Raw genomic sequence first — 288,358 nt, 5'->3', positions numbered from 1 at the left:
TAATTGCACTCTTGGGCATTTTTCCAAGGAAAATGACATTTGTTTTCCCTAAAAACCCACACACAAATATTCAAAGCAGATTTATTCATAATAACTGCAAACTGGAAATAATAGAGGTATCCTCAAAGGGGTGAATGGTTAAACAAATCATGGTTCATTCATACCATAGAATACTACTCAGCTATAAAAAGAATAGATTATTTATACCTGGATGAATCACCTGAGTATTATGCTGAGTGGAAAAAGAACCAATCCCAAAATGTTATATGTTGTATGGCTCCATTTATACAGCTTTCTTCACATAATAAAATCACAGCAAAGGAGACCAGATTAGCAGTTGCCAGGGGTTAAAGATTAGAGAGGGGAAGAGGAGGGAGGTGGCTGTAGTTTGAAAGTGTAAATCTGTGCTGATAGAATTGTTCAGGACCTTGATTGTAATGATAGATACTCAAACCTACTTGTGTGATGAACTTGCTTGGAACTAAACACACATGCATACGAGAAAACACATGCATATACACAAGAGTACATGTAAAATTAGGGAAATATGAACGAGTTTGGTGCATTGTATCAATGTTGTTATTCTGGTTGTGATCTTGTACTATAGTTTTTAAGATGTTATTGTTGAGTAAAACTGAATAGAAGGTATATAGGATGTCTGAATTATTTATTTTTTATTGACATAATATTTGTACATTCTTAGGAGTACACTAGGATAATTCAATGCATGTACATAATATATAACGATAAAATTTAGGTAAAACACTTCTATTTCCTCAAATATTAATCATTTATATGTGTTAGAAATTTTGATACTCTACTAATTATTTTGAAATATATTATGGACATTGTAAACAATTGTTACCTCTTGTGCCACAGAAGACCAGAACTAATTTCTCCTCTGCAACTGTGTTTTGTGCCACAGAAGACCAGAACTAATTTCTCCTCTGCAACTGTGTTTTGTTTCCTTTTATCTAACTTCTTTCCATTCCCCTTCCCCCTTTCCCTTTCCAGTCCCTCTTCTGTTCCATTCTTCTACTACATTGACTTTCTAATTTCTACAAATGACTGAGAACATGATATTTGCCTTTCTGTGTCTAGCTTATGTTGGTGAACATAATATCTTCCAGACCCATCCATGTTGCTGCAAATGACAGAATTTCACTCTTTTATGGCTGAATAATATTTCATTATCTATGTGTATTATAGATACCTATCTATATGTATTATAGTTTTTTATCAATTCATCTATTGATGGACCCATTGGCTGATTCTATATCTTGGCCATTATCAATGTTGCTGAAATAAAGAATGCAGGTATTTCTTTGAGATAATTATTTAATTTCTTTTGCATATATACCTACTAGTGGAATTACTAGATATTTGGTAGTTCTATTTTTAGCTTTAACTGAACACTCCATACTGTTTTCCATATGGTTATAGTAATTTATATTCCCATCAACAATGTAAGAGCTGCCCTTTCTGTCCCATCATTGGGGAGCATTTTTTTATAATAGCACTTTAACTGGGACAATATCTCATTTTGGTTTTGATTTGCTTTTCCCTCATGACTACTGGTGTTGAGCATTTTTCATATATTTGTTAGCCATTTGTATGTCTCTTTTTGAGAAATATCTGTTCAGTTCTTTAGACCATTTTTAATCAGATTATTTGGGTTTTAGAGTCACGTTTCTTGAGTTCCTTCTAAATTCTGAATATTAATCTCTTCTCATATTAATAGTTAGTAAATATTTCTCCCATTTTATAGTATGTCTCTTAATTCTGTTGACAATGATATAATCTCATTTGTCTATTTTTTCTTTTATTGTCTGTGATTTTGGATAGCTATCTAAAAACATCTTTTCCTACACCAATGTCTCGAAATGTATCCCATGTGCTTTCTTGTAGTAATTTCATAATTTTACATCTTCATTTAGGCCTTTGATCCATTTTGAGTGGATTTTTGTGTGAGAGTAGGGATCTAGTTTCATTCTTCTACATCTGTGTATCCAATTTTCCCCACATCTTTTATTGAAGACTGTCCTTTCTCTAATGTATGTTCTTGGTGACTTTGTAAAAAATGAGTTGCTGAGTGAATGTGAATTAATTTCTGGATTTCTATTCTTTTCCACCTGTCTGTGTGTCAGTTTTAACACCAGTACCATGCTGTTTGGCTGCTATAGTTTTACAGAATGTTTTGAAATTATAGTTACATGGGAATCTAACTATCTCAATATAAAAAGTTAAAAAACACCCTGATTCAGATCCACATACTGGTTCCATTTCTACAATCTTTCAGTAGATTATATCTTTTCTTGTTCATACTCAAGTTTATGGTGATTTTTGTTTTCTTTTCTTGAATAAGGGGTAAGGTCTCAAGGTAAAAAAAGTGCATTCACCCTAATGGTAATTTCTCAGTGTCACTAGATATGAAAATTATAGTGATCCCCATCTACTTTACCATTTTATTTGCAAAATGCTACTGTCCCTCTTAACTATGCATGCTTCAGGAGGTCAAGAAAACAGCATGTGTTGCCATCATTGCAAATAGGCAAATGAAATAACTTCATTCTCTGTTAGACTGTAACTTGTCTCCAATGTATTATGATTCTAGAACCAAAAAATGATATAAAAATTAAGCTCATCAAAGACTGTAATAAAAATTAGAGTGTCATTTAAGGAACCTGATGTTTTCAAAGTAAGTCTTTCATTCCAAGTTTTATTTATTCAACATTTCTAATTAATATGTTTCTAGTTAGAACTCCATAGACATTATCCATGTAAATGTTGAGCCTAATATGTGTGATCTTTTCATTTGTCAGTTAAAATGTCTTTATTTCTTCTGTTCAGGATGAGTAGTGATTTTTCCATCCTTCTTGCAGGGATGCTAGTAGCTTTGCTTCTAAGTCAGTCACTACCATACCTCTAGTACTAATGAGAATTCAGAGAACGGTGGATCAAAGATACAAAACCTGCTTTATGAAATGAAAGATACTGCTATTTCTGAAACGATGGAAGGCAGAAAGCCATAGGAGAGGATAAGGTTAGGTCTTTCAAGTCTTTTCTGTTTGATTTATTTGACACATAGAAGATAATTATAGCCTATGTGTCAAGACAAGAGAAAACCAAAGTGTCAGTGTGATTTCAGAGAAACATCCAGAAAATTACATAGACAATGATATTGTGTGCTTGTAAAAGGTAAAAGAATTCTTTCTTAAGTTAGTGAGCAATGTGATAATTAAAGAAGTTATCTAGTAAAAATTTTGAGGATAAAATTGGATTAGTACTTAAAAATCCACTTATTTGACCAAAAGTGAGGTCTGGGTTCAACAATGATTTTGAAACCTTAATGAGTATTTCTTACTGCCCAGAGTGTTGAAAAATAGGTTGATGACAGGGGTCTTTGTCCTGATAATGTTTTAATGGAAGTATCTGTTTTTATTGTATAAGAAAACGTTTGCTCTTGGCCCCTGTTAAATATATCTGCTCAAGTTAAGGACATGTACTTTTATTCATCACATACTAATAATTTTATTATGAATTTGTGTTTAATTTTAGCACATGAATCAATTGAGATAATCAAATGGATTTTTCTTCCTTATGTAAAGACATTTTCTGGTGTTTAATTATCCTTATATTTCTTTCTTCTTTTTTTTTTCTGGTAGTACAGCTGTTTGAACTCAGGACCTTGCACTTGCTAGGCAAACATTCTGCCACTTCAGCAATCCCCTTAGCTTCCCTTTCTTTCCTTTAGTTTGCTTTTCAGATAGGGTCTTATGCTTTTGTCTGGATGGCCTCAGACCACAATCTTCCTAACCTCTGATGGGATTTCAAATATACACCACCACACCCAACTTGCACTTAAAATTTTTTAATTTTATTTTTGAATCAGCATACATTAATAAAATCAAGGGATTTCATTGTGATAATTCCGTATGTGCATACAACGTACTTTGAACAAGTTCACCCCCTCCATTATATTTCTACTTCTCCCTTTCTCCTCTCCCCCTTTTCAGTGTTTGGTAAGTTTCATTATGTTTTCTTCACATGTATAGATGAAGCACACTTAGGTCCTCTTCACCCCTTCAGTACCCTTCCTTTCCTCCTCTCCCTCCTGCTAATAAGCCCCCAGAGAGTCTCCTATTCACATTCATGTATCTGCCTCAGCAGCAGCATCTTTTTAGGTCTAAGTTCCACAAATGAGCAAGAACACATAATATTTGTCTTTTTAAGCTTGGCTTATCTCACTCAGTATCATGATCTCCAGTTCCATCCATTTTCCTGCAAATGACAAGATTTCATTTTTCTTTATGACAGCCTGTCTGCCCCACATTCTTTATCACCTTGTGATCTCAGTAAGTAGGAATCTTACCAATGAGACACTTCTTTAGATTAAGATTTTGGAGGCCCTAGATAAAGTACAAATATGCTCTAAGGATAGGTGTCACATCCTCCATTTTATCTTATCACAATTTTGCTTAGCCTTAACAGATTCCTGGATACTTCCAGTAAGATGCATATTCATGGGGTTCAAATATAAATGGGCCCAAGTATTCTCCCTTGGGAAATATGTCAGTGCTTATTATTTTATTGCAGACATTGTAGTCTAGATTTTATTCCATGTCAGATAATCTGTGCTTAATTTCTGCCTCAAATTTGCCTTCTTTTTGATTATGCATAATAATATATTAGGTTTTGTGTTTAATCTTGATTGTGACTTTGGTTAACACATAATCCATCAACAAGAAAATCCAGGATCCCTATACCAAGTGTAGACTTGAGGATACATGGATGTCCAGTAACCACGAATGAGCTGGTGAAAAATTAATTAGCAAGTCATAACAGGCCATCAGCCTGCAAGGAATCAAAAGCTTGGAAACTTGGTTTTTTATTACTTTTGAAATTTGTATTGACTAAGATACATCTTCATGATTTCTTGGCACCCATCTATTATAAACTGAGAGAATGCTTAGGACTCCATAATAATAAAACTAATGAAACTGGTAAGTTAGTTTTCCTTAATTCTGAAGTGGAGTCTGGGGAGAGCGCTACATAAGGTATTTATCAAAGTTAGTAGTCTCAAATTCAACTCACCATGTGTAGCGCTCTCCATGCATTGTCTACCATAATGAGCATAATAAATATTGATCCCTTTACCTCATAGGGATTTTTTTTGTGGTGTAATGAGCTGCTCATGTAAATGTAAATCTCCTTAGAGAAAGATACTGCTAAGATACAGCACTTCAAAATACATGGAAAAAGAAATCAATGAAGGCCTTATCAAATAAGATCTGTGCATAGTCACATACTCCACCTCTTACTATCCTGAGGAAAATCATATTTTTTGTTTATATGAAGGAAGTGTTAAAAACTTAATTTCCTTTCCCCCATTAGCCCCAAGAAGATAGCTGCAGGAAAATCTGAGTGGAAATGCCCAAAGTAACTAAAGCCAGGGACTAATTTCATCTCCGCTGTGCACGTTATATCTCCTCCAGGATGGAGGACATGGACAAATGAAAGGATTGCATTGATTCCATTCAAACCCCAAAATAGCTCTGGTAGATTGCTGAACCATGACACCCAGCTTCAGTTGTAAGTTCCTGGAGGAAAATATGGCTGCCTGGTAGCTTATTTGATATCAGAGTTAAATTGATTCCATTAGTCATGTGAGTTATATTTTGATGTTCCTTTTGAAATGTTTCAGAAAGTCTCCAGGACTGTTTCTATTTCATAAAATTAAAAGCTCACATACCTATTATATTGGCTTTGATGTGTATTTCAGGAAAAAAACAGAATGCTTGCATTCAGGTGGGGTTGGCAAATAAATGTAATTCTAGCTTCTGCCTTACAAATTAAATCATCACCTTGTAACATAGCCTATGACAATATTTTACTAATTTTAAGGTCATACAAATCCCATGAGGGTCATGCTAAAATGCAGAGAATCACCCAGCAGGACTGGGTAGTATCTGAGACTCTGAATTTCTTAATGTCTCTCAAAGTGATGTCCACAGACTACAGTATGAGGAGGAAGGCTGTATTATCACACGGAAATGCTAACTATTCTTTGAATATCGCAGAATATTAGAGAAGGAAGAAAAAATAAAGGAAAAGAGAAAGTAACAAGGCAACAAAGGAAATATGACAAGAAAATATGGAAGGTCTGGATTTTCAAACAATATCTAATTGTTTCAGAAAGCAAATAGCAAATAATTTACTATCACTGGGAAAAACTCTCCAAATTGGAATTGGCTGTTGTTACAGAGATGAATGACTAATCATTTAAACTGTGTACAATAAGAAAATAGAACCAGTGGAGATAAGCAGCAAATGTTCAGAACATATTCCATTTCATTTTCCAGAGGGTAGATTTTTCACTGTTTCAGGTAACAAGAAAAAACTTCTGAAATGTGACATAAATGGACTTCAAGAAGCATTTGTGATAAGCCAAAAAGTCTTTTACTTCAAGGTTATTGGTAGGATCAGACGCCCATCTGAACATCAACTCAAATATTAATTACAAAAACCAGGACTACAAAGTAGGCAAAGTGTGTGCAGGGAGAGTGCTAGTGGAGGTGGGGGTGGTGAACTAAGGAGATTAAGGTGTTAATATTGGTGTAGCGTGATAAACATGGATCTAGTTTCAGTTTTTTGCAGACTGCTAACCAGTTTTCCCAGCAGTTTTTGTTGATATAAAGTAAATGCAAATTAAAACCACACTAAGATTCCACCTCACCCCTGTTAGAATAGCCATCATTAGCAACACCACTAACAGCAGGTATTGGCAAGGATGTGGGGAAAAAGGAACCCTCATACACTGTTGGTGGGAATGTAAACTAATACAACCACTCTGGAAAAAAATTTGGAGGCTTCTTAAAAATCTAAACACAGATCTGCCATATGATCCAGCAATACCACTCTTGGGGATATACCCGAAAGAATGTGACACAGGTTACTCCAGAGGCACCTGCACACCCATGTTTATTGCAGCACTATTCACAATAGCCAAATTATGGAAACAGCCAACATGCCCCACTACTGACAAATGGATCAAGAAAATGTGGTATCTATACACAATGGAATTTTATGCAGTCATGAAGAAGAATGAAATCTTATCATTCGCTGGTAAATGGATGGAACTGGAGAACATCATCCTAAGCAAGGTTAGCCAGGCCCAGAACACCAAAAATTGTATGTTCTCCCTCATATGCGGACTTTAGATCAAGGGCAAACACAACAAGAGGATTGGACTTTGATCACATGATAAAGCGAGAGCACACAAGGGAGGTATGAGGATAGGTAAGACACCCAAAAGAAAAAAAAAACAAGATAGCATTTGATGTCCTCAATGCAAAGGAACTAATGCAGATACTTTAAAGCGACAGAGGCCAATAGGAGAAGGGAACCAGGAACTAGAGAAAAGGTTAGTTCGAGAAGAATTAATTTAGAAGGTAACACACATGCACAGGAAGGCAATGCAAGTAAACTCCCTGTATAGCTATCCTTATCTCAACTAGCAAAAACCCTTGGTCCTTCCTATTATTGTTTATACTTTCTCTTCAACAAAATTAGACATAAGGGCAAAATAGTTTCCGCCTGGTAGCGAGGGAGTGGGGGAGGAGAGGGAGAGGGCAGAGAGAAAGGGAGGGGATGGGGGAAGCGGGGAGAAATGACCCAAACATTGTATGCACATATGAATAAAAAAAATTTTTAAAAAGGAGATTAAGATGACAGTATATGGTAGATAGACTCCATATACCTATATGAAACAGAACTAGAAAACCTCTTGCAATTGCTTTAAGTGGGGTGGGGAGGGGGCTAAGAGAGAGGGACAATGGAGGCAATATAAATAATGTACAATATAAGTCTAATTGGAATTGTCAGTACAAATCCCCCCATAATGAATATATCCTAATAATTTATTTTTAAAAAGACAAATTAGTGGGAATGGATTAACAATGGGTGAGGCAGAATTTCCCTTCTTAAGTAGGTCAGCTGATAAACTACTCGACTCTGTTCACAATCATCCAAATGTTCTAAGGTATGAGGGTATATCAGTCTTAGGTTTACTTGAAACTTAGAAGGAGGTTTCAGAAGGAATCTTTCCTGCTCTGTTTCCTTCACATGAGGAAAGGACTCTTGGATGGACATAGAAGGAAAGCTTGGTACCTATTCGTTCTTGAGTAAAGGTGAGATGATGAATATTTACCTATAATAAAAATGAACACCTGGCAAAGAATCAGGATTTCTGAATTCTAGTGCCAACACAGCTATTAACTACTTGTTCAGTTTGGGGCAACAGCTCTATGAATACAATTGTTTCTTTTGAAGATGTAGGTCAAGTAAGCATTTTCTAAAGTTTGATAGGATTTTAGTTTTATGTGAAAAACTATTGTCCTTGGTCAAGTAGATAGGCAGACATGGGGTTAAATAAACTTACATAGCTTTCACTACTGGCTTATTTAGGTGGAATCTCTAAATGTAGAGAGCAGTATTTCCCAAACTTATTTGATGTGTAACACTTGTTTTTTTACAAGGACCGTCTCACAAGATTAATGTTCCACGTAATTTGAGGAAAATGGATGTTTTTTAAGGTTACTCCCACTTTTAGCATAATTTCATCCTACAACCAAAGTTAAATAAGAAACATACAGAAATCTACATACATAAACTTTAAAGAGATGAACACTGATATTATTTTTAATTTATTGCTGCCTCAACTTTATAGAAATCTGTTTTAAAAAATAGCCCCTTGACCTAATCAATGTTCTTTTATTGTTGAATTTGATTTGAAGGACAAAGAACAGAAAAAGCCAGGCATGGTAAACAGGCTTGTAATCATAGCACTTGGGAGGTTCAAGCAGGTAGGTCATGAGTTTCAGGTCAGCTAGAGATACACAGCAAGTTCTAGAAGAGCCTGGGCTTTCTAGTTTAAGTTCTCGTCTTTAAAAAAAGAGAACACAAAAATTTATATGTAAGAGACTAACAACCATTAGTAATTTGAGAGAAATTCTTCCAGAAATCAAAGTACTTCCTAAATTAATTTTATTGTTTTCCTTTTTAAGTCAAGATTTCTATCTCCCATTTAGTACATCTCATGTTGCAGTTTATATATGAAAATGCTACTCTTGCATTTTGGCACATTTTACAAAGGAATCTTCACATACAAAATTTTTCCAATTAAAAAATGGAACATTAAAAGTTAAAATATCCTCAAAATTAGATTGGAATAAATTATGAGGTTAAAAACTAGCTTTATCAATATGGTCAGATATATTATTCTTTTGAAAATATTCCAAAGCTGAATTCTTGCTATAATTGAATATTCCCTGATAGCATATCCAATTTATTCATATGTTTATACCTTATCTTGTTCAAAACATGATTTATGATGACTGTCTAAATGTCTTTAAATTGATTTCAAAAATTAAAACTTGTTGGCTTTAAGATATTGAAAACCAACAGCATCTTAATATTTCTGAGGGTAGGAGATGATAACCTTCATTTTACAGACTCATCAGAATAGCAGAATTAATAATACCTGAATAGTAGTTTTCACGTTGGATGCTTTTATTGAAAATTCTAGGAGGTTTTGTTTATAACCTGTCTAAAAAAATGAGGGATATACAAAATGACCTTTAGAGTTGCCTTCAAAATTGTTATGGATCTGTCCACTAGAAAAAGCAAGTTATTCAAGAAAGAAAGAATGTTGGTTTTTCCCCCTTAAAATGGGTTGCATTTTTTCACCTTTCAAATTATATTGTCATTATATTCTGAGAAGCCTATCTTACAAAGTCATATTACTAATATTTAAAGGACAAATCATAGGTTTTTGACTTGAGAGGCGTTTTATTGACCTTCTATGATTAAGGGATGAAAAGAGATTGTGCAATCCCAGTCTTCCTTTGCCAGATGCTGGAATTTTGGCTGTAAATACCAAATTATATTTCCCTTTTGTACACTTCAAAAAATAACAGTGAACCTAAGAATTAGAAGTAGTTCAGATGGTTTGCCATCAGCTGAGACCCCCAGATGGTTTAAGGACAAATAATCAGGCTCTTATCCTAAGAACTTTTAAATTTAATAATTGATGCCGAGTATGTGTTACCACCATCGTTCACCACTTAATTACTTTTCTTTTTGATCAAACACATTAATGAAAGGAGATCCAATAAATCATGTGCAAAACAGTAAAGCACTTAATTAACATGTGTTGCCCTGATTGATGGTGACAGAAAGCCATAGCAGTGCTGGGTAGGCTCACAAGGGCACCTTCAACTGATGTGATATCTTGAACAAATAAAAGCTGAAAACATAACAGTGGAACTCCATTCTCATTTAAGAACTAGCCATGGCAACTAAAGATCATAATGTGATTACAGTTCTTTCTTCACTTTGACTCAGATGATCTGAGCTTCCAGTTTGGAGGACAGAAAAAATATATGAGAAACAAACCAACAAATGTCTAGGAAGAATATTACTGCTAATTAGTATATGTGTTGATTACTTACTATGTTCCAGGTACTCTGGTATGTGTTTTGAAAGATCATCATTATTTAAGTTTTCAACAATGCACATAACTAGTCGTCATTACTATTTTCATCTTATAGAAGAAAAACCTGATACAAATAGATAGTCCAAGTTGCACAGATAATAATTGAGGGTAGGCCAATTAATTTTATCCCATAGCTTAATTTGATTGGTTGGAAGATGTTTTCTTATGCATTACCAACTAGTTTGAAATTCTGTGGGAGAAGAATGAACTATTGTAGCAGTCCCCAGAATGAGATCACCTGAGAACCAACAAGGGTTTGAGATAACTGGGATTTATACATACACAAAGAGTAGATTTCACTGTTTAATTAAAACACATCAGCATCTTAATTTTATTTTTTCTTTGAGGATGGTAGATCAAGAATGCAGGTAGCAGTTCTTCTTTTCCTTCTTTATCCTGTGTTCCAGTTTTTTCTCATGCGGTTTATTTCTTCTGAAATGAGAAACAAAATGGACAACAACACATAACTCCTTCTTCGATCTATCCTTCTTGAGAAGGAGAAAATTCTATATCACTTAAACTGATGTTTCCCCAGAATGGATAACCAAACCAACTTCACTGTTAGAATAGGTTGTCTGTGTTCCTAAATTAGTTCTGGCCTCTACAATCAAGTTGGCTTATGACAGAATATAGCCTCTCCTCGGCTAAGGATCATCCCTGGCTGGCCAGTCTATAACTGAAGGACATTCACGAATTTTTTCATCACCCCCACCCTCCAGATCCTTTCCAAAAGCATTGAGATGGAGAGATGGAGAAACCTATGTAGCATATCTTATATGGCGGAGTTACTAGGTGTGTTTGTTCAAAGGAAACAAGCTGACATTGTTGTGAATTCACAGAGATGCAGATGATAAAAGGGACTGATTTAGTCTCTGCACCAACACATCTCAAACTTGAGGATCTTCAAGTCCTCATCCGCAGGTGCATTGTATGGGTGTTAGGGGTTGTTGTTAGGAAAACTAATATTCTAAATACTTCAATCTAGAAAATACAAGAAGATAGAAAGCACATTCCGGCAGCTTGTCATGAACCAGGGGAATCTCAGTGGATCTTCATGACCCAGAGAAAATCTTTTGGACCATGGAGAGAAGTAGAGAGCATCAGGTATGTCTTAGAGTAAGAAAAAAATTCTAAAAGGTGAAAGGACCACATAAGAAATAAAAATTGGATAGGAGACCAATGGGGAGAGTTGCACTTTCTAGCCTGACCCTTCTCTTGCTAAAAGGTTCCAAAGTAACAATTAGAGTTGTACCATGGGAACAGGTATCTAATTTCTTACAAAGTCAGAAGAAAGAAAAGAGTAACATTACATATTCATAAAAATACATGTGTGTAAATGACGGTCAGGATCTGGTTTAAGTATAAAACCAAATCGTCCTCTAATGAACTGAGATGCTTACAAATTAAGGCTTCATAGTGGTTCTTAGCTTTATAGAGAAGATGGTGAGGAAAGATATCTTTAGGAAGCTGATGAAAACTACCGCACTCTGTCCACAGATAAAATTATACACATTCATGCACTTAATTCTTGTGATTTTGCATCCAGTGATGTCTTATCCATGGAGCCAGTTACGGAACAACCAGCATTGCTGTGTTCTCCAGGTTTCTGCCCTTCCCCACTAAGTGTGTAACATGCTTCTCTTGTGCTGTGGGCATTTGTGTGTCTTGTCATCGTCTATGCTTCCAGCTCATCTTTCATTCAACAGTTGTTGGCTCACATTTAGGACAATAAAGCAATCAGTTCAGGCTTCATTTCTAAACATAGACTATACAGGGATATAATTTTACTTCATCTGTGATCAGTGTGCATGATCTTCTATAAAAATTGTCTGGCAGCTGAGGGCATGGCTCAAGTGGTAGAGTGCCTGCCTCATGAGCACAAGGTCCTGAGTTCAAACCCCAGCACCGCTAAAAAAAAAATGAAAATTGTCTGAAGCAGTCCTTAGGCCCAAAGGTCCTGTGTGTGTGAGCTCATGGGCTAAATGTCTCATTAGCCTTTGCTAAATACCTAGACATCTCAAAATGTAGTGATTTAAAACAATTATTAGGTCTCATCATGATTTTTGTACATTGGCAATCAAGGTTGAGCTCAGCTGGGTGATTCTTCTGGGGCTCATTAGGCTCAGAGGATCTCAGCTGGCTTGCTCTTACATCTACAATCAGTTGGTAGATGAGTGGAGCAGGCTGGTTTAGGATGGTCTCAGCTGGAAGACTGGGGCTGTCCTATTACAGACTCCCATCATGCATCTGGTTAATCTAGGCTTGTTTGCATGGTGACAGGTTTACTGAGAACAGTAAGAGGGCAAATCACAATGTATAAGTCTTTTTCTAATCTCTGTTTATATCATGTTTGCTGAGGTCCAAATAAAGTCTAATGAATATCTATAATTAGTGTGGGAGAACAGTACCAAAAATATGTATGTGAGAGAGTACTTTGTGACTCTTGTTGTAATCTATCAAACAAAGCCATGGCATGAGCCTGAAGCTACATTAGTGTAAAGCAAAGAGTACCTCTTTCTAGGTGGTCCACACATTTGGAATGTCTTCCTAATTCATTTGCCCAGAGTGGCTACTTCTTTCAATTACTCAAAAAGATACTGCACATGCTAACAGAGACTCTGATTGCCCCAAATACAGGTTTTCTCTTGCTAACTAGATTGTAAATTGCAAATAAAACCCATGGGATAATTTAACTTTTGTATTTTTTGCAAAATTTTGAAATCAGGAAGGCCCAACAATAGAGTGCTGCTTATTTTTGTTAATAAGCCTTGAGGGAAAGATTCATATCCAATTAAACTTTGTAAACTCCACAGCCTTTACCTTTGCATGTGATTTGGGCTGAAAAATATAGTCTGACTTGTTAAATTGTTGTCATTAATATTAGTTATGATCACTACCGTAGAAACACATGGATCTGTAGACCTGGATAAGAATCACCTGGAATGCTTACTAGAAATGCAGATTCTTGGGTCTTGTTGCAGGTCTAGCATACTAATACCTCTGCTTGAACATTTATATTTTGCACATTCAGGAAATTCTTACATCAAGAATCTTAAGAATCACTGCCCACAAGAAGTGGCCTTTGCAAGTTTTTTAAATCTCTAAGGTAATACATAATTTTTTATATCCCAAACACACACACACAAAGACAGGTGACTGAAAAAATTTCTTTCAGAGAAAATACTCTAAGTATATGTGTTAGTCAACTTTTAATCACCATGCCAAAATATCTGAGAAAATCTACTTACAAGGAGGAAATGTTTATTTTAATTCACAGTTTTCATAGATTTCAATCCATGGTTGCTTATTCTTACTGCTTTTGGGCCTGTGGTAAGGAAACACATCATGGTTGGAAGCATATGGTAGAATAAAGATGCTTATCACATGGTGGCTGAGGAGAAGGAGAGAGAGGGAGAGATGGAGGGTTAGAAAGGGAGGAAGAGAGGGGAAGGAGGAGCACAGTTCGAATATCCCCTTCAAAGGCAGCTCCCAATGACCTAATCTCCTCCAACTAGGCCCCACCTCCTAAAGGTTCCAACTCCTACCAATAGCACCACAGGCTGGCAGCCAAGCCTTTAATAAATGGGCTTTGGGAAATATTTAAGATTCAAATCATAACAGTATAATAGATATTTTCTAATTTAAGTTTTCTAAATGCTCACAGTGACTCATATGTGTTTTATGATCCAATAAAGTGTTATGACCTGGCTTTTACAAAACATATCTCTAAGAAATATGCTCATAATACATTTACTTAATTTTGTTTGTTTCTTCTCTCATCTATACATGGTGACTATATAATGCCTGTTCACTAATACTTAATAAGTATACCTTATTATCTATTTCCTGGTACTAGTGGTTCTGAGAATCAGCACTTGTTAAAACAGGATTTTCTTAGCCTCCAGCCCTAGTCTCTGATTCAGTAAGACTGAGGTGTGGCCACAACTTTGCATTTCTAAGTTCCCAGACTGATACTGCTGCTCCAGGGACCATACTTTGAATACTACTGCCCCATATATTTCAGTTTCTTTTATTTGGCCCACAAATTCAAAGAAATCCCTAAGTTTCCTGACTGACTTTTTATTACTGATTTCTAACCACATTTGCTCCATTTCATGATTTTTTTTATTACTGTTTTCTAACTACATTTATTTCAGCTGGGCTTCCACTCGCTCAGACTTTGCTTGCATTGTGCAATGAACATATTGGATTCAGCTGGTGTTTCCCTAAAGACTGCCAAGTGCACTATAACCATTGTCTTACTGGCATGTTTCCTGACTATGATGCTAACGCTGTTCTTTTGGAGCCTCCATTTTTCTCAGAATGCAATAAGGTGGCTGGAGTCCCAGTCTAGCAGTTCTGTTTGTTCTGTAAAATTAGATTATTGTTGTCTCAGATAACAGATCAGATGCTCAAGGATGTCATTCTGATACTATTAATCATTTCTTCCTTCAAAGGGCTGCTAGGTCTCAGCCTCAACCTACTGGCTAGGGCGAAAAGAAATGTGTTCGTGATTGTGTCTTGGGCTACGGAAATTCACTACAACAAGCAGACTGAATTTCTAGGAAATTGTATACATATGGTGGGAATTGGACAATAATACTGCAAGTTATTATATTGCTTTCTTTTCTCCCAATGCATAAATATGACTTTTATTCTAGTTATTCTGTCCAGTTTGTCTTGGCTGCGAAGAAAGAGGAAAAGGAACACAGAGGTAAGTCTAGACCTCCCCCAAAATTCCATACTACCCATGATAAGATTTGACCAGATTTAATTGTTTAATGAAAGGGATAGGGAACTCCCCAAAACCCTGCATTATGGCCCTGCTGTAATGGAAAGGACCAATCATCCTCTCCTGGTCATGATAAGCTGATTAACCCCTTCAATGCTTTCAAGGGAAATATAATTTGTGAATCTGATGTCAACAAGTATATTCTCTCTCACATTGTGGCCAAGAGATTTCTTGGAGACAGAATGGTGCTATGGGGTCATGAAAGTTGATCTTAAGATCTATTAAAATTTTCTAGGTCAAATGGAATTATATAACCTGTAGAATATAGGTTATATATATATATATATAATATCCTATGGTCTGTTTATTTGCAGAGTGGAGTGGGATCCCTGAGTTCTCATCCAGGCCATCAAGCAGAAGCTAACTTCTTCTTCTTCTTTTTTTTTTTTTGTTTTTGGTGGGGTTTGGAGTTTGAACTCAGAGCTTCACATTTGCAAAGCAAGCACTCTTCCACTTGAGCCACAACTCCAGTCCATTTCAGTCTGGTTATTTTGAAGATGGTGTCTCATGAAGTATTTGTGGGGGCAGGTACTCCTGATCTCAGCCTCTCTAGTAGCTAGGATTATAGGTATAAGCCACATGCACTTAGCTGCAGGTTAACTTCTTTACTGAGAAAAATTTGGACCTTGTGCTCAGGTCCATCTGAGGCCACTTCCATTCAAAGGTAGGAAACTTTTTATGTGAGAATACCAATAAAGTTATTTAATTTTCAAAAGCAAATGTTTATTTCACTTTCCACATAGTTAACTGAAAGCAAAAGCATAAATGTTAATCCATCAATACAAAATATATACCTGTCTGATACTTATTCAAGAGCTTACTTTTGAAATGATATGCACCTTTGTCAAAATCATGGTTGACAAGGGTTATACTTGCAACAGACAATATAAGTGATCCACTAATAATTTCAAGGTCTCTTACTTCTAGCCTTATGTCAAGTATTGGATCCCCTGAAAGCAATGCATTCAAATAACATTATCTTGGCTGCAGTAGAACCCTTCTTTGGCACATCATTCCTCTCCCACTTAAATGATAAGAGGCATCCTCCTGGCAACCATTTTCTGGGATTTGGCCTTAGCTTCTCATGCATAGTTGATTGGTCCAGAAGTGAGTTGATGAAATAGCAAGCCTTCCCTGAAAGTTTGGAATTGGGATTGGGATTCTAGTTTCTATTGGGACTGCTAATGTCAAAGAAGGCAATATAAATCCATCAGTGGTGGTGTGATCCTATTTTTCACCATGTAGATTGGAGAGCAGAGAAGCCAAGAAGGAAAGAGAAATAGACATTTAGAGGAATGCAGTGATGAAAGGTGGAGAAAATACAGATGTTGTCTTAAACCTTCATTCTAATCCATTCCCAAGATCATTGAGGTCCATGTTACTGTGTCTTAATAATAAAGAGTAACTTTTTCCTTATATTAGTTTGGATCCACTTGAATTTATTTCTATTAAATACATTTAAAGGAGCCCTAAGTAGAATGAATGACTTTTCTGCACTATCTAATGCTATATTTCAGTTTATAGCAGAATAGGTATGCACTCTGAATAGAGGCATGGTAGAAATAGCCCCATTTGTATTGCTAGTTGGGTGAGAAATCTTATGCAAACTTCTGTCTTTTATTTTGTTTTGATGTTTTGATTTATCATACATCAGTAATGTGAAGGGATTTCATTGATTCCATAAATGTGTACAGTGTACCTTGAAAAAAGTTCATCCCCTCCATTATTTTCCCATTCCCCATCTTTCTATTCCCCCCTCTTTCAAACAGTGTTTGGTGGGTTTCATTACACTGTCTTCATATGCATATCTGTAACATACTTCCGTCCTCTTCACCCCTTGGTATCCTTTCCTTCCCCCTGCCCCTTCCCGCTAATCCCTTATAGACATATCTTATTTGTGTGAATGTGTTTTGTGTGCATATAATGTTATTTTGACCAGCAAAATTATTACATTCTGGTAGTCACCTGACAAATGTTTGAGCACCTACTATATACCAAGCATTATGATAAGCCCTGTTGTTAAGATGGCAGTTTCAATCTTAGGTTGTGTCAGTTTTACAATCTACAGTGTTTCCCCAGTTATCTTGCCTGCCCAGAAATTTCTAGTGAAATTTATTTGTTACCTATCACAACTATTTAATTTAATAATATTTTATTCCTGTTCTTCTCACAGCCTCACTTTCTTTATATTACCTGACCCACAATTTAAATTGCTTTTAAGTGGTCTGTGTGCAAATGTCTGTGCATTTTTATTTTTAAGTTTGCTCCAGTATTTTTACAAAAAGGTGGGACACAGATTATTTGGAATTAGCACTAATGGAATTTGATTCCATTTGGACTGGTGCTTGGAATAGAGAGGAAGTCAAATACTAAAGTCAAAATGATATAGCCATGTTTTCTATCATATGGATGAGATGAGAGAGAGAGAGTGAGAGAGAGAAAAGAGAGAATGAGTCAACATCAGAGTGCAAGACGATAGAAGTAGCTATGCAGGAAACGGAAAGTCAAGTGAAGACTATAACAACTTGGTTTTAAACATTCCCATTCATTTATCCTCCAGAGGTTAGTGGTTGCTTAGAAGTAAATGTGCTGAGTGCTTTTACACCATCACTGAGGGATCATCATTTAAAACTTTACATAACTGACTCAGTTTAATATTGCAGACCTTAGACGAGTTTTGTTTTTATTTTCAGGCTAGTTTTCAATGGTTCTTCTGGCTTTATATCTGATCTATGTTACTGGCTTCCACTTTTCACCTACTGGCCTAATTAGTGCCCGGTGGCCTCTCCCAGCCTTCACTAAGCCCTTGGCATTTACTGCGCATCTTGAAGCCAAGGATAAGTCAGTAGGAGGCCTGCACCTGATGGTTTATCTTACTGAGGCCAATGGCAAGTCATGAGAAGGGAATGAGTACTTGATATTGGCAGCTAACATTGCATGCAAACTGGCAATTTAGAGTGAAAATCCAGCTGCCTGGTCCTTGAGCTCTTTCATATTTTAATAATGGATGTTTACCGGCAAGGGAAGTGAGGCCTGTGCAGCAAAAAAAGAATGAAAGATAGAAAATCACCCAATCTTTATTATTAAAATTAGAGCTTTATTACTTCTCTTCGCTAGATGTTTTAATAAGCCAATTATATGTTGATGTGGAGAGATTTCCCTTCACTGTATGACTACAAATGAATTTCATGAGATCCACAAAAATATCCTTATCAGTTCAGAGCCTGAAGTGTGATTGCGGTGTATGGGCATATAAACAACACACGTATGTGTACACGCATACACATGCACGCAAGCAAAGCGGTGAGCTCTTCTTCTGATTCAATGAAATTTAGTCATATTTATAAGTCTATGTTTTAGCCCACTCTCACATCTAAGACTGAACTGTAAATACTGCTTTGGAGACTTGAAAGTAAAAAAATCAATTAAACATTTCTATTTTATAGACCTGAATACAATTAAAATGATTATATATATACAAACAATAGCAAGTAGGACTAACCATTCGGTTTAATTACACATCCCAGATTTTTTTAAATGTGCTTTAAATCCCAATTGGTAGGCTGAAAACAGAGAGCAAATAACCTAAGATAGTGAATGAAATTAATTCCAAAACCTGAAGAAGCCTTCCTTTACGTCTCACTATTAATTACACAAATATGTATGCTCAGAGAACACAATTGTAAATTAAATTAGGTAAGAATTCCCAAGGGATTATTTATCGAAATGCTTTGTGCCTGGTTATAGTAGACTATGGATTGGAAGTAGATGTATATATAATATCAATAATGAAGTAAATGAGATATTCCATTTGTAGACAACAGCATAACATTATTTCTTTAATCTCTGGGAAGTTCTAATCTGTTTATAGGAATGTTCAGAATCATGCTCTGAAAATTCAAATTCTTAATTGATGCAGGGAATGGAGAGAAGGAAAGCTGTCACCTAAGCAAACATTTTCTCAATTGTTTGTTCAAGACAACCTTAGTTATAGGGAAATTGATACAATTTTTCTTTAAAATGTTCTTATAAGGTCTTAAGAGAGATGGCAAAAATGAAGTAGTGAAAATTAGCAATGGACCTCAGAAGCTCTAACTGGCATATGAATGTTTCCAATTATAAATATTATATTTGTAAGTATAAAATACAGAACATCTTGGCTAGCACAAGGTCCTAAGATTGAGCATGCCAACAGAGGGTTTTTGTTACCAATGTCGTTGTCATCATATATCCATCATATTCTTTATGTGCCAGGCATAAGTTAAGCATTTCCATTCTCCTTAGATATTTACTTCTCACACAAATCTTGTGAGGTAGATATTATTGTTTTTCCCTTTTATCGGGGAACAAATGGAATCTTACAGTAGCTAAATATATACCATTAAAACCCAAATAATGCTATCTATCCAGTTATTTGTTATTGTAGTATCACAATTCTAAGTATTCTTGATTTGCTACTCTTCTTAAAATAACACATTTAAAGTCTGAATAAACATTTACAAGTCTGAAAGGCAACCCTCTTCCAATGTGCAGCATGAAAGAGATATCTAAAAGTGGCTTAAAGATCCATTACCTCACTAATCAAGAAGATTGGTCAAAGGCTTTTCAAATTTGTGGTACACAAGTACAAGAGAAAAAAGCTCTCTTGTCACGTTACAACAAACTAGCAGAGCTGATTTTCCTACCTGAACATCAGAATGACAGAAAAAGAATGCAGAGACTGAGATGCAGATTTTGGAATAGGACAGCCTGGCTGAACTGTTTTCTACATGTTGGCTTAGTCAGGTCACTTAACATGACCTATCTGCAAAATAGTGATTAAAACAGTATCTTATTTATTGGACTTATAGTAAACATTAAATGACATGCTACATATAACACACTTACTATTGTATGACAGATGTTAACTGTGATTATCTGAGTATAGTTTTCATCACTTACAACTAAATTGTCCCCCAGAAGTTAACAGTAGGTCTGTCTCCAAAATCATTGGCCTCTGATTCTTTCTCCCTATGGTAATAAACTCCTTAACGACAGAAGCCTGAAAAATTGCCTTTTATGCATTACAACTCAATGTTTTACTATATGAAAAATCTGTGGCTGATAACACAGACCTTTTATTTTGCAACTTTATCTATCTTGCACTGGTTTTACATATTCCAAAAGCTGAAGTCATGATGATATAAAAAATAACTGCTGTACTCAACTAATGATGCAAATAGTAAAGGATCTTCAAATCACATTAAGGCATCTCTTGCATGCTTTGCATTGCCTTGAGGAAGGGTTTCATTTCAGCCTAGCCAATGTTTACTGCTGGTTAGTGACTTGCATCTTTCTTTGTAATCTTAAAAAGAACACCAAGTCAAGAACACTAAACGTTGCTAACCTTATATTAGCAATTATTTCATCTGAATGGGCAGTAGAAGTGGAGCATAATTTTAGAAGTCTTTAGAGATATGAGTGATGGTAGGTACGGAAGATGTGAGAGTGACAGAGGGATGCGATGTTTGGAAAATATTTGATTAGACATCCATTACGAATGCGGAAATGGAGAAAGCACAGTGTTTGCAGCAACAGAGATTAATTTGGTGTTGATAATGTTAACCTGAAAATCAAATGTTTGGTACTGGTTTTGCAGGATGAGATGTATAGAGAGATACTATGTCATGTTGGTGATGGGGTCTGTCATCTCTGAAAGGCACATAGTCAATAAGGTTACATCAACCCATTTATTTTAAAAGCCAATGCAACAAAAAAAAATTTGGAAAGCATTTCACTGGTCAACAGCAGCAGAGAATAATGTTCATTTTGATAAATACCTAAGTTTTCTTCCAAGAAGTTCAAATGTTCTATTTATACCCAAATAATACAGAAATCTCAGTGCTCTCTATTATAAGCATTTACCCTTAGGCTCACATTGAAGTAGCATTTGTTCTTAAAAACATTGTCTTTTTGAAAACCACACTGTTACAGCTTCTTTGTTTACTCTGATCCAAGATGTGCATTCCAATTAATGCATACCCATTTCCTATCAAGCGAGCTTGTAATGATGTTTACAACAGCACTTTTTCAAATGCCTTCTTCCATTTCCAATTCATTGTCAGGCAAGCATAACACAGAATCATCACTTGAACATGAGGTTACCTCTAGTTTTAAAGAACTGTAGAATGTTAAAATCTGAGCTAGATTTTTCTTTATATCCCTGCCTCAAAAGGGAAAGAAAGTTTTAAAGAACTGTAGAATATTAAAATCTGAGCTAGATTTTTCTTTATATCCCTGCCTCAAAAGGGAAAGAAAGGGGCTATTTATTATTAAGTGTATGTAAACACCATGTTCTAAACCTGTACTAGGCACTATGTGTGTCTTTTACATGTATTACATATAAATACATATATACAATATGTGTGTACTTTATTCACACTATCTAAACTATCCTTATAATTTCTCAGCCAAAAATCTTAATGTGCCATTCTTTTGTTTAACATAGCTATCTAATATGTACAATATGATGTTATATTTAGTGGAATGGTTACTATAGTCAAATAAATCAACATTATCTATCATCGCAACTAGTTGTCCTTTTTTAATGGTGAGAACATCTAAAATCTACCGTTTGGGAAAATTTTCCAGTAAGTAAGTACATTATCTCCCATGCTGTACATTGAATACCTAGTTTTACTCAACTTACAAAGTGCAATTTTGTGTTCTTTGACCTGTATCTCCCCATTTTAACTCCTGACCCCATCCCCAACCTGGTAAACACTGTTCTACTCCCTATTTCTATGCATTTGAGTTTTATAAAAAAAGATTCCACATTAAGTAATATCATACAGTATTTTTCTTCTACATCGAACTTATTTCTCTTGGCATAATGTCCTCCAGATTCATCTTAATGTGTCATTCTCAAAACTTCTCTCATTTTCTTTAACTTAAGAGAATCTTTTTGGCTTTGTTATTATCCTATATTAATTGTACAAAGTGATTTCATGATAACATTTCCATACATGCATATAATGTACTTTGGTCAAATTCACCCCTCTATCACTCTTTCTTATCTTCCCTCACCCTTTTAAAAACAATTTTAATAAGTTTAATTATTCTACTTTCATACCTGAGTATAAAGTGCTTTGATCATATTCACCCTGTCTCTATCCTCTCTGTTTGCCTTCTTCTCCCACTGTTCTCAAAAGAAGTACAAATGGCAAATGCAAATCAAAATGACCTTGAGATTCTATCTCACTCCATTCAGAATGGTAATTATCAAGAAAACAAGCAACAACGAATGCTGTTGAGGATGCAGGAAAAAGGATCCCTTGTACACTGCTGAGAAGAAAAATATTTTTTTTGAGCCAGTGTATTACAAAGTTTCCCAGGCTGGCTTCAAACTCATGATGTAGACCAGGGTGATCTTGTGATCCTCTTGATTCAGCCTCCCATGTGCTGGGATTAAAGCTGTGTGCCACCATGCCCAGCTACAAGCTTAACTTTTTTGTAGTGCTAGAGATTGAACTCGGGGCCTTACTCATGCTAGGCAAGGGCCCTATCACTGAGATACATCCTCAACCCCAAGATCCTCTTCTTTTGATGCATCTCTTCTCTTATGCCTCACAATGGACTCATGACCAAGTATGATCAGTGTTATCCTCATCACATACCTGGAATCTGACCACATGTTACCACCTCTACTGCCATCACTCTGGTACCATCTGCCATCTTCTCTCATCTGGATTGTTTTATTAGCCTCATTAACTGGTCTCCCTGCTTCCAGTCTTGCCCCACAAAGGTCTATTCACAGCAAAGCTCCAGAATGATACCTTAAAGACCTAAGTTAGGTCACAGTTTTCCTTTGCTGAAAACCTTCCAGGGTTTCCATCTCATTCTTTGATCTCTTCCCCCTGTGCCTGTCTGACTTCATCTCCTGCTCTTTTCCTGGCATTGTTGGAGAGGATTGAAGTATTCTGTTTTGAGTATTATGGAAAGGGAGGCAGATACTAGTTAGTCTTTTGTATGTGCCTCTTTTTTTCAACATTATATTAATTAAGATATTGTGGTATTTTCTCAGTATTAGACCAACAAATAGAACAAAACAGAGGGGCTATAATTGTGCCCACATACATGAAAGAAAAGATATATTAAACTATGGAAACAGACTAAAGACATATGAAAAGAAAGGGGCTAAATTGTGCCCACATAAACAAGAGTTAGCATGAGAAATCAGTGAGTAAATAACCCATATATCTATTCAATAACTAATACTCGATTAATTAATACTGGATTAATAGTTATTCCTTTGCAAAGAAATGAACTTGCATCTGTATATCATACATAAAAACAATTATAGATGGATAAAGGACAAAAAGAAAACTAAAACTGAAGAAGAAAATACAGTAGAGTAGTTCTACAACCTTTGGGTAAGGAGGGTTTCTTTAAAAAGATGGCAAATGCACAAGAAAAGGAAATTCGTGCTAAATTTAAGTACATTAAAATTAAGAATTCCTGTTCAATAACTTGACCATAAAAAGTAAAAGACAAGCCATGAATAGAATAAAGATATTTGCAGTACATATAAATGGGAAAGGATTAATATCTAGAATGCATAGTCTTCTTTTGTCTGCAGTTACACTTTCTACAGTTTCAGTACACTAACCATACTCTGAAAATATTAAATGGAAAATTCTAGAACTAAGTAATTCATAACTTTTAAATTGAGCACCATTCTGAGTAGAATGATGATATTTCACACCATCCCACTCTGTTCCATCTAGATCATGAATCCCCCCATTGTCCACCATATCCACACTCTATATGCTACCCACCTATTAGTCACATGTAGCTGTTTCAGTTATCAGATCAAATGTCATGTTATTGTTTGTATTCACATAACCCTTATCTAATAGCCTGAAGCTATATCACAAAGTCTATGTTATCACCTCACTTTATCATGTAGATATTATGCCATCTCACATCATCATAAGAAGAAGGATGAGTACAATACCAAGTAGACAGAAATGTTAATGTTTGACAAGAATGATTATTGACAGAATATGGAGAAACAAACATTTCTTAAACTTTTGGTGGGTATGTTAACTAGTATAATAACTTTGGAAAAAAATTTAGCATTACTTTGTAAAATAAAAAATATGTGTAGTCACCAAAGAATACATACTTTATAGTTCTATTTATCAAGTGTTCAAAATATGTAGAGTGAAATAAAATTTTGTTTAGGAATGTATATAAATTTTGATAAATTATACAATGAAAGAAAGAAATGCTAAATATATAATTCTGGAGGGTTGGGGTACAAAAGGATCAGGCAGGAGCACCTGGAGCACTTCAGAGGTTTGGGTAATAGTCTCTTAAGATGGATTGTGGGGTACATGGATTGTTTTACTATTTCTTGAATTCCATATATTATATAATCTTTTATACCTATGATATGTTTAATAGCAATATAGTATCCATGAATTGAACAGTTTTTCTAGAACTGTGCTGTCCAATATTACCATGTACCAAAAGGTACATGAGCTATTTAAATTTAAATTATTTAAAATTATATAAAAATAGCAATTCATTTCCTCAGTCACAATTGTCATATTTGTAATGTTCAACAACATTACGTGGTTTATGGCTACAATATCAGACAGTGCAAATTATTAGGCAACACCATTTTAGGACATTCTTAGCTCCTTAAAGTTAGATACTGTTACTTACCCACTTTTTATAAAAGCTAGTGATTCACTGGCTTTCTGTAAAAAGCATCTCTATAATTCTGTCAATAACAGCAGTAGGAGATGAAGCAAAGATTTACTTCCTGTGGATTTTGTTGATCCCCTTGGTTAAAGGAAATGCCATTAACAAATTTGTCAGACTTCATATTTCAGCTCATTTAACTCAACAAGTGCCAGCATGAACCTGATTATTCTTCAGCTTCAGGAAGTCAGACTATTTCCATGCATATATGTTCAGCTTATAGCAACAAGGTCATGAGGAGAATATCATTTGCTAAAAATATTCACTGTATGATGATTTATAAAGTTATATGTCCTCTAAGGTAAGATGCATAATTTGGGCAGTGGTCCTCTAAAATAAGGTACATAGGTACTTTAAGGAAAAAGATCTCTATTGTCTTCTCAGATACTTTCTAGATCCTCCCACAAAACAGCATTCTAACCTGAGTAATGCAGATTCTAGTATTCTAGTGAGTGTCTATCTGACCCTGTGTGCTAGATGGTCAAATACATTAATATCTTTTCATGATTTTCTTGCCTCCATGAAGGAGAATCCAACTTTAAGCTCTGGTTTTGTTCCCTTCTTTTCTATCACATTGACACTTGAAGTTTCTATACCCTGGCCCCAAATTCCTAATATAGTTGACACATGGGTAGTGAAAATTTGAGCGTGAGGTTTGGGTTTGGGGACAGGATGAGCCCTTCTTTTCCCCATTATGTCTAAGTCAAGGCTTCCTGTCCATTTGTATAGAAGGCTTGCATTGGAAGTTCAGATACAGACTCACTGAAGGAAATAATGCCTTTTTCATTACAGATGTTTATAAAAATAACAAAAATGCTCACAAAATAATTTCCCTTTTACCAACCAAAGTAATTATAATTCCAGTGTCAACAAACAGGTCTCACTTTCCTACATTTCACTAATAAGTGCATATTTGTTTTACCCCATTTATTTGTTTATTTTTATTGATCCACTTGTTTTTTTGATATCATCCATTGTCTAAGTCACTGCCATCAAGCTTGTGCATTGTAGACACTCAGAAAGTCTAAGTGCTGTGCAAAATGGACTTTTAATCTCTCTGCTCCCTAAGTATTGGCTGCATACTGAATAAAAATATATTTTCCTGTATATGGACTGCTATTTTCACGTCTGCAGGTGTTGTGACTAAACAAATGCAAGGTTGTGTAAAGTTGTTTTTGAATCTATAGTCACGTTTTAACCCCAGCTTAAATATTTTCTAAATAAGCCAATACTAGAAACATAGATAAAATCATATGATGATTTGGGATTTTTCTGTTGGCATAAAGGGGTACTCAAGCTCATAGTGTTTAGAAAACCTTGATCTAAGTCATGCAGAGTTGGGTCCTATCCCACTACAAAGTAATGTTTCCAAATGGACTTTACAAATCCTTGAGCAACAGGAGCCACTGCTCATCAGGGATGCTCCAATACCACTGGAGCAGAACTTGGGACATCTACCTGGATTGTTAACAAATGAAAGTGAACAAACCCCTTTCAAAACCATGGGAAAAAACCCTTTGCTTATGTAAAGTGGTGGGTTTCTCCCTCTTTCTGAAAAACACCACGATTTTTTTCTAAACCCAAGGAAATAATAGGGCCTAGAGGGAGCATCAGAAATCAGTGGATCCCAGGCATGTAGCCTGGTCTTTCACCCAAGCAGTCTCTTGTTCTGATTTTGACTTTCTTTTTAAAAATTACTTTTATTGGCTTATATTAGTTGTACAAAGGGGTTTCATTGTTATACTTTCACACATGTGTATAATATACCGCAATCAAATTCACCCCCATTATCCCTCCATCTTAATCCCCTCCTCATATAAAAAACAATTTCAACAGGTTTTATGGTTCTATTTTCATATATGAGTATAAAGTACTTTGACCATATTCAACCCCTTTTCGCCTTCTCCTTTTGCCCCTCCCATTGGTTCCCACTCCTCTGAACAGTCTTCCTGTTTTATACTCATGTCATTCATCTTTTAGGTCTAGATTCTGCATATGAGAGGGAATGTTCCATAATTTATCTTTCTGAGTCTGGCTTATTGTGCTTAACATGATGATCTTTCTTGAGTTGCTCAATTGGCAGTGCACAGCTAACCAAACCATCAGTATCCTGTCCTTTCAGACAACCCTCTGCCTCATCTCATGCCACTTATCTGCCTGAGATTCAAGCTGCAGGAAGATGGGTAGCCAGCTACCCTTCCTCCAGGGACTGCATGTGTCAAAAATCTCTGCAGTTCTGGTTAATAGCCAACATTATCCATTCTTCTTCAGTAAACTTCAATTGAAGTCACTGGGGTGGCAGAAGGGAAGGCTAAAACTGGTGATGCACCCAGGCTCCAGTATCAAGATAAAAAGATGTAATGACTAATTCATATTTAATAAGTTTTTTCATAGTGAAATTAATTGGAAAAATAGTTGAAAGTATAGTCTGATGCATATCATTTGCTTAAAGTTTGAATAGAAAGGGCAGACAATTCTCCGCAAAATAAATTCCTTCTGTATCATAAGCTCCTTTAGCTCATTTCAAGTCCACAGTTTTCACCCTAGATTTCAGTTCACCAGCTTGCACAATTCATATTGTGGTAATAATACAGTGGGGGGTGAGGGGGAACAAAAAAAATCAACGACACAAAGAAACAATGAAAATCCTATGACCTTGATGCTAAACCAGTAGTAGCAGCTTCCTTTGTAAGAAATATACCTTGGAAGGAAAATATAGGAGGAGAGAACAAAATTTTAACGCCTCTATGGGTTTTGGTAGACACCATATTTAGCTAGCTTATCATACTTCCAAATGGGTATAATGATGGCCAGCTTCAGCACACAGCACACACTTCACACATAATAAGTAACCAATAAATATTTATTAACAGCAGCTGACCAATTCAAGATCAGCTTAGGAGACTGATTCTTTTTTTTTTTTTTTTGCCATTCTCCCTCTATCTGATTTCAGGCCTCAGAATTCCTCTAATGAGGCTCAGTACTGAGATTACAATCAGTATTACTGTAAAATATGCTCACTTGGCCCTGGTATTATGGTCAGAAAGTAATAAAGGGAAACATCACAAACAGCTTCTTTTTGCTCATGAACTTTGAATATTGTTTTGAAACCATTAATTGTAGGAAAATAAGAAGCTTTCTTCATTTCAAATTATTTTATTGTATACATTTCCTCTAAACTAGTTCAAAACTAGGGTTATGTTTTCTTACCTACACTTTGTAATATTATTTTACTGCCTATGATTGCAAAAGGAAGAGCATATACTCTCTTGAAAGCCAGCATTCACTGCTATTACCAAAGCCATCTTAGTTCTTCCTTTTGCAGGCTTCCTACAGTTTCCTTTAGGCTTCCCTGTGGTTTTACTTTTAATAAAAAGCAACACTAGATCAACACTCAGTAAAAATTTGAAAATATTGGAAGAGGCATCTCATTTCCTCTTCTCAACTACGTAATTCAGTTTTATGATAAGTACAAATTACTAATCATTGGTTCTTACATTCCAGAATGCACAAGAATCACTTGGAAATCTTGGTAAGATACAAGAATCCTATACTCAGTTCCAGAGGTAAGACTGCAAAGGGACTGCCTGGGCATCAAGATTTCTAGCAAACTCCCAGGTGATGATGGTGCTCCAGATATCCAAGCCACACTTTGAGTGGTACTGTTCTGAAGACCTGGATGAGTTAATGGAGCCATTCAAAATGCCTGCCAGTCTCCCGGAAGATTGTGTGTGGGTTCAAAAACTCCTGCTCAGTAAGTGAGCATGAATGTCAAGATGTTACAAATTAAGATCTGGCATACCAGAAATATATTTTGAGATCAGCTCCAGTTTGACGACTAAGTTTCATAGCTCATCATTACCCTTGCCTACCAATTCTGTTGTTAAGGTAATGCATGTGCACTTCAAAGACATAGATATACTTTAAGGAAAGCCTGTTGCCTTATTTTCAGAACTATTGGCTCAAAACAAACTTGAGGTAATTTTAGTAAACTGTGGAAAAGGGAGAAAACTCTCAAGTGGGTCTAGTTACTTTCTATGACAACAGCTTAAAATACCATAACGCAAGGAGAATAAGTGAATATGTCCCTTGGGAGGCAAAATGGAAAGTCAGAAATTTTCAATTAACTCACACAAGTTCTTAGTACTTTTGCCTACTCGAATTTTGTAGGAGCTTATCCTACATAGCAACAGACTCTCAACAAAACAAGAGACATGATTCAAAGCAGATGAGGTATCCTTGAGTGTCATTGAGATGCATTCATATCATCTGGTGTCCTCATCCTGTTAATTTATTTTCTCTGCTACCTATGAGACCAACAGAAAGCACATTCTCTGAAGGATATTCTAAAATTCAACTCAAATGTATTGAGAACTTCTGGATCTGGCTGAGATGAGGATAAACACACTTCACCCTGTCTTCCCACTAATTACAATTAAAAACACTGGACAGCATACATGAAGTAGTTATTTGAGGACAGTAAATAACACATGAAAGTATATTCATCATCATTATTCATTAGGGAAATGTAAATTATAACCACAATAAGATATTACTACATGATTATCAGAATGGCTTATAAAAAAACCCTGACAATAACAAATGCTGGTAAGAATGCAGAAAAACTTGAAATTTCATGCATTAGTGATGAGAATTCAAAAGTGCAGTAATTCTGGAAAACAATTTTGCAGTTTTTTATAAAGTTAAACAAACACCAAGTGAACCAACATTCCTAAGTCATTGTCTTTTGTGTTGCAAGCCATTCTTTCTTCTTAATAAAATTCCTGGAGCTAGGTAATTTATTAAAAAACAGAAGTGTATTTCTCACATGTGTATAGACTGAGAAGGCCAAGATTGAAGTTCTGGAAGGTTCGATGTCTGGTGAAGTTCTGGTCTATGCGTTCAAGATGGTACTTAGTTGCTGCATCCTCTGGAGTGGGTTAACACTTCTCTTTACACGGTGGAAGGAACAGAAAGTGCAAAATGACCTAGCTAGTTCCCTTGAGCCCTTTTATAAGGTCACTAGTCCCAATCATAAGAGTGCCACTCTCATGATTGAAAAAAAAAACCCTAAATTGTCCACCTGTTAATACTATTACATTGGATCATAGGCTTCAACGTATGCCTGCTGGGGTGACACATACATTCAAACAATAATACCTAGAGAAATGAAAACTATATTAAAAAACCTGTACATTAATATTTATAACACCCTTAAAAGTGGAAAAGGCCCCAAGTATGTTTTAACAGGTGAATGAATCAAATTTTATATATCTGTAGAATGGAATTCAATTCAGTAATGAAAAGAAACCAAGGATCTATAAATAACAAGAATGAGTCTCAAATACTTGTGACAAATGAAAGAGATCAGTCTAAAGAAGGGTACACTTACAGAACTTTACACAAAAATAAAAGTGAATTTTACTCTATGTAAGTCCAAAAATAAATTAAATAAAAATAGTGTCTACTAAGGCTGATCATATATATGCATATTCTGTACCCACTCATTCTACTCCTTGCTCATACCAACACAAATGCAAATATTTATTCATTAAAAGACATGCATGAAATGTCCATAGTGATACTATTCACAATAGTCCACATCTTTATATAAACTACCCAAATGTGTGTAAATAACATAAATAAAATGTGGCATAGTCATAGAGTGCAATATATATGGGAAATAATGAACTGCAACTACATGCAGTAATGTGAGGGTTTTCCCAAGACTAGGGTTCTTACTGCTAAAACCGTGGAAGTTCTGGGTCAACCCACAATAGAACTGGAGGACACACTTAAAAAATAAAAGAGCAAATCTCTGAAGTCCCCATGTCACTGGAGTTATTGAATGTTGGGAATCACCTGCCCCACAGAAGCACCCAAATAGGCCTTGTAGAGAAATGAGGTGGAAATTCCAGCAGCTACTGTATTTGAAAAAAGCTAATTCAGGTCAGGACAGTGTTTGGAAATTCTCTGATGTGAGGGCGAGGTCCACTGCAGCACCTGGCCTTTAATCAACCCTCTGTATGATGCTTGCTTTCATCTGCCACGTTAAGTACAGGGACTTGGTTGCCTGTATTACTTCAGAGGGCTGCAATTTCAGCACCAACATCAGGACAAGTGATTAAATAAATGTCTTTCAGAGTCCTTGCTGGTGATCAGATTCAGCCAAGGCAATCACTTGGCTCCGTACAATGAGTTTCCTTATTCCCAGAGAGAAGGCACAAATGGCCCAGTAGCCCTTGAGAGTTTGCAGCGTAAAGTGGTTTCTCTTTCTAGAATTGTGGCTTTTGATGTTTTTCTCCCGTATTAGGTAACACCATTTAAAAATACATTCAACATAAGACAATTGAGATGTATCTGTCTAAGAAAGGATCAGGGCACACTTTCTTTAAAAAATAAAAGGCTTCTTTTCTTATTTAATAATCATGCTTTCTTGAAATTGTGATTAATGAATGATCTCAACATGGGGTAGAAGAGCAAAATGGCTGGCTTCTCTAAACATCACCGAAAAATTATAATGCAAGCCAGTGGGCACAGGGCTTTGCTTTTTAACTCAGTTTAAAAATCTCTTCCAATGGAATACATATACTTTGTTAGAGGATATAGGGTCCTAGTCTAGAAAATCTTCCATGGTTAGTGTGAGAGAAAGGGAGCAGAGAGGGCTTTAAGATTACTGTGTGTGTGAAAAATAAGACAGTCTATTTTGTGAAAGTGTGCTACTTGAGCTTGGAGTTTACAGGATAGTTTCGTTTCAGATCATCCAAGACAACTTTAAGGCAGAAACTTATAAGCTGGTGTTTATAGCTGAGAATTTGCTGTTTTGGGATGGGGAGAGGGCCAAATGAAATTATTTAAGCATTCTGTTGATCAAACTATCCACCAAGGTACTGGTCTCGGTTGTATATTGAATTCTTTACAGAATTGACAGGCTTCTCTAAGAAAGAGTAAACAAATTGGTGCTGACTGAATCCCTACATATATGGATTGATTTCAGACATCATAAATTAGTTTGTTTTTTAATACCATAATATATCTCCCTCAATTTCAATGCATTACCACAAGTTTTGTCTTTGAGATAATTATGTAAACACAGTTTTCTCAGTTATAAGTCAAGCAGAGAGACTGATGCTACTGTATTTGTCTTCCTTTTATTTTATTTGGCAGTACTGGGATTTGAACTCAAGACCTCATGCTTGCTAGGTAAGCACTCTACCACTTGACCCACACTCCCAGCCCTGTGTTTGTCTTTAAATCTTAGAAATGAGTGGCTTAGCTCATCCTGCTTTCCAATGCTTTCTTCATGCTGTAGCTCCAGTTCATTATAAATCCTTCATATTTCCCAGTGCTTTTATTCTGAAAGGTTTACACTATTTTCTGGATTCTTTATTAATCCTCACAATATGTGCCAGAGTTACCCACCATCAAATGTCAGGCCCATTTTACAGATGGAGGATTTGAGAAGCTTAACAAAAGGCATGTCAGTCACATCCTCAAAGGATGTTCCCCCACTGTTTCTCGCCTTATTAAGGAATGTGGCTTCTCTTGGTTCCACTCTGGTGTTGGTCCTCAGCTGGTTACTAGGCAACTTGAGCTATCACAACCTGACTGGTTCAAAATATCAGTGCATCAAAGTCCTATAAAAATGAGGCAAAAATCTTTTCACTGTACACAAGTTAAATTTAGTCTAGTACCATGTTATTGCAGCTGGGATCAGCCAGGAAAGAAATAAAAACAAAACCAAAAAAACTTTGAAGAACTACCAAACACTGTGCATCTGATAGATTGGGTTAATTATAAACTGATAATTATTCCAGGAGTCTTAGAACACAGAAGAGGAAAAGAAAGTACAGTCTTCTTGCTCTACAGAGCTTAGACCCCAAGGCACTCAAATAAATACTTGTACCACATGAAAAAATAATGTAAAGGGTGTGATGAAGGGTCAAGACAGAGGACAGAAATCATATGATAGATAGGACATCTTGATCTTAGTTTTGTGAGCTTTCATGGTTATTTCAAAATTGGAAAGCAAAAAGGTGAAGGTTAAGGAAACAAATTGCCCAAGCTAATTATTTCTAAAACATAGAAAGGAATTCCTCATAAGGATAAGAAGAGGAAAATAGCTCTGCGCAGTATTTTATAATTCTTAGTGTGTGGATCCATATGGGCTTATTATGTGATGTGGGTTTTGTTCTTGATGACAGAGAAGGGTACAAGATGTAGTCCTGGACTTTACAGACAATATCTGAGCCCCAAGCACAATTCTTAGTGACACAGCGAGGGAGTGGCAGAGTGCCTCCACCTTTCCATCTAGACACGTGACCTGTTCTCAGGAGAATTTTCAATCCACTCTGCTTAACAAGGCACATTTGAACCAGACCGCAAATGTTCTTAGTTTTAAAAAGTTTTTGAACAGTTACCAAAAACTGAGTGGGACAACTGATATCTGAGAGCTACCTATCCACTATCAACCCAGAAAACAGAAAATCTCTGTCAAAAGAAGCACCACACCCAAATCCTCTGGTTCCATATAGCTCTACTCAGGAAGGTGCTTTAATCCATCAATATCTTCCCAGAACAGCATGGATAATAAGAGGAACTATGCATCATCTGGAAAGGACTTGTAGTTACAATTACAATTGTAATGTGTTGTGAACATTGGCCAATAGCTTAGACTCAAGGAAGAGACCCTTAACTTTCATTTCTTTAGAGTTACAGCTAGTATGAGAATACCTAAAATGATTTGGAAATGATCCTATGGTTCCATAAAAAACTAACCTAAGTTCAATTAAATGTAAATTATGGGATTAGATGTAAAATAAATAAATAAGGTGCCAGTTACCAAGAAAAATATTTAAAAATCCACCTGATTTATTAGTACAAGCAATCGAGATGAAAATGGAAAACACATGCATACACTCCATTAAGACAAAAAGTACAAAATCAACACGAAAAAATTCAACAAGAAAAGTACATTTATTTAGACAGCTATAAAATTTATTGAGGCAGGTAAAATAAAACCTATAGACATACCATGCTCCCTGATATAAAGTCTTAATATAATAAAAAATGCTACTATTTTCCAAGTAAAGATATACATTTAATGCAGTCTCGATCAGAAATATAACAGGATTTAAATTGACAAAATGATTTTTAAATGTATATAAAAACAAAGTATTCAAAATAATTTGCCAAGAATGCTTTTGCAAAGGTAGAAATGTTTATCTGTCATGTTCTTAAAATTAAAGATTACTGTATTCTAGAAGCTTCCTCTCAGATCTGCTTCTGGGGTACTCAACATGACACAATTATGATCAACCTGTCACTCAGCTATATTTTGATGGGGATGTCAGGATTCAATTTCAACACTGTGGATTTTTTTTATTAAGCTAAAGACACATGAAAAGGAAGTGAGTTTAAGTTACATGTTATGGCCAGTTGGGTCTCAGGTGGGCTATGGATCCAGAAAGCATCCTCATGATCCCTTTCCTATTGTCTTATGTCTTTGGCCTTTGTGTTTTAAACATTTGCCTTTATGACCTGGTTCTCCTTCATGACTGGACTGTGTGGCTTGTTTTTCATCCAGCACAACCATTCTATGCTTTGCTTATAATTCTGTGATTTGGCACCACTCCTGGTGCTTTGTTCTGGTTTGGTCACTTTTATGCTCCAGTTGGCTTTGACCCAAGATCCAGCACTTTTTCTCACTTGCTCTATCCTTGCAGGCAGTTCCAGAATTCCAAATTTAGTCATAGCCTCATTCATAATTGTACTGCTCCCTCCCTAGAGAAAACTGTCTCTAGTGGATTATAAGTAGAAAGAAGCTAGACTGAGAGATTTGAAGGCTGGTTCCATGCCTGATATCAGCCAGGTATCTTAATTATAGTAGCACAAATTTGCTCAGGAGGCCATGGTAAATAATCATGGTCTAGGTGTCTTAAACAATAGAAATGTTTTTCCTCACAGTTTTAAAGGGTAGGAGTGTGAGATGAAGCTGTCACCAGAGCTGGTTTCTTTTGAGGGCCTGTCTTCTTGGCTTGTAGATTGCCCTCTTCTGTGTCTTTACATGGTCTTCCCTTTATGTGTGTGTCCATGTCCTAATTCCTTTTCTTATTTGAACATTGGTCCTATCGGACTAAGGCTCACTCCAATGGTGCTCATTTTACTTTAATTACTTCTTTAAAAACCCTATGTCCAAAATGCAGTCACATTCTGATTTACTAGGTGATAAGATTTCAATATATGAATTTGGGGGGCACACAGCTCAGCCCATAACAGTAGTTCAGCTGCATATGTCAAGAATACATTTCTACCTTCTAGCTGAGGAACTTTGAGCAAGTTCCTTTATTTCTTTAGACCTCAGTTCCCTTCTCTGTAAAATAAAGAAAACTGTCTCACAGAACTATTGTAAAGAAATAAAAATAGACATATAAAAAGCAACTAACTGCTTTTTAAATAAAAATACATATAAAATATTTCTAAACATAGAAACATGCACGGTTGCTTATTTACTAACAAGTATTTATTGAACGCTTATTGCATATAGTCAATTCTCATTATTTCTGGTGATTAAGTACAAAATCATCATGAACACTGAGTTAAAGAGTGTAGAATCATTGTCCCTAAGGGAAATACAGCCTCTCATCACAACATTTATCAACTTAACCTTGTTTTATGTGTGTATTTAAAGATATCTTATTTAATATCTATTGTTGATTTATTGTGAACCCATGGTCAACAACAGGATCACTTATGCCTATAGGAAGTTTATTTAATGTGTGCATTTTCCTTTTTACCTACTCTTTAATGGGTTTCATTATGACATTTTCATGCGTGCATCTGAGGTACTTAAATCATTTCCATCCTCCTCACCCTCCCCTTTTCACTTCCCTCTTCCCACTGGTTCCCTCCCAAATAGTCCTCCTTTTACATTTATGTCTTTTTTTTTAGATCTAGATACTGCATATGAGAGAAAACACATGACCTTTGTCTTTCTGAACCTGGATTACTTTACTTAACATGATGATCTCCAGTTCCATTCATTTTCTTGCAAATGACATAATTTCATTTTTTTCTTTATGGCCTCGTGTAGGTGTGTGTGTGTGTGTGTGTGTGTGTGTGTGTGTGTGTATCCCTTTTTCTTTCTTCTTTTTTTTTTTTGGCAGTACTGGGGGTTGAGCTCAGGGCTTTGAGCACACTAGGTGAGTGTTCTACCACTTGAGCCATTACCTCAACTCTCTTTTGATTTAGTTATTTTTCAGATAGGATCTTAAGACTTGTTGCCGGTATCCAGATTCAGACAGCAATCCTACCTACAACTCTCATATGACTGGGATTGTAGATGTGAGCTACCACAACCAAATTATTCTTTGAGATAGGGTCTCACTAATTTTTTTGCCTGGGCTGGCCTTGGATTCAATCCTTTTATTTCTGCCTCTCAAGTTCCTGGGATTACCACCACACTCAGCCTATATTCCACATTTTCTTTATCCATTCACCTGTTGATAGGCACCTAGGCTGATTCCATAGCTTGGCCATTGTGAATAATGTTGTGATAAACATGAGTGTGCAGGTATCTCTAGTGTATGCTGACTTACATTCCTCTAAGTATATACCCAGGAGTGATATAGCTGGGTCATCTGGTAGTTCTATTTTTAGATTTTTTAGGAACTTCCATACTGATAGGCATAATGGCTGGACTAATTTATATTGCCACCAATAGTATATAAAAGTTCCTTTTCCACACACATCCTAACCAGCATTTGTTGTTGTTTATTTTCTTGATTATAGCCATTCTGACTGGGGTGAGACAGAATCTGAATGTACTTTTGATTTAACGTGTGTATTTTCTCCATAAAGCACCTCACAGCCTTCTTGTACTCGGGGACATTAGACAGCACTTTAGCACTACACTAAGGGATCATTTTATTTTATTTTGGTGCTGAGTACTGAACCCAGGACCTAATGCATGCTAGGCAGGTATTCTACCACTGAGCGATGCCCCCAGCCATGGGAACCATCTTACACAGTGAATTCGCCAACAAAGAGCACAAAAATGCAAAAAAAAAGTGTCATCAAATAGCCTTGCGAAAAGGCACTTATTTATAGACTAAGAACTGAAACAAGAAGGCAGAGTGTCACCTAGCTCACCCTCAGCTGAGGCTGTGCATGTACATGGGGAAACTACCAGGAAAGTGCTATATTGATTTTGAGGATACAAATAAATTTCAACAAGTAAGTGAATTTGCAAATATGGAATTCTCAAATAATGAAGACTGACTATATATTCAAGTACTATATTAGGTTCTAGAGGACACTACAGAACAAGGCAATTTCTTCAGTGATACTGTCTAAATGGATCAGAGTGGTGGGTGGGAAAAGAAAGACTTAATGAATGACCTATGGACTTAAAGAGTTGGCAGGAATGTTCTGATGCCTTGAATCCTCTGGGGAGGAAGAAGATTCCAAGCATCTGTCTCCTGAAGGAGTCCTACTGTCACTCCACTTCCTGAATGATTTATTTCTCTTTCCAGAGGGTACCACAATCAGGGCAGGTCCTAGTGAAGGCCAAACTGAATTATATAGTATGTCAGCATGCCCTTGTATGTCCTCTGTCTTCTGGGAAATGCTTGCACTTGTCTGAGAAGGAACTTGCCTTGACTCAAATGGTCTTTGGGTACACTTCCCCTATTCACTGTGGCTTTGGCTTACCTTTCTGTGTACTCTTTGATGCCAACAGCCAGTATTCTGCCAGGTAACAGCATGTACAATGTTCTGGACTCATAAGACCTTAATCTACTTCCCCCTCTGATACTGAGCTTTAAAACTGGATTCTGAATTTTAACTGTGCATGAGAACCACTTGATTGACTTTTAAAAATCATCACTGTTGACCTCCAACCCTTCTTTTCTCTGGTTATCTTTGAGATAGGATCTCTCTTTTTGCCTGGGCTGGCCTGGAGCCTTCATCCTCCCCGTCTCAGCCTCCCAAGCTGGTGTGAGCCACCAGTGCCAGGCTGAGAAGCCTCTTTTTAAATCTGTTGTGTGTAATCTGGTTTTTCTCTCTGGAAGCTGTTGTGGTCCTCTCTTTGCTCCTGAAATCTCACTATGATGTGGCCTGGGAGTCCAACTGCAGGTGCTGCCCTGGTATCAGTTTCACCATGGAAGTTTGAGTCCTCACTACTTTTGGATCCCACGCAACTTTCTTAACTTTATTTTAAGCCTCAGTTTCATCATCTTCAAAATGGAGCTAATAATAATAGCAGCTACCTCACAGGGCCGTTGTCAGAATTAAATGAATTAACATCCCTAAAATGCTTGCCACAGTGCCTGCCAGTTAGTGCTATTTAAACATTAGCTTTCATTAACATTTCAAATACAGAAAATTATTTCCTAGAATTCTTTATGGTATCCTTCTGTTTTCTGTCTTCTCTTTTTTTCCTGGAACCCCTTGTATTTATGGTGGTTTTCTGGGCTAATGTTGTTGTTAAATTTTTTTTCTTTCTCCTTTTGAATTTCTCTCTGTGTGCATATCTTTCTTGTTCTACTCTGTGGAGGTTTCCCACAGCTTTATCTTTTAAATTTTCTATTATGTTCTTAATGTCTTATATCATATTTTGTATTCCAAATTTAGTGTGTTCTGTTGTTTTTCTCTGACTGCTCTTTTTTTTGGGGGGGGGAAGGATTTATTTAATAAGATACAAAAAACACAAACCTTACAAGAAAGCTTAATAAATTTGGCTATATGAAAAAAAATCACTGTCAGACTCCATTCCTAAGCATGACATTGGACATTGACTGTGGGCATGATCCAAGCATTCTCTATTTTCTAAAGAAACCAATTGATTTAATGCATATCCAGAATGGAGGACCATCATTTTGGTTTCTATGCCTTTTAATTTCCCCATGCACAGAAAAAGATGTTGGTGCTTGATAAGTCCCAAGAGAATAAGCTATAAGTTAAAATACTAAATTAAGTTTCAAAACTACCAGGACCCTTTGCCCTACAGTCTTTCTTCCACTGATGTAGCTACTAGGAAATATGCTAATTAACAGATTTTTTCCCTAAGAGTATGTTTACAACACCATTGATATCTAGCTCCCTATCCACACGTTTAGAAGGAAATAAAGTGATATTTTTCTCTCCAAAGAGACAAAAACAAAAGAGGCCAAAAATGTAACTCAGTGTTTACTGAATAGGAACAAAAGCACCATGATCTTTCACATGATAGCTGAACTTGAACATTGTGTGGCATGAATTTCAACACCATTCTGTGTCTCTAATCATATCCCTTGAGCACTTAGGTCTGTGGCTGGAGAAAACAAAAGAGAGATGTAGATTTGAGCTTGCATGATTTCTTTTTTGTTTTTGTTTTTGAAAAAGAACACGTCTGGAACTCTAAAAAATAGTTCAGATCAAAATCTATGAAGTAAGCTTAGAATAGATTTGAGTGGGCAGATGAACAGAGCAAAGGCCACTACACTCTCCCCAGAGGCCAAAAACTGAGTAAAGTAACTGGTAGAGCTTTTGTCAAATGAGATGTTAAAATACCATACATAGGTCACCCAAGAAATTCCTCATTAAATAATATGCAGTAGGTCTTCCTAAAATGAAATGAAATTGTGAAAATAATTTAGATACACTGATCCAAAGAGATTCTTTCTATTTGATAAATAAAGTTAAAAACTATCTTCTTGTTAATCTGATACGTTGGGATACTCAGTTCATGGATTGTATAAGGCAAAAATATATAACTAACTTCTAGTGGCCAAGACATGATGTTTTCCAAAACTTTTGGCAATAAAGAAAAAAGATGATAGAAATAGCTTTGATAAAAGTCTGAATTAGGATCTAGGAGATTCTGGAATGAGCTAGAAGTTGGGCAGGACTGATTAGGAAGGTAGCCAGCAGTTATCGCAACTCACATGGGCAGCATGTGACACCCAGTGACATCTTCAAAGACTACACCTGATCAGATCCCAGAGGGAAATAAATCAAGACTGGATAGAGAGTGCTGTCCATGACAGAGAGAAGTAAGCATTTAACATGTATGTACACAAGTATGAATCAGAAACGGTGGGGTCAGGAAGTAGAAAGTTGAAGGACTCTGTGAATCATAAATCTAAAACGACACAGAAATTTACCCAGAATTTCATTAACAGAAATAGGATTTCATTAAAGAAAGATCTGGGAATCGGGGGCTTCCTGATAGGATAACCAACCCTCCTCGTTTGTCTGGGACCTTTTCAGTTTTAGTACTCAATGTCCTATATCCGTGGGCTACCTCTCAGTCCTGGAAAAACAAGGATCATTGATTACTCTATTACTGTATAATCCTGAACCAAAACCTGACATCTTCTCAGTAAGAGCAGCCCTGTTCTTTAAAAGAATATAAAAAGACACAGTTAATTTAGGGAGAATGTCAGAGATGATAAAGGGAGTTAAGAACACATACCTATAGCTTATACATCTGTCCATGTGCTCTTCTGAATGTCCTTTCCCTCTTGGAACTTCAGTTTCCCTATTTGCAAAATGATTATTTGTGATTAGAGCAATGCATTTCCTCTTTTAAAAGAAGCAGAACTCTTTCTTCAGATGAAGTCTTAACCGGAAAGGAATACATAAGCCAGATATAGAAGTGCTGGATTGAAGCCAGGTTCCCTTTGCCTTGCATCCCTTCTTCCACAATGCACATTTTCAGTTTCTCTTAGATCACTTTCTGGCCTGCTATGCCCATCTTGTCAGTCTTAGGGATGGTCCAATTCCAATTCTGTTAGCTTCCCTGTGAAGAAGATTTTCTTATAAAGACAATTCAAGTTCTTGAATTTGGTGACCCTGGACAGTATACTATTTGGCTTCTGTAAGGAAGAAGGCCTGCCAAGTGTGCCTCAAATCTTGACAAAAAATGTATCCCTCCCTTTGCCAAGTACAATAAATCTTTATGGAAGATATTGGTAACTCTATTACCTTACACAGATCAGGATCACTAAGGTATATAGAGCACCAGACAATACATTGGAAAGTGGTGGAAGAATCAGGCAACAGTTATTAACATGTTTGGTTGCCTTAAGAAGCAAGGACACTGAGCAAAAGCAAAATCCTTCACTGGGGAGTGGTTTAATGGTCCAGCATCCCATCCAGTTCCAAAAATTCCTATCGTCAACTTCCTAGTATCTAACCCATGCCTGATCAGGTTCTTGCTTCTAGCATTATTTGTGAAATTAGATGCTCTCACATTTTGACCAATGTGATTCTTCTGTCAATAATCCTGAACTTTAAGCCATTCAATCTTGCTACTAGCTGAGCCTTTAATATGATGGTAGAAGGATTTGAGTCAGGATAAAATGCTATGCCACCAATTTTGTCACTCAACAAATTACTGAAACTGTTTAAACTTCACCTTTTCATTTGTAAAGCAGAAAAGAATTGCATCACAGGATTGTTGTGAAGATTAAATTATGATGTTTATAAGAGACAGGCTACTCAAAACGTGGTGCATGGACCCCTGCACTGGTCTTTGATGAAAAAGGTACAGGAATTGAAAGTTAGCACTTAGAAACTTTTAGATTAGCATTTTTATTTCAAGTAAAAAAGCTAGTCCCCAGGATACTTTGAGGAGCACTGGTAAAGATGGAACCTCAGTTGAGGAAATGTCTCATGTAAAGCTTCAATACTCCCTCTTTTACTTGATAATTGCCTGTATGGTACTGTCAATCCTGAAAAGTCTATCACGCCATTACATTTGTAAAGGACCTTTTTCTTTTTCTGCTCATCTGTTGGTGTCTGTTAAGGAAACACAAATTAACGTTAACATTTGTTCAAAACATAACTCAGAAAATCTGTTTCAAAAGCACACAGGATGCATTCCAAAGCCAACTGGCATTTCTGATTTGTGTTACTCATGCCATTTCTCAAAGCTGTCAGGGGATAATTAAAAGTCAGAGGGGAAAATTTAATTCTTTTCTATTAAGGTATAGTGACTGTAGTAGAAAGAAACCATTAACAATTTTAGAGAAGGAAGAGAGGAGTGCTTGATTAAATCTAAAGAAAACAATCAATTCTAAGCGTTTGCTGTGGTCACTTTATCCATTAGCTGCAGGACAACAGTGGCATTTGGAGCAGACTTTTCAAGGCATTGGCACTGGGCCATTCCTGAAGCACATAGTCATTATGGAGATATTTAATTAGTGCATTTTGTATGATTGCCTGTGGACAGAGGGCAGGCAATGTGCCATCTAGTCTTTTTAGGGCCAGTTGATGACTGGAGAGAAGGTAAGCCTACAAAGTCATGGTAAATCCTATGAGGTTAGGAACTTCCCTTTACATCCATTTTTAACACTTTCTATGCCTAGAATCGGGCCTGGAACATAGAAGAAACTTAGCAAAATATTTGTTGAATGAATAAATAGATTTCAAAATCACCAAATCTAGAATATCTCTAGAAACCTGATTCTATCCCTAGTTCAGTCTATCTAGGCTATCTGGTCCTAGTAAATGTCAGAGCCAGTATTTAAACACCAAACTTTCCAACTCCAGAGTTGTTTATGCTCACTTTACTGTAGCCTATTGCAAAGATGATACCAGAAACAAATATAATGACCTTCACAATTGGAATGACCCCAAAATGTCTGATCTGGGCTACCAGTTTCCCAGATCTCACTGGAGCTGTTAACAATCACTTCTCTCACTCCTCTCTGAAGAGGGGTATAGAATGGTGCCTCTTACTATTCTTACTAGAAAAATAAAATTGGATGCTTTTACTATGGGCAAAAATCACCCCCCTCTCTCTATTGTCATTTATCAAATGTGTTCTGGCCTTGTCTTAAGAAACTCAAGTTGGCCCTTGGGGGTTCAAAAGGAGGCTTGAAGTGGAGTCTGGCTCTAAAACTCCATTCAAGCCTTATCTTTATCATATTGGTTCCAACATCCTTATGTACTATATCACCCTTAAGCATTCTTCAAGTGAATATTTTTTAATACAGTAATAGAACTAACAACAGTATTTAGTTTAAGTAAACATGATCATACTTTCCATGTAAATTGACCTCCTTTCTTTGATCAGCCAAAGAAAAAAAATAGAAGAGCACTATATCATGCCCTGAAGGGTATAAGATTCAGACTTTGTTATGTTGAAGATGTAAAAGATTTTCGGAGTCATAAATTCAAAATCCTTTGCTTTGTCATCAATAATCTAATTCAATAGTTCTACAAAGGAGAGCTTGGGACTTAAAACAGTTGTAAGAATTAGGTGTGGGAGAAAAATAGAGATGAAAACATGGGTTACAATTAAAAGAGGAGAAGCAAATCAATTGAAAAAATCAATTAAAATTTCAAATTCAGTGTTTAACTAGTGCCTCTTGGCTTGGCAATTATTAGAAATGTGAAAAACAGATTTCAGGGTCATCTTTAGGTGAAATATGTCTTATACTTAAATAATTAACTATATGTGCATTTAAAATACAGTGTAAACTCATATTATTCAGAGCAGACAAAACCTGCTAAAAGTGATGTAGAAGAGAGAAAGTAATGTTAGTTCACAACAACTTGCAAAACAGGAAAGTGAAGAATAGCAAAATAAAATAAAATGAAGGTCAGAGAAATGAGTTTGAGTATCTTCCCATGGACAATAGTGGACTTATATGGGAAAGGGTCCTGGCTGGAAGTTGAGGGTTCACTTAAATGGAATAATTGTAGAGGGTTTACTAAAAGGACAAATTACAAAGATTTGTGATCAGAATTAAAGGAAAACCAATTAGAGATGGTAAAACACCCAAGTGCCCACAACAGCAAGAAGCTGTTACCACTATAGTTCTGAAAGCATGAGTTTATAGTTTCTAAAAGCTAGAAAGAGGTATATCTGTAGCAGAGAGTCACAAACTGTGGCTTTCAACAGAAGAACAAAGTCACCATCAATTTTCTGCTCAACTTGGAGAGAGTTAGTGGAATAAGTAACCCAGTCTCTTTTTCCATTCCAACTCTCATGCTGGTGCCTCTTATTGACTGAACTCAACTGGAAGCCAGATGTCAGTGAAACCTAATGTATCCAAGTCATTTGGCATGGCTATCAAGCATACTTAAAATTATTAAAGTTAGTAACTTAAAATTTTCATTAGGTGAATTCATATAATAATTGCTCAGAGACTCATATAATAGTTGCCCATCTGAAAAATAAGATTGTCTTTTCTTCATCCATATATATGTCACATATATGATTTATCAGCATCAGAAATACATCTTTTTTGGCATATTTTAGAAAATGAAGCTTATATCTTAAAGGAAAAAAATTCATTGTCCTTTAATATCCTCATATAAAGTGAAATAATTCTAGCATCTTAATCTCTGAGAACCTGTTCTTCTCTCTATTGGGTGACGTCTTTTTAAAGTAGTGGACGGCATTGGAGTTGGATCAATACCAGGCAAGCTCAGAGTGAGGGAGAGAGATAAAGACTCTTCGAGTCTTCATTTGAAAATGTTAATCTTGTTCAACCTTTTTTAAAAAAAGCATTTAAAATTCTCAGGATGCCCCTTAAGCCTTTTATTCCCTCTACTTTTTCTCTCTTGTCACTTTCACCTTCCTTTGTTTTTCTTTCTGCTCTATTCCAATATAGTTGGAATAAGTTATTGTATAGCTTTAATCAAATTGATCTGGGCAGAATTCCTGGCACCCCCCAATAAGGTTTTTTTTGCCTTAAAATCTAGTTTTGTTTGAAATTAGTAGGTACTGCTAATGTTTATTTATATTTGACAATTTGTATGGCAATTTCTTTGTTCATCACTTTTTCTTACATCTTACGCTTTACTTCATTCTCAGTTTTGTTTGTCTGGAAATACATGTATTTCACTCTTATTTTGTTTTGTAAAAGACATTCATAGGTACATAATCCTACAGAAACTACAGACCCTTGGTATATTGAACAAGTCATTTTACTATCTTCCTGTCCTATTATTGCTGATAATTGTTTTTGCATAGTATCTTTTGAAACTTGACGTGTGACTGATTTCAAGGTCCCTTCTTATTCTTTGTATATTTAGTTTCACTTTCAGTATAGTCTATTTAGTTGTGGCAAGCTTTCATTTCTGTGTGACTTTTATTAGACTCTCCAAATCTGATTATTTGAATTTTTCATCAATTCTGAAAAATTTTAGCCATTACCTCTTCAAAAACACCTCTCCTGAAATTTATTATTTCTTTTAAACTCCTACTTGTGTGTGAGATATTCTGTTTCTGTCCTCCACCTATCGTCCTTCTTTCCTTTTCTTTCTTTCTTTCTTTCTTTCTTTCTCTCTCTCTCTCTTTCTCTCTGTCTCTGTCTCTCTCTTTCTCTCTTTCTTTGGTACTGGAATTTGAGCTCAGGCCTTATGCTTCTTAGGCGGGTCTCTACTACTAGAGTCACACCCCAAGCCCTCTATCTCCATGTTTCTAAACCTCTCTTTCATGTTTTAAAATTCTTTTTTTGCACATTATTTTCTGGGTAAAACATTTCATCTATGTTCCAGTTCAATATTCAAGTTCAATAGTTATCTCATTATATCTAATATGATATTAAAATAGTTCATTAACTTCTAAAAGTTAATTATTATAATTTCAATTTCTAGATTTTCTAGTTAGTTATATTTTGAATCAATTATTTGCTTTTGTAATTGCTAAACATGTTTAATACATTTATTATAGGTCTGATAATTCTAATATCTGAAACATATTAGTATATTATTCAGTTATTCGTTGCTTCTCCTGGATCTTACTCATGGAGCCCTTATTATTGTTATGTGTTCTGTGATCTGCATTTGCAACTTTTATCCACTATAAGTTTAAGTGAAGGAACACCTTGAGGTGTGGGATGAAATTTGTTTCTCCCCAAGTGGATTATCATTTCTTCTACCACAGATACTTGCAATCACTAACTTAGAAAAACTTTTAAGTATTGATTTGAGGTTTTTGGATTAGAGCCTTAATATTAATTAGGATCATAAACCTTTGTGGTATTTTTCTTGGTTAAAAATTCTCTGATACTTTTAAGTTCCATTTAGAGTCAAGTTTTACATAAGCATGTTTCCTTATGTCTCTCCTTTTGTAGCATACTTCATGGCTCATCCCCCAAATAGGCATCAACCTTTCCTGGGCTCTTGGCTTTCCCTCTCATTCTCCTACTTCCCCAAGATACTAGTAAAACTGAAGTTACAGGTCTCTGAATCAAAAGATACTCCAAGGTACTCTGCCTTCAGCATTTGCATTTCACTTTGAATTCATACTTTCTTGTTTTAGATCTTTGAGAATTTTCTTTAGTTCACAGCCATTTCCTCTTTCCTCTTTAAAACATATTCCATCTGTAAATTTTAGGTGTTTGTGGCAAGAGGTTTTACAGTCTATCTAATCTTCTTTATTACTTGAACTATAAGATAATACCACACTCATCAAATATTAATACTGATGAAACTTTAACATGTACTGTAGCTAATTTTCAAAGACAACTGTCTAATGAACTTACCTGCTATTCATATTCTAAAGAATTTCCCTCCTATATTGAAACTGAGACTAAGCTGGCCACATGAAACTCATAAAATGCAGAAAAATTGGTAACTGTGTAACTCACAAATCTAAGTCATAAGAAGCTTTGTGGCAACATCTTTCTTGCTTTTTTGAAATATTCAGTGCTGGAATATATCTTCTCAGAACTGAGCCACCATGGTGTAAGAAGTTCAGCCTCCAGAGAAAGAACATGCATAGGTCTTGTGGTTAACTGTACCAGCTGAGCCCCCAACCAGTGTCCAACAGTCAGTATCAAATGCCAATCACATAAGCAAGCCATCTTGGAAGTCTAGCCCATTTGAAACTTCAGATTACTTAAGTCTCAGTTTACACATAACAGTTTGAAAGATACTAAACAAGAATATCTGAATAAACCCACTCGACCTACCAGACCATGGGAGATAATGATATATATAAAATGTTCATATATAAAATCTCAAAAAAAACCCAGATGGCACAAAAGTAAAAGAGGGACTATTAGAGAAGAGAAAAGGGATTAAGGAGGGAGGGGAGGGCAAAGAATAGTAATGGGGGAACACGTTAAAATATGTTACATGTATTATGAAATTGTCACCATGAAACCCATTACTCTGTAGTTAAACATTTAAAACTAAATTGTTGTTGTCTCAACTGGTCCATTTTAAGATAGTTTATTAGATAGCTGTGCATTACCAGAAGAGCAGTTAAGCCTTTTTAGATTAATAACCATTATATCTCTTTTAAGCAACTTTGCAAATCTATGTTGTTATATTTTATGTTTATATTATACAACATTTTAAGAGGAAGACTTAATTTTGCATTTATATATGATCTATACTCCTCAAAGTTATATAGATAATTAAAAGAGATAATATTTACTCTAGGTATTAATTTTTAAATATGAATGACATTTTAAGAACATTAAAAGAAAATATAGGAACACATAAGAATAGTATCAAATATTTCTGTTACATGAAACTAACATTAGAGCACCAGGCTTTTGATGTACTTCTATTATAAGATTAAAACAGTAGTAGTCATAAGAGAAAAGATTAATTAAATTTACTAATAACATTTTATTTGTAAAAATTTATGTTGTTAAAATAAAATTCAAATAGTATGAGCAATATAAAGTCTCAACCTGCAAAAATATATTTATAAAACATATAACTGGCAAATGATTGCTAAAAATTAGTTTTTACATGTAAGTAAAGAAATTGGAACAATCTAATTAAATAGTTTTGGAAAGAAATAAATAGGTACTTCAAGAATAAAACACAAATGATCAGTAAGTATATTGAAATAGTATTCAACCTCATGAGTAATTGGACAAACACAAAATAAAACCACCAGACTGACAAAAATTGAGAAGTCTGAAAATGCCAAGTGTTGGTAAAGGTAAAAAGTAATTAGAGAGCTGAAGGTATGGCTTATGTGGTAGAGTACTTGCCTAACAAGCACTTGAGTTCAAAATCCAAATACTGATAAAAAAAAGTAATTAGAACTTTTTTATGGCAAGAGTGTAAATTGTTATGATAACAATGGTAAGAGTATAAATTATAACATTTTAGATAACAACTTGACATACCTAATGAAATTGAAGCCATATGTACCTTGATTCTCTCTCTAAATATGCACCTTAGATAAACTTTGCACATGTACAACAGAAGAAACATATGAGAATATTATACAGCATTATTTATTATAGCAACAAAACCTCAACTGGAAATAACCCTAAATTCTATCAAGAGTTGAACATATAAATAAATTGTGCAATGTTCATAAAATGGAGCAATGTAGCATGAAAATAAACAAATTCTTGCTATGTATAATAACATTACATTGTCCAAAGCAAGCCACAAGTGAATGCAATCTCATTCAATTTATGTACAGTTTAAAACATGAGAAACTACACAATATTCTTGTGCTAAAACAATAAAGCAAAGAAAGATGATGATAAGAAAATATTTAGGATAGTAGTTAGCATACAAGATGGTATAATTAATTAGAATTCAGGTTTTAGTGATTTTCTATGTTGTATGCTATCTGTGGTTACATAGAAATTTGTTTAATTATTCCTATATATAAGTTAAATGTATCACATACACATTTTATAAGTATGTAATGTTTCATAATATACAATTTTCAAAACACAGTGAATATGCCAATTAGCAATAGAGTATGACATGAAGTGGAGCACAAAAAAGAAAAGTCAGAGATAAACCAAATCCCAATCTAAAGAGATGACATAAATATTCAGTTTCTGGAATGGGAATTATGAAGTTGTCAGTGACTCCATTAATTTATTTGATATAGGTTCCATTCAACTTTTACTCATTTTGGCTATAAGATCAAATTACCAGGCTTCTGCCCACCAGCCCACCAGGTTGCTGCACCACAGGCCCACTAGCCCACTGGTCACCAGCTCCAAACATGCTTAGGAGACCTTCAGCAGACCAAACAGAATACTTTCCTGCTGAAGCCATATTTGGTAAAAAAAAAAAAAAAAAAAGAAAGAAAAAGAAGAAGAACACATAAAACTCCAAAACCCTGAAACCCAGTGCATAAAAAGCTTCTCCATGCCATGTTACACTGAGAAAACAGGAAGGCCCCAGCACCACCAGATGCTGGCTCCAAACCTGCCTAGGAGATACAGAAAAACAGGACTGGATACTAAAGGAGTAACACCAGAACTACTAAGACTGAAATTCTACTGTTCCTGAAAAGGGACTTTTTTTTTTCTTTTCTTTAAGGGTTTGTTTGTCTTGTTCACTGTTTGATTGTCCACCATCTCACCCTGTTGATTTCTTTGGTTTTCCTTTTTCTTCTTTCTTTTTCTTTTTTTCTTGGTTTTGTAAGTTTTACTATTGTAAGTTAACTAATACTAAATTACACATACACCAGGGACAAAAACAGTTGCAAGTGGAAGAAGAAAAAGGGATGGAAACATTCACCCCCCAAAAATAAATTAGTACAGGATTCAGAGGGAAATGAAGAAAATGTATACCCAGATCCAGATGCCAACAAAACAAAGATAAACTATACCAAACAACCCAACAAACGAAGTCCACAAGAACACTCTGAAAGAAGAAATCCTGCAAGTAATCACTGAGAATTTCATGGAGAAGTTACTAGACATGGTCAACCAAAACGTAGAGGAGGCACTCAAGAAATTCCAAGACAACAAAAATAAAGAATATGAGAAAAAACAAAAACAAATAAATGAACTCATAGGAGCCTTAAATAAACAACAAACTGAAACTGAGAACACCATAAATAGAGAGATAAAGGAATTAAGGATAAAAATTGAAAATATTAAAGAGGAAGTAACCCATGATATGGAAAACCTCAGAGAAAAGAATGAAACAGAAATACAAAACAAAATGGAAGGCCACTCCAGACTAGAACAAACAAAAGACAGAACTTCAGAACTTGAAGATGAAATAGAAATTAAAAGAAAAACTGAAGAACTATTAGTCAGACAACTCAAAACCTGTGAAAGAAATATGCAAGAACTCAACCACTCCATCAAAAAACCAAACCTGAGAATCATGGGCATTGAAGAAGGAGAAGAGGTGAAAGCAAAAGGAATTCCTAATATAGTCAACAAAATAATAACAGAAAATTTCCCAAATCTAGAGAAAACTATGCCCATTCAGGTACAGGAAGACTCCAGGACACCAAACAGACTTGACCAAAATAGAACTAACCCTTGACATATTATCATTAAAACAAAAAGCAAAGAAAATAGACAAAGAATATTGAAGCCTGTAAGAGAGAAAAAACAAATAACATACAAAGGTAAACCCATCAAAATCACAACAAATTTCTCAAAAGAAACCTTAAAAGCAAGAAGAACATGGAGTGAGGTGTTCCAAGAACTGAATGAAAATGACTTCAATCATAGGATACTCTACCCAGCAAAACTATCATTCAAAATAGATGGAGCAATGAAAGTCTTCCATGATAAGCAGAAACTAAAACAATATATGACCACAAGCCACCACTACAAAAGATTCTTCAAGGAATTCTACACACAGAAAGTGAAAGCAAACAAAACCATGAAAGGGCAGGCAGTACCAAAACACAGGAGAAGAAAACGCAAGAAAGTAGAGAGTAACATTGATCCAGCTACACACAATCAAACCCTTAAACAACTAAGACAACTAAATGACAGGAATCACCACATAACTATCAATACTAACACTGAATGTTAAAAGACTTAATTCCCCCCATCAAAAGACACCATTTGGCAAACTGGATTAAAAAGGAAGATCCAACAATCTGTTATTTACAGGAGACCCATCTCATTGGCAGAAACAAGCACTGGCTGAGGGTGAAAGGCTGGAAGAAGATTTACCAAGCCAATGACCCCCAAAACAGGCAGGGGTAGCAATACTTATCTCAGACAAAGTAGACTTCAAAGTTACATTGATCAAATGAGTTAAAGAAGGACACTCTATACTAATAAAAGGGGAAATAGACCAAAAGGAGATAACAATTATCAACCTATATGCACCCAATGTTAATGCACCCAATTTCATCAATCATACTCTGAAGGACCTAAAAACATATATAGACTCCAGCACAGTGGTAGTGGGAGACCTTAATACCCCCCTATCACCAATAGATAGGTCATCCAAACAAAAAATCAATAAAGAAATCCTTGAACTAAATCACACCATAGATCAAATGGACCTAGCTGATGTCTACAGAACATTTCATCCAACTTCTACACAATATACATTCTTCTCAGCAGCTCATGGAACCATCTCCAAAACTGATCATATCTTAGGGCACAAAGCAAGCCTCAGCAAATATAAGAAAATAGAAATAATCCCATGCATTCTATCTGATCACAATGCAATAAAACTAGAAAACAACAACAAAAACAACAGTAAAAAAAGGGAAACAGTTGGAAGCTGAACAACACATTGCTCAATGATCAATGGGTCATTGATGAAATAAAAGAGGAAATTAAAAGTTCCTGGAAGTTAATGAAAATGAAAACACGACCTACCAGAACGTATGGGACACAGCAAAGGCAGTCCTAAGAGGAAAGTTTATAGCCATGAGTGCATATATTAGAAGGTCAGAAAGATCTCAAATTAATGACCTAATGCTACATCTCAAACTCCTAGAAAAACAAGAACAAGCAAGTCCCAAAACAAGCAGAAGGAGAAAAATAATTTAAAAAATGGCTGAAATCAATGAAGTAGAAACAAACAAACAAAAAAAACATACAAAGAATCAATGAAACAAAAAGCTGGTTCTTTGAAAAAATAAATAAGGATGACAGGCCCCTGGCAAACCTGACTAAAATGAGCAGAGAAAAAATACCCAAATCAGTAAAATCAGAAATGCAAAAGGGAGATAACAACAAACACCACGGAAATCCAGGAAATCATCAGAGACTACTTTGAGAACCTATATTCTAATAAATTTGAAAATCTTGAAGAAATGGACAGATTTCTAGAAACTTATGACCATCCAAAACTGAACTAAGAGGATATTAATCACCTGAATAGATCTATAACACAATGAAATTGAATGAAATTCAATTTCAAGTGAATGAAATTGAAGCAACAATAAAGAGTCTCCCCAAAAGGAAAAGTCCAGGACCTTTAAAGAAGAACTAATGCCATCTCTCCTTAAACTGTTCCATGAAATAGAAAGGGAAGGAACACTCTGCTTAACTCATTTTATTAAGCCAATATTACTCTTATTCCAAAACTAGACAAGGACACATCCAAAAAAGAGAACTAAAGGCCAATCACCTTAATGAACATTAATGTAAAAATCCTCAATAAAATAATGGCAAACCGAATTCAACAACACATCAAAAAGATCATTCACCACGACCAAGTAGGCTTCATCCCAGGAATGCAGGGGTGGTTCAACATACGAAAATCAAAAAAAAAGGAATAAACCACATTAACAGAAGCAAAGACAAAAAACACTTGATCATCTCAATAGATGCAGAAAAAGCCTTTGATAAATCCAACACCACTTCATGATAAAATCTCTAAGAAAACTAGGAATAGAAGGAAAGTACCTCAACATTATAAAAGCTATATATGACAAACCTACAGCCAGCATTATACTTATGGAGAAAAACTGAAAACATTTCCTCTAAAATCAGGAACAAGACAAGGATGCCCACTATCCTCACTCCTATTCAACATAGTACTGGAATTCCTAGCCAGAGCAATTAGGCAAGAAGGAATAAAAGGAATACAAATAGGTAAAGAAACTGTCAAAATATCCCTATTTGCAGATGACATGATCCTATACCTTAAAGACCCAAAAAACCCTATCCCCAAACTCCTAGACACCAAACAGCTACACCAAGGTGGCAGGATACAAAATCAACTTACAAAAATCATTGGCTTTTCTATATATCAACAACAAGCAAACTGAGAAAGAATATATGGAAACAATTCCATTTACAATAGCCTCAAAAAAATCAAATATCTAGGAGTAAACTTAACAAAGGATGTGAATAATCTCTACAAGAAAAACTACAAACTCCTGAAGAAAGAGATCAAGGAAGACTACAGAAGATGGAAAGATCTCTTGTGCTCATGGATTGGTAGAATCAACATAGTAAAAATGGCTCTACTACCAAAAGCAATCTACATGTTTAATGCAGTTCCCATCAAAATCCCAATGACATTCATCACAGAGGTTGAAAAAATCTACCCTAAAGTTCATTTGGAAACACAAGAGACTGTGAATAGCCAAGGCAATATTCAGCAAAAAGACAAATGCTGGAGGTATCACAATACTCAACTTCAAACTATATTAAAAAGCAATAGCAATGAAAACAGCATGGTATTGGCACAAAAACAGACATGAAGACCAGTGGAAGAGAATAAAGGACCCGGATATGAATCCACACAACTATACCCACCTTATTTTTGACAAAGGTACCAAAAATATATGATGGAGAAAAGACAGCCTCTTCAACAAATGTTGCTGGGAAAAGTGGTTATCTGTCTGCAAGAAACTGAAACTAGATCCATGTTTATCACCCTGCACTAGTATCAACTCAAAATGGATCAAGGACCTTAAAACCAGACCTGAAACTCTGAAGTTAGTACAGCAAGGAGCAGGAAACACTCTGGAACTAATACATATAGGCAAAGACTTCCTCAATAGAACCCCAGCAGCTCAGCAACTAAGAGAAAGAATGGACAAATGGGACTGCATAAAATTAAAAATCTTCTGCACAACAAAAGAAATGATCTCTAAACTGAAGAGACCACCCACAGAGTGAGAGAAACTATTTGCCAGCTATACATCAGACAAAAGACTGATAAGCTCTTCCTAAATCAATAAACCAATAAAGAAATGGGCAATTGACCTAAACAGAACTTTCTCAAAAGAAGAAATTCAAATGGCCAAAAAAACACATGAAAAAAAATGCTCACCATCTCTAGCAATAAAGGAAATGCAAATTAAAACCACACTAAGATTCCACCTCACCCCTGTTAGAATAGCCATCATTAGCAACACCACTAACAACAGGTGTTGGCGAGGATTCGGGGAAAAAGGAACCCTCTTACACTGTTGGTGGGAATGTAAACTAGTACAACCACTCTGGAAAAAAATTTGGAGGCTACTTAAAAAGCTAAACATTGATCTACCATTTGAACCAGCAATACCACTCTTAGGGATATACGCAAAAGACTGTGACACAGATTACTCCAGAGCCAATTGCGCACCCATGTTTATTGCAGCACTATTCACAATAGCCAAATTATGGAAACAGCCAACATGCCCCACTACTGATGAATGGATCAAGAAAATGTGGTATCTATACACAATGGAATTTTATGCAGCCATGAAGAAGAACAAAATGTTATCATTTGCTGGTAAATGGATGGAATTGGAGAACATCATTCTGAGTGAGGTTAGCCTGGCCCAAAAGACCAAAAATTGTATGTTCTCCCTCACATGTGGACATTAGATCAAGGGCAAACACAACAATGGGATTGGACTTTGAACACATGATAAAAGCGAGAGCACACAAGGGAGGGATGAGGATAGGTAAGACACCTAAAAAATTAGCTAGCATTTGTTGCCCTCAACACAGAGAAACCAAAGCAGATACCTTAAAAGCAACTGAGGCCAATACGAGAAGGGGACCAGGAACTAGAGAAAAGGTGAGATCAAAAAGAATTAACATAGAAGGTAACACACATGTACAGGAAATTTATGTGAGTCAACTCCCTGTATAGCTATCCTTATCTCAACTAGCGAAAACCCTTGTTCCTTCCTATTATTGCTTACACTCTCTCTTCAACAAAATTAGAGATGAGGGCAAAATAGTTTCTGCCAGGTATTGAGGGGGTTGGGGGTAGAGGAAGGGAGCAGGGTGGGTAGTAAGGGAGGGGGTTGGGGAAGGGGGGAGAAATGACCCAAGCATTGCATGCACATATGAATTAAAAATAAATAAATAAATAAATAAATCTTTACCTGTGTAAAAAAATATCAGAAACACCACCAACAACAGGTGTTGGCGAGGATTTGGGGAAAAAGGAACCCTCTTATATCATTGGTGGGAATGCAAGCTAGTGCAAGCACTCTGGAAAAAAATTTGGAGGCTTCTTAAAAATCTAAACATAGATCTGCCATATTATCCAGCAATCCCACTCCTGGGGATATACCCAAAGGAATGTGACACAGGTTACTCCAAGGCACCTGCACATCCATGTTTATTGCAGCACTATTCACAATAGCCAAGTTATGTGAACAACCAAGATGCCCCACTACTGATGAATGGATCAAGAAAATGTGGTATCTATACACAATGGAATTTTACTCAGCCATGAAGAAGAATGAAATCTTATCATCTGCAAGTAAATGGATGGAACTGGAGAACATCATTCTGAGCGAGGTTAGCCAGGCTCAGAAGACCAAAAATCGTATGTTCTCCCTCATATGCAGACTTTAGTTCTAGGGCAAACGCAGTAATGTGATTGGACTTGGATCACATGACAAGGGGAGAACACATATGGGAGGTATAGGAATAGGGAGAAAACCCAAACATGAAGGCGTTTGATGTCCCCACTCCAGAGGAACTAATACAGAAACTTTAAAGCGATAGAGGTTAACATGAGAAGGGGATCAGGAACCAGGAACCAGTGTAAAGATCAGTTAGAGATGAATCAACTTGGGTTGTAACACATTTGTACATGGAAGCAATGCTAGGAATCTCTCTGCATAGCTATCCTTAACTCAACTAGCGAAAACACTTTGTCTTCCTTATTATGCTTATGTCTTCTCTTCAACAAAATTAGAGATAAGGGCAGAACAGGTTCTGCCTGGATGCGAGGGGGGTGTGGGGAAGAGGGTGGGGGCTGGGGCCAGGGGTGAGAAATAACCCAAACAATGTATGCACATGTGAATAAAGGAATAAAAAAAACCATCAGATTACATTATTTTTTAAATTATTAGTTGTATAAATTGAGGGATTTCATTGTGATATTTTCATTTATGCAAGTGATGTATTTTGATCATATTCACCTTCATTACTCTTTCTTAGCTCCTTTCCCACAACTACCATTTTAAAAACTTGCTTGCAGAATTTTTAAATGGGTATCATCAGATTCCATTATTCTAGTGTCATATTTATCTTGAAACCTTCCAATGTATACCCAGGAAGAGTATATACTGCTCCCGCCTAGATGAGGTGCTTGGCAGTCTAGTAGCTATATTTCTATTCTAGTTTATACATCAGGATCTTGGGTATTATAGTCTTAGCATTTTATAGCTTTGATTAGTAACATATTTGAGGAATGAACAAGATGAATTTTGTCAATCTGTTAAGCTAAAACCCAGAATTTAGACTGTGAGGAATACATAGAAGAATGCACATTTTGGAACTTCTTGGGTATTAATAAGCTAATCTCCCCAGATGATACCCTGACCTAGAGTCCTGATTTTATAATATTTATTTGCCTTCTCTTTGAATAAAGATCATAAGTCCTTGAAGGACAGAATTAATATATTACATTCCTTCCTTTTCAAAGAAATGTACAGTACTTTGCTTGGAGTAAATGCTTGATATTTGTTGACTTGGTAATCAATAGGACTGTTGGTTATAAATGCATTAACCTGTTATAATTTATATTGTGATTCACAATAATAAATTGTCATCATTGACTATAATGAATGTAACTCCACTTCAGCAACCAATGGCTAACTTGCTTGCCAATATAAAACTATTGCTATTATTCAAGTTCAAATAATTCACTCTTTCCAAAATCAGCTTCTTTTCGGTATTCTTTGCACCCAAGATAATTCAAAAGAGGCATGGGATGGAGGTAGACATTAATGAAGTCAGTAAGAAAAGTTTTACATTTTAGAACTCCCCAAAAGATAATTTCAGCAGGATATTATGATAATTCAGGTGATGTCAAGGCAGTTTTCATGTCAGTGGCAGGACCAAACCTAGGAGATTCTAAGACAAGTGATAATGCAATAATCTTATTATTAGTCACCATTTTCAACTTTAGAACTATAGTAGAGGAATCTTTCTAACACAGTCAAATATCATTGTATTTAATTTATCTTCCAAATTATTGGTGACCTTTTTATTATTTATGAAAAGAAATGCAACACTTCTCACACTAGCCATCAGAGAAGCAATCATGTGCCATGAATCATTGCTGGAATTAAAAATTATTTCAAGTGTTGGACACATTTATAGTCAGTGAGCATTGAATACTAATAAGAATTCCAGTCTTAAAATGATTTCCAGTTTATTTAATCCAGAAATGCTCTGGACAGACATTTCAGTTGCCTGAAAGAGCTGTGATTTCACATTTAGGCTTCCTAACCTTGAAACTTACGTTTCAACATGCTGGGTATCACTATGCAGTCCACAAAATAAAAGGGAGAGAAACAAGCCATGTTTCTGCAAGAGAGATTGAATGCAAAGTGGCATCAAATCTTTAGGCATTCTTGCTCTGTGAACAAGGATGGCCATTAATTCCTTAATACTAATGCTTGCAGCAGCCTACACAAATCTACATGCAGGAACTATGTTTCCTTTTTAACTTTCTTTTTAAAATTCCTGTCTTCTCAGAATTAATCCAACAGAGTAGACTCTATAGTGTGCCTTTCATTTCCAATATAACCAATTGTAAGGAAATAAAGGACATATGGGCCAGTTAGTGACCATGAAAGTCAGGAGCCATTGTGAACTTTGCAGTAGTAGCTCAGAGGTCTTAGTTTGACAGACAGACTCTTTACCTTAACCCTAAGATATTTGTGATGGTGAATTTTAGGTATCAATTTGACTGGTGAGAAATATCCAGAGAACTGTTAAAACATTATTTCTGTGAGAGTATTTCTAGAAGAGATTGGTGAGTGAGACAGTGGGCTGGTGCAAAAATTTTCCCTTGATGAGTGTGGGCATCATTCAATTAGCTGGGGATTTTCCTGCCTCTGGACAATAGAACTCTAGACTCTCTGGGCTTGGACTCCAGAACTTGCAATAGTGGCTCCCTTGGTTCTCAGGCCTTTTGTCTGGAACTGAGAGTTAACAATTGACTCCCCTAGTTCTGCAGCTTTCAGACTTGGACTGAGTCATACCATAGGTCACCTTTTAGACACCTGCCACTTAATATGGGTCTTCCCAGCCTCTATCATCATGTGAATCCACCCCTTTAAAAATTCACTTCTCATCTACCTATCTATGTATGCACAATATTAGGTATGGTTAAGGAATGGTAATCACAAATGCTGATCTCATGAGCTACATAGTTTTAATAAACATCACAATAACCACATATCTTCATGCCAGAACGTTTTCTCACCTGGAAATTCACTCTAACCTAAGGGACACATAATGAGAAGAGAGTCTCTTTGAGACTGGTGAGTGTATCCCATAATTCAAGAGGTGCATTTTATTAAGTAGAAATTGACTTTATTATTCTCTGTGAAGGAGCATCCCTGGGCAATTAAAATTTTGATAAAACAACTTCTTGCCCTCTCTAATTTGCTTTACATATTCATGTGCCAATTGTAAATTATTAGGTCCTTTCTTAATCTTTCTTAAACTCTAATTAATTTTGTTAAATGCTCATATTTGAGGAGGACTATATTTATATACTAAGATTCATAGGAGTTCACTAGGAGTCTTGGTACAAGATATTTATATATTAGGCATTTTCATATTTTTTCCTTCAAGAAATTTTCTTTGAGACTTTTCATATTGGTTTTGCATTCATCGTATTTGTGCATATGTGTGTCTGTGTGTGTGTGTGTGAGAGAGAGAGAGAGAGAGAAATAGAGAGAGAGACAGAGAGGAGAGAAAAAGAGTATATGTGTTTGTGTCTTAATATAATGGTGACCAAACTAGCATCAAAAAATAACATTTTTTAAGGTTTTTAAATTTTTTAAAATTATTCATTTATTCACATGTGCATACATTGTTTGGGTCATTTTCCCCCCTGTCCCCCTCTCCCCTCAGTTCCAGGCAGGTCCTGTTCTGCCTTTATCACTAATTTTGTTGAAGAAAAGACACAAGCATAATAAGATAGATAAAGTGTTTTTGTTACTTGAGTTGAGGATAGCTATACAGAAATATTCCTAGCATTGCTTTTGTCTACACATGTGTTATGATCCATGTTAATTCATCTTTAACTGATCTTCACACTGGTTACTGATCCCTTTCTAAAAAAAAAACATTTACTGCAATGGAACCGAAGTTATTAAAAAGACTTGTGGATATATAGAAGGCTTCGAGTGACTTGAAAAATAACATCACTTATTCACACAACGAGAAATAATTCTGTTCAATTTAGACCTGTACACCAATGTTCATCACAGCACTATTCAAAATAGCCAGGCTATGGAAACAACCCAAATGCCTTACAACTGATGAATGGGTCAAGAAAATATGGTATATATACACAACGGAGTTTTACTCAGCCATAAGGAAAAATGGCAACATGTGGTTTGAAGATAAATGGATGGAATTAGAGGAAATCATGTTAAGTGAAGTAAGCCAGACTCAGAAAGACAAAGGTCGCATGTTTTCTCTCATTTGTGGAAGATAGATCCTAAAGATAAATATATACACAAAAGCAAGCATGAAATACACAAACTCAGATGTAGAACATGTTTGTAACAGTGGAACTACTCTATGGAACTTGGGGAAAGAGGAAAGAAGAAGAAATGATAGAGCATCAGTAATATTGAATAACATAATATGTGAAGGTAGAGGATATAAGGATGTATACTGAGAGCTGTTGAAAAAATGGGGGGTGGGAGGTAAAGGGATAAGGGAAAGTAATAGCAGGGGTTGAACGGACCAAAGTAAAGTATACCCATAGTGGGGGTATACTTTGAGAAACTCTTTTGAACATTGACTTAAATATTTGTAATGAAAGACAAGACTGCAAAATAGGTACAGTGTGTGGGGGGAGGAGGTAGTTATGAGAGGGAGGAGGGTGAATGAAGGATATTAAGGTAAGGGTATATAGTTGATGGACTTCATATACTTATTTGAAGCAGAAGAAAGAAATCTCTTGACCATTGCTTTAAGTGGGGCAAGGAGGGGGTTGAGGGGGAGAGATAGTGGGGGTGATCTAACCAACGTACAATATAAGCCTATTTGGAATTGTCATAATGAATCCCCCCTGTATAACAAATATAACCTAATGGTAAATTTTAAAAATTCTATTCAGTTTGGCAGTAAATGTAGAAAGTATGATTTTGTCACTTAATCTTGTAGACTAGGAAAAATTTATAAACTTACATGGACTTTAGATTCCTCTTTGGAAAAAATATAGATGCCAATTATTGTTCTGTCACATAGTGTGGGTATTTTGAAAACTGCAAAGTATTATGTGGCTATTAGAGACTTTTGAGGCTTATTTATCAATAATGATACTGATACTCATAAGAAATATTTTTATTTGTTCATAACTATTTAAAAATTTTAAATGTAGCATTATACAGACTGAATATTGTGTTGATCCTTATAACATCATAGGGCGGGTCAAAATTTTCTCATTTTTTTCATAAGAAGAGTACAATATGAGGGTGACATATGCCTCAACCAGTTGTAATTTAGTGAGTTAGAAGCATAGGAGAATTAGACTTTAGGATTTTCATTGCATTGCATTGCAAATAAAACCTTTTCAAAGATCCTGAGACTTACTGCCCTTGAAAGTGGAATTGTCCAAGAAACAAAGTCAAAACATAAATTTTAACAGTCAGTAGATGCCAGGAACTGAGTTTAAGGGCCTAAAAAACTTCTATGATTTCCTGTGACTTTTAAGGGTATTCTACACAGAAATATTTTATGTAACAATACTATCTCCATTTTACATATTATGAGAATGAGGCTCAGAGAGAGTCAGTGACTTGTCCACGGTCACAAAACCAGTGAATATTAGAGGTAGAACTTGAATTAAGTACATTGGATTCACACTCTCCTATTTTGATTTTATTTTCACGTCATAGACTGCTGAGTCACTGAACTTGGCTTCCTTTCAAATAATCAGTCTTAAATTGATAATTCTCTAATAAGCAATTTTTTGACAGGACTATTTGCAAACTATACATAATTACTTATTTTTAAAACAGCATTTCTTGGTGTGTATTTAAAACTGTATCCTAGTTAAAATCAATGCTAATGTGATTATGGTCATTATCACTGACTATATAGGGATACAACAGTGGACTAAATCTGCTATCCCTGTTCATTGCAGAGCTGGTTATCTAAGTGTGTTAGTTTTATGTTGCTGTAACAGAATACCTGACAGCATCAACTTAAAGGAGGAAAGGTTTATTTTGGCTCATTGTTTCAGAGGTTTTAGTTCATAGTTGCTTGGCCCCATCACTACAGACTTGCATAGTGGAAGAATATCATTGTGGGGCACATGGTAGAGCAAAGCTTCTCACTTCATGGAAGCCAGGAAGCAAAAAGAGAAAGGGAGAAAGAGGCTGGGGACAAGATATATCCTTCAAGGACACATCCCCAGTGACCTACTTCCTATTGTTTCTACTACCTTCCAATAGTCCACTCAATGATGAAACCATCAATGGATTATCCATTGATCCAATCACTTCCCCAAAGCATCACCTCTGAACATTGCTGCACCGGGAACCAAGTAAATAATCACACACATGCATATATGAAATAGAAATGAGTTTCAATCAGAGTTGCAAAGTATTGACAGATCCTGTAACAGGGAGTGTTAGAGAGTCATGAAGGTCAGGAAAGTTATTGTTGAGGAAATAATACTCAAGAAGAGATTTGAAAAATAAGCTGATGCTGACTACACAAAGATAGGAGGCATGAGGACTCCATGGGATTAAGCAATATAGCAAGTATAAGGGACTAAAAAGACCAATATAATTAGAAAGAAAAAACAGCAATATGAAGAGGGAATGAGATGACTGGACAATGTAGATATGAGCCAGACCACACAGAACTTTTTGGTCATGTTAAGCAATTTCCTTCCTCTAATTTCCAGCTTCTAACAGGGGCTGTGATGTGATTGACTCTGCTTTTGATCAATCATTCTGGGTGCAGTGTACAGAATGAGGTGGAAGAGGGCCAGCTATTAGTCCAGGTAGACCAGTGAGGTGACTGTTGTAGCAGTACAAGTAAGTGACAAGGGTATCTCATCTGAGATCATGGAGGTTGAGATGGAGAAAATTGGACATTCTTGAGAAATATTTGGAAAATAAAATCAATAGGGCTTAGTGAAAAACTAAATATAAGAAGTGACTGAAAGGGCATCACAGAGATTGTGCCTCAGCTGTTGGTTTGTGGCAATAAAATAGGTACAGTAGAATAGGATTGGGATTTGGAAGAATTATCAAAAGTTTGGTTTTGTCATGAGAAGTATGAGGAGATTCTGAGATATCCAACAGGAATTGTTTGGGAAGTAGTTGAATGAATAGGTCTAGATAAAAATATACATTTGTGTGTCGTCTGCATAAAAAACAATGGAAGTTATATAATCATAATGTTATTAAGAGAGTGCAGTGTGAGAAGAATAAAGGGTCTAGAATATAGCCTTTAGGAAATCTAACTTCTAAAGGTCAGCTATAGGAGGATATATCTGGCAAGGAGATAGGAGGCAAACTGGGAGTTCACTGTGTCACAAGAAGAAAGTACTTCAAGGAAAGAAGAGGCCAATGACATTAGGTACCATGGAAATGTCAAGTAACTTGAAAATAGAAAAATATCCTTTGGCTTCAGTTGCAAGGAATTCATTGGCAGACTTAATGAGAGCTGTTTCTGTGGATTGACAGGGCTGGAATCCAAACTGAAGAGCTAAGAAGTAAAAAATGAAGAGACTAGACTGGATCCTTTCTAAAGTACCTTCCAAATCTAAAATAATATAATGCTATGATTTCATGCTAATGGCCAGAATCTTTCTTTGTTATCAGTTACCCTATTTGCCCTGTTACTGGTTAATAACATATCTCTGTTGTTGAAAGAAATGATTGGAAAAGACTATATTACTTTAAGCATCATTACAAACTTAAATTTGGGATAAATCATTTTCTTCTACTTTTATACCTATATTTTCTTTTGGAAAGAATCTTAAGAAATAAAACCCTTTTATTACTTTTCCATATAACATCAGCTGAAGAAATGTATTTTCAGGAATTGATTTTATTTGGGGGTCAGAATGACAGGGTCTAGAGTTTCTAGATGGATGAATTTGAAAGGGAGTAGATTTGTAGCTGCCATCAGGGATGTCTCACACTACCCCATACTGTTTTTCTTTAAAAGTAAATCACTTTTTCTAGGCTTAGTTAAGAAAACACATCTAAAGAATTGATTTTGTATGAAAGCAGAATGCTTGGATACTGATGTCTTTCACCTAAAAACAGGTTCCAGTATTCTATTGTCTTGGTGTCATAGAAATCTAGTGAACAGGCATAGTGTGGTCTGTAGACCAGCAGCATCAACTTTGCCTTAGAACTTCTAAGAAATGCAGAATCTCAGGCCTTATCTCTGACCTACTATATCAGAATTTGCATTTCAATAGGGTCTTCAGGTGATTTATACTAACATTAAAAGGTGAAAGATCTTGCAATTTTTTTCTCAGAATCTACTTTTTAAAACATAGAATTCTTTGGTATTCTGCTATGATATTTAATCTCATCCATGGACAAATTAGTTTATAGACTAAAAATTAATGATACAATTTTGTCTTAAAATTAAGTCTTGCAATAGAGTCCCAAGGCAACTACCAAGGTATATTTCACAAACCCAGCTCATGATAGGACATGTATTTTTCATCCTCCCTTTTCAAATACTAGTAATTACTTGTGTTTAATTATTTACCCTTCCTCTTTTGATTTGATTTGATTTTACTTTGTGTTATTTTATTTTATTAGTGGTATTGGGGTTTGAACCAAAGGTCTTGCACTTGCTAGGCAGGTACTCAGTCACTTGAACCACTCCCTTAGCCCACCCCTCTTTTTATTAATCATATTATTTATAAATTTAATTTGAGCTAGCAGTGTTACCTGTAGTGCTTTTGTGCCGGACTTGTAAACTTTCACTATTTTTCAGTTCTTTTAGCCATAGGAGAAGTTATTATGCTTTATTACTGACTTCCTGGCTATTATCACCTGGGATGGGCAGACGAAACTAAACCTCCAAGTCTCACTTTTTCTTGCTCCATTTCTAATATGGAGCCCTGTTCTAACCTTTAACCAGGGCAGAAAAAGATTGCTACTGCCCTCTGCTGGTTCACTGTCTTTTTTTTTTTTTTTCTTCTCTATGTATCTGTGACTTGAGGAGCCAAGGATTTTGAGCCACTGAAGAAAGCTCAGTAGAAGGAACTTTCCCTACTAAAGCGGTAGAGAGATTCTTTGGCTAAAATGAAACGAAAACACTCAAGAGTCGAGGAAGGCATAAAGGAATTCTAAATTAAGTTATTGATCCTCATAAACCTTTCTCTGTACACGGACTTCTCTGTGCCAAGGACATATCCTGTCCACGTCAGCACGGGACTTCTCTTTTGCCTCGGGATTCCACAAAAAGTGGACTATCCACACCCTTAGTTTAACGTCAGTACTCTGATTTTTTTGCTGTCTCCTCCGTTTTCTTTCCCCATGCCTAAACCTTATTCCCTTCTCTTTTCTGCTTCAAACTCCCGTCCCGCCTACCACCAGCAGACTAGCATTTCCTGGACCTCAGACCCCAGACTCTCTCACTCTGTCTCCCGTGCCTCTGCTCTCCCCTTTTCGTCAAAGCACCCCTTCAACACCCCCTCGCCAAAAGGCCCGTTACTCTTTGCCTTTGAACAGCAGGCACAACCCCTTTTGAATGCCTCTCCCCGACCCCCGCCCCAAGCTACTGAAAAAGGAAACATGCGCACTTCAGAGCTAGGAGCTGTCCGAGTGCTGAAATTTATAGGCTGGGTAAGATCACGTCTCCGTCTCTTTCTGAAGCCCTCATTCCAGCACAGGATCTCAGCAATTTTTCCCTCTCCTTCAGTCCCCCCCTCTCCAACACTCCAACGCGCAGAGTCCTTTCTTCTCCCTCATTTACAACTTCTTTAAAAAAGAGAACATTTTCTAGAGAAAAGGGCTTTTCTAAACAGAAAGAATATAAAACAAAAGCCACAGCAACCCGAGTTTCAGCATGGCATTGTCACCAGCCCCCTTTGCATGGTGATGCGATTAAGATAGCAGCATTTTTATTATTCAGGAAAAGCAGCTGGGGGATTCATCAGTTCTGAGGCTTTGTCTTTTCTAGGCTAACTGATGGTCCTGAGCCTCGGTTTGACCTGACCATGATGCCCAGGACTGGCACTTTTTGTTTTTTCTCAGCAAACTGTACAACCTCAAATCTCTTTTTGATTTTCAAGGAAACTAGATTGCTGCCAGATTTTGAATCTGGACAATAAATAGATACTTTGTCCTAGCTTCTTTCTGGAATCATTTCGGGATATTTTCCACAAGCATCACAGAAACAGGAATGAACCGGCAGCTAGTGAACATTTTGACAGCCTTGTTTGCATTTTTCTTAGAGACAAACCACTTCAGGTAGGTGAAACGACTTTGCATGCTGATATTTTCCACATGAAAACTGTTTGAAAGAGAAAGTGTCATACAATTATCTATTTTTTGTGCCCTGGATCATACTATTTTAATTTTATACAGGAGAGTTCAATTTCTTTTGTTCATTATAAAGCTTAATTATGATGGAAGGGTGGTGAATTTTCACAAAAGCAAGTTTTATGTTGCATAGCTACACTCTGTGCATTTCAACACATTGCCAAGCCAATATATATTAAGGTAGTCTGATGAGTTCCATGCTCTTTACATTTCTATATAAGGTTTATATTTTGCTTTCAAATTCTTCTGGAAGTAATTTAAAGGAATTATTGGGTACAGTGTTTTTCATATGATGTAAATGATTGGGTTAGTAACCCAGGAGCATGCTTATTTTATAAAATATAAAGCACTGATTCATAGCAAACTTGGGACTTCTATTATATTTCGTCAACTAGAAGCACACTATGAGGACTATGGTTCATGAATTATCATGAAACATCAAAAATCTCTTTTTATCACTCAGTTCCACTGTTTAACCTATTTGGAAATTGATTGCCTACCAAAATTTAATTTAAATGACATATTTGTATTTATGCCTGTATGAGAAATGGAGTGTGTATAATTAAAATAAGTGAGAAGTCATTATCTGCATGTTTGCATTTCATATAATTTATTAATTTTCTAATCAATTGATACCTCAAAATGTCAATTTTATTACCAGTAAATGAAATAGCCATCTAATAGCAGGCAGAGAGTCTAAGACAAGATAAAGACACAATATGCCTTTACAGCAAAGTATAGGACTCTTCATTTAATTTTCATGAAATTTTATGGTATTTTTTCACAGAACCAAGAAAAATGGAACACATAGAAATATTACTATGAATACTGGGAAACCCACTATATTCCTTTCAGGTTCACACTTCCTACTATGATTAAGAAAGATTGTAGGCTCAGTTTTATTAGAATCATCACCATCATCATCTTCATCATCATCCTCATCACTTCCACCACCATCATAACAAATAACACTTGATTAATCACATGAATCTGCATATGGAAATGTGAGTATTTCTGTATGGTTACATCAATTTTAACACCTACCAAATGTTTATGTCATCTTTGCACTTATATGTATATCTCTTCTTTGAAAAACTGGCAAGAATGTGACATTATCTGAGTGATAGAATTAAAAAGACTATTTGCCAAGCTATTGAAAACAAAGCTCATGAAACATATACTTTAATGACATTCAGTCAGGCACTGTGTATATGAAAGAGTTCATTTTGCTACAAGCCAAATATACTCTTTATATAAGCTCTTTATTACTTTTAACATGGGTATGAAAATCTGAGAAATCAACTTTTTGTGCTTTTGGTGACACAATGACACTAATATGTTATTGGAGAGTTAACAATTTAAATATTCATAAATAACAACTGATAAAATAATAAAATTAACAGACATGCTCATTATTGTCCTATTTTAAAATGATGTCAAAACTCCAATTGAAGGTTCTCTTTTAGACATATTAGGAAACACTAACAGTTGCTACTGGAATAGAACCTAGCATGTCAGAAAATATGCATATGACAATTAACTACACTACCTACTTTGTTCAACTCATCGTATTATATATTTCTTTTAACAGGTTAGAAGACTTATACTTAGGACTGTAATTCTGCAACATTTTTTAAAAGAATAGGGATATGATTTTGTGCCATCACATAAAAATTTTAAAAAATTATCATCTTCACCTCTCTGATCATTCTGGAAATACATAGCTTTAAACATATCTATAAAATCTACAACCCAAATCTATGTACATTATCTCATCTCAAACATCTTATGGTTAAAGCTTGAAAACTTAAGAAACATGACTCAGGATTTATATTTGTCTTCTTCTAAAGTTAACTTTAGACCTAGACCTGTACAAATTCAGAAGTCGATCAGAGTTTATATTTTTTATTTTACTGCATACTAACACATCAAATATCTTTACCAAAATGTGATTCAAATGTTTTGTAAGTATTAGTACTCAGGGATTGAGAATGAAATTATTGCTAAAAGAGTTAATGATCTGTTTAGAGCGGCTTTCTGCAAAGACCATGACTCCAGGTCTGGAAAACAACCTTCGCAGACCCTGTCTCCTTCAGATTTCTTGGACAAATTAATGGGAAGGACATCAGGATATGATGCAAGAATCAGGCCAAATTTTAAAGGTAGGTTCTACTTAAAATTTATGTTCAACCTTTGAGGAATCTTCTAGGTGTCTGAATAGTTTACTTTGAAAAATATTTTCAGTCTGTTTATTATAAAACAGAATTGACATGTATGGTATTTATTTTATTTTGACATTGCTTTGAATCAGTCACTGATTTAAATATCTTAAATTTTACTTGTTGCTGGCCACGTTTAAGAACTTTCCTTGTTTGTGCTCTGTTTCACAAATAACCCTACTGGCAAAGATTATTGCCACAATCCCCATTTTATCTTCAATGAGACTGTAGCTGAAAGTGAATGCAAGAGCAAATGACTTGACTTGCATGACCATCCACCAGAATGCATGCTAAATTCAATGGTTGCACCAAAATATTTGGTTTGCACTTTAAATATCTACACCAGAGTGAAGTTTAAGTTTTATAAAAAGCATGCCTTATTATACACTTCTGGGCCTCTTTAGTTTTTAGATTTTGTGAAAAGAAGCTTTATTTTAATATATCAGAAAACTTTAATTCACACTTGTTTAAATATTGTAATTGTTTATTTGAAATTAGCAAAGACTAAAGAAGTATAAGTACACATGACAAAGACGGTAGAGATTTTCTTTCTTCAATTAGAAACAAATGGAAGAGATTTTGTTTATGTTTGTTTAACATTATGAAAATGTACTGAATAGTTTGTAGAAGTTACTGTACTATCTATTTGGTTTATTTTTATTGTGAATCAGAAACAACCATAATAAGAAAAAACAAATATCAATGAAATTGAATTATTTTAATGCTTTCATTTAAATACATATTTTAAACAGCAATTGTCTTTTATAATTTAATTTAAGATAGTTATTGTAAAGCGTTTATAATATTTTATAAAAATAAGCTTATAATATTCTAGATGTAATGTAGCAATTCATTTGGTTTTCCTTATTCACAATTTAATTGCATTGCATTGCTTTCCTTGAGTTTTTATTATTGGCAAATATAAGCATGAAAATGAAATTATACATTCATTTCTTTTTTAAGTGATACACCTCTGAATATACCCAGCTATAGGCACATTTCATAAAGAAATGTGTCCAAATTTTGACAATACAAGTGGTTTTGATTTAAAAATATTTCCAAAAGAAACAACTAAGTTCAGAGCTCAATTTTCCTGAAAAAATGTTCTATAAAAGTTCATCCTATTTCCTATAATTTTGTGATCACTGCTTTGGAAGTCAATATTTGAAATAAAATACTATTGAGAACAAGCCAAGATTAGCTTTCAATGGGAATGCTCATTCACTCATTTAGAGTCTGCACTATATGCAAAATGCTAACTATCGGGTACTTTGGAAAGTTGAAAGATGAAGCAGGCGTGTGTGTGTGTGTGTGTGTGTGTGTGTGTGTGTGTATCCATCAAAAATTTCAGTGAGGAGAGAAGATGTTACATGAAGATGAATAATTATAGGATTAGATAGAAATAGTTAAGTACCATCAGGAAGTATAGAGAAAATACTTCAGGATTCCACAAAATGGAGAGATAATTTCCTCTTATGAATCATAGAGAAGGTCCAGAGATGGAAATTGTTGAAATTTATGAGCATCTCTGCTTGATAGCAGTTATTACTCAATGATGTCAAGAAATAACTTTCTAAGAGTGCTAAAAACTGGAAAGGGTAATAAAACAAATATCCATATTGCTATTGCTACTTTAAGGTACATGGAATAAACCATCATTTCCACAGGGATTTTTCTGATTCTTCTGGGAATATCAGCCTTTGCAAATAACATTTATCATGGTTCAAAAGGATAAGTGAATAAAGAGAAGGTCAGGTTTAGCAAAGCATGGCTATATTTATGTGATCTCATCACTATGCAATGGCCTAATTACAGGGTATTTTAATTACTTATAAATGAGAAATGGGGTAGATATCATTGAAGATTCTATAATTTATGAATTTCACTGAGTTTTGTCTCCCTCTTCCTTTAACTCTACTTTTCAATGAACACTGCTATATCTTCATAAAGTTTATTCACATAGACCATTTATATCAGATCAATTATTTGATATTTCCCAAAGTTCTTCTTATTCTGGGGAACTTGGCTTTTCCCAGTGTAAATTAGTCTCCATAATTTTAAATTAAAATAATTTTCCCTCCTTGGTGTTCTCATGGAACTTTATATGTCTAAGATGGTCCTTTTACACCACCCTACACTCTGTTTGATAGGGCAGGGGAGTGCCTTATCATATATATATATATATATATATATATATATATACATATTAGAATGGTGTATTCTATAATAGTAGAATATAATAGAATTTTAATACATATATTACAATGTACTATATATAGTGTAATGATACATCACATATATACATATATAGAATGAGGAAATAAGGGCCAAGTAATAGCACTTATCATATTTATTTACAATATATCAATAAGAAATTTTAACAATAGGTAGAAGCAAAATAGTTTGGAAATGCAACTGCATCTAGAATAGTGATAGTCTCACTGTAAATGTCCAAAAGCAAATAAGCTCTGATAACAGTAGACATAATGACAATGATACTGAAACAAGAATAACAGTGATTAATAAAAAGAGTAAGGCAAAATCTGACCACAAGAACAAAGGCAAAAGCCAACTATGGGCTGTTGATGTAAAGAGAATTGCTATTCTAGAAGCCTTATTAAATATTAGCATATTTTTCTGTTTTCCATGCTGCTGTGCATTGGCAAGAGAAAAATAAATATATATGCATAATTTTTCTTATTGTAAAGAATTTTTCCTGTGTACTTTCAAGTCAGTAAAATATTGCATGTCTATTCCATATCCCTGATGGAGTCTGAAAGATGTCAAAATGGGCATACATACAAGAAGAAAAATAGATGTAAGCTAGAAAAGGAAACCAGAAATGATTCAGACTTAGGATCTGTAATTGAGAGACATTCTTAGAAACTATAAGAAAAAATAGCTTTTCTGATGTGCTGAAACAGTGTATAAACAAAGTCATGAGTCATAGTTGCCAATTGAATTCTATGTATAAGATCCATAGAGACCTGGATCAGATCTTGTCAAAGCATAAATTTTCAAAATCTTCAGTTCGGATAACAACATAAGCTATGTTCATTCACAATTCCCTGGTCCTAAAGCCATGACAAATGTTAATTGTATAAAAGAGGAGTCTCTTTCCCCACTTGATAATTTGGCTAATTTCAGTTGATTTATCATGGTGTTTATTCTATCATCTATCAGATTTTCCTTTGTCAGTATTATTATATCATGAAAATGTCACTTTGAACATTTTAATGAAATGCTGAAACCTGGATAAAATGCATTGGTTCTGTTTCTCTCTTTTTGGAACAAAGCCTTCATCTATTTTAATGAAATTTTCCTTGAAACTAAAATTAACTTAAAGCTACATCCCGAATTTTATCCCAACATGAATAAATGTTTCACCATAGAATTTTTGCAGGATGAGATCTGAAGTAGATAATACCAGATAATTATTCACTCCACTTCTTTGTGCATGCCATGCAAAGTAATTTTTCATGTCTAGAGATCTAAGTTTGAAAGTGTGATATGTGACATCAAAATCTGCATTTGCATGCAATATGGTTTCCAATAAGTTAGAAGCTCAAGAGTTGTTTCAAATATAAATAGGACTGATTGGTCCACTTCTATAAAATCAGAGGTTTCAAAACTTGAGTTTCATCCCCTGGAAATTCTTTCTCTATTTCAGCAGAGTTTAAGTTCAAATGTGAGTATCAACTCCTGTAAAGGGTGCTTGCACACAAATGTCCAGTAGGACATTTGAAAATGATACTTTGTTCAGTTGGTAATAATGTAACCCAAGCATGACTATTTCTTTGATCACTCTGGTACAAATGGACATCAGACATTACTATGGATCCCAAGAAAGAGGGGCAGAATGCTTACAAGTATCAGCAACATTAAACTTCAATGCAGAAAGTAGCATAGGCCCTTAGGTGCCTGAAAGGGTAAAGCCTTGGTCATGCTGAGATTTTGGTTTTATTAGGAACTGCAGAAAACAATTGGCTCAATTATAAATCACCTTGGTGGAGATTATGGAATTATATGGCTCATACAATGCATAATTACTTTGGTCACAGAGGAATTCCTATTCTTCCTTATTACTGGGTCTCCCTTAATCAACAGGGTTAAGGTAAATTGTTTCTTAACTGCTGAGATAGGAAAAACCCTAAAGGAACAATGCCAATGTTTAAACATACTAGAGCCATTGTTAGGAAACATAAAGAAAGATGGGTTTTCAGATGTCTATAAATAACAAGCATTAGCCAGAGTTGTCAATTATAAAAACATTTAAAGGATATGAATATAGCATATGATTTTTGAGACATTACCTTTTAGTTATGATCACAGCATCCATTTCAACTGGCCTAGTACTAACTTAGATTGCATGATAGTTGAAATTTCCATTGGGAGAAAACTGTTTTTGGTTGACTACATAGGTTATAGTGATTGGTGGGGACTGTTCATTGACAAAACTAGAGGATAAACGAAGGAAGAATAAAAAAGAGGGAAGTAAAATTACATGGCTAAAAGGAAGAATGTATTTATTTTAAGCTACATTTTCATAAGGTTACCTTGCAAAGCACTTTTAGTTTGCTTATATATTCACCTTCCAAAGTACAAATAGTATGGAGGAATATGTATACATGGTATGCCTATATATATACACATACTATGTTTGTATATGAATTAGAGTATCTGAAAGATATACAGGAGAGTGGAAAACATTGGTTGCATCTGAGAAATAGTAATGGGTGCCATGGGGACAGGGATAGAAAGGAAAATTACATATCTTTTGATTTTTGATTATTAGATATATTCCCAATTCAAAAGGAGAATTAATTGTTAAGTACTTCTAGAGAGGTAGAGTTCCAGGAAAATCCTTTCCTGGGTAGCATGGTTTATGGTTGCAGATTAAAGTCAGTGTCACTTTAAGTGCAGTAACATGCATGTGGCCTGATTTTAAAATACCACAAAGTCTTGCTTGAAATCCCCTGCCCAATATACTCCTAAACAAGCTTGTTACTATCACGGCTCAAACAATAATACTGCTGCTTCTGTCCTAGCATTAACATTTTATTACATATTAAAACTACATGATGGAACTGACGGAATGCTTAATTAGTCACTTTCTTCAAAACTTGAATGGGAGTATTTGGTTCTAATTTGGACTTAGGGGAGAATATGCGGACTGGAGGTATTTTAGGACAAGACAACTGAGATCGAAATGGGGGAAATATTATTGAAAGGAAAATTGGAGTAACAAAGGGAAATTTATATATAAAAGTTTTGTGCAAAAATGATGTTGATGAAGATTTTTAAACATCTGAAATCCACTGTGTCACATTTTATTTTAGCTTTTATGTGCTATATGAACACCAATCAACACATTTATATATGCTAGGCCCTTTTCATGTTTCTGCAAGATACGTATCAGTGTCAGGGATTTGCAGTGGCATCAAGAAGAAAGCATCCACAACATTCTAATAAATTCTGACAAATCTTGTTCCAAAAGCTTTTTCAGTATGTCTTCCCTTGCAAGGTAACAGAGGAGAACAGCAAAAAGAGCCATGGACTTGGATCCAGAAAGCCTACATTATTATGTCCTGGTTCAGCAACTTCTGAGAAAAGGTGTCTTCACGCCTATTACTTATGCCTCAATTTTTTTTCTGCCATTCTCAGCCTCATTTGGGTTGTTCTGAGGATCAAATGAGAACATGCATTTGAATGATTTATTTTCAGCTATTAAGATTATTACAAATAGTTTGAATTATTACCCCTCTCCCATTTTTCTTTTATGGCCAACATTTGTGATGTTTTGACAAAGCTTATCCATCATGGCAATTTGCTCCTCATAGTTTGATTTTTTTAAACAAAAAGAAAACAATCAGAAAAATCCTAGCATCTTAGATTCCTACCAGACTGACCAGAATGTATATGCAATGTGTCTCAGCTGGTTTTCCTTTTATTAGTTCTATGGGAAATTCTTCAATCTGAAAGTGTTATTGCATATTCCTAAACAAGAATCAGAGAGAGCCATTTACATGAAGGAATTGTCATTCTACTTTCAAACCCCATCCTGGATTTTAAAACTAAACTAAGTAAAAAATATAGAATGAATTTTAGTTGGTCCTTGAAAGAAAGATGCTAAATTTAACCAAAAATAATATGACTTTCATTGCTGATGTATTTTCTTGTCCAGTTACTATAATTGACAGGTTCATTTCACAAAAGTATTGAATTGATCTCCTATTTTAGAATAAGTATTTTAAAGAGGGCATTTGATCTTTACAACATGGCAGGTTAAGAGCATGGGAAATGGAAGCTCATAATTTAGTCTCAAGAATGTATTGCATTACTACTTGGTTGCTTCTGGGTAATCCCGTATATCTTTTATTATCATTACTAGAAGATCCTAACATTTTATCTTGAGTTCTATAAAGCTTGCCATTCTTTCTTATCCTGAAGGACAATTCAGTACATTTTGCTGATAATTTGACACTTCATTAAAATAGATAATGCATCAATATCAATGTATCTTGGTATTTAACAACTGGACAGTATAATGTGTCCAGTTGGAGTGGTTGGGTTGAGAGTGCAACATATGGTCATTAGTTTGTTCTTGATTCTGTTAGATATTTTTCTTGGTGTGTTGGATCAGACAATTGTTGGAATAGGATTATAAAAATGGAAAAAATCTGAGTAAACCTCACAGTAAAATATTCTGAGTTCCCCTTGGCATTAACACCTAAGAGGCTGCCCTGACAGTAGCATGCAGCATTTGTTCATTGACTTCTTTCATGACAGAACTACTCTGGACACTTGTGACTGATTATAGATATCTTCAACCATGTGAAAGACACTAAAGGACAGATGTGAGAAAGGCATAACTCTCTTAGTGGTGTTCTAAAGAGTGCAGCGCATTTAAGGACAATGTCACTAGGCAACCCTCTTGGAGTCTAGTCTGGCTAGCCAACCAGGGTAGTCATGAGGCATACAAGAGGGAATCTGGGTCTTTTCTGACTTGGGCCCTGACTTGTTTACCCACCATTCTATTATGAACATAAGTATATCAAATGGTGGCGTTGTTTAATGAATGCACTCATCCAAGAGAACAAAACAAATCTTAGATTGGGTACAAATATGGAAAGTTCAGACACAAGTATCATGTATGAGACTGAAGAAGTCTTATTTTATATTTCATCCTTTTTATGGAAGTGGGACATGCTTTCTTAATGGGAAAAAAGCCAAATTTTCCTATGCACTGTCAAAGCATGAATAAATTTGTGACAAGAGAACATATATATAAGCACAAAAATCCATATAAAGGTATTGTATCTTTATATTTGAGTCTAAACACACAGTTCATTCCTTTAGTAAATAGTGAGTAGTTACCATGCTCCAGGTACCATGTTAGGTGATAAGTATACAGTGCTAAAATATAAATGTTTCAAAAAATTTTAGCATTCAGTGCTATTTTCACTACTACTATCTCACTTCAGTAAAGATTGGAAAAATAATTATAAAACTAAATGCTGTGCCATCCAGGATCTTTGCTTGATTGAGATGGCACACTTCAACTAGTTGTGAGAAGTTTTAGGAAAACCAACTCCTAAAGGGAGAGTGTAGTATTCTGGGACTATCATCAATAAATCTGAAGATGCAAAGGAGGGAGTCATTTTTCAGAATCTACTGATGGCAGCTATATTGAGAAGGCACACAGTGGGAAATGGGGTGCAATATAGTCAATCTGTGCTCTTAGTGAAGAGATAGCCAGGGAATAAATACCCTGACCTCACACTTCTGCTTTCTCCTATTCCTTTCATTGGCCAAATTCACCTAGCAGTCAGAGGACAAGAGAGCCCATTGATGCAAACCATGCTGCAGGATACAAATAATAGACAAGACAAGACAATATCTCTTGGGGTATGGGGAATAGAAGATAACCAGCACAAATGACAGCTTAAGCACAAAGTTAACTCTCAACCTTCAGTTGTCAAGTAAACATCACCAACCCTAATGAAACTTTAGTAAGCCTTCCCTTACCAGTCTGGGGAAAGAAGAAGGCGAAGAAAGGATACCATTGGATATATTATCCCAATAGGTAAATGCTACCCCCGAAAGCAGAGAAGAAAGAAGAATGAGATGTAACATGACAGTTTTGTCTCCTAAACAGACAAGTGAGAGACGCAATCAATAAACGGGTATATATGTCCATGTGAGAGAGCAAAATTGAAAACCAGAGAGAGAGAGAGAGAGAAAGTGAGAGACAGCTACATTTCTGTGGATTATATGAAATCATATAGTTTCCTTTCTTTTTGATTAAGTATGCTTATTTGCTAATATTAGTGTGATCATCTCTGCAGTAATTCCATGCTATGAGCTTACATTTGAGCACATCACATAATTCCAAGTCTCTTTAGGGCAGCATTACTGAGGTATATTCTGTTCTACATAGGTCTGGTGGAACTTTAGAAGAAGAAAAGTGGGGTGAGAGGCTAGAAGAGCATGAAGACCAAGAGTAGAGTAGCGTATGTTTCCAGGGAATGGTGATGTTGGAAACAGTTACTTGTTCCCCACTCTTTAGGTGGTTCAATCATGGCATGTGAATTACAGCTATTTATTGCGACATTTCTGCTTCTTTAGGAAAGCTTCAGAACCACATTACCACACATTTTTCTTTCATTTTTAAAACCCAAGTTTACACAGAAGATAATATAATCTATCTTATTCTGATTTGTTTATGTTTAAGTACTTTAAGATATCTATTCCTAAGAAGCACGTCATGTCCAATAAAGAGCTCAAGATTTCTTTCATCAGGTATTCTCTTAGAGAAAAGCAGTTTGTCTCTCCCTCCTCAAATGTATTCAGAAAACAAGGGACATGCTTATTTAGCTTTTAACCTGAAAGTTTCTGAAAGGTGGGTGATGCATACATTTGGCAAGTTACATTTCAACAATTCAAGTTAGATGACATGATTTAGTATCATTTATAAGTATAATGTGCAATATTCATAATGGATTTCTTGTATTATACTTTTCCCTTTGAATTAGCTTTGATTTTACTACATGAGCTTTGTATATGATATACCAAATCAAAGGATTTAGGATTTAATATGAAAATTAATTAGTGAACAACCAGATGTATCCTCAAATCATGTTTTTCAGAGCTGCTTCAGAGCTAAGAGGGTTTTATTATCAACCCAAACAAATGACAAATGTTTGAGAAGATAGATATGGCTACCATGATTAGAATATCATACAACATATCCATGTATTGAAACATTACACAGTACCCAATAAATATGTACAAGTTTATATGTCAATTTAAAAATTTAAAGTCACATCTTGGGTTCTACTCCTTTTCAGCTCTGCCTCTTCAGAATATCTAGAAGGTGGGATCATGGAATATTCATTTGAACAAACAGGGCTAGAATGAGAATTTCCCCCCATTTCTGAGGGATATGTCTTCCCTGTAGTATTTTTCCTAATGCATGTTGTGTGCATATTGTCTTACCAAATAAAGGGGAAAATCACGCAAGAAAAAAAATCTAAACTAAAACTCATGAGGCCTGTTTTGTTTTTTATGGAACTGGGGTTTGGACTCTGGACTTTGTGCTTGCAAAGCAGGTACTCTACCACTTGAGCCACACCTCCAGTTCAATGAGGTCTGGATTTAGCTGAAATTTTGATAGCTATGACCTGGACCATGCCACTTTTCTGGGATTTACTATTGCCATCTCCAAATAAAGATCTTGGATCAAAATGTCTCTCTAGTTTCCTTCCAACTTTGGTAGTCTCTTATTCTGATAGCCTAAATTATTATCTTTAGGTATGTACTTTTGTAAATTATTGACTCACCCACAGATAAGCTGGGAAGCATCCAATCAATCTGCCTAGAGAATTGGTCTTTCCTCTGAGAAATTTTTAATTCTGTCTAGAATTTTGGGCAGATATCCATAGCTTATTTTAACTTCAAGATTGATACAATGGTCATTCTTCCTTAGGAGAACCCTAGAAACTTATGAGGGGATTGCTAAAGAAGTCAGCCATCTATAATTTTTGCCTTGGTTTTGGTTTAGTGGTTGCAAATTCATGTATAAAGACTGCAACTGGGAAAGTAGCTACCATGTATGTAAGATCCACATCTGGCCAAAGATATATCTCAAAACACTAGTCCTATGAAATGTTTTTGGATATAGTTTTTAAATATAAAATAAGTATGGAAAATCTTGCAAAGCATCCTCTGATAGAGACCCAGTATTTACTGTTAAATTAAAAAGCTTTTAGAAAACCCAGAGTGAAAATAAAATAAATGCGTTAAATACCTTTTTTACACAGAGATCTTCCCCACATTCATTTGATCATAGTTCCTTTATAATGAGTAACATCTGGGTGTGTGTTTTATGGAGTAATTTGGAATAAAATGGAAAATTTAGTATGGTATAGTCCAGAAATCTAAAAAAAAAATGCCATGAAAATAATGATGATTGGAAAGCTAAATATACATAAAATGTAATGATCTGCTAGAAAGATAATATCCATAAGAGTGAGAAGAGTGAGAAGACCCCTGCATTTAGTAAATAAGTTTTTCATTTTAATACACAGTCAACATTAGCATTCTAATGTTGCAAGAGAATTACGCTACCAGTTAGAATAATATTGCTGTCTATTTATCCTCTGATTCATTTACATAAATAAATAAACAAACAGTGGTGTTTTGAAAAAACAGACATTGAAGAGAAAAGACTTAGTCAATACAGCAAAATACTGTGATCTAAAAATCACCTCCTGTTTTGGTCTTATGATTTGCAAAACCTGAGTGACAACCACACATTAAATAAGTGGTCTTTATTTTTATTTTATTTTTGCTTTTTTATTATTCATTTATTCACATGCACATACATTGTTTGGGTCACTTCATCCCTCTGCCCCCCTCGCTTCTAGGCAGAACCTGTTCTGCCCTTATCTCTAATTTTGTTGAAGAGAAGACATAAGCTTAATAAGAAAGACAAAGCATTTTTGCTAGTTGAGTAAAGGATAGCTATACAGAGAGATTCCTAGCATTGCTTCCATGTACAAATGTGTTACAACCCAAGTTGATTTATCTCTAACTGATCTTTACACTGGTTCCTGATCCCCTTCTCATGTTAACCTCTGTTGCTTTAAGGTTTCTGTATTAGTTCCTCTGCACTGGGGACATCAAACACTTTCATGCTTTGAGTTTTCTACCTATCCCCATACCTCTCGTATGTGCTCTCCTCTTGTCACGTGACCCAGGTCCAACCACATTGCTGTATTTGCCCTTGATCTAAAGTCCGCATATGAGGGAGAACATATAATTTTTGGTCTTTTGAGCCTGGCTAATCTCGCTCAGAATGATGTTCTCCAGTTCCATCCATTTACTTGCGAATAATAAGATTTAATTCTTCTTCATGGCTGAGTAAAATTCCATTGTGTATAAATATCACATTTTCTTGATCCGCTCATCAGTAGTGGGGCATCTTGGTTGTTTCCATAACTTGGCTATTGTGAATAGTGCTGCAATAAACATGGATGTGCAGGTGCCTTGGAGTAACCTGTGTTGCATTCCTTTGGGTATATCCCCAGGAGTGGGATTGCTGGATCATATGGCAGATCTATGTTTAGATTTTTAAGAAGCCTCCAAATTTTTTTCCAGAGTGGTTACACTAGGTTGCATTGCCACCAGCAGTGTACAAGGGTTCATTTTTCCACATCCTCACCAACAACCGTTGTTGGTGTTTTTGATGATGGCTGTTCTAACAGGGGTGAGGGGGGAATCTTAGTGTGGTTTTGATTTGCATTTATTTGATGGCTAGAGATGGTGAATATTTTTTCATGTGTTTTTTGGCCATTTGAATTTCTTCTTTCGAAAAAGTTCTGTTTAGTCTAGTTGCCCATTTCTTTATTGGTTCATTGATTTTGGGAGAGTTTAGTTTCATAAGCTCCCTATATATTCTTGTTGTCAGTCCTTTGTCTGATGTATAGCTGGCAAATATTTTCTCCCACTCTGTGGGTGGTTACCTCAGTTTAGAGACCATTTCTTTTGTTGTGCAGAAGCTTTTTAATTTTATGAAGTCCCATTTGTCCATTCTTTTTCTTAGTTGCTGAGCTGCTGGGGTTCTATTGAGGAAGTCCTTGCCTATACCTATTGCTTCCAGAGTATTCCCTGCTCTTTCCTGTACTAACTTCAGTTTCGGGTCTAATATTAAGGTCCTTGATCCATTTTGAAGTGATACTAGTACAGGGTGATAAACATGGATCTAGTTTCAGTTTCTTGCAGACAGATAACCACTTTTCTCAGCAACATTTGTTGAAGAGGCTGTCTTTTCTCCATTGTATATTTTTGGCACCTCTGTCAAAAATAAGGTGAGTATAGTTGTGTGGATTCATATCTGGGTCCTCTATTCTCTTCCACTGGTCTTCATGTCTGTTTTTGTGCCAGTACTATGCTGTTTTTATTGCTATTGCTTTGTAATATAGTTTGAAGTCAGGTATTGTGATACCTCCAGCATTGGTCTTTTTGCTGAGTATTGCCTTGGCTATTTGTGTTCTCTTGTGTTTCCAAGTGAACTTTAGAGTAGAGTTTTCTATCTCTGTGGTGAAAGTCATTGGGATTTTGATGGGAATTGCATTAAACATGTAGATTGCTTTTGGTAGTAGAGCCATTTTTACTATGTTGATTCTACCAATCCATGACCACGGGAGATCTTTCCATATTCTGTAGTTAAATAAGTGGTCCTGAACCTTGAACTAGAGACATTTCTTCAGCAGGACATGATGAAGTATTGGTATGACAAATTTATTTTTGGGTTGTCATTTTCTTTTTTAGGCAGTTTTCAATCACAGATAAATCTTGTAGCTGTGCAAATTCCACAACTGTTTGCTAATATTTTTCCTATAATTTCCTTGTAATAAAAATTTTTTTAATTTGAATCTATGCTAAAAAAGTAGTTTGAAAGTGAAATTATGCAATATTTATCTTAACTCATGTAGCTTAAAGATTAACTTCCATACTTATTGGTATTAAAATATATTCTACATTAGTTTATTTAAAACTGATCGTTCTTCATCTATATTTAAATATAAATTCCAAAAAAGCACATTAAAGTTGTTTTCAGTGGAGATAGATGCAGAAGAAGGAATATCTATGAGCTATCACTAAATGTCTTCTTCAACATATACTAAGTATGTATGTATGTATATATACAGAAATGTATTCTTTTTTATTTTTCTTATTTTATTGTTTTTACATTTACTTGCATGTGTATACATTGTTTGGGCCACTCCCCCTCCCCCACCCCACTTCAGGGCAAAACCTGTTCCTCTTGTTCTTTGATTTTGTTGAAGAGAAAACATAAGAGAGAATAATAAAGACATAGCATTTTTGCTAGTTTGAGATAAAGATAGCTATATAGAGAGATTCCTAGCATTGCTTCCATGCACATGTGTATTACAACCCAAATTGATTCATCTCTACCAGACCTCTTCACTACTTCCTGGTCACCTTCCCATAGTGACCTCTGCCAGTTTAAGATTACTATATTTTTTCCTTTACAGTGAACACATCAACCACATTCAAATTTTAGGTTTCCTTCCCTTTCCCTATTCCTCCTGTGCACATTCTCCCCTTAGTGTGTGACCCTTGTCCAATAATATTACTGCATTTGTTTTAGGTCTATAATCCACATATGAGGGAGAACATGCAATTTTTGACCTTCTGAGCCTGGCTAACTTAGCTTAGGATGATGTTCTCCAGTTCCATCCATTTACCTGTGAATGACAAAATTTCATTCTTCTTTGTGGTTGAATAAATACCACATTCATTGTGTATAAATACCACATTTTCTTTTTTTTCCTACTAGATTTGTTTTATTTTTGAGTTTTAATTTTTTTCTTTTATTTATCTGTGCATACAATGTTTGGGTCATCTCTTCCCCCTTCCCTCCGCCCCCTCCCTTACCCTTACCCTCTCCCTCTCCCCCCTACCCCCTCGCTACCAGGCAGAAACTATTTTGCCCTTATCTCTAAATTTGTTGAAGAGAGAGTATAAGCAATAATAGGAAGGACCAAGGGTTTTTGCTAGTTGAGATAAGGATAGCTATACAGGGAGTTGACTCGCATTGATTTCCTGTGCATGTGTGTTACCTTCTAAGTTAATTCTTCTTGATCTAACCTTTTCTCTAGTTCCCGGTTCCCTTCTCCTATTGGCCTCTGTCACTTTAAAGTATCTGCATTAGCTTCTCTGTGTTGAAGGCAACAAATGCTATCTAGTCTTTCGGGTGCCTTACCTATCCTCATACCTCCCAAGTGTGCTCTCGCTTTATCATGTGATCAAAGTCCAATCTCCTTGTTGGGTTTGCCCTTGATCTAATGTCCGCATATGAGGGAGAACATACAATTTTTGGTCTTTTGGGCCAGGCTAACCCACTCAGAATTATGTTCTTCAGTTCCAACCATTTACCTGGAATGATAACATTTCATTCTTCTTCATGGCTGTATAAAATTCCATTGTATATAAATACCACATTTTCTTAATCCATTCATCAGTAGTGGGGCATCTTGGCTGTTTCCATAACTTGGCTGCTGTGAATAGTGCTGCAATAAACATGGGTGTGCAGGTGCCTCTGGAGTAACCTGTGTCACAGTCTTTTGGGTTTATCCCCAAGCGTGGTATTGCTGGATCATATGGCAGATCTATGTTTAGATTTTTAAGAAGCCTCCAAATTTTTTTTCCAGAGTGGTTGTACTAGTTTGCATTCCCACCAACAGTGTAAGAGAGTTCCTTTTTCCCCAGATCCTCACCAACACCTGTTGTTAGTGGTGTTGCTAATCATGGGCATTCTAACAGGGGTGAAGTGGAATCTTAGTGTGGTTTTAATTTGCATTTCCTTTATTGCTAAAGATGGTGAGCATTTTTTCATGTGTTTTTTGGCCATTTGAATTTCTTCTTTTGAGAAAGTTCTGTTTAGTTCACTTGGCCATTTCTTTATTGATTCATTAATTTTGGGAGAATTTAGTTTTTTAAGTTCCCTCTATATTCTGGTTATCAACCCTTTGTCTGATGTGTAGCTGGCAAATATTTTCTCCACTCTGTGGGTGTTCTCTTCAGTTTAGAGACCATTTCTTTTGTTGAGCAGAAGCTTTTTAGTTTTATGAAGTCCCATTTATCTATGTTATCTCTTAGTTGCTGAGCTGCTGGGGTTCCATTGAGAAAGTCTTTGACTATACCTATTAGTTCCAAAGTATTTCCTACTCTTTCCTGTACCAACTTTAGAGTTTGGGGTCTGATATTAAGATCCTTGATCCATTTTGAGTTAATATTAATACCACATTTTCTTAATCCGTTCATCGGTAGTGGGACATCTTGGCTATTTCCATAACTTGGCTATGGTGAATAATGCTGCAATAAACATGGGTGTGCAGATGCCTTTGTAATAACTTGAGTCACATTCCTTTGGGTATATCCCTAGGAGTGGTACTGCTGGATTATATGGCAGAGTTATGTTTAATTATTTAAGAAGCCTCCATATTGTTTTCAAAAGTGGTTGTACTAGTTTACATTTCCACCAGCAGTGGATGAGGGCTCCTTTTTTTTCCCACATCCTCACCAACATTTGTTGTTGGTGGTGTTGTTGATGCTAGCTATTCTAACAGGAGTGAGGTGGAATCTTAGTGTGGTTTTGATTTGCATTGCCTTTATGGCTAGGGACGATGAACATGTTTTCAGGTGTTTTTTTGCCATTTGGACTTCTTCCTTTGAAAAAGTACTGCTTAGTTCTTACTTCTTTATTGGTTCATTAATTTTGGGGGGAGTTTAGTTTTTTGAGCTCCCTGTATATTCTGGTTATCAGTCCTTTGTCTGATATATAGCCAGCAAATATTTTCTCCCACTCTGTGGGTGGTCTCTTCGGTTTAAGAGACCATTTCTTTTGTTGTGCAGAAGCTTTTTAATTTCATGTAGTCCCATTTGTTCATCCTTTCTCTTAGTTACTGGGTTGCTTGAGTTATACTGAGGAAGTCCTTGCCTATACCTATTGCTTCCAAAGTATCCCCTGCTCTCTCCTGTACTAACTGCAAGGTTTTGGGTCTAATATTAAAGTCTTTAATCTACTTTGAGTTGATACTAGCACAGGATGATAGGCATGGATCTAGTTTCAGTTTTTCTGCAAGCAGATAACCACTTTTCCCAGCAACATTTGTTGAAGAGGCTGTATAAACATGTATTCTTTTTTTTAAACATTTTTTGTGTGGTACTGGAGATCAAACTCAGGGCCTTGTGCATGCTAGACAAACACTTAACCACCAAGTTACATCCCCAGGCCTAGACATGTATTCTTATATGTAATATATACTTTTTTCTTTCTTACTAGTCCCTCTCACATGCATTCCCTGAAAGTGTTTGTCACTATTTTTCACCATGGGCTCTTAGGAAGATGTAGAAAATGAAATAGGGGGTAATAGTGAAGCTAAATCAGATTTAATCAATGGCTCCTCATCCACATCATTTATTTCATACAGTAGATGACACTTTGGTTTTCAGAGTCCTTACATATTTTGTATCACACAAGTCCTTTATTTAAAACATTTCTTCAAGGTGGCCACAGTGATGACATTGCATCACTAGTATTCCCACCATACAATCCACAGGTAATGGAATACTGATTAAGTTTTTCTGGTGTTTGAAGATTGACAGACCTTGAAGATACCAGACCTTGAAGAGGAATTGAATGAAGACTAACTTTACACACTATTTGCTACTCATATTCATGTTTTGTTTTGTATAGTCTAGGTGTCTTACTCAGAAAGGGTTATTTCTCCATTTTTAAGGGGCAAGTGGTGGCATTAGATATTGGAGGTCAGAGAGGTGGTTTTGACAAATCTTTAGTTATATATGTTATGCAATATGAACAAGAGGATAACATTTTGTTCAGATTTCTGAGATTTTCTATCCAAATTTAAGTATATAATGCCTTCCCAAAATATAATGTTAGAAATCATTCCTGTTTTTGATGAATTGTTTATTAGTATACATTAATTGTACAATATGGTTATACCATGGTGTTTCACACATGCATACATTGTACATTGTGATATCAGATTAACCCCCTTTATTGCTCACACCTGTCAGAATGAAAATATCACACATACCCACTGCCATGCCTTGTGATTAGGAAGCCCTGACACCAAAGTTTTCACTTTTTTAGAGGATTATAATAGTTAAATGCCACCCCACTTGTTCTCTCTGAAATTTAAGGCCATAGTTTATTAGTAACAAAATTGTTATACTATTCTGCATTTTTACCCTCTGGAGTAATCTAATTCCATTTCTTGGAATTAGTGAATGCTCTGTGATCAGTGGCATACTTGACTTGATCCTTACCAAACTAATCTTGTATTATCAGACATATTTTCTGTGGCTCTCCAAAAATAGGAAGAATTGCTCACAGTCTGGGATATGTGTTCCTCTTGTTCCTACATTTCTAAGATTCATGTTTGCTTATCATGCACATATGCCTCATTTATACACACACTTTATTCAAATATTCTGAGCAAATATTCCCACTAAAAACCCAGCAGGTGGCTTTCTGTTCGTACTTCTCTTGCATGCCAACCAAGTTTATAACATGCAGGGCTTTCAACAAAGTGTATGAATTTGACACTCAGTGCAAATATGCTGAAGCTTATTAAATAAAAATTTCCTCAGCAAGAGAATACATTTATCTTAAGGAGAAAATTCTACATTTCTATTTGTCAAATAGACTGCCAGTAAGACAATTACACACACACATTTTATTTCCTGCCTACTTTTAAAACCGGGTTTGCAACGGGCTTCTGGGTGAAGAATATTCCATAGCACCTCCTCCTTATTGAGTTTAAGAGGTGCCAATGTATAGCTAAAAGCACTGTTTGGGGGAAGGAGTCTTTGTGGAGTTCAGTGGAAGTGGATCAAAATGAGGAACCTTCCATGATTGAATTACTCCTTCACTGTGGAGCCTCTCTCATTTCCCCTCAGGTTAAAAAAATGCAATAATTATATAAGAACTTGGAGCCATGTGTTAACAATATGTGCCATAATAAACAGTGCATACATAAAGTCTCAAGTGTGAAGGTACCCCTTCAATTTCCTACTTTTCATATAAATGCCAGAATAAATTATCTGCTTCAGTGATAAAGCAAAGTACTTGAGGTTATTAACTAAAAGTGTCCATCAGTGACATCAAGCAATATGCCTCATAAATTGCAGAATGACACCTTTGGTAAAATCTATTGACTTCTGAGGGGTGATGTGGCAGGTGCAAACAAGGCAAAGAAATATAGAGTGGATGATAACTAGATCCTAAAGGAAAGCTAAGATCAGAAATAAACTCCTGTATTTTTAAAAGAAAATCCATACTGCAACTGTTCCAGGGTACCTGGTTGGCTATATCTTTATCTAGATGCACAGAAAAAGGAAGCAGAGCTGTCACCCAAAGGAGTACAGAACTCAAAATCCTAGTATCTTTAACGTTTAGGCCTCTCAGGACTCTGAAAACACTTCTGAGATTTCTCTTCACTTTCGATAAGCTCCATACAACTTGCACATGGTTTGAGAAGATCTTCAGGGTTTGATTCTTGTCTACATCTGTCTGTGGTTGGGTTTCAAAAAAGCAGACCCTGTGTGTAAGCAATTTATTAAAGATAATCAACTGAGGCATAAAAAGTGCTTTCAATCACTGTGTATGAGTTATTTATTAAGGATAAACAAGTAAGAGGGTGAAAAAAATCAAATAAGGAAGAGGCAAAGCCAAGTGAGGGTGTAATCTCAGACAAAGTCCAACTGAGGGTATGTTCTGCTGGATCCCTCAGGGAACTCTAGAGTATAGCTGCACCTGGAGTTATCCTGACTAGAAACAAAGCAGGATTTTCATATTCTCCTCTGTGTCAGTTGCTGGTTAAGTACTGCTCTCAGGGAGTACATAGGTTGTAAGAGGAGTATCCCAAATACTTCCATCTCTTTCATTGTGGACCAAGTGATCTGTAGTAGTCCCAGTCCTTTGTGAAAGACTACAAGTGCTGGCTACTGGAAAGAAAAACAAACTCAGGTGAAAGGCAAAGCATGGTAAATGGGATTCAGAGAATTTGGTTAGAGCATTAATATTGTTCATTTCAACATCATCATTCCACATCTCTGTATTCCAGCCTCAGTGCCCCATTCTTCAAACATTTCACTTCTGGTGCTTTGCACTTCCTTTGCACTTCACCATCCCTGCCTTTCCACCAGTCTACTTTCTACTCATCTTTCAGATCTCAGCTTTGATATAATTTTCTCTAGAAATCCCCTTCTTTCCTTGAGTGTGTACTCAAGTCTAGTCTGAGCATGTGATTGCTTATTTCACTGTCTCTAGCCTAAACTAGTTTAAAGAGACTGGGATTGGGTTTATCTCATTCTCTATGTTACTCCAATACCTGACAGTAGGTAGAAAGCCAACAAATATTTATCAAATAAATAAATTGATGATGCCAATCTTTAATCCCAGAACCTGTACTAATGCAAACTGAGATACTAGCAATGAAACTAAAATGTTAAGTTATTATCTGCCAATATTTGTTTCATTTACAATGCATGAAGTCCTTTGCTATGTGTTACCACATTTTCCTACATAGAAAACAGCCAGAATTTTGTTTTCCATTCTTGTTATGTAGGGGGATGAAAAAGTTGTTTTGCTGCCAAACAGGACTTAAATAAACACTACCTTTCCAGATGTAGAAAGCCTACTGTGCAGAGGAATGTAGGTCATTAAAGAATGATAACAGGGGCACTCATTCTTGACCTGTAATACTTTATTGAAGGTATTTTTAACATAGCCATTCACCTTTCTATTACAGGTTGAATCTAATTTATCCTTGAAGCCTATATTTTTGTATACTTCCTGCTTATGTAGAACTTAATAAATTGAGTAGATTCATTCATGCATAAACATATATTAAACATTTATTATGCATATGGCACAGTGCTAGATGCCAAGGAGAGAAGGACTAAAAGGAGAATTGTTAACTACCCAGCATTCTAATCTGAAACCTTACTATCCAACTTGCTTCTTCTTTACCACTGTTTCAGGGCTAACATCCCATTTATAAAAAGCTTTATTTTCCATGTGAACAAGGAAAATTCTATTTTCCTGTTTACCATAGGTAAATAGAATTCACTTACCTAAGGCAACTCTCCTACTCAGTGTCTTCAGTGTTTACTAAATAAAACCAAAGGCACCGAAACAATACTTATTGTTAGTATATGATATACCTGAATTGTGAAGAATTTCTGACTGTGACAGTGATATCAGGTTCACTTCATGGTTATTGCTCTTACCTCCTTCCAACCAGAGAGCCCATGGTTGGGTAGTAGAGTGCAAGAGAGACAGAGGACAATTGATTGAGCAGAATTCTTAAAGGGACAGGAAGAATTGATCTCAAAATGTAGATGGAGAGATTACCTCTTGCATTGGAGGAGAAATACCATAGCTTTAGTCTGCTAATAAGTTTGCAAGTGGAGGGGAAGGTAGTCTGTGTAAGTTTACATCCAATGGTCTCTATTTTCTCTGTTGTCTGCCAAACAGATGAACATGATATGAAATATGTGGATGGGTTTCTAGCAAATCAATTAGTGGATAATTTGGACATTGAGTCCCTTTATATCTTTTCATCTTTTGTCTGAGAATTCTGCATAATACATCTTGGCTTGATCTTACATATAAAATAAACAGAATGCCTTCCTATTCAATATGCCAAGTGAGAAGTAATTTTTTAGTTAAAAAAACTGTTTTCATTGTATATTTAAATTTTAAATGCTTTCTTAAAGTCTTGGAGTTCTGTCCAGATTGCACAGAGGGGACAGGGATCAAAACATCCAGAGCTTAGTGCTATTCATTAACTTCATGGTGACTATGCCCAGGAGCAGCCTATGCCGGTAATTGATTTGCTAGAAACCCATCCACATATTTCATATCATTTTCACTGTAGGCTCCCAGAAATAGTCAATAATAAATTGTTAGTTTATATTAATTGAATTCTGGGTGTCAAGCATTCTTCTAAGATCTTTGTATATTAGCTCACTTAATTCTACCTCTCAATAACCTTATAGAAAAGTACATCTTTTATTTTTCTTTATTTTACAAATAAAGAAACAGAATTGAAGGCTTATGTGGTTGTTTATGGACATACTGCTGGTTAGGATACAGAACTGGCTTTTGATCTCAGAAAGTCTTCCTCATTACCACTAGTGATATAGTAAAACTCTTAAAGATTTGTCTTGATGTATACCAAGCTCACGAATTAGTCTTGTAACCTTTTCTTAATTGCACAGCCATGCCAAGGGCTTGTGAGTTTGGAGGCTGGTAAGGGCCTTTGGAGTGTTTTGCCACAGGATCTGTTTATTATTCAACTTTACAGCCTCAGATTTGAGCACATTATTAATCCTCCATAAATATTTGATAAATAATTAAATAAACAAGCAAGGCTGATTTCTTTCCAACCACCCAAAAGCTTTCTGCTTAGGACATATTGGAACTGGCTTTTAGGTCAGGAGATAGGGTGGTGGTGGAGGGGGGGAAGTTAGTGGCTGAGGAAAGAGACTGCCTTCATGGGTTACACATTCTGTGATTTTTTTTTGTGTGTCTGACTAATGGCACTTGTACAACTTCTTTTAGTACACATTTGTGATGTATTTAAACATATTCCAGGAAATTCTAACTGTGATATACCAAAAGTATGCCCTTCTAGCTGACATTTTATCTAGTCTTATAGTATACTTCCCAGTAGAATTTATTGTCTGGGACCTGGGCATATTTTCATTTAACAATCTCAAGCATTTGGATATAGTGATATATGAAGTTTATAATTTCATTGTCTTTATTATTACTTTATGACATATCAAAGAGCCCCACCTTGCTCAGGGAACAGGGAAAGGGAAGTTCTGAGGGCTGCTTACTGGAGTACTATTCTTTCAGAACTAAGAAGAACACTCTCTGAAAATTACGTGTTTTTTTCTTAAGCAGAGGAATTACTTGATACATGTGCACATAGTTAAGTAAACCTTGTATAAAGGTATATATCCATCACAACATATTTGGGAAAGACAACTTATTTTTTCAATTTTTAAAATTAGCACATAATAGTTCTATGGGGGATACATTGTGATATTTACATATGTGCTTACAAAATATCTTAGATTTACCCTCTCCATCATTCTCCCCTCTTCTTCCTCCCCCCTTCTTAGAACAATTTCAACAAGTTTCATTCTTCTATTTTCATATATGAATACAAAATATATTCACCCTTTCCTTGTGCCCATCTACCCCCATTGGTACCCACCCCTGGAAAAGACCTATTTTACCCTCCTGTCCTTCACATTTTAGAAAGGGTATATTGATAGTCCAAGGGGGCTTCATCTTAGCATTTCAGACCTGTATATATTGTGCTTTAATCAAATTAACCCCCATTACTTACTCTTTCTCTATCGCCATGCTCTCCCAATACTCAACAGCTTACAGTGCAAAACATTCATAGATAGATGGGTTTTTTTCAATATTTTTCATTCACAACAGACAATTTATGAAGTGCCTAACTTACAGGAACTTTGAGAACTTTCAGAAAATCAGCAACAGACAACTCTTATCCCATTTTCCTTAGAAAATGAGATACAGACATAAAGCAAGACTGAGCAACACAAACCAACCACTGTCTATATAATCATGCAATTATGAATAGATTTATTTCATGGAATCTAGAAGTTCAGAGTAAGGGGAGTTAATAATGACTGAAGTATAAGGAAGAGGTGCAAAATGAGCAAGGATTTGGAGTATGGGTGGCATTTACAAAGACAACCAATGTGTGCTTCATGTGCCAAACAACATGTTAAGTGTGTTAATGCATGTTCTCATTTGTATCCTAAAAAATTTATAAGCACAAAATTAGTAATTCCCACTTTCCAGATCCAGAGACTAGTATTCCAAATCATTGTACATGGCACAGCTATGAGAGGCAGAGCAGCTGATCAAATTCATATAGTCAGGTGCTGGAGCCCCTACACTCAACCCTGTACTGTTCTTTGTGGTGGCCTAGGCAAGCTAGCAGTGTCTGTGTTTGTAAATGCATGGCACATATGACTGGAGATAAATGTTTGAAGAGGTATGCATCAGCCTAGGCTAATCTCCAAAGAGGACTCTCCTAGTAAGATTCTTGCCCTTGGACTTGGCAGACTTTCTACCTAAATTACCTGAGGATTTGGGAATTAGGCCATTTCTCATCAAATGACTTTCTTTTCTTTCATATTGGGTCTGGTACAACATACGAAATTAGAGCCTTTTTTAAACCTTGACAAATGTGATCTCCAGTGTGAAAAAAATCATGGATACAAACTCCATTCTTTTTTTGGCAAAACATCCAAACCCTCATGTTTTCACATTATAAAGCCCTTGGGGTTAAAGATGATACCGTTGCGCATTATCTTGCACTCACAACAAGTGATGATGTGCAGTGGGAGAATGGCCTCCTACTTCAAGTGTGACTTCAGCAATGGTGAAAGAGAGGAGGTCACATGTCTTCTTCACTCTTGAAGTGAAAACTCTATTCAGCTCAGTACCAAAGATCCTGGCACACTGAGATGGAGGTAGAAATATATGAAACCAAAATACAGACATAGAATAATTTTTTCACAATATAAAAAATCTCTGACAAGGTAAAATAGGAGTCCTTCATATTTTTAAGATTTTATTTATGATTCATTAGTAGTAAAAGAGGGGTTTCATTTAAAAATTCCATTTGTGCATACAGAGTATCTTGAGCAAGTTTACCTTCTCTATTATAGTACCTCCTCTTGTTTTTTTTTTTTTTTTTTTGCAATACTGGGGCTTGAACTCCAGGCTTTTCACTTGCTAGGCAGGTGGTTTATCATTTGAGCCACTCCACTAGCCCTTTTTTGTGTTGGGTATTTTCAAGATAGTGTCTCACAAACTATTTGCAGGACTGGCTTTGAACCATGAACCTCTTGACCTCCACATTTTGAGTAGGTAGGATTGCAGGTGAGAGCCAGTGGCACCTTGCAGTTCACCCTTTATTTATTTTTCAGTGATTTTATGATATTCTTATCTTACTTTTTATTATTGTTGTACTGGGGGTACAATGTGACACAAAATTTCTTATGATATATCATAGTTGAATTCATTCCCGCCATCATTCTCCTTTATCTTTCCTCCCTCCATTCCTGGAATACTGTCAACAGGTCTCATTTTTCCATTTTAATACATGTGGTCACAGTTTTTGCACCATATTCACCCTTCTGCACCCTCTCTCCACATCCTTCCCCCTCCCACTGGCAACAACCCCCCCCCAGACAGGACCTGTTCTGCCCTCCTGTTTTCCATTTTTGAAAAAAATGAAATTTTTGTTGTCTCTAAGAAACACATCTCACTGGCAGAGACAAACATAGGCTTAGGGTGAAAAGATGGAAAAAAGATTTTTTGAGCAAATGGACTCCAAAAGCAGGCAGAAGTAGCAACACTCATATCTGATAAAAAATAGACTTTAAAATTAGTCAGAAGAGACAAAGAAGGTCACTACACATTAATAAAGGGAACAACCCATTGAGAGGATATAACAGTTGTTAACATACATGCACCAAATGTAGGCACACCCAATTTCATTAAACATATACTTCTAGACTTACAAGCACTAATAGACCCTCAACACAATAATAGTGAGAGACTTAAATACTCCATTCTCACCAATAGATAGATCATCCAAACCAAACAACAACAACAACAAAGAACCTTCAGAATTAATTGACACTATAGGTAAGATGGACTTAATAGACATGTGCAGAATATTTCATCTATTTACTACATAATACACTTTCTTCTCAGCATCCCATGACACTTTCTCCAAAATAGATCATATTTTAGTACATAAAGCAAGTCTTAACAAATATAAGTGTCCTTCAAATTTGACAGAGAGTATGCAATAAAGAACTGATTATATTTTGGTTATATATACATATATATTCTCTATAAAATAGTCATATTTTCCTCTTCCTCCATATGTAAAGACATGCATTCATTCCCAGCAAGGAATATTCTACTTCTTTCCATTTTCCCTTCTACAATTCATTACTTCCTCTACTATGTTCCCTTAAAACATTATCTTATTATCACATCACATTGTAGTTATGTAGTTATTCTAACTCATTTCTTTCTTCCATGACAGATTATAAGTTTGTATGCAGGAATGGAGTATATTTTGATATTTCCAGGACCTTACAAGTCACCAGTGTTAGTATTTCACCCACATCTTTAATCGTTTACTACAATAGCGCACAACCTGACTTCCAAAGGGCAGCAGTTGCATTCTTTGCTTGAAGGCTTTCTCTGACCCAAGTCATTTTGCCCACCCTTGTGGCAGATCATAAATGAAGATGAATCAATGCTTTCTGAGTGTACTCTCATTCAGTAACTAATGGGAATTGATGTAAAATACCCAAACTTCTTCTCCCTTGTTGGGTAGAATAGTGCAAGAGTGTGCCTAAACTGGCTTCCAGAGTTGCTCATGGGCTAAAGCTTCATTTGCCATCAGAGGACAATTTACATATTAACTCAACTTTACTTGCCTGCTTTCCTTCCCCACCCTATTCCACCTCTTTACTTCCCACCCAATGCATTATTCACATTCCTAATAAACTACTTTTATCTGAATCTTTGACTTAAGGGGAACTTAAACTAAATAACCATTCCACAAACAGAACAGCCTTTTAATTACACTGAATTACAAAGATAAATGGTGCAATGTGAGATAAGACATGGGAATACTACACTACGTAGGTGCTAGGAACCTAGTCTAATGTAAGCCCTTGTAAACACAACAGACACCATGATTCCAGGGTTTCCCTTTGCGGCAGGAAAGTAGCCATCCTAATTGTTAGTAGAGAAGAGAACATATCAGGAACTCTGGCTTCTATTTTTAGATCTCTTGCTGACACAGAAAACCTGTTTCCTAACTGTACAGTGGTGGCCTTTTACCCTCAGAGAAATGCGCAGAATATCTACTAAGGAGAAAAGTCTCCATTTGCGGAAGCCACAGAGGAACGGAATAGAGAAATGAGAGTTTGGGGTGCTATTCATTGGTAGACATGATGCTTTAGGGTATCTGCTGACAGCTAAATAGAAAGTGCTGAATTGCTCGGCCATGCAATGGTCTTAAACAGAATTTAGGTTTCTAAGCTTCTGAAGCCTAGTTCTGAACCTAAGACTTCCAAAGGGTAATAATCTCTCTTTAACAAACTTTGAAAGATAGTTTTCTAAAATAAGGTAAAATCATGACTCTCATATGTATATAAAGTTAATACATGTTAAAGATTTTATTCATCTCATCAATGAAGGAACCCAGCAGATGGCATAGCCAGTTCAAAAGAAACTCTAAAGAACAGGCACAGAACAAGAATATTGAAATGAATATGAAAATAGAAGCAAAATGAGCCTCTTCCTTCTCACAGTGGAAGAATCTTCTACAGGACAGGATTTTCATGTCGACAAACAATAAATATGTTGCATTAGTATCAGTTATATAATTTACACAGTTGTAAAATAGAACAGTATCAGAGTCAAATAACACTGAATGGTGTGTTACATAAACATTGCATAGCTTTCTACTGAAGAATAATTTTTCCCAGCACTCTCAACTGTTAGATTTAATGATGTAGTACTTCTCCAATAAGGAAGAAGCAAACTTTTTTCTAGAGTTTACACTTTTAAAAATCCAGGTCTTTCCCTTACTCTGAGTAGGGATGGGAATAATAAGATACAGGTCAGCGATACATGGAGATGGAGAAAAGTACAACAAATAAAGGGTAAATCTTAAGGTTTTGGAAGAAAACCCTTCCAGAGTATAAGATGAGGGAACTGGAGCCCAGAGTAATTAAACAGCCTATACAGAGGACAATAGACGAGAAGTTTTTTGATCCCCAACTCAAACAAGGTAACTGAGTAGTGGTTTCAAAGGAGCACATTACCATGGTTCTCATTAGTGACTGTCATGTTTTTATCATAATGTCCTCATTCTATTGAGTTCTCTGGAGGGATAATAAACAGAATTCTCTTCTATCTTGCAGGTGTAGATAACACAATTTAAATGAATTACTTTGGGAGATGCTGGGGATTGCACTCAGGGTCTCACACACATGTAAAGCAAGCACTCTACTACTGCACAATACACCCAGCCTCATAAATTACCTTTAGAGTGAGTTATCCTTTGAATCTGAAGCATGGAAGTCAATTCATGGGGTTAAAATGTCTTTCATTGAAAGATGTTTTGAATCAGATTTCTTGGGATGCCACTGATATTTCTTTACACAAATTGATCAGTATCATGCAACTATGTGTTCAGTACTATACTGAGTGCCAAGATGAGCATAACAGTGAATTAGACACAAACCATGACCAAGAGCATACTAGAAAAGATTAGACAAATACAAAAACTTGACTATAATACAACATAGTAAGGACTATGGGGCTATGGAAGTGCCAAGAAAAATGATATTCAGATGGAGAGTATCATGAAGAATTCATTGAGCAAGTATAATTTGATTTTGAAGAATGAGGAGAGTTGAGCATGGAACCAAATATGTATATGTGTGTTTCCTATCTATTAATTCTATTATTATAGTCCCAAGCACAGCATAGCTTCTTCTTAAAATTATAAATGTGAAAAATCTATTTTAAATTTGTTAGAACTTAACAAGTTGATGAACTTGCTATTCATTTTGCAAAATAGTAAAGGATTCAATTAACAAGAAAAAGTCATCTTAAATTCTATTTTTGTTACTTCCTAAAATGAAAGAAAATGTCATTTGGGTTCATGAGAAATTCTTAGGTCTTTTATTTCAAAACTAATTTCAAATGGCATTTAAAATTGGCTTCTTCTAAGAATAAATGGATCTTTATTTATTACCTACAGCAATCCTAAGATAGAAAGAACCACATGTTTTCCAGCAGATGACATTTTATTATTGTATAAATAGGAATATATATATATATATAACATTTATAAATTATTCTCAACCTGAAGGTTCCCTTTAGCCTATAAGATCTTTAAAATAAGAAATAAACCTTGTTACAATAAGCAAAGTGCCTTGATTCTCCCCAAACATAAACACCAACTTTAAGGTCATTATGATCTTGCAATGCACAAAACAGCATCAGTTTACTAGTATTAGAAAGAGGCTTAGTAAAAATGCCTTCTCTGTGATGCTTGGTTGGGCACACACTTTTTGTTTTATTTGAAATTTCTTGTAGAATAACTCAAGGGCTTTTCAGCAAATTGTTTCTGACTTGTCATTAATGCTTGATTTTCTTATATTTAGCTACACAATTCACCATCTAATTATAACTGGTAATTAGTAGAATACCAAATATAATGGCACATAAAGGGACTCAATATTTATTGATGTTATGAGTGACTGAAGATTGGTAACATGAACATACACAGAATTGAACAAATGTCTGCAAATTTGATTTCTGATTGAACAAACCCAACAAAAAAGTGAGTTCCATAAACTTCCATGTTTTCACCCAAAGTGTGTTTAAATATTCTTTAAAACCTGCATCTTTGTTGAAATATAAGAGACTTTCTCACGAGAAAGTCATATGACTGAGAAATATTTTAATATGACAGCATTTGTATAGCAAGTCAAAAGAATAATCTGTAGTTCGTTTCATTATTACATAAAATGTGATCCTTGTTGCATAAACTTTTCACTCGTCCTGCAGTTTTTACTTTCTTTTTATAATTTAGTGGTTCTCAAATGGTAATGGATTTATTTGTCAATGCCTAGACAAATTTTTGTTTGTCCCAACAGGGACTATGGCCGATGGGGTGCCACTGGAACCAGTGGGTAGGGACCATTGATGCTACTAAACATCATGCAACACATGGGAAAACTCTTCACAAAAAAGAATTATATGCCTCACATACAAATTGTCCAAAGGTTGAGAAACCCTATTTTAAACAAAGAAGCTAGCAGCAATCATCTCAGACCCACAAGGATTATATGAGTTCTCCAGACATTAAGAATGTTTATGCATAATTCCTAGAAGTAAGACAGTTGTAAAAAGTGGTTGAGTCCTGCCAAAAAGTTTGTACAACTGAAAAAAGCAGAATTTATAGAGAAAAGACAGAGAAACATGGGCGAGACTGGGCAATATTTCAGTAAATATTAACATAAGATGTTAGATTTAAATTATAGACTCAAAATTTCAATTTACTATAAAATTAGATTGGTGGTATGCTTCTTCCTACATAGGCATATTTTGACAATCCAAGGAACTTGTAACACACAATCCAAGGAATTTGCAACAATGACAGTAATCTGATTACTAGTATCATAAATAATAGCAATTATAAATTATTGAGAAAACATTATGTGCCTGCTATATATTAGCACTAATATACCATGCAGAGGAGAAGTTAATAATTGGTAGTCATTAGTGGGAAGGATCACAAAAACTGCCATTTTGTTCTTGATATTTAAGCTACCTTAGGTGTTAGTTGCATTATCTGGCATTTTCCTCATTTTGTGAACATAGCTGGTCCAAAAAACAGGGCTTTCTGGACTTCTAATCAGGCTATTAGAGTCAGTAAATATCTAGCTTTTTTGAAACTTCTAAATAATTTGTCATTTGTGCAGACCAGGATATCAACAAACAGCATACTACTGTATTAAACCATTCTGAACATGCATTGGGCAAAAGAATCAATGGTAGATAGCTCATTTGTGGTGAATTTTAAAGAAGATTAAAATAATACAAGGGGTTATATTGTGTGACTCTTTTTAATTATGATCATGACATTTAAAAAGTTACACTTTTTTCAGATTAAATGCGTCAAATCTCCTCCTCAAAGTGAGTGCCACCATTAAAAGCCTTCCCCCCTTTCAATCCTCCCATTTTCCAAGGCTCTCTTTTGCCATGAGCATCAGTACACCATACAATACAGAACACCATCATAAGAAACAGTGCTTACTTGTGTTCAGATATCAAGGATCTGACCCTTAACTCTACATATCCTTATTTCATCCGTACACTTTATTTTCCCTTTATCACTTGAGCTAATGGCAAGGATCATTCTGTCAGACAAAATCTTCTTATTCTAAAGGAAATTTAATTTCTGTATAAGTCAAGTACATACATTTAATATGAAAGCATATTAAATTATTTATGAGAAATAAAATGCAAAATGAAAATGCCATTCTCATCTATTTGTGACAAAAGAAAAAAAATAACATTTTCATCTTGGAACCCAAAGATTATTCTGTTGTCTCCAGTAGTCTTTCATCTAAAAATGATGTTGGAAAATACCTGGGACAAAACTAACTGTCTTTATATTGTATCATTATTTTATATGATTGTCTATTCTTTCCTGATGCTTATTTTTAACAGATTTCATCATAAAGCTTTTAAAAAGGATACTTCTTATTAACTGAGCTTTGCTCAATACATATATAATATAGTACATCTAAATATATACGTATATAGTAATAAGATTGTTTTAATATAGTCATTATGAATAATAGTTGAATATTTAAAGAACAATGACATTATACACTGATAAAAGAGTCAATTCATCAAGAAGACATAACAATTCTAAACATATGCAACTACATATTTTAGCATTTTTTACACAAATATTCTTAATCGTGGCATTCACCACCACAAAACTAATCTTATTTGACATTTCCTTTGAAGCCACACTAATCTCAACTTTAATTATTATGACCTGATGAGGAAACCAAACAGAATGATTAAATGCAGGTCATTACTTACTATTCTGCATACTGATTAGCTCACTACCTCCACTGTTATATCCAAAACTCCAAAGTCTCATAAAACTTTTTAATAAACTACAGAGTTCCAAAATATGACATCAATATGCCATTTTCAATAATGAATGCAGCATATCTAGAGATTGGTAAGGAAATACAGGATATGAACAACAATTTAAGCCAACTAGACCTAACAGATATATACAGACATTGCACAAACCACAGAAGACTACAGATTCTTCTCAAGTACACATGAAACATTCTCCAGGAGAGCCTATGCACTGGGCCACAAAACAAATCTCAATAAATTTTAAAAGACTGGAATCACAAAAGTATCTTTTCCAACCATAGGCCATAAAGCTAGGAATCAATAATAGACAGAAACCTGGAAAATTCACAAACATTTGGAAATAAACAGACTTTTAAATAACCTGTGAATAAAAAAATAAATCACAAGGGAAATTAGAGATAAAAAAAACAAAGACACAACCTATTAAAACTTATGGGATGTAAGGAAGGCTATGCTCAGAGGGAAATTTATAATGCAAATGCCTATATTAACAAAATCAATAACCTACCTTTATACCTCAAAGAACTAGGAAAAGAAGAAAAACAGTAAACCTGGAGCTTTCAGAGGAAGTAAATCATAAATATTCAAGTGGAGAAGAATAAAGAATAGAAAAAGAATTGGAGAATAATAAAACAAAAGTTGGTCCATTCAAAGATCAACAAAATTGACATTTTAGCTAGACTGAAATAGAAAAAAGGGAGGAGATCCAAATATTAATATTAGAATTAAAATGGGATTATTATTGACTTTACAGAAAGAAAATGAATTATAAATGATATGTACAAACTAGATAACCTAGATGAAGTATAAAAATACCTAGAAACACAATAATTGCCTAACAAACTGAAGATGGAACAGAAAATCTCAATCTCCACATAACAAGTAAAGAGATTGAAGCAGTAATCAAAAATTTCCCAACAAAAAGAATTTAGGACCAGATGGCTTTTCCCTTGAGTTCTACCCAACACTTAAACAATTAATATCAATGCTTCTTAATCTCTTCTAAGAAATAAACAATGAACCAAGACTTTCTAACTCATTTAATGAGGCCAGAATTAGCCTGATACTGAAACAAGACAAAAGCACAACAAAAGAAAATCATGGACCAATAGCCCTTATGAAGAGAGATGAAAAATTCCTCAGTAAAATATTAGCAAGCCATATCCAACAGAATATCATGACCAATTGAGATTTATTCCAGGAATGCAAAGGTGAAAAAAATTCCATGATCATCTTGGTTGATGAAGAAAAGGCATTTGTAAAATCTGACATAATTTCTTAATTAAAAAAAAATCCAGAAAACTAGTAAAAGAATGGAACTTCTTCAGCATGATAAAGGGCATTTATGAAAAACCACAGCTAGGCACCTGATTCAACTATAAGCCATTCACAACAGGCATACTTCTGGGGGAAAGACTGAAAGTTTTCTTCTCTAAGATCAGAAAAAAGACAAGGTTGCCTACTTTTATTACTGCTATTGTATTGGAAGATTTATCCAGAGTAATTAGATAAGAAAAGACAATATAAGGCATCTATTCATAAATGACAAGGTCGGATGTATAGAAAACCCCAAAGAATCCAAATGAAAGCTCCCAGGACTAATAAGTGAATTCAGCAAAGTTGCAGCATATAACATTCTCACTCAAAACTCTGTGTTTCTATGCAGTTGCAATGAAAAATCTGAAAAGGAAATTAAGAAAAAAAATCCATTAAATTACATCAAAAGGTAAAAGATTTGTATACTGTAAACTACAAACCATTGTTGAAATACATTAATGGAATATCATCCCATGTTTATGGGTAGAAAAACTTTAAATTGTTATGGTGTTAATTTTACGCAAAGTTATCGCCAGATTCAATTCAACTCATTTCAAGTGAATTATGGCCATATGACTCTATCTTGTAAAAATAAGTGGAAAAATAAAGACTGAGAGTAAGAGAAAGCAAAAGAGGAAGAGTGGGAGGAAAGGTACGGAAGGACAATGATAGGAAAAACTAGATATCTACATAAATTCTTTTCCCCAGTCAGAGTCTCATCCACCTTATTCCAGAATATCATTACTTTGTTAATAAATCAATTAGATGAGGTTAACTTTATAGGACACATTCATTCATTGGTGATCACAACTAAGAACATATTCTTTTCTATAACTGAGCAGACTATTGGGCTAAAATACAGATGTTGTGTTGGCACATATCAGGATAATTCTTAAATGTGAAAAAAACTCACAATTCTCTCATTCAACCCAAAGAACTTGCAGGCTGAGTCTGATATTTAAGTAGCTTCTATCATTTTAATAATTCTATTGGCCTCAGGAATTGTACCTCTGTAACAAGGAAAAGTGTTCTTAAAGTTTCTTCTTCTTACAAACTCTGAGACTCTGGGAAAATTAACCCATTTTGTGCCTCAGTTTTTTTCATCTACATATTGAGAAATGAAATAAGATGTTCACTGGCAAACAGCAGGCTTTTAATATGTGTCAGTTCTTAGTATATATATATGTGCTAATCCCTTATTTTTAAAATTGCTTACTTTTTTCTTTCCAAAGAAACGAACCTTGAAACAAAATGCCCAAAATTGAAGAGGACAGATGTAAAAGAATCAAGAAATGTAAAATACTTTGACTAGCAGGTCAGAAGGGAACAAGGACATTTTATAATGAAGGTAGTGCAGAAAAGTGGTTGAAAGTTTTTGTTTTTGAAATCAGAATGGTATGACACTGAGGGCTAGATGCATGGCTCAAGCAGGAGAGCACCCACCTAGCAAGCATGGCAAGCCCTAAATTCCAAACCCCAGTACTGCCAAAAAAAAGGAAGAATAAGACATTGTACCTCAAATTTTCTAATTACTGCAATATGACTTTAAGCAAGTTACTTAGCCTCTCTGACTCCCCACCCCCGGTTTCCTCACCAGTAAATATTTACTATAATAATTAAACAATTCTTCTTTGTGAGGATTAAACTAGATATTTAATGTGCTTAGCAGAGTGTGTCAATATATGATAGCTTGAAAATATTTTGAGTTCCTGCAGTGTATCCACACTGACATTTACAAGAAAGGATAAAAACAAATAGTTTATACCATGACCCAGCCTTCTAAATGCTTCCAAGCAGGTTGGGTAGGCCAAACAAGCAGATACACAATACACAATACAAGATAACTAAGGTTTAAATTTTCAAGTTCATCCTGTTAAAATGTGATGATATTCCAAAGTAAATTGAAAGAATGCTAAAATGACATTTATCTTTTACTTGTTTTTATACCTTTACCATTCATTTTCTATTTATCTTGTATACAAGAATTCTTGGCAATTTTTCATCCTGAATTGGATGATTGTAAAGGAACTACTTCTTTGTAGAGAGAGAGGAAAAGCAAACATATAAAATTTCTCATGACTTGCTGCTACCTTATGTAATTTATTTCTTACTAGCAGAAAATATATCTGTTATAGAATAGAATTACATCATCAAGAGAGAGAAAGACTTGATTTTGTTTTGTTTTGAGTAACCCAAAGACAAAACAAAAATCAAGCAGAGTAAGAAGTGACTGTGGAGAACTCACCTGGGCAGATTCTAAACTAGAAGACTTTAAGTATTTCAAAACTATCAACTAAAAGTTGTTCGGTAATTTGGTGGTGCCTATGAATCCATGTCTGCAACATTTTAAAAAATATTTTTAAATTAGAATGAGAAAAATTAGCTCTGTTTCAAAAAATCTCACCTTACATCTCTTTTACCAAAAGATCTTGCCTGGGGACTTATATATCTATTTTGCCCAAGTTTTCTTTGCTCATTTCAAGAATCCAAAGGTATAGAGTTTAAAGATATGGTGCTCAAGTGTAGACAGAACTTGTGTTTTTACTAGCAGTCTTTGAGAGGAAGCTTCAAGCCAAATTCCTCTTCATTCAGATCCTACTTTATGGTTGGGTACAGAGCCAACTAAGGGATTGCCTACACTGGGTTGCTCAGACTTTGTCGAGTAAAGAGAAACAAATTTTCATAGGTAAAAGCAGCAAGTAATTAGATGATTCAAGGTAGTATTTTCTTATCTCAGAAAGAATTTAGGGGAAAACTTCATGAAGTGAGTAAACCTATTCCCCAGAAAAACATGAAGCAGAGAACCATTAGATAGTGATTTACCTGTTGATGAAAGGCAAGAGGAAAAGAAAGCTAGGATCAGCTAGTCCCTGGGTCTCTGGAAGGAAAAGTGACTCTCACTCTGTTCAAAGCACATCTCAAATGTGATAATCCATCAAATCCTAGTCCCACTAAAATGTGATAATCTTTGCTTTCTTTCACACTTACTCAGGCAACATAATAGACATTAAATGACATTTCTGTTTGTATTTATGTCTTAAAATAAGTTAATTTTCTTTGTTTTTGTATTTCTGTATATCATTTTCATTAGCAATCAGAATATATAAAGAAGTGGGGTATACTCAGAGGTGTCAAAGTAAATGAAAGTAACCCACTGACTTAAAATGTATCACACAAAAGGAGGTGGACAATTCTGACCCATCTATAATCCAAATTGCAGCTCTATTTTGACCTCAGGGCCCAGGTTATTTCATTACCATGGAGTATCCCCTATTGATGTCTAAAACATGGACTAAGGTCAAAGAAAGTCACTCACACAAAGGGTTATATTAAGTTATACTAATAAACTCTGAAATGGTCTTAGCTTATATTTTCCAATTCAAAACTCTTCAGGGTAAGTTACCATTGTTTTTCTGTCATCATCCATAGTACTACTGGGAATGTTATCATTATGCACCTCTGGGCAAATTTTTTTGCAATTTCACCATCATGTTCATTTTATTTACATCTCTAACCATTTGCACAGATGTTGATGGAGCTGTATTATTGCTTCAATGTCGATTGCAATATTCTTATTGCATTCTGCAGGTCCTCCAGTAAACGTTACTTGCAATATTTTTATCAACAGTTTTGGATCAGTCACAGAAACCACCATGGTAAGTGCTACAGTGCCACTGGCAAGAGAAAAACATGACTCAATTATGCCATGAACACAACCTGTCAAATTTTCTATTGTTCAACTTGCAGGGCCTCCTGTAAATGTTACGTGCAACATATTTATCAACAGCTTTGGGTCAATAGCAGAAACTACAATGGTGAGTGGGACTGAGCATTGAAGCCATCGTGTAAAGGAATGGGATATGGAATCAAAGATCACTGTTGCATATTTGTGCAACATTTACTGAGTGCCAATTTCAGAGAACTTCATTCTCCTCTAAAAAACAGTAAAACAGTAATTCATATGCCTTCATTTTGCAAAGTCATTTGTCAAGTGATCATTACATGAGAAAAATTGAAGATATTTGACTTTTGGTTAGCTTTTGATAGAATTTTTAGCAAGAAGTTGACAATTTAAATATGTGCATCTCTAACATCTCATACGTGTAAATTTCAAAGTTAAAGAGATGATTGTTTTGGCCATTCTTTTACAGATAATGGAAGTTTTAACATAGTCACACCTCCCTATGATGCACATTTAAGATCTAAGCCAATGGGCTGAATTTTAAGAATATACATATATATATATATATTCACACATGCACACATATTTTTGTTGAAAATAGAAAGTTGATTAAAAAAATAGAAAGCTGTACCTAATTCATAGCAATTATATCATATGCACAGCTTTAAAACCATAAACATGAAACTGATTAAAAGCTCATTGTATGTTATGTGCAAGCATGTTTTATGCATTTGAAAAAGATTCCAGATATTATAAATCTACCAAGACTCCTTGTAATTATCATAATCTTATTGCCTATGACATAGACTACTAGATCATTAGCTTTACCTCACACAATACTAGACTATAGCATGGTGATTGCAGTCTTGAAATATTTTCTTGACATCCTTATGATTTATTTTAAATCCTTACTCAATTGATTGGTTTGACTTCACATGGCTATGTAAATTATATAGCCATATTGTTGGATGAGCCCAAAACAAAAGATAGTTAAGCTTGACCAAGTATTGTGGTCACTGATGTCCTACAAATACTCAAAAACTGAAAAAAATGAGAGTGCCATTGAGAAATTAAAAATATGGTTCACCTTTTTTAAATGAATTTTTCTCTTTTAAGCTACTAGGATCATGTTTAATAAATAATTGTACTTTGTGATGCCCTTATTGCTAGGAAGAATTAATTTATCATTTCCTACTTTTTCACTGGCAAAATTAAACATAATATATATCCACTACCCATTTTAATATTGCCCTGAAACAGCATTGGCTAGAAACAAGACTTCTGGGACTTTGGCAGGATATAGTGCACTAAAATTTTTACCTAAATCAGACAGTTATAGTAGGGTTATAAATGACTCATAAGGAAAACTAAGCATGGAAAGAATAATCCAACTCTGGGCTTGGCATCCAGTTTCTGTCTCTTCCCACTCTTGATTTTGTTCTTATTAGAGGGGAAACGTTTCCAGTAGCCCAAATCACTGTCACCAGCTTTACACGATGGCCTTCAATGACAATATTTGCACGACCTAATGCTGATTGCATTAATTAGATTCCTGAATTGCTTTGATTAAATCTCCTCAATGCATCTTACTCTCAATCAAAAATGTAAATGTGCACCTTTTCAGTGTTTATGAATGCAAGAATAAGCTAAACATTTAAGGACATGAAAATGGAAGCTACAGATATCCCATTTTCTTCTGTCTTTAAGAGTTACAGAAGGAGGTAAACAGGCATTGAGGCATTTCCTGACCACTTAATAAGTGGACTTTGTCCTATTTCTTACCAAAACATTTGGAATCTGTTGCTCAAGGGTCACATCAACACCCTGTCTATTCCACTGTGTGAGATAGATTGAAATGCATGTTCAGAAGAGTGATGTATATTGTGCTTCTTTTATTTTATTTCTTAGCTTTTGATATAATGACAAGCTTCTTTTGGTTTTGAAAAAAATATATTTTATTTTCTTTACTTATGACTTTAGTGTAGAACTACAATCTTTTTCTAAAATCTATCATGCTTATATCAAAGAAGAACCTCTCATGCCACCTAGGGTAGATATTGGAAAATACTTAAGACTGAGAGCCAGATAGTCCTGTCACAACTACTCAATTCTGCCCTTTTGGCATGAAAATAGACATAAATAATAGTAAGTAAGTAAATGTGGATGTGCTCCAATAAAACTTTATTTGAAAAAATAGGCCATGGTCAGATTTGCCAACTCCAGATTTAAGGTATCAGTATGTAAATGAATAGTATTCAGGTGCTCATAAGGATGTGACAATTGTTCCATTAAGGAAGGGTTTTGGCTTTCAAGATAGCTCAGGCCCTCCCTAGGAATCCACCTAAAGCACCCTGTCTTAATCAGTCTGCAAAGCAAAGTAACATGAATTGGGTACCTTATAAACAACAGTAATTTACTTCTCACTATTTGGAAGGCTGGAAGTTCAAGATCAGGGTGCCAGTATGGTCAGGCTTTAGTGAGGGAATTATAAAGGTTACACACCCCTGACTTTTTGTTCTTCTTTACATGATGGAAAGAAACTTCTCTTGAGCTCCTTTTTATAAAGTCAGTAATCCCATTCATGAAGGATCTAGCCTCATGATAGAACATGATAGAACCCCCAAAATCCCTCATTTCCAAATACCATCACATTGGAGGTTAGGATTTCAACAATGAAGTTTGGGTGGGCACAAACCCTTAGTCTATTGCATACTCACAAAGTGTCATTGTAGTTCAACCTTCCTTTACCAAACCTCTACGATTCTACCATCCACAAATTCACTGTTACTTTCACAAAAATGTACTCAGAATATTTGGTCAAATAAATAGAACCAGATTCTTCCTCCAACCACTTTTATTCAGAGTCAGAAACTTGAACTTTTATACACAGTGATGAAGCTATTGAAGACATTGATTAGTACTGTTTTCTGGGAATGATAGTTATGCTTTCTCTACATTTTCTGGAATGAATTTTTCTGAGACTACTTCTGATTTTTGTGTTTCTAATCATGTCTCTTTTTCCTCTTCTTTTACACCTCATTCTTACCCCACAGCCCAGATAGTATATTGAAGGATTTAGTTTTGATTGTTTGTTTCTAAAGAAGAGGCAGTGATCATCTGTCTGAAGAACTCAATATGACTTCTTTTTGATACTATAAAATCTGTCCCTCTTATAGTTAATGAAATCCCACTAATTTATTCAAAACCATACATTTTTGTTCATTAAGACACACAAGGATCTGTTGGCAGTCATTCATAGTTGACTCTGTATTAAGAGTATTCAGTGAAACAAATTTTGTATGGTCCCAAAGACTTAGAAGTCTAGTAAGGGATATGTAATGATACAGATTATATTCTGGGTTTGAAATGTCAGTTTATCATTTCCTTTTCTTTCTTTCCCCATTTAGTTGTTAATGGCAAGTGAATTTACAGGATAGGGAGTATATCTGCAATCCCTTAATTGCTTCTTTTCTTATATAATGGCATGGTTTGAGAATATTAGTAGTCAGTAAAGGTCCAGGGTGCTTGCATACCAGCTTTATGCATCTCTCTCAAGGCTGGGCCATCAGAAAATGACTACTTAGAGAAATGTGGGTGGATAGTGTGTGATTTGGACTTATGGATGCTGAAACACTACCCATACCACAACAGTAGATGCTGACCCTCTGTCTTGTTTAACAGATGGGAGAGAGAGCTAAAAGTGTATAAATATGTCTACCCAGAGAACATATCCAGATTATAATTTTGGCTCTCCCAAACTCTGCCACTAAAGGTAAATTCCCATTCTCTGCTGGTTACTGCTGCAGGTTGAAATGTTACTTTACATCTGATCTGAAATCATGTTCCTGAGGAACTCAGATAAGAATGTAGACAGCCCCTTACAAGAGTGCCTGTTGTGTTATAACATGAAAGGTTTCCTTTTATTCTATAACTACACAAGCAAGTCATAAGAAGATGCCAACTGACCAGGAATAGTATATGACTATATTTCTTATTTCTGACTTCTTAAGGAAGAATGAAGAAACTACTATGAACCTAATATTTGGGAGGGAGCTATGCTCATCACTATACTACCAATACTGCACCAAACTTAATAGTTGGTTAAACTAATACATAGGTGACTTTGGTCTCTAAGTTAGTAATACAATATTAAAGGGTGACTTCCTCATAAAACAATTGCCTCTCCACCCATAATTTTAAACTCAGCTTCTTGCTAGCACATCTCAAGATTATGCAAACTTTATTTCAGTGTAGGCAGAAGTAAAACCAAAGTGCTGGGGGACAATGTGTAGAATTAAGCAAGCATATCCTCCCTTTTCTTTGACATCTTTATAGCATAATTAGATTAAGCAATGCATACATATAAAAATAATAAGAGGGAAATAGTAACATAGGAGTAATTATAACATAGAGTGGCAATATCTATGTACAAATGCTAAACTAAATGTAACAGTGCCAAAACAATTCAACTTAAAGAAATAATCTTTATGGAGTGAACATGGCATTAGAAAGTATCAGAAAAGGAAAAAAACTATTTGACATGAAAAATAATATCAAATATAGGCACTCACATTACCTGTGTTAAGAATATAATAAGGACTATGTGACTTATATGTAGCTTTTGAAAAAATTATATATATACATATATGAGTGTTCAAATGTTTCCATTATCTAATACAGTACCAAGATAGTTGATCATATGAGAGCAAATTTTAGTACAAGGAAAAATGTCATTTATTTGAAGTAGAATCTCTCCCTGGAGAAAGAAGGCACTGTAGAAGAAACTTCAGTGGGCATTTAAACGTGTTTCTCAGTATTTACTTCTCCCTTAATATTTCATTAAATCTAGAAACAAAAGTAGAGACAAAGACTATGGAACAATGTAACTATTCTCCTGTGGTTTGGTAATGTCATGAGAGAATGAATTTACCTGTAAAAGAACAGAAATGATGCATAGATAAATCACACATGCTAAATAGTTACCTTACATTGACGATGACAGGGAACAGAAAAAAGTACAAAGATACAGTGCTATAAAATCTTTTCTTTGGCTAGCTATCCCTCTATATCCTTGTGTATTCCTTTCTATTCTTAAAGATTTTTAAAGTTGCTATTTATTTTAGAATAGTGTCTATGATCATACACAAAATTATGAACAAATTTTAATTGCTATGTTAAAAATAAATACTTATAATCAAACTCCTGGCAAATATCTTATTTGATATAATTGCTACAATTATGACATAAAATGTATTTCTCTTCTAAGTTCTACACTTATCATTACTTACAAATAATGAGATAATTTATTTTAAATTAACCTTTACACATTTAGTGGTTCTAGTGAAATATAATCACCTTATTGCTCTTTTTTTAAAATTCTAATATTGGGAGGAGCTGTTCATCATCTTCTATATGTATAGTATTCAAAATAGAAAATCAGGAAACACTGGCGAACACTCACGGGAAAGACTTTCTAAAAAGATGCATATTAGGTTTGAAAACCTACATTGAGTTATTTTTCTTAAAAGTCACTGTTTTCATATTTCACATCAATAATTTGTTATTCTCTAGAGTCTCTCAATATGCATCTTTAAATCATTCTCAGGTTCAAGGGAAGATAACAAGGTTGTTCTCTTAGTGATTTTGCTGCCCAGTGTGCTCTATTTACATTTACATGCCCTCCCTCATCCTGGAATTACTTCCTGGGTGAGAGGGTTGCTAACCTCCCAGTAGTCTGAAATATTTAAGTCATTCACTTCTGCTATGTCCAGCTGCCACTACTTCCCAGTATTAGAATACTTCCAGAATTGGCTAAGGGAAGGGATTGTCTTCTTTTTTGTTCCCTGTTAAAAGCATACTGTCTCCTCCCAAACAATTTTGTTAAGAACTGATTCTTACTCTAGGGAAATAAAAGGGAATGGGTATCAAAAATACAGAAGTTTCATTTTACTCCTCCAGACATCTTAGTTATTTTACAGCTAATATATCTAGTATATACCTACGTGTAAACTGGATTATTATATTTTTAATAATCCCTTCTTTGATTTTTACAAATCATAGGTTCTCACCATTCACATAAATTCCCAAAGCTTCCAGTAACTCCTGTTTCCAATGAGACACCAAACTGTTAGTAATCTCTTTCGAGTTGCCATCTCCTGGTCTTTTTGGAAAATTCAGAAAAGTAGGATGAGAATTTTGAGGTTCTGACATGCCCCTGCTCCACTCACCAATGAACCAACAGGTTAGAATCAAAGACTACCCTAGACACAAAGCAGTACCCTCTTGGGTTTTAGGATTTGCTGTTGAGGTCTGGTATAATCCCAAATAAATGTTAGCTGCTAAAATTTTCCAAGTCAAAATGTCTTCTTATTATATAATGAAGAACCCTCAAGGTTATTTCAGTAATTCTGCTCTCCAAATGATATGGATTTTTATCACAGACTTTCTGTAGTTACTGACTATTTGATTTTAGACTTATATTGTGCACCCATCCTAGGAACTACCACTTTCAGAATATGCGATGATCCCGGTTAGCAGGAGACTGCATTTTTTTAAAAAGCCACAAGAATTTGGGTAGTTTACTAAGTAAGTAGAAAGAAATGGATTCAAACTCTTTTCCATATACCCTGATCTTTAAACCTTAAGTTTTTTCTTTTGACTTTACGGTAATTAATCAAAACTTGCCATCCCTTGGTGGTCTCCATGGTATCTGGTAGAGTGACCAACCACCCCTGTTTGCTTAGGACTGAGGGGGCTTGCTGGATGTGATATTTTGGAGGTCCAAACTGGGAAGTTCTAAGACAAAAAAACAGGACAAGCTGACCCTCATTAAAAGTAAGATTAACAATGACTAAAGATCTAGAAGCCAAGTATCTAGAGATGGAGCCAATGAGGGTGAAAGCCTAAATAAAGGAAAGAGAATAAAGAACAAATGAGTATATCTATCACCTTAAACAACAAGCAGCAAGAATGAACAACTATTAGCTCTGAAACTATGGTGCTGTTTGATGAGGAAACACTGATGACATCTCAAAGTCTAGATTATCAAGGGAAGCAATGCCTTCCATGAACCTAAAGACCTTTGAGTAGATGTCCTCAGGAGAGCAGTCACTTCCCCAAGCTGATTCATTAGCATGAAAGGAAATTCCCAAATCAAGTGAGACCTGAGGCTCCCACAAGGGAGAACACCCTTGTAACAAAGCTTTCAAGTTGTAGAAACATGAAAAAATGACTTGGTCTGGATGAAGCATCAAGTTGGCTACTGTAGATAAACTGAGAGAACACGATAAAATATTTAAGAATTTTGAGAGTAAGTAGCTGGAATGGAATTATTTTGTCACCACGAAGCATCTCAATGTTTATGTTGATGATTTTTAAGAACATTGATATATCATGTCACAGTTTTATATAAGATTTTCACTACCAAAATTGCAGAGTGGGTGTTCTTCTGCCCAGTGCATCTGACAGAAAGAGTCTAGAAGTCATATTAATTCTGATTTAGAAAATTAATCAGTTTTATTTGACAATCTGCCATCATAGACAGACTTCCATATGCATCACCTTTTTCTACAATAAAATCAGCTTGAGTTAGTATTATTTCATCCTAGAACTAATTATTTAACCATAAAAATTCAGCCAAGTAAATCTGCTCCATTGGTGCTCTGATTTGGTTGAATCTTCTTTTTTCTTTCCCTTTGTCCCAATCCTAATAGAACTGAATGGTTTATTTAGACCACAGTATACATAGACTGCTTTACTCAAACACCAATACTGTATCAAATCAGAAAGAAAGATGAAAGGGGAATTTAAATTGGCTTATTATTCCAGGGTGGGCAATAAGTAGCTCTTGTGCATGACATTTCTGTAGGACTACCGAGTGAACATTTTTCTGAGACAACAGTGGAATGATTCACGGCTGGCGTACAGCGAGTACCCAGATGACTCCCTGGACTTGGACCCATCCATGCTAGACTCCATTTGGAAACCAGATTTGTTCTTTGCCAATGAGAAAGGTGCCAACTTCCACGATGTCACTACTGACAACAAATTACTCCGGATTTCAAAAAATGGCAAAGTGCTCTACAGTATCAGGTAAGCCTCTATTGATTATGCCTGATCACTTTTCCTATTTCTCTTCTGGCCTAGAGCTGCCTGATTTCTCAGGGCAGGATGTATGTGAATATTTGAATCTGTGGTGTCTTATTTATCATTTGAGTCTTAAAGTTGGGGAAGTCATAGAAGTCCCCATGGTCTTATTAGGGTGATTTTCCACAACAAAATATGTTTTGTGGGTAATTGATGGTATTGTATGCATACCTAAATTAATATATTTTGATTGTTTCAAAAATGAAATTGTAGATCCTTCAGTTTAATTGTCATTGAATGTATGAATGGTCATTTCAATAATTCTGTCATTTAGCCACATATACACAAAAATCCAATGATTCAACAGGGTCATCAATAGTATACTTTGAGATGGGTGAGTCATCTCTGCTTTTAACAAATATATAACCATGATCTCTTAATGATCTCTTAACTTTTCTTGGGCTTGGACTTGGTAAAGAAAATTCCTAAGATTGGTTTTTGATTTTATACTCAAATATGATTTTTTCCAGAATCTTTATTACCCCAGGCTCAAAATAATATCCTGCTTTTCTAAATTCTAATAGTAGTTTCTCTTTCACTATGTGAGGCTCTTATTTCTTTCTGCCTTATATTTTGGCTATTGCTGCCTATGAGTAAAACATAAGAACATGTATTTTTGGAATCAGAGAGAGCTAAAATCAAACCCAAGCTTTGGCACTTATGAAGTTATATGACCTACAACACTCGGTTACTTTAATTATAAAATGAGAAACACTATATTTATAGAATCTCTGAGTATTCTTATGAGAATGAAAGATGTAGAGGTCAGCAAATATTTTCTTTTAAAGGTCAGATTATAAATATTACCATTTTTCAGGTTAGATTGCCTCTATCATAAGTACTGACCTCTTTCATTTACTCTTTCATTTATGGAAGCAACCATAGACAACATGCAAACAACTGGACATGGCTTGTTTCAGTAAAAACTTTACAAAAATGAGGGTTTTAAGAAAGAGTAACATAGTCGAGGTGAATTTGATCAAAGTATGTTATACGCATGCATGTAAATACCACAATGAAACCTATTTGTGCAATTAATTTATGCTAATAAAAATTGAATTAAAATTAACTCTATTTACAAAAACAGGTGGTGAAAATAAAAAACAGGTGGTGGCAGTGAATTTGGTCCTTCTGCTATAATTGGCCACAGTATATAAAACTACCTGTAACAGTACCTGACACAGAATACATGGTCAATAAATAAATAAAATGATGGCTGTATTTTATGATTTTTCCTTTTTAATGTTTTTATTAGTATATTATAGTTTTATAGGGGGGTTCATTGTGACATTTCCATATATGTATATAATGTACCCCAGTTTGGTTCTTACCCTCCATTATTCTATCTGTTTCTCCTCCCCCCTCTTAAAATGATTTTGACATGTTTCAATGTTCCATATTCATACATGTGTAGAAAACATATCTACCATATTCACCCTCCTTTACCCTCTTCATTTACCCTCCTGATCCTCTTAACATGACTTGTTTTACATTCCTGTCCTTTCTTATGTAAGTGTCTATTTATTGTTCAGTGGGATTTTGCCTTGGTGTTTTGCCTGTAAATATATTTCACTTTAATCAGTTTACCCTTCTTTACCCTTTTCTCCCTACCTCATACTGTTCAATAGTTTCAGTGTGTTTCCTTGCATCTTGTTCCTACACAGATGTGATGTATTTCAATATTATTCATTCTCTATCATTCTCTTCTTCTTTCCCTCCACTCCTACTCACCTCTAAAAGTTCCACTATTGCAAACATGTTCTGTATATGTATTTTTATAATAATCCTTGTATGTATATATAATATTCCTTATATTTGTATTTGAATCTATCTTCCACGTAAGAAAGAAAACATGCAACCTTTGTCTTTCTGAACCTGGCTTACTTCATTTAACATGATGTTCTCCAGTCCATCCATTTACCTGTTGTATTTTTAAATCAATGTTCTTTTAAAATAGTAAGCTCTTTGAAGCCAAAATACTTGGATTTTGCCTTTTTGCACCACCTTCCAAATAATTAGTATGGTGTATTGTATACAAGAGGTATTTAGTACACTGAATAACTATTGGTATTTTAAAGGTCCTTAATAGAATACCTCTTTATCTCCAGTTTTATTAACCCAAAATGTGGACAGGTAGTATTCTTGCAAATACTAAATATCCAGAAGTTTGCAAACTCATCCCCATCACAACCTCATTTAACAATTCTCTAAATAATTTGGTTGCCTGGTGCATATTCAATTCCTTTACAATGGTTTTATTGTATTTCAAATTGCTATAAGTTAATAATATGAGGGGGTTTCTTTGTGGTAATTCCAAACATGTGTGCAGTATACTTTGAATAAGTTCACCCCCTCCATTATATTCCTATTTCCTTCTCTCCTCCCCCCTTATTCCTTTCTTATACTTAGTAATTTCATAGCTTGCTGCTGCCTTATAGCCCTTATGTCTTGTGTAATAAAAGAGGCTGATTATTTATAAAATGTGTCAAAGCTACTGCTTTCACAAAGAACCAGGAAACTTCCTCCAATGCTCATTCCATTTTTAAGGAAACAGAATATTCCACATGGTAATTCATTTGTTTGGTGTAAGATGAGGTATTGGGCGTGACCTAAGTTGATGTGACCTGATGAAATGGGACATATGTAGAGCATGGTGCTGGGAAGGAGAGTTATAAAAAGCAACCCAGTATCAGCTGCTTCTGCCAATCCTCTGGGCTTTGGGTGGTGTTTGCTCTAGTAAATACCTGGCATGTGCACTGCTGAAATAAAACCGGATTGTTGTTGTTGTTTCCCTTCTGTTCTATAAAAACCTTTCTGTTCTAGAACAGCAAAAGATATGGGCTCCCAAGACCAAGAGAAAGAAGCAATTCTTGTATCTCTGGTTCCCAAGTGTAGCATGTTACAGGCTCTGAAATTCCCTAATAAGCGTGAATTGTTTGGGGTTTGTTTTATTGGCAAGCTGTGGGGATTTTCTAAAATCAGAGGAAAAACCCTTGGTAAGAGAGAACTGGAGATGTCACTTTAGGGATACACAAGCTGTTAGTAGATTTGAGTTGCAAGAATCTATTTTCCTAGAAGATTTTCAATGAGCCAGAGCTTAGTAAGATGTGGCCATTGCCCTGGAAGGGTTCCAATTTAGTAAAGCAGGTGAACACATGATAAATTATGTAATGGTAATAAATAGGAATAAAGAGAAGAAAAATGGTTCTAATTTTACAAATTAATTGTGCAATCAAAATATTGCTACAATTTGTGGTCAGTATCCTACTTCTATCTGAGTGATTGGACACAATTTAACAACAGGCCCAACTAGTAATTAGGGCTAATATATGCCCAGCTGAAGATGGACTCGAGTCTAAGGCCAAGTGGGCTATAGATTTTGGTGTCTTGAATGTGCTGAAAAGCCCTTACTAAAGTTCCATTAGGAAAGACAATCCCTGAACATTATTCAGATTTACAATGCAAATACCCTGGGAGAGGGAACCTATTGGCCTAAGTTCATGCTAAGCTGCAAAGAGTTGATAATGAGACTTATTTTCAATAGTATGCTTGATGTGCATGAAGAATAGTGAGAACAAGAATATTGAGTCCCTAAGAGGAGAAATGGGAAAGGATGAATAAAGGTTGGGAAAGATACAAGGAGCTAGAAGTGACAGACAAACTCATGAATTGTCTCCACACTGCATAATTAAATAATTACATAGCTAAATTACTTAAGCATTTGCTCCACATTAAAAAAATGTAACATCCAGTGTTGAGATTTTATATTTAGCTGAAACCCATACCAAATACTGACCGTATTTTATCTAGGAAAGAATACATGCTTTTCTCAGCTTCCTAGAAGCTCTAGAGGTAGAATTAATTTTGCATGTTCAAAGCCAAAAGCTTTGAAGGCCAAATGAAACACAAAGCAAACTATCTGGTTCCTTGATTTCATAACAAGCTGAATCACAGTTCCCAAGATTTTTACATCCATTTCCCAAATGGTACGGGCCTGAAAGAAGGAGTAGTGGACCAGAACTCTGTAAGTACACTCGTACTCAAAAACTCCTGATTCAAACATTTGGGGCACTTGAATAAAATTCAAGCAAATCATTTAAATAGGAAAGAAAAGTATTAGCAAATCTTTATCCAGCTATGCAGGACATAAGGCACTTTTTGTTGATGCAAGAGTGTCAAATTCATTTCCATCTATTTCTCCTCAGATTTCTTCCTTAACGTTAATTTCCCTAATATGTTTTATCATACTCTCTGATTTTTCTAAGTTTTTGTTGACTTGCTCCATTTTTAGCAGTACTGGGATTTGCCTCTGTACTTGCTATAAACATACTGTGCTATTTGAGCCACACCCTCAGCCCTTTTACACTTTGTTTTTCAGTTAGAGTCTTGTGATTTTTTCCTGGGTGGGTCTCAGACCATGATCCTCCTACCTTTGCCTTCTGTAGCTGGAATTACCAGTTTTTGTACCGCCATTACTAGCTCATTTGTTGAAATGAGTCTTTCTGGCTTTTCCCCCAGCCGGCCTCGAACTATGATCCTCTAGCTATATGCCTCTGGAGTAGCTGGGATTATAGACCTGAGCTACCACTTCCAGCTCTTGACTTTCTCCATTAATTATTGATCATCCTTGACCAAAGTATAAACAAGGACACACATCTTGCTTTGTACACCCTCTCTAGAGAAAATTAAATTCTAAATTTAAAATGCTTGAATCCATAGTGGAATAATGAGGTGATACCTGAGTATTGTGGATGCTATTATTCAAAAAATAGTTGTTGCATTTAGTATAATGAATTGGAGTAAAGGTCAGTACATAATCAGAAATGGTGCACAAGCTGAAAGGTAAAAGGAGGAGAGCATTTTTGCAGAACAGACACTTGTCTCCTATGTCCACTGTGTCTTTCCTGATATTTGTTTTATTCCTTTAAATTCCATGACTTCTGAGAGTCCTCCAATCCATAAATAACTCCTCCACCAAAGCATATCACCAAGGCATCTGCTTACCTCATCATCACCTTTATCTGAACCGAAATCTATTTCTTTATGGCATCGGAGGTGATATGCTTGCTAATCCTTTGTGATTCAGTTCATAATTCCAGGTGTTGATGATTCAGTTTTCTGCTTTCCCAGTAGTGTTTGAGTTAGGATAGAGAACCCATGGAGATAGACATACCTTCTCCCTCTGATGATAGATTACAGGCACCATTGAAAGTAGGTGGAGTGTGGCTTTCTGGACAGACATCCAACCGTGCCCCCCAAATAATCCCATCAAATGACCAACTCTATTCACATACATTAAAGGCCAACATTTCCCACATGGCCTCTCATTCTTGACTCATCCTACAGTCTGATGCAAGAACTTCAAAAGATTCTAACTTTAGTGCTAGAGTGAATTTTTATGAAGTAAGAAAAAAGACCATTCTTTAGATATCAGAGCTAAAAATAAATGCACAGTGAACTGAGACCTACCTAAATGTTACTAATGGTGATGCTTTAGTTAATCTTACTTTCACTTTTGATGAGACAGAAACCTGTAATTTCTGTTATAAGTCAGCTATGAAAACGTGTATTCTCTTCTCTCTGTGCATATTTGGACCACGTTTATCTTTCTATCTCACAATCCAGGAAATATTACATTCATTTTTCTAACTCTGTGTCCAAATCCTCATTAGTTTTGTGACTTGACTTAATGCAGTAATTAATGACTATAACATAAGAACCCACATCAGAATTAAACAGTGAATCTTCAGGGAAGTGCTGGGAAATGCCAAGGAAAGCACAGTGATTCTGTTCTTAGAGGAGAGTAAGTTTGGAAGGATGGGAGGATGGGAGGAGCTGGCATGCCCATTCACTGGTGATTTATCAGGAGCTGAGCTAAGCAGGGTGAAGGGGTAATTTTGCAGAGGGGTTCTCAAAAATAGTGTGGATTGAAAGTAGGAGCATTAAGATCTAGAAAGTGTGTTGTGTACATGAAAGTGTCTCAAAATGTTCTGGAATTGTTGAGCTCCCGAGTTCATTAATACAAATACACTATGGAGAATAATATTGATTCAAAGGCAACCGAGTAAGGATTTTGTTTGAAGGTAAAGAGGGAATTGTTTGAGAAAAAAGAGGGAATTGTTCAATGAAATAGATGGAAGCTGGCATGACCATTTGTCCTTGACCATTTACCTGATTGGACGGGATTTTCCTCCTTTTGGAAGGTCAGATTTTGCTCTTCCAGTGGTGGTACACACAGCATACTGAGATGGTAGCCCAGGGCAATGTGAGTTCCACACTTCCTTCTAACATCTACTGTACCCTCTAGGATCACAGAACAGCCTCTCCAGCACCACCAGTCATCATTTTGTCTAGATTTCTTTTATAAAATGGGACTGAACCAGGAGAGTGGACAAAGTCTAGGGCTTCTTTTAGCTTTACTCAAAATGACCTTCTCCTCATTTCTAAATCACAGAACTCCTTCCAAATGAATAAAAATAGTTCTTCATGAATTTGGAGCCAACAAGTATAGATTCTGAATTTTAAGGTGCCTGTCTCAAGCTACTTTTGGATCTTGGAACTCTTAAGTCCCCAAATAAACATCCAACTCCTGAGGAGAGGAACCTGGTTCAGGAGTGGTATAGGGAAGATCAGACTACTTGTGGTTTAAGAAGTGCCTTAAAACATTCACCATATTGCTTACACAATGACAAATACTCAGCATTGAGCTTCCTATTGAGAAATTTTCCAGTCACACAGCAGATCATTTGTACCCTCTCATTCAATCAGTAGGAGTAACCAGGAGATATTATTCTAAACATGTTAATGTTTACATATGTTTAGACAATTATACAGAGATAGATAACTGGCTCACAAATTGACCAGCTATGTAGGCTAAGCAAGTCACAATGTAGATTTGAAACAGCAGAGTTTAAATACTAGCCTGCTATTACTCATTACCTAGATTTTCTTGTGACAGGAAGCCAAAGGAGAAATCAGAGGTTCTGGTGGGGCTGCTTAACTTATGTTGACACCAGCTTCTTCTTGCTCCATGCTGCTGCTTTTGAAAGTCTCCCGGGATGACATTAATCACAAAATAAACATGTATAATATCAGTGTGTCTCTTATGAGACACATGAATTGCTTTAGTGTATTCTCATAGCATATACTCCAAAGGAAAAGCTCTTCATTTTGAAATGGGAAAAATTTGTTCAAGGCAAAGCCAAATACTCTCTCTAACAAGTCTCTTCTTGCTTGCAGCATTTAAAATTACAAACCAACATCTGTACTGTGTAGGGCACATTGATCATTGGACAGTCATTGAAAGACAGATAATTAAGTACATGTAAATTATGTGAAGTTCCGCATGTGACACACCATCAGAGCAAAGCCATCCCCCACCTGAATGGTCAGTTCTTAAAGGAGAATAAAGCAAAAATTTGATGTTTCATTTTAGTAGGAATATTTTGCTAAATTTGAACAGTCAGATGAAAGCTAGAAAGCAAAATATGAGATAGAGAATCAAAGACAGAATATTATTTGGGCAGGGCAGATGTTAGCTTTGAGGGTGAGGAAGAAGTCAATTAACCTTTCTCTTAACTGTAGTTTTTTCAGTTCCTCATTCATATTAAATGTTCAATGAATCACTCAGTCACATCTATGTTTGCTAAAGGGTAAAGGAAAATGAGGAGATAGTTCTTCCATCCTTCCTAATCTAGGCACATAGATATTCTGTATTCACTATCAGTACCTTCCAGGTTCCACACACCTTCCACACTTGGTCCAAAGCAGATAGATGCTCTCCTTACTTTGGCTTTCCTCTACTGGGGACGTAAATAGCTCATGAAGGAGATGACAGCTGCATCTATTTTCAGATAATGGTTTAATTGGTATTGGGCCACCCCTTTTAGCTGCTGGTTAACAGTAAACTAGAGGAGGGGGAGTTATGCTTGCTTTTAAGTGTTAGCCAATCGGAGATGGATTATCTACCAACTGATCAGAACTTTGTTCTCTCTCCAACCTTTGTCACCACAAACAGTGGCCAGTAATTCTCTACCAGTTACCACAGTAGAAGTCATAATTCATCAAAATACTAGCTAAGTAACACACAAACACACACACACACACAATTATGCTCTTAGCTGGCAACAGGTACATAGTTACTTTGGTTTTCTCAAAACCTTTTCTGTAGTTCACAAGAATGCTGACATTTTTGTGTTTCCTCTTTTTGCCAAAAGTAAGATAAACCCTTAAAATGCTTACAAAATTGCTATATAGTGATTTCTCTCATTACCTCATTGTCCCTGTTAAACAGCTCTAACATTAGACAGTTGACAATGGTCAAGTCAGTTCTCCTTATTTTAATGTGCAGGCTGGTAACATTTTATCTTCACAAATGTTTCAGTATATACCTAAATACTAGATGTGAAATGACTTTGAAATTTAAAATGTAACTAAAATGTGAGCAGTATTATTTAGATCTGGTGATTTGAGTTCTTTTTTCTGGTGATATTCAATTTAGCCCTCTCCTATTCAACACCTTCAAAACATTTTTATTCAGGAAATATCAAAGCATTTGGGGAAGTTTTAGCTGCAGAATTATCAGTTTCTCTCCAAGTAGAATCCAATCCATATTTGGACTTAATTAACATGGGCCAACCATATGTGTGCACATTTTCTGAAGGGACCACACACAGATGGGAGCAGATATTATATTTTTTCCTTCCCAGCTAGTATTGCTCAATGCATATGGGTATTTTCTGTGATGCCTTATAATATTTGGTAAACATGCACTTCCTAGTCAATCACTGGGATTTTAGGCAGAAGAGAGGAGTAGAACAGCTGATGAACCAGGCAGTATTGCCATTCATTTCCTCCATAACCCAAAGTCAGCAGGGAAAAACGACACAAGTGCTTATTTGGAATCAACTGAGAGAAAAATCTAACCATACAGCTTAGGATCAACCTGAGGTTTAGGGTCAGCCTCAGACAATATTGAAAAAATGAGGGCTGGGTGCATGACTCAAATGGTAGAATGCTTGCCTAGAAAGTGCAAGACCCTAGGTTCAAACACCCCAGTGCCACCTAAAAACAGCAAAAGAAAGAAAAAAATGATGTATCTTTGGTGCCCATCCACAGTATTCTAAGCCCTGTTTTTTTAGCCCCTTCTCCCTTTTAAAAATCTAGTTTCACCTCTCCTTTTGAGACTTTCAGTATCAGAGTCTGCTCTTGGTGATACGGGTAGGGAATTTGGTACTCTATCAACCTATTTGCACAAAGGAAGAAATGATTAAGAGTACTTTAAACATTATTCTTTTCCTAGTTTTACATCTTAAGAGCCATGGGATATTTTAGCTAAATTTCTATTAGTTTATTATATGTAATAAACTAAGCTAAGAGTTGGTAGGGATTGAGCAAAGACATATTGAGATCTCTCTGGAATTCCTAACAATTTATGCACCATGAATTTTTCAAATATTGCTTATGTGGAAAGCTTTGTCAGGTGCTGTCACATCTATGCCTATCTATGGTCCAGGTGTCCAGCTTAGGGATTGAGTTCAAAGCAGAGATTTATAGAAATTTCAGAAAATTAGTTAAAACTTTCATTCCTTGCCTGCCTGATCAAAGTTATACCAATTATTGTTGTTCTGGTTACATCAGAGAAGACAGAACCTAGGTGGTGTTCCTTTAGGATTAAAATACTAAGGAAAAATAAAAGCTCAAGATCTTTGTATGGGTAGCTTTAGCTTTAACTGAGGAGTATCAAATGATTTGTACAAGGCATGGTTCTCTGACAGACCCAAAGGGCCCTCTCAGGTCTGTAAGAATAGGACATGGGCTCTATCCTGTGTGTGTGCTTATCTAGGCCCCAAAGGAGGAATTAGAGGCCCTTCACTCAACAGGGCTTAAATTCTGTGAGCCTCAACTTGTTTGTCTCAAAAATGGAGGTAATGTCTGCCTCATATGGTGGTACACCATGAGTGTAAAATAATGAGTACTTGGCCCACAACAGATAGTCAAAGAATTTTGATATTAATACTATTATCATCATTATTTTAGCTTTTATTTTTCCTTAGTATTTTAATCCTAAAGGAACACCACCTAGGTTCTGTCTTCTCTGATGTAACCAGATTTTCATTATGACAATAAACATTTTACATTCATGGATCCTTTTTTTAAATTCATTTATTCACATGTGCATACATTGTTTGGGTCATTTCTCCCCGACCCCGTCCCTACCCTCTCCCTTCCTCCCCCCTTGCTTCCAGGCAGAACCTGTTCTGCCCTTATCTCTAATTTTGGTGAAGAGACTACATAAGCATAATAAGGAAGACAAAGCGTTTTTGCTAGTTGAAATAAGGATAGCTACACAGAGAGATTCCTAGCATTGCTTTCATGTACAAATGTGTTACAACCCAAGTTGACTCATCTCTAACTGATCTTTACACTGGTTCCTGATCCCCTTCTCATGTTGACCTCTGTCACTTTAAGGTTTCTGTATTAGTTCCTCTGCACTGGGGACATCAAACGCTTTCACCCTATTCCTATATCTCCCGTATGTGCTCTCCCTTTATCATGTGACCCAAGTCCAACCACATTACTGCCTTTGCCCTAGATCTAAAGTCCACATATGAGGGAGAACATATGATTTTTGGTCTTCTGAGCCTGGCTACTTAGCTCAGAATGATGTTCCATCTATTTACGTGCAAATGATAAGATTGGTTGAGTAAAATTCCATTGTGTATAAATACCACATTTTTTTGATTCATGGATCCTTTTGAGGTTCCCCCATTCCTTAAAGAGTTTCAAATATTTTTTTTTGCTATTTTCATTTTGGTTTTTACTCTGCCTTTATTTGAAAGAATTCATGGGATTAATGTCAACAACACTGCATTTTCAAAAAACTTTAAAGTCTTTGTGCTGGGGAAAATAACTATGTATCTATTATTTATATTCATCTCTCTCTCTCTCTCTCTCTCTCTCTCTCTCTCTATATATATATATATATGTATATAAATGAGCTCCACAACTGACAAATATTCTTTTTCCAGACTAAAATGTTATTTCAAGTATGTTGTTTAAATCTCAAACCCATCTTTTTCCTTAGAATCATGATTGTACAAAATATCAAACTTTTTTAAAGTGATTTTTAAATCACAAAATAGCCTTTAAAAAATAAATGAGGCAGTAGTTACTTTGGGGGTTCTGGACTGGGAAGATAGTATAAGGAATGTTCTGGTGATTATGAACTATTATAAATCTGGATCTGAATGCTCATTACACAGGTGGATACAGATTTAAACTCATTACACTGAAACTTAACATTTGTGTATTTTTACTGCATTTAATATATACTTCAAAGGAAACAATGAAAAAGTAGAAAAAGAAGTAGAGTAGCAACCTAGCTTTTAGGCCTTCAGATGCATCATAAATTTGAGGCCCTGCAGCTCATACTGGACTGATTAGTGCTTTACAACCTTTTCCCAATTGCTCAGCCGATGACATGATTTAACAACTGTGGTTCTGTTAAATCTCCTCTGTATTATTGGCACCCATTAGGTTTCAAATACAAAACCTATCTAAAAAGGAAATTAGAAAGACAAATAAGGAAGAAAAATCACCCACTGAGTTCAGACAGAATTCAGGGATAGTTCCTGCTTGTTGGGAATTTTTCTCAGTGGGGTGTTCCATGCTGTTAATAGTTTTCTCCCCCAAAATTCTGGGTTCCTGCAATATTTTTAAATCTGTCACAAAAGTAGAAATAATTATGTTTGAGACCTCTGCTCCCTGAATAAATGTGAAAAGTTCTCTTTGCCAAAGAATTAAATTCAGTAAGCCTATGATTAGGAATACTAAAGTTGGACTGTTTCCAGCAGCAAATTGAGTTCCATACATGTTCTTTTAAGCTATGTTCATTTCCATTATTATTGTATTCTAATTTCTCAAAGGTATACTTTTCAAAAATAAAACAAAATCTCCAGATTTGGGGTTTTGATTCATTTAAAGTATCCACATACCATCTGATTATTTTATTTTGTGATTTGTAAGTTGACAGGTTATATATATTTTACAGGATACAAAGTGATGCCATAGCTTATGAATACATGTGAAATAAATAAAGCTAATTAATTTATTAATCACCTCAAATACTTATTTTTGTATTAATAATATTTGAAATTTACTCTCTTAGAAAATTTCAAATTGTAACATATTATTTACTAAATTCACCACACTGAGTATATCTCAAAGAGAAGCTTTTCCTTCTTTCCAATTGAGGTCTTGGAGCCTTTTACAGAACTATTTATAATAACCAAGCTATAGAGGAACATATTTTTGTATAATGAAAATATTTTCTGTTTAAGAAATATAAAAGACCTTGCACTGGGCTGTAGGATCCAGCAATACCACTCCTGGGCATATACCCAAAGGAATGTAAGTCAGGATATAACATAGACACTTGCACGCCCATGTTTATCTCAGCACTATTCATATACCCAAGCTATGGCAACAGACCAGATGCCCTACAACTGATCAATGGATTAAGAAAATTTGGTACATATATACAATAGAATATTATTCAACCATAGAAAACAATGAAATTATGCTGCTTGCAGATAAATGTATGGAACTGGAGATCATCATGTTAGGTGAAATAAGTAAGCAAGGCTTACAAAGACAGATGTCACATGTTTTCTTTCATATGTAGAACATAGATCCATTGTATTTTATTTTATTTACTTTGTATTTTATATACTTGATCTCTTTCCCCAAGTTCCATAGAGTAGATCCACTGTTACAAACATGTTCTACATCTGAGTTTGTATATGATCATGCTTGTTTTTCAATATGTTTATCTTTGGATCTATCTTCCACATATGAGAGAAAACATATGGCTTTTGTGTTTCTGATCCTGACTTAACCTTATGTCCTCCAATTGCATCCATTTACCTTCAAACCACATGCCATTATTCCTTGTGGCTGAGTAATACTCTATTTTGTATATATACCACAATTTCTTGATCCATTCATCATTTGTAGGGCATCTGGGTTATTTCCAGAGCTTAATTATTGTGAATAGTGCTGCAATGAACATCGGTGTACAGGTGTCTCTACTGTATCCTGTCTTACATTCTTTTGGGTAGATGCCCAGGAGCAGTATTACTGGATCATATGGCAGCTCTGTGCCTAGTTTTTAAAGGAATCTCCATACTGCTTTCCACAGTGGTTGTACTGATTTGCATTCTCACCAGCAGTGTATAAGGGTTCCTATTTTGCCACATCCTCGCCGGCATTTGCTGTTGTTATTACCTTGATTATGGCCATTCTAACTGGAATGAGATGAAATCTAAGTGTTGGTTTGATTTGCATCTCTTTCATAACCAGGGAAGTTGAACACTTCTTCATGTATTTACTGGCCATTTCTACCTCTTCTTTTGAGAATTCCCTGTTTAATTCATGTGCCCATTTCCTCATTGGGGTGTTGACTCTTTGGGGTTAAGTTTTTTGAGTTCCCTGTAAATTCTGGATATTATTCCCTTATCAGATGAATAGCTGGCAAAGATTTTCTCCCATTCTGTAGGCTGTCTCTTGAGTCTGGAGACTGTTTCCTTTGTTGTGCAGAAGCTCTTTAGTTTGATGCAGTCCCATTTATTCATTGTGTCTCTTAGATGCAGAGCCTTTTGGGTTCTGTTTAGGAAGTCGTTCCTATCTGTTCCAGTGTACTTCCTACTGCTTCTTGGAATTGTTTCAAAGTTTCAGGCCTTATATTAAGGTCTTTGATCCACTTTGAGTTGATTTTGGTACAGGGTGAAAGACAAGGATCTAGTTTCAGTCATCTACATGTGGATAGCCAGTTTTCCCAGCAGCATTTGTTGAAGAGGCCGTCTTCTCTCCATTGTGTGTTTTGGTCTTCTTTGTCAAAGATAAGTTGGCTATAGATGCATGGGTTTATGTCTGGACCTTCTATTCTGATCCATTGGTCTTCCTGTCTGTTTTTGTACCAGTACCATGCTGTTTTTATTGTTATGGCTCTGTAGTATAGTTTGAAGTCAGATATTGTGATGCCTCTAGCATTGGACTTGTTGCTTAGAATTCCTTTGGCTATTCAAGGTCTTTTGTATTTCCATATGTATTTCGTGATCATTTTTTCTATTTCTGTGCAGAATGTCATTGGAATTTTGATAGAGATTGCGTTGAACATGTAGATCGACTTTGGTAGAATGGTCATTTTCATAAAGTTGATTTTACTGATCCACGAACATGGAAGGTCTTTCCATCTTCTGATGTCTTCTTCTATTTCTCTCTTTACTGGTTTATAGTTTTCATTAAAAAGGTCTTTGGTTTCTTTTGTTAAATTTATTCCAAGGTACTTTATTGTTTTTGAGGCTATTGTAAATGGGATTGTTTCCCTGATTTCTTTCTCAGTCTCTGTGTTGTTGGTATATAGAAAAACTACTGATTTCTTTATATTAATTTTGTATCCTGCTACTTTGCTGAAAGAGTTTATGATTTCTAATACTTTTTGGTAGAGTTTTTGGGGTCTCTAAGGTTTAGAATCATTGTCTGTAAATAGGGACAGTTTGACTTCTTTCCTCCCTATTTGAATCCTTTTTATTTCTTGCTCTTGTCTTATTGTTCTGGCTAAGGATTCCAAAATGGTATTGAATAGGAGTGGAGAAAGCAGACAGCCCTCTCTCATTCCTGACTTTAACAGGAACGGTTTCAGTTGTTCTCTAGTTACTCCATTTACTCTAGGTTTGTTGTATATAGCCTTTATTGTGTTGAGGAACATTCCTTCTATTCCTAGTTTCTTTGGTGCTTTTATCATGAAAGGGTATTGGATTTTGTCAAAGACCTTTTCTGCGTATATTAAGAAGATCATGTGGTTTTTATCCTTACTTCTATTTATATGCAGTACTACATTTATGGATTTACATATGTTGAACCACCCTTGCATCCCTTGAATGAAACTGACTTGGTCATGGTATGTGATCTTTTGACATGTTGTTGAATTCTGCTTGCCAGTATTTTGTTGAGAATCTTTGCATCTATATTCATTAAAGATATTGGTCTATAATTCTCTTTTCTGGTTACTTCTTTATTGGGTTTTGGAATAAGTATAATTCTGGCTCCACAGAATGAGTTTGGTAGTGTTCCTTTCCTTTCTATTTCCTGGAAAAGTTTGAGGAGTATTGGTGTTAGTTTTTCTTTAAATGTTTGATAAAATTCGGCAATGAATCCATCAGGTCCTGGGCTCTTCTTTGTAGGGAGACTCTTCATTACTGCTTCAATTTCATTACATGTAATAGGATTATTTAGGTGGTTAATATCTTCTTGGTTCAATTTTGTTTGGATATATGTGTCTAGGAATTTATCCATTTCATCTAGATTTTCCAGTTTACTTGAATATAAGTTTTCAAAGTACTCTCTAATGATTCTCTAGATTTTGAGAGTGTTTGTGGTTATGTCTCCTTTTTCATCTCTGATTTTATTAATTTGGATCTTTTCCCTCCTTTTTGTCATGTTGGCTAAGGATTTGTTGATCGTTAGTTAATCTTTTCAAAGAACCAACTTGTTTTTCATGATTCTTTGTATAGTTTGTTTGGTTTTGATTTCATTGATCTTGACCCTGATTTTTATTATTTCTGTCTGCTGGTTTGGGATTTGGTTTGTTCATGTTTTTCTAGGAGCTTAAGGTACATCATTAGGTTGTTTATTTGAGAGGTCTCTGTTTTTTTAATGTAGGCACTTAGAGCTATAACCTTTCCGCTTAGCATGGCCTCTGCTGTGTCCCACAGATTCTGGTAGGTTGTATTTTCATTTTCATTGGATTATGGGAACTCTGATTTCTTCCCTTATTACTTTGGTCACCCATTGGTTTTTCAGCAGTGTTTTGTTCAGTTTCCATGTGTTTGAATATTTTCTGGGGTTTCTTTTGTTGTTGAGGTCCAGTTTTCTTCCATAGTGATTTGATATGATGCAGGGGTTTATTTCAATTTTCTGACACTTGCTGTGTGTCCTAAAATATTGTCTATTTTGGAGAAAGTTCCTTGAGTTGCAGAAAAGAATGTATATTGCCTAGTTGTTGGGTGAAATATTCTGTAGATATCAACCATGTCTATTTGGTCTAACGTGAGGAGTAGCTCTGAAGTTTCTTTGCTGATCTTTTGTCTGGATGACCTATCTATTGGTGACAGTGGGGTGTTCAGGTCCCCACTATCACTATGTTAGGGTCTATCTGTGCTCTTAGGGCCATTAGAATTTTTTTTAATGTAGATGGGTACCCCTGTGTTTGGCATATATATGTTAAGGATTGATATTTCTTCCTGATGAATTGTTCTTTCATTAATATGAAGTGACCTTTATTGTCTCTTCTGATTGATTTTAGTCTGAAGTCTACTTTGTCAGATATGAGTATAAATATTCCTGCCTGTTTATGGGGTCCATTGCTTGGAAAACATTTTTCCACCCTTTGGCTCTAAGTCAGTGTTTATTTTTTTCAGTGAGATGAGTCTCTTGTAAGCAAAGAGGGTTGGGTCTTGTTTATTTAACCCAATTTGTTATTCTCTACCTTTTGATTGGTGCATTGAGGCCATTTGCATACTGTGTTAAAATTGGGAGGTGCCTGTTGTTTCCAGTCATTTTATTCCCCTGTTGTTTAGTTTTACCTATTCCTTGTTTACTGGTCTGCTTACTAAAAAGGGTTTATTCCTTCTTGAGTCTTCCTGTCTCACTCTAGTTTCTTCTTCTCTATATGTAGATGTCCTTTAAGACTCTTCTGTAGTGCTGGCTTGGTACAAAAACTAAAGCAAATTACTTTAGTTTTTCCTTGTTGTGAAGGGTTTTAGTTTCTCCTTTAATTAGGAAGTATGGTTTTGCTGGGTAGACTAGTCTAGGTTGACAGTTGCTTTCTTTCAGGGCCTGAATTATGTCTTTCCAAAACCCTCTTGCATTTACAGTTTGAGTTGAGAAATCTGCTATTACTTTAATAGCCTTGCCTTCCTTTATATGTGATATATGACTTGTTTTCTCCCTTTTGCAGCTTTCAGAATTATTTCTTTGTTCTGTGTGCTCAGTGTTTTGACTATGATGTATCTGGGGGCATTCTTTTTTGGACCTGATGATTTGGTGTTCTGTAAACTTCCTGCACTTGGGTGACTCTCTCTTTCTTGAGGTTAGGGAAGTTTTCAGCTATCATTCTCTTGAATTGGTTGTCATTGCTTTTAGTTTGTATCTCCTCTCCTTCATCTACACACATGATCTGTAGGTTTGGTATTTTCATGGTGTCCCAGATATCTTGCATGTTCCATATTTATTTTCTTAACAGTCTTTCATGGTATTTTATTGTTTGTTCTAATTCTTCTACTTTGTCTTCCATTCCTGATACTCTATTTTCAACTTGTTCTACTCTGTTCACCAACTTTCAATTGAGGTATTTATTTGTGATATTGGCTTGTTTATTTCAGATGGATTTTCTTTCAGGGTTTCCATATCTTTATTGATATGGAAATATTGATATGAAAGGAAATCTCTTTTATATCTTAGTCTTCTTAATTTCATTCTTCTGTTTGTTTGTATTTCTTTGAGCTCATCTAATTGTTTATTCATGTCCTCTTTGAGGTCAAACACTAATTTTTGTGTATCTTCTTTGAGGTCATTAATCATTTTTATTATTGTTTTTTGGAATTCATTATTTAATAGTGCTTCCTCTATGTAAGTGTTTAGATCCTTAGTGGTGAAATTTGCTTTTAATGGATAGCAGTTGTATTGCTGTTTCATTCTGTGTTGAGATTTACACATCTGAAGTTGTTTTTAGTTAGGGTTTTAATCTTTTGTGCCGCTATAGTTGGGGTTTCAAGTTTTTTTGTCCTGGAACTCCAGCAGTATTCCTCAGAGAGGGGTATGCTGGATATGTTGCCCCTTGCAGGGTTCTTGTTGTGTTGTAGATTGCCTCTTTTTTCCCCTCAGTGGGGGGACTGGAGTTCCTGCTCTTGATGGTGGCACAGGAGCTCTCCTACAGTCACAGTGGGGAGTGCTGCTGGGTCTCTGTGCACTATGGGGGTTTGTCAAGCCCGCAAGCACCAGCAGAGCAGCAGGTTGACACTCTGTGGAGGAACTAGGATTCCAGCTCTTGGACAGGTGGCTTTTCTGCAGGGAGGGTAAGTATAAAGCGCTGGGCTTCTGTGTACCTTGGAGAAACAGGGCTTCTGGTGTTACCTTCAGAGTAGCAAGTTATAGCTTTCCTCCCCTCAGTGGGGAATCTGGTGTTTTCTCTCTTTGATGGAGGTGCAAGGGTTCTCTTGCTATTAGGGACACTGGGGAATCCTGTAGGGAGGGAATCATCCTGGCACGAGCAGAATAGCAAAGCCTGGAGCCTGGTTTTCACTTAGGTGTGTGGTAGCAGGCTCCTGGGAGTGCTGCGGCCTGCTTTCCAGGCATGGGCTCCAGGAGAGTAGTGCAGTAGCACTGCAGGTAAGGGAAAACCAAGCCTTCAGGTATCAGTAACCCTGGGACCTACTTGCTGGCACAGGCTACCAGGAGCCACTGTAGCCACTGCCAGCTTGGGGGAACCAAGTCTGTGGGCAGCAGGAGTTCTGGGGCCTGATTGTTGCCTGGGCTTGCAGAAGCACAGTCTAGTGGCACTGCTGCCCACACAAGGGGAACCAAGCTTGTAGGCCATGGGAGCCCTGGGGCTGCTTGCTGGCACTGACTACCAGGAGCCAGAGCAGCTGCTGCTGGTGTGGGAGAACCAAGCCTGCAGGCAGCAGGAGTTCTGGGGCCTGATTGCTGCCTGGGCTTCAGGGAGAGCAGTACAGTGGCACTGCTGCTAGCTCGGGGGGGAACCAAGCCTACTGCCTTGCACCTTCTGTTAACCGTGGAGCAGTGGGAGCCATTGGTCCTGCTTACACAGGGGCACTGATTTTCCTGGTGTTTCAGGGTGAAGGTAGCAGGTCATGTAGTAGTGGGGAGCATGGAGCTCAGAGGTCCTGTATGTGCCGGGAAGCAGGACTTACTGCCAAGTACACCAAGAAATGAAACATGGAGCCACATGGAAATTTCAGGGGTAGGGGATCAAGAATGTTGAGCTGCAAGTTGTTCTTCCCATTCTTTCCATGATTAGTTGCTTCCCTATTTGAGGATTTGGAGAGGGCTTTGCTTCTCACTAGTTATGGTACCCCCTGGGTGCCTTTTGGGGTCCTCTGATATTCTTTTTTCAGGGTAGTCACCACTGGGCTATAGGAATGTAAACAATCTGCCATCTTGGCCCTCCCTCCAAATGACAAAAGGCACGTTTAGTTACAAGAAGGTGATAAAGCTAATGAATAGACTTTATGAACATTTTCAAATAGCCTACTGTCAATACAAACAATATAGAATAAAGAATAAAAACAAAAGCAAAATCATTCCACCAACCAGAAATATCTACTCTTAATGGAGTGGTATATTTATTTCCAAGACTGAAAACAGAATTTCACATAATTGTGATCCAGTGCTTTGTGTCTTGTTTTTCTTAATCATGGTATTTAAAGACTTCAAAGATTGTCAGCATGGATTCTTTATCAAATCTCATTTGAAATATCAAACCTTTCCTTTCTTTAAAATGTATCCCACAAACTTTTGTTTTTGTTTTTGCTTGAATCGAATGTAAAATGAATCAGAAAAAGTAAAGAGAAGGGAATCAGGAGCAGAGAGTGAGAATAAGCATAATGGTAAGGGAGAGTTTGGGTAATAGAGCAACAGTCAAAGAGGTCTTTGGATATCAGGTGCTTGAGATACAATGAACAGAATGTGGAGCATTTAACTTATAGTATAAGAATCAAATGGGAATAAGCATCATATATCATACCTTGTCATTTTATTGATTAAGAAACAAATATTTAGCAATTTAATATCTTGCTTAGGGTACAGAGATAATTTTACACAACACCAAGAAAAGAACTCAGATCTATTGATTCTCAATCCTAATTTCCTGCCTTGGTTCTTGGAGGCATAGAAAAATTGCAGAGCAGGATGTGTGCACCATCCCCTTGAGGAATAAAAAGCAAATGGTGGAAAAGAGACAATAACTCAATGAATACCCTGATTTAAGGCTCACCCTATTGAGTGCAGAAAGGTGAAACTTGTTCAAATCACCATCCTTAAATGGGTTTTCCTACCTCATGGACTACTTTCTCCAGAATTGTCAAAGTTCTAGAATGAATACTGCAATATATTGTCATCCTATCCATATAGATTAGTAAGTGTAATGTGTGCAGTTAAGCATTGTCTATTTTATGGAAGGAAAATCAAAGCTAACACAATTAACTGTGTTTATCACATCATATATTGTCCTTGAAGCAAGGTCCATTGTCCAGGGTATTATTCTAATACTACAAACCTACATCTTTTAGACATCAGTGTAAGAACCCATTGTTCATGTTATACTGTTTCTTAGTGATCTGGTTCACTAGAGTAAATGAGAGACCAGCACTACTGGTAGGAAAGAGAAAAAGAGAGACAAAGGCTGGAAGATCAGAATCTAGAGTAAGGTGATATGATGAAATACTGTAATATATTAAAAATTTACTGGTGACTACTCTACATTTGAAAAACAGAAGGTACTGCTGTGAGTGGAAGCTTAGACTTCAATATTCAAATCAATATATTTTGTTTAATGCCAAATGGATTTTTGTTTTTCAAGAATTAGATCTAACAGATTTAAAACTGGATTTTACATTTTTTTTCTTTGTTAAGACTCACCTTGACTTTATCCTGTCCCATGGACTTGAAGAACTTTCCAATGGATGTCCAGACCTGTACAATGCAGCTGGAAAGTTGTAAGTCACCACTGCTGAAATGACTACCTGCTTGTTTTAACCAATGACCTGGTTCTTTTAGTCTTTTGTTAAGGAGAAAAGACCCTAAGACACATTCAATATCTACTTAGCAACACCTAAGGAAGGACAAGTAAAAGTGTGTGTGTCCTATAGGAGAAGCTCATTATCGGTATAGCATAGAAAACATTTTAGTTAAAAATGACACATACATTGCCCTTCCTCAAAAAAAAAATGCAAGTCTGATTTAGTAATCTTTTCTTTGAAATGAAAATGTCTTACTGCAAAATTAAGATTATTAGTCATTCAACCTTTATAATGAATCACTCTCTAAATCAGGAATGTTATTTGTTTCCATATTATGCCCATGTAGACCGTCACTGGCAAGGGAATTCTTGTAGGGAGGGATAGTTGCTTTGAGAACAAGATACAGGGATCTTAGCTAGAGGAGGATGGAAGACTGGAGGAGCATGAGGTCCTTGGATATCGTTCAGTGGCAGAATGCTTGTCTAGCCTGAAAAGGCACCACAAAATAAAATAAAATAAAAAGAATGAAGGCCATGAGATGAGAGAAGAGAGAATAAGTGGCATCTTCCATAGATAAGCAATCAATGGATACACAGAGGCGTAGTGAGAAAAGTAAAGAAATGCCATCGACTTTGTCCGCTTTATGCCCTAGCTCTGATGATGATACTAAAATCTTTGACATGTGCCATAAGTTGCTGATGCCTCCAAGGTAATGCGATTTTCAGTTAAGAAACATGAAATTTCTTCTGACTTGCTCTGTCAGTTTCTCTGTTTGTAGAATGCAAAGAATAATAAATGCTACTGACCTACAGAGATGTTAGGAGATTTAATGAAGCAGGGGCAAGGAAATACTTTTAACTTCTTGGTTTAGAAAAATAATAAGTGTAAAAAGACACATCAACTATTATTAAAAAAAGAAATGGTGACATGGTTTCTTTCTGATCACTTAAAATCACTGTAGATTTCCCTTGAAACTTCCTCCAGAAATAAACAAAATAATAATGAAACATCTTTGTTTTAAGATGTTGTCATGGATAAAATGAGAATTTCTGACTTATAATAGACTTCATGTATTCATTTTTTCCTCATTGCCCCTTTTCTTGAGAAGGTTGAGAAAACTTTTTTTTACATAATTATTTGTTCTTTGTGTCTTCTCTACTACAGGGTAGAAATGACTGTACTTTTCTACCCCCAAATTGCTTCCTCCTTCCCCGCCTCTTTATCTCTTCTTTCTGCTCTATTCTGAGGCTTCATGGGGGCTGACAAGACTATTATTGTGGTGGCTATCAAGAAACTGAACAGATTAAGGGCATTTGATGAGCTTCGAGTATTTGTTGGAGGTACCTAGGATGTACTCATAAGAGTTGCAGTGAACCAGAGAGTGTTTTCCTTTTTCTTTGTGGACCACCAATACTTGTACAGGATCTTCTTTGCAATTCCTAGTCCATATTTTTATTTTTTGGTCGAATTTAAAAGATGGTCAAAAGAAAAAGGAAAGTAGATTCCAATTAAATTTGCTATTGATTTCTGGGTAGCTTTGGTGAGTCACTATCTTTCAGTAAACAAGAAAAAGAATCTATAAACTTAATAAACATGCTGAAGTTATTGGCCAGCTCAAATCTCACATAATCTCCTTTGTCTTTATCACTGATTTTCAGAGTTAAATATCACAAACAAAAAGGAAGATAGAGAAATAATGAGTAAAAGAAGACTAGCTGTCATTTCTGGAATAGACAAAGATGAAGAACACTTGACACATAATGACCTAGTTAAGTAGGAGCTTAGAGACAGAGCTAACTTTGGTTTACTAAGCTATTAATTGTCTTGCTTTTGATGGTTCAAGTCATATAACAATATGACCTTACACAATAGGGAATCTGTTTCACTTTATATTAATAATTCTGAGGAGTGGGCCTATGTAGCAAGACATCAGCATACATGAATATTCTTGATTTGTATATCTTACAACTTCCTCTTAGGTTACAATACCTACCTATAGCCTTCCCCACTTGTTACAGTTACTGAGAATTGATGGTAACTAATTAACCTGTTTCTGAAAGCAAAGCTAACAGACCCTAGAAAAGGGACCAAGTTTGGTATGGTAATGTTTTAAGCAGGAATGTAATGAATTCATTCTCATTTTTAAAAAGAATGGTTTCATTTGAACTAATGGCACCGTGAATTGTCCTACAGGACTGTCACAGACACAGCACTTTCATGTAAAGACAGTCTTTAAAGGAGTTTTATGATTGTTTACTTGTTTGTTCTTCAGAGAGACTAAATAAAGAGGCAAGAGAAAATAGATTTTTATAGATTCCATTTTCTCATTACACAGAAAAAAATCATCCAGAAACAGCCTGCCATATTCAGTTTTCTTGGGCTCCAATGACATGTAGTTGTTGTGATGATTGCAGCTCTGTTACTTAGGATGTTCTTGAAATGATTAAGCGTGTGTCTGCTTTAGATCATCCCCTTATTTATTTACATGGCTAGACTTTCAAGCTTCCTTGAAAAGTTACATTCAGTTTTTCACTACTATTTCTTTATTCCAGTTGGGTACACAATGAATGACCTGATATTTGAGTGGCTAAGTGATGGTCCAGTGCAAGTTGCTGAAGGACTGACCCTGCCCCAGTTTATCTTGAAAGAAGAGAAAGAACTTGGCTATTGCACAAAGCATTACAACACCGGTAAGTTTTCTTTTAGCTGTTAAACCCAAGTAGGTTCCCTTTGCAGCTCTGAGTATATATCCTATTATCTTAATTGCTGCATATTTACCAGGCAAATGGAGTTCAAGAATCCCTTGATAAATATGATTTCTGTACCTTCTGGAATAGATCAGTGAGCACAACAGATAATTTCTGCAAAACACAGAGAGAATTAGGAATCTTTTGTTATTCTCTTGCTGAACATCTGCTGTCAAATGAGTCTGAGGAAAGGTGTAGGAGACCTCATTAGTGGCACAGCAAACATAAATTCTGGCCCCTTCCTGGCAGTCCACTCTTCACATTGGATCCTTAGGTCAATTTGCACTCTCAGCCTTAGTGGAATAAAGTGATAATAACTGGTTTTTGTAAACCCAGAAATAGAGCTGTTGTGTTTTGCAGTCCTAGGGAGGATATGGGGGTTTGGATGAACATCAGCTGGAGAGAAGTGAGCTGGCTCGAAGGTTATGTGTTATCAGGAGTGCTGACAGACATATAGGAACATGGATTTGAGGTACTAGCAACATGTGGGCATCTGTTGTTGTGTGGAAGAATTTATCTGCCCAGTAAAGTTGATGGCTTTTCCTACGAATGTCCTGGTCATTAAAAAGGCAGGTCATGGAAAGAAGCAAATCAAGACACTATGGTTTGTCTAGTGACTGGTTCAGGTACCTTGCTGAGTAGAACAGTCCATGAACACCTGTTCTAGTAGTTAACAGTGACTTCCTATGAAGTAATTAAAACCTGATTACAAGGTGTTCTTCCTGACCAAGAAGAATTCAACACTACCTCTTATTTTTTATGTAGAGTAGATCAAACGACCTTCTGGGATTCTGAGTCCAAACTGATTTAACAGTGGAAAGGTGGGAAGACGCAGGAACATCTCCCTCCTAATAATGTGTTGAAAGTTTTAATACCTTTTTATGCACTCTTTTTCAGAAGTGAAGTGACACTCAAAACAGTTTCTAGGAATATTCTAAATGTTCTCAAGCAACTACTCTAAAAGGCTAGGAAATTTTTATAATGACTAACATGTACACGAGGCTTATAAAAGATAGATACATAGTTATTCAAATATTTTGCCCTCTCCTCTTACTACTCATGAGGGAATTCTTCTAGTTATTACATATAAATGGTATATTGTACACATTACATACTATAGGCCACATATTATTATTATATTATAATCCCACAAATTTTGAATATTTTGTTTCTACTGGCCAGTTTATGTCATGCTCATAAATTCTTAAACTTTTTCTAGAATAATCAACCTGCAATTGGCACAGATTTAAAAACTTAAATATGCCTTATGGTTTTAATCCAATGACTAAATTTGACAAAAGGAGGAATTTCATTGTGCTATTACCATTCATGCATATAATGTACTTTAATCATATTCACCTTCTCTATTACTCTTTTATCCCCTCAAGCCCCCCTTTTTATTAACATATATTAATTATACAAAGGGGACAATCCCCCTTTTTTTTCTTTCATGAAAAATTTTAAAAGGGTCTCATTATATAATTTTCATACGTGTATTCAATGTACTTCAATCCCATTCTGCCCATCCACCCTCTTTTTTCCCTTTCCACCTCCTGCTGCTTTCCCCTCCCAAACAGCTCCCCGTTTCCCCTTTCTATATTCATGTCTTTTTTTTAGATCTAGATTCCACATAGAAGAGAAAACATGTGGTATTTATCTTTCTGTGCCTGGCTTATTTTGTTTAACATTATGAGTTACAGTTCCATTCATTTTCCTGCAAACAACATAATTTCATCTTTCTTTGTGACTGAATAATACTCCATTATGTATATACACCACATTTTCTTCATCCATTCATCAGTTGATGGACACTTAGGCTGATTCCATAACTTGGCCTTTGTGACTAGTGCTGCTATATACATGGAAGTGTGGCAATCTTTACTGGATACTGACATACGTTCCTTTGTGTATATGCCCAGGAATGGCATAGCAGAATCTTATGATAGTGCTTTTTTTAGTTTTTAAAGGAACCTCCATGCTGATTTTCACAGTGGCTTCACTCGTTTACATTTCCACCAACAACATTTGTTGTTTGTTTTCTTTATGATAGCCATTTTGACTGGGGTAAAATCGAATCTATGTTGTTTTTTATTTGTTTTTCTTTTATGACTAAAGATATTGAACACTTTTTCATGTTCAGTATCTTCTTTTGAAAACTGCCTGATCAATTCAAAGCTCATTTATTAGTTGGATTATTTATCCAATGACTCTATATCACTCATGTTCACATTACTATTTCTATTATTGGTTGAATTATAAGAGTTGAATTATGTCAGGTGAACATTTTGTGCAATCTTCCCAGCCCATCTGCAATACTCTTTATTTAAAAAAAATGAAGTAGGTTACAGGAATGGGAAAAATAATTTCAAATTAGACTTTAATTGATCATTTCCTGCTTCTAGGAAAGTTTACATGCATCGAGGTCAAGTTTCACCTGGAACGCCAGATGGGTTATTATTTGATCCAGATGTATATCCCCAGCCTGTTGATAGTCATTTTGTCCTGGGTCTCCTTTTGGATAAACATGGATGCAGCTCCTGCCAGAGTGGCACTGGGCATCACCACAGTCTTAACCATGACCACCCAGAGTTCAGGTTCCAGGGCATCTCTGCCAAAGGTAAGAAATCTCCTTGCTTGACAACAAATGACCTGAGAGGTACACAAAAGGTCTTGTGGGTTGGAAAATTCTGCAAGGACAGGAATTTTGCCAACATACAGCACCACTGGACATGTGAGTGCAACAAAAGAATGAAGAGCTGGGTTTGACAGTATCAGGGCTCTAAGGATATGAAAATCAGATCAGTTAGAGGAAAGGGGACTCAGAATTAAGGGAGAAGAGGAGTGAGGTGGAACAGAAATGTGGCTCAGGAATCCTAAGAAGCCCTTGAGTACTTTTGTCCTCAGGTGTTTACGAGGCATGAAGCATGTAGCAATTGGAGCATTACTGATGCAACTTGTGCTATATTGTAAACTTTTGGTGAGACTTTTGTGATCCATGTACCCAGTGAAGTCATTTACAGTAATGAACATTTGAACTAAGCTCCAGGAAGTTTACACAGTAAAGCCAAATGAATGAATATATATATATATTAAATAAATATGAAATATTAAGGTAAAGCAAGTCAGATATAAGGCTCCTTGCTACACCTTAATTCCTCTAATGACTGACTTGTTATTGTCTTTAAGAGGCACAGTTACTTAGAGAAGGAAGAGTGGAATGACCTAAGATGGTAAAAATTTCATAAACTGTAACAGGTTAACAGAGAGGGGTAGGTAAATATCAAAAACACATACACATTTTGTAGCATCTCAAATAATGATACATAAGAGGCTATGGGATCTATTTTTGTGTAAGGCATGCTTTCCGCATTTGTAAATATTGCTTAAATAAGTAATGATAACTGTCCTTCTTATAAATGCCTTAGAACCCCAGAAGTGTATCTATGTGTGCTGTTCTTTCCACAGAGTACATTGAACCATGGGTTCAATTTCCTGGGAGTATGAATTTAATTTAGTATTTAGTTTACAGTGTCTCATACTGGTTGAATAGCCTCTACAAAACCCAGTTCAGGAAATAACTGAGGTGTAATCCCATATCTTTGTTGGCTTGAGCTTATGTTCAGTTGTGCTATATTTGACATGCTGAGAAGTATTAGATCATGTTCCACATTATCTCCTATGTTTGGAAAATAAGATGACAATATGGAGGAGGTCTGTGGCTATAATATAAGCGGATTAAATACTGGGGAGATAATTATACAAGTTAATTAATTCCCATGCCTCGAAAGATAAATATTAGGTTTTGAATGCTCATAGAAAAACAAATAGAGCTGTCCCTGATACTTTTTATTTTCTAGAAAAACAAATAGTATAATGTATTTGTGTCATACATCTATTAGAATACAGATGTCAGAAATACTAACAGCTTTATTCAGCTACATAATCACAGATCAATTTTAGCTAATAGAAATTCTAATCCACTCTCTGTGCCTCCATCCCAAACAGGTTCATTTGCTTATTTCTCTCTAGTTATTAGCAACTGCCATCACTGCATGCCATTCCAGTATACTTTAGGATGCACAAACATATATTTTACTATTTAATAGACAGCTAAAGTATTAGTGACACGTTGTGAGCAGATAATGTCAAAACATAAGACATTTAGCCTCCAACTGCCCATTGCAATAAGATGAGGAATCGCTTATTTTAAAAACGAGAGCTTGTGTTTTTACAAATTTGTTATTCATTCTACGAAGCTATTTTGATTCTGCATCAACAGTCAAAACTGTTGCTAAATAAATGGTCCTTCACCGGTGATCTTTTTATGCAGAGACAATCAGCAACTCAGGTAAACCAAAAGAGAGTATAATCAAAAATCATTTTATACTTGGCTCTGAACTCATAGTGGTTATCCTTTTGCCACCAGCAGGTTTCTCTTCCTACGTGTACTTTTTATAAGCTATTATTAAACATGGTTGGTTCTTAACTGACCGTGAGATATGACTCATATGGATGATGGTGAGAAACCAAAATGAGATACATACACATACATATAAATACTCATTTTAATTTATAAACACTGTGATCCTTGACCAGATGCTCTACAATACTAATTATACAGCTGCTCTGGGGTTTACTGCAACACACTGTATATAGGCACATGCACAGCGCACTTGAAAAGTAAGATATACTTGTTATAGAAAACATCCTTAATGCTAACTATACAGTAAATAACTCTTTATTTAAATAACCCTTCAGTCTTCACTGTTGCTAAAACTTTGGTTTGTTTTCTTCATGTTTTTTCTATTTGCGTTTGTGGGAAAACCTGCTTACATGAACATATAGAGAATTGAGATCAAACTTTTTATACTTCTATACTATGTACCATTTCCCATGACATTAAAAATCTATTAAGGCCCTCCACCTTTCACCCCATGAAAAAGTCTATCATGAGTATAATTTTTACAATGCTGTGGATTGAACCCAGAGCCTTTCACATATTAGGCAAGTACTCTACCACTGCATGATAACCTAAGCACATGAATATAATATTTAATGACTTAGTTATAGTCTATCTGGTGTATTAATCATCATTTATTTTATCATCTTGGATATTTAGGGTTAACTATGATTATTATAAATATATTTTATATGAGTATTTGTATCCCACTGTGCTCTAGAAGACATATATAAAGTTTAAAATTTTTTAAATGAGAAAAAAGAGAGAACTGAAGATGATTAGAATAAATGAGGGAAGATGTATGGGAAGATGATGATTAGGGTTATGTTTCATGTAGGCAGGAACTTTGTCTTGTTCATTGCGTTAATTTCTACACCTAGAACAATATGTGACTTAGACTAGATGATCAATAAATCCTCATTGGTCAGATAAATAAATAAATAAATGATCATATCCCCTCAGCATGTGGGACCATGTATAACAAAAAGTAGACCTGAAGTAGAATCTATAGGTAAAATTTTACAGAAAAAAAATTGAGTTTTAATATACGGAAGGATCTTATGATTATATAGCATGTATTATAAACAAATGGATTTTCTCCAAGGGAGGTAGATCCTCCTTTCCTGATGCTCTCAAGAAGACTTTAAGAAATTAGGAATATATCCACAATTATATATATTTTGAAATATAGGTTTGGGAGTCATCATTCCATTCAGCCTCTCTAAGCCTGTTTTCTCATTTCTAAAATGATAATATCATTATTTAGCCCTTTTAAAAATTAGGTGAGGACAAGATGAGACACAACTTATAAAAATTGCTCCTCCCAGTTTTGTATATGGCTGCTACTGAACTATTTCTGGATATTTTTGTCATTACTGTTTCTTAGCCATATTGTCATAGAATAACAGGTTTAGAAGACTCATAAAGGTCCTTATCAATAAGCAGGTGCCATATTTTTATATGGTCCATTCTTTGGGTACCGTCATGAGATGAACCAAAGTTTATCATATGTATTTATCAAATATATATATCATATACATAATGCATATACAGGTACTCATGAATGCATGTGTTTTGCATATGTAAGCAGGCTGTTCAATGGGTTAAGCGCCGGATGGGTTGAATAAGCAATGGCCCTCTTTTTCTCCAATCACTGCTATTGAATGTCTTCAGTTAGCTCTACTTTCCTTGCCCTTTGAGGACACATGAGGATTTCATAAGCTCTCAGTCACTACAAGACATGCCATTAGACCCAGAATGCACAAATATGTATTTTACAATTTGTTAGACAGCTAAAGCTTTAGTGACAAATACATTAGGGTAGTCCAGTGTTAGATTTTTTAAAGAACTCATCGGTCTGAAACAAAATTTCAGTCTCATAGCCAATTCAATGCTCTCCCTTCCTTGCCTTAAGCTTAGGCCTGAATTTTGTCTTAAAGATGTGGAGCACATGTTTCTTCACAGTTAGACCCCTTGCATTTCCGGTTCGTTTCCTCATTCCTGTTATTGATTTGACCATCACTGAGGGATGAGGGTAAAGGGAAGGATGAAAGTTTCATGTGACTATTGTATTCTAACTATTGGTGCCTTCTGTAATGGCACAGGCATAGGTACTGACTTTCTTATGAATTGAACTTGAATTCTTTGGAGTTTCTAGGTGATCCCATACACTGCATCATTTCCATATAAATGATGCATTCTCTGGCTAATGTCTTACCATCTCCTCTTAGCTATCACCTCTTACAAGTATATCCTATACAACTTCTTACTCCTAGCTCCCCTTACTCAAGCAGACAGCTCTCCTATCTGATATGCTTCCAAGATGGCTCACATTTGGCTATCTTCCCCACCATTTATTTGACCTGCTAAGAATTCATGCATTCTTGCCTGACTAAATGGTGGAAACACAACCAATTGCTAACCCTTCTGCTTTCACCTCACCATCTTAAGTATTCTAGCTAACCTACTGTCTTCAGAATATATCCACATAAGAAGCAAATATTGGTGCTCATCTATTCATACAAAACCCAAACTATTGAGGATACAACAGGAGATGTTCTTATAAGAACTCCTTTACTCTCTGAACCAGGAAGAACTTCGAATTTCAGCAGTTCAGCATATATATGGCAAGTGTAAGAGATGCCAGTATCTTCTCTTACAAGGATGAACCACCTTCTTTCCATCTTCAGGAGAGTAGGAAGAAGGCCACAGCACTGTCAATGTCCACAAGTTCCATTACTTCAATTAATTCTTTTCAAATATCTAGTTTTCTGCGTTAATAAAGGGTAATGGTCTATAGACAGCAGACTTCTGTAAAGTCCTGCATCCTGCATGCATATATATAGAGTCTCCCTTTAGCATAAGGCTTTAGCAGAAATTCTGAGGCCACAAAGTACCCTATTGCCATATGGTTACAATTAGAAGCACTCTTAACTTTAGACATTTATCTAACTTTAGACTTCATTGACTTTTGTCCCTGCATACCACTTAGAACAACACCTGATTCATAGTAGGTGATTGGTAAAGAGTTGGCTAGTGAATTAATGAGCAGTGTCAAAATACTGATAGTCAGGAATTATCCTAGTACAATTTAATTGGTGGTTCATTCACCCATTCATTTATTCAATTAATATTTACTGAACATTTTCTCTGTGGCATGAATTGTGTCAGGGATCAGTCAAAAAATAAAACAGTCCTTACCCTCAGGGTCTTGTAATTTGCTAAGCCAGAGACAGACATTTGAAATGCTGATTGTTAGACAATATAGAATATAAGGATGTGCCAAGGAAGATGCCTAACCTACTAAGTTGAGGAGGGAGCACAGAAGAGAAGAGAAGGGGGAAGAAAGGGAAGAAGCAAGAGCAGCACAGGAAAATGGCCTGAAGGAAGAAGCCTGAGTTGAAGCTATGAAGAAATTAAGTAGGTGAAGTAGGAGGAGGTAAAGGTCATTCCAGGCAACGAGGACCTTTTACTCATAATGTTTGGGCTACACTTATAAAATAAAGTTTTTTAGAAGATAATCTGAGCATGTTTCCAGCACGTTTTACAAATTTTAAACACATTTCAAATAAGAAACTTGGGTTTATTGATTCCAAGTTAGTTTCCTGCTTTTCGGCCAACCAAAGCTTTTTTTGTTTTGTTTTGTTTTGTTTTTGTTGTTGTTGTTTTGTTTTTGTTTTTCAGAAGTAAAGCCCCTTCTCTATATACAGAAAAAAAAATCAAATATCATAGGTACTTTCCCATTTGATGCTATAAAATTGTTTTTTTTTTCTTAAACATACATCTTTGCCAACCCTTAAGAAGTGGTTCTTCTGGCAATGTTTTAACCAAAAAATTAGCTAGAATTTGTTGTCCTTAACGCAGAGAAACTAAAGCAGATACCTTAAAGCAACTGAGGCCAATAGGAAAAGGGGACCAGGAACTAGAGAAAAGGTTAGATCAAAAAGAATTAACCTAGAAGGTAACACCCACGCACAGGAAATCAATGTGAGTCAATGCCCTGTATAGCTATCCTTATCTCAACCAGCAAAACCCCTTGTTCCTTCCTATTATTGCTTATACTCTCTCTACAACAAAATTAGAGATAAGGGCAAAATAGTTTCTGCTGGGTATTGAGGGGGGGAGAGGGAGGGGGTGGAGTGGGTGGTAAGGGAGGGGGTGGGGGCAGGGGAGAGAAATGACCCAAGCCTTGTATGCACATATGAATAATAAAACAATAAAAAAAGAAAAAAATGTTTTAACCATTTGAAGCATGAACACCCTACTGGTAGACTAAAGGCTGGGTGTATTGTTGCCTTTCTGACTCACAGGAAAATACCAGGATGAATTGAATGGAAGGCTGTGACACATCAGGAAGGTTTGATATCCAATTGAGGTTAAATAATTATTTTCCTTCACTGCATGTTTGTTATTATAGCAGCTGCTCTTATGTATGTCTTGAATTCTAATTTGTGACTATAGTCCAGAGACTATAGAGTTGAGAGCAAACATTGGTAGGGGAAAACAGGGAAGAACTAAGTGTGCAGGTGACTCTGACAGGTCCATAACTATTTCCTTTAAGGAAGAATGCAGAGGCATTGTCTTTAGCCATTATTAACTGTGAAGCTCTATTTTCTACATAAGGAAATTTCCCCTTAGTTTTCAGCCATCTGGTCAACTAAGACCAGCTGGACAATTCCAAGCAGCTGCCAACCCAGGACCAGTTTGGAATTTAAAACAAGAGATTTTAGTCTTGCCATATTTGATTTTGCCTTACTCCATACCAGAATGCATCTAACTAGAGACTGCAGTAAGAGAAGCTATTAGAGCAGTAAGACGATACTGATAGGAGTTTTAAAACTCTTATCCTTGTTTGGATGTCTGTTTTAGCTCTACAACATAAGGGTATTTACTCCTTGAGTCAGATACACCCCCAGATAATTGAGATGATTGTGCTAGGTCAGGCTGGTATACCTGAAAGAGGCTGGAAACAGTTTTGTTTTGTAAATAATCAGGATTTTAGGAAGTTCTTGGATAAAAGATTAAAAAGGAAGAAAACCAAACTCTGACAAATTGATCTGTGGGCCTACTTGCTTTAGCCAGATGTCTGTATATGTGGGAAACTTCATAAACTTTCTCTTCTGACATTTCCCAAGCCACAACAAACTACTAAACAGTCATTGATATAGTGAGTATGAATGTGCAAAGATGTGATGTGTGTGAATTCTCTTGGGACAGAGCTGAAGCCCCATTGGCACTGTAGTTTAAAAATGTTGTTGGCAGCTTTTGCAGGGAAGTTGATAGTGGAAGTCACCCAGGCTATGCCTCTTCTCAAGTCCCGGTAAGGCTCATAGCTTTGTAGGGGGAGGCATTTTGAGATTCAGGATAATTTTGAAATCTTTCTCTTTCCATTTCACTAAAATGGGCTTTGGTTCTTCCAAATGCCATACAGTAAGGAAAAAAGAACTATGGTGGAGCTTTCAACAAATGTGAAGCACTGTGTTACATACTCAGTATATAGACAAGAAGAAACAGAAACTCTGTTCTTTAAGAGTGACATATACATGCAACAGGAAATTGTAACTATGAGTGATAAGGGCAATGGGTAGATTTTTTTTATAAAAATGGCCATAATAATTTCCCTTTCTCTGTATACATCTTCAAGTAAAAGTCTCCTTTTATGTCGATTGTAAACAAGATGTCCAAGGCTGTGTGACTGCCCTTGGACACTGGATAATGGCACATGTGACATAGAGACTTGAAAAATGCTTGCATATTGAAGATCCTATGACCACCATTCAATGCATAAACCCAGGCTAGCCAGTTGAATGACGAGAAACACCATGACTTAGTTATTTCAATCACCAAGGTGAAAACCATCTAACCACTAGACAGATGAGACCATCAACTACCAATAGACCACAAATAAATAAGGCCAGTCACCACCCTGTGGAACATAGATATCTACCCCAATTGGCCCTAGCCCAAATTATTGATCCATAAAAATCATAAACAAATAAGTGGTTGTTATTTTAAGCCATTAAATCTTTGGGTAGTTTGTTACACAGCAAAATTAATTAATACAGATAGTAATAGAGTTGGATACAGAGGTCTATAGCTGATTAAAGAAGTATCCTTGGCCTCATGTGGAACTTTCTGGAAGAAGGGACACAAGGTAAATTTCTTGAAAAATGAAATTTTTCTTTGTAAACAAATTTCCTAGCAACACTTGCTTTTCAAAGAAATGACTACTATTAACTCTACTTTCTATGAAACTAGTCTATAATACTCTCTACATTTAGCCTGGTGATATTCTTTCTCCCTAATTTTCAAACCACTCTTAAAATTCTACCTCTCCAGGTAGCTTTCTTAAATACTTTGGAAGGTTTTCTTCATAGTTTTCTGTAAGAAGCCCAATTAAGCAATTGTTGAGTACCTACCACTCTTTAAGAAACATCTGTCACAGCCCCAAACCTAGAAGGATGCTGATAAGCATACCAATTTGAGCCCTGGCTAATAATTGGGTAGGCTTTCCCTTTTTTTTTTTTTGCACATTTCATTACACTAAATATGTACCTTTCTTCAGAGATAATCATGTGCTGCTATATGTGCACTCTAATTCATTCGTTTATCTAAAAGGCATTCATTTGTTTAACTAACTAGCATGATTATGAATTAAAATAAATATACATATGGCATATTAGAAAACATTAGTAAGCTCTCAGCTGATGTATTTATTTTCTATTGCTGTATAACAAACCTTGCAACTTAAAACATTCATTTATTAGCTCCTGGTCTGTAGGTCAGAAGTCTGACATTGCGTATTGGGCTTTCGGCTTAGGGTCGTATAAAGTTGAAAACAAAGTGTCAGCTGAGCTGAGTTCTTCTCTGAAGGTTCCTGAGGAAAATCTACTTCCAGAATCATTCTTCTTAGTGGTAGAATTCACCTCCTTGAAGCTTTAGAGCTGAGGTTCCCATTTCCTTGCAAGTCTGCAACAGTGCATTGAATCTTTCTATCTTGAATCTTTGACTTTTTCTAGACCTAGACTTAAAGTGCTTAGTAATTAGATCAGCTCTGCTGAGTGATCACCATATTTTAAGGTCAACTTATTTAGGATCCTAATTATATCTGTAAAACCCCTTCATGGCATTCCCTACCTTAGTGTTTGATTGAAGAGCTAGCAGGAGTATATATACCAGGGACTGGGACTGTGGTGGGTGCTGGAGGGCCAGAATTCTGCTTACAACACCTGGTTAGGGCAACACTCTCTGATCGATCCCTTTTGCTTTTTATATTGTAGCTTCAAAACAGCATTATATTTTTCTGCCAGAAAAGTCCTATTTGACACCTGTCTGTTGAAAGTCCATATAGATCCCCATCTTACTCAGAGCAAAAACTAGTATCCTCGCCATGGTGAGCAATGTCATCTGTAATTTGTATCCTATTTGCTCTTGAACTTACTTCTTATTAACCTACCCCCTTGCTCAGTGCTCCAGCCACACTGACCATGCCAGGCACATGCTGCCATCTCTGAGCCATTGAAATGACTTCATGCCTGTAATAATCTGTCCCCAGATATACTAGTTTTTCTTCCTTCTCCAAATCTTTATACAAATTTTACCTTCTCAACAAGTCTATTCTATCCATTAACCACTCCCACCTAGCCCTCATCAACAACCTTATGTAACTCAACTTTGTTGGTGTTTGTGTTTCTCTTCAGCAATTATCACCTTATAGCAACATTATGATTTGTGTCAAACCTTATTATAGTTTGTGTTTATTATACATTGTCCATTTCCCGTAGTGCTACTATAAGCTCCATGTAGGCAACGATTTTTATCTGTTCTATTCCCTATATCACCTAGTTCATAGTATATGTTGAATAAGTGTTGATTAAATGAATAGATGAACATATGCAGCTCTATAGTCTAGTTATTGCATACTATCCATATAAACTTTATCTAGGATGTAGAACAAATAAAACGGAACCCACTTAGCCAAGGACCCATCTTTCCTTAATTAGTTATTCTTTATTATGGAGAATCCTGGCTGTGTAAACTAATATAATGACATTTTTGTAAATTTTCACTTCTCTGATTGATAGAATCAAGTGGTATTATATTTAATTTTATTTGATAGATATTCCTAATAGAGTAGTCTAACCAAGAAATAATAAAATAATGGTTTAGATAAGAGGGCATCCAAACAGGCTATTTTTATCTCAGCTTTGCTTTCTCAGCACTGTCAGCATGCTGACACAAGCACCCATTATCTTTTCTCACTTCCCAGTTTGTTTGGATCTAGCTTGTCCTTTGAATTCTGATAAAGGTGTCCAGAGACCTCCTCATCTGGGCTCTCTACAGCAGCTCTGGGCCAAAGGTACAGCTGTATATTCTTCCATGGGAGGCAAGATCTCAGAAAATTAGCACCCTTTTCTTTATCGAGTGAACACTGAGTATGTTTTTGATTTCTTCTGATTTTAAGGTGTCATTAAAGACTGTACATTTGAACCTAAAAATTGTATCAGACTTCACCTAGGACTTGAGAAGCTCTGAGTTGCACTCTGAAGCAAACTACATGACATGCCTTAAGCAAATAATTTTCCATCCCTCACCAAACATCAGGGTGAAGGAATTCCGGCTTGTTTTCCAAAAATGACTTTAAGTTAAAGAAACTGGAATATCAAAATATTTTACAAACTACACATGAACTGCTCTCAAAAAATCATAGACTTTTGTCTTGTTAGCAAAAGGGGCCTCAGCAATTCTGTTAGAGAGGGAAAAGCTGAGGATGATGAAGGATGATTCAGTTTCCATTCAAAGTAGACACCACTTCTTACATGAAGCCCTCAATGAGGCCATAAATATAAATGGCCTCCCTCTCTTCTTTGCCTCTATGGTACTTTGTGTCTTATCTCATCCATTGCATTTGGACTTGTAGCTTAGTAATCAGGGTCCATGTATGTTTGTTTTAATACTTTGTAAATTTCTTATAGAGATGGCTATGTTTTACATGATTCATGTGGCATATATAGAAGGGACCCTCAGTATTTCCTATTGAAATACTGTAAGAGGATAGTGTTCAATGGTTTCTGATTTTCTGTGATCATAATAAGAATTAGTGCTGGAGCCCCATTTAAAGCAATTGCAAGAGATTTCATTGTTCTATTTCATATAAGTATACAAAGTCCATCAACCATACACCCTCACCTTAATCTCCTTTGTTCACCCTCCCTCTCCCACAAGTACCCCCCCACACTGTACCTATTTTACAGTCCTGTCTTTCATCATTAATTTCTAAGTCACTGTTCAAAGGGGTTTTTCCATGTATCCCCACTGTGAGTATACTTCACTATGGTCACTTTAACCCCTTCCATTGCTCTTCCTCATCCCATCTCCCATTATTCAACAGCTTTCAATCCCTATCCTTATATTTAACAGCGGAGGTTTTAAAGCTCTCCAGACTTCACCACAAGCAAATTAAATCAAATCACCTGGAATTAAAGTTCAGGCATCAGCACTTTCAGCATTTCCCAAGTGATTCTGATGTGTAACCAGAGTTGAGAACTATGGCTCTAAAATTTGTTGTGTAGGGAAGTGCTTTCACTGTGTTTACCACACTCCAGATAACGCACTCATTTAAACTTGACGCCAGTATTATGAAGTAGGTACTACTATCCCGACTTTTACTGAGGCATGGAGGGATCAAGTAACTTGCTCGAGGTCATGCAGAGCTAGACCATGAACTAGGCAGTCTACCCCACGTTGGTGTACTTAATCACCCCACCACATCACCTTTCACAGTTTAGAATGTCTGAGCTCCTTCTACATGCCTTTCACTATGCAAAACCGTTACCATGATTACCTCACAGAAAACTTACAAAGTAAGTACTACTTTTCAATACCAATTTTATAGATAGAAAAACTGAAACATACAGAGAATAAGCAATTTATTCACAGTCATGTTTCTGAAGAACCAAGATTCAAACAAGTTTTAAATCCTTTCAAAGGCAGAACTAAGAATTTTAAGTTCCATCACAGTGTCTATACTAATTACAGGAAGAAGCTCTTGACTGTAAAATAAGTTATTTAATAGGCTATGAAATTCCTAAATATTTTGGCTGTGCATCTTGTATTTACTGTATATGATATGTAGTTGACATCTTTATTCATTACTTTGTTTCTCTGATTGCCCTTTCTCTTTCACACTGAGAATACCTTCCTGGGCGCATGTGGCTCACACCTGTAATCCTAGCTACTCAGGAGGCTGAGATTGCCAGACCAGCCTAGGCAAAAACAGTTCACAAAACACTGTCTCAACAGAAAAACCTGGGCATTGTGGCATGTGCCACAGCTACTGCAGGAAGGATAAATAGGGAGGATCGAGGTCGAGGCTGGCCCAGGCAAAAAGTGAGAACTTATGTCAAAAATAACCAGAGCAAAAAGGGTTGGAGACAGGAATCAAGTGGTAGAGAGCCTGCCTAGCAAGCACAAAGCCCTGAATTCAAACCTCAGTACTGCCCCATCCCAAATACCTTGTCATGGCTCCTGAGACTTCCACTACATATTCTCAATATGTTGACAAACACATTCTTTCTCAGTCCATTTTCTAACTTAATCCAGTTGCTATTTATTTCCTCGGCTGCAACCATTTAAATAATCATTTGCATCAATTCAGAGTACATGTGTTTGTGTGAATCCAACCAGGTATAAGATATTATCTATCATTTAGTGGCAACTAAAAGATTGAGGAAAAACAGATTCATTGATCATTAACAATAAAATGGTTAAATAGATTGTGAGCTATTTATACAACGAAATACACGATGGAAATAAAGATGGAAGAATTGTAGTCACACATAACAGAAATGAATCTATCAAATCTAATATTAAAGCTATCAAGCTCAAAAGCACAGGTACTTTATGATTTTAAACTCATAAAGTTTAAAAAGCAGGAAAAATCTATGGTGCTCAAATCAAAATTATGACTGTATTTAGAAAGTAGGGAAGGTAATGAAATCTGAGAGGGCTGGGGTATTTGATGTTCTGGACTTGAGTGGTTGTTACATGGTGTGTTTATTTTGTAATGATTCATGAAACTGCACAATTGTGACCTAAGTACTTTTCAGTATTTCAAGAGTTAAAAACATATTGCACCAATAGCAAAAAATTAGAGATTACATGCATACTTTAGGCATTTTCCTTTTCCTTGTTTTTCAGAATAAAAATAACAAAAGCTAGTATTTATTGACTTTAGGTGACAGCCCCTCTTGTAAGGGCTTTTTATTCATACATTATTTAGTCCTCTTGACCCTGTGAGACAAATATTATAGGTCCCATTTTCTAGATAAGTAAATTCAGTCTCAAGGTTAATAATTAGTACAAAAGCCAGAATTCAAATTTCACTGGACCCGACACCCTATTTCTTTCTTATTATGCTACTTTCCTTCTCATTTCAGTGACTGGGGTCTCTTCAACCTTTAAGTGGGCATCTTTCATGCCAGCTGAAGTTTATACACTTAAGAATTGGTTGCTTGGACTGGAGCAATTTAGTGACCTAGAGATTCCTTCCATGTTCTTAAATTAAGATTCATTATTTGGATTGATCTTACTGAATCATCCATCCAGCTCTAATCCTCCCTAGAACAGCCCCACCCTTTACCTTTATTCTTAAGCTTCTCACTGTTATTTATGTTCACTTCCTAAACAATCCTTTCTTATGAAAAGGTTGATTTATAACTTTCTCTTATTGGAAGGAATATGAAGGAGGGTAGGGACAAGATATTAAATTGTAATGTGTCCTGCCCCATTAAACCTTAACTAAAAGAACCCTTAAAAAGGAATTAACATTTTGTAATTGGTTCATATGAAAGACAATTCACCTTTATTCATAAACTTTGTTGGTTCCAAACCATATGCATGGATTTCTCTTTTCATAGGATTAAAGTGTGCTCTGCAAATATGGAAATAATACAGGTTATGGATTAGTCTAAAAATAATTTCTATATGTCTTCTCTTCAACAAAATTGGAGAAAAGGGCAGAACAGGTTCTGCCTGGAAGCAAGGGGGTGGGGAGGAGAGGGAAGGGGCGGGGGACAGGGGGGAGAAATGGCCCAAACAATGTATGCACATATGAATAAATGAATTTAAAAAAACAAACAAAAAAACCCTAAACAATGCTCACCAGTAATGCTACTTAGCATAGCAGAAAAAAAAAAGAATTAGGAAATGGTCACATACACAACATTCCAAATTTTCAAGCATTGTGGGGGGAACTTGACATGACAGTCTAGGCCATATATTTATTGCAGGATGTACTAATTGCCAGGCATGTTGGTAACTTGTTGTGCCTGCTGGGATGACTATGTAGAGGCAAAAATGATCCCTTTACTCATTCAGCTTTTAAAATATATATAGAATATCTAGGGTTCTGTGACATATTTTCACATATATGAGTTTGGATTGCATTATAAAACTAAAGGAAAATTGCAGTTCAATTACAGATGTTTGTTTCTTTTTATTTGTTTTTAGTAGCATGTATTAATTAAAGTAATGTGTTTCATTATATTTCCATTTATGCATATAGTGTATTTTGATCATATTCATATTGTCCTTTGGTCTCTCTCCCCTTTTCCCTTACACATTCTTAATAGTCCCCCTTTTAATTTAATGTCCTTTTCCTCGCTAAGTTCCACATACAAGATAAAACATGTATCACTTATCTTTGTGAGGCCAGCTTATTTTACTTAACATGATGATCTCCAGTTCAGTCCATCTTCCTGCAAATGCCATAATCTCATTCTATTTATGGCTGAGTAAAATTTCATTGTGTATATATACCACATTTTCTTTATCCATTCATCTGTTCATGAACATGTAGGCTAATTCCGTAACTAGACTATTGTGAATAATGTAGCAATAAATATGGGTATGCAGATATCTCTATAGTAAGTTGACTTTGATTCTTTAAGTATGTGCCCAGAAGAGGCATGGCTAGATCATGTGATAGTTCTATTTCTAATTTTTTGAGAAAGTTCCATTCTGACTATGTCTGGACTAAGTTACATTTTCCTCCTTCCCCCCACACCCTTGCCAGCATTTTTGGGTTTTTTTTTTGTTGTTGTTGATAACCATTCTGACTAGAGTGAGAGGGAATCTCAGTGTAGTTTTGATTTGCATTGCCCTTGTGGCTAAAGATGTTGAAAATATTTCATGTATTTATTGATCATCTTCATCTGTGTAGGAACAAAACACAATGAAATACACTAAAAATTGTTGAACAACACAGTATGGGGGAAAGGGGCAAGGAAGAGAAATGGAGGGGTTAGACTGACTTTAGCACAATATATTTACATGTTAATATCCAAGCAAAATTCCCACTGAACCATGGACAGACAACTAAACAATGAAGGACAGGAACGTAAAACAGGTCATGTTAAGGGGAGGACTGAAAAGGGAGGGGGATGGTAAATGAAGAAAGTAAAGAAGGTGAATATGAACAATGTCCTTTCTATACAAATGTGAATATGGAACACTGACACCTATTGAAGTCACCATAAGAAGGGGACTGAGGTAAAAAGGAGAATAATGGAGGGGATGAACCAATTTGGGGTGTTTTATATATATATATATATATATATATATATATATATATATATATATATATATATCTCACAATGATCACAATGAAACACCCTGTATAACTATCATACATTAACAAAAATGTCTTTTTAAAAAATGAATGAAGGACAAGAAGGTAAAACAGGTTCTGTCCAGGTGTGGATACCAGTGGGAGGGGAGAAGGCATAAGGAAAGTGTGAAGAAGGGTGAATATGGTGGAAGTCTATCCACTCTGGTAAGTGTTTCTTTTGCTTTGCAGAAGTTTTTAATTTGATGTGATCCTATATGTGAATTCTTGCTTGTATTACAGTCTTATGCCTATAATCTTGAAGTGTTTCCCCTATGTCTTTGTCTAGTAGTTCCAAAGTTTCTGGTCTTACAGTAGTGTCTTTGATCCATTTTGAGTTGATTTTTGCACAGAGTGAGAGAGTTTCAGTCTTCTACATGTGGATATCCAGTTTTACAAGCACCATGCATTAGAGAGGCTGTTTTTTTCCCAATGTATGTTTTGGGCACCTTTATCATGAATCAGATAGATCTGTGATATTATTTATGCATCTCTATTCCATTTGTCTGTGTCTATTTTTATGACAATATAATGCTGTTTTTGTTACTATGGCTGTGTAGCATAATTTGAAATCAAGTATTGTGATAGGTCTAGCATTGTGTTTTTCTTCAGGATTGCCTTGGTTATTGGCGTCTTTTGTGATTCCATATTAATTTTAAGATTGTTTTTTCTACTTTTGTGAAAAATGTCACTAGAATTTCGATAGGGATTGCATTGAATACATAGACTGCTTTCAGTAATATGGCAATTTTGACAATATTAATTCTGCCAATCCATGAACATGGGCAGAGGTCTTTCCATCTTCTAGCATCCTTTTCAATTTTGTTCTTCAATGCCTTATAGCTTTCATTATAGAAGTCTTTAACATCTTTGGTTAAGTTTATGGCCTAGGTATTTTTTTTTTGAGGTAATTGTGAATGGTATTATTTTCCTGACTTCTTTTTCAGTGAGTTTGCTGTTGGTATATAAAAAGGCTACTGATTTTTGCATGTTGATTTTGCATCCTTCTATTTTGCTGAGGCTATTTATGAGATCTGAGAGTTTTCTGGTGTAGTGTATAGAGACTTTTAGGTATAGAATCATATCATCTGAAAATAGAATAACTTTACTTCTTCTTTTCCTCTTTGTATCCCTTTTATTTCTTTTTCTTTCTTTATTGCATTGGCTAAGATTTTAAGTACTACACTGAATAAGAGTAGTAAGAGTAGAGACCCTTGTCCCTGTCTTGATTTGATGTTTCAGTTTTCCTTAGCTATTGGTTTTTCATAAATAGGCTTTATTGTGGTTCTCTGCCAGTGCAGGCCCCTAAATGTGGCTATATTTCCACCATATGTCTCTGGTGTTCTTGGTGTAGAAAGAAGTTAAACCAAGGCAATCTACACTGGGGTATGTATGAGACATGAACACTGAATGATCCATTGTGGGGAGTGGAGTAGAAGAAGCCTATGAGGACATAGGCACAGTTGTACTCAATGTTCTGCAGGCTGAGTTCAGCACAGCCCCAGCCACAGAATAGGGCAAGAGTAAGATGTAGAGCAGCTGCTTTTCCTAAGATGTTTATATCAAATAATCTGTAGGCTGAGATTTGTCACAGCCCCAGCCACAGAAGAGAGCAAGAAGGCGAAATGCAGCTCAGATGCTTTTCCTAAGTTGGTTACATTCAGAGAAGCAGGAACACAGGTTCCTCTTGTTACAATGTCATGCCCCTCCCCAAGAACTGCTGCTCCACCTCCTTGCTTACCACTGGGTATAAAAGACTCGCTGAAGGAGAACGTGAGGCTTTTTGATGAAGAGAGGCTTTTTGGATGAAGGGAGGCTTTTCGGATGAAGGGAGGCTTTTTGGATAAAGGGAGGCTTTTTGGATGGGGAAGCCTTTTTGATGAGGGAGTTTTGGCTGTCTGTCTATCCTGTGTCCTTTCTGAATCTCTTATCATGACCAGTTAGCCCCAGTTAGGTTCAGTAATAACCAGGAGTGAGAGAAATTTTGCTCCAATCCATGCCCTGAGCATGCCAGTCTCTCTCCCAGTGTCCCCACTTGGGTTCATTCATACACAGCTATTCTTGCTCTTCTTCCCAGAGGTTGGGCTGCATTTCCCAAATGTATGTACCCTCCATTACCTTCTTTAGCATAGCCAGCACTTTCTCCAAATAGACCTATGTCCCCAGATACAGATTTTCTAGTGGTATATTAAATAACGGTGCATCTCAAACTCACTGGCATCTTAGACTTAATGAACTTCTGTATTGAAGTTCTTCTTGAGCAACCGTTATGCTTGGCACTGAGAATACAGAAGTGAGTAAAATAGACCTATTCTCAGTCTTCCCTCCAAGTGCTCACATCCCACTTGAGCTAAATAGTAAGTGAGGAATACCAATTCATGCTTACTAAGAAGTAACTCAGAGTGTCATGGGTATAAGTAACAATAATAACAAATAACCTGGTATTTGTCCAAGGGTCTGATAAGGCTTTTTCCAAGGAAGTGAAATCTGAGTGGGACTTGAAGCTTAGATAATGTCACAGAAGATGACTCCAGAGGAGAACATAGCTGGTTTGGGGGATGTGGGGGAATGATCTAGTAAACAGGAAGACAGGCAATATTGCTTGTGAGACTTCTTTTGATATTTCTTATAGTACAAGTCTGCTAAGGATGAATCATTTCAATTTTTACATGTCTGATAAGACTTTTATTTCACATATGTTTTGGAAAGATATTTTCTGTTGCTTACAAAATACTAGACTAACATTTTTTCCAGGTAGTAATTTAAAGATATTTCTCCATTGTCATATAACTTTCACTGTTTTGAATTTTAAAATGTGCTGTCATCTTTCTTCTTATGTATGTAATATATCTTTTTTTTCCACAGTCATTTAAAGTATTTTCTTTTTACCATGGTTTTTCAGAAGTTTTATTACAATGTGCTTCAGTGTAGCTTTCTCATTGTTCTCTGTGCTTAGAGTTTATCAGCTTCTTAAATTTATAGATTTAAAGTGTTCAACAAATTTGAAAAAAGTTATCCATTTTTTTGTTAATAATTTCTTCTGTACCTCTTTCTGTATCTTCTTCTTTTTTTTCTTTTATCATGTTTTTGACAATTTCTTTCTCTCTCTTGACTTTATTTTATTTTATTCATATGTGCATACAATGTTTGGGTCATTTCTCCCCCCTTCCCCCACCCCCTTCCTTACCTCTCATCCCCTCCCTTACCCCCCAACCCCTCACTACCAGGCAGAAACTATTTTGCCCTTATCTCTAATTTTGTTGAAGAGTGAGTATAAGCAGTAATATGAAGGACCAAGGGCTTTTGCTAGTTGAGATAAGGATAGCTACACAGGGAGTTGACTCACTATCTTCTTCTTTAGAGACTTAAATTACATGTATATTAGGCCTTTTGATACTATTGTGTGGTTCACTAAATCTCTGTCCTCCTTTTTGGCCCATTCTGCTCTAACAAGATACCACATACTGGGTAATTTATAAAGAAGAGAAATTTATTTCTCACAGTTCTAGAGCCTGGGAAATCCCAAGTCAAGGCACCCATAGTTTCATTGTCTGGTAAAGATCTAATCTTCTGTTTCCAAGATGGTGTCTCAAACACTGACTTCTCTGAATGGAAGGAATGCTGTGTTTTCACATGGTGTAAGAGGGAAGAACCAAAAGAAACAAACCTCCCCTATCAAGCTCTTTTATAAGACCAAATCTCATTTATGAGGGATCTGCCTCATGACTCAATCACCTCTCAAAGTCCATGCCTCCCAATACCATTGCATTGGGGATTAAGTTTCAACATGAATTTTGGAGGGGATAAGACATTCAAACTGTAGCACACTCTGCTTCATTTTAGTTTCTACTGTCATGTTTTCAAATCCACTCATCTTTTCTCCTGCAAATTCTAATCTGTGATTAATCCCAATCCAGTGTATTTTTTTCCACAGACATTGTAGTTTTCATATCTAGAAGTTTGATTTTGGTCATTTTTGCATTGTCCATGCCTCTTTTAAACCTATTTAGGTTTTCCTCTAGCTTTCTGAACATGCTTAATATAATTACAGTGAATTTTAGTGTCCTTGTCTGCTACTTCTAATATATGTGTCCATTCTGGATTGTCTTTGATTGACTTTTATTTCTAAATATATATAAATTTCTCACTTCTTTGTATGCCTGCTAAATTTTTATTACATTCTTTGCACTGTGGCTTTTACCTTACTGGGTGGTAGATTATTTTAATAAAATTATTGAGATGTTCTGAACTCAGATGTTACCTGGAAACCAGTCGATCCTTTTCTGTCTTGCTATCAAGATTTGTTAGGTAGGTACAAAAAGATAGTACCCTTTTGAGTACTCTATTTAATGTCCTCTGAATGATCAGGTTTCCAATTCAGCTTGTGGGAACAAGCACTGTTCTCAGCACTGTAAGAAATCCAAGTACTGTTGTCCTAATTCTTTTCGGTGTTTTCCCCCTGACCTCAGTTACTTTTTTCACATGTATGTTCCTAGTATTTTGCTGAATGCTCTAGAGAAACTCTCTTCAGAAAGTATTCTCTTTGTAATTCTCCCCATTCTCATACTCTGACCTGTGAACTTTAGCTTCTGTGGACTCCCCAGACTCTCAGATCTATCTCTTCAATTTTGAGAGTTGGATGGATTTTGTTTGGATTCCTCCTCATTACATCCTCACCTGGAAATTCACTTAGGACACTTAAACTGGAGAAATATTCAGAACTAACTTCGGTTTTCTCCCCATCTTTCAGGAATCACCAACTTTTTTTGCCTGATATCTAATGCCTTGAAAATCACCTTTTCATATATTTCCTCCAGATTCTTTTGTTTCAGAATGAAGGATAAATCTGATCCTGTCACTCCATCTTGACAATAAGTAAAAGTCACTGCTATGGTTTTAAATATTTGATTTATCTTTAAAATTTGACATAGAATGTAAATTAATTGAATGTGATGACATAGATAATTGATATAATTATCAGAACTGGCATTAGCTTGTAAATGCTAAGAGTACAGTTGTTCTAATCAGTGAAGACATTTATTAAATAAATAGTTATGAACTCCTAGACTAAGGGCAACATTTTTGTAAAGGAATTAATAATTGGTATACATGAACATAATATTAATATCATAATAGAGAAATTGGTTTTGCTCTAAAAATGTTTCAGTGAAAGATTTCAGTTTTATATTCCAATGTAATGAGGTTTATAAGTACCAGTTGTTCTTAACTCTCTTTTTATTACTTACTGTGGACTACTTTGGGGAAGGGGACTTTATCTCCCATCCAAAAATTCCTCTTCATATATCAGTTTTTTTTAATGGTTCACACTTGCCCCCGGTGAATGCTGTCATAATATCATAGTTGTTTACTTTAATTATATTCAATTTAGTTCATTAAATATTCAAGATGCACCAAGTGTGCTATCTATTAAATAGGCCCAAAAGATTTTTAGATAGTTCCTTTATCATGAGGAATTTATGACATGCTGACAAGAGTCAACAAGTAAGTACAGAGGTTCCTACATATAATTCCAGCTACTCAGGAGGCAGAGATTGGGAGGATCATGGTTTAAGGCCAGTCTGGGTAAAAAGTTAGCATGACCACACCTCAATAAATAAGTCAGGTATGGTGGTACATACCTGTGATCCCAGTTGCGTAGGAGGATCATGGTCTGAGACCAGCCCTGGACAAACATGTGAGCCCCTACCTGAAAAATAACTAAAGCAAAAAGGGCTTGGGATTTGGCTCAAGTGGGAGAGTGCCTGTGTAGCATGTGTGAGGCCCTGAGTTCAAAACCTAGTACCCCCTTTTAAAAAGAGTCAACAAACATCATCACAAAGGGCTAGATAGTATATATTTTAGGATTGCTAAACTATAAGATCTCCATCACAACTACTCATCTCTGCAGTTGTTGCACAAAAGCAGCTATACATGATATGCAAACAAATGAGCATGGCTGTGTTCCAATAAAACCCCTGATGTAATTGGAAGAAGCAGTGAAGTACAAATGTATCACAAACATGATCAGAAACAAATGTTATGGGATGTCAAAAAGGGAACATCATATGCTAACATTCAGTTTGTAAATACCCTGGATGTTTTAATGCAGGTAGTGGTGTTAGAATTGGTGTAGTAAGATTAGATAGAATTTCAATAAGCAAGAATGATGGGAGAAAACTGAAAACAGATATGAGTAAGCACTGAAGATTTGAGGGAAAAAACATTTGTGTTAAGCCAGAATGTTGACTATATTCAGGAGTGAAATAGAAAAGTAAGGAGATGTAAGCCTTTTGTAACAACTCTGGCAGAAATAATGTCTTCCACCTGTAGATCTATTAAACTCCTCTGTTTGGTCCTTTATTCCATTCTACTTTATATTATGTTTATTTTTATACTTCTCTTCGTTCCTCTACTAGACAATCCTCAGATTTAGTGCTTATATACCACTCATATTTGGTTTTTTAGTATAGAGGGGGAGCCTAGCAGCAAAGCAAAAATAGTTGAAGGGTTAATAAATAGAACCATTTACCAATTAAACACTGAGGCTCTACAGAAATGGTTTAATGACTAGCCCACTGACAAGGAATGGAAATGTTCATTCCTTACAACAGTACAAGTTTTATTTTTTAGACAGTGTCTGATTACATAGCCCAGACTGTCCTGGAATTCACAACCCTCCTGCCTCAGTATACCAAGTGCTAGGATTACAGGCATGTTCCACCATGCACTGCTTAAAGTTTATTTTTCAACAAGACCTTGGTAAGAGAATTTTCAGTTATGCATAGGTTAATTCCCTTAATTCCCCATCATTTAGATTTGACCATAATTAGTAGCCACTTGAAATACAGCTTCTAAGTTGCAATTCTCCACACTCTATTTCAAGGAGAAAATCCATATAGATAAGTACTGGGGTCCTATTTTTTAATCAAAAGGTTAATTAAGTGAATTAATCTTATATATTTGAATACATTTTTGCATGAAATTTGGAGTAAATAATTTAAATGGGTTAAAATCAAGCCAGGGCTATATTAAAATGAATATTAAAGCTTAGGAAGTGACTTAAAAGCTTATATGTTCTATTAATTATGTAGCAGCAGACAAAATTGCCTATAGCAAATTAAACCTAAGAAGACAGGAAAGCTGATAAAGATATGCAAATCCTCCTGGAATCAGTACCTCCATAAAAATCATTTTGTAAGATGTGCAGTGTTTCAAAAAGGCATAGTTTCTGAGAAAAATCTTCAATGAAAAACACCAAAATGGTTAGCATTTACATGAATCTCTGAATTACAGTAAGAGTAAATAACTACAGAATTATAAATCGGCTGTTACGTCCACTGAGAAACCAAACATAGACACCAAAAGTGGAATCTGGTTACACATGTGTGGAAGACAGAAGAAGAGACCCAGAATCACTTAAGGCAGAGTTTCTAGGAGCAAATAGTGATGACATCCATCAGCAGGATCTGTTTATACAACACCTGCGTGTCTGTGAGATTATGTAGGTGGTAGCATACGAGTAAGAATGTTCTTTCCTTAGCAAATGTCACCAAATAAGCAAATAAGCTAAGGGAAATATAAGGGCCAAAGATTGATGCACTATTCAGAAGAAAATAGGTTGTATGAAAAGAAACTGATGTAGACTTCAAAATATGAGACAGCAAGCAACTTCTGTTATAGTCTTTAAGGGCCTCCAAAGAAGTGTTACTTTGTTCTTTATGTGAATTAATTAGGTCATATGAGATGAGTCTCCCATATCTATATTGGAAACAACTACTAGGGAGGTGTTTTTAGAAGTCTCCCATCCCCAAATCATGGAAACCAAGCACTACAGTTTGAATTGAGAGCAAAAAGATGCCCCCCATCATGCCCAAATACAAACATTGTTCTTGATCTTTCTTGGCCCAACTGGGATTGAGTTAAACAAAAACAACCAACATGATAAGGATGTATGTCAAAGGGACATAGGAGTCAAGTGAATGTATTGCCATCCAAAGCTGGAACTATTCAAGCCATAAAATAAATAAAGTAGGATTGTATTATAACCATATTATAAAATATATATCCAAGAACCCATACTGATATAAATAAATAGTGGCATAAAACAATTAGAGGTAGGTAAACAAATACCTCAGGCAGAAGAATTCAAAATAATTTATGTAGTTATTTTGACCCCAAGGAAGTAAAGCATAATTAATTCCTCACTACTTAAATGAGGGCTTCCCATAATGATTTCATTCCAAAGAGTACAATATGGAAAAAGTAACTTTATAGTGGAGAAATCTGACCAACCCTCCCTCACCTGGTGATAAGTCATGTTGATAACATGTACCTGAGATATGATGTGATGACAATGGCATTGTACCTCTGTGGTCTTCTTCTCAGAAATCCATAATCTCAGTTTAAAAATGAAAAAACATGAGGAAGTTCCAAATTGAGAGGTAGTCTAAAAAATACCTAAAAAGTACTCCTCAAAATTAACAAGGACATCCAAAAAGGAAAGTCTAAGAATCTCATAGTCAAAAGGAGCCTAAGAATAGATGATGATGAAATGTTATGTGCTGTCCTGGATGGGATCCTTGAACAAGAAAATAATAAGCCCACATGTATCATATATATATATATATATATATATATATATATATAGCTTCCCAGAGTCCACCCTGTGGATGGTGGGGAACTATGGGAGCAAAGTGGAGCAGCTTCTCCCAAGTTAGAGAGAGGGCAGCTCCTATCCACTAAAGGTACAGGTATGACCATATAATATCTAAGACCGAGGAGAGTGGAAAGCCAACTTAATGTGAAAAATAAATATTTAGCACTTCTGAAAATGTGCAGGTCCAAAATCCCTTATCCATACTACTAGAATCTCCAAAGCTCTGAAAACTGAAAGGTTTTCCATAGCTCATTTGGCAGCAAAACCTGTTCTGAACCAATGGGAGGCTAATTATAGGCGCTACAGATCCCATTTACTGTGAATATTCATACTGTTTTCTAAAGAAAAATTAATGTGTTTGATTAAAGGGTCTTCCCCTAGCCCCACCAGGAGTAAGTAATATGTAATAAATTGTATATGTTACAGTATTGCCTTAATAAAATCTGAATTACAGTGAATAATTGCTCCCACAGGCTTCATAAGGGATGCATTTATAATAGTATACATATTGAAGTACATAAACGTCAATTTCTATGTAGCTCTGACAGCAAGAACAAAAGAAAAAGAAAGAACCTGAAAATATTGAAAGAAAAATACACAATGTCTATACACTTTGGGGGTGATATAGACTAATGATATTAATAGTAATACTTTATTTTTGTATAGTGTCTCTCTTTTATGTTCTTTATTTTTAACCATTCAAACAAATCTTACACATAAGCAGAGCAAATACTATTATTACTTTTTATGGATAAGAGAACAGTACGTAGAAATTTCATGAGGGAATGATAGGATCCAGTACCATGACTTTAATCATGAGTCAAGTGTCTTTGAACTCTATCTTCACCGCCTGCATCTCAGATGGAAGGGGGTTATTGAATTGGATTTTTCAACATTTAGGTGAAAGCTACTTAATGCATGGTTTCTTTGATGTTTGGAGGAATATGTAAAGGAAGATTTGCCAACAATCCTTGTGAAGGTGGTGGTAAGAGCGTGAAGGAGAGTAAGATGTGGAGGAAACTGCACAAGATAGCTTCAAAACCTACAGTTGAAACTTTAGTCATATCTTCAAAGACTCCAGATATTTTCATGATATTTTTCCTTGCCTCTGCAACCAACATCTTTCAAGAAACAGCTTTTGATCTTCCCTTATTATTTATAGAAAAGGCAAGTTTCAAGATATTATTATATGTCATTCAAATTAATTAGGAACCATTAACTGATAAGGAAATTTATTTTGTTCTTTTAACATCTAGTTATATTAATAATGAAATAGCATTTTATCCTACCATTAACCAGTGGTTTATATTCATTATTAGTTTGAAGATCTTCCTTTTAAGATCAAAATATGCTCTATCTCCTAGATGAAAATACTATGAAAGATAATATGAATTCATATCAACTCTCATAGGTATTTGAAAATTAGCAGCATAAAAATGGGAAGTATAATATTCATTCTACCTACAATGTTTGATGTACATATGGATTCTCTGAAATGTTTAAGTCCCTGAATTATATAATTTTGACTAATAAAATTGACTAACATCTAAGAGAATAAATAGAATTTGAAAGATATACTTCATTTATAATTAGAATACCATAATATGCTTAGATTAATGCCTCTCACAAATAAATATTTGTAGAATGAACGAATAGATGCTGAAACCCTTGGTGAGGCAGATTTCTACAGTACATAAAATATCTAAGGTTCATATATCCTTGGATCAGAGTGTGTTCTTGGCTATAAGTGCCCTTGGTCAAGCCAGTTATTACAAGAGTTACCTGTTAAAACCTGTTGTGAAATCTTTGTATATATATATGTATGTGTGTGTGTGTGTGATTTTATTAGCATACAATAGTTGTATAGAGGGATACATTGTGATATTTACATATGTTTAAAATATATCTCAGTTGTGTTTACCCTCTCCATCATTCTCCCTCTTCTCTCTTCCCCCCTCCCCCCTTCTTAGAACAATTTTAAGAGGTTTTTAGTTTTGTTTTGTTTTGTTTTTATTCATATGTGCATACAAGGCTTGGGTCATTTCTCCCCCCTGCCCCCACCTCCTCCCTTACCACCCAATCCACCCTCTCCCTCTCCCCCCACCCCCTCAATACCCAGCAGACACTATTTTGCCCTTATTTCTAATTTTGTTGTAGAGAGAGTATAAGCAATAATAGGAAGGAACAAGTGTTCCTGGTTGAGATAAGGATAGCTGTACAGGGAGTTGACTCACATCAATTTCCTGTACGTGTGTGTTGCCTTCTAGGTTAATTCTTTTTGATCTAACCTTTTCTCTAGTTCCTGATCCCCTATTCCTATTGGCCTCAGTTGCTTTAAGGTATCTGCTTTAGTTTCTCTGCATTAAGGGCAACAAATGCTAGCTAATTTTTTAGGTGTCTTACCTATCCTCAACCCTCCCTTGTGTGCTCTCGCTTTTATCATGTGCTCAAAGTCCAATCCCCTTTTTGTGTTTGCCCTTGATCTAATGTCCACATATGAGGGAGAACATACGATTTTTGATCTTTTGGGCCAGGCTAACCTCACTCAGAATGATGTTCTCCAATTCCATCCATTTACCAGAGAATGATAACATTTCGTTCTTCTTCATGGCTGCATAAAATTCCATTGTGTATAGATACCACATTTTCTGAATCCATTCGTCAGTGGTGGGGCATCTTGGCTGTTTCCATAACTTGGCTATTGTGAATAGTGCTGCAGTAAACATAGGTGTGCAGGTGCCTCTGGAGTAACCTGTGTCACAGTCTTTTGGGTATATCCCCAAGAGTGGTAATGCTGGATCAAATGGTAGATCAATGTCTAGCTTTTTAAGTAGCCTCCAAATTTTTTTCCAGAGTGGTTGTACTAGTTTACATTCCCACCAACAGTGTAAGAGGATTCCTTTTTCCCCGCATCCTCACCAACACTTGTTGTTGGTGGTGTTATTAATGATGGCTATTCTAACAGGGGTGAGGTAGAATCTTAGTGTGGTTTTAATTTGCATTTCCTTTATGGCTAGAGTTGGTGAGCATTTTTTCATGTGTTTTTTGGCCATTTGAATTTCTTCTTTTGAGAAAGTTCTGTTTAGTTCACTTGCCCATTTCTTTATTAGTTCATTAGTTTTGGGAGAATTTAGTTTTTTAAGTTCCCTATATATTCTGGTTATCAGTCCTTTGTCTGATGTGTAGCTGGCAAATATTTTCTCCCACTCTGTGGGTGTTCTCTTCAGTTTAGAGACCATTTCTTTTGATGAACAGAAGCTTTTTAGCTTTATGAGGTCCCATTTATCTATGCTATCTCTTAGTTGCTGTGCTGCTGGGATTTCGTTGAGAAAGTTCTTCCCTATACCTACTAACTCCAGAGTATTTCCTACTCTTTCCTGTATCAACTTTAGAGTTTGGGGTCTGATATTAAGATCCTTGATCCATTTTGAGTTAATATTGGTATAGGGTGATATACATGGATCTAGTTTCAGTTTTTTGCAGACTGCTAACCAGTTTTCCCAGCAGATTTTGTTGAAGAGGCTGCTATTTCTCCATCGTATATTTTTAGCGCCTTTGTCAAAGACAAGTTGGTTATAGTTGTCTGGCTTCATATCTGGGTCCTCTATTCTGTTCCACTGGTCTTCATGTCTGTTTTTGTGCCAGTACCATGCTGTTTTTATTGTTATTGCTTTGTAATATAGTTTGAAGTCAGGTATTGTGATACCTCCTGCATTGTTCTTTTGACTGAGTATTGCCTTGGCTATTCGTGGCCTCTTGTGCTTCCATATAAATTTAACGGTAGATTTTTCAATCTCTTTAATGAATGTCATTGGAATTTTGATGGGAATTGCATTAAACATGTAGATTACTTTTGGGAGTATCGACATTTTTACTATGTTGATTCTACCAATCCATGAGCATGGGAGATCTCTCCACTTTCTATAGTCTTCCTCAATCTCTTTCTTCAGAAGTGTATGGTTTTCCTTGTAGAGTTCTTTCACATCTTTTGTTAGGTTTACACCTAGGTATTTGATTTTTTTTGAGGCTATTGTAAATGGAATTGTTTTCATACATTCTTTTTCAGTTTGCTTATTGTTAGTGTATAGAAATGCTAATGATTTTTCTATGTTGATTTTATATCCTGCTACTTTGCTATAGCTATTGATGACGTCTGGAAGCTTCTGAGTAGAGTTTTTTTGGGTCTTTAAGGTATAGGATCATGTCATCTGCAAATAGGGGTATTTTGACAGTTTCTTTATCTATTTGTATTCCTTTTATTCCTTCTTCTTGCCTAATTGCTCTGGCTAGGAATTCCAGTACTATGTTGAATAGGAGTGGAGATAGTGGGCATCCTTGTCTGGTTCCTGATTTTAGAGGGAATGGTTTCGGTTTTTCTCCATTAAGTATAATGCTGGCTGTAGGTTTGTCATATATAGCTTTTATAATGTTGAGGTACTTTCCTTCTATTCCTAGTTTTCTTAGAGCTTTTATCATGAAATGATGTTGGATCTTATCAAAGGCTTTTTCTGCATCTATTGAGCTGATCAAGTGGTTTTTGTCTTTGCTTCTGTTAATGTGGTTTATTACATTTATTGATTTTCGTATGTTGAACCATCCCTGCATCCCTGGGATGAAGCCTACTTGGTCGTGGTGAATAATCTTTTTGATGTGTTGTTGAATTTGGTGTGCCATTATTTTGTTGAGGATTTTTGCGTCAATGTTCATTAAGGAGATTGGCCTATAGTTCTCCTTTTTGGAGGTGTCTTTGCCTGGTTTTGGGATAAGTCTAATACTGGCTTCATAGAATGTGTTCGGCAATTTTCCTTCCTTTTCTATTTCATGGAACAGTTTAAGGAGGGTTGGTATCAGTTCTTCTTTAAAGGTCTGATAGAATTCAGCAGAGAATCCATCAGGCCCTGGACTTTTCTTTTTGGGGAGACTCTTGATTGCTGCTTCAATTTCATTTTGTGTTATAGGTCTATTCAGGTGATTAATTTCCTCTTGGTTCAGTTTTGGATGATCATATGTATCTAGAAATCTGTCCATTTCTTTTAGATTTTCAAATTTATTTGAATATAGGTTCTCAAAGTAGTCTCTGATGATTTCCTGGACTTCCATGGTGTTTGTTGTTATCTCCCCTTTTGCATTCCTGATTCTACTAATTTGGGTTTTTTCTCTCCTCATTTTAGTCAGGTTTGCCAGAGGTCTATCGATCTTGTTTATTTTTTCAAAGAACCAACTTTTTGTTTCATTAATTCTTTGTATGGTTTTTTTGGTTTCTATTTCGTTGATTTCAGCTCTTATTTTTATTATTTCTCTCCTTCTATTTGTTTTGGGATTTGCTTGTTCTTGTTTTTCTAGGAGTTTGAGATGTATCATAAGGTCATTGATTTGGGATCTTTCAGTCTTTTTAATATATGCACTCATGGCTATAAACTTTCCTCTCAGGACTGCCTTAGCTGTGTCCCATAGGTTCCAGTAGATTGTGTTTTCATTTTCATTGACTTCCAGGAACTTTTTAATTTCCTCTTTTATTTAATCAATGATCCATTCTTCATTAAGTAATGAGTTATTTAGTTTCCAGCTGTTTGCATGTTTTTTGTCTTTATTTTTGTTGTTGAGTTCTAGTTTTACTGCATTGTGATCAGATAGTATGCATGGTATAATTTCTATTTTCTTATATTTGCTGAGACTTGCTTTGTGCCCTAGGATATGATCTATTTTGGAGACGGTTCCATGGGCTGCTGAGAAGAATGTATATTGTGAGGAGGTTGGATGAAATGTTCTGTAGACATCTACTAGGTCCATTTGATCTATCGTATATCTTAGATCTTGGATTTCTTTATTGATTTTTTGTTTGGATGACCTATCTATTGATGATAATGGGGTATTAAAGTCTCCCACAACTACTGTGTTGGCATTTATGTATGCTTTTAGGTCTTTCAGGGTATGTTTGATGAAATTGGGTGCGTTGACATTTGGTGCATACAGGTTGATGATTATTATTTCCTTTTGGTCTATTTCCCCTTTTATTAGTATGGAATATCCTTCTTTATCTCGTTGATCAACATAGGTTTGAAGTCTACTTTGTCAGAGATAAGTATTGCTACTCCTGCCTGTTTTCGGGGGCCATTGGCTTGGTAAATCTTCTTCCAGCCTTTCATCCTAAGCCTATCTTTTTTCTGTCGGTGAGATGGGTCTCCTGTAAGCAACAAATTGTTAGATCTTCCTTTTTAATCCATTTCATCAAGCAGTGCCTTTTGATGGGGGAATTAAGTCTATTAACATTAAGCGTTAGTACTGATGGGTATATGGTGATTCCTGTCATTTAGTTGTCTTAGTTGTTTGAAGGTTTGATTGTGTGTACCTAAGTTGAGGTTACTCTCTACTTTCTTGCTTTTTCTTTTCCTGTGGTTTGGTGCTGCCTGCCCTTTCATGGTTATGTTGGGTTTCACTTTCTGTGTGCAGAGTCCCTTGAAGAATCTTTTGTAGTGGTGGCTTTGTGGTCACATATTGTTTTAGTTTCTGCTTATCATGGAAGACTTTTATTGCTCCATCTATTTTGAATGATAGTTTTGCTGGGTAGAGTATCCTGGGGTTGAAGTTATTTTCTTTCAGTGCCCAGAAGATCTCACCCCATGCTCTTCTTGCTTTTAATGTTTCTGTTGAGAAGTCTGCTGTGATTTTGATGGGTTTACCTTTGTATGTTACTTGTTTTTTCTCTCTTACAGCCTTCAATATTCTTTCCTTAGTTTCTGAACTTGTTGTTTTAATGATGATATGTCATGGGGTAGTTCTATTTTGATCTGGTCTGTTTGGTGTCCTGGAGGCCTCTTGCATCTGTATGGGAATATCTTTCTCTAGATTTGGGAAATTTTCCATTATTATTTTGTTGAATATATTACACATTCCCTTCGCTTGCACCTCTTCTCCTTCTTCGATGCCCATGATTCTCAAGTTTGGTCTTTTGATGGAGTCGGTGAGTTCTTGCATTTTCTTTTCACAGGTCTTGAGTTGTTTAATTAATAGTTCTTCAGTTTTTCCTTTAATTACCATTTCATCTTCAAGTTCTGAGATTCTGTCTTCTGTTTGTTCTATTCTGCTGGATTGGCCTTCCATTTTGTTTTGCAGTTCTGTTTCGTTCTTTTTTCTGAGATTTTCCATATCCTGGCTGGTTTCCTCTTTAATGTTGTCTATTTTTGTCCTGAGTTCATTTATCCATTTATTCATCGTGTTTTCTGTTTCACTTTGGTGTTTATACAGTGCCTCTATGGTTTCCTTTATTTCTTCTTTTGCTTTTTCAAATTCTCTATTTTTGTTGTCTTGGAATTTCTTGAGTGTCTCCTGTACATTTTGGTTGACCCTATCCAGTATCATCTCTATAAAATTCTCATTGAGTACCTGTAGTATGTCTTCTTTTAAATTATTGTTGTGAGCTTCATTGGGTCCTTTGGCATAGTTTATCTTCATTTTGTTTGAGTCTGGATCTGAGTATCTGTTTTCTTCATTCCCCTCTGGTTCCTGTACTAATTTTTTGCTGTGGGGAAACTGGTTCCCCTGTTTTTTCTTTCTTCCTGTCATTGTCTTTGGTGTTGTTACTGTCCCTGTACTGTGTGCAATTAAGTGTTTTCTAGCTTGTAATAATAACAATGGTAATATTTAGAATGGAAAGGTGAGCTGAGATGGAAAGCAAGAAGTTAAAGAATAGGGGCAAACAAATACACAGACAAGAAGGAGAAAACAGAACAAGGTTTCAGACAAGAAAGTTTCAAAGGTATAAACAAGGAGCCTTAGTGTACTAATTGACAGTAAGCTGTGCAGACATTAGAGAGACAGAGGACTGAAAATCAAAAATTAAAAAAAAGATAAGAATAAAAATAAAAAATAAGTAAATGAAAGAAATATCTATATATAAAAATGAATTAAAATAAAATGGAAAATAGAAAATTTAAAAAAAAACCAAAAAACCAAAAAACCTCCAAGTTCAAATGCAATGAAGTTTCAGTCTTAATAATTTGGGTGTCCATCTCAGTCTCCAATCCTGGAGATGGTGCCTCAGATGTTTTTCTGTAGTTGTCTCATCAAAGGGGATGCATAAAGTAGAAGAAAACTACACATACACACACACAAAAAAAAAACCCCACCAAGTGTCCCAAGTTCAAATGCAATACAGTTTCAGTAAGTTTTTCAGCATGCAGGTGTAATTTGGTTGTTCTCTCATCAAAGGTAGGGAGAAAAAGAAAAAAAAGAGTCTGGAGACAGTTCTGAGAATGGTATCTGCAGCTGTGGCTTGCCTGCCTGCTGCTGTCAGCCTGCTGTTGATGGTGGCGTTATTTATGCAGATCTCTGGGGTGAGCATAGCACTCACTGGCCCTGAAGGCTTTGTTTGCTCAGAGTTCTCCTGTGCGTGAGCCTCTGCTACAAGCTTTCCCCTTTCCAAGCACACTGGGAAAGGTGACACTGCACCTGCATTGTCAGGCCTGTGTGTTTATTTACAGTTCATGTGGGAGGTGGGTCTTCCCCCCTCTCCTGTGGAGTTTTCCTCCCACTACCACTTTCACAAGCTTTCCTGCTCCTGATTACTGGACAGTGCTGCTTCTCCTGCCAGCGGCCATGTTTGTTTACAGTTCACGTGGGAAGTGGGTCTTCCCTCCTCTCCTGTGGAGTTTTCCTCCCTCCGCCACTCTCACCAGCTTTCCTGCTCCTGGTTGCTGGGCACATGCCCCCGCTCCCACCAGAGCCTCTCCAGCCTGCCCGGCTTGTTCATTTACAGTCCCGGGAAGGATTCCCTTCCCCCAATCTTCAACGCTCAGGGCGCCCCACCCTCTTTTCCACGTGTCTTTATTGTTCTTATTGCTTATTAGTCAGTTTCTCTTTTTTCCCCAGATGGGGGTCTGTCTGTCTGTCCAGGGGCTATGCTGCTCTGGCCCAGGCTTGTCTGTGGGAGTACTGCGGTACCATGAAGCTCACCTGGTCTGTGTCTTCCCCAAGCTGTCTGGGCGTGGGCGACTGGCGGCCTGGGGGCCCTCCTGGTTTCTCTGTTTAATGTGAAGTGGAGATTCTTTGCGCCAGCTGGAGGTGTGGAGGGGTCAAAGTTAAGCCTCTTCTCAGTGATTATGCCTGCAAAGTGTGTCTCCAGTGTCTCTCCAAGATTTCACTATAGGAGGCTCGCTTTCTGCTTCCTCCCTCTAGCCGCCATCTTGGAATCCTCTGGTTTTTAGTTTTTGAGGGACCTCCATATTGCTTTCCATAGTGTTGCACTATTTTACATTCACATCAACAGTGTAGAAGTGTTCCTTTTCCCCCACAACCTCGCCAGCATTTGCTGTCATTGTTTGTATTACTGATGGTAGCCATTTTGACTGAGGTAAAGTGGAATCTCATTGTAGTTTTCATTTGCATTTCCTTTATGGCCAAGGATGTTGAGCTTTTCTTCTTATGTTTATTGGCCATTTGTACTTCTTCTTTGGAGAATTGTCTGTTCCGTTTATTTGCCCATTTATTCAGTGGGTTGTTGATTCTTGGAGTGATTAGTTTTTTGAGCTCCATGTATAGTCTGGTTATTAATTCTTTGATTTTCTCCCATTCCATAGGCTGTCTCTTCAGTCTGGTGACTGTTTCTTTGCTGTGCAGAAGCTTTTTAGTTTCATGTAGCCCCATTTGTCAGTACTTTCTTTTAATTGCTGAGCTATCAGAGCTCCATTCATAAAGTTATTACCTATGTGTATGTGGCCCAGTGTGTTCCCTATTTTTTCCTGAATTAATTTCACTGTTTCAGATCTTACATCAGTATCTTTAACCCATTTTGAATTGATGCTAGTACAAGGTGAGAGACAGATCTAGTTTCAGTCTTCTGCAGGTGGAAATGGAATGGTATATTTTATAAGTAAAGTTTTTCATGGTATATTTTATAAGGGGTAATTCCCTTCTCTTTAGTCCTTCAAACTCTGGCCAATCTTCCTCAGGGAGTTGCCCAAACTTGTCTTCCCAGAAGATTCTTAATGGGTACCACATTACTGATGCTGAGAAATATGACATTGTAGACCATACACTATATGAAGGATTGACTTAATCCATTCCCAGAATACCACAAAGCTTCACATGAAGCAGGTGCTCAATACATATGCATCAAATGAATAACTAGAGGAAGATTGATAATTTCCCATTGGAGGAAATCCCACATCGGAGCAAAGAAATCTTCAACATTTAATTAGTTAAATTAAGCAACTTAACACTGTTAGCAAAAATTCCCTCCTGCACTGCAATTATGTAGGTTCTTCTCTATCCAGTGACAATATTTCCCTATCTCAGTGTCAGTGTGGGAGCCCCAGGGACAGTTGTCAAAGTCATCTCTTCAGTTCTGGACCCCTTTGTTTTTGTTCTGCTTTCTCCTGCCCCAGTGCTACCTGTAATTAGCAATTCTTTTTCTTTGTTTCTTTTTTGTCTTTTGGAACAGTGTCTGGCTATGCAGCCTAAGCTGACCTTAAACTCATGATCCTCTGAGCCTTGTGTTGCCTCTGTAAGACTCTAAAGTCTACAATGCCTGAAGATCCTACTGAATGACTAAAATTTGTCTAAACCTGAGGAAAGCTTATTCCTAATTAAGTAATTTCCCATTTGTTTGCTTTCTCTATTGGCTCTCTTTTTCTTTAATGTGAATCTCTGTGTAGTTTTTTAAAATTTGTGTTACTTGGCAGGATATTTATGATAAAAAGAACTGTTGAAATGAATGCTAAAATATCAGTAAAAACAGCTTTTGAATGATGACTTATATAGAACGAGTATATTTCACATGTGAGTTTCACATATTTAGTGATCCGATCCATATTCCTAATAAGAAGACTTTTACAACCCTGCTTCTGTGCCATTGCATGGTTTCTCCCTCTTTGCATCATCATAGTATAGTAACACCCAATTCAAACCACTGGATGTGGATATACATTTTAAATGGATGTAAGTTTTAATTTTTGCTTTCATTAAATATTTATTTTGTGATAAGAAAAAAACCAGTCTTAAACTTTTCACTGCTTTACTAAGAGATAGGCAATATATAGCTGGTATTTTTTTTCTTCTTGACAGTACTAGGGTTTGAACTGACTCTACCACTTGAACCCACCTCCAGCCCTTTCTGCTGTGGTTAGTTTGGAGATAGTGTCTCACTTTTATGCCCAGAACAGCCTAGACTGTGACCCATTTTATGCTTCCTACATCTCTGGGAGACAGACACATGCCACCATACCCAATTTTTTTCTGTTGAGATGGGGTCTCACAAGCTTTTTGCCTGGGCTGGCCTGGAACTGTGATCCTCCCAATCTCAGCCTCCCAAGCAGCTAGGATGACAGGCATGAGCCACTGGTGCCCAGTTATAGTAGGTTTTCTTAAGGAAGGAAAGGTATAATGTCTTGCCATGTATGTTCAGAAGATGCTTAACATTATGTGATAGTTATATAAGAAAAATGATCACTCAACAAATAAATTGCTTGCACCATGAGGAAGAAATATCAAGGACATGAAAGGAAAATGAAAGAGCTAATGCATCCTGTTCTATTACATACAAAACATTTCTGAGAGACAAGTCTTCTTTTCCTTTTTATTGAAGTAAAAATATATATTAAAATGCACAAATGCTCTAAATTTTGCACACAATTCATAAATTTTTACATATGTAGGCATTGCAGATCAAGACAGAGTATTTTCAGAACCTTCTGAAAATAGTTCTCCTATTTCTCCTTCACAATCAACACTTCTCCCTAGAGGTGACCACTGTTCTGACTTAATTTAAGTTTTGATTAGTTCTTTTTCTTTTTGAATTTTATTTAAATGGAATTTTACAGTATGTATGCTTTTATGACTGGCTTCTTTCACAAAAAATGCACATCATGCCATCTTAATTTTGTAGTTCTAATTTGTTCCCTTTTCTTGTCCATTCTTTTGTTAGTTGTCATCACTTCCAGGTGGCTATTATGTCTCAAACATCTATAAATATTTGGTACATAATTTTGATGGATGTATATACTCTTTCACCTTGAGAACATATAAGTGGAATTGCTGGGACATGGGGTTTGAATATGCTTGTGTATATTGACATTTTTCTCAAGTGTTTTAAACAATTTCAATTCTCCCCAGCAATGTATCAGAGTTCCAATTGCTCCACATCCATGCCAACACTCATTATTGTCAGGTTTTTTTTTTTCATTTTAACCACTCAAATGATGCTTAGTGATAGTTCATTGTGGTTTTAACTTAGATTTTCCTGATGACAAATGATGCTGAGAATGCATCTTTTTATGCTTCGTAGCCATTTATTATCTTCTTTTGTAATATGCTTATTCTAAGTTTTTTACTACTATTTTATTATCCAAGCACAACTCTTGATTTGAACTCTAATATCCAAGTACTATATGTTGACTTCTACGTGATTTTACAAAACCAATCTAATGAAGGTTTTCATGGGTAATAATTTTTGTCCTTTTAGAAGTCATCTGTAGTGTTTTCAAAAGCAGTGATTTAAAGGACCTTTTCTTTTCAAGAGAAGATTTCTACTTGGTAGGACTCCTTTCCTTCATATATTATCAGAAGTAAGAAAAAATTCTTTGCGATTTAGTGACTTGAACAGGATATATGAGTTCAAGGGATATGATGCTAGTTTTATTTAGATGCCTCATCTATAAAACAGGGATCACAACAAGACTTGCCTCATATGTTGCAGAGATCCTTAGAGCTATATAAAGCTCTTAGAGAGATGCCTGATATATAACAAGCCCTGAATAAGTACTGGCTATTGATAACATTCTTGGGGCAGCAGATTAGGTCCAACCAAGAAAAGGCTGGAACATTACCCAACAAATTGAAGAAGCATTCACATACTGATCTGAACCATTCATACTTGAACTGAGACATTCGGTCTAAATCTCCAGGACTGGCTGTGTGAAATGAGCACTGAAATGATTGTTAAAGCCTGTTGTAAATGCTCTTCCTGGTCCACTTAGCTTTGATGACCCAGAATATTCCTAATGGTTCCATTAGTGTATGAGTCAGGAGGGCCCAGGCCAAATTATACATATTCATGATTACTAAATCACTCTTTTTGGCTTTGGGTAGGAACTAAAAGATTGAAAAGAAAAAGAGTAGTTCCCCTTCCAGGCAGCCCAGGACACAGGAGTGCTTTAATAGAATAGGAATTTGAGCTCCACGGGATCATTTTGTGTAATCTACGGTACATTGCTACTAGTATTATATATTCAAGAGCATCTTAATGGCCAGAGAAAGCAAGTCAAATGTAGTAGGGAGGAAATTACTTAAGTAAGAGAACCTCCTCTCTGCCAGTAACTTATAGGAGGCTATGGGTTTTCTCTCTCATTATAAGTCCATCTGCCTGGGCTGGATGCCTGGCAGTCCTTCTCTAATGAGAATCTGCTCTTCTGAATACTGAAGGAAATAAATCTTCATCTCTACCCCTCTGTATGTGCCAATGGCATGCCAGAAACAATTATTCAGGAAAGAGCCATTTCAAGGCACAGCTAGGAACAATGATTTGGTCATCTAGCTCCTTGGCCATTGGATGAAATGAGGGCATAGAACAGTGCTGACTGCCCATCCTTTCTCTACTGATTCCTTAGATTCAGAAGGGAATCACATCCTGTCACTTGATGTCATCAAGATACTAGCTTCCCATAAATGCTCATGTAAGAATGTACAACAATTTGCATTTGGTACTTATTTTCTTCACAATTCATATAGTTATGGCTACATGAATTTCTTTTTATCATATGTCCAAAGAACAGAAATTTTAATTTTACTTAGGTTTCTTTTTTTAAAACTTTCTTGTTAAATATTTTAGCACATATTAATTGTACAAAATGAGAGGTTTCATTGTGATATTTCAATGCATGAATATACTGTAATTTGATCATATTCACCCCTCCATTACTCTCTTCTCCCACTTCCCCCAGCCCCCCCTTTTAACTTTCTTGCAACTTTTTTAAGTGGTACTGGGGTTTGAACTCAAGGCCTCATGTTTGCTAGATAGGTGCGCTCTATCACTTGAGTGACAGAGCCCCCAGCCCTTTTTTGCCTTAGTTATGATTTAGTTAGTTTTCAGATAAAGTCTCACTTTTTGCCCAGGACCAGCCTCGGCCAATCATTCTCCTACACCTCTTGCCATGCTAATTTAAAAAATAGGTTTTATCATGACCTTTTCATACTAAGAGAAGCTCTTGGCTGACAACAATCAAAGAAAAAAGTAATTCAGTCCTTTCCTGCTAGAACCTGTGATTAGATGAGATATCATATTTATAATTGTGTTATGTTAAATGGTACAGCTGACCCTAAAAGAGGGAAATTACCCAGGTGGGCTGGATCTAATCACATGAGTTACTAAGAATAGATTCCCTTAATGGTGGCATGATAAGAAATCAGAGAGATTCAAAACACAAGAGACATGCAACTTTTGCTTAAAGATAAAGAGGAACACAAGAGAAAGAGTGTAGGCAGCCTTAAGGAATGAAGAGAAGTTCCTGGCTAACAGTGATCAAGGAAACAGGTACTTCAGTCCTATAACTGCAAGGAACTGGATTTGGTCAATGATAGGAATAAGGTTGGGAGAGGACTGCATGCTCCAGTTTTTGACATATTGACATTAGCATTGTGAGACTTTAAACAGAATACTCAGATGTGCTATGCCAGACTTCCAGCCTACTGACATGAACTAATAAATATGTGTTGTTCAAAACCACTAAATTTGTGGTAATATGTTACACAGCCATAGAAAACTAATATGTCTGGTTTCTTCTTATTGCATTCTCTTTAATTAAATTAACAGTGAATGAGGACTGGGCAGATAAAATTAAATGGTCTAAGAAATACCCAGGGATTAGCTCAGATTTTTAGAAATCATCAGGTCATCTCACTAGAAAGAGGATCCAATTGACATCATCTTGCTAGTAATTGTCATAATATAATCAGAGCAAGGAAAAAAGAATATGAAGCCTGTCAATGAAAGCATACAAGTTCATCAGGTGCTGGGCTTAACAATCATTTTCCTTTAAACTTGAATTATAGCAGAAATGTTATTTTGCTTTCTGTGCTTCCTTTTCCTCCTTGGCTTACGGAGCACTTCACCATTCCTATAACAATATGACCAAGGACCAAGAGTGTCATGACAGCAGTCAGTGAAATGGGAACATGCTGACTTCACACATCTTTGTCGCAACATCCATTATTAAAGCATCTCCAGCATAGGCAAGGTATTCTAAAAGTGGAAGATAGGAAGTAGGATAAACATATTAAACAATTTCCAGAATTATAGGAAAATAAAATGTGTAGATCCAGGAATCTCAAAAGAGAAAGAGCATGGAAGAATGGATCCTGAGTATGTTTAACACCGATGGTATAGTTTAGATCTGAAATGTCCCCCAAAGACCCATATATTAAAGGCTTGGTCTCCAGTCGATAGAGCTATTGAGAGGTAGTGGAACTTTTAAGAGGTGGGGTCTAGTGAAGGAATTTAAGTACTTGGGGGCAAAACCTTGAAGGGGATATTGGGACCCCAGCCCCTTCCTGTCTCTGTGCTTCCCAACCATGAGGTATTAAACAGGCCTCCTCCACAACACATTCCCATCACGATGTACTGTGCTGCCACAGGCCCAAATCAACAGTGTCAAAATAAACTATTCCTTTTTTGAAGATGATTTATCTCAAGTATTTGTTTAAAAAAATAGAGCTGACTAAAATAACAGGGATGGTTGTTTGGCTTGATTTGGTCATTCCAAATTTTTCAAAAATTAGAACATTGCTTTGTACCCCAGAAATACGAATGACTATAATTTGTCAATATATTAAACAAACAAGTACATAAGGCTGTTGAGATAGAAGAATTCACTTCTGCACCTCCTGTATCTCCTAGGAAGAGCTCTACAGGTCCCCTACTCTGGACCACTCCTTTTGGACTCTCCTTCCCTAGATTCTTCTCTGCGCTACTTCTTCTATGGTCAGTAGAACAGCCTTTGCAGTTCTGAAGATAAGATTTTTTTTAGAGATTTCCCCATAATAGTGCCCCAAGTGATACTCTTCTTTCAGTTTTCTAGAGCATTCTCCTCACCAGACCTCTCATCAGTTGCTTTGTTAAAAATTATAGTTCAGATAAACTAGTGGGGTAGTCAAATAAACAAAGCATATTTTGGAGAATAAGGAAATTTAAGGTCATGGATTTTCATAAACTAATGGGACAATGTAGCGGTTTGGGAAGTCCCTCTTTCAAAGACTATTCTAGACACTCTAAATAATAGAAAGTTCCTTAGGGGGAAAAGTGTGGTTTTCATAACTTGCTAGTTCAAGCAAGGTAAAGTAGCATGACATTCCCTCCAGGCAAAATCTCAAAAGGAAAAAGCCCAGGGCCTCAAACCAGCATGATTCATTTTTATTATCCTGCAGTGTTTTCTTTTGCTGATGTAAGATTCAGAAGATAGGTTTTATTTATCTTTTTAATTAAAATGATTTTTAAAAATTAGAAGGCTTCTAGTACTACCCATCAATAAATTTTATTTCCTACCTCAGTGGTTCTAAATAGTCTAAAGAAGTACTTTATCCTTAAACATTCTTGTTAGTCAAATTAAATGCTGATTTTAAGGAAAGGAATGAACAGAAGATAATTCAGTTCAGTATTGACTTTTTGGCTTTATAGTTTGAAAAGTACAACTTCTTTTTATCTTCTACCCTTCTAGTGCTAAACATTAGTACAAATCACAGTACTTAAATGGATATTATAAATAGAGTTCATTGCTCAATTTCTGAGAAGATAATATATAAGCCTTCATCTTCATGTGAAGAAGAATTTTGATGGTGGCATTAGAATAAAGTTGTGGCCTGCACAACTTTATTATATGGACGTTAATAAGAAGTATTGATTTTATACAAATGCTGTGTCTTCCATAATCCATACGGATGACATAGGCAGGTAAAGGTAAATAGCAACTTCCATATTTGCTATGCCTATGATTTGATTAATTGACTCGGGTAGAAAAAAGATAACTGTAGGATCCAGGGTGTATATTTCTCTGATTTGAGCTAAGAACCTCCTTACAGATCAAAGTTCCTAATAAATATTCTTCCTTTTCTTGTACTAGTGAAGGTTGATGTCATTCTCCTTTCCTCATTCATGATGGTTGTACATGGTACATGCTTCATATTCTTATTGAGTTATGTTTCTCATCCCCTTTCTCTGAGATGAGAGTTACTTATCTATCAATAAAAGACTGAGGAAAATGATAATGAGTTCTTTTATTGGTCTTTTCCTCTTTGGGTCTATAATTTGATATTGTGCACAAATATGGATACAAATCACAGAACTATTTTCCAAGGCAAAATACTTTGAAGATAGATACAGACAAAATATAGCTCTCAATTCATTATCTTACTTCTTTGTAATTAACCTACATGAAAAAATAGAACAAGAATATACCACAGCTTTTGGAACAGTCCACATGGGGCTTGCTGGACCTGGTACATTATTAGATGGCTGCTTTCCCCACAGAATGAGATAGATGTGCTTTGAAAAATAATTAGAGGACTTTTATCTGTTGGGTTAATTAAGACTGCCCATTTGTTTTCCTGTTCCCAAACTTTGCTGTCTTGCTTGCACAATACCTCCATTGATCCTCTATGAATTGAGAAGTATCACAAAACTAGTCTATGCAAAAACAGTTCCTTTGCCTTCTAACCTGACATTATGAATACACCATTTAAGTTATCTCTCTGAAATAAGTGGAGACAGTTGGATGGTGCTCTTGAAGAACAGGATAATATAATTAGAGAGAGGAATTACGATAGATTAAGAAGGAAAAATTGCCAATTTAATTGCATGCTTATTATGTACCAAACCTTATACTAACATGTTATGTTATTTAATGTTTAACACAGTCCTATGTGGTGAAATCATTCAAGCTCATACAGATTAATTGTCTAGGCTTAGATTGCATGAATGGCCAGTAAAGGTCAGAGACAAGATAATTTAGACATTTTAGCTTTCAAAGTCATGAACTTTATGGCTCTGCTGTAGGCCCCTTTAATTCTGCTTTTTGACATAAAATATTGTACTTGTATGGACTGCTTATTTATTATCTAAGCACTATTCCTGAATTTCTTATGTGATTAATCTAATCCTTTGATTTAATTAGCTTGTTTTTTCAAATAATGAGTGAAGTAGGGACTCTCACTAGCCCATTTTGTAGTTTTATAAACCGAGACAAGGGAAGTTCAAAACATTAAAATCTTTAGAAAGACAGTATGACAAAGCTAGGATTTGAATTCCAAAAATCTTGCTCCAAAGGTTGCGCTTTTAACTGCAGCTTCTCCTTGTATCACTAATAGCTCATTTGAACATTTGCTGTGAGAGGAAGTTGAGAAAGTAAACTTCATTTAGGGAGTCAGACTGTCTCAGACTACAGGGCTTGAGAGAAGATAATTGGGATACACGAGAGGTATGTGACAGAGAAGTCTGCAGAGGGGAAGGTTTAACAAGGATGGAGAAGGTCCATTAGCAGAGAAGAGTGGGCATCCCACTTGTAATAACCTCACAGCTTTGCTTAGGGGTATTGAAAATGTGAAGTAACTGGGCTTTTCTGCTTTCCCTTCCTGACATCTGTATCCCAGAACTTTGGAAAAGACAGTGACAGCCACCTTCAGGCCAGGTTTTCACAACTGCAAAAACCTCAGTAAATCAAGCAAAATAGGTCAGCATTCCTTTTAACATTAGCTGTGCAGAGCCTGCCATGGGGGAAGTATGAACAGATGTTGGACAGAGAACAGAAAGATCCGAAAGGATCTAATTAAACACAAAGCAAAGTGCAGAAAGAACAACAGAGGAACAAGTTCAGGGATCACCTTGGTCACAGGGAGACTTAGGGATAAAGGATCATTTTGAGGGAATGCCACAAAGACACCTGCCCCAAAATGTGCCTGCCAAAGCAAAGACATTTGTCTTCAACTGTGGGGTTGAGAGCTGCATGGATTCTTGCTAAAGATTGATTTCAATAATGACTAAAATAGTTTATATTTGGATGGTATGTTAAATTTACAACTGATTTCCCCACCAATTGTATAATTTAATTTCCAGAGACTTCACAGGCAGGCAGCAGTAGATCTCCTTGACAAGTGAGGCAATTAGGGGCTTGAGCCACACTTCCAGTGCCTGATAGATCCTCAGTTAGAAACCAGTTCTTATAACTCCTAGTCTGATATAAAGAGGAAAACTTGGAGAGAGTATAACAAGAGAGCAATTAGTACACATTAATAGAGGAAAACTTGCCACAAGTGAGGAGATAGCTAATGAGAGAAAAGTGATGGTAAGCTAAGGACATTTATTTTTCCTTAAGGTAAAGATGAGTAGATGTGGTTATGTAGATGAAGGAGCACTCTTGTTTATATGGTCATTTGGTCAAATCATAGGAAGATACATAAAAGTGATAACTTTTGAGATGGGTAGGATATTCTTAGGCAGAAATGAAGTAGAAAGAATTTTAGGTGAAAGAGAGAACTTGAATGAATGTGAAGAGGAAGAAATTAAGGGCATAGATGAAGAAATGAATTCTCCATTTCAATTGCTGCATTGGATATGTGAAAGGGAATACCTGAAAATAAGGGCGGACAGGCTGGGTTATAGTATTATAGACATTTTTGAATGTCAAGTTAAATAGTTTGACTGTAATTCACTAGACTTTGAAGAGCGTATAATTGTTTATAAACATGGAAGTAACACAATGTCTACTTCATAGGTTTCATGTGAGATTTTAATGAAATGCTGGCACAAAAGCACTTTATAAAAAATATTTAAGGAATTAATATTATAATTGAATATATTTATTCATTCATTTAGCAAAAATTAATGAGGACCTATTACTTATTAGGCATAGTCTAGCATTTGGATTTCATAAGTGAGTAAGATTTATCACTATGAATTAAGGTTTACAGTCTGGTGGAGAAAATGAACATTTAAAAAATTCAAATGTCCTGAGGTAAGTGTACACATGGTATTATAAGAGTAAGTTCATAGGAAGGCTTTGATTAACTCCTCCTAGAACAGTCACAGGGGAAATGATACTTGAACTGAATCCTGAAAAACTATACGTCTAAATATAGGAGGTAAAATGTAGCTCAATGGGAGAGCATGTGCTTAGCGTGCATGGGCCCTATATTCAGTCCCCAGCACCACACACACACACACACACACACACACACACACACACACTTGGTAAAAGAAAATATTGAGAAAATCTCTGGGGCACTGTGTTGAACAAAGTTTCAAAGTGATCAAAAAAAGTACAACCCATAAAAGACAAAAATGATAAAATAGGTATTATTAAAAACAAACTGACATTTAAGAAAAGGAATAAAACAAACCAGAGTGTAAGAGAAAATGTTTACAAGACATATAACTGAACACACATGGTATGTCCAAACTATAAAAACAGTGTTTATAATTTAATAATAATAAGAGAACCCAGTAAAATGATTGGCCGAACATTTCAACAGACACAAAAAAGATGTGTAAATGGCCAATAAGAATAAAAAAGACACTCAACACCATCAGTCATTAGCATAATGCAAAGTAAAATTACAATGAGATATCTTTATATAGTGACTACAATGATTACAGTTAAAAAAAAAAAGCTTGTTGACGCCTAATGCTGGTGAAATGTGGAGCAACTGGAATCCTCATGTATTTCTGGTGGGAATACAAAATGCTGAAGCCTATTTGAAAATAATTTGAGTGCAGTATAAAATTAAAGATACATTTACCATTTAATATCATGATCCCATTATGAGGTATTAACCCGAGAAAGATTGAAACATATGTTCATGCAGAGACATATGCAAATGTTCAGATTTGGATTATTCACAATATTCAAAAATTGAACACAACCCAAATGCCCCTAGATAGTTGAATGAATAAATACAGTAGAGTATATGTATAGTATGAACTCTAAGAGTATAGGGACTGCTGGTGACTTTTAAATATATATTTACCTGTAGAACTAAAATTAAATTATGTCTATAAAGACAAAAACATAGTATGTAATGACTTTATACTCTGACAGTGCAGAAACAGTACACCTAGCAAAAATTAGGGGAGAATGAGAAGAACAAGCTCACTATCTTATAGTTTTATAAATTAAACAACTTTAAATAAACTTTATTTTTAATATAAGACTAAAATAAATTTTAATGTAAATAAATTCCATGATGCAATGTCATCTTTCTCCCTGCTATTTAATTTTTCTTTTTATCTGCCTAATTTGATTGCAGATGTATTCTTATCTAAGTCTTCTTCCTCATCTCTCATCAGGGATATATGTAGTTTGACTGCTCTCTCTAAAAAACATAGAGAAAAAAATAAAAAGTAATTTCCTAAAAAGTCTATCTTTAAAACTCGTAATTGTTTTAAATTAGTTAGTTGACAACTGTGGAATGATTGCTCAATGTAAGAATTGTCGATAAGTCACAAAAACCTTCAAGTTGCAGATTCATATGGAACATAAGATTCCAGGCCAGGTGATATTGTGTTGCACATATTAAAACATAACAGGAATATTTCAGTTTCTGATTATCACAGGACTACTGTGTTAATCACCTTTAAGAACTAATAATACATTGGAGTAATGAAAACGAAATCTAAATACATCATGATTACTACAGGGAAACTTTGATGAAATATTATTATATATAATACATGATAATTTTGAAAGCTTTCTCAAACTGTTTTAGTCATGCTTGTCTCTATTAAGTGACTAAGTTAATTAAATAGGCAAACCAACTAGAGATAAGAAAATTGATTGTCTACATAGGATACCCTCAACAGAACAGCAGACATAAGAAAAGGATCGGTTTTTCTTCATGGTGTGAAGATTAAGCTGTGTTCTGGAAAAAAAATTAACAAAATCCCTGTTCCCTTGTTCCCTGATGTTCTTTTGTTCTTTGGTGACGTGTTAATCATGTAAATATGGCAGGAAAGGAGAATACATCAGAATGTTCCTTGTACCTTTCACCTTTGGGAAGTCTTCTGTCTCATAAGCATCTCCAATCACTCCTTCCAGCCTTCTCCCTAATTGAGTGTGGAGATTGATACCTAGTGTGTGGGTCCCAGCTGTTTTCCACCCACCAAGGAATTATAATAGCAATTTATTTAGCATAGACCCAAAACAGAAACTGTAACTTGTGTGATGAGCCCATTTCTTTGTCTCTCTCTTTATCACAACCCCCTGTCTCAACCCCACTGCCCACAAGTGCATGAGTGTCTCATTTTCCCTTGTATTATAAAACAGAAATCTAGCGGAGCCACATTTGCCTGTATTTGTAAACCTAGAGAAAGCTTGGCTGCAGCATCCCAAGCTTGAGCTCTCTGATAGGAGATTTCATTGTGTTAAGGATTTCATCAACATCTACTTTTATAATCTGGAAGAAGTGAATGGAGGACTTTTCATTATGATCTTTAACTAAAACTCAAAGACATATCCTTTCATGAATTTTGACATTAAGAAGAGTGTTCTTGGATGGAAGGTAGAAAAAGGGATTTTTTTCCTCTGCCATTTTGCTATCATTTACATAATGACATTACTAAAGCTCTCTACATCCCAGAAGATATATGTCACAGTTTAATTATCATAGTGTAATATGCATGTAGCATGCCATCTTCGGGATAACTTTGTACAAACATGAATACATTATTATTCATCTGTTGAATTTGAATAATATCAAGACCTTTATCTTTTATAAAAGCAGTACTATTGTTTCATGAGTGAAGAATTTGGTATTAAACAAAGTTCAAGCAGGAGCTTTTAAATAACTTCAGAACACCATTTTTACCCATAATTTGTAATTCCGAACCTGTGGTTAGAGGAAGCAATGTGAGAGATTTCCAAGTAAAAAAACTCTGCCTCATGTTGCATTGGGAAATTATGTATTGTATATATTGTATATATGTCCCAACTCCACTCTGTGTTATTATATACAGATATCTCATAGTAAAATCAGGCTTGTTTAATCATAACACCCCAATAAAAAAAACTAATTGTTCTGGCCTGGCATAATACTGCACAGCTATAATCCCAGCTACTTGGGAGGTGGAGATGTGGGAGGATTGTGGCTTGGGGACAGCCTGGGCAAAAAGTTAGCAAGACCTGCCACGCGCCGGTGGCTCAAGCCTATAATCCTAGCTACTCAAGCGGCAGAGATCAGGAGGACAATGGTTCGAAGCCAGACTGGGCAAATAGTTCGTGAGACTGTATCTCAAAAAACCCATCACATAAAAAGAGCTGGTGTAGGCCCTGAGTTCAATCGCCAGTACCGCAAAAAAAAAAAAGTTAGCAAGACCAGATCTTAATTAATAAGCCAAGTACGATGGTACATGCCTGTAATTCCAGCAAAGTGGGAGGCCACAGGTAGGAGGATCAAGGTCTGAGGCTGGCCCCCAAGAAGAAAATATGAGACTCTATCTGAAAAATAACTAAAGAAAAAAGGTCTGGGTCTATGGCTTAAGTGGTAGAGCACTTGCCTAGAAAGCACAAGGCCCGGTATCATCAAAAAAAATAAAATCCACCAAAAATGAACTGTTCTGGACTGAAGGTTTGTGTCCTCTCAAAATTCTTATGTTGAAGACCTAACCCCCAGTGTGATAGGATTGAGGATGGAACCTGTGAAAGGTTATTAGGTTGAGATGAAATCAAAATGGGGGTCCTCATGATAAGATTAGTGTCATTATAAATAAAGACCAGAGAGCTTGCTTGCTCTCTTTCTCTTCTTCCCGGTGTGAGCATACAGTAAGAAGACAGGCATCTGCAAGCCAGGAAGAGAGCCCTCAGCAGAGCACAACCTTACCTGACCTCAGACTTCCAACATCTAGAACTGTAAAAACAATTTTCTGTTGTTTGAGCCTGTGGTGTTTTTTTATGGCAGCCTGAGCTGACTAAGACACTAACAGAACATATTTGGCTAAGTTTGCTTAGCATGCTTTCTCAGGGCTCTTATGTAGCCACTGCTTTGCTTGCCTGAGTAGAAATCAAATTGGTGGGGGGGGGGTCGCTGGACATCAGTAAGGGAAGATGTGCTGATGTCTTTGAGGTACGTGTTCTCGTGTGTTTCTCTTCACACATAGTTAGCATCACTTAGGCATTTTTACTCTCTGAAACCAGCATCCACCTCTGCTGAACTTACATTAAGACTCAGTGCCCTCATGTGAATAAATGAATAATAATAAAAAAAGACTCAGTGCCCTAAGTAGGATGGACACTTCAATACTTTGGGCTGAAGGAATTGTACCCTAGAGTTACAGATATTCAAAATTAAGGAGTTAGAGTTGTTTAGATAGAAACAAATAAGTCAGGTGGCATATCAACACCGAACAGGGGCTACTTGCACTTGGGAAATTTGCTAAACATAGGAGGAAGTGCTTACCTGAGTAAAATCTAGAACCTTGACATTTCATTCTATAAATAAGGATAATCAGAGTAAAAACAAATAAGGCAAGGTGAGAGCCATGGTTAAAGGGAACATTCATGGAGCATGGATCCGGGTGCTTGCTAAGGTTTTCTATTACCCTCACAGTGGTGGGTTCCTGTCCTCCCTCCTGTACTCAGAACAAGAACATCTGAAACAGGCTTCACTTCATTTTTGTTTGGCCATTACTGATTTCCTTCCTGCTGTAGACTGGTAAAGGTGATACCAGATCAGATTCGCAGGTGAAGTCCCTCTTATTCTTGATGCAAATGACACAACCTGAGGGCACCCAGACAAGCACTACCCACCCCCACCTAACTCTTTAATGGCCCCTGTTCCCTGGGGGAGTTTGAAGTCAGCTTCTGCAGCTGCACATTTGGATTTGTTCCATTCTCAGAATTGGTACAGATTTCTGTAGCTTGCTACTTCGTCTCAGCTCTTATAAGACTTTCTCAAATTGCCCCCTTCCATATCCTCCCAGTATTTTTGAGTTATGTCGCACTGGGCCGAGTTGCTTGCATTTTTACATTGTTTTCAGGGGAGTTTTTCAAATATAATGTAACCTAGTATTAAATATGAGGTCTGTGCCATGGATCCATCTGTGTTGTAATGTGCTTTCTGCATACTTATTGTAAAAGTATGCAGATTGGATCTTGCAAACTTTTTTGCCTGGTTTGGCCTGGGACCACAACACACCCATCTCAGCCTCCCACATAGCTTAAGTGTGTACCACCACAGGTGTGTACCACCACAGCCAGCTATTAGTTGAGATGGCATCTCACAAATTCCCTGATCCAGATGACCTCAATCTGCAATCCTCCCAATCTCAGTCTCCCAAGTAGCTAGAATTATAGGCACTGGCACCTCAGTGTAATTTTCATTTGCATTTCATTTATGACTAAGGATGTTAAACATTTCTTCATGTATTTATTGGTATTTGTACTTTTTTGAGAATTGTCCGTTCGATTCTTTTGCCCACTTATTGATTGGATTGTTTGTTCTTTTGGTGCTCAATTATTGGAGCTCTTTAATATTCTGGATATTAAGTCTTTATATGATGAATAGATGGCAAAGATTTTTCTCCCATTGTGTAGGTTATTCCTTGATTCTGGTAATTGTTTCCTTTGATATGCAGAAGCTTTAATACAACCCCATCTGTCAATTCTTGCTCTTGTTTCCTGAGCAGTAACTGCAAAATCTTGCAGTTAGAATCTAAACTCCCAAAGAAAAACTGCCTAAAAACGATGATTGATGATTATGACAATGATGATGACAGAGATTGATATATCCACCATAGAGTTCCTTTTTCACATGTCATTTGCCTTCAGCAATTCAGATTAAATATTCATAATATAATACTCTAACCAATATGAAATAGCCTTAATTCCACTTCATCTCTCTTCTAAGTGCCATATGTGTTATCAAATTTAACTGCCCTTATGTATTGGGTACTGTCATCCTCATTAATAGGAAAGCAAGTAACACAGAGATTCAGCAATCTGTCTGAAATCATCCAAGAAGCAACTGAACAAGGTCTTAAATGCCATCCTTTCTGACTCCAAAGCCTGATCTGGTAGTCATATTGCTTATGTCTCTGACAAACACCTACTTATCTTATGAAATTCAGCAAGAGTCTACTCTCTAAAAAGCTTTCTCATATCTCCTCCCTCATCAGGTATAAATATTACAATAAACACTACAATCCTATGCCTTATAACCCTTGCTATTTGGGAGATGGAGATGGGAGGATTGTGGTTCAAGGCCAGCTGGGGCAAAAAGTTAGCAAGACCCCATCTCAAAAAACAAGTTGTGCAATGGTGGCTCACACTTGTAATCCCAGCTACATGGGAGTCATAAGTTAGGGGGATCACTGTCCAAGGCTGACTGCAAGCAAAAAGTGTGATACCCTGTCTAAAAAAATAACTAAAGCAAAAAAAGAGCTGGGTGGCATGGCTCATGTGGTAGAGTAGTTACCTAGTAAGCACAAACCCCAGGTCTTCAAAATAAATAAGTAGATAAATAAATAATATAAGTTTTAAAAATAAAAGTCTCTTTCTTGATCTCAGCCCAGGCTTGATTTTCTCCTCTCTTCGTCTTCTTCCCTCCCTCCTCCTTCTTTCCATATCCAGTTTTTTCTCTGTTTTGTAGACTCCTGAAGCTAAGGGAGAGCATAACAACCCAGATCTCTAGATTCCTAGCTCCTTACAGCCTTAATGAGCTCTATATCCCTTCCAATACTAATTGCTATCAGTCTACAAATAGTTTAAAAATAATTTGATAATTTTATAAATTTGTTATTATGGGAAATCGATCATTTCATGAATTTACTTGATGTAAATTGGGTTGTGGGAAATCATTTTGCTCAGCAAGGTCATTAAGAAAGGCTTATGGAGTTCCTATTATGTACCAGATTCCTTTGGAATGTATCAGCCAAAGAAAAATATCCCTGTACTTTTATATGTTACATTCCAGCCAAAAGAAACAGGTAATAAACAATAATACAATAAATAAGCAAATTATATGATATCTTGAGATAAATGCAACTGGCAAAAAGAGTTGACATTGTAAAGAAGCTTGAGAGTACAAATGGAGGAATAAAACAATTTTAGATAGTATGGTTAAGTCCTCATTAAGAAGATGGTATTTGAGTAAAGACGAGATGGAGTGAGAAGAAATGCATATAGATATCCCAGGAAGATGAAACAATCACCCTAAATTGAAAGAAGCAAAGAGGACAGTGTGTCTGGAATAGAGGGTGAAGGGGAAATTAGTAGAAAAGATCAAAGTAATTATAATGGGTGGACTATGTAGCTCCTTGTTGGCAGTTGGAAGAGTTCCAGTTACTATACTAAGTGAAATCTGGGCCATGGGAGACTTTGGACAGAGAAGCATATGATATAAGTTTTTAAAGGGTTACTGCTATTGCTTTCTGGATGATGGACTCTGAGAGAGCAAGGGAGGGAGCATGGGTATGAGTTAGGAGGCTACTGAAGTTATCAAGTGAGAGATGATGGAAAGTGGCCTTGCAGGATGGACCAGTGGCTGGCATTGGAGAGATGCGAAAGTCAGATTCTGCTGCATGCATATCAAAATGGAGCTCATAGGTTTTCTTGATAGACTGTATACAGGTTTTAAGTAAATGTTCTGGTGTAGCAACTGCAATAGTCCAATTATCAGACAAAATGACCATGGAAAATATTACAGGTAGAACAAGTTAGTGTAGATGCCATCAGACATATTCAGTAGGGTATTCAGTAGGCATTGGATATGGAAGGGCTTATAGAAGGTTTTTGGCTAGAAATACTAATTTTACTGGTTGAAATATACCTCCTGGTAATTCTTTGTTTTGTTTCCTAGACTGAATTCTTTGATGGCAAGAGTGTATTTCATTCATCGTTTTTATTTCTAGCCCTTATCATAGTTCCAGGAACATCATAGGCAACACTGTATGTTACTCATTTCAAAGATGCTACATGAGTGAATGAATGAACACTTATTTTCATGAAGCCAATTTATGTACTTTTGAGAAAGGAACATTTTCCTCTTATGAAAAGAACACCTCAAATTGCTATATTTATCATTAAAAATGTTTAGGAAGCTTGCATGTTCAAGCAAGTATCATATGGTAAAGGATTAACTATTACTTTTGAACTTGGCACTGTGCTACCTTTTCCATGATTTTAATTGTATGAAGAGATAATAAATACACCAACAGTCCTAGTTCTGGTTATTCTTGCTTTAAGAGAATGATTCATATTGATCAAAGAAGAATTGCCAATTTCAAAACAAGCTAGGTGATCAGAAGCTGAATTTCAAAGAAAAACGGCAAGAATATTTATTCATACAGGGAAAACCCCAGAGTTGCCAAACTTAAAAAATAATAAATTCTTGGAAGTATATAGCTATTAAAACTTAATCGAAAAGTACAAAAAATTTGTTATTATCATCTACAATCTAACAATTATATATATTTTTATAGATTACAAATAATTTTCAAGATTACTATCCCAAGCCTATGATTTATTAAAAGTAGTGACATAATGATAATAATATAAATATTTTATCACTTTTAATTTCCAGATATATTTAAGAAAGGGAGTGGAATAATTAGGTGGATAAAACTGAAGTGTAAAGATGTCCGAGATTTATTATTTCCCTGAATATTCCCCAGTTTGCTGCTATAATTCTTTCTGTTGACTTGTAACAAATAAAAATGAATTATACATCCTAAGATCTCTATCTGTCTTAGAATTAATGAAGCAAAACAAAACACACATTCATGTACATATACACAGGCACACACACACACATACACACACACAAAGACCTATTAATGAAAATTCACCGTCAACAAGGTAATTTTATTTAAAGGAGAAACTATAACATGACTTTAGGATTCCAGAAAGATTGGCTCATATTTTTTTTGCATTAACTTCACGTTATAAGTTACTGTAAAGAAAGATTAGAAACGTAAAGAAAGATTAGAAACACAATTCACTTAGGCTAACTCATTTTAAAAATATGTTTCAGAAGTGAATGATAATTTTAAAAAAAACAGAATGTATCTTGGTAAGAATTTCCAGCCCCTAAATATGAATATTCAGACTTTAGAGGTTTATGTGCAATTGATTTATAAAAATATTTAATTTTTTAAATAGTCAACATGAATATGTTTTTATGAATGCCCTTGTAAAGTGTTTTTAAAGTTTTCCACAACCATAGTTTCTAACAGCCTAGTTCCTAAGGGTACCTCTCTTAACCAGTAAACATTTTACATGTCTATAGTAACACATTAGAGTTATAAAGTTAACCTATAAAAGAATTAAAATTTGTATGATCTCAAACCTTCCTAAACTACAACATGAACATGGAAAATCTTTTATTTGATAAAAGCACAGTTACTAGTTGTAACTGTAGGAGTTATTCCCATTAAACATAATTCTAGCTTTTGTATGTGGTATATATCTTTCCCCAAAATTAGCATTGAAATTTTTATTAAGAACTTAGGCCAAGATGCCCCACCACTGACAAATGGATTAAGAAAATGTGGTATCTATACACAATGGAATTTTATGCAGCCATGAAGAAGAACGAAATGTTATCATTCGCTGGTAAGTGGATGGAATTGGAGAACATCATTCTGAGTGAGGTTAGCCTGGCCCAAAAGACCAAAAATCGTATGTTCTCCCTCATATGTGGACATTAGATCAAGGGCAAACACAACAATGGGATTGGACTTTGAGCACATGATAAAAGCGAGAGCACACAAGGGAGATATGAGGATAGGTAAGACACCTAAAAAACTAGCTACCATTTGTTGCCCTTAACGCAGAGAAACTAAAGCAGGTACCTTAAAAGCAACTGAGGCCAATAGGAAAAGGGGACCAGGAACTAGAGAAAAGGTTAGATCAAAAAGAATTAACCTAGAAGGTAACACACACGCACAGGAAATCAATGAGAGTCAATGCCCTGTATAGCTATCCTTATCTCAACCAGCAAAACCCCTTGTTCCTTCCTATTATTGCTTATACTCTCTCTACAACAAAATTAGAGATAAGGGCAAAATAGTTTCTGCTGGGTATTGAGGGGGTAGGGGGAGAGGGAGGGGGCGGAGTGGGTGGTAAAGGAGGGGGTGGGGGCAGGGGGGAGAAATGACCCAAGCCTTGTATGCACATATGAATAATAAAATTAAAAAAAAAACTTAGGTTGAATTTTTATAAATATCTGTTTATCAGGAGATGATCATATAATTTTTGCATTAGGTTATACCGGCCCAGATGGGCTCATAGAAGAGCTCTAGAAATCATAAAGCAATTATATTAATGATAACAAACACACACACACACACACACACAAAATGTAACTTCATGTAAGTGTAACTTAGGAAAATAGATTTAAAATGCTATGTAGAAAGCAATTCAGTAAGGCGTTAAAAATAATAAGTTATGACCAAATGGGATTTGTTTAAGAATGCTACAATAACTTACTATAAGAAAATCTATTACCAAAACACTTCATATTAATTTATCTAAAGGAGAAGAACATATAGAATTCATGAAGCATTATATGCTGAAAAACATAACCCTCAAAGTAACGTCTTTATTTCTTCTAGGGAAGTAATCTGCTTAGTTTTGTTTCCAGATATTTTGTTTCTATATTGTGCTTAGCCTACTAAGCTATTATTAGCATATATTTATTGTACAACGTAATGGGCTTCATTATGACATTTCTGTATATACATATAATATACTTTGATCACATTCACCCCCTCTAGTATCCTTTTTATCTTTTCTCTCCCTCTCCCCCTTACATACCCTAAATAGTCCCCTTTTACTTTTTTCCACATATAAGAGAAGACATGTGATATGTGTTTTTGTTAGACAGGCTTATTTCACTTGACATGATGGTCTGCGGTTCTTCATCCATTTTCCTGCAAACAACATAGTTTTGTTATTTATGGCTGAACAAAACTCTCTCTCTCTCTCTCATATATATATATATGTGTGTGTGTGTGTGTGTGTGTTTATATACATATATATATTCTTAACATACATTCATATATCGATGGGCACCTACACTTATTCCAAAACTTGGCTATCGTGAATAGTGCAGCAATATAGATGAGTATAGTAAACTGACTTTGATTACAGTGGTATAGCAGAATCATATGGGAGTTTTATTTTTAAGTTTTTGAGGAACCTCAATACTGATTTCCATAATGGTTAGACTAATTTACGTTTTAAAATCTTTCCTGGTCAGTTTCAGTAAATTGTGCTTTTCCACAGAACTGCCCATTTCATCCAGGTTCTCAAATGTCTATGCATAACCTAAAAAGTAGAATCTTATGATTCTTTAAATTTTCTTCTTCTGTGTTGTTTCCTATTATCATTTCTTTTTTTATGTAGTTATGTCTTCTATTTTTTTTTTGAGACAGTATCTCACTATGCAGTGGTAGGACTCAATCCCAAGGCTTTGCACATGTGAGACAAGCACTCTACACCTGAGCCAGTGTCTTACTATGTAGCTCAGGAGCTGGCTTCAAATTTGCTATCTTTCTCCTTCATACTCCTAAGTGCTGAGATTATAGGTGTGAACTACCACACCCAGCTCCTTTCCTTCTTGATTAGCCTAGCTAGCTTTTTATTTTATCTAAAAGCTTGGTTTTTCATTGTATTTATTTTAAACTTTTAAATTTTATTTTTCTAACATATTAATTACTATTTTTATCTTTATTAATTCCCTCATTCCACTTCCCTATAGTGAATGGTGTTGTGTACTGATAAAAATATTTTATCAGTACTGCTCTATTCAGACCTATGTCATATAAAGTGTGATCCAAATCATCTTACTATTTTTAAAGACTAATCAATTTCAGTTTATATTTCTTGTTTAAGTATTAAGAAATATTCATTTTTCCCAAAAAGTAAAAACTTTTTATTCCCTAAATTTTGTTGTTCTTATTGTTGTGTCTAGTTTTCTTATATTATCATGAGAAAATGTTTGCTATACTATTTCAGTTTTTTAAATGTTTTGAGTTACTTTTAATAATCTACTACATGGTTGATTTTTGTGAATATTTTATATGTACTTGCAAAGAAGGCATATTCTTCATTTATAGAGTTCAGAAAATATAAGATCTTCCTCATTAATTGTTTTATTTAGGTCTTCCATATGTTCCCACTTCAAGTCTCCTTGAACATTATTGGATACTTTCTCTGTGACATTTTCTCATACTTTACACACTTTAAGGTTAGATGGGTTCCTTTCCTCTCAGTATCTCTATCATCTGTATTTCTTGCTATTTTATCAATTACTGCATCGTATTTTAATTATTTATTTACTGTCCATACATTCAAGGTCCTTGAGAACAGGGTCTATTTCTTATATCCTGTTGCATCCTCAGGACCTGACAGTGTTCAGTGCATAGAAGAACCTCAGGATCATTTGTTGAATGAATGGACAAATATTTTCATAACTTTCCTTACTTTAAAATTCCTCTTAGAGAAGAAAACTTGAAAGAGGGAGGGAGATAGTATTAAGGATAGATTAGAGGTATCTGGCAAGTGGAGAACTTTCCAAAGAATTCTTAGGATATCCAGGCACATATTGGTAGCCTGCCACGTTGATACTCAGATGTGGGTCAGTGGCACACCATCATTCCAAATGCAACTGGAAAAAGGGCAAAATAGCCAATGTTCATCACTAGCATTTTCTGCTTCCCTGATTCTATACCCTGCTTTAGAAGCTATCACTAGTCTCATATTGCTGCTCTTGTTTCAGTGTTGACAAATTTTCTCAGTCCTTTTTTCTTAGTCCTTTATGCAATGAAAACTACAGTCAGTTATGCCAGTTTTGGTTAAGTTAATCAGTTTTATTAAAGTACTTTTTAATGAGTTGTGATTGTCTCTATCAACCTAACTTTTCCAGACACATATATGTCTCCAAACAGGACCCTACTAATCTAAATAACTCTTCTTTTAGCTCTCCAACTCTGTCTAATTGTGCTTTGGGAATACATGAAATCAGCTAAGAGGAAGAATCCATATTCAAACCTGCCCTTTCCTTTTCCTTCCCTCATCTGAAAAATGAAAGAATCATATTAACTGATCTAGAAAGTTGCCTCAGGCCAGGCACCAGTGGCTCACACCTGTAATCCTAGCTACTCAGGAGGCAGAGATGAGGATGATCATGGTTCAAAGCCAACCCCAAGCAAAGAGTTTGCAAGACCCTATCTCGAAAAACCCTTTACGAAAAAAGGATTGGTGGTGTGGCTCAAGGTGAAGACCCTGAGTTCAAGCCCCAGTACCAAAAAAAAGTTGTTTCAGCTCTGGAGTTCTGTGATTACTATTCTATTATCCAGGTTTTGCAAATTATTCCATTGGAGAATTAGTGAGGGAAAGCAAGGCAAATATTGAAATCATAATGAAACTTCAATTGTCTGGGGGTTGAGGAATAAAAAGAATTCCAAGTGGTAAACTAGAATGAATATATGATGTCATAGTGAAAATAAGGCTGACTCTAGTTCTAGATCTAGCTTCGCTCTTAACTGATTCTTTAACATAGGGAAAAATCTCTCAAACTCATTGACCTCAGTATCTACAGTATGTATAGATAGAATGGATTATATATTAAAATTTTTTGAAAGACACTTGTACCCTACACAACACAGTTAATATTAATTACTCATGGTGAAAATGTGCTTCAAAATGTAGAGAAAATCAGATAAAATTATACAAATTTTATATTTTCATTATGTTACTCATTAATGATATATCTTTGATATTACCACCATGAATTCTAACATTGGATAAAACTCAACAAAATTTTATGGCAAAGATCAAATTCAATTATGAATTATAAAAGCATAACTGCATCTCAAATGGCATTTTAGAGAATATAAACTGGAATTTTCATCTTTTATCTAAAATTCCAGAGGAAAAAATTTGCCTAGTTTTCTATATATTAATAGTTTGGTATTTCAAGGTAAAATTGAGCTATTTCAGGACAAAGGGTTGATTTTAACATAAGAATCTTTGGAGGAAAATTAGGCCCCCACTGATAGCATTGATTTCAAGATAGAGCAATTGCCTCAAATCTCTTAAGTGCTTCTATTCAGGAAGAAGTCACAGGAGACTGACTCTCACATTTAACTTTAATGAAGATCTTAAATTGAATTAAACTATTAATTAATCTAACTAATTTGTAGTAGTCAAGGCATTGGCTCTAATGGTATTATAGAAGTATAAGAGGTCAGAGGTTATGTGCAAGATGATAGTATAGAAGGTCTCTTTGTCTGAGTCCATGAATAAGAATAATCAGGGTAGCAAAGTAGAGACTATATTCAAAAGAGAGAAAGAGAGTAAGAGCACCAGGAACCATGAAAAGAGAGACAAGGAAGGTAAAAAGGATGGAGAAACACAAAAGAAATAGAGGAAAACGTTTGAAGCTTCAGCCCCAGCTCCAATGGGTGAGGGAAAGCAACACCTCCATCACAAAGCTAGGAATCAGAAACATAGTCAATGAAATAATAAGAGAAAATATCCCAAATCTTGAGAAAGAGATAGCCATACAGGTGTAAGAGGCTTTAATGACACCCAAAAGAGAAGACCAGAAAAGAACCTCTCCAAGACATATTATAGTTAAAACATTAAGTATGTAAAAAAGGAAAGAACATTGAAAGCAGCAAGAGACAAACTTTGAGTCACCTGTAAAGACAAACCCATAAGAATAAGAGCAGATTTCTCAACAGAAGCTCTAAAAGCAAGGAGGAAATGGAATGGTGAACTTACACCCTGAAAAAAATAATGCCAACCTAGATTTCTGTATCCAGCAAAACTGTCCTTCATGATTGAAGGAGAAACAAAAACTAAAGTAATCCATGACCAGTAAGCTAGCACTGCAGAGGACACTTAAAGAAATCCTACACAGAAAAGAGGAAGATAAACAAAACCAGGCAAATACGGGAAAGAATAAATGTCACTAGATGAGTAGATAAAAAAATGAGGATTAGGAAAGAATTAAATATTACAAAAACAGCAAAATGAAAGTAATTAGTATATACCTTTCAATAATAACTGTGAATGTTAATAGTCTCAATTCTCTAATCAAAGATCAAAGATATCAACTGTTAGGTTGGATTTAACAACAAAAAAACAAGACTCAACCTACATCAACTGCACCTCAATGACAAAGACAAGCACAGGCTTAAAGTGAAAGGATAAAAAACGATTTTCCAAGCAAATAAAACCCAAAACAAACAGTAGATATACTCATATCTGAGAAAGTAGACAACAAAACAAAATTAATCAGAACAGACAAAAAAGGTCACTTCATATTGATAAAGGGGACAATCTGGTAGGATGAAATAATAATTGTTAACACATATGAACCAAATGTTGGCACACCCAATTTCATAAAGCAAATACTATTGGACATCAAAGTGCAGATATACCTCAATATAAAAAACAGTTGGTGACTTAGGTACCCCACTATAACCAACAGATAAGTCATCCCAATAAAAGATACAACAAAGAAACTCCAGAAAAAATGATGCTATAAACCAAATGAACCTAACAGACATCTAAAGAATATTCTGCCCAACAAATGCAAAATATACATTCTCTCAGCAGCCTGTGGAACTTTCTCCAAAATAGGTCATATTTTAGGACATAATGCAAGTCTTTACCAATATAAGAAAATAAAAATAACCACCTATATTAATTAGACAACAATGGAATAAAAATGGAAATCAATATCAATAGCAAAATAAATGACATAAAATATTCAAACACAGGGGAACTGAAAAGTGTACTGCTAAATGATCTGCAAGTTATCAAATAAATAAAGGGGGAAATAAAAAATCCTGTGATCAGATGAAGACAAAAATACAACTTAACCTTTGAGATATAGTAAAGGCAGTGGTGCTAAGAGTAACTATGAGTGCCTACATTAAATAACCAGAGAAATCTCTTATATAGCCTAATGATGCACTTCAAGCTCTTAGAAAAACAAGAACAAGCCAAACCCAAAATTAATAGGTGAAAAGAAATAATAAAGATCAGGTCCAAAATTAATGAAATAGAAACTAAAAATACAAAGAATCAATGAAACAAAAATTGGTTCTTTGAAAAAATAAACAAAGTTGACAAACCCTTAGTCAAACCAACCAAAAGAAGAAGAGAGAAGACCTCAATTAATGAAATTAGAGGTGAAAAGAGGATATCACAAAAAATACCAATTCAGTGGGTCATTATATTCAAACAAACTGGAAAGTCTAATAGAAATGGATAAATTTCCAGATTCATATGACCTGCATAAATTGAGCCAAGAGGATATCAGCCAATTAAACAGATCTATAGCAAGCAAAGAAATTGAAGCAGTAATAAAATGTTGCTCAAAAAAGAAGAGCCCAGGACTGAATGGATTCACAGCCAAATTCTACTAGACCTTTAAGAAACAACTAACACCAAGTCTTCCCAAACTATTATGAAATAGAAAGGGAAGGAACACTAGAAACTCATTGGATGAAGCCAGTATTACTGTGATACCCAAACTGGACAAGGACACAACAAAAAAGAAGCTGAGCTATGGAAACAGCCAAGATGCTCCACTATTGATGAATGGATTAAGGAAATGTAGTATTTATGCACAATGGAATTTTATTAAGCAGTAAAGAAGAATGAAATTATGTCATTGGCAGGAAAATGAATGAAACTGAAGATCATTCCTTTAGGCAAAATAAGAAAGACAAATATCACATGTTTTCACTCATATGTGGAATATAGACATAATAATAATAGTAAAATAATAACATGACTTGATTATAAAAGGGGGCCTGTTGAGGGCGAAAAGAGAGAGGATGATGGGGACTGAATATGATCAAATAGCATAATAAAACTCAGTAAAGAAGTGTTTAAAAGGAGAGGAGCAGAGAGGGGGTTTAAGAAAGAGTAATAGAGGGGTGAATTTGATTAAAGTACATTATAGCAATATGTAAATATCACAATTAAAATTCTTCATACAACTAATTAATGGTAATAAATTTTTTAAAAAGAGGCTGGCTACATTATTAGCCCCATTTTCAGCTGAGAATTCTAAGACACAAAGTCACTAAGTCTCTTGCCCAAGTTGCACAGCTAGGAAGAAGCAAGGCATGATTTGGAACCTCAAAGTCCAATACTGACACTTGCAGGTTTTGCCACCACTCCAACCTAACAGGGATAGAATGCATAGCTAACATTTGTTTTCTTATCTTTATTTTCCTCAAGAAAGCAAGTTACTAGAAGATAGGAAACAAATATAGCCTTTGTGTACCTCTCAGTATCTCACACATGGGGAATAGTCTACAAGAAATTGAGATGAGAATTTACTTATTTGATTTCATAATAAACCCTTACAATATAATGTTTTAAAGTATGAAGTAGCTTGTTTTACTTTCCTTTTAAATTTTTTTATTCATTTATTCATGTGTGTATACATTGTTTGGGCCACTTCTCCCCCTACCCCCCCCCCGCCTACTCCCTCTCTCCCCCACCCCCCCTCACTTCCAGGCAGAACCTGTTCTGCCCTTATCTCTAATTTTGTTGAAGAGAAGACATAAGCAATAATAAGAAAGACAGAGCGTTTTTGCTAGTTGAGATAAGGATAGTTATACAGGGAGATTCCTACCATTGCTTCCATGTACAAATGTGTTACAACCCAAGTTGATTCATCTCTACCTGACCTTTTCACTAGTTCCTGATCCCCTTCCCATATTGACTTCTGTTGTTTTAAGGTTACTGTATCAGCTCCTTTGCAGTGGGGACATCAAACACTTTCATGTTTTGGGTTTCCTACCTATCCCCATACCTCCTGTATGTGTTCTCCCCTTAGCGTGTGACCCAAGTCCAACAACATCACTGCATTTGCCCTAGATCTAAAGTCTGCATATGAGGGAGAACATACAATTTTTGGACTTCTGAGACTGGCTAACCTCGCTTAGAATGATGTTCTCCAGTTCCATCCATTTACTGCTAATGATAAGATTTCATTCTTCTTCATGGCTGAGTAGAATTCCATTGTGTATAGATACCACATTTTCTTAATCCATTCATCAGTAGTGGGGCATCTTGGCTGTTTCCATAACTTAGTTATTGTGAATAGCACTGCAATAAACATGGGTGTGCAGGTGCCTCTGGAGTAACCTATGTCACATTCTTTTAGGTATATCCCCGGGAGTGGGATTGCTGGATCATATGGCAGATCTATGTTTAGTTTTCTAAGAAGCCTCCAAATTTTTTTCCAGAGTGGTTGCACTAGTTTGCATTGCCACCAGCAGTATACAAGTGTTCCTTTTTCCCTGCATCCTCGCCAACACCTGTTGTTGGTGGTGTTTTTGATGATGGCTATTCTAACAGGGGTGAGATAGAATCTTAATGTGGTTTTGATTTGCATTTCCTTTATGGCTAGAGATGCTGAGCATTTTTTATGTGCTCTTTGGTCATTTGAATTTCTTCTTTTGAGAAAGTTCTGTTTAGTTCAGTTACCCACTTCTTTATTGGTTCATTGATTTTGGGAGAGGTTAATCAAAATATAGAGAAAATATAATGATTCAGACTATGTTGGGTAAAGCATGAGTTCATTAATTTTTCTCTGTAAAGGGCTAAACAGTAAACATTTTAGGAAGGAATCACTCGAGTCCATTTTAGTAGACCAATTACCACACACAATTAAAATTAACTCTGGGGCTGTGTATGTTGGCCCATACCTGTAATCCTTGCACTTGAGAGACTGAGACTATGGGTGAGGTCAAAGCCAGCGTGGGCTACACAGTGTGTCAAAAATATTTAATTGGGCATAGATCTTTTAGTATAATGCTGTTAATATTTTTATTTCATGTCCTGTTAATAGGAAGAATTTTTATCTTTGCAATATCTACATTCTTATAGGCTTAAAATATAATAATTACCCAGTCTTCTTAAGGAGCTTCATGCTTAGTATATTATTTATTTATTTATAGATATTTATATGGTGTTTCTGTGAATAGAACACTCTCATTGCGTCCCTGACCCCACAAGGATTGGTATATGCTGAATAATTCTTCAATAGTATTAAATGGGAAATAGTATTTTCTGTTACAGTTACACAATTCTAATTTTATAAATTTAAAACTAGCTGTGTAGAGCAAAAAGAGGTGTTAAATTTTATGGGTCATATAGATCCCAAACTGATTTGGTACTTGCCTCTTCAGACTATTTTTTGAACAATGTCAACATTCATTCTTATTGCTGATATACAAACCAGCCAGATATTAGGGTTTTTGCTAATAATAAATAAATAAATTTTCAGGAGGATATGTGGTTTCTTTGCCATCTTCATTGTAAATGGTACATGATGTGGCAGGCATTATTTTGTGTCACACTTCCCTGACCTAACTTGAGGTTTGGGTTATTTGTTTCAGTAAACTACAGATCCTATAACAAGCATTTTGGATACAGATATTTTACTTGAGAACAGTTCTCAGAAATGACAGGAGAGAGTATGGAGTGTAAATAAGGGAAGGAGAAAAGAAAATAAAGTGTAGTATTGAGTTGGTTACCATGGAGAGCAGCTGGGTTTCAATCCTGCTGGGGATACTCTAAAAATCGTATACAGTTCTCTTTAGAGTTACCTCCCCAAGTAACAGGAAATCTGGGGGTTTTATCCATCAACAACCATTCCTGCATGGTTGAGTGTTGACCCTGGGGGTGTCCTAGGTTTTCTTGCATATATTCTAAGAAAGTTACCAACATACCAGAGAGCTTAAAGTGACTTGTTGATAGTTTACAGAATTGCCCATTGACTCTGTAAGTAAACTTAGTATACTTGCTATGCACATTGTACTGCATGTGGAATTGCTTTTTTCATTGGTACCATTTGTTTCTAAGAGAGCAATCCACTATCATAGGCAAGTTTTGCCTTGCTCATAGAGATACACAATGAATATGCATTATTGGATGACACTGCAAACAGTAAGAAGGCAGAGTAGAGGGCCTGAAGGCTGCTACTAGGATACCATGAAATTGGGACCCATACTTCTATTGACTTGGTCTCTTCTCTTCTTAGTATTTTTCCCAAGTCATGGAATCTTAAAAAAAAATAGAATCCTTAGAAATGATTAGTCAGATGCATTTATATCCTAGAGGAGGAAACTGAGTTCAGGGAAAGTGAAATAAGCTGGCCAAGTTTGCAACTCCACCAGTAGGCAAACCCAAGGTCCACATCTCTGGTCTCTCCATCATAGCCCTGCTGCCTCCTCTTAGTCTATGCACTCCTGTAGGACTGATTTCTACCAAGAGACTGAAATTGAGCGAAACTCTCTGAAGCAGATATATACAAGTGATATACTACAAACTGATGTGCTCAATGAGCTCAACCAAAATCTTTTAACACTTAAAATTTATCAAGTATACTATGCACTTTCATATAAAAAAACTGTCTCCTGGTGGCGTGCCCGCTTTCGTTTATTCAAAACACTTAACATATTTATTCATGTCATCTTATTCAAGAAGCTGTAGGATCTGTTTTTAATTACTAACAGACTCCTACATGCTACTATCTATTGCAAATAAGTATCTAATTATTAGTGCTTCTGTTTTTCATGGTAAGGAGAAAGGCATGGAGCTGACTTGCATCAAAATGCTGCTCAGCTACAGCAAATGGACACAGTGGAGCCATGATCTCCGGTAATTTGCACTAACAAAATGTGAGAAAACCAGCCCAGCCAGAGGCTTTTCTACCACATTAATTCCCAGCCTTTGATTGACCGGTAGTTCCTTTTCTTGCTTTCTGCTCCCTGCATGGAACCTGGAGCATGGTGGGGCCCTAGAATTTTTCCATTTCAGTTTCACTTTGGATGGCATGAAACAGTAGGTAGCTGATTAGCTTCAAGAGCTTTAGGTTAGAACACACTAAGCTTCAGTGCTCAAATCCCATACCAAAAGGGAAGGTTTCTGTCAAGTTGGATCCCATGGAGACATCCTACCTGCCTGCAGCCTCCACTGTGAGCTCACACTACATTACAGAGCCGATGTTAAAGCAGGTCTGGCAGGAAAGCTTCTTGGCTACCACTGACTGCCATTCAATTGAAATAACACTTCATCACATACTCTCACCTGTGAAATACACTTCAGCCCTCCACTAAAAGATTACCTGTCCTGATCTTCAGGTTGTAGCCTTTCATGGGTCAAGGAGTTCAGTATCATCATGAGGAAGCTGATTACTGCAAAGAGTTCATTGTTCCCCAGAGTTACCACAAGATTCTTGGGGAAATGGCTTCTTTATCATTACAGGTTGAACTGGGATTCTAAAACTGCCCCAACTCTGTAGCCTAGAATCACCCATTCAATATATCTTACCCAATAAGTCAGCTCAGAAGTTGGCTTGCATCAGGAGCACACTATCCTATTGGTGACTGCTGTGAAGAACTTGCACATATTCACTTAATGCAGGCACTTCCACTTGTTTTCATGAGGTTCTGAACTTCAGAAGTGGTAAATGAGAGGTTTAGCCAGTGCTGCTGATCTGGCCTCCTCATCCCATTTTAGGGGAAGAGCTGACTTAGAAATCATAAACCAACAAGTTCAGTTCAGGAGATGGAGACTCCTCAGCATTTCCATCTTCTTCCTCCCATCAAGTCTCCTCTCTGGGGGCCACAAGATTATAGTGTATCACCATAAACCCTTCCCACCATTTCATAGCCTTACACTTGGTATAGTGTTTTAAAAATAATTTTATTAGGATATATTCATTATACAGGGGGGATTCATAGTGACAATTCTGATTAGACTTATATTTTACATTACTTACACTGCCCCCATCATCCCCCTCAGCCCCCTCCACACCCTACTTAAAACAATTGCAAGAGGTTCTAGTTCTGTTTCATATAGGTATATGAAGCCCATCTACCATATACCCTCACCTTAATCTCCTTCCTTCACCCTCCTCCCTCCCACTAGTACTCCCCCACACTCATACACTGTACCTATTTTACAGTCCTGGTTTTTCTTATTACTATTTAAGTTGATGTTCAAAGGGGTGTCTCAATGTATGCCCACTGTGGGTGTGTTTTACTTTGGTCCTTTCAAACCCTTCCATTACTCTCCCTTACCCCTTTACCTCCCAACCCATGTTTTTCAACAGCTTTCAATACACATCCTTATATCTTCTACCTTCACATCTTATGTTATGCAACATTACTGATGCTCTGTCATTTTCTTTTCCTTTCCCTCTTTCTATGAGTTCCAAAGAGTATTTCCACTGTTACAAACATGTTCTACATCTGAGTTTGTACATGATCATGCTTGTTTTTGTGTATGTTTATCTTTGGATCTATCTTCCACATATGAGAGAAAACATGAGGCTTTTGTGTTTCTGATCCTGGGTTACTTCACTTAACATGATGTCCTTCAATTGCATCCATTTACCTTCAGACCACATGTCATTATTCCTTATGGCTGAGTAATGCTCCATTGTGTATATATACCACAATTTCTTGATCCATTCAACAGTTGTAGGGCATCTGGGTTGTTTTCAGAGCTTGGCTCTTCTGAATAGTGCTGAGATGAACATTGGTGTGTAGGTGTCTTTATTGACTGAACTGTTTTTTATTAAATGTCCTTACTTTTTCCTTGCTCATAAGTCAGAAATTTAAACCTGGGGTAGGATGGGGTTAGGGGGTTAAATAAAGAAATGGAAATACCACGCAAAAAGATGAAGCACAAATTGCAGAGTGAGAAAGCAAATGAAGAACACTGTGGTTATCTTCCATCTTTGAACATTTATGATCATAGCATCTCCAAGGCTCCAGGTGCTGTTTCTTACTTGCCTGTAGCACCACACACACTTTCTCACTTCTTTCACATCAGGTGCTGTAATCTGGTGAAATCTCAGTCTGTGAGTAATTCCCCTGACTCATCCCCATAGAGAGAGGGTCCCCAGGGGGTCAGTAAACCAGAAAAGCACAGAGTTTGCAATCAAACCAAATTAAATATGAATCACAGCTCAACCATTCACTGTGATTTTGTCAAGTTAATAAGTAAACTCAGTTTTCTTATCCTTACAATAAAGATAACTCTTAGAGTTGTATTTTGTAGTTTTTGTTGATGATGGTGATGGGTATTTTGGTAATAAAATATCACAGCCTTTATGACATAAACGAGTGCTTACTACAATGAGGTTCCATTTTATTATGTGAATTTAAATTAGGGCAATATAAAAATACTAATAAAGTTTTAATGCATGCACAGAACATGAAATACAGCAGATACTATTTTACATTTATTCCTCTGGAGGGAAATTGTCCTGAATTATGCAAGTTTTGAATTATGCAATGTCTTCAGGAACTCATCCCTTGCAAACCAATGTGACTGAGCATCTACAATCTGACAAATGAGTGTGAAGATTTATATAAAGTATCTTTTTCAGTCCTTCAGTGATCCCATGGGACTGGACTCCTTGGGCTCCTAACTCAGTGTGAAGAAACTGAGATTCCAAAAGATTAAGTAATTTTCCCAAGTTCATTGGTCATTCAGTGAGGATTCAAATACAAGTAGCCTGGATCCAAAGATATTTCTCTCCTCTCCTCTCCTCCCCTCCTCTTCCTTCCCTTCTGTCAATCTGTTTGTCTCTCTCTCTCTCTCTCTCTCACACACACACACACACACAGAGAGAGAGAGAGAGAGAGAGAGAGAGGGAGAGAAAGAGAGAGAGAGGCATACAGTGACTACACAAATATCAATTAAGGGAAACATCTTGTCATCCACCAAAAGCTTGTTGTTGTGTTTCTAATATAAGACAACACAATTGTCTCTTTTCTTCATTGAGGTTGTTTTTCCAAGAGTGGGCAGTTTTCTACTGGCTCTTGCTCCCTTTTCATTCCTGCCTTTCCTAGAGAGGAAATATATAGCACTTGTTCCTGAAGGTGCAGTCATAGGGAAGTGCACTATGGCAAGAATCAGAATGCCTATCAGCTGAAACTGTACTGAAACATGACATACAGGAGCCTAGGGAAGATGTTGCCTAGTCATGCTTTCTCTCCTCTCTACAGATGCAAAGCCCTCCTCACCTTGGCACTCCCATATGGCTATATTTGCAGAAGGCTGAGATTTGGGAGAGTATTTCTTCAGGGTCCTTGTATACCTCTAGCAATGGATGTCTCCTGGTGTTCCTTGTGTACTCTGGGGTTGACAGCTCTACTGGTGTGGTACCTCTCCTTCCAAAAAAAAAAAAAATCACATGGATATTGAGCTTTGTCAAGCTACTTTGAATAGTTTTCTGACCACTATAATGGAAATAGATTTATTCATCCTTAGAAATAATGTCAACTAACTAGGCCTGTGCACTATCTAATGTCTAAGAAACTAATTGGTCCTCAAAAGTTGTTCAGGACCATTTGTAACTGGTTGGTTCCTGCAGATGCCAGGCTTGGAGATACTGCCACCCAATGGCCTCTTGTGAAGCAACACATTCACAAGAGTTGTGTTTATTCAACTCCTTTGCCCAGAATTTAACAAGAATATCAACTATGAAGAGAAAATGGTGTGGGGATGGTGATGCTTGGATAGGCCAGATAGTCAGTCAGTGCTGCCAACATCTTTCCCTGCCAAGGAGATCTAACTTTTCCAGTATTAAACAGCAGGTGTGAGCTCTTTAATTAGGCAATAAAAATGGCAACTTGGCAATGAAACCATAAAGATAAAATTGTACAACACAATGAATTTTTGCACCAAGATTAATTTGACTATCTGTATTTTTCTGGTTATATAGTGAATGTGTATAGATGAGAAACAAAACAGAAAAAGTGAAGCCAGAAGTCTCATGTCTACCTTTGTTGATTACTAGCTATATAAGATTTTATAAGCATTTAATAAACTTATTTCACCTCATAAAATGGGGCTGGAGACAGCAGTGGTATATAACTCATAGCACACGGTGGAAGACAAGTTTATTAGTGCTACCAATAACATCTATTCCATGTAATGGAAATACATCTCAGGCTAGTGTGGACAACAGATGTCCTTCACTTCAACAACTACATAAACCAGAGTAAATTAAAAAATTTTCCACTTGTAAAATTAGATAAAATGAAATTGTACTGAACAAAGCAGAAAAGCATCTATTCTACTTTATCAATGGTTTATAAGCACAGTTTGAGAATAATTAACATTGACTCAAGCAGTATGAGAAATCAATGCACTTAAAGAAAAATATCTGAGAAAATTGAGATTGTCCTATGAATTCTCTTTTGTTTCTTTTTTATTAAAAATGATACTTAGTTGATCACAGTTATTTGTGAATTTTCTCCACTATAGAGACCTTCTCTCTGTACACATCTATAACATAACGTAACCCTTGAGGAATGTCACAGCTCTCTAGGGGTCAGCCTAGTATCTGAGAACATAGATACACTTTAGATAGCACATTGTCACATGGAAGATCTTGCCTGAGGAATGGATAGAATGTCCAAACTATAAGTACATTCAGGTGGTCCTTGTAAAATGATGACCCACTCTTCTATCCCAGGGATAAATGGAGGATATAAAATGGCTCAATTCACAAACAACTGGCTTCATGACTCAGGAAACGTTGCAGTTAGTGTCTGAACACAGACAAAACAAATATTAAGACTAAAGGAAATAAATTCATGACTTAGTTTCCAAACCGAACTGAGAGTATAATTAATGAAAAAAATTGGATGAAGTAAGCTTACTAAAAATTTTTTTAAATGCCAGGACAGTATTAAAAAAACATTAACGGGAAATACTTCCAAAGAATGTTGATGTATGCCAAAACAATTGAGCAATTAACTGAGTTCCACTATCTAAAGGATCTGTTCAAACAACAAATAAATGTTTAGTGTCAAGAAAACCTAAACTATACTTTTCCACTGGATAGGTTTGTAAACTATATGAGTTATAAAGTTATAGAAATAAGTCTTCTCTCCTTTAGGGAAAACAAATCAAGAGTAATCTGGATATTATCAACTATCAGCTCTAAAATACCTGACCTAAATTTTTCTTCTTTTAAATTATCTGTTCTTATAGCCAAACTTTCATATAAAGCCATGGTTATAAAAGAAATTTGAGTTTATATGCTGCTTGGAAATTTTTTCAATCAGTAGTAATTTATGGGGCACTTCCTAAACATATTTGTCATCAGTGGCATGGATTATTGGATATTTATCCTCCACATATCCTATACTTTAGTCGGTGGATAAAACACATATGCAGAAAGTGAACACTAAATTGGATAATTATAACTGTAAATGCATTACAAATTCTAAAGATGGGTGAGACCACTATAGGCTAGAACAGGCAGAGAAAGCATCACCTTGGACATGGAATTTGAGCTACTCCCTAAGGAAATATCTAGAAGTACAGGTAGAGGAATGTGGGAGGAATTTCCATACAAGGAGAAGAGTGTAAGCCAATGCTTCTCAACCTGATAATACTAATAACATCATGATTATTCTTTGTCATGAAAGGTTATCCTGTGCTATGCAGCATCCCTGACCTCTACCTCTAGAATAAGTAATAACTCCCCATTTCCCAGTCAGGACAACCAAAAACACCTTCAGCTATTCCTAAATGTCCTTGAAAACGACATTTCCCCTGGTTGAGATCCACTGGACTAGACATAGATACCTGGATTTGGGGAGTGTTTGTTTTCTTTATCTTGGGGTGGATAACTGTGTGATTAGGGCAGTTCTGGGCATTAAAGGATGGTTAGCAGCACCCTTGACTTCAACCTACTAGATGCCAGTAGCACACCCACCAGATTGTACCCAAAAATATCACCAGACATTGCCAAATTTCCCCAGGGTACAAAATTGCTCCCCTCCATTTGGGAACCATGGGTATAGACAATGAGTCACCAGTGAGAATGGACTTGGCTTCCTCAGGGATAACTAGAATTGCCTAAACAAAATACAAAGTTTATGTTAGGAAGGAAGGGAATAAAATTTAATAACTAGGACAAACACATGCTGTGCAGGATCTTGAACTCCAGAGCCTACAACAGGCAATCACACTACTCTTAAGCATATGTGTTTCAAAATGAAACTGGTGTTTTGAATTTAATCTCACAGAAACAAAAGGACTAAGGAGGAACTGAATGCAGGGGAACCAGTTAGGAAGTTGTTATAATGATCAGGTTAAGCCCTAACGATTGCAATTATAGTGACATCTTTGGGATGAAGAGATAAGAGTAAACCCAAGGTTGCTTTGCAGAGATATGTTGAGTCTGTTCAATAGATTGTGGGGATTAAAGCAAAGAAATAACCATGGTGAAACCAGGGTTGGTAGTGAGAAGAAAGATTCTACTGAGATGAATGGAGGGGAATACATTTATGATCTTGATTTTGCAAATACTAACTGTAGACATTTCAGAATTAGTACAGGTATGCCTGGGAGGCCATAAATGAGGGACAGACTAGGGAACTCTGAAAACACAAAAACCTGAAATCTCTGTGGATTAATGCAATAAAAGGTTTTTTTCTCATTCATTTTATACTTTATTCTGCAGTAGATGGCTGTAGGTCTCTTAAGGATTCAGGCTTCTCCCATATTCTGTTACTGTCATCTTGAACAAGTAACACCTAAGGTGACTGCAGAAGGGTTAAGTCCGAAGGACCTCATGGAAGATTTTTAAGTCCCCAAAGTAGGAAGCAGCATGAACAACTTCTGCCACATTCCATTGTAATCCAACTACACAGGAAAATCTAGTGTTACTGATAGAGGAAATGGGATTCACAAGAACTTGGCCAATCTCTGTTATAGGACACACACACACATACATACATACACACACACACTCACACCCTACTCTTACCACCCCCAAAAAACACAGGAATAAAAAGAAAGCTATAAGAATGGATGAATTAATTGAGGGTATGAAGATAGAGTGGAAAATGAAGTAGAAAGAATTTAAGGAACACAATAAATGAAGGAAGAGGTCCCACAAAAGATTCAGAGATGTTAAACAGCCTGAAAGTTAATCAGTCCTGTGCAGAAGATGAAAGTGTCAAAGGAAAGAGAGGTAAATTTGTATAAATAAGGAAAATTTTCATCTGCTTTTGCTAAAATTTTTGCTTTTGGAGACAACATATGATAATTATAAAATGACTTATATATCCATACTCCACTTTAAAATCATCATTACCTTATCTTTATGAAAAGTTTGAATCCTCAAACCTATCTGCCTGGCTTTAAATGCTAGCCCATCTACCTGTCTACCCATCCTCGTGCACCCCTTTAGTACCCCACATATCAAGTCACTGGGTTGCTCACCATGCCTCCAAGCCCACCATATTCTCTCTCATCTTCTTGGTTTTACCTTTCCAGCTTCCTGAACTCATCAAATCCTGGTTCTCCTCAACCCCCCCAAAAAAATGCCACAGCATCCAGCAATGTTTTTCTCATTTCTCTTTGAACATCAACCTCCTAATAGTTCACCAGCCTTTTGGCCCTTTCTCTAATTTGGTATATGGAACCATCTACTTTGTATCACTAACAGGTTTATGTGATTGTCTCTTTTAATAGACCATGGGTTTCTGCTTCAGTAGTGCCACTGGTATGTACAACTCCACCAGACAGTGCTATGGGTCTAGTTTAGGGGCTGACAAACATTTTCTATAAAGGACAATATAGTTCTTTAGACTTTGAGGGTCATTTGGTTTTCATCACAGTTACTCAACTGTGCCATTTTAATGCAAAAGTAGCTACAGACAATATGTAAATAAGCAAGTATGGCTGTGTCAAAATAGAGCTTTATAAGGCATTTGCTGGGCCAGATTTGATCCTTGGGCTACAATTTACTTCTCCTTGATCTATGTGAATGGAACTTCCTGGTACACAGTGTTAGCAAGTTCCCCTGAAATGTAATCTGGGAAGACTAAATATGCATATCTTAGTAATCTTTGCATGTTCTGCCCCACCTCCCACAGCACCTAATACAATGTGTCCCACATAGTAGTAGGCCATCAATATTTGTTTTTTTCATCATTAGCATTTCTATACACTAACAATGAGCAAACTGAAAAAGAATGTATGAAAACAATTCCATTTACAATAGCCTCAAAAAAAATCAAATACCTAGGTGTAAACCTAACAAAAGATGTGAAAGACCTCTACAAGGAAAACTATACACTTCTGAAGAAAGAGATTGAGGAAGACTATAGAAACTGGAGAGATCTCCCATGCTCATGGATTGGTAGAATCAACATAGTAAAAATGTCGATACTCCCAAAAGTAATCTACATGTTTAATGCAATTCCCATCAAAATTCCAATGACATTCATTAAAGAGATTGAAAAATCTACCGTTAAATTTATATGGAAACACAAGAGGCCACGAATAGCCAAGGCAATACTCAGTCAAAAGAACAATGCAGGAGGTATCACAATACCTGACTTCAAACTATATTACAAAGCAATAACAATAAAAACAGCATGGTACTGGCACAAAAACAGACATGAAGACCAGTGGAACAGAATAGAGGACCCAGATATGAAGCCACACAACTATAAGCAACTTATCTTTGACAAAGGAGCTAAAAATATACGATGGAGAAATAGCAGCCTCTTCAACAAAAACTGCTGGGAAAACTGGTTAGCAGTCTGCAAAAAACTGAAACTAGATCCATGTATATCACCCTATACCAAGATTAACTCAAAATGGATCAAGGATCTGAATATCAGACCCCAAACTCTTAAGTTGATACAGGAAAGAGTAGGAAATACTCTGGAGTTAGTAGGTATAGGTAAGAACTTTCTCAATGAAACCCCAGCAGCACAGCAACTAAGAGATAGCATAGATAAATGGGACCTCATAAAACTAAAAAGCTTCTGTTCATCAAAAGAAATGGTCTCTAAACTGAAGAGAACACCCACAGAGTGGGAGAAAATATTTGCCAACTATACATCAGACAAAGGACTGATAACCAGAATATACAGGGAACTTAAAAAACTAAATTCTCCCCAAACTAATGAACCAACAAAGAAATGGGCACGTGAACTAAACAGAACTTTCTCAAAAGAAGAAATTCAAATGGCCAAAAAACACATGAAAAAATGCTCACCATCTCTAGCAATAAAGGAAATGCAAATTAAAACCACGCTAAGATTCCACCTCACCCCTGTTAGAATAGCCATCATCAGCAACACCACCACCAACAGGTGTTGGCGAGGATGCGGGGAAAAAGGAACCCTCTTACACTGTTGGTGGGAATGTAGACTAGTACAACCACTCTGGAAAAAAATTTGGAGGCTACTTAAAAAGCTGGACATTGATCTACCATTTGACCCAGCAATACCACTCTTGGGGATATACCCAAAAGACTGTTACTCCAGAGGCACCTGCACATCCATGTTTATTGCGGCACTATTCACAATAGCCAAGTTATGGAAACAGCCAAGAAGCCCCAGCACTGACGAATGGATTAAGAAAATGTGGTATCTATACACAATGGAATTTTATGCAGCCATGAAGAAGAACGAAATGTTATCATTCGCTGGTAAATGGATGGAATTGGAGAACATCATTCTGAGTGAGGTTAGCCTGGCCCAAAAGACCAAAAATCGTATGTTCTCCCTCATCTGTGGACATTAGATCAAGGGCAAACACAACAAGGGGATTGGACTATGAGCACATGATAAAAGCGAGAGCACACAAGGAAAGGGTGAGGATAGGTAAGACACCTAAAAAACTAGCTAGCATTTGTTGCCCTTAACGCAGAGAAACTAAAGCAGATACCTTAAAGCAACTGAGGCCAATAGGAAAAGGGGAACAGGTACTAGAGAAAAGGTTAGATCAAAAAGAATTAACCTAGAAGGTAACGCCCACGCACAGGAAATCAATGTGAGTCAATGCCCTGTATAGCTATCCTTATCTCAACCAGCAAAAACCCTTGTTCCTTCCTATTATTGCTTATACTCTCCCTACAACAAAATTAGAAATAAAGGCAAAATAGTTTCTGCTGGGTATTGAGGGGGGGAGAGGGAGGGGGCGGAGTGGGTGGTAAGGGAGGGAGTGGGGGCAGGGGGGAGAAATGAACCAAGCCTTGTATGCACATATGAATAATAAAAGAAAAATGAAGAAAAAAAAACTTGTAAAAAAATTTGTTTTTTTCTTAAATTTCTGAATTAAATATGCCTAAAAACAAGCTAAGTGTGGTGGCATATGCCTGTATTTGCAGCTCCCAGGAGGCTGAGGCATATACTAACTGACTGGGCTACATATTGAGACCCTGGGTCAAAAATTATATATACATATATACATACATATGACTATGTGAATCATAACAGCATTTCGAGAGCTTAATTATCATTGAAAACTATCTTGGAAGTTTATAGTAAAGTAGTTCAGGAAGGGATCATGTAAGCCCAGGAATCATAAAAAGAATGTAACAGGAAGAGATGCAAGATAAAAACATCTAAGGGTTAACAGTCAAAAGGAGAGAATCTGCCATTAGAACTAAATAAATGCAACAAAAAGGAATTCAATCCTGAAAGACCAACACCAAGGGACATCACATCATATGTAACAGACGTCTCATAACACCCTATAAATCCATGTGTTTAATGCCAGCACTTCAATGCTGGAAAGATGTTTGTTATTTGGAAAAAACTCAAAGACCAACCAAAATGATAAAGAGGCTGAAAGGATTCATTTATGAGCATCTATAAAAGAAGCCAAATACGTGCTTGATCTGCTGATGGTCAGAAGGAGATGGAGAAAGGTTTACAACTTTCTGAATGCTATAAACACCAGAAAGGGGAGGTGTGATGGTCAGTTCTACTGGACGTAGCTCTTGGTATGGACATATCTCAGGCATGACAAATTCTTCTCATTATTGAGTCTTAAAACATTTACAGGCTATCTGAATAATATACAACCAGAAATGCTGTGAATAGTAATGTTCTATTATCACAGGAGAAGAGGGTTGCTTCAAAAGAGCAAGTGCAAGACAAATTATTGCTTACTAAGGAAAATATAGGCATGCTAGGTGTGCTGAGAGAATTAAAAACTCACTAATAGTCCACTCTTAAAAATATCAAGTATATGCAATTGGGATAATGATATATAGTTTAGAATTATTGAAATTAAATCCCAAGATGCAAAAATAGGTAGATAGTTCCTTCTTTCCTTGATCCTTGAATCACTTATTAATTCCTATTCATTGTTTGTTAGGACCTGTCTTGGTGACACAAAGAGTAATACTGCACAAGGCAAGTCCTCAGACATCAACAAACATCCCCCCAAGCTTAAAGTCTGTGGATAGGGTCAGGGAAACAGGTGGTCTAAGAGAGCAATAAGAGAATGAAGTGGCCCCTAACTCAGATGGGAGAAACGGGGGAAGCTAAGGAGGATTCCTGAGAGAGGTGATATTTGTGCCAGACCCTGGGAAATTCTGAGGAGTCTGTTAATCAGAAAAAATGGGACTAATCATCCCAGGTAGGACAAATGATACATTTAAAGAGCTGGAGATGAGAAAGTGTTGAACCAGTTTGTCACAATATATGTGGGACTGGCAAGTACTTCAGATTGTCTGAGCATGTAAGGCAGGTGGCATTCTTAAAAACAATAACTGGAATATATTAAGTGATTTTTATTTTTCCTTGTTAACTTTTATCTCTTCCAAAATTCTTTGCCTAACAAAATAGCAACTTTATGTAGCCAAATAATTACAAAAATTTATATAGCTAGCACTTAGTCTGTACTTGACAGTATTCTAATCGCTTTTCATTTATTAAGTAATTTTATCCATACATAGCAACTCCATGAGGTGGTATGATTGCTTCTATTTTACAGCTGAAGAATGGAGGCAGAGAGGTTAAACAATGTAGAGAAATTAGAGACAGTGAGACAGTCAGTAGCAAAGCAGTGTTTCTTACTTGGGGTATCTCTGTGCTGCTGCTAACTTTCTAAGTCAAGAACCTATTTTTGTATCATGGACTCCTGCAATTCATCTAAAGATTGATCTAACAAATATCCAGAGAGAGATATTTGGAGGGAAGAATGCTCATAATAGCAAAATTTATAGTTGCACAAAAGAAATAGAAAATAGCCTAAATGTCCTATAACATAGAATGATTAATTATGGCATGCACCATTATGCAAGCATTGGAAATTATGATTTAGAAGAAAGTGAAATGGCATGGAAAATACCTTAATAGTCAAAGGGAAATGCAGGATGCAAACTCTGTGATTCTGGGGGCGGGGATGTTTGTTGGTTTTTTTTTTTTTTTTTGAGACAAGAGTCTCACTCTGTAACCTAGGCTTGTCCTCAAACTCATGATCCTCCTGCCTTAACCTCCTCCCAAGTGCTGGGATTACAGGCATGCACCACCATGCTTGGCTTCACAAACTGTATGATTCTAATGGTGTATTTGTGTGTGTGTTCAGAATGGAAATACACTAGTCAAGATAGTTTTCATTCTAATCTTGGATTTGTCACCTTTTAGTTTTGTATCCCTGGGTAATAATTCAACCCCACTTTATTCTAGTTTCTTCCTTAGATAATGGGGCATTACAGTTGAAGTAAAGATTAAAATTTGTTACATGTACAACAGTTAAAATGTTAGCTGGCAAGCATTTAGCAACAAGTATCAAAAAATAGGAAATGCTATATAAAATTAGAGCTGAATAGTACACACTGGGCTGGCAGTTTGATAAGTGTCCTTTGTAATCTGAGATCAAATGTTATGGCATCATCCATTTGTTTTCTCCCATATACTACAAAAAATATTTGTAAATTGAGTGAGATGTTGATATGGTCAGAGCACTGAAAGTCACATGCCCCCTCACAGCCCTAGGCCCTTGTCCCATCCCTCACATGTTTAATCACTTCAGTGAAATTGACACATGGCATATGCACTTTCTCTTTTTCAAATGTTATATTTTTAATTTTTTATTGGCATATAATATCTGTACATATTTATGAGATACAATGAGATGTTTTGGGGTGTTTTTTCCTTGGTGGTAAGGATTGAACCCAAGACCTTGTGTATGCCTTCTACCACTGAAACTGTATCTCTAGACCCCAGTGTGATGTTGTGATTAATGTACAGATTGAGTAATGATCAACTCAGAGGAATTAGTATGTTTATCACTTTAAACTTTTACCATTTCTAGATAACTAATACATTAAAAATCTTCTCTTCTATTTTGTGATATATAATGCATTATTGTTAATTATATTCACCCTTCTGTGCCATAGAAGACCAGAATTTATTCCTTCAGTTGTAACATTGTACCCATTTACCTACCTCCCCCAACATGCTCCCTACTCTCTCAGTGTCTGGCACCACTGTTATGAGACCAACTTTTTTAGATTCCACTGAGATCATGCAGTGATTGTTTTTCTGTGCCTGACTTATTTCACGTAACATAATCTCCTTCAGTTTCATCCATGCTGACAAAAATAACAGAATCATATCCTTTTCATGGCTGAAGAATATTCCATTGTGGATATATACCCATTCCCCCTCTGATAGACCTTTAGGTTCTTTGTTACAGCACTATTCACAATAGCTTATCGCTTTCTTAAAAGAAAGACTACAAAATACTTGACTAATGAAATGCGCTGATTTTTATGGTCACACCATTAGAAATCTGGCTTCCCTGAAAGCTTTCATAGCCTCTTTCTCCCCACTCCCTCTCTTTTTCAGGTCTCCTATGTAAAAGCGATTGACATCTGGATGGCGGTGTGCCTTCTGTTTGTGTTTGCTGCCTTACTGGAATATGCAGCAGTGAACTTTGTCTCCAGGCAACACAAGGAGTTCCTGCGCCTCCGAAGACGACAGAAAAGACAGAATAAGGTACATTCAGTGCTCAATACAAAGTCATGGAGACCTTGAGGCAGTTAACCAGGCGACGTAATTCAGAAAACAAAACACACAATGAGCAAAAAGCTGAAGTTAATATTTGTCCTAGTACACTGAATTACTGCTCAGGTTAGTCCATTAAAATGATGGACAAGATTTTCAGATTTAGCAAATAAAAATATAGGACATGCAGTTAAACTCAAATTTCAGGTAAATAAAGAATTTTAGTATAAATGTGTTCCAAATTTTGTGGGGAGTGTACTTACACTAAAATTCATTTGTCATTTATCTATCTGAAATTCAAATTTTATTGGATCCTGGTCATTCTGAGTATGGATAATTTGTGTATATGTGACTGTGTGCACACATAACCTATTTGACTTTTTTCATCTATTGCTCTGGCTTTATGTAAACAGTGCCCTATACATGTGCACTGCAACTTGATATATCCAACTAGATTGATTTCATTGTCTTGACTTAAACTTTAACACAGAAATCTAAGTCTTACACTACCCATTGGTTTGAAGTTTGAACTACATAACTTAAGATCTCCAGTTAAGTAGTTCTCCAACTTGTCTGATTATCAGAATCACCTGGTGATTTTTCAAAACTCCCAAACCTTGACCACATCCCACAACAATTAAATACCAATTTCAGGATAAGGGAGCAGCTTCAGCATTTCTGCAGCTCCCCAGGCAATTCTAGTGTATGGACATGTTGGGAAAACACTGCTCTGGTTTATAACCCAGTTTCATACAGGATACCAGAAGGATTGCACCTGTTTTCCACTTCAGACTCTAGGAAGGAAACATGCCCTTTGATACAGAGAATGTTACCTCCCGAAACAATATTGCTAGAAAACCAAGTTAAAATGTTATGTACTGTAAAAATCTGTTCCCCAAATCTTTCATAAGTTAAACCTGCTGGTGAAGGCATAGTTACATGCTATTCTGTTGGGGCAAAAGGAAAAATGTTTGTATGTGTATAAACCCCTTAATGTAAGCTGCAAGCAACATCTAATCACTTTTTGTCCTGCCATAGTCAAAGGAAAACACACATGCACTTCCCACTATGTAACGTTTCACATTGAGCCTTTATCAGTTTTCTCTTCCCTGTCTCCCTGTTAGTGTTAACCATTTCTTAACTCCAATCAGCACACCATGGCACAAGTCCAGGGTCACTTGGGCCACCTGGGAAATACTATTAGATTGTGATGGTGTTTCAGCACATAAACAGCACAGAGTTTGAACAACTCACATGGCAACCACTTACTAGTCAGTGGGTGGTTTAAGTCATTCAGCAACCTCTTATAGGTTCTAATGCTGCCCAGGTTTCTCCAGTTTTACCTTATCATAATAACACTCACTTGTGACTCTTGTGGAAAAATACTAATTCTCAGTGAACTCCCCTGCAGACACTGATTCAGAATGTTGGGGCTGTAACACAAGAAGGTGTTCTTAACAAGCACTCCGTGTGATTTTGATTAAAGTTAGGAAACACTGTACTGGTTCACTGATTGTGCGCTCTTCTAGACCACAAATGGAAAATGACTTTCATTTTGCTTTCCAATTCAGAATAATTGGTAAGATGTTTTTGGAATGTGGTGTAGAGGATTCTTAAGTTGTGTCTGGGCTCTGTGGGAATGAATTCTGTGATAGATGTAACAAGTCTGGCATAACAGAATAATAGCCATTAAAGACTAGTAAAAAAATTAAAAGTGTAAGTACTAAGTTCATAGAGGGGAGGAAAATATGAAATAGTAAAAACACAAGTAGATCAAAAAGAAAGGGGGAATGCAGAGCAAGAAGAATAAAGAGAAAGCAAACAGAAAAGTGGTAAATGATACCAAAATATATAAATAAATACCATAAAGAAAAAAATAGGCTAAGTGTTGTCATTAAAAGACAAAGATTGTCAGATGAAATAAAAAATTAAATAAAACCCAACTCCTTCCTATAATGGACAGACTTACAAGGACATTGAAAACTTGAAATTAATACTGTAGATATACAGGAGGCAAACACTAGCCAACTATGCCACTTTAGCTCTACTAATATTAGAGAAAGTAGATTTTTAAAAAGTACCAGTAGAACTGTGAGACCTTATCTGAAAAATAACTAAAGTGAAAAAAGGTTGGGGGCGTGGCTCAAATGGTAGACTGTCTGCCTAGCAAGCATGAGGCCCTGAGTTCAAATCCCACTACCACCAAAAAACCCCTATCATGAGAAATAGAACTATTTCATCATTAAAAGGATAATTTCAATAGGGGGATATAATAGTATAATTATAGAGATATATACAAGTATTAATATGGCCCTGGATATATGAAGATTAAATTCATAAGCATAAAGAAACAGACAACCCACAGTCATAGTGAGAGATTTTAGCATACCTCTGTTAGTAATTAATAGAAAAAAAAATGACAAAAAGATCAGTAGGCATATAAACATTTAACAACACAGTTAACAAACTCTCTTCACCAGCAAATGCAAAAAACATATTTTTTCAAGTACAAAAGGAACATCTCAATAAGTTTACCATGAGCTGGAAAATAAATAAAGCAAGTCACAACAAATATTAAAGGACTGAAATCATATAAAATATGTTATCTGATTAAATAGAATTGAACTAAAAATCAAAGAAAATTTTCTATAAATTTTTAAAGTGTAGCATACTTTAAGATCATTCTAGCCCCAAAATAATTCACAGTGGAAGTTAGAAAATAATTTTAATTGAAAGATAAATTATACATATCAAAACATATGGACTGAGTCTGGAAGTATAGCTTACGTGGTACAGCACTTGCCTAACAAGTTAGCACAAGGCCCTGAGTTCAAACCCCAGTACCTCCCACTCCCACCAAAAAAGCATATGGGCTGAACTAAAGACATGCATAATGAAAAATTCATACTTCAAATGCCTATTTTAGAAAGATGGAGAGCTGAAATCCAATTATCTAAGCATCTATCTCATGAAGACGGAATGAGGAAAAATAAGTTAAACCCAAAGAATGTAGAAGGGGAAAAAAACTAAGAGAAACCCAAAGAGCAAAAATTAATGAAATAGAAAAAAATGATCCATTGAGTTTACTACCTGGCCACGAATATTTCCAGGTCCATGTTTGTAGAGAAACCAATTGTAGTGGTTTAAGGATTAAATGATAGGTAAGTACCTGGAGAAAGTATAGATTACTTAAGAATTTAGTTTCCAAGGGAAGATAGATTGGGTAGAACAAATTTTTGTATGCCCTCACTCTTGGACATCATCAGACCATTCACACACCATGAATATATGTGTTCTTTCATTAATTTGTTGAACACTTAGGCTAAGCCAAGGAATTCTGAGAGTACAGTGGAGAATGAGACAAAGAAGTAGGAAATGAGGTTGGAGAAATGGGTAATTTCAGGTTCATAGAGTTGTTTGTTAGACCAGTATATAGGATATTTTATTCCAACAGATTGGAATTCACTGGTTCATCTCATCATTGCAAATAGGTTACTATGTGGATATTCATGGGATCAAGAGGAGCAGATGCAGATCAGTTAGGAGGTTATTGTATAAATAGATGTGAGTAAATGGTATAAATATATGTGAGAAACGTTGGTGCTCATAATCAGTCAGGTTTAGGATCCATTCATTCCACAAACATGTATTGCTCCCTATTAGGTTCCAAGCATTATCTAGATCCTTAGCATACATTGCTGAAGAGGAAAGAGAAAATGTAATCCTTCATGAAGCTTACAATCTAGTGGTTATGCCTTGGAGGTAAAAGCAATGGGTCACGGTAATGTGTTTGGTGTGAGGAGGTGAGCAAAAGAAAGAAATTTGAATGTTACTCACAAATTTTTTATTTATGCAACTGGGTTGTTAGTGTTATACTTTGTTAAGATAGGGACTATTGTGACAAAACATATTTAGGGTGGAGTTCTCAAGTCACATTTGATGATGTCAGGTTTAGATGCCTATGAGACATCTAGCAGAGTTAGCAAGGAATTAGATATATATGCTCAAGGGAGAGATAAAATCTGGAAATATACTTAGGAGTGACTGGCAAACAGATAATGTTTTAAATCTTCAAAGATGAGTGAGACCAGCCATTGTAAGAATGGAAATAAAAACACTCAGAATGGAGAACTCCATCACTTAGAAATCCTGTCTGCAGTACATACTGCAGATGCAGGAATAAAGGAAATGGTGACAGATTTTAGATGTCATTGGAATTGCCTTTACTATGCAGGGGAGCATAGAAGATGGTATGGAAGAAAAATATGTGTTAATAGGAGGATTTTTCCCAAAATAGAAGATAAAAGAATATGTTTGACAAAGGGAATACTCTAGTGAAAAGGGAGATATTAACACTGCAGTGAAAAGAGAACATAATTTCAAGAGCAAATGTCTTCAGAAGGTAAGAAAACATAAAACCCAGAGAAAAGGGACTGGCCTTACATGGGCACAGATAATTCATCCATTTTAATAATGACTTAATTTATCATCAATTCATTAATGAAGATACTAAAGCAAAGAGAGGTTAAATAGCATATCTGTGATTATGAGCCAAGAAGTGGCATATCAGAATCTGAAGTAAAATACAGTGTCCCAGAGTCTGAGTGCTTCAACACTGTACTGACAAAGTGGGAGAGTGACCACGGCTGCTACTCAGTTAGTAGATTCAGTGATGGTAAGATGTAGGAGCTTCTAACTAAAAGTGCCGATGATTTCAATGAATTCTGAGTTCAGTAATCAGCTGAGAGTGTGCTAGAAAGAAGGACTATAGGAAGCTTAAGAAAGAAGGTACAAATATTAAATAGGAGTTTTGGAAAATCAAGATATAAGATGCTTGAGTTTAACTACAACTGTAGTTTTGCCAGGTGAGTAAAAAAGTGATTGGAAGACAAGGAGAGTACCATGGCAAAGTTGGAAGAAGAAAGGAAAGAAGGAAGGGAGGGAGAAAAGTGAAGCTAAGTGTGTTCACAAGGGGATGGTTGTAGTAGTGAATTGAGAGCGAAGAACATGAAGAAAACACTGGCTATTCATGGCAAGTAGAGACAAAGATAAGGTTATGACTATGAGTATATTACTAAGGTTGGGTGAGGGAAAAATTACTGATAGTAAGGCAGTGGAAACAGCCAAGATGTCCCAGCACTGACGAATGGATTAAGAAAATGTGGTATCTATACACAATGGAATTTTATGCAGCCATGAAGAAGAACGAAATGTTATCATTCGCTGGTAAATGGATGGAATTGGAGAACATCATTCTGAGTGAGGTTAGCCTGGCTCAAAAGACCAAAAATCGTATGTTCTCCCTCATATGTGGACATTAGATCAAGGGTAAACACAACAAGGGGATTGGACTATGAGCACATGATAAAAGCGAGAGCACACAAGGGAGGGGTGAGGATAGGTAAGACACCTAAAAAACTAGCTAGCATTTGTTGCCCTTAACGCAGAGAAACTAAAGCAGATACCTTAAAGCAACTGAGGCCAATAGGAAAAGGGGACCAGGAACTAGAGAAAAGGTTAGATCAAAAAGAATCAACCTAGAAGGTAACACCCACACACAGGAAATCAATGTGAGTCAATGCCCTGTATAGCTATCCTTATCTCAACCAGCAAAACCCCTTGTTCCTTCCTATTATTGCTTATACTCTCTCTACAACAAAATTAGAGATAAGGGCAAAATAGTTTCTGCTGGGTATTGAGGGGGGGAGCGGGAGGGGGTGGAGTGGGTGGTAAGGGAGGGGGTGGGGGCAGGGGGGAGAAATGAACCAAGCCTTGTATGCACATATGAATAATAAAAGAAAAATGAAAAAAAAAAAAAAAAGAAAAAAAAAAAAGAAATTAGGAGGCCTAATATGGTGTTGATTATCTATATGAATATTGAAAAGCCCAGAGCAGGTCTTATTAGTGAGAGTGTTGGACCACCAGGGAAGTAAGGGCTACAGCCATCAACTAATAAGGGACAATGGCTGGGTGCTGGTAGATAACAGCAGTGATAAGGGAAATCAGTGGAAAATTAATCATCAAAACTTCAGAAGTGCCAAAGGATCTGAGTTTGAGGAAAAAGAAATGGTTCAGACTTTGCAGTGGAAAGCAAGGACATTTGAGATTAAAACGAGACTTCTCCAAGTTGCCAGTTAATATAGCTGCTTAAAAAAAATACTATTCAGTGAAAAATGTGAGCTCGCACATTTTGCATGGAGATGTTCTTGAATCTGTGCATCTCAAAATCCATATTTAAAATACAAAGTTTAATGACTTGGGTGGGAGGGGGTGAAGAGCAAAACAAATCATGCTTGACCTTTGCAATCAGGCTTCCCAATTATCACTGATGACTGAATTTTGAAAAAAAGAACAAGAGACATTTCCAATTATTTGTCCCTTAGGAAAGGCAGTTTTTCAAAGTTTTTTTGAAATGTGGTTAAAAAATAGCAGCAGAAGCTAACATTCATTGAGTGCTTACTACATGTCAGATACTACTATAGACACTTTATACTTGGTAATTCATTTAGTCCCCAGTACAGCTGCAAGGGTAATGAGCGTGATCGTCAGCCCAGTTTATCTGGGAAAGCCCTGGTTTCTGCCTATTTTCCCAATACCTGTGTGATTTAGCATTTGTCCCAGACCATTCATTTTAAACAAATATTTTTATTAATAGCTGCATTATAGCAAACTAAAATGGGTTTTTTTGACCTCTACTTTGTACATCTGGCTTCTGTCATGTTGTGATCTCCTGCTGTAAGGGTAATGCATGAACAGCAAGAAAGTTCTCACTTTTAACACATGATGTTTATTTTTAAAAAATAAACATCTATCCCAGGCCTCTTTTCTTGACATTTTCCATAAGTAATACTCCCTCTCTGCGACAGTTTGCAGGAGCTTGCTTATAAAATGAAGTACGTTCCGGATAGGAAACATCGGATGCAGAGGAGTTTCTTGGTCTCTTGCAGTGATGGGACTCTGTTTCCCACACTGGTCACTCAGGGGAGCAGCCTTGGCCAATGGCATGGTACAGAAAATCTGAAGCCTCCAGGCCACTCTTTGACAGCAGCAGTGGTAAATAAGGAAAATCATAGGTTCTGTGAATATGAAACAAACAAAAATAGAAGCTCAGCCATCTTGTTGAGCAAACGAATGCTAAGGATTAAGTAGTTCTGTCATTTTTACATGATATAAATCTGTAACTTTCCTTTTTTTAATTTTGCAATAACCAACATTATAGATTTGTAATGTCTGCTAGTGCCACTCTCTACTATCAAGATTGTCCTTGTTTGTGTCAATGAAGTGGTTATCCAACAATAATAAAGAAAGTATTTTATTTAATTTTACAGATAAGGAAACTAAAACAAAGAGAGGTTAAGTAAAATCACCAAAGCCACACATGAAAGCAGTACCTGGAGTCCAGGGACTTTAACAATTGTCCACACCACTGCCAGAGTTTGCATTTTACATTTTACTTTCTGATGCAGTAAAACACATATACAACACACATACACACACACACACACACACACACACACACAACTCACACTTAAAATATTTCTAATGCATTTTAATATTTTCCATGCTATTTTTTAGTGATTGTTAAAGCCAAGACTAGAGTAAGACAAATGAGATGGGTAACAGAAGTACAGGGTTTTATTTAAAATTTTGAGATTTTGTTTACCAGGTTTTTTTGTACTGATAATGATTTTTAAATATTACATTAAAGTATCATTTATCTTGAGTACTGGAGTTTTGAGCAACCCCTCAATTTTGCATATGAGGACTCACTTGCTTTCCTCAAGTTCAGGCCCAGTTAGTCATGTACTTCTAAACTAATTTTTACCAACCCTAAATAGTCATGGCCTGAATTTAAAATAAAAAATAAGTATCATTTAAAAGTGTTCGATATTCCCAACATATGAAGCCGTCTCTTTAATTTCCCACTGGGAAATTTCCCTCTGAAAATGTTAAAGGTTAATTCTTTCAAAGGTCTAGATGAAATAAGAGCATCATTTCCCAACGAGGCTATGGTATTAAGATTTATTCAAGATCTATTTAGAGAGTACCTGAGATTACATTTGTATGAATGGGAAGAGTGCCTGGCATTTATTCAACAGTCAAATTATGAAATGGGATCACTTTCAAAGGAGAAGCCAGGCAATTTGAAATTGGGTATATTTGCTTTGATTGTCCTTTCTACATTTCACAAAGCAGTCACTGTCAATTTTATCAAAATAGAGTTTCTCAGAAACAGTCACACCCAGATCCTCACTGACAGAACTGGTCAAACCTGGTCTATTAGAAGCCGATGCTCTAGGTGTATGTGGCAAACCCCATTTTCATGTTATCTCCTCTTCTCCAACAAAAAGTATCCTCTCAATGTGAGTATTAAAATAATTTTACTATACAAATTTTAAAGCATAACTGGCATTTACCTTACTTCTGGCTTTGCGCTTGATTTCAGATGTCTCCAGTTACCCAGATGTCACTGACTTTTTTATTTATTCTTAGTGACTAAACATAAATTATGGCTGCTTGAGAACATGATTATAGTTTTAAGGCCACCGAATGACAAGCTGCCTTGTCATTTGGAACAATGTTCAGAAAGCCTGTTTATACTGTTTAACATCCCCCAAGAAAATATGGGGCCTCTTAACCTGATTGGACAATGTCAGGTCCTAGCCAAATGTCCCATATCATAGTAACTTAGAAAAGAAAGAACCAGTACTCAGCTTTTTTTGGTGATTTTCTCTTTTTTGTCCTCTTCTAACCATCTTTTAAGTCTTAGGTAAACTGCTAACTCATCAGAAGATCATTTCCTGATCCTACAGGACTGAAATAATCTCACTCTTTTAAGCACCTATAGTGTCTGATTTGTACCTTTTTTTGTATCAAGTGAAACTTTCTAACCATTTGTTGTATATATTTTATGGAGGAATATAAAATTGAAATGACATTGAGGGACAGAATTTAGGACATTTTACCTAAAAATATTTGAATCCTTCTCTTAACCAGTCATCTCCCTATTAAGCCATTAGAGAAAAACGAACATACAAGGAGTGAACTACTTTTATTTTTAACCAGGATTTAGCCTTAAATCCCAATGCAATACCCCAGGCAGGAGAATGACTTAGAAGTCCCTGGCCCTCGGATTGGGTAGACCCTGAATCCTTAGACTACCTCTCCAATATTCCAAGTACCTTAAATCTTCCAATTCCAATAGAATGCCAGGCCCCACTGATAAGCCAAAAGACAAGGACCCAGCACCAATGGTAACCTGGAAGTGGCTTATATACATCCATAGGGATCCAGTTCCAGAAAGTACAATTCAGTGAGTCAGAATCTCTGCAGTTAAACTAGCACGCCTCCTCCTTAGGCTTAAAAACTGCCCCCCCCCTTTTATCCTGTAGGGAAAAAAACGCTTAAACATTTAGGGATAGTGAGCTGCCAAGTTGTCTCAAATTTTATCTGCTAATTTGACCTAGTCTTTTTTGTGGTAAAACTGACAGCTGATCACCCTTTCTTTAGTTTTCTCATCAATACCTTGAAATATGAGCCACAGAAATTGAAAGATAGTTTAGGCACGATAAGTGTGTAACACAGATCAGTGGGAGTGTGCCCTCTCTTTATTGGATTTTTGGTTCCTTTTAATATATTATTAAATTATGATATATTAAGGACTTATATTCCATGATTGGCTCATTTTGACTTTGTTAATACTTGTCAATTCCCCAGATATTTTTTCTATTATAAACACAAACAGCTATCAAGTTACCTCCTCTTGATTATGTGGTCCATTTTTTACTATCTTAAATAAATTACTTTATATTTTTCTATAAATTTTCATCTCATTGGATATGGACCACTATTCCAGATTGTACTGATTATTTTCGGGGAGGGGATTCAATCCAGGCCCTTGGAAATACCAGGCAAGCACTCTGCTGTTGCCCAACACACTCGGCTATATTCATCTATTTTGACACTAATTCAATCATTTGGAAAATTGGCTTCTGCTCCTAGCTTTGTGCTTATAGGCAAAGAGATGTCAATGTGTTTTAGCCAAAGACCACCAGGAATAAGTCTATAGTCTAACACACTGGGTTTACTACTCTCTGAAGTGATAAAGAATGCACATCATGAGAATCTGGGATACAGGAGGGTGTTAGTGGTCTCCATAAATGGGGTGATATTGGCAGGAGAGCAGTCTAAGGAAGCAGGAATTTTCTCTTGATTACATGCTGTCAGAAAACAGGGGAAATTCTATGATGGGGTATCTCAATACATCTTATCTATAGGATGACAGGCTAGAATGAGGATAAAGAAGTAGCAATCACTTGTTTTAACCAAGAGAGAAGGATGTTTAGTATTTTGTAAGTGGCATCATGACCTCATTTTTGTCTGTGTTTAGACAAAACTATGAAGTGACCTTAATTTGTCTAAAATTAACTTTGTCGAAGGTTGGAATTCTGTGAGATGTCTTGAAGTTTTGAGACAGGGTTTTTTTCCTCCTAAAATGAAGGACCTAATATGCCAGCATTCAGCCTGATAGGCACATCCCTTAAAAATAAAAACAAACCAAAACACCTTGCCTGGTTTCCTCATTTTTAAAATGGGATTAATAATAATATTCAGCTCATAGGATTATGGTGAAAATTAAATAAGTTCCCATGGGGAAAGCTCATAAAATAGACCTGGCATGTAGTAAGTTCTATATTTAGTGACTGCTCATTTTAGAATCCACTTTCTCCAACATATCAGTATATTCAGTCATAAACCTTTTGCTCAATTTATTGGGGAATATGTTCCACAAGTCAAAATCAAGTATCTTAACATAGCTACGACTGCCTGCCTACATCTCCCCTCCTCCATTTACTCCTCTTGTCTTTCTTCCACAAGGGGAAATTGGAATGCATGGCAAGATGTGGCCTGTGTACAGCTATTTTTCTAATCATAGGAATGAAATGATGAGTTTGTGCATTCACTATGCAGCATGTAAACAAGAGAGAAGTTGAAAGAGTTAGGAGGAAGCTAAACTCTTAGGTTTTACCTTTCATTTATACTGGCTGTGGCAAAACTAGGTCTTAAGTACATGGGAATTTTCCCTCAGATGTAGAGAACCCCATTAAGACCCTTCAAACCCAATTGGAATGCAAAGTGACTTTGAAAGAAGGCTGCTGGAATGCATTTGTCACTACCACTAAGTCTATCTACCAACAAATCTAAGCAAATGAAGAATCCATTAAATTATAATTAGAATCAGGTCAACCTTTGAGAACCCTACTTAAGGTGTCTCACCTTTTTTTCTTCCTTTTGAAAAGCTCAGAGCAGTGACTCTCAACCTGGGGTGATTTTGCCCCTCAGGGTGACATTTGGCAATGCCTGGAGAAGTGTTTGGTTATCACACCTTGGGGGAAAGGTGTTTCTGGCATCTAGTAGGTACAGATCAGGGATGCTGCCAAACCTCCCACAATGTACAGGACAGCCTCCCACAGCAAAGAATTTCCAAGCAATGTCAACAGTGCTGCCACTCTGGGCCAGAGCATTGTCAAGATATACTTTTCTATAGGCAATAGTTTAAGTTGTTTTCTGTTTCTTGTATGCAAAATGCATTCCCCCTGCAAACATTATCTGCCTATTAAGTTAAGAGAGGTTTTTCAGTTCTGCTAACCTTAGAGTGAATTTCACACATAGGCTGGGGCTCATTGAGCTCATTTTGTCTCTAACAAATGTCTCTAACATTTCCCTTATGTTAGAAAATGGCAAATTCAAATGCAAGGCCCTGAGTTCAATCTCCAGTACCATGAAAGAAGAAAGAAAGAAAGAAAGAAAGCGAGGGAGGGAGGGGGTGGGAGGGAGGGAGGGAGGGAGAGAAAAAGAAAGAAAGAAAGAAAGAGCCAAATTCTATCCAGTAGTCTTTGAAATTTGATTTATCCAAATGTACACTTAACTGAGTATGAAGTAAAGCTCCTTGTGATTGCTTTCACTTGTTAAACAATCATGTAGATCCAAGCACTATGTGCCCTAAGAAAACAGATCAATGACATTATTCATATCTTTACTTAAGTAATGCAGGGACCATACCTGGAAAATATTAGGTCCAGACTCTGAATTAATATCTAGATTTTGTGAGATGGAGATACTTGTAGGGTAGGAAAAAATTAAGTTTTTTATCATGTCCATTTAGAAAATGCTCAGTAGTATAAAGACTCATAATGAAAGCTTAAGTTTAGGATGAACACCTAAATATATATAACTCAACAAGTACATCCAGTGGTATACAGTATAAAAGAGAAAGGAAAGGCAGTGGGATAGTAATAAGCCACAATGGTTTCATCCAATGAGAACTTTTTAAATTCAGTTCATTACTAAATCTGGGAAAAATAGATTTAAGAAGTCTTACTACTTAGACTAGCAAAAAGCACAGGAATTGATGACAACTTGTAACGAGCCCAGTTTTCCAGTTGCAGACCACAACAAAGAGTTCACAGACAGACTCTGGCATACAGAAAACATCTTGATCATCCTGCTCTTGGCCAGTGCTTCACAAATCTAGGCACATCTAAGAATCACCTGGAATACTAGGTAAAATACAGATTCATGGTCCTCAGCCTAAGATTCTAATTTAGTAGGTCAGGACAGAATTCATGATTTTACTTTTCTAACAAGAGCCAGATGACCAATGACAATCTGTAGAACCCCCCACCATGCCTTTCAATAATAGCAATGCTATGATAACTTCCTGTCTTTGCTACTTACATGGGTAGAATCATGTCAAAGGCATTAACCCCAGGGATTGATTCCATGTTAGAAAATTAGGCCCTGAAAGATTAGCAAATAGGTAATAAGATACTTTGTAAAAGTCATATTTAGATTTGAAATCCCTACAGGTCTCCTTTTCCTTGTCCTTAGAAAGGAAACTCCTTAGTTGTATTTCTTTCTTTCCTTTGAAGAAGATGTAGTGAAATGTTGTGTATTCTCTTTTATCATTTACCATTTTTCATATTCTGCCACATGTTTGCAAAAGGTGTTTAAAGGTCATTTCATAGACCATTAATTAAGGTAACAACTGCTTCCTTAGCAAGCATGATGTTGAAGAGCTTGTAACTGCTTCCCTAGGAAGGCAGAAGGCCTGTTTGTTTTTTACCTTAAAGGTTAAGACGTTTAGATGAGGCTTCAACAGACCTGCATAGATTAGGAATTTAGACTTAATTGTAAAAGCCATCCAGAATAAATAAATGTCATGGTACTTTGTAAATCCCCATATTACAAGGGTATAGAGCTGGTGCTTGTCAGGGGCATAGAGACCTTTCATGTTTGTAAGGTGTTTTTTTTTTTCCACGCATGTTCTATTTTGTTAAGTATTATGACACACTGTTATTTTAGGATTTGTAATATGGATTTCTCTTTTGCAAAGTGCAAAGTGATTAGCAGAAGCAGTCTTGCAAATGAGATCCCTGTCTTTTTTTAGTATCTTTTTTCAATTATTTCTTTCATTTCAGGCTATTCCCCATTAACTCTATTTTCTTTAATACTTTCCTTCCTACTTGATCATATTTTTCTACTTCTTTGGTTTTCCACTCTTCACAATTTTCTCTTTCTCATACCCTTAAACTCATCTCTTAAGACTCTCTCATTTTATTTATTCATTCATATACTCACTGTAATGTATTGCACATGTACTATGAGTCATCCGCAAAGTCCAATAGTTTCTACCTTTGGATGCTCACAGTCCAGGGAAAGACAGATTAATAAACATACATGTGTCCTATGCACATATGAGATATATTATGATAGTGGTCATAGGAATGCTGTGAAAACACATTGGAGGGACCCTGTGGTAGACATTGTCAGTGCCTCATTCATTTCCCTATGGCACTCATTTCCATATATTCTGATGGCTTCCTACTACGAGCTCCACTCTGCTTTGGTATGAGGAGAGGGAAGGTACCTTACTGGGGTCTTAGCAGCATGCTCAATTTTGCAAGGCAAACTAAAAATGCAGAGGAATTAACACTCAAGGAACAGGCCTCCAGTTGGGGGCTGGAGATAAATATCCGAGTTTCCTTGTCCCTCTGAGGCATGTTCTATATCAGCTTCTACTGATTTCCATGGGATTGGGCCCCAGTTTCCCACAATGAAAGTTGCTTACCAAAGCACCCTAAATTGATGTCTTTCCTTTCCCTGCTTTACTTTCCCACCTCTTTTCTAGTCCTTCCTAAGATTACCTCCTAAATAAACCACTTGTACTCACATCTCTGTTTCAGGATCTTCTAGAAAAAGCTAAAAGAACCACCAAGCCAATATCCTGCCTCCCTCAGATATGAGTACCAAAATAGGAGGCTGGAGAGCCAAGCAGTTTCCAGGCAAGGAAAGGTTGTGCACCATGCTAAGAAAATATTATCTCCTCCTGAATGTGATAGGGGGAGACATTAAGAGTTTTTAAATAGGTGGATGGCATAGTAAGATTTGCTTTATGGAGAAATTAATCCAGTTGGAAACTCTGGAGAATGCTTCAAACTAAGAAGAAGCAGAACAGAAGTTTCTTATAATCAAAACCAGGGATGATGAGGGCTTCAAAGGTGGCAAAATTTTAAATGATTTTGAGAAAAATAAGAAAGCAAAATCAAAAGGATATGTACTAATTGAACATACACAATGCAAAGAAGAAATCTAAAATGACTTCTGAGAGTATGGTTTAATCAAGATGGCAATGAAGACCAAGGGTTGAGAATATTAACATCAATGTACCATAAACTGAAATTTGAGACATGGAGCTAGAGATGTCCATAAGGCAGTCCAGTGCTTAGGAGAGAGGACTGGGTTAGAGGGAGATGCTGAGGAGTCATCAGGGTATAGATGAAGGCTAAAGCTGTAGACGTGAATGAGTTTACCCAGGAGGAGCATACACAGTGAGGAGAAAAGGAGAGGGAAAGGAAGGTGCTAGGAAGAGAAGAGCCGGGAAGGGAAGAGCACAGGAGCAGGAAGGGGGAGGGCAGGAAAGGAAGGAAGGGGCAAGAAACTGAGGACAAAGCCCTGTGAGCACCAGTATGTCAGAGATCAGAGGAGAAAAATTAGATAGCAACAATATGACGCTTTCACTACATCATAAAGAGTTGGGTCCACCAAAGTCCTGGGAACATGGGACCTGAGAGTAAGGATGACTTCAGTTGTTCACAAAGCAGAAACTTCTGAAAGGTTTTACAGATGATGAAATGCTTATAGATTGAAACGGTAGAAATACCACTCTATATAGAAAGAGTCAAATTGCAATGAGGGACAAGAATGTGAAAAATGCTGCTTCAACACCTTTTTATTTAAACAAGCTCTTAATTGTATAATTAGTTTGTACTTACCTGAAAGCCCCTCTCAAGAGGCACAGGTCACTATGAATACACGTTAGTTTGCCTTTTTGTAATTTTTCTGGAACTAGCTTTCCAAATCTGGGACACATACTACGAACTTAGCAAAGCTTGCCTTAAATAACTGTAAATATTAAAATGAAGTTGTGGTTTGAATTATTATAACAAATGCTTCTTGTCATTGCTGTAGCAAATCACCACAAACTTAATGGATTAAAACCAGAAAAACTCATCTATAATTCTGGAGGTCAGAAGTCCAACATAGACCACTGGGCTAAAATTGAGGTGTTGGTAGGGCTGCATTGCTTCTGGAGGCTTGTTTAAAGGGAGCAAGAGATTTGGTGGCTCATTAAGGGAAAAGATAAGACCAGGGAGGCAGTAACACATAGGAAACTTAACTTGGCAGTGTTTGGATAGGACTGCATGAGGGAGATCTCTTATGGCATGAGATGATCCAGGGCCTTTGCGAGAGGGCCACCATCTAGAAGAAGAGAGGACAAAAGGACTGCTAGGGGAGGGAAAGATCAGAGGGTGGGGACCTCACTTGTCTAGGTGACAGTGAGGAACCTCTGGGTCAGAGAGCTTCAAAGGAGAGCAGTAGTTTGGGCCTTAAAATCACCAGGCTCTTATCAATGGTCATTAGATGCTAGGCATGGTTTCATGAGATATAACATTCAGCTCTAGATGACAAAAAATCTGATTGTTTTGGCTAGTTTTAAAATATTTGAGTTTAGTGTGGGTAGGTTCTTAGCTAACAGATATTAACCTATACTGAGGAAATAAACAACCTAGAGGCTAATACACAGAGGCCATCTTTGACCCATTTATATAACAGTAGCCTAAGGGAAAGTCTAAATTTTATGTTTTCTAACTTCTAGAGGCCACTCACATTCTTTGACTCATGGCCCTCTTTTTCCAGCTTCAAAGTCACAACACTGCATCTTTCCGATGCTTCTTCCATAGTCATGTCTACTTCTGGCCACAGTTGAGAAAGGCTCTCCATTTTAAAAATCCACATGATTAAATGAGTCCACCTATATAATCCAAGGTCCTCTCCACACCTCAAGCTCCTTAACTTAATCACATCTGCAACCCCAATTGCCCTGTGAGGTAATATATTCACAGGTTCCAGGGATTGAGACACATATATTTTCAGTAGCCATTATCCTGCCTTCCACAAATAGCAATGGTTTCCTGCAATTCTGGGAGTGTCTCTTGGTCACCATAGCACTTTGTATGCATACTCAGTTATTTTATTTACACCAGATAATAAATAAGGATCCAAAATGTGGTTCTTTGCAATGGTAATGGAGGCATGAATTTTGCTAGGTGTCTGATTTAATTGCTTTCTGAGAAGTTGATATGGTGTACACATTGGGTGATTAAGTTATTGGATGTTCTTACTTCATTTTACTCTGTCTATTGCTGCAGGATGTATTCTGTAACTACAGAAGTTATACCATGAATAAGCTCTAGAAATGAAGAAACCTACTAGTGCTGGATTCTCAATCCTGGCTACATATTAGAGATACCTGGGAACTTTTAAAACTGTAATGCCCAGGTCATTCAATCTGAATCTTTGGGATACATTCAGACATCTTGGTTTTTTAGGGCTGTCTAGGTGATTCCAATATGCAGTTAAGTTTGAGAACTACTGCTTTCCCTCGTTAAAATGTCATCTGTTGCCAACAGCACCAGCATCACCTGGAGCTTGTTAGAAACACAGCCCTTAGGCCCAACCTGGACCTGCAGGATGAGAATGTGCACGATGACACGATTTGCAAGCACATCAAATCATATTGCAAATATTCCATTTACAAAATGTGCACATATTGCAACATACACAGTCTAAAACAAGGCACACTATTATGACACAGAAAATGCCCCAAAGCTCTAAATAAAATTCTCTTTTTCACTTGATATGAAATAGTACATTCACTATTATGGCTGCTTATGTTTTCCACTAAATTTTATTTTTAAATGTGAAAGATTTCATTCATATAGAATACTTAATCCTATATTGTTGTTTGTTTGTTTTGTGATGCCAGGAATGGAACCCAGTGTCTTGTGCATGCTAAGCGAATATTCTAACACTGAGCTTCATTTCCAGCCTGTGTTCCTCTTAGGAAGAATAAGCACTACTTACTGGTAGCCCAGCATTATCATTCTATAGTGGGAGTCAAGAGGGGACCCTATGAAACACCATTTCCTGTAACTCTAAGAAGGTGCCCTCTCAGTTCTGTATTCACATACACAAAGAGGAGACCATCTGAAATGCCATGTGACAGAATCCATGCTAGAGTCAGGCACATCACCTTCATTTACATGACTGAACTGTGCCCATATGTATCAAAGTAAAACAATACTTCCAAATAAATAGTCATATAACTTTATTCTGGAAAACACAAAATGATTCAGATTATGGTATCTTGCCAGTATATCTCCATAGTTTAAGGTCTGCTGAATGTTGTACAGACAGCTTCAGACTTCAGATACCTTCATTCATTATAGAATCACCAAATACTCTTTCACACTTCCTGTCATTGAGGACAGATTCATGAAAACTTGTAAAAAAAATACCTGTGATATAAAGCTAGCATTCTTCATCCTAGCCAACTGCACTGTCAACATAGTTCATTATACACCCTTTTCTGGAATAATTCTTCCATTGAGTTTAACCACCCTCACTTCAAGCATGCAAATAAGAATATAGGAGAGATGCATGATATAATGAAATGAACTTAGGGCCAGGAGTCTAGCTGCCTTAATAAAAATCCTGGCTGGTGCTATATTTGCTGGGTGATTTGGAGCAATGCTCTAACCACTATAAGTCTTAGTTTCTTCACTTATAAAATGAATCTAATAAAACCCTTTCTCATGGGGTTACTGTTAGGAGTAAGCAAGATTATATGTGTGAAGAATATGCTTTGCACACATCCAACACTCAGCAAATGTTTCCTTTTTCCTCCCTTAACCTGTTTTGTTGGAAATCATCTGGAAAATGTCATAAGAAACTTTGTAAACAGTAGAACTGTTCATCTTTGATCTGAAGTGCCTATCATGATGTATGTACATACAAGGTGCTTGAGAAATGTTTGTTGAATGGGTTTCTGGTTTCTATTCAGACCTCATAGCTCAAGGATCTGAGAGTGGAAAACTACCCAGTCTCAGAAGTCATGCCATTTCTTATAAGAAACACTTTAAATGTGTATAGGTATATGTATTTAAGAACCCAGCCTACTGGCATCTGATTTTTAGCTCAAAGCAAAAGTCTGTGAGAAAAGAAATGGATGCATACCTAGAGTAGTACAATTGAGCTCTTTATATAAACTTGTCTTCTCATGCTCATGTAAAATGTCCTTTGACTCTTTAATTAAGCCTATCCTATGTATTTATTTTGGTTAACCCAATTGCTGTTTAGCACACAAGAGACTCACAACTACATTATTAAAATCCAATGTAATATTAATGCAAGCATTTAGAAAAGAATAGAAAAAAGTTGTGGCTACCACTTAATAGAGGTGGCAGAAATCAGGAAGGAAGTGAACCTCCTTCAGGGAACTGTAATTGGAGCTGAGAATGGAAGACAAAAGTCAAAGGGAATCAAAGAATAATAGCCAGAAAGGTCTGGAAACATGGCAAAGTTTGAGGTATTCAGGGAACAGAGAATGCCTTAAACACAGTATATATATATATATTATATATATATATATATATATATATATATAGAGAGAGAGAGAGAGAGAGAGAGAGAAACAGAGAAATGATGAAAAATAAAAGTGGAATAATCCATTAAGGTGGCAAACAAGCATGTAACTGCCATTCTAAAACCAACTTATTTATAAGGTTGACCATCCTGCATAATGTTTTACTCTAGGAATTGAGTCTCTGTTTCATATGATTTCTCTCCATCTATCACCATTTTCTGATTGTAAAGGCCCTTGTCATCTGGGCCAAAGGGGTCTGCATTTTTATCCTAGAGACAAATAATCAGTTAGTGGGCAAGCAGAAAAGTGAATTCAGAAAGCTTGAATATTAGATTTATTTCTTGTAACAGGGTGTTTCTTCTCCTGAGAAGCTTTTAAAAACTTGGAAGCATTTACTGCTACCTTATCACTAAAGTGAATCAAAAACTGTGTACAAAGCAAGCATGGTGGTACATGCTTATAATTCCAGCACTCAGGAGACTGAGGCAGGAGGATCACAAGTTTGAGGCCAGTGTGGACTACATAGCAAGACCAGATCTCCAAAAAAAAAAAAAACAAAAACAAAAATAGAAAAAAGGAGCAAAATCTGTGTATCCATGGTTTAGGACTCAGTAGAAAGTCTCAGAGCCTGCACAATACCTAGCACATAGTCGGCAGATTTTCAGACTCTTGTGAAATACCAGTGTCTTCTTGAGCATGATGAGTGACAGTTGCAATGACTTTAGACAGAACATTTGACTCTTTGCTCTTCATCAGGACTCTACTAGGCATTCGGAAGCCTCTCATTGAGATTTCCCAGTGATTAGCACATTCCTATCATATGGTGGATGCTCAATAAATATTTAATCAATGAAGACTAAAGCAAAAAAATCAATCATGACCACTTAATGAAGTACTTTTTAAATTGTGGAGTGTGATTGACTTGGGGGTCTTGAAGTCAGTTAAGTGGCTTCATTTATGAAAAAATAAAAAGTAGGAGAAAGAATAGAAAATATCAGAGTGCATCGTAGTTTGGAAAAATATCACTTGTTTAAATTTTTGGTTCTGTTAGATGTATTAATGTGGGGGGGAGTGTGTGTAAGTATGTGTCTTTGCTAGTAATGGAAAATTCGGAGTCATAGGAAAAGGGTTTGTGTGTGTGTGTTTTGTAAGCATCATTACACTGTTGTCTATGCTTTTTTCCAGCTTTATTGAGGTGTAATTGACAAAATTACATTTCTTCAAGGAATACACCTTGATGATTTGATATATGTATACATTATGAAATAAGTGCCATGATCACACTAATTAACATATCCACCTCTTCACGTAGTTGCAATTTTGTTTCTTTTTTGGGGTGAGAATACTTAAAATCTACTCTCAGCAAATTTCAATTATACAATATACTATTTAAAGCTATGGTTACATTGCTGTACATTAGACCACCCACAAGTTATTCATTTGGTGTAAACGAAACTTTGTACCCTTTGACCAACAACATTTTCCCATTTCCCCTTCTACCACTTCTGGCAACTGCCATTCTATTAGTTTGATTGTCTTAATTCTACATGCTAGTATGATCATGAAGTAGTTCATAACAAAAACACTTTGAAAGTCAGTGCTTTCAGGGTGGATCAGGTCAGGTAACCAAATACACCTGAATTTCTTTGGGTTAAACCTTCTCAGGTATTCTTAAAAGCCAGTCACAGATCTAATGGCAAAGGTCCTTATTTGGTTTCTATGATGACAGGAACAGTAGGCGCTTCTTACATGACCATTGCACATCACTGAGACTCACTAAGCCCTTCATCCTTGTCTTTACTAGTCCACATTCACACCCTATCTGAGGTTATGCCAATGACCTAGTGAGCTCATCACTAAGTAACATGTGTCTTCAGTATCAAGTTGTGTCACCCTTCACTGGGCACAATTGCCTTACTACAAGGAACACATCTGAGGAGAAAAAAAAATGACACCAACCCAGGAGTTAAGTCCATTTTCTATGAAAATATATCTTCTTAGAACCAAACCAATATAAGGGTTCCTCTTTGTCATTGCATTGATATCTTTGCAAAGAAAAGTGAGGTGACTCCCAAGAACATACCTTCATGCACACTTTCTTAACTAGAAACACAGTTGGTCAACAATTAGATCAACAGACACTGGTGTTATTTTCACATTGTGATCAATCTCTGTCTTCTGTGTTTACTGCAATCAATCTTTCCTCTGGACCTTTAGACAGGTTTTCTCTTTGAAGTCTTAAATCTGGTAACCATAGTAATGAAGCAGAGAAAAGGGGAGATCTTGGAAATACAGTACAGATACTCTTATCAAAAATCTTAAATTATATCCATTATTTTCCATTTTGTTTTTCTTGCAAGAGGTACTTACAAGAAAGTATAGCCGAAGTACTAATGAACAAAAAAAGTTGCAGGGAAGATGGAAGGAAGCTGGGACACAAATGAACTGCAAAACTAAATAATAAGCCAGAAAAATGGAGCCTAGATTATATTTCTGGTTCACTCTACTGCTTCGAATGTCCTTGGTAGAAGCAATAGGGAAGTGCCTCCTGATGGTTTACAGTGTTCACCTGTTTCAGTAACTGCTCATTTTAAAACAGAATCTACAGTCCATACTCATTAGAGAAAAGCTAGCTTAATGGGATCATGCAAATTCAGAAGGAAATAAGATTAGCCAGAGAAAATAGGTTTATGAGGTTTTTTTTTTTTTTTTCACCCAGAGAAACGTGTTTGTTCTACAGCTGTGGAAAGCAATGAAGTGATGGCCCACAGATGTCTACCCCGTCAGGACATGACTCATTGCCCTTCTGCTCAAAATCTCCTAACATTTCTCCAAGACACACCTGGGTGACTGCAGCATGAATTTAACCTGTCTCTTCCAAGTTGATAGAAAGGCATTGAGGGCGAGACAAAACACAGATCTGGTCTTGTTGATCAAGTTCTCAGTTCTTGAGTTCATTGAGCTCCCTACAGAAACAATCAAGTCACCAAACTTTGAGCCAACATCACGGACTCCCTTTCTTCTAAGCTCCTTCCAGTAGATACTGAGCAGTGGAAGGGAAGAGAAGAAGCAATTATTTGGAAAATTGTTATTACTGCTCGGAGTCTCTAGGGCTTCAAAAACTAACACTTGACTATAATTAGCAATAAGGAATTCATGAACTTCCAAGGTGATATGTTCTATATTCAATCATAGAGTTGTTAAAGGTTCGTCCTAATATTGAGTTGGATTCTGTCTCCTCATAATGTCAACCAATTATTTCTGTTTAGCCCTCTTGGAGTCCTTAGTATAAATGTGAACTTGAATTCATAAATCACTTCACTCTAGAAAATATCTGTCATATAATCCAGGCTCATCTCAAGGCCAGCCTTTCTTCTTCCTTCTACTATTCCTCATGTGGTGTACTTCAGGAATATTCACCACTCTGGAAGCATTCCTTTACCCTTTGCCTACCCTCAATTTGTCCTGTTTGTATCTCATGACCCTATCCCTTTTCCCATCCAATGACTTACAGAAAATAGTCTATAAATTGGAATATCAATGACATTCTCTCTTTCAAGAATTTGAATGCAGAGGTTCTGACACTCTAATTAGATGATAGTAAGGACTCGAGTTGAACAGGTTCCCACAGGATTAAGGCTGGTGTGGCCTGGTTGGAAGATGAATAAGTAAAGGAAGTTAGTGGGGAAAAGCAGAAATAGTAGAGAATAACAGCCCTGAGATATTTAGAATAATTTCATTTGATGATTTGCTCATTGGAGTTCCTGAGCTGGGTAACTCTGCTTATGCTACCATCAATATCAATATCATGCTAATATTTATTAAGCACATACTATCAAGTGCTGTTGTAAACACTTAAAGTGCATTATCTCATGGAATCCTCTCAAAAATCCTGTTAGGAAGATGCCACTGTCTTCATTTTACTGCAGACAGAACTGAAGCACATAGAGGTTTGAGTAACTTACTCAGCAACCACACTGGTTACAGGCAGAGCCAAGATTTGAAACCAGGAATTCTGGCTCCAGAACTAAGTCTTCACACCTTTTCAGGGCACTGCTTCTTTATCCCTGGAGTCTCATGAGATTATCTTATAATAATTTTCCTAAAGGGATTCCTTAAAGACATCCTCCCAATTTATTAAAACTACCATGAATGCTTTTCTGTGCTTTGCAACAAAGCCTCCCTGATTAAGATGCAGGATGATTAAAAGACATAAGTCCTGGCCAAATGGCACAGGCACAGCATTTGAGCTGCTCTGCAGTTGTACTAAAAAACAGGTTCAGTGAAAATGAGACTGCTTTTACACAGGTTGCTTTTCTGTATAGTATTTATAAATACTATAAATCCATAGTATTTATGTATATCTTTCATAAGCAGTGCATTCTGTGATATTATTACAGGAAGAATGCCATCTAACTTTCCTTTAACTACTCTAATACAGTGCCTGGTGACCTGTGCCTTTACCATAGCACATATTACATTATACTGTAACCATTTGTGTATATCAGGCTTTTTAAAACACGGCACTATTATTTTTTTCTTTATCTCTTTTACCCTTGTTTCTTTCCAATGCTTGGTACATTATAAGGCTCAATAAATCTTAATTGAAGAAAACTATGGAATGTGCATTAAAATAGTATTTAGTAGTTGAAAGTCTGGAGTACCCAAATACCTGTATCTATCTGGGTTTAGTTAGGAAAACAGAGACACTAAAAGTTGTACTAAAATAAGGGGTTTGCTAGAGTAATTATTGTTTATATGAATGTAACAGTGATCAGAGGAATGAAGGTCTAAAAGGCAACAGTCAAAAGATGAGACTAACCTGAAGCTCTGCCTAGAAGAGAAGATGTTCACAAGAAAATCTTGAGAAGCCAAAATATCTAGCCACCAAAGTGGGATCACAAAGTAGGTGCCCACAGAGGTCTGGAATAACAGTGTCTAACAAAGCAACCTTATTTGACCCCACTGACTTCCAATAAGGTAAGCCTCTACTTACCTTCCACCTTCCAAATCCCCTAAATTCCACTCATGGCAAACTCTAACCCAAAACCAGTTAGGAGAATTCTTCTCAGCTTTAGACAGGTGATTCCACAGAAGTTGGTGCAAGGTAAATGAAAGATAATCCTGCACAGTAATCATGTTGACATCAAGAAACAGAAAGGGAGAGAGAGAGAAAGAGAGAGAGGGAGAGAGAGGTTGCCTGTAGAATTTGGCCATCAGGGTCATCCAAGTTAGAAAGCAAGCAAACACTTGGTGTGATTTGTCATTAATGCTATTGCAAGTGGTGTTGTTATGGATGCTATTGCTACTGAGTTTAGCATCACGTTCTTCCCTTGATCTCCTGTTCCCTCTGTTCTCAACATTCATATTTCACTTAGTCCCCAGAACAAATAGAAAAGATGTTAGTCATTGAACAGCTCACACTCCAAATGGAAGATGTTCACCTTCATGCTTCTTCAAATTTAGCATACTTTTTCAGCACTCTAGCTAGAGAAGAATTGACAAAACTACTAGGAAGGAATTTCCATATGCAAGGCATATCTACACTCTTTCAATTCTCTTGAGGAATTGAAACATCACAACTTTGTTATCGATTTCTCTGACTACAGTTGACTACAGCTGACATTAAGTGAAAACATTTCTGCTTTATAGATTTTGATCAGAAATCCAAATGATTAAACATAAAATATGGTGCTATAGGTGAGATGTGGTCCAAATTACAGTGAAGTGTATATCTTACTATAGGAAATTATATTAAAAAATATACATCAAAAGGATATGAACTTCAAAGATTCCATAGTCTATGAAGTCTAAAAAATTTACCATTGAGCTATTATCTATGTATCTATGTATGTATGTATGTATCTATCTATCTATCTAAATATTTATGGAAATTGTCTGCTGACCTCTGGGCTAGAGAGAGCAGCAGGGGTTGAGGTCTTGGAGCTAAACGGAACATTAAAAGAATCTGTGAAGTGAGAGCTACTGGAGGGTTTTGAGCTGAAGAAGACCCAACTTGACTCACATGTTAACAGGATCCCTCTCGTTTTTATGTTGAGGATAAACATTAGTATTGGGATGGAGGGTCTAGAAGCCAGGGGGCCATGTTAGAGGACTATTTCAAAAATTCTGGTGGGTATGATTTTGATGAGCCACTATGGGGTGGCTCAACCTACCATGTAGCATTGGAGGTAGCAGAAGTGACTAGATTTTGCCTTGAATCTTGAATTTATTTGATTCCTGATATTTGATATGCTGCATGGAATCACATAGGTGCAAAGGAGGCTAGAAAATGTAGTTCCTTCATGTGCACATATATGACTATCTCACTGGTTCTCAGGGTTCAACTTTGCTTTTCTAGGAGATAGCTGGCAAATGTAAACATTTTTTGTAGACTATCAGGATATGTGAGACTGAGAGTTACATGAAAGAGACTGATGTGTAAATAGCTGGTTTTAATAAAATACAGTAAGTTCTGTTATGGAGACATGTACCAGTTGCTACAGAAGCTATGGAGAAACCCATGGCCCAGGCTCAGAGGTTGGGAAAAAGCATCAGAAATGGAATGATGGCAAAGTTGAATCTTGAAGGACATTTAAGGAATTCGCTACGTGAAAAAAGGTTTCTATGCAAAGGGAAACAGTTAACAAAGCCAATGATCATGAAACCCAATGAGAAAGGTAGGTATAAGGCAGGACGTGGAGGTTCTTGAAAGTTACCAAAAGTGGTCATTAGGAGATAGGAAACTGTTGAAAAACATTAATCCTGGGAATGAAGAAGTAAGCCAAAAGCATCAATTCTACTATGTTAGAAAAGAGAGTTGCATTCATAATTTGGGAAACCCAAGAAAAAGAATGTAGAGGCCTTTCTCAAGAATTTTTATGGATTTAATGATGGCTGTGGCAGAGCACCAAGCACAAGACCCTTCTAAGCACTGGTCTCTGTGCAGCGACATAGTATGCACGCACACGAAGGCGACCCTGGTAGAAGATACAGGGTAGGGATTGGAAGAAAACATTAAGATCCTTATTTGCACGCTGCCTATTCCCTGGTTCAGAAGGAAAGTCTTAAATGTATCAACTGCTAGAGATTAGTCTCAAGGAGATAAACTAACCAGTATTACAGTCTTACATTCACAAACTAAGAAAATGGCTAAATTTCCAATCTCCTTTTAATGATGAGAAGCAGATGAACAAAAATGTTGAGGCACTGTCCAAAATTCACAAATCTACAAGGTAGAAAATGTTTGGCTTCTAGCCCAGTGTTTTCCTCTACTCTGTGATATCCAGGAGATTTACTCAGAAGTGAGAAGAATGGGATGGAAATTCTTTGGGGAAGAAGATTGATCCAGACCATGTAGAAATGACTGTGATTGGTAAAGAGAAAAATATTAGCCTAGGGGTAGTTGCCATCCCCCTTCCACCCGCAGGAAGCACTACTTTTTTTCAGTCCTTTCTAGAACCAAGATCATTTGAAACACAGTTATTGGGTAATTTTTTGTGGACAAACAATATATTAGCAAATAAGGATACAGAGATGAATTTGCCACATTTGCCACATTCACTCTGTTGAATGAAAATTAGCTATAAAAATCCAGTCTTTGACCACCTACCTATTCCTTAGAAGGGGAAACAAACTTTTAAAATAATAATAACAATAAGAAGAAAACTTGGAAGTGAATCACAAAAGTTGATAGGTAGCTACAGTCTTTTTCAGATTAGGGGGATCATAGATAATAATTAGCATATTCCCACGTATATCTCAGCTATATTACCATTGATACCCTTACTAATTCTGGAGACTTCAATCTCATCTGAACCCTCCAACTCTCCAACTCTCTCTCTCTCTCTCTCTCTCTCTCTCTCTCTCTCTCTCTCTCTCTTATATAAACACATGAATTTTTTATATTATACCCTATTTAGTTATCTATGACCCTTCAAAAAAAACCCAAGGTGACCAAAGTTTTAAGTATGGATGTGATTCATCATTGTGCTTCCAGTGCTAAGGACTGATAATAGAATAGACTGATAAATGGATTCAGTGTGACCAGGACCCCTCCAAGAGGAGAACCTAGGTACCGAGAAGCTTTCAGTGGATCAAGGAAAGACAAAAAGGGTCAGACATATCCAAGAGACACTTCTTGCCATTTCACTCTTTTTTTGTCTTTTGCCATTTTCTTCACTAAATAAAATAATCAAAAAGTGGATATTAAATTCCCTACCCAGACTTAAATCTTATAGACACTGCCATACAAAGTTTAACCCCTTGCTGATAACTTTAATAAGGTACAGAGTCTCACTTTTCATTTATATCATTTTGAAATCATTATCTTTCTATAAGCTTGTGTTAATACTTATGTGTGTATATTTTTACTTTTTAGTTTAGATTATTTTGTACTAGTTATAAGTACATTTAACACTATGGAATGCAGTTGTTATAGAAAAGGTTGAGTATAAATCACTTTGTATGGGCAAAATCAGAAGATAAGTAAGCTTAGGTTTACTAGCTACTGGAAAAATCCTCCTATAAAGTTAAAAAATCCACCAGCAATCAATAAGGACTTATTAAGGATTTATTGAGTGTATATTGGATATGGATACTCAGTTCTGAATCTAATATCAAAGGCATTTCCTACTAATTCATTTCATTTATAAGATTCAAATATTTACTCAGAAAGGAAGCACACCTGTGGTTGGTTTTATAACAGAGAAGAGATTGGCTGATGAATAAATGAGATTCTCTGAACTGGTGCCTCTGAGAATGTCATCAAGTATGACATTGGTCCCCTGCTGCTGCATTATTACTGAGGTGAAGTCAAGATGTTTATTTTTCAAACAGGAGTTACATTCCCTATCAATAGCACATTACATTACAGTGCTGCTAGTTCTTTGGTAATATGATTCCTATAGCAAGATATATATTGGAGTCTTAGGCAGTGATACTGTATCCCAGATGGCTAAGAGAAGATATGGGTAGCTAATTTCAGAGAGGACCACTGGCCAGATTACCTAACACAGCTTACAGAGCAGTTTTTTTTTTCTTACTAACAATATATTTAGATTGGCATTTTTACTTCAACTTTTAAATCTGAAAAGCCAGTATTCACTCAGGAACATGTTCAATTCTATACAGTTGTAATATTTCTTATTTTACTGTATTCTGGGAATTCTAGATCTGGATACTTAGCTATTGAAAGTGCAAAATGTGGCACAATGATGACTCAAATAGCCTGCTCCACTTACTGTGTATAATAAATCACTTCACCCTTAGTGGCACAAAACAACCAACATCTTATTAGGGCCAGGAATTTGGAAAGGGCTGAGTGAGGATGACTTGTCTGCTATGTTATGTCTAAGGTCTAAGATGGGAAAATTCAAAGGCTGATGGTTACTTGACAACAGGAGTTAGTCATCTGTAACCTTGTTCAGTAGAATGCTAAGACTAGGACAGTTAATTAAAGTGTCAACATATGACCTTTACATGTGGCTTGGCTTCCTCCCAGCATGGCAACCTCACGATGGTGGAAATTTTTTATGAGGTGGCTCAGGACTCCAAGCACAAGTGGACCAGTGAACATGGCAAAAGCTACATCAGCTTTTATGGACTTGCTTTGGAGGTCATACAGTGTCCTTCCACTGCATTCTTTTTTTTAAATAACTCAGATGAAATAAACATTAATTTGAAAAATTTTTTTCCACTGCCTTCTTTTAGTTACAAGCAAGTCACAAGCCTGTCTAGATTCAAAGTGTGGGGTCATAGGCCATCAGCTCTCAGTAGGAGTAGCTTCAAAGTCACATTGAGGACTAAGAGTGTGGCTCAAGGGGTAATGCGCTTACCTAGCAAGTGCGAGGTAACACCCAGTACCACAAAAAGAAAAAGAAAAAAAGTGGTTTTTGAACTGGGGGCATGGTTCAAATGGTAGAGCACTTGCCTAGCAAGTACAAGGCCCTAAATTCAATCCCTACTACCTCAAGAAAAAAGCCACATTGTAAAAAATATGTGGATGAAAGATATATATGGTAGAGTCCATCTTTGACAAATCCAGTGTGCCACAGTTCACCTACTTTCCACAACAATTTACTTCTCTCCTACATGAAAAACGTACTCACCTCCACTCCCAAAGAAAGGTTAAATGCACATCTACGAGATCAGTAAACTAGAAAGCTGTTTTTTAAATTGTCATTTTTTTTGATAAGGAGAAATAATTGATGGTTTTTAAAAGGCTTCCATGGGTGAAACTGATTTCATACATTGAACTACAGTGTAGCTCAAAATGTGAGAACTCATCATTTAAGTCAGATGAGGCACCTCAGCTTAAGTATTTTGGGTAAAGTTCAGCATGAAATCCTAGGAATTAAAAGAGACAAGGTATCTACCCTACTTATGCAACAGATACTATGGAAACAGGCATAGGATAATTGCTACAGATGTTTCAATTCAAAAAATAGAGAAAACAAGCTGGACACTGGTAGCTCATGCCTATAATTCTACCTACTTGAGAAGATGAGATTGGGGGGATAACAGTTTGAGGCCAATCCTAGGCAAAAATTACCCAGATCCCATCTCAACCAATAGCTGGGCATAGTGACATGGACCTATCATCCCAAACTATGTGGGAGGCTGAGATCAGGAGAATGGCAGTTCCAGGTCAGCCTGGGCAAAAAAGGTTTGCAAGACCCCATCTTAACAGAAGAAATCTGGGAGTGGGGTTGTATGCCTGTCATCCCAGTGATGGTGGGAAGTTCAAAAGAGAATCACAATGCATGTGGGCCTGAGCTTAAAGTGAGACCTTATCTCCAAAATAACCACAGCACAAAGGACTAGAGGCATGGTTCAAGAGGTAGAGCACCTGCCTAGCAAGCACGAAGCCTTGAATTCAAATCCCAGCAGCAGACATTTCTGGTTTTTTAAAAATCTGATTTAGGTACATTGTTACTTTCAGAATCTTTGTTCCTTTTAAAAGGGTATTATAAATGCATTTGTAAGTTCAGCTCACAATATTAATGCAAAGGATGATTTCATTGTTTAAGTAGGTTAAAGACATGTAGGATCTTTATTTACAACCCCCAGCACCTTTTGCAGGCATCAGCTACAAAGAAGTTGTCCCTAGAGCAACTCACAAGCTAGCAGCAAGAGATGAGCAGATGGTGGAGCAATCTTTATTGGCAATCTTTTTTCTTCCTTGAACCATGTTAGCATGTACTCTTCCAAACCCATGAAACTTCACAAAGCTTCAAAAATAAATATTTTACTAAAGATTTAGTGAGGAAGAAAAATCACATTGTCAATACATACCTAAAATTTAATATTAGAGTTCTTCAGTAAGTATATATGTTCTCTCTCAATTCTTACAGCCACCTAATTTCTCTATTCTTCTCCTTTTATAAACATTTTATAAATTCCTTTATTACCTTTAGCAGTTTTGTCTAGCCACTTGATTCAGCAAAACACACGTCCTAGAATAGTGAATACTTCTTGTGTTCTCAGCAATTCCACCTGAAGAGTTTCAACACAGCCCAAGTAGCTTAAATAGTAACCAAACAAGTTAAACTCAGTATTTTAGTGAATTAAGAGGTCGTAGAGGCTCAAATGAATAAGAAATTAAATCTTCTCTAGGTAAGAAAGATTGCATATTACTGTAACCAAGCAAAAAAATTTTTTTGGCTTTACTTATGTTTTTGTCCTGTAAAAGTCTTTCCCTATGTTCTCCCAGCACAGTGCCAAACCACTTCCAGTTTGGAGCCTCCCAATTCATGAATCACTACTTGCTCAATAAATTGTGAAAATTTTATTGTGCCTCTTTTCAGGTTTTAACAAGGGCAGGAGATGGGCTAAATATGAGATTTAAGTAGTAGAAGCAAAGGAGCTCAAGTGTGTGCTATGGAGTTCAGGGATTTTCTTTAGGTAATGATGAGTCCTAAGTCCTAGCTTAGTAATTAGCCAGCTAGCTACATAAGTAAATTAAAAAAATACCAGCTAGTAAACTTACTCTAAATAATTATTGCTAGTATCTATTTTATGTTTATCTCATTCAACTAGATGCTCGTTTTAATAAATTTTATACTTGCAGATATGTAAAAATTTTTAAAATTTTAAATCCCAGTACAATAAGTAAATAAATAGGAGAAACAGGAGACATTGCAATCACTGGTTAGTAGGAATTCTAAAATCTGGAAAGGTCCATGTAGGCATGACTGGGAGCCATCCCTTGGAGTTGGGGTTCAGCCCTGCTCTTTGGGCCCTTATCTTGCTAGTTGAATCATCTCTTTTTCTTCATAAGAAGTGGCACTTGTTTACAACTAAGGAACTCTTTTAGTCTATTTCCTGACCATGAATGATTAGGGTTTTAAACACTTCTTTTCATTCTATACTGTCTTTGTTGTCTTCAATCTGAGTAGATACAAGTCCCTTAACTGATGGAGGCTTCTCTTATACCAATTTATAATTCATTTCATTCCACAGCAGTCATGCCCACAAACCTTTTCAAGATAAGCCCCATTTCATATTGACAGGAAGAATACATTTTAGAGATTTATTGCATAAGATGATGACTATAGTTAATAATAATGTATTATATATTTTAAAGTTGCTAAAAATTGAAATGTTTTTACTACAACAAATGACAAACATGTGAGGTGATGGATATGTTAATTAGCTTGATTTAAACCTAACACAATGAGTCATATATCAAAACATCATATTATGCTCCATAAATATATACTATTATTATTTGCCATTTAAATATAAGCCTTTCTAGAGCCCAGTGTAGTGGTGCATGCCTGAAATCCCAGCAGTCTGGAGGCTGATGCAGGGGAATCATGAGTTTGAAGCTAGCCTAGAATACATAGAGAGTTTAAGACTAGTCTGAGCTACATAGTGAGACCCTAATCTCAAAAAAAAAAAACCCAAAAAACAATGATATCAATATCCTCTATTGAACAAGAGATGATTCATTGATATAATTTTCTTGTGGAAAAATTGCCTTTCATTATCTGCCCAGAATGACACTGGTAGTTTTAATTCATTTTGGCACATGTCATTAAGCAACCAGGGGTTATATTTGCTTTTATTCATTTCACCTTTGTTTTGCAAAGCTCAGTCATATTTTTCATTCAAATGCTAGTATGAAAATGGAAAAATGAGACCTGTTGAAACTATTCCAGGAATGGGGGAAGGATGCATAAAGGAGAATGATGGATGAGGTGAATTCAACTATAATATATTGTAAGAACTTTTGTGAATATCACAATGTACCCCCAATACAACAATAATATGATAATAAAAAATCTTGAAAGGAAGCCATTTGGGATCTTATAGAGGCAAAAACTAACAAAGATGAAAAACTTCTAGGGTTTTTGGAATCATGCAATTTTGTAATCAGAAAGACTTAGACTTGAATCTCAGTTTCAACAATTATTAATGATGTAACTTTGCAAAACCACATAACTTCTTTTGGCCTGTTTCCCTAGGAAACATGATTTTCAGGACTGGCTTTGTAATGGGACTAACTGGTTTTAAGTGCAGGCTACATAGTCATAATCAATAAATGATATCTATTTATTAGTCACATTAATTCTCAAGGCCCTATGGTATGGAGGAAGAAATTGAGGCCCCAAGAATTGAGGAAAATTTCCCATGCCCAACCTCTTGCCACATCCAGGTGACAGAAAGAGCCAGGTTTATGATTACGTATTACACAGCCATCATTTCCTTGAGGGACTTTTTCACTGAAAACCCACTTTGTTTGGACTCACACTGTTTCCTAAAGAGGGCTGCAGACTCCATTATGTTCTTGCATTGATTGAAGCCCACTACAACCTTTAGTTCCAACTGAGCAATTTCCTGTTCTCACAGGAGAAAGACTGATCCAATCAAAGAATCTGGGTGGAATATGGGATGGAAAGAAGTATCTTCTAGCCCTGCATTTAGAAATCTTTTATTTTCTCCTCTCTAAGGCATAAGAGAAAAGTCAGAGATCCATTAAAATCATTTCTTTTATAAGTATCATGTTCTTTAATTATACTGAAATTATTTTCTTATAACAATGAATTCACAGGTGGGGGGTAGGGGGAAAAATGGCCCATATGCACATATGAATAAATGAATAAAGAAAAAAAAACAGTGAATTCACTACAAAAGAATTCTTGTGAGCTTTAGGTTCAACTTCACATTTAGAAAAGCGTTATTCCAAACACAAGAATGAGTATATTTTTTAGTAAGATGGATACATAAAATAAATAAAACTAAATAATAAACCACAAATGAACTACAGAGTGCCATGACAGTGCTTCCTACAGCAGACAGAATTCAAGGTCAGATCATAGTGAAATATAGAAATTTCACATGTTGAAACTGTGACCAAATGAGTCATTTCCTGTAGGAGTTTAATCAGTATATAGTAAAAGAGGTTCAGCTAGGGATGTTTACTGCTCAGTTACTAAAGATGGTGGATCAGCAGCAACAATTTACTGGGTTCCGAGCTAATTAGAAAACTGGAGAGTATCTGTCTACAATTCTTTGCTTAATGGCAGGACCTGACTCTCCCTGTAAATAGGCGTGACTAAACCATGCCTACAGATTGTTTTTTATTTTAGCTTTAGTTTACCTATGAGTCAATTAATCTCCATTTTGCCCTCAGATAGGAATCTTGCTACACTGACACAACATTTTATTCTGAACCTGCTATAAAGGCAAGTAGTCATTCAATGTAACACAAAATATTCAAATTGGTTGCAGTTGTGTTTTCAAAATCAAAACCATACCCTTTGACGTGGGTAATTTAAGCTTTTATATTTAAAAGGCATTGAATGAGTCATAATGGTAAATAAGAAGACCCTTAAACTAACATTCACGTCTCCTTCATATGAAGAATTAAGTGGATAATTTCTACCTACAACAGATTTATTTTGTTATGGAGAATTTTAAAGAATTGACTTAACTGTAACTATGCTCAGAAGCATAATTTGAAATACTGTTGAATGAATGAGAAAAGTATTTTCAAGCATAGGAAAAACCCTCTTAAAATACCATTTTGTTCATTATTCAGCAAATAGTGGGTACCCATAGTTTGCATGACAATGTACAAAATAATGCTATTCTAACCTGGCATCCTCTACCCCTGCTAGTTAACTGAATGAGTCAATCTCTTCAACTGTCCATTCACAGAATGTGGGGAAAGGCTACAGAAATTAAATGAATGAGTCAGGCTGAAAAGAAACATGGGTGCATATAGTTAGCTTTCTTTTTGTTTTATGTGCTCAAAACAGGTTACTAGCTAACTACCCTATTTCTTTAGGGACTCAAGAATTTAAAAGAATATTATCTCACTCTAGCAGTGAACTATATGCCTAATCATGAGTTTCCAAGTGTTTTTATATGTGAAAATAGCAATTGGTGGGATTCTACAGATGTGGAAAGAGAAACGAACAATACATTTAGGCAGAGAAAGTGAAATATATTTTGAGGGGTCCTTTCCATTTGAAAAGAACTTTTAGACTTAATAATATAGAACAGGTTGTACATTTTAGAGATGGGCATTGGAACTCACCAAGGCCACTGGCTTCAAACCTTTTACATTAGAATCACTGAAATTTTAAAAAGTATACATTCTATTCTCATTTCCAGAGATTCTGATTCAACTGGTCTGAAAGGGGCTTGGAGGAAAGGCAGGCATACACATATTTTAAAAAGTTTTTCAGCTGCCAAAGCTGAGACCCACAGCTCTAGGGTATCCTTGACATTTTTGGCATAAGGTCTGGGAAGAATAAGTAGCTTGCCTGAGGTTAAAATGGTTTATAAGTCTCAGAGCCAAACCTAGGACCCAAGAATTCAAATTCTCAGACTGTATCCTCTATGCTAAACAAACACCATTCCTACTTTCCTTACACATTGACTGAGATCTAACTACCAATTAATAGTAGTTAGAAAGTCCAAGGTTATCATCTATAACCCGTGTGACTAACAAGTCCCTTCTTCCTAATGATCTGTATGCTTCCTTTCTTGCTATGTACTGAATAAGGCTTCCGATGGTTATGATGACACTATAAGCATTAACATATGTTTATTCTACATCTTTAGAACTTCACTTATTTGAAAACTTTGCATGCATAAAATACATCATTCACATTTTAAGGAATAGGAATCAGATTTATATTTGAATCTGAGTCCAATTTAAGTGTTCATTATTGAGTTTATATAGCTGTGCACACGGAAATACTCAGATGTCAGGAGGAATATTCTTTGCCAGTCTCCTTATATGACAATGCCTTTAAGTTAGCCTCTTCCACTGGTTCTGAAAGCTCCATGCAGGCAGAGCCTTCCCATAAACTACCACAATGCTTGCCATAGAGTCAACACTCAACAATTAATTGCTAATTGCTAAATGAAAATTTCTTCATTACATTTTATTAAAAAATGAGACAGGATTTTGAACCAACTTACATAGGACAATCAAGCATAAAGGGATTGAAGGGATGGCTTTAGAAAGTAGCAGTTTCATAGTTACTTTTTAAAAGAGCTTTGGCTGATTTTTGTCATTTTAAATGGATCAATTCAAGATTATAATTAATGTCTTTTATTGGTAGCACTAGATGTATTCATTAATAACTACTAGTGTATCAAGTAAATGAGCTTTCTGTTTTCTCACCTGATATACATGGCAAAAGGTGACATGGAGTGTTTGAAAATTATTCACACCTGCTCCCTCTCCAGCTCAAATTCCAATTCATTGCCAGGTTGCAATACAATGTTCAGCTATGCTTAAGGCTGACCTCACCAGAGGTACCATATCACAGTGGGCAAGGTCTGTAAACGAAGGGCCCCAAGGACTCCATTGAACTCTCTTCTTCGTTTTTAGGCTGCATGTAACTCCCATCAAGGGAAATGGCACTTGGGTACTAATCTAGCTAAGTGTGTCACATGGAAGCCAATCTGTTTTTTCTGGGTTCTTTAGTGGTCTGTGGGTGCTCATATATTGTAATCTACTGCAACCATTCTGAAGTCCTGGTACTTCTCATCAAACCATGTTCTCTCTCATTCTCAATTTTGCATCCAATGAAGTATAATTAACTGAAATATCTCTTCTCACTTTCCTTACCTATCCTGGGAACTTCTGTTGACCTTAACAAAACTCATTTTAATGAGTACACAAGGTACAAATATTTCCTTCCCACTCCATTTAGGTTACAATTTGAGCTTGCACTCATATGTCTCCATTTTGTTTGTTTTTTTATATGTGGCTGAAGGCACTACTAATATACAGTTAACATTGATGAAATAAAACTAATATTAAGTTATCTTATATTGGGGAAAATATAACTATTATTATTATCTGGCAAGATAAAGAGTGCAGCAAACAGTTGGATAGTATTGTGCAAGGTAATAAGCTTGTTATAAAGGAAAATAATTCAATCAATGGATATTTAGAGCTGAATTTGTATTTAGTAGGTCATTTCAGTCCATCCCACATTTTCCACCCCACCAACTGACCCCCTTTTTTCACTCAACCACACATCCAGATTCCATACATTTGTCTCTCTTTGTTCTTTACACCAAGGAATAAACACAATTCTCCAGTCTTTTGTCTAATTCATGTAGACATAATCAACACAAAATATCAATGACATCAGCTAAAATGGCACATGTTTGATTTGGCAAAGATGACCCACTAACCAAAAGTGAATGATAAAAATCAACACTGGAAAAATTATTCATAGTAGAAATATTCACACCAAACAATATTTAATCTCTGCTATGTAACTGAGATGAACTAAAAGGCCAGAGGGGAAATAGGTGTACATTTAAGGAGTTCATCTAAGATCTACCATTAATATTACAGCCAATGTCAATGAAGGAACTGGGCTGAGAATGGACCATGATACTAAAGCTTCCTAAGGCAGGACCAGGCATGAAGTAGGGCCTCAGTAAATGTGTCTTGCAAAAAAGAATCAATGAATGAACAAGTGAATTAATGGTCCTCTTCATAAATTTAAAGTATAATTTTGGAGTTCAGAGAACTGGCTTTAAAACAATCTATTCAAATCTATGGATTCAAAAACTAGATTTGGGGAAAGTCAGTACTGAAAAAAGTATAGTACTTTTATTTAATTAATTAAAATTACCACAGAGTCATTATTTATACCCTTAATTTCTCAACTTGAACATTAATAAGTTGTATCCATTCCATGAATAATAAGGTTCTCTTGAAAGAGATTTATCCTTGTACTTCTGAAGAATTGTAATCATCTTCCATCAAACTTGACTGACAACCAATCTGTGCTTTCTGTGTTTCTTCTCCTAGGAAGAAGATGTTACTCGTGAAAGTCGTTTTAATTTCAGTGGCTATGGGATGGGTCACTGCCTCCAAGTGAAAGATGGAACAGCTGTCAAGGCCACACCTGCCAACCCACTTCCTCAACCCCCAAAAGATGCTGATGCCATCAAGAAGAAGTTTGTGGACCGGGCAAAAAGGATTGACACAATATCTCGAGCTGCCTTCCCCTTGGCCTTCCTCATTTTCAACATATTTTACTGGATCACATACAAGATCATTCGGCATGAAGATGTCCACAAGAAATAGATGTGCCCTATAGACCCTGGGACCTTCTTGACTAAGTGTTGTGCTTGTAAATACACAGTAAAATTGTCTTTATATCACTTTGACAAAGAAGATTAAGGGAGGGGGAGGGAGCATCACAGGGGTGGGGTTCCTGGCACCTACATGAAAAAATAAAAGACAAGTTACATGGGCAATGTTTGCACAAAATTAAGGTGTTGCAAAATCACATGAGCATAAATTCCATCCATAGTCTTCAGCATTGTACTTTCATATGATGCATCAAACAGACATATGATATGCAGGGCCAAGTACTTGAGGGCTGATTATCTTTTGGTTTGGATTTGACTAATTCTGGCACTGAAAAGTTAGCTTAAAACATACACAACATACACACACACACACGCACACAGAGAGAAAGAGAGAGAGAGAGAGACAGAGCCATAGACAGAGTCAGAGAAAATGCTTACCATCTGACCATAGTGACTAGTCTATAGTGAAATGAGGACCAAACTTTTTCAGGAAAATGCTGCCTCATTTTTAAAAGAAGCTTCTTAAGCTATGTTCTTAACAATGTCCATAATTAGTGTTTCACCCAAGAAATCCTTTTGTGGGTTGTAACTTATTTCTACTTATCCAGAAAACAACAACAACAAAAATTAACACTGATGACAAAGAACAGATTTCTACTCTACTGTCTGTGTAGTTGTGCACCTTAATATTAGCTTTCTTTTGTAGATGTAATTTTGGGGTTTAACTTGTGTATTATGTAATTGATTTGATAGTATATCCTCTTAAAAACAAATGCCCATTTTATTTTAGATCCAAGTTAGCACACTATATATTTTTTCACTTTGGCTATATTTATGTGTAACTTTAAGTGCCCAAGTGTGACTTAGTCATTGCAGCCACTCAGCCACAGTATTTATAGAAACAGTGTGTCCTGAATGGTGTAGCTCAGATTAGCTTGAACTCTCATTTCTGCTCTCATTGTAGATTTAACTACTATCTTAATGTCAACTAACCTATGATTTCTATTGTCAATACCAGTGAATATTGTTTAAAATATCCTTGATTAACTTAAACAATTTTAAAATTGTACTGTGATTTTCATAACCTGTTGCCTTTTTGGTACCAGAGCTACGTGGTTTGAATCCTGGCTACATGTTTTAAGTATTAAAAAAAAGACGTATTTTTGCTTACTCAAATAAAAGACAACCTGTAAAAATATAACGAAATAATTAAATTTTACATGTGCTGTCAAAGGGGTTATTTTAAAAAAGCATTTGTTCAATTTCAATAAAGCTAAGTGTGCCACAAATTTCTCTAGTGACTTCCCATTTTTGTACTAAAATGCAAATCATTTAGGGGATAATCATTGAGGGAACAATTTAGGGGACTTTTGTATCTGATCTTCCTCACAAACTTATATGGCTATTATATTATTGATACTTATAGTATTCCAAAAATAAATGCTGTTCTCATTATAGGAATATGGAAATGGAACTGGTGTGATAGTGCACAGCTGTAATGCCAGACTTGGGAGGCCCAGGCAGGAGGATTGCAAGTTTGAGGGTCAACCTGGGCTACGTAGTGAGTTCCAGGCCAGTCTTGGCTATGTAGCAAGACCTTGTCTCAAAAAAGAAAGAAAGAAATTTAAGAAAGGAAGGAAGGAAGGAAGAAAGAAAGGAAAGAAAAAAATGGAAGCATTAGTAGCCATTGTGAGCAGTATATAAAACTGGGTACTTTATATGAGGCATGGAAAAGTTACAAAAGTTTTAAAATCTTAAAGTGAAAAGAAACTTCAAAGATCAGATGGTTCAGCTAGCCATGATGATTTTGTTAGGAATGGAGTTACAACATGAACGAAAAATTCTTAGAACCACAGAAAAGTAGAGAAAAAGTTGTGGTAACTCATGTAAATTTTTACAGATTTTTATTAAATAAAGATACCCATCCTAATATTCTCAGGAAGATTGGATTCACAAAGCAATGTTTATGGCCTTAGAAGGTTTAGAAACCTATCGAATACTGAATCATTTCCATAGAGGCAAACATTGCAGAGTGGCTACAAGTGTGAATTTTGGCAATAGAGACTAGTTCAGCCACCTATCAACAGTGTGATTTTGGATAAAGTATGTGATTTCTCTGAATAGTTCCTGTCTCATAGAGTTTCAAGAAAACTGAATGGGAAAAATACAAGTAAAGCCATTAGCACCATGTCTAACATATAGTGAATTCTCAATAACTAATTGATAATAATAAAATAACTTTATTATGAATCGTATTGGTTATCCTCTGAACAGGAAGCTTCAGAAGGTCTAGCCTTGGCAAGTTTAATGCCACACTTTTTGCACCATTCCTAAAACACTGTCTCTACCATTGCTCAATAGTTTCCAAAAAAATAAAAAATAAGGTGAAGTCTTTGCTCAGTTCTTTTTCTTCCACAGCAAAACAGTAAAACAGTAAAATCGAGACTAAAATGCTTCTTCCAGTGGGTCTGACACTAGAAATGTCCTAGGAAGAACTCTGGTACTACATATGACAGAGTGGAGAGGTACTTGAGGAGAACAGCCTGAGCTGAATGATCATATTAACAAATGTGTATACCATATAACTGGGGGACAGCCCACTCCCACCATTAGAAAATTGAAAAATATCTCTGCCAGCCATTCAAGGAGGTTAAAGCATCCTGGATAGCCAAAGAGCTTCTTGACTTTTCTATGGTTCTAGTTTACATGGAGTAAAAAAACAAATGTAAATGTACCATAAGTACATAAGTAAGATAAAAATCTCAGAAAAAAATAGTTTGAGTACTACATACTCTGGTGAAAAAGATAATTCCTCTTATAATATTATTGGAGATTTTATTGAAGTTGTTTTTCTTCTACAATATTTGAAGGAAAATTGTTCAAGAGTTAAATCATGGCTTAAGGAAGGAATGCACTACCTATTTTCATTAGACTGTGAGAAAGTCATGTTTTCATGGGTTCTCCACAATGTGTGCCAAAGCTTAAATACCCAGTGGATATTCCCTAGTGAGGAAAGCTATGCTATGCCTACTGACAAAGTTATATGACTTTTTCCCAATGCAGGAAACACATGAGGTAAATGTCTACTGCCCCCATTTTTTAGACAATGGATTAAAGGATGATTTGTCCTTAAGTCATTTTTCAATTCCTACCATTTGGTTCTAAGAACACATCAGAATGACTTAGGCTTGAAACTTCATGGCATTCTCAAGTACCTTAGTACCTTACATGCTACAAAAAGGATTAGCTGTAAAATTTTAAAACTCCTTCCAGTGTTAGCATTAAAGCTTGTCGTCTGTGTCACTGAACAGAACTGCCTAATTTTGAAAGCAAAATTTCCAATAAAGATTAAATGAATATCATTTTACATTTCACTTACTCCATTAATATCCAATAGGAAAGTTCTAATCAAAACACAGCATAAAAGTCCATATCATATGACTCACAGCTTTGGGAAAGAAAAAATTCTATTCAGAATTTTTTGAAAGATTTATGCATTTCCAAGCTTAAGCCTGAAGCCAATTTGTGGGCTGAATCTAAATCATATATCTCTCTGATAGTCTTTGTAATTCTTTCAACATATGCTTTAAACTTTTTCTTCCTTTCACCAATTTGTTTTTTTTCTTTTTTAAAATATAATTTGAATGTTTCAAGCAACACATATTTTTCATTAATAACAAAATGGAATAACTAAATATAACACCATATCCTCCTATTCAACATGTTTTAATGTTTACAACAGCATTTGATGCTAAACCATCATCCTAGGGAGGTCCAGATTACAAAAAGTCAATATTCACCCCTTGATCAACAGATCAAGGATTGGAGAAATGGTTCAATTTGGTAGAATATCTGCCTAGCAAGCAGGAGGGCCTGAGTTCAAACTCTAGTATTTCCAAAAAATCTTCAAAGAAACTCAGTATCTTGTGTGAATGGTCCAAAAGATATTTGGATTGAGAAAATAGACCAACATAATTCAATTTTAAAGATGTTTATTCCCATTTTGAAGGCATGGAAATGTCTTTCACTTTATCACACATGTTCCCACATGAGAAAAGATGCAAGCTTCCCACTCTGGTGCAAACGTATTTCCAAGTAACAAGTAATGTATTTCCCCCAAGCTGAAGGCAGTGCATTTTTGATGATTTTGGACTATGAGCCAGCATTTAGAAAGTACATTATCACTTTGACACAAATGATTCATAAATAAGTGAATGTATCTTCAAAGAGGAGAATAAAGCTTTGGGGTTCTCTTTGTGAAGTGTGTACTATGCTGTCCTTCATATGTGTGGGCCCAGGGCTACCCATGGAATAGATGGCATAATTACTCCTCATACAGACTGAAGCCTCATTAGACATTCATAATCTTGAAAATGATGGAACCAAGGGGAAAAAACCTTCATCTTCAAAGATCAGAACCAACCAGGAATTTATCAAATTCAATGGATGATCATTTCCTAAACTATCACTGCTTCTTTCTCTTATATTTTTATTTTATTTTGTTTTGCTTTATTTTATTTTTTAGGAGTGCTGAGGTTTGCTCTCAGGACTTTGCACTTGCTAGGCAGGTGCTCTACAGCTTGGGCCACACCTCCAGCCCTACCCCTGCTTCTTGAGGAAAAAGATTTAGGGGGACAGGTTAATGAGGCAGGAAGAAGAAACAAAAGGAGGACATCAAACAGAGCTTTCCTTTTAATACAAAAATTGGATCATGGCACTTTGCTTTAACCTCCAGTGACTCCTATCTTACTCAGAGGGCAAGCCATTTCTCACTTTGGCCACATGATCTGGCTTGTCCTCCCTTTTCCCACAGGCATAGTGGTCACCTTACTGGTGCTTAAACATGCACACTTCTACCACAGGGCCTTCACACTTGTTATCTACCATAGGGCCTTCATACTTGCTATGGCACCCTTTTTGCCTAGACCAGAGGTTGGCAACCCTTTGCTATAAAGGCCTTGATAGTACACGGGTTAAGCTTTGTAGGCCATATATTCTTTGGTGCAACTATTTAACTGCTATTTTAGCACAAAAGTAGTCACAAACAATACATAAACAAGTGTGTGGGACAGTGCTCCAATAAAACTTTGGTTACAAAAGCAAGTAGCAGATCAGACTTGGCTTGTAGGCAGAATGTTGCAATCCTTGCTTTAGATACATACAGGGATTAATCATTTATTAAGACCTCTACTTTAAATGACTTCTTTTTTTATTGTTGTGTTGGGTGGGGGTACATTGTGGCATTTACAAAACTTCTTACAATGTATCAAATATGCCTTCTTAACAGAGAAGACATCTCTGATCACCCTATATAAATTAGTATCCTCCATTCATTATACTCTGTTTCTCATTTCTGCCTTCTCTTCTTTTTTCTTAGGATTTTTCACTTTCTGACAATTGATACTTTTATGTGTTTATTGTTTCTCTCTTTACACACACACATATATACACACACACATGCACACACATGCACATGAAAGGGCAGCTCTAGGTTAAAAAGTAGAAATTGGTTTATAGTTATATTTTCAGGGTCTAGATCTATGCTTGGCATTTAGCAGATGTTTAATCAGTATGGCCTTTGTTCAACAATCAAATAGTATTTATTATGGAATTAATCCAGTGTTTGCATGGGAAACTGAGAGATAGAACTAAGGAAACTAGTATTACCCAGTGAGATAAAATTGCTGCCAAAACCTCAGGAGGTTTTGAGTATGTAAAAAGGAAAGAACTGCACTAGAGTAACATTTTCCAACCCTATTCTATAGATCATCCAGCATCTGAGACATAGCATTCCTGCCTAGACTACATTGCTATGGTTTCCCATAGACTTTTTTTCAGAAGACATGGGCATTCTAAGATGTGGGAGTTCTAAGAGATGCCCCAGAGGATCTCCTGCACTCTAGACATATTCCTCTTACTACCCACTATTTAGCAGTGACTCAGTTTCCCATTAATCATCAGGATCATCACCCAGGCTAGTACAATAACACCTTCCTTTGCCTGCTAACCTTCTGTTTTAAGAAGCCCAAGATGCCAGGTAGCAGTCCCAACTTCCAGTTCAGTGAAATCACTGTTGTGTCACCAAGAGGAAGTAGAGGCAGAGATTCCAGAAATGGTTACAGACTTGAGATTTTCTATCTAAATACTTGTAAAAATAGTTTTCAAAAGGATAAAACCATAACTCTTAAGCAAATGCAAAATTAAAGTATGTCAAAAATTGCAGTTAGCATATTAATTGATGAAAACCCAGGAAAATGTTAAAACCAGTCCAAAGAGTATTTGAGGAACAAGGTGTTTAAAAGCAGTGTTAGGGAAAGTTTCCTAGGTGAGATACAAGACTGGCTGATGCCCAACAGTGCCATAAAAAGTAACCTTTAGGGGTATCTGGATGAAATTCTTCGAGTTTTCCTCTACCTCTACAGAACAACAAAATAGTCCAGATGATACAGTGTTGAGTCTAGCACCACACTGAAAGAGCTGCTAGAATATTTTTTCCTAGTACCAAGTCTGAAATAATTTCTCTAACAGAAAATTGTGATTCAAATATAATAATTAACTATTATCTGATTATCAATATTATTCCTTAATGAGACCAAGACACAGAGTTAAAGTGACACGCCCTATATCATACAGCATGTTAATGTACCTTCAGGCTTCAAACCAAAATCCCCTGGATTCTGTCCTGGTTTCTGTCCCCATGAGCATTTTTTCCATATCTCCCAGGAAGACAAAACATAAAGGTAGTTTGTCTCTTTTAAATTATTTTACCTCCATGCTATTATTTGCCCATCCTCCGGGAAGGCAGGTGACCTGGTTGCAAAGGCAGTTTGTGCAGTCATATCTGAGTTTAAATTCTCTGTCTCTTATTTGCAGAGTGTCCTTGGGCAAAGCTTTAATGTCACAGGACTGAAGATGCTATAAAACATAATAATATCCATCTCATATAATTTCAGGTAAGGATCAAACTGATTAGCACCTGCAACTTAATGAGTTCTGAATAGATATTAGTTCCCACTTCCCTTCCAACCCACCTTTAACTAGTAATGTTTTATTTCATGAATGATGCCATTTATAACCTATTGCTTTTAAGCAGAGTCTATTTTAGTGTAGTCTGCTGTAAATACTGTAATTTTAATCACTAACTAAATACTAAAATGGCTGATTCAAAGTAAAAAATAGCATATCTAGAGAAAGTGTGAACAACAGGGATTTCATTGTTTCACTTTGACCTAGTACCAAAAGGAAAACATTTTTTTTTGGTTTAAGCATTGAAAAGGCTTAAGTTGGCATAACTAGGTCAGTGGAGGAAATCACGAGGAAGACTTTTGCTATATATAACTAATACTGATGTAGCACCAGTACAGTTTACAAATTGTTTTCACACAAATTCTGCCAGATCATCATGTGAGCACAGAGATGACAGCCTTGGGTCAGTTTCTCTTGAATCTTCAGTTTATTCTCTTGTAAAATGGAGAATAATAATAGCTTTCCATGAGAGGGTATAGCATGGTGTTAAGTATGTGAAAACCATCATCACTATCACCATTATCATTATCATATCATTGTATAGATAAGAAAATGGAAACATAGCATAGTGAAGGAACTGGCCCACTGTCACAGAAGTGGGTCCTGCCATTAGGAAGTAGCTGTTGGGATGTGAGGACGATCTGGCTGCGACATCTGTCACCCCATTGATCGCCAGGGTTGATTCGGCTGATCTGGCTGGCTAGGCGGGTGTCCCCTTCCTCCCTCACCGCTCCATGTGCGTCCCTCCCGAAGCTGCGCGCTCGGTCGAAGAGGACGACCATCCCCGATAGAGGAGGACCGTTCTTCGGTCAAGGGTGTACGAGTAGCTGCGCTCCCCTGCTAGAACCTCCAAACAAGCTCTCAAGGAAGTAGCTGTGGTGACTATAGACAATGTCTATAAAATATAGATAATGATACTTGTACCACCTCTCTATCTTTCAAGATTTCTGTAAGAATTAATAATAATAAACCATGATTGTCAATGGTATCTGAAAACTATGTCCAGTAAACTGGGTAAGTGGGCTATGGCACAGGAAGGCTAAGTAACCTGCTAAGGGCACACAGCTCTTATGTCACAGACAATATTCAAACCTAGGCAGTCTTTCTGAAGAATCCATATTCTCAGTCACTATATTCTATTGCTTCATCATTAAAAGAAATTATCGTGATGGAAGACGTGCTATTACCCTACCCTTCCATTGGTTACCCTCCCCTCTAAGACTTCTATGTAACATTTTGAATATTTCTTTTTTATCGATCTTACCATGTCATTTCTAATGATTCATTTCCTTATCTATTTCCCCTACTAGCCTATGAATTCAAGGGCACTGTATTAGTTTCCTACAGTTGTACAAATTATTACAAACTAGTGGCTTAAAAGAACACAAATTTATTCTCTTACAGTTTTGGAGCCTAGAAATATAAATCAAGGTGTCAGCAGGGCCACACTTCCTCCAAAGGCTCTAGGGCATACTCCTTTCTTGCCTTTTCTCAGCTTCTGGTGGTTGCTGGAAATCCTCTGCATTCCAAGGCTTGTAGTTGCATCACTCCAACTTCTGTCTCTGTCTCACATGGACATTTTTCTGTGTCTCCCTGTCTCCAAATCTCCCTCTCTTATACAGCCACTTAGAAGGCCCAACCTAATCCAGTGTGACCTCATGTTAACTTAACTAATTATATCTCCACAGATCCCATGTCCAAATATAGTCATATCTTGAGGTTCTGGTAGACATGGATTTTTGGGGCATATTAGGGGATATTATTCAACCCAGTAGAAGCATCAACTGTATCTATTTTTTATAGTTTTACTGGCACCTAGCCCAGTGTAAGATATATAAAGATTCATCCAGATATAGCTTAGTGTTTGAGTATGCAGAACCTGGAGTGAGATTGCCTGGGGTCAAATCTTCCTTCTGGATTTAGTCAGTAGTTCCCAAAGCTCTATGCCTAGAATCCTAATGTGTAAAATGGTCCATATTTCTCTGGTTTCTAATGTGATTTAAATTGGTTTATTCAGGTCAAATGTTTAGAATGGTTAACTAGCCCATAACAATACTCAACAAAAATTACAAACATTATTTTTAGACAGCAAACACAATATTTGTTAAATAAACTTGTGAAAGCAAGAAGTTCCAGAAAGCGCTAAGAACAGCCCATGTTTCACACTGCTAATATTCTAAAATATTTTCACATCAGCCTTTTCTCTGCGCATCAATGAACATTCAATTTAAAAGAGAGAAGAGCTGTAGGAGCAAAGGAGGTGAAAAGGAAAAGGCCTGCCTTCTCTTCCCCCTTGGGGTAAAAAATAAAAAAGAGCCATGGAAAAGCAGTATAATTTCTAAGAGACCATGCTACAAAAATGGAATTGCTTTTCTGAAAGTAGAAGATTAATACCTGGAGGGTCTAAAATGTAATTATGGTATTGATCTCAGGAAAGCCTTGGATGGATCTTTTTTCTTTTTATTGTCTTTCTTTTTTTCTCCCTCTAGTATCATTAAAATGGGCTCACATGTCAGGGTCTACAGACTGCAAAGTATCTGAACAGCATACATCAAGGCAAACAAAAAAGTCCCGTTGATGGGTTCCAAAAGATGTCTCTCAAGGAAACATTCAAAGTGTGCCCACATGGTTCTCTCTTATCAGGCAATCTTCCTAATGGCTTTAGAAACTGACTTAACAAGCTGTTAATGAAGTGCCAAGGCAACCCTAGGTTGCACATCAACCAAAGGCACTATGTCCTAGCTCTATCCACCCTGTGGGTGACTGAAAGGACAGGAGGGCCCCAAACCTCAGGACTGAAAATGAATTAAAGCTGATTTTACATGTTTCTTCCCTAGCCACACTGAGGAGATGACCCATTTTTAAATTTGAGCTATACCTCCTGTTAAAAGATAAATTTAGATACATTAAAAACTTTAAAAAGTTTATTTGAGCACACAAGGGTTCATGAATGGGGCCAAACCAAAGCACAAGTGGTTTGGGTTCCACTGAAGGAGCAAGTGGAAGGGGAAAACTTTTAAAGGTGTTCATAGTAGCAAAGACTATGAAAATATATGATTAGTTAAAGTGGAACAGTAGTCTAGTTAGAAGTTAGTTAGAGGTTTCTACTTAACTACACTTAAGTTTCATTTCCTAGGATATATATATATTATATATATATATATTCATTTATTCATAAGTGCGTACAATGTTTGGGTCATTTCTCCCCTCTTCCCCCCACCCCTTTCTTTTCCCTCACCTCCTCCCTCTCCCCTCCACCCCCTCACTACCAGAAGAAACTATTTTGCTCTTATCTCTAATTTTGTTGAAGAGAGAGTATAAGCAATAATAAGAAGGAACAAGGGTTTTTGCTAGTTGAGATAAGGATAGCTATACAGGGAGATTCCTAGCATTGCTTCCATTGATTCTTCTCGAACTGACCTTTTCTCTAGTTCTTGATCCCCTTCTTCTATTGGCCTCTGTGGCTTTAAAGTTTCTCCATTAGTTCCTTTACATTGAGGACATCAAACACTACCATGTTTTTTGGGTTTCTTGCCTATCCTCATACCTCTCTTGTGTGCTCTTGCCTTATCACCTGACCAAAGTCCAATCACATTGTTATATTTGCCCTTGAACTAAAGTCCGCATATGAGGGAGAACATACGATTATTGGTGTTCTGAGCCTGGCTAACCTCGCTCAAGATGATGTTCTCCAGTTCCAGCCATTTACTTGGGAATGATAAGATTTCATTCTTCTTCATGGCTGCATAAAATTCCATTGTGTATAAATACCACATTTTCTTAATCCATTCGTCAGTAGTGGGGCATCTTGGCTGTTTCCATAACTTGGCTATTGTGAATAGTGCTGCAATAAACATGGGTGTGCAGGTGCCTCTGGAGTAACCTGTGTCACATTCCTTTGGGTATATCCCTAGGAGTGGGATTGCTGGATCATATGGCAGATCTATGTTTAGATTTTTAAGAAGTTTCCAAATTTTTTTCCAGAGTGGCTGTACTAGTTTACATTCCCACTAGCAGTGTAAGAGGGTTCCTCCCCCCCCCCCCACCCCGCATCCTCACCAACACCTGTTGGTGGTGGTGTTGCTAATGATGGCTATTCTAACAGGGGTGAGGTGGAATCTTAATGTGGTTTTGATTTGCATTTCCTTTATTGCTAGAGATGGTGAGCATTTTTTCATGTGTTTTTTTGGCCATTTGAATTTCTTCTTTTGAGAAAGTTCTTTTTAGTTCAGTTGCCCACTTCCTTATTTGTTCATTAATTTTGGGAGAGTTTAGTATTTTGAGTTCCCTATATATTCTGGTTATCAGTCCCTTGTCTGATGTATAGCTGGCAAATATTTTCTCCCATTCTGTGGGTGGTCTCTTCAGTGTAGAGACCATTTCTTTTGTTGTGCAGAAGCTTTTTAATTTTATGAAGTCCCATTTATCTATACTTTCTCTTAGCTGCTGAGCTGCTAGGGTTCTATTGAGGAAGTCCTTGCCTATACCTATTGCTTCCAAAGTGTTTCCTACTCTTTCCTGTACCAACTTTAAAGTTTGGGGTCTGATATTAAGGTCCTTGATCCATTTTGAGGTGATACTAGTACAGGATGATAAACATGGATCTAGTTTCAGTTTTTTGCAGATGATAACCACTTTTCCCAACAATTTTTGTTGAAGAGGCTGTCTTTTCTCCATCGTATATTTTTAGCACCTTTGTCAAAAATAAGAAGGGTATAGTTTTGTGGATTCATATCCGAGTCCTCTATTCTGTTCCACTGGTCTTCATGTCTGTTTTTGTGCCAGTACCATGCTGTTTTTATTGCTATTGCTTTGTAATATTGTTTGAAGTCGTGTATTGTGATACCTCCAGCATTGTTCTTTTTGCTGAGTATTGCCTTGGCTATTTGCGGTCTCTTGTGTTTCCAGATGAATTTTAGGGTAGATTTTTCAATCTCTTTGATGAATGTCATTGAGATATTCCCTAGGATATAACATTTACTCTGAGATTGGTTTTAGTTTGCTTATGTAAGAACCCAGAACTCTGGAACCACCTCAATCTAATGGTTTCTCACTTAACAATTTTAACACTCCCCTGCTTCTTTCTCTTCCAATCAGGTCAAAATTCTGGACTTGCCACCTTTCCCATTAGGTTGGGCAAATGTACAACCCAATGTTATGCTGAGAGGCTCTAGTTGCCTCCAAACCCAATGAAAGTCTTGAGACTAATGATTAGAGATTCTGAATTTTTAAGAAGCAGCCTTAACCACAGCTCATTGTGAAATTGCTAGGAGCTCTTATTGGCAATTGGTGGAGGATAAGTCAGGGCTAAGTTTGAGGCCTTTTGGGAATGTGGTTAATTCTGTGGTTAGATTTTTGTGAAATTGATCATTCAAAATTCTTGGCATTTCATGCCCTCATTCAGAGAAACTACACCAACTATGGGTAGTTTCAAATAGTTGGATCTTGTCATTATGGAATAGAAGTGAGAAATGAGGCTGACAAGAAAAGAAGGGAGGAAAATATGAAGTCACATGGATTTTGGATTTATTTTGTAAGTCATGAGATACCATTACAAGGTCCTAAGCAGTAGGGAGCAAGATCAGTTTTTCATTTCAGCATATAAAATTCTGGCTACAGACCATGCAGGCGATCAGAGAGGGATGAAAGAGGTATGGTTTCTAAAGTTTTGAAATTAAACATTCCTGTTGAAACCTTCTAGTACTGAACATCAATTGTTTGAGCAAAGGAGAATTTCTAGCCTGCACAAAAACAGAAATGAAATAGACTGTAGACACCTGAATAAAAATTTACAGGTTAAAATCTATCAAAATCCACCTATTACCAGCTAGAAACTTGATAACATTACACTTTCAGTTACAGTTGAGAGTTAGTCACTGTATGTAACATGTTAAGGCAGTATCTCTCTGTAGTTAAAAGCATAGGCTCTGGGATGAGGTAGACCTGGGTTCAAGTATCAAATGTGCCACTTTCTCTTCCTTCCTGTTTCTATTCCTTTGATATGCTGCTTAATGCCCCAAATTCTCCATTTCCCCACCTATAGTAGCAACAAGGATAGCAGCACCCAACTGGAAAAGCCATTGTGAGATCTGTGCATATAAAGGCTTGGCACCCCTTAATGAACATTGATGCAAAAATCCTCAACAAAATAATGGCAAACTGAATCCACCAACATATCAGAAAGGTCATTCACCATGACCAAATCAGCTTCATCCCAGGGATGCAGGGGTGGTTCAACATATGCAAATCATTGAATGTAATACAGCACATTAACAGAAGCAAAGACAAAAACCACTTGGATCATCTCAATAGATGCAGAAAAAGCCTTTGATAAGATTCAACACCAATTCATGATAAAAACTCTGAGGAAACTAGGAATAGAAGGAATGTACCTCAACATTGTAAAGGCTATATATGACAAACCTACAGCCAACATCATACTTAATGGTGAAAAACTGAAACCATTTCCTCTAAAATCAGGAATGAGACAAGGATGCCCATTCTCTCCACTCCTATTCACCATAGTCCTGGAATTCCTAGCCAGAGCAATAAGTCAAGAAGAAGAAATAAAAGGAATACAAATAGGTAAAGAAGTAGCCAAACTATCTCTATTTGCAGATGATATGATCTTACAGCTTAAAGACCTGAAAGACTCCACCCAAAAAATCCTGCACACAATAAACAACTTCAGCAAATTAGCAGGCTATAAAGTCAACTTACAAAAATCAGTAGCCTTGCTATACACCAACAATGAGCAGATCAAGAAAGAATACAGGAAAACAATTCCATTTACAATAGCCTCAAAAAATCAAATCCTAGGAATAAACTTAACAAAGGACCTCTACAAGGAGAACTACAATCCACTGAAGAAAGAGATCAAAGAAGACTACAGAAGGTGGAAAGGTCTCCCATGCTCATGGATTGGTAGAATCAACATAGTAAAAATGGCTTTACTACCAAAAGCAATGTACATGTTCAATGCAATTCCCATCAAAATCCCAATGACATTCATCACAGAGATTGAAAAATCTACCTTAAAGTTCATTTGGGAACACAAAAGACCATGAATAGCCAAAGCAATACTGAGAGGTATCACAATACCTGACTTCAAACTATACTACAGAGCCATAGCAATAAAAATAGCATAATACTGGCACAAAAACAGACATGAAGACCAGTGGAACAGAATAGAGGACCTGAATAAGAATGCATGCAGCTACACTCACCTAATCTTCAACAAAGGTGACAAAAACATACGATAGAGAAAAGACAGCCTCTTCAACAAATGTTGCTGGGAGAAGTGGTTATCAGCCGGCAGTAAGCTGAAACTAGATGTCACCTGTACTAGTATCAACTCAAAGTGGATTATGGACCTTAATATCAGACTTGAAACCTTGAAGCTAGTACAGGAAAGAGCAGGGTATACACTGGAAGCAATAGATAAAGGTAAAGGCAAGAAATTCCTCAGTAGAACTCAAGTGGCTCAGCAACTAAAAAGATCAACAGATGGGATTACATGAAATTAAAAAGCTTCTGTACAACAAAAGAAATGGTCTCTAAATTGAAGAGGTCACTCACAGAATGAGAGAAAATCTTTGCTAGCTATACATCAGACTAGGACTGATAACCAGAATATACGGGGAGCTCAAAAAACTAAACTCCCCCAAAATTAATGATCCAATAAAGAAATGGGCAACTGAGCTAAACTGGTTACTCCAGAGGCACCTGCACACCCATGTTTATTGCAGCACTATTCACAATAGCCAAGTTATGGAAACAGCCAAGATGCCCCACCACTGACGAATGGATTAAGAAAATGTGGTATCTATACACAATGGAATTTTATGCAGCCATGAAGAAGAACGAAATGTTATCATTCACTGGTAAATGGATGGAATTAAACAGAACTTTTTCAAAGGCAGAAATCCAAGTGGCTAAAAAACACCTGAAAAAATGCTCACCATCTCTAGCCATAAAGGAAATGCAAATCAAAACCACACTAAGATTCCATCTCACTCCCTTTAGAATAGCTACCATCAAGAACACCACCACCAAGAAATGTTGGTGAGGATGAGGGGAAAAGGGAACCCTCATACACTGCTGGTGGGAATGTAAGCTAGTGCAACCACTGTGGAAAACAATATGGAGGCTTCTTAAAAATCTAAACATAGATCTGCCATATGATCCAGCAATACCACTCCTAGGGATATACCCGAAGGAATGTGACTGAGGTTACTACAAAGGCACCTGCACACCCATGTTTATTGCAGCATTATTCACAATAGCCAAGCTGCGGAAACAGCCAAGATGCCCCACTACTGATGAATGGACCAAGAAAATGTGGCATTTATACACAATGGAAATTTACTCAGCCACAAAGAAGAATGAAATTTTGTCATTCACAGGTAAACGGATGGAACTGGAGAACATCATCCTAAGTGAAGTTAGCCAGGCTCAGAGGGCCAAAAATCGCACATTCTCCCTCATATGTGGATTATAGACCTAAAACAAATGCAGTAATATTATTGGACGTGGGTCACACACTAATGGGAGACCACACCAGGACGGATAAGGAAAAGGAAGAAAACCAAAAATGTGAATGTGGTTGATGTGCTCACTGTAGAGGAGTGAATATAGTAATCTTAAAGTGGCAAGGGCCACTATGGGAAGGGGGTTAGGAAGTAGTGAAGCTGGTAGAGATGAACCAATTGGGGTTGTAATACTCATGTGCGTGGAAGCAATGCTAGGAATCTCTCTGTATAGCTATCTCTATCTCAAACTAGCAAAACACCATACTTTTCTTATTATCTTTTATATTTTTTTTCTTCTACAAAATTGGAGAACAAGAGAGTGGAGCAGGTTCTGCCTGGAGGCAGGGTGGAGAGGGGAGGTGGCCCAAACAATGTATACACATATAAGTAAATGCAAAACAATAAGATAAAATAATAAAAAATAAATAAAAATAAAGGGCTGGCACCTACACTATAGGATTTGTGGTGGCATTCAAGCTTCCCCATCTCCATGATTTCTTTACATATGGAGGAAGTCATTAGGGTATTTCTCTTAGCCCCTCTCTGCTCCTCCCTGGAAAGAATGACTAACCGAATCTGACTAGGAAATTTGAAGTTCTTTTCCCGCCTCCTCCCTCCTTCTTGGGAAATACCTACCCTCCAAAATGGTATAGTGTGCTCTGGTCCTGCCGTATGTTTTCAACATAATGGGAATTTTTTTATGGAAAGAAGGGAAAGCCTATAGTTATCCAACATGATCTAGGACTTAATAGACAATGCTCGCTAATTCTAGAGTACAGCATTTTAGAGCCTGCTTGATCACAGATACAAGTCATATTTTCCAATATCAATGATATACACAATAAAAGTGACATAGGTATACCACACAGAATTGTGTCCTTGGCTAATGTTTTGTCAGAGAATGCCTCTTGGTTTTTAATGTCCATACTTCACCTAAGTACTTTTTAGTGGAATAAGGGTTGTATTTTAAAATTATATTTATGCCTCAAAAAATCAATACAACCTTTTAAACAAAAGAGTGTGAGGGAAACATCTCAAGTTTCACTCCAAATTCAGTTAGCATTTAGAATGAATCAGGTTTAGAAGGATCAAAAGTACGCATAGAATTTTTTAAATGTCAACAGAGGGTATTTATGACTAGGATATTGCTGGCAGTATGAAAGATATCACTACTTGCTAACAACTATATGGTCTGGTGTCAAGGAAGCAAAATTTTAAGCATTTACCTGATGATATGACCATGTGTTCTTACATTTGAGTGCTTTCATATTTTACTGACTTGGGATTTTGGGTTGATTTATAATGCATAGTAGTTTTTCCCAGTTAAAATAATTGGAAAAGGGGTGCTCCTTCAGCATTTTTATTTAGCACAGCTGATTTGATTAACAGAAAATCAATGTTAAGCAAGAGATGTCTTCATTTTGGACCTCTCCTCTGCCTTATCTGTTTGTATGATTTTTCAGTTGATTCACAACTTGATGTAAAAAGCAGATGGCTGGCTATTCATAGGTCCCCACTAATAAGGAGAATATGGCAAAAGTGACAGGATGTCACTTCCAAGATCAGATTACAAAAAATCCGTGGCCCTGTATTGTTGTCTCCCTGGTCCTTATTGCTTGCTTAATCAGAAGATGCAAGCTACCATACTGTGAACTGCCTTAAGGAAAGGACTGCATGGCAAGAACTTGGGGATGTCTCCAGCCAACATTCAGCAAGGAAATCAAGCCCTAAGTCCAATAGCCCATGAAAAACTGAATCCTGCCAACAATCATATCCTTTACCAGTAAGCCTTGAGTTGACTACAGTTCTGGCCAACACTTTAATTTCAGCCTTCTGAAAAACTCTTAGCCAGGGGACTCAGCTAAGCCACAAACAGATTCCTGACTCATGGGCACTGTGCAATAATAAATGTCATATTAAGCTGTTAATTTCTGGGGCAATTTGTTATGCAACAATAGATAACTAATTCAGTAAATGTATGCTGATGGGAAAAATTAATTCATGACTTAATTATTACCCCAAGAGTGAATATTATTTGGATTTTTAGGTGCTTACTACCAGGAAATAGACTAAGACCTTCTTTCTGAATATGCTCTGGTGTTTGTGGAAAACTAAGCAGGAGGCCCGCCCTGGGACAGGCTGCCCTGTGACTGCACTTGGCATCCACAGGGCGAGGGAGTGTGCTTTGCAGTCTTGTCCTAGAGCCCTCCATCCATGTTTGTGGGATTGTCCTGGCCCAGCTACCTGAAAATCTTGCTGGCCAGCCTCTTGGCCATGTGTGCGGGGGCCCAAGTGGTGCACAAGTACTACTGGCCTGACCTGTCAATACCTGAAATTCCACCAAAGCCAGGATAACTCAAAATGGAGCTTTTGGGACTGAAAGACAGACAACATGAGCCGCAAATTTCCTAGCACTAGAAATTTCAAAATGCCATGATGCCAAGAATTCTGTGAATACTAAGTCTTAAATATGTATTTTCTTAACTTATTGAGTCAAACTACGTGTCTTTAAGCACCTAATTCAGAGCTAACTGTAGGGAGAGGGGCTCCATTGACATTGATACAGTTTAACTTTTCATTATGGTTTGAACAATGTCACATAAAAACTGCCAAACTGCGTATCCTCAGCTTCACTTCATCTTGTGCACAATGTGAGAGAGATTATTTACCATATCTCCTGCCATTATAATTCTGGTTTATTTTCTGAATTAACTTGAGTATAATGGCAAATGAGAATTATAAACTAAACATAATAAAAGTGACACTGACAATGAATGCTTATGGGGTTTAAGTATTTCTCTTGGGAAGTACTATTTGTACTAAACTGTACTGAGTCAAAATGTTTAAAGTTTGGTGCTCTTTTTGAATTGTGTACATAACAAAATTATAACATTTGTGACTTGCTCTGTCACAACGTCCTTAACCCCCAATTTGAGAAACTCTCCAAATTTGAGAAACCAAATTAAAATTGTCATTTAATTTTTCTTATAAAATATATGCAAAAATAACTTAATAATTTAAATGAGCACTGTTTTGGTTTAATTACAGTATCCCTAAAAAGATGTTGACGTCCTAGCTTCCAGTACCTGTGAATGTGATCTTATGTGGAAATAAAGTCTTTCAAATTTAACCAAGCCAGATGTGGTGCCTCGTGCCTGTAATCCTAGCTACACAGGAGGGGGAGATTGGAAGGATCAAGGTCTGTTCTGGCCTGTGCATAAACTTGAGGCCCCATCTCAACCACTGAGCTGGGTGTGGTGGTGTGTGCCTGTCATCCTCAATACACAGGAAGAGTAAATTGGAGGATCACAGTCCAGGCAGCCTGGGCATAAATGAGAGACCGTATTTGAAAAATAACCAAAGCAAAAAGGGCTGCAGGCATGGCTCAGGTAGTAGAGCACCTGCCTAGAAAGTAGAGGTCCTGAGTTTAAACCCCCACTACTATAAAAGCTTAAAAAAATTAAATAAAAAAACAAGTTAAAGATGAGGTCATTAAGGTGGGCTTAATCCCATATGACTGGTGTCATAAGAAGAAAAATCGCCATGGGAAGACACAGACCCAGGAAGGACACTGTGTAACAAGAGAGGCTGACATTGGAGTAATGCAGCTGCAAGCCAAGGAACATCAGGGGCAGAGGGCCTCCACCAGAAGCTGGGAAGAGGCAAGGAAGTCTCCACCCACAGCCACAAATAGCATCCTGCTGACACCTAGATTTCAAATTTCTTACCTCCAGAACTGTGAGGATAAATTCTGTTGTTAAAAAGAAAAACCAAATAGGGTACATGCCAAAAACTTTGCTGGATCCTATCTGTTTAAATCAAGGCCAAATTTAGAGAATCATTGTCTAGAAAAGAACACTGAAGTCATTAACTAAATGCTCTCATTTTACAGATATGGAAACTGAGGCTTAGAAGAACTAAGTGACCTTCCCAAGGCTATATGGTCTATGGCAGTGTTATGCTAGAAGCGAGGGCTCCTGATTCACACTCTAGGGCTCTCCACAGCATCGCATGGCAGCATTTAGAGGATAGGGAAGTCAGTAGGGCTGGAGGAACCATGAGTGTAGAAAGTGAGGCCTATGTAGGGCTAGGAAGAGTGGGTGATTGCAGAAGCATTGTACATGAGGGGTCCAAATTATAGAAACAACAGTGATGGGACTCACCTTGTGTGAGGGGGTATTGAGAATCAAAATCAACCTCTGTGGTTTGATCAGTAACCTTGAAGTTCATGTGAAAGACAAGTTTATGAGGAAGCCTGGGAAATAAATGGTACCTTTGAGGAGGAAAAGTCAGAAGAAGAAGGAGGATAAATCCTGGTAGACAGGCAAACCAAGGAAGAAACATTTACGTGAGACTTTATGGCAGGTGACCAGAGTAAATCTAGAAGCAAAATAAATGGGTGGGCAAGAAGAGATGATAAGCATCAGAATTTGGGAAACTTGCTAGTTTCACAGTTGCTACAGTTTGGATCTGGATGGAATGTTCCACAAAGGCCCATGTGTTAAAGGCTTCGTTTGCAGCTTGGTGTTATTTGGAAATGGTGGAAACTTTAAGAGGTAGGGGCTTAGTGGGAGATTTCACATCACTAGGAGAATGCCCATGAAGGGAATTATGGGACCCCATCTCTTCTTAGTTCTTTCTTTTTTTCACATCCAACAATGAGGTGAACAGAATGGGCATCCTCTGTCACACATTCCCATCATGAGGTATTTTGCCACCACAGGCCCAAAGCAACAGGGACAATTGATCATGGATTGAAACCTCTCAAACTATAAGCCAAAATAAACCTTTCCTCTTTTTAAGTTGATTTATCTCCAGCATTTGTTAGAGTAATGGAAAGGTAACAAAACAGTCTTGAATTAGAAGGAAAAAGAAAAGGCTTTTAACTATAGATACAGGGTTCAGACATGTACTTAGAGTGTGCTGAAACCCTTACCTGGATTTTGTGGCATTTGGGTTCTTCATTACATAGCCACATATTTTATAGTGTTCACTCTACACAGCTGTACAGCACAGCCCTGTGCTGGGCTAATAAAGCTGTGGGAATTGATATGTAAAATTAGCCTATAAAAAGCCAACTTTAAGGAAATTACTGAGAAATTACTGATTTCTTAAATTACAGATTCCTCACACTCAGATTTCAGGGCCTCACATGTAACAGCTTCTTATAATTGGTTTAACAGAGTCTGTGATAATTTTCTAACTCCTGACACAGACACTGGTGTCTCTGAGAGGAGTCAAAAAGACTGTGGACTGGAGCCACAAGTCTGGATTCTAGTCTGGCATGATTTAACCTCTCTTCATTTCATTTTCTTCAATTGCCCAATGGGGATGATAACAGCTGACTTCCCCATGTCACAAAGTTTCTATGAGGGTTGAAATTTGAAAAGCATAAAAGGGCTATACAAATGCTTGAATACATATTTAAAAAGATTTCACTAAGTTTTCCACTATGGCAATGAAAAGACCCTCTTTTGCTCTGCAATGGCTTCTTCATAAGGAACAAAGAAGTTCAAAGGCTAAATTACATAAAATTGCATCACACTGTCATAGCACAAGCAATAAATAATGGAGCTGAAGATGATTCACAAAGATAATTGAATCAAGGTCATGCAGGGCAGAGTGTTATGGTTTGGAACTGAAATGTCTCCCAAAGGCTAATGTGGTAAAGGATTGGTCATCATGGCCTTAAAGGCTACTAGTGAATCCTCTGTATCTAGTGCACAGGAAACAGTAGGAAGAAGAAGGAACATCTGCTTTCAACTAGCTGTGCCAGAGATAATACACATCAATCACTTCTACTCACATTCCTGTGGTGAGAACTTATTATATGTCCCTCTAGATACAAGGGAGATAGGAAATGTAGTTCCTGATTGGTGCGCTACAACTCAACATTGAAAGGGGAACCCAAATCTTTGGAGGACAGGTAGCCATTTCTGCTTGGGAACAAAAAGAACATAGACCTCTACCTTTTGGTATTTTTTCCTTATGCTAGCATTTGTAAACAATACACATATTGAAGGTTTTTAAAGATAGAAACACTACCAATAAAACAGACAGCATTGCTTGGAAAGCTACTAACATCTATCCTTAAATCATATAGAAATAGTTCTTCATAGTTCTAAATCAGAGCTTAGAAACTAGTGGAATGGCATAAAAATACGAGCTCTTAGCTGGACATGGTGATGAATGCCTATAATCCAAACACTTGGAAGAATGAAGCAGAAGGATCATGAGTTCAAGGCCAGCCTAGGCTATGTAGCAAGACCCTATCTCAAAACAAACAAGAGAGCAAACAAAAAAAACACAGACCTTAGAGTCAAGCCAATTTAGGTTCTAGCCTCTGCTGCAGCCCCATGAGGAACATTGCACCATTTTTTAACCCTTCCAAACCTCAGTATCTTCAGCAGCAGCATAAGTTCAATAGTAAGATTGATTTGACAACATGGCAAGTGCTTGGTCTACTATAAAAGACACTTGTAAAACAATGTCCCCATGGCACTTACTGAAGCTGGAAACATACATCTCCTATGGTCCAACAACCTCACCCTGAGGAATACACCAAACACATACATATCTTTACCAAAATTTAAGTAGAAAAATGATCATAGTACCATTGCTCATAACGGCTAAAAAGCAGAAACTATATTGAAGTCCAGAGAATAGAATGGATAAATAAATTGTACTGTATCTTGTGCAAAATGCTATGCAACAATGAAAATGAACCACCCTCATGTGTGCACCCACATGGATGGATCTCACAAGTACATACTGAGAAAAAGATATAATAGAATACATACTGTGTGGTTCCATTTATATAAAGTTCCAAATAGATGAAATTAGTATGTGCTCTTTGATGCCAGAATGATCACCACCCTTGGAAGGAACTAGTAAATGGGAATAGACACATGACTGGCTTGTGGGATGCAGGTAATGTGCTCTTTGTGGATAGGGGTGTTGGTTACAGAGTATATTCAGTTTGTGAAAATTCATTATAATGTAAATTTACATCAATAAAACCTTTTAAAAATAGTGTTTTTCACCTGAGAGACCACACAGTGCTTAAATATTGCTCACAAGTGCCACCAGCTTTTGCAAGGAGAGAAAGGAGCAGGAGGGTAGAAACATGAAAGGAAGCCATAAAGAGAGAAGAGATGGCAAGAACACAGAATAAAGCTGTAAGGTGCCAAGAGCCAGAGATATCTACCACCTTTCTAAATCATGCCTCTGTTATATGCCTCAAATCTCTAACAATTACAAAAGGTACACTTTTTCACAGTGACCTAGAGTTCTTATATGACTTCCCCTTGGGGCAATCCACTACATGTCTTCCAAATGTGCCTTTCTGTTCCATATGCCAAGCTGTCATTTCTGTCATTGTGATTCTTCTTTCTTTTTGTATGCTAGGGGAGCTAGTGTGTGTGTGGGGGGGTTAGTTTTTGAGGGAGTAATCCTTATTAATACCAATCCTTGCAACTTATATCACTCACCATGATCACCAGTGAGACTTTCAACATTATGATCATGCAAAATTTATTCTCTACTAATATCACCTCCAGACAACCTATCCTCCACAGGGGCAAGCACATAATAACTCAAGCCTATCCCCATAAATATGAAGCACCCAAAAATATATGTCATGTATAGTTATTGCAGAATAACAAAGGGTCACTAAGATTAGAAGACTGGAAGTCATTGATCAACACGTTTGGTTTCATTTTATAAGTGATTTTACTAATGTCAAGCATCAGTAAAGACGTCAAGAAAGTACCTTCCCATTTAATCTAGGAAGAAAATTGAGGCCAAGAGGGTTGAATAACTTGCTTTAAGATATAATGATAGTTGTGACAGAAACAAGTCAACCATCTAGATTTTCTGCCCCCTCTCCAGCATCCTTTTCACTGCCTCATATCTTTATTTTTTCCTTTATTGTTGTGCTTGGTGTGGGTACATTGTGACATTTGCAAAAGTTCTTATAATGTATCAAATTTATCATACTTGAATTCACCTCCTCCACCACTCTGCTTTATTCCCCTCCCTCCCTGCCCCTCCCCCACCCCCGATTCCTGGAACAGTTTCAACAGGTATCATTCTAGCATTTACATACATGTGTACACATTGTTAGCACCATATTCATCCTCCAGCCCACTTCACCCACCCACCATCTCCCCCCCTCCCTGTGGTGCCACCCACCTCCACTGGGCAGGACCTGTTCTGCCCTCCTGTCCTCCAATTTTGTAGAAGAAAAAAGATAAAAGATAAAAGGAAAAACATGACGTTTTTGCTAGTTCTCTTGTTCAGACAGCACATCAATCTCATTCAAGTTTTTAGTTTCCTTCCCTTGCTCTATCCCTCCTGTGCATGACCTCCCCTTAGTGTGACCAGCATCCCATAATATTACTGCATTTATTTTAGGTCTATAATCTGCATATGAAGGAGAACATGTGATTTTTGACCTTCTGAGCCTGGCTAACTTCGCTTAAGATGATGTTCTCTAGTTCCATCCATTTACCTGCGAATGACAAAATTTCATTCTTCTTTGTGGCTGAGTAGAATTCCATTGTGTATAAAACTACATTTTCTTGATCCAATCATTAGTAGTGAGGCATCTTGGTTGTTTCCATAGCTTGGCTATTGTGAATAGTGCTGCAGTAAACAAACTTCATATCATCAAAGGGCTTCAGTTTATCTTTTTGTGTAGTCAGCATGAAATGAACACGATCCAGCATTATTCTCTTCTTCCTATATCAATCAAAAGCTTCTAGGACTAATGTTTACATAAATGATTATTTTGGATTCTGCCTAAAACAAATGTAATGAGATAATATTGTTAGGTGATTTCTATAGGAAACTATCACTTAGTTTTTGTTTCTTCAATAGTCATGCTTTACTTTTTATTATTTTTATTATTTTGAAACTTTTTAAACTTAAAAAAAAAGAATAGTGCAAAGAACCTGCATATAACTTAGCCCAGACCAAATCAGTTTTTAACATGTTGCCATAGATTCTCTCTCTCTCTCTCTCTCTCTCTCTCTCTCTCTCTCCCTCCCTTTCTCTCTCCCTCCCTTCCTCCTTCTCGATCACATACAGCATTAATTTTTCTCAATTATGAAAGAGTAGGTATAATTGTGCCACTTTACCTCAGAATTCTTCAGTGTATATTTCCTGATGAACAGAATATTTTCTTATATAATCACAATAAAATTATCAAATTCAAGAAAATTTTATATTAGCACAATACTTTCATCCATTTTGTCAATTATTCCAATGCCCTTTGGAGAATTTTCAACACTCAGTCTAAAATCCAATCCAGTTTGACATTTACATTTGATTTTCAAGCTTCTTTACTCTTCTCCAGCATGAAACAATCCATTTTTTTTGCAATAAAATGCTCTTTAACTTAGGTTGTATCAGTTCATTTTTACTATATAATAAACTACTACCAAAGTTAGGGTTTTAAAATAAAAATTTATTACAATAAAAATTTCTCATTCCTTACTATTCAGTAATGGTTCTGTTGATTTGGGCCAGATTGGCTGAGGCTGGATAGTCTAGACAATTTCACATGTCTGGCAGTTAACTGAATATCAGTTGTATGCTAAAGATGACTTAGCTATATGTCTCTCATCATCCAGCAGGCTAACTTGGGTTCATTCACATGGTTATGATTTCAGAGCCCCCAAGCTCAACAAGAGAGCCAGCCTCAATGCAAACACTGTCCACATTTTTGCTTTCCTAATGTTCCATTGACCAAAAGAATTAATCAGATCAGCCCAGAATCAGTATATGTGTGCACATCTATAGTTTAGATAGAAGGAGTGGAATGATTTATGGCCATTTTTACAATCTTCCACAGTAGCTAAAATCCAGAGATAAAACATTTTTTAAGAAAGAACATGCTACTAATGGAAGAAATTTAAAAAAGACAAAAGCCTTCCCAAAAGTGAGGCATGAACACTTAAATTCATAGCCTTGAAAGAATATGAAATCAAGATATCACGTCATTGACAGAAAGAAGGCTTGTTACATGACCTATCATAGTAAAGGGTTGTCACCCTGCTGTTTTTTATTGGTCAAAAGGGGCCAAAATTAAGAGCCTGTAAATGAACTCTAATACACATTCTCTGTACTATAATCCAATTAACTCAAGCAACTGAATGACAGAGAATTGTGTAAAAAGTAATAGGTCCCTATTATAAAAAAAAAATAACAATGAGCGGATGGAGATAAAGGGAAACTAACCATCTGTTGATTTGCCTTCCTATTGGAGCAATGATGGGAAATTCTAAGACTGTAGTAATGAGAGTTTATGCCGTCTTTAAAGGCAGCAGCAACAGCTTCTTCATTACCGCTGAGTGCTGCTATGCAGCAATGGAAACAAACCCCAGGACATCCAGATTTACCATTTTATCAAAAATATGGAAATTGCAACTTAAATACAAAATTTCTAAATTTCTAAATTTCTAAATGTTGTTTTGTTTTGTTTTTTCTGCTTTGATGGTACTGGGGTTTGAACGCAGGGCTTTACACTTGCTAGGCAGGCTTCTACCATTTGAACCTCCAACCCTTTTTGCTCTGGTTATTTTTGGAGATAGAATCTAGCATTTTGCCCAGGCAGGCCTGCATCTTTATCTTCCTATTTTGAGCTTCCCACTATTGCTAGGATGACAGGAACACACCACCACATCCAGCTTTTTTCCATTGTGATGGGGTCTCATAAACTTTTTTGCCCAGGCTGACCTGGAACTGTGATCCTCCCAATCTCAGCCTCCCAAGTAGTTAGAATTACAGGCATGAGCCACTGGCACCTGGCTTGGTTGAAGGATTTTTTTTTTTGGTGGTACTGGGGTTTGAACTCGGGGCCTTCACCTTCAGCCACTCCACCAGCCCTATTTTTGTGAAGGGTTTTTCGAGATAGGGTCTCGTGAACTTTTTTGCCTGGGCTGGCTTTGAACCGTGATCCTCCTAATTTCTGTCTTCTGAGTAGCTAAGATTATAGGCATGAGCCACCGGTGCTATGTACATGTGAGACCATGACAACGTAACATTTTTAGTGGCCCCTGTTGGTTCTACAGAATTCAGAGAATTCATTAAAAAGCCCACTCCTAGAAAATTTAGCCCATTCTCTAACCATAGTAATCAAAGTGGATCAAAGAAGTTAAAGTATTTTTAAGAGAATATTCACAGGCAAAATTGGGCCTAAAAGCTGTGAATTTGAAAACTGACTTTTCTAACCTAAAATTTAAAAATATAGAACTACAAGAAAAAAAGGGTTAAAAACTGAATAATTGAAATGTTCATCCAATCCTCCTAGGGACATGATAATTGTCCTCACCTGTGACTACCTAAAATACACCTTCATTTATGCATAATATATCATACATAGCATATGAGATTGAACTTCATAATATTGTCATAAGCAAATATTCAGGCGGTAATGGAAAACTAACAAAGTATATAGGCATGCACTCTACTACTGAGCTATACCCCCCACCCCACGCAACATCACACAATTTCTGAAATGAAAAGCCAAATGTCTTTCCTTTTTTTTTTTTTTAGCAGTACTGGGGTTTAAACTCAGAGCCTCATGCTTGCTAGGCAGGCTCTGTACCATTTGAGCTATCCAGCCAATTCCCCAAATTTATTTCTTAAGTAACAAGAAATGTTCAGGTATAGTCTTTCTAGACAAGCAAATTGCAGATTTTGAGGATGGCTTTGTCTGGGGGTTAAACTTATGACAGAGATAGAAGTGGTCAGCCACTCTCTCCGAGTGTGAACAGTAATGTACTAGACAGCTTTAAATCCTGTTCAGGTATTTGATCATTACTGTGGATAGAGAATGGGCTGTCTTTTCTAGGAATGAACTTTTTAATGAATTCTCTGAATTGTATAGAACCAACAGGGGCCACAAAAATGTTACATTGTCATGGTCTCACATGCACATAGTCACTATTTCACAATGGGCTATGAGCTAACTAACATCTGAGGTGTGTGGCATCTCTGTCACATCATAGCTGACCAAATATAAAGTTAGAGTCATGTCTCATATCAACCTAAGAAAAGCTTTATCAATGTAGATCTGTGGATCTTACTCCTCTAAAAGGTAATTTTCCATCCCTCATGAACTATAAGCATTAAGTCCAAAAAATGGCATTTCCTGGAAAGCATCATCAGTATGATTGCCCTAGAGCAAAAAGGGAGAAATAAGAAAAGGAGTGGTATAATGTAATGGAACAGAAGAGGAAAGAAAAAGAAAAACTGACACAAGAGGAGTCTTCTTATTATTATAACTATGTTTAGAATCAGAGAACAGATTAAAATTCAGGCAGCTAGATAATATCCATTTCTCTATACTTTTATGAAAGAGTTCCTGACTCCTGTGACTGACTCCCATCCCCTCCCAAACACACTTCATAGCAACTTCCTAACTTTAAATAAATGGGACCTGGAGTATTTGTCTAGAAATATGAAGCCTAGTTTAGATATTGTGTGAAATCCCCCTCTCCTGATTTCTCATGTACAGAGTTTCATGGCCAGCCTTAACAAAGAATTGGAAAGTCTCCAAAAAGGGTCCACAGGGACTAAATAAGAGAGAAGAATCTTGCTGTGTGTTCAATACCAAATGACAATGCCATGCTTTTCGATCAATCTTACATTTAGCTGACACTTGAATTAGGACATCTATCTCCTCTTTCCTCAAAACCGATCAGATGTAAGGAATGGCCTTTAAGCTATCTGACAAGAGAATGCATTGTTTCTCATAATTGTTCATTCATCCATCGACTTCACAAACATATTGAGCATTTACTAAAGGCATAGGCTTCAGAGGAAAATAAAATTTATCCTCATGCTCAAAGCCCTATAGTCTTAAGAGGAGAAAAATATACAAAACAAATTTTCACACCAAGGGAATACAGAGATAAGATTTGTCATGAGGAAATAAGGTTTCTAAATAAGTAACCCCTCCCTTTTGGTTTTTGAGAAGAATCACTGAGGTGATATTTTAACTGGATCAGGAAGGAAGGTGAAAGGTTTGTTATGTAAAGGAAAAGGCTTACCTAGGGTCTCATTACATGCTTATTTTGAGTAAACCAGAAGATGAAGATTCATAGAGGGTAATCAAAATTCAAAAGTAGGTCTGGACTTGGATTTGGCAATATAATCTTAGGTATGACACCAAAAGCACTATCAACAAAAGAAAAATGGATAAATTGGAATTCATGGAAATAAAAAAAAAGTACACAAAAAGACACTATTAAGAAAGTGAAAAGAGGACTTAGAAAAAAGGAAAATGGAGAAAATAATTCCAAATCATTTATCTGATAAGGGTCTCATATCCAGAATATATGAAGAATTTTTGCAACACAACAACCAAAAATAAAAATCTAATTACAGAATGGGCAAAAGGGCTTAAATACACATTTCTTAGGGGAAAAAATATACAATTGGTCAACAAGCACATGTAAAGATGCTTGGCAACATTGATTATCAGAGAAATGCTAGCTAAAATCACAAGATGATGCCACTTCACATGCCCTAGGGTGAGTATAATCAAGAAGGCAGAAAACAACAGGCATTTAAAATTTTTTTTAATTTTTTATTATTCATTTATTCACATGTGCATACATTGTTTGGGTCATTTCCCCTCCTGCCTCCCGCCCCCTCCCTTTCCACCCCCTCCCTTCCCCCCCACCTCCTCCCTTTCCACCCCACCCCTTCCCCTCCTTCCCCCACCCCGCCCTTCCCTCTCCCCCTCACCCCCTTGCTTCCAGCCAGAAACTGTCTTGCCCTTATCTCTAATTTTGTTGAAGAGTACAAACATTAATAAGGAGTACCAAGGGTTTTTGCAAGTTGAGATAAGGATAGCTATACAGGGAGATTCCTAGCATTGCTTTCATGTACAAATGTGTTAAAACCCAGGTTGAGTCACCTGATTTTTACACTGGTTCCTGATCCCCTTCTCATGTTGACCTCTGCCACTTTAAGGTTTCTGTATTAGTTCCTCTGGAGTGGGGATATCAAATGCTTTCATGTTTTGGGTTTTCTACCTATGCCTATATCTCCCATATGTGCTCTCCCCTTGTCATGTGATCCATGTCCAAACACATTACTGCATTTGCCCTAGATCTAAAGTTCACATATGAGGGTCAACATATGATTTTTGTTCTTCTGAGCCTGGCTAACCTTGCTCAGAATAATGTTCTCCAGTTCCATCCATTTACCTGCAAATGATAAGATTTCATTCTTCTTCATGGCTGAGTAAAATTCCATTGTGTATAAATACCACATTTTCTTAATTCATTCGTCAGTAGTGGGGCATCTTGGCTGTTTCCATAACTTGGCTATTGTGAATAGCACTGCAATAAACATGGGTGTGCAAGTGCCTTTGGAGTAACCTGTGTTGTATTCCTTTGGGTATATCCCCAGGAGTGGGATTGCTGGATTATATGGCAGATCTATGTTTAGATTTTTAAGAAGCCTCCAAATTTTTTTCCAGAGTGGTTGCACCATCTTGCATTCCCACCAGCAGTGTACAAGGGTTCCTTTTTCCCCACATCCTCACAACAACACCTGTTGTTGGTGGTGTTTTTATTTTTTTAATTTTTATTGTTTTATTATTCATATGTGCATACAATGCTTGGGTCATTTCTCCCCCCTGCCCCCACCCCCTCCCTTACCACCCACTCCACCCCCTCCCTCTCCCCCCCACCCCCTCAATACCCAGCAGAAACTATTTTGCCCTTATCTCTAATTTTGTTGAACAGAGAGTATAAGCAATAATAGGAAGGAACAAGGGTTTTCACTAGTTGAGATAAGGATAGCTATACAGGGAGTTGACTCACATTAATTTCCTGTGCATGTGTGTTACCTTCTAGGTTAATTCTTTTTGATCTAACCTTTTCTCTAGTTCCTGGTCTCCTTTTCCTATTGGCCTCAGTTGCTTTTAAGGTATCTGCTTTAGTTTCTCTGCGTTGAGGGCAACAAATGCTAGCTAATTTTTTAGGTGTCTTACCTATCCTCACCCCTCCCTTGTGTGCTCTCGCTTTTATCATGTGCTCAAAGTCCAATCCCATTGCTGTGTTTGCTCTTGATCTAATGTCTGAATATGAGGGAGAACATACGATTTTTGGTCTTTTGGGCCAGGCTAACCTCACTCAGAATGATGTTCTCCAATTCCATCCATTTACCAGAGAATGATAATATTTTGTTCTTCTTCATGGCTGCATAAAATTCCATTGTGTATAGATACCACATTTTCTTCATCCATTCGTCAGTAGTGGGGCATCTTGGTTGTTTCCATAACTTGGCTATTGTGAATAATGCTGCAATAAACATGGGTGTGCAGGTGCCTCTGGAGTTACCTGTGTCACAGTCTTTTGGGTTTATCCCCAAGAGTGGTATTACTGGATCAAATGGTAGATCAATGTCTAGCTTTTTAAGTAGCCTCCAAATTTTTTTCCAGAGTGGTTGTACTAGTTTACATTCCCACCAACAGTGTAAGAGGGTTCCTTTTTCCCTGCATCTTCGCCAACACCTGTTGTTGGTGGTGTTTTTGATGATGGCTATTCTAACCGGTGAGGTGGAATCTAAGTGTGGTTTTGATTTGCATTTCCTTTATGGCTAGAGTTGGTGAGCATTTTTTCATGTGTTTTTCGGCCATTTGAATTTCTTCTTTTGAGAAATTCTGTTTATTTCAGTTGCCCATTTCTTAATTGGTTCATTGATTTTGGGAGAGTTTAGTTTCTTAAGTTCCCTGTATATTCTGGTTATCAGTCCTTTGTCTGATGTATAGCTAGCAAATATTTTCTCCCACTCTGTGGGTGGTCTCTTTAGTTTAGAGACCATTTCTTTTGTTGTGCAGAAGCTTTTTAATTTTATGAAGTCCCATTTGTCCATTCTTTCTCTTAGTTGCTGGGCTGCTGGTATTCTATTGAGGAAGTTCTTGCCTATATCTATTAGTTCCAGAGTGTTTCCTGCTCCTTCCTGTACTAACTTCGGAGTTTTGGGTCTGATATTAACATCCTTGATCCATTTTGAGTTGATACTAGTACAGGGTGATAAACATGGATCTAGTTTTAGTTTCTTGCAGATGGATAACCACTTTTCCCAGCAACATTTGTTGAAGAGGCTGTCTTTTCTCTATCATGTATTTTTGGCCCTTTTGTCAAAAATAAGGTGGGTATAGTTTTGTGGATTCATATCTGGGTCCTCTGTTCTGTTCCACTGGTCTTCATGTCTAACAACAGGCATTTTTAAGGATGTAGAAAAACTGAAGCCCTCATATGTTGCTGGTTGGAAATGCAAAATGCCATAACTCCTGTGCAAATATGTGTGGCAGTTCCTCAAAAAGTCATAGAATTACCATATGACCCAGCAATTCCACTCTCAGGTTATGTACCTGATAGAATTGAAAACACATATTCAACTGAAAACTTATGTGGTGATATTCAGTCCTATGCACAATCACCAAAAAGTGGGGACAATCCAAATATTCATTTACTGATAAATGGAGAAACAAAATGTGTGGTATACACACAAAATGAAATATTATTAACTAGGCATTAAAAGGAATGGTATACCTATTGATGCTACAACATGGATGAAAATTGAAAATAATCCTGCTAAGTGGAAGAAGCCAGACAGAAAGGGTCACATACAATAAAATTCCATAAATATGAAATAACCACAATAAGTAAATCCACAAAGACGGAAAGTGTATTTTTCTGTTCTTCTCTAAGGGGAGGAGAATGGAATGATTGCTTAATAAGCATAGAATTTACCTTTGGGATGATGAAAGTGTTTTTGAACTACATAATGATGGTTGTACAACATTGTGAATACACTAGAAGTCACTGAGAAGTGTGAGTGTAACTCCTTGGTAGACCACTTGCCTAGCATGTACGCTGGGTTCCATCCCTAATACCACAAAAAAAAAAGCTTCATAAAGAAAACATTGCTACTATTTTCATTGGGCATGGTGACACATGCCTGTAATCCCAGCTACTGAATTGTACACTTTAAAATGATTAATCTTATGTGAATTTTATATCAATAAAGCTACAAATTAAAACTTTAAATTAACCCCAAAATAGGTCTGGCCCTACTAAGGAAACATTGGATTTTATACTTATAGAGATAATCTTAAAAGGTTTTTAAAATTAACATAGTAGTTTAATATTTGAGGAAGAGTCTGGATATTTTTTAATAAACTGGAGAAGAGAGAAGGGTGACAGGGAAGTCAATTGCAGATGATTTTGGAGGTGGCAAGGGTTTCAATTTAGACACAGCAGAAGAGGTAAAGAGAAGAGGTTGACATGAGATGGGTTTTGAAACAGAATGGAAAGTACTTCACGATTGGGTGTAGATGTATGAGACAACAAGGGCCTGGGAACATTGTGCTGGCAGAAGCAGATGGTAGTATTATGCAAACTGAGTACTACACAAGGAACAGGTTTGAGGGGAGTCCTAATCTTTGAACATCCACAAATCACGGGAGGATGTGTAGACAATGGATTAGCAGTATGATTTTGATACCAGGCAAAGACTGGATGTTTAGAATGCTAAGAAGAAACTGCCTTCTTTGACCAACTTCAAGGAAAGTGGGTCTATTTGACTCATGAGTTTCATCAATTTCTAAAACAGTGATCACAAGTTTAACCGAATGGGCACCAATGGGCTCAGAAGCTCTAAGAGTGAGCCCTGATTGTGGCTGTACATGGAAAGAAAGTGGCCAAAAAGGCTCTTCTCTCTCAATATATAAAAAATGAAGTAGAGAAAGGAAAATGGACAAGGAAGCCAGTTGGGGGTCTGTATTGGTCCATTTGAGTGGCTATAAGAAAATACCACATGTTGGGTACTTTATAAAGAACATGAATTCATCTTCTCATACTTTTAGAGTTTGATCAGGTGCTGGCAAGAGAAAGTCTGTTCCCTGTTTCCAAGATGCACTACGTTGCTGTACCCTCACATGGTGGGAGGTAGAAGGACAACAGGGATGAACACTGTGTCTTCA

The 288,358-nt window shown here is 36.3% G+C and overlaps 1 protein-coding gene and 1 pseudogene across 4 annotated transcripts; both read left to right on the top strand.

Moving 5' to 3' along the window:
• Window positions 1-65,014: 65,014 nt before the first annotated feature.
• Window positions 65,015-256,068, top strand: Glra2 (glycine receptor alpha 2). Of its 4 annotated transcripts, none has more exons than XM_074062805.1 (9): window positions 65,015-65,646; window positions 67,747-67,880; window positions 103,918-103,985; window positions 111,720-111,943; window positions 132,710-132,792; window positions 135,369-135,506; window positions 137,966-138,180; window positions 216,997-217,146; window positions 254,502-256,068. In XM_074062805.1, exons 1-9 carry the CDS (start codon window positions 65,579-65,581, stop codon window positions 254,778-254,780), a joined length of 1,359 nt encoding a protein of 452 aa, XP_073918906.1. In that variant the 5' UTR covers window positions 65,015-65,578; the 3' UTR covers window positions 254,781-256,068. The 4 variants fall into 4 exon arrangements, with proteins under 4 accessions (XP_073918906.1, XP_073918905.1, XP_073918907.1 ...); XM_074062804.1 differs by lacking the exon at window positions 103,918-103,985 and adding an exon at window positions 103,759-103,826 and having other exon boundaries at window positions 65,016-65,646; XM_074062807.1 differs by lacking the exon at window positions 65,015-65,646 and adding an exon at window positions 103,759-103,826 and having other exon boundaries at window positions 67,827-67,880.
• A 16,491-nt stretch (window positions 256,069-272,559) lies between these two features.
• On the top strand, window positions 272,560-272,757 carry LOC109698886 (ubiquinol-cytochrome c reductase complex assembly factor 6 pseudogene; annotated as a pseudogene).
• The last annotated feature ends 15,601 nt before the right edge of the window (window positions 272,758-288,358 follow it).

Source organism: Castor canadensis, chromosome X (assembly GCF_047511655.1).
Source record: "Castor canadensis chromosome X, mCasCan1.hap1v2, whole genome shotgun sequence".
NCBI lineage: Eukaryota > Metazoa > Chordata > Mammalia > Rodentia > Castoridae > Castor > Castor canadensis.
This window is presented reverse-complemented; position numbering and strand designations above follow the sequence as displayed.

Coding starts and splice junctions, on each gene's coding strand:
- Glra2 (XM_074062805.1), top strand. CDS start 65,579: ATGAACCGGCAGCTAGTGAACATTTTGACAGCCTTGTTTGCATTTTTC. Junction 103,986..111,719: donor CAATAGCAGAAACTACAATG/GTGAGTGGGACT, acceptor ACATTTCTGTAG/GACTACCGAGTGAACATTTT. Junction 135,507..137,965: donor CACAAAGCATTACAACACCG/GTAAGTTTTCTT, acceptor TCCTGCTTCTAG/GAAAGTTTACATGCATCGAG.